This window comes from Mytilus galloprovincialis, chromosome 2 (genome assembly GCF_965363235.1).
Source record: "Mytilus galloprovincialis chromosome 2, xbMytGall1.hap1.1, whole genome shotgun sequence".
Classification (NCBI taxonomy): domain Eukaryota; kingdom Metazoa; phylum Mollusca; class Bivalvia; order Mytilida; family Mytilidae; genus Mytilus; species Mytilus galloprovincialis.
In genome coordinates this window covers 79497766-79750030 of record NC_134839.1, presented here as the reverse complement: position 1 = coordinate 79750030, position 252265 = coordinate 79497766, and the positions used below count along the sequence as shown (strand labels likewise).

The 252265-nt window shown below is 32.6% G+C and overlaps 5 protein-coding genes and 1 long non-coding RNA gene across 11 annotated transcripts; 3 read left to right on the top strand and 3 right to left on the bottom strand.

The window, feature by feature from the left end:
* The first annotated feature begins 15109 nt into the window (after window positions 1–15109).
* On the top strand, window positions 15110–66318 carry LOC143064508 (ATP-binding cassette sub-family C member 3-like). The gene is made up of 30 exons (XM_076237380.1): window positions 15110–15183; window positions 15734–15907; window positions 33763–33897; window positions 36435–36563; window positions 39554–39670; window positions 40517–40578; window positions 41392–41529; window positions 42133–42426; window positions 43581–43758; window positions 44407–44727; window positions 45651–45788; window positions 47258–47401; window positions 48617–48707; window positions 49121–49190; window positions 50230–50356; window positions 50694–50870; window positions 52447–52614; window positions 53353–53542; window positions 54209–54338; window positions 55095–55236; window positions 56581–56812; window positions 57104–57414; window positions 59032–59231; window positions 60516–60639; window positions 61127–61228; window positions 61809–61952; window positions 62640–62798; window positions 63401–63567; window positions 64235–64429; window positions 65376–66318. Exons 1-30 carry the CDS (start codon window positions 15142–15144, stop codon window positions 65485–65487), a joined length of 4713 nt encoding a protein of 1570 aa, XP_076093495.1. The 5' UTR covers window positions 15110–15141; the 3' UTR covers window positions 65488–66318.
* A 4008-nt stretch (window positions 66319–70326) lies between these two features.
* Window positions 70327–101744, bottom strand: LOC143064506 (ATP-binding cassette sub-family C member 3-like). Of its 3 annotated transcripts, XM_076237377.1 has the most exons (30): window positions 101599–101744; window positions 99829–100002; window positions 99264–99398; window positions 98077–98205; window positions 97324–97440; window positions 96289–96350; window positions 95274–95411; window positions 94662–94895; window positions 94151–94334; window positions 93057–93377; window positions 91983–92120; window positions 90949–91095; window positions 90304–90388; window positions 89682–89751; window positions 88797–88923; window positions 87429–87605; window positions 86537–86704; window positions 85999–86188; window positions 85477–85591; window positions 83507–83705; window positions 81537–81768; window positions 80543–80853; window positions 79591–79790; window positions 79035–79158; window positions 77687–77788; window positions 76600–76743; window positions 73203–73361; window positions 72771–72937; window positions 72053–72247; window positions 70327–70970 (listed from the first exon to the last, which is right to left on the bottom strand). In XM_076237377.1, exons 1-30 carry the CDS (start codon window positions 101635–101637, stop codon window positions 70859–70861), a joined length of 4695 nt encoding a protein of 1564 aa, XP_076093492.1. In that variant the 5' UTR covers window positions 101638–101744; the 3' UTR covers window positions 70327–70858. The 3 variants fall into 3 exon arrangements, with proteins under 3 accessions (XP_076093492.1, XP_076093493.1, XP_076093494.1); XM_076237378.1 differs by lacking the exon at window positions 90949–91095; XM_076237379.1 differs by lacking the exon at window positions 93057–93377.
* A 4124-nt stretch (window positions 101745–105868) lies between these two features.
* LOC143064505 (ATP-binding cassette sub-family C member 3-like) lies at window positions 105869–174614 on the bottom strand. Of its 2 annotated transcripts, none has more exons than XM_076237376.1 (30): window positions 174378–174614; window positions 163078–163251; window positions 159736–159870; window positions 149857–149985; window positions 148528–148644; window positions 146023–146084; window positions 140632–140769; window positions 140148–140372; window positions 136748–136931; window positions 134824–135144; window positions 134021–134158; window positions 133565–133711; window positions 128962–129046; window positions 128313–128382; window positions 127069–127195; window positions 125615–125791; window positions 124527–124694; window positions 123837–124026; window positions 121109–121226; window positions 120224–120428; window positions 119648–119879; window positions 117034–117344; window positions 115811–116010; window positions 114716–114839; window positions 113577–113678; window positions 111384–111527; window positions 108205–108363; window positions 107626–107792; window positions 106781–106975; window positions 105869–106194 (listed from the first exon to the last, which is right to left on the bottom strand). In XM_076237376.1, exons 1-30 carry the CDS (start codon window positions 174414–174416, stop codon window positions 106083–106085), a joined length of 4695 nt encoding a protein of 1564 aa, XP_076093491.1. In that variant the 5' UTR covers window positions 174417–174614; the 3' UTR covers window positions 105869–106082. The 2 variants fall into 2 exon arrangements, with proteins under 2 accessions (XP_076093491.1, XP_076093490.1); XM_076237375.1 differs by lacking the exon at window positions 174378–174614 and adding an exon at window positions 173327–173512.
* Window positions 165982–170889, bottom strand: LOC143064504 (uncharacterized). Its single transcript, XR_012975263.1, has 2 exons — window positions 169962–170889; window positions 165982–167522 (listed from the first exon to the last, which is right to left on the bottom strand). It is a non-coding gene; the product is annotated as an uncharacterized LOC143064504 (long non-coding RNA).
* Window positions 174615–180902: 6288 nt separating the features above from the next.
* LOC143064503 (metal cation symporter ZIP14-like) lies at window positions 180903–212342 on the top strand. Its single transcript, XM_076237374.1, has 9 exons — window positions 180903–180985; window positions 192164–193051; window positions 197396–197585; window positions 197890–198059; window positions 201006–201173; window positions 201408–201531; window positions 206430–206759; window positions 208009–208196; window positions 208988–212342. Exons 2-9 carry the CDS (start codon window positions 192164–192166, stop codon window positions 209129–209131), a joined length of 2202 nt encoding a protein of 733 aa, XP_076093489.1. The 5' UTR covers window positions 180903–180985; the 3' UTR covers window positions 209132–212342.
* Window positions 212343–225646: 13304 nt separating this feature from the next.
* Window positions 225647–250019, top strand: LOC143064502 (zinc transporter ZIP10-like). 3 transcript variants are annotated; one of them, XM_076237371.1, is made up of 9 exons: window positions 225647–225750; window positions 232075–232587; window positions 239368–239566; window positions 239832–240001; window positions 241028–241195; window positions 242015–242147; window positions 243093–243422; window positions 244043–244230; window positions 244976–250019. In XM_076237371.1, the coding sequence occupies exons 1-9, from the start codon at window positions 225718–225720 to the stop codon at window positions 245117–245119; spliced, it is 1878 nt and encodes a 625-aa protein (XP_076093486.1). In that variant the 5' UTR covers window positions 225647–225717; the 3' UTR covers window positions 245120–250019. The 3 variants fall into 3 exon arrangements, with proteins under 3 accessions (XP_076093486.1, XP_076093487.1, XP_076093488.1); XM_076237372.1 differs by having other exon boundaries at window positions 225744–225831; XM_076237373.1 differs by lacking the exon at window positions 225647–225750 and adding an exon at window positions 227603–227861.
* Window positions 250020–252265: the final 2246 nt, after the last annotated feature.

Sequence of the window (252265 nt, the reverse complement as noted above, 5' to 3'; positions counted from 1 at the left end):
AACTCGTGCTGTTGGATTGTTCTAGGTCTACTTAATTTCATATTATAGATGAAAAATAAATGTTTATCATCGTTTTTACCTATAGAAGAATGCATTTTTGTGGATCGAATCAGTTAATCAAATGATTTATCTTTGTTTCACTTTCAATGTTGACATTCTTTTCCTTTAAATAACTTTACACATACAATTCACGTGTTATCAATCTCAAGCTAAGGGGTTAAATTGAAGTTCACATGAATACGGATTCAATAAGGTCGAATTATTCACTTGCAAGTGAATAATTCATAATTAATGTTTTTAGCTTATTTTGACCAAATGGAACCATACTGGCTGCTGAAAGCTAATTATTATTTCACTGTTTGCATTTCATTATTGATTGAGCTAAAAAAAAAAAAAAAAAAAAAAAAAAAAAAAGATATTAGATTATTTTATACATCTCGTAGCTAGTGCCCCTTTAAATAAAAATGAGAATGGAAATGGGAAATATGTTAAAGAGACAACAAGCCGACCAAATATTAAAGTTTGAAAATTTTCAATAAATAACAGAATGAAATAAATATGCAGTACTATTAATTCTAAAGGGTTGTTCTAAATACAACGATAAATCTGTCTGGTCACCGCAGTAAATGAATCACTGTATTTATCAGCTGTTTCAGAACTAAATCAAATATAAAAAAAATGTAATAAATTCAAAGTTATTAATAACAGACCTAACATGACGTATGAAAACCTTGATATGTGATTTTGAGAAAAGCTGAACAAATTTATACAAAATTTGTGATGTACAAAGTATAATATTTCAAAGCAACTCTATCGATTAGCTATACATTATTTTTAAGTGTCTTTCAATTTTTTTGAATTTGAAATTGTGAGGTTTCGGGTTTTTAATCGGCGCATACATGTATGAAAGATAAACCAACTGGCTACCATAGTGTTATATGGCGTCGCAATTAATGCTCTTATTTGGAGGGGTGTATCTTTAGTGGGAGCATGTGCAGCTGCAACTCATATCAATATAATTGTCTTCTGATAAAAAAAAAAAAAAAAAAACAACAGATCTATTGTTTTTTTTTCAGCATTTTATTGACAGTATTCTATTGTGAACTTTCACTTTTCACCAGATGACTGATCTATAAAAGGAATGTTTAAAGAACGACCTGCAGTATTGTAATGTTGAACATTCACAGCAATGATGTCGTTAGTGATAACGACAAAAGACAGTGACAGTCATTCTTCTTTCAAAATTTCCATTTGATAAGTTTTATTTCCCAGTTCTATTTCTCAACTTGAAAGTCAGAAAAAAAATAGTTTGAACTGAGAAATGTCAAGTTTAAGAGATTTGAAATTGAAAAATTGTCAACTTGAAAGTGAAATGGTTTTTTTTATATCAAGTTGGAAGAAAGAAATGTCAAAATGAAAATGGGACTTTTAACAGCAACATGTTAATACTGGTCTTTCGTAAAACCGGATGTAGTGTTATATATGTTTACTAGCAACCTATGGTTTTCTTAAATGAAATTGAGAATGGAAATGGGGAATATGTCAAAGAGACAACAACCCGAGCAAATAGCAGATAACAGCTGAATTCCACAAATGGGTCTTCAACGTAGCAAGAAAATCCCACACCAGGAGGTGGTCCTCAGTCGGCCACTATAAACAGTTAAAAGCTACGAAGCATAAGACCACAGCACAAGGTTGCAAGTATTTATATATATGGTTTCAGTATGGTTCCCGTCATCCCAGAAATGTATTAAATTACTAGAAAGTTTTCAATATAAAGTGGGGGGAAATCATTCTAAACACAAAAATGAATATTCCTAAATGTGCGCTCCTAGCTGAATTTGGGTGGGAGTCAATAAACAGATTTATGTATAGACAAAGAATTGCGCTAGATTAAAAAAAACTGTCCAATAATCGGCTGTCTAAAATCATCCTAGATGAATTTATACCTGTTAAATGTAATGAATGGAAATATATAGAAAATACCGAAACTATTCTACAGACTGCGGGTCTTGAACATTATGCAAATGAAAACATAAACGTTAACATCTTTAATAAACTTTATGGTAACGAAACGACCAATACTCAACTATCTAATATTTGAGGAAAGAGTAGCCTAAAATTGTACCAATCCTTTGTGGTTGTTAATCGTAAGCAGCCTTATCTATCAAATGTTGACGACTTCCGCTCAACAAGGCTAAAAGTTTTGGTAAGAAGAAATTGTCTGCCTATAAATGCAACGCTTCAACGAATGAATCTGACAACAAATAATGAGTGTCAGTTATGTTCCTCAAATGCGACTGAGAATATCTTTCACGTTACGTTGGATTGTCCTTCTTTCTCGGCAATCAGAAAAAGAACAAGTACTGACATACAAGCATGTTTCGAGAGTTTAAAAATGGATATCTGTTTTTTCAGAGTTGCCACCGTTATCACAAATACAGTTCATGATGGGTGATCTGGGTTGCTTGTATTCTCCAGACTTAGGTAATACATGTAGTTTAGACAATATCGTAAAATAAACACCTTGTAGACGTTATGAATGAACGTTCTTTTACCTTTGATAACTATTTTCTACCTGATAAAATTTCCAATGTATAATATCTTGAATTGTGTGCAATCGTTTTTAGTTTCAAGATTGATTTTTTTAAATCTTTTATGGACGAAAGATTCCAAGTATATATGCATATGAAATTGTCACTGTAATGCACTTTTACGAAATAACCAATGTATTATGATATTTTAGCGTTAATGTATTTATAAGACTTTTAAAGCTTTTTGCAAGTATCTTGTACCATTTTTATTACAATCATATAATGCTGTTTGTAGATACTATGATGTGTATTTTTGATGAAGCAGGTGTCAGTACCCCGCTGGCGCTTGCCCTCGTTGTAAAGGGGTAGTTTCACAACAATATATATATATATATATTTTTACCAAATAGGGTTTTCCAACTTGTTTGTTTGCTTGTCACCCTTAACCACGTTCGGTAATAAGTATTACTCAACTATCAGCTAATCTTTTATTTTAATTATGTCAATCTTAATGCATAGATGACAAAGAAAGCAGAAAAAGAAATCAATTTGATTCTATTTTGAATTCTTTGACAATAGAAACTGTAGAAAAATTATTATAAGGAGCTAAAAGTTGTAAAAGGGGCTTAATAGCAAAAATTAGAAAATAAAAGAAGAAATACTAATTGTGTAGTTGTTCTTTGTTTCATAGGTTTAATGGATGTCTTCTTTGTAATTTATATGGCAGAAAACTTGTAACTTAACTAGCAACGTAAAAAAATCATCATTAAATAAAAGAAAGGGGAAATAATATCGCCAGGAATACTCACACAATATAATGACGAAAAGATAAACGAGTCCACAATACTCTTCACAGAAAACAAAATTGATCAACATTGATTCGATAGTTACCGAGGTTCTCCATGAAAATCAGAATTTCTGCTCCGCTTGAGATACCCGTCATGCTATAATTCGTTATTGAAACATCTCTTGATAAAGCATCAGGGAATGGTGGATATCTCTAAGACACAAGCCGATGTTTGAAATTATCGGTACATGAACATATATTTATCTTTACTATCAAACTAATAATTAATGATAAAAAAAAAGAAAAGCAAAAGAACACAATATTATAATAGATAAATAGATAGAAAACGGGATGATCACAGGTGATCAGGAAGGGTAAGTAGATCCTGCCCTACATGTGGCACCCGTTTTTAGATGATTATGTTTAATTTGGTAGGTTATGTTTAATTTAGTAGGTGACAGGAGAGGAAAAGTATTTCCCGACGGGATTGTGGTTATGACAGTTAGAACATATGAATTTTAAAAAAAAAGAGGCAATTTAAAATAATTTCAAGTTTCTTCGACAAAGGAAGAAGATCTAAGTGACTACGTGACTAAACAGAGAAATTCGTGCTATAATGTTTATTGATAGACAAAATCTGGTAATTGCAGAAATCAATAAACATGTTTAGGAGGTTCAAATTATTTTCTAGTTATGATCATACAGGGCGACACTTTTACATTACTATTATTTACATATTTGATAACCACAATGATTTATATGTGGATTGTACTTATAGTTACAAGACTGTACATGTCGATATTTATTTTGGGCGGAAAACCAGTAAATCATGGGAATTCATATTTTTAAAAACTCTCATATAAGGCGTCGACGTGAACAATTGACATTTAGAGTTAACTGACGTATTTATAACCACATAAAATCATTAAATATTGATTTTTTTTAATGTCTTTTTAACAAAATTCTTGTGGGCGTTGAGAAATGTCGAAAGTGTCGCTGAAATCCAAGGGCATGTTACTCTACGTTGATTTGGGGTGACATCAGACGTCCTTGTTTTAGAATGCCTAACTGAACATATATATACTAACAGCGATTGAGTTCAGATTATTGTCCACTCGTCACATGTTTACAGGACATATACATACATTGTAGTACACATACATTGTATATGCACATACTTTTTTAATGTATAATAAAAAACACGTCAGACAGAAATCAAATACGCTGTTATCGTACTAAAAAAAAATCTTACCACCTACTGACAACTATTTTAGTGCCTGAGATTTTATTCAACAAACTGTGAATTTTAGGCGATACATTTTACATTGCTTACAGAGAAAATATTAGAAAGTTGAAAGGCCTTTTCATTTCCGTACCAACTTTCCTTCGCATTTTTTAGCTCGATAAATGGCCCGGATATTCACGGTAGTTTTATAGATGTCCAGTTGAGATCAGTTTTTTCTCTCGAGTGAATCGGTCTATTTTATTCGTGTGTAGATCCGGTTTTTTAAGTGATATTACATGCGATCAGGTCAATTTACTGCTATATAATATTTGAATTCGTAATTGTCATCTTATTCTGAATGCTATATAACGGGTTTGATCACATTTGACGCACAATTTCCTTGTAGTTCAAGAGTTGTTCTATTTTTATTTTTTTACCAAATACCAGGAACAAGGGCAACATTGTCAATTTTACGGCCGTTTCTTATTAGCAATACTCAATAAATGGCCCACTCTGAAACTTTGCAGTATTGTTTCTCTTGTATACACATGTAGGTACATTTTGCATTATATATCTCAACTTGCAACATAGACCTCTTTTGGATTTCCCATATTGTAACGCTCTAAAATACGAACCCAAAATACATGGCTTGTCACATAGTGTAACGCTCTAAAATACGGACCCAAAATACATGGCTCGTCACATAGTGTAACGCTCTAAAATACGGACCCAAAATACATGGCTCGTCACATAGTGTAACACTCTAAAATACGGACCCAACATACATGGCTCGTCACATATTGTAACACTCTAAAATACGGACCCAAAATACATGGCTCGTCACATATTGTAACGCTCTAAAATACGGACCCGAAATACATGGCTCGTCACATAGTGTAACGCTCTAAAATACTGACCCAAAATACATGGCTCGTCACATATTGTAACGCTCTAAAATACGGACCCGAAATACATGGCTCGTCACATAGTGTAACGCTCTAAAATACGAACACAAATTACATGGGTTGTTACGTATTGTAACGCTCTAAAATACGGACACAAAATACATGGCTCGTCACATATTGTAACGCTCTAAAATACTACACTTTTTATGCCCCACCTACGATAGTCGAGGGGCATTATGTTTTCTGGTCTGTGGCTCCGTTCGTGTGTGCGTCCGTCCGTTCAGGTTAAAGTTTTTGGTCAAGGTAATTTTTAATGAAGCTGAAGTCCAATCAACTTGAAACTTAGTAGACTTGTTGCTTATGATATGATCTTTCTAATTTTAAAGCCAAATTAGACTTTTTACCCCAATTTCACGGTCCACTGAACATAGAAAATGAAAGTGGGAGTTTCAGGTTAAAGTTTTTGGTCAAGGTAGTTTTTGATGAAGCTGAAGTCCAATCAACTTGAAACTTAGTAAACTTGTTGCTTATGATATAATCTTTTTAATTTTGAAGCCAAATTAGACTTTTGACCCCAATTTCACGGTCCACTAAACATAGAAAATGAAAGTGGGAGTTTCAGGTTAAAATTTTTGGTCAAGGTAGTTTTTGATAAAATTGAAGTCCAATCAACTTGAAACTTAGTACATATGTTCCCTATAGTATAATCTTTCTAATTTTAATACCAAATTAGATTATTACCCAATTTCACGGTCCATGGAGCATGGAAAAGGATAGTGCGAGTGGGGCATCCGTGTACTTTGGACCCATTCTTGTTTTTATTTGTATCGGATTTCAAATCCCAGATTTTTGTAATTTGAACAGGCTTAATTGTCGACCCAAACAAAGATTCTTCAATGAAAACGTCCACTGTAAAATTTTGAAGTCTATACTTATATACTAAATTTTTTCAAGTGCAGAATATGTTTCAGAAATTTCAGGTGAACCTGTTCGATAATATTTTTTTTCAAATCCACAAACTTTACAGCCCTACAGTATAGGATAGGTAATTACTACTTTTTCAAATAGATTAAGTTGATATTTTATTGAAAAAAGATTAATTAATAAATGACTTTTTTGTATAACTCCATACATGGCTGTCGTTGCTTTCTGTGTCGTTCCATAAACTTTGGATCTACTCAAACATGATGAGGTTCGCAAAAATATACTTTCGGTCAAACCAATAAAAGCTTATAAAAAGCATAAAAATTTAGCCGTTATATAACGTCGACAAAATTGAACTTATATTATATAATAGAAGAACCCAGACCTCATGATGGCTGGTATCTTGAGTATATAGAATTTCTAATACAAAAACCGCCGGAACGCTAAATTAGTGTAGGATTGATAGAAGCTATTACAAGTCTTGTAATACTACTAGGGGGGAAAAGGGGTAGGATGACAAATTTTGTCCTGCACTTATTTTTAGTTGTATGATATCTGTCCTGTCTTTTTCTTTCTCACTCTATTCGGTCCTGCCTATTTTTTTATTAGTTTATCCTGACATTTTTTTGGAAATGTCATCCTATTATGTTTTGCCAAGTTTCTTATCCTGCCTTTTTTTCCCTTAGTTCAAAAGACCTGTCCTGCCTTTTTTTTTTAATTTCATCCTAGCCCCCTCCCACCCTAAAAATATATTATTGCCCATCGTTTAATACCAAATGTGTTTACGGCATTATAAAAGCGATGTTGGTTAATTGGTTGCAATAATGAAAACGTGTTTCTGAGTGCTTTTAAAAAAAATTGAATAGCATGTATAGTCAGGAATGATACCATGTTTTTATGCAACTTTTAGCATTATTATGTCAGCATTAGGGAGCTACCATTTGATTTTTGGGGGGCTAGGATGAAAAGTGTTGTCTTGCATTTGTTTAGTTGTAAACTCTGTCTTGCCTATTTATTTTCCACTCTTTTCGGTCCTGCCTTTTTTTATTAGCTAATCCCAACTTTTTTCAAAAAAAGAGGTCGATACTCGATACGTTAGTCTGAAAAAAAATATGATAGGCACATATTTACAAAGCAAAAACAATGGATTTATCCATACGATTTGGAATACGAATTGGAATAATAAAATATTTGATTTTATTTGATTATGCAAGTGATCTTCTTCCAAATAAAAACTTTAAATATGTTAAGAAAATCGAAACGTTAATGAAAAATATTGACGAGTGAAAATTCATATGAAAAATTGTTTGTCCTCCGAGACATCAAGTAGATCAAACACACCTTTTTACCTGCATGCTTTCTATTTACCGTAATAAATGTACACCTGTATTCAGTCGTTGAAACCTTTGGATGGGTTTTGTCATTAGTTATATATTTATAGGTTTGTCTTTTCTATTTCTTAGTTTTATGTACCCTTGTGTTGATTCAATGCTAAACATAAAAAAATATGGAAAGTTTATAGAAAATCCACAGCCTTTCCCTTTGTACTCTGATATTTGGAAATTTAGTGACTGATAGATAAAGGATTATTTTATGCAATGCAAATATTGATTTCCTTAAAACAAGTTTATTAATTTAGTTATTGGTTAAAACAAATATAAATATGGACCAAATCAAGTACACCTTTTAGGGTGCGCTGGACTATAGTGACTCAGCTTGAGTCTTTTTGAGGAATTTAAAGATAATTTTGAACTTTTTGTAAACAGTAAATTTTAACGCTAGCACAGCATAGAAAAACAAGGGAGTAATCTATGTTTAAAATTTTATAACAAAATTTTCTGTAGATTTTCTATATAAAAAAAACTTGATTTATTTGCCACAAAGTCGCCTTTTTCTATTAAATGCAATGAAAAAGTAAATAATGATGCTTTGCACGAAGTTTCCCCTTGGTTAATGTAAAAAATGACCGATCTCTGTTATTGATTATATTTGTTGTTTTGATACTTTTGCAGTTTGAAAAGTTCGTACTTAACTGGTTACAGAAGGGGGTCATATTTTCGATAATAATATTCTTTGAAAACTTTTGTTTAATAGTATATTTATACTGTTTGTAACTATCATTATATATATATTTACAGAATAAATACTAGAGGGCTCTAACGAATTTATATTGTTTTTATGAAAAATTACCCGGAAACAGTAGGCAATAAACTAAAGTATAAAGCTATAAACAGAAAGTGTATTAGGGCCACGCCGAATGGCGATCAGTGATCAGTCCATCTGTTCGTCCGTCCGTAACACATTATGTCCGCTCTATATCTTGAGAACCGTTATCATTCATATACTTGGCTGGCATGTATATAAACAACACCAGAGGTTGTGTCATAATGTTTGGTCAATGGTCAAGGTCAAAAACGTTGGTTTCAGTTGAAAATCCCATGTCCTATTTAATAAAAGGTCGTGTCCGCTCTATATCTTACGGAAGCCGATAAGGGCCATTCAAAAAAAAAAATTATGTCGTAATTACGACGTAGCATGTCGTAATTTCGACATAACATGTCGTTATTACGACATCGCTTTGTCGTAATTTCGACATAACATGTCGTTATAACGACATCGCTATGTCGTAATTTCGACATATCATGTCGTAATAACGACATCACTATGTCGTTATTCGCTATATATAAAAGAATATGTATTATGATTGCCAAGAGACTAAATGACACAGAAATTAACAACTATAGGTCATCATAATGCCCCCAATAATTATAAAAGCCCCACATAGTCAGCTATAAAAGAGGGAGATACCAGAGGGAGAGCCCCCGAAATGCTGTTTGGCAGACAGTGTTATTAATTAATTATTAGCTCCCTTGGTAAAACTCCAAATTTCATATTTAATGTATTTCATTGTTAAATAATTTACATGAAGCTTAATAAGTATATATTTGTTAATTGCATAGATTTTGCTATTTGAATTCATTGGTTAAAGATATCTATTTATATTGTAAAGTTTAATATTTGCATCGTCGCAAAATCTTTGGTTACCTTCTTTGAATAGATTCAGTGAGAAACTTATATATTTTATAGATCCCATATGATTAAACCGACCGGGTATGTTAGGCGTAACAGTCATTCATACCAAGGCAAGTCTAGCTAACCATCTCCCTTTAAATAAGTGCAAACTTCAAGGCTTTTTGTAATAAGGGTGAATTGAAGTCTTGTTGCTCTATTTCTACATTCAAACGGTGGCCACGATGTTCCTGCAACGCCTAGAATTTAAAGCAGAATCTTCGAAATTTCATCCGCAAAACAAAATAAAAATAAACGAAAACACGAAACAATATTGTAACAAATTCAGTATATGTTTTAAATTATGTTTTTACAGCTCATGATCATATACTAAGTAATATCTAGTATATTTGAGGATTAAAATAAGAAAGCTATGTGAAAAAAACGGATGTCCAACGTTACATTTATGAAAAACTGTTTTAACTCAAATGTATAGTGATCCTATTTCTTATTCTCTGATCTTCTTGATTCTTGGCAGGAACAACGACATGTGTTGGTTCTCTGTGTCGTTAAAGCCGTTATTTTGCCAAATTTCATTTGACTCGACGGCTGCAAATTAAGCAGGAATAAGAAAAATGTCCAACGACGTTTTTCATTAACTCAACGACTGAAAGTGAATTTTATAAGTAGATATAGCAGAAAATGAATAAAAAGAGTAAGACAATAATAATATCTAACAAAAGTACAAATATTTGCCTCATGTGAGTTCAAATATTGCTGATTCAATAAAATCTTCTCTACACAGTCGTTTTTCAAACGGTAGCCATTTTGTCCAAGTTGATATTTCATTTTTCAAAGCAGTTAACGCGTATTTTTGATAATTGATAAAAACAAAAGTTAGATACACGAAGAGTAAAAAATGCCAAGATTTTTTTCTTATTACCTACACATTTGGTTCTAAAAGGAATAAAATGCTTCCACACATTACAAAACGGTAGCCAATTTGTCCAAACGTCTGAAAACGTCTAAAATCCTAAAGACGCTAATTTCCGACGTTACATGTGCTAAAGTTTCAATCAAATGTTCATGATAATTAAAACAAATCGTGTTATGAAATTTGGAAAAAGAGGTTGATGATTGCTGCCGAAAAAAAAAGAATAGTGCATGTTGCTATAGACTCCGCCCGGAGACCTAGGTTCGACACAGGTTAAATTTTGCAATTTTTATTAATCGTTTATAGCTTTTAACGATTTATTGAAAAGAATTGGGAAATGGGGAAAACATCCCATTTCATGAACTTCGTCCAACTTTTGCAAAGACAAACTGGAGACACCAAGACAGTCCTCTAAATGTAAAATACGAATTGAAATTTATGTTACGGAAGTACTCCGAAATAGATCATTTAAAGTCGTCACTTCAGTAAGGTGCAATCACCAATATTAAAAGACTTAATACCAGTTCATGGAATGTTTTACTTCGTGATTTGTCCTGCTATTCATGTTATAACGGTCGTGATGAAAATAATTCCTGTACTAGCGAAGCCGGAACTTTTGATCAATATAAACTTGTGCATGAAATGGAGGTAATTGAAAGACGAATCCCAAACAGCGACGAAAACCGTTTCATCGAATTAATAAAAACCCGGGATTATATTTGCCGTTTTCGCGGACGATCCAGGAGTAGATTACTATATTTTAGAATGTATATCAGAAGTTAAACGCTATAGATGACTTGGGAAATAAAGCCAAGGTTCAAGTAATTGAAGGGGTGTATTTCGACAACTTATGTGCCAGGGAAAATACAATTCTATTCAAATTTAACCAAGGGTAAAAATGTTCGATTTACTTGCAGAGTGTCAGATATATTTGTATTGGTTGAATTAAGATATAGAAATTTTACAATGACAGATGATATGCACCTTGAAAGTTATACATCCTAAAAAAAAACAAAAATATGGAAAACCGTATACATGTACTTCCGTCCCATCTTTCCTTTCTACATTATTTGCGACAGTACTGCATTTTTAGTTGAAATAACTTAAAGGGTAAACATTATTAAATCGATTTCCACAACTCGAGGTAATTTTTGATAAAATGACATCACAAAACGAACAGAACCAGAATCAACCAACAATACAAAAAAACAGAATAAAACTTGCAAAATTAAACCAGGTCAAAAACCCTCTTCGACGCCGTATGTTAAAGTGTAACGTCGTGTTGTAGGAATATCGTGCCCAACGTTTGAAAGTAGAAATAGAGCTTTCAATACTTCAATTCACCCTTATTACAAGAAGCCATGTAGTTTACGCTTATATAAAGGGAGATGGAATGCTTGGCATGCAACATCAGTCCTCATAATTTCCACGTCTTACTTGTTTATTTCAAACTTGTCTGGCTATGCAGCCCTTCCACGGCAGGTAACTTATAAAACTTAGACGGGATTTAAAAATATATAAGTTTCTCACTGAAGGTATCCAAAGAAGGTAACCAAAGATTTTGAAACGATGCAAATATTAAACTTTACAATATAAATAAAAAATCTTTAACCAATGAATTCAAATAGCAAAAGCTATGCAATTAACAAATATATACTTATTAAGCTTCATGTAAATTATTTAACAATGAAATACATTAAATATGAAATTTGGAGTTTTACCAAGGGAGCTAATAATTAATTAATAACACTGTCTGCCACACAGCATTTTGGGGACTCTCCCTTTGGTATCTTTCCTCCCTCTTTTATAGCTGACTAATCGAAGGCTTTTCTAATTATTGGGGGCATTATGATGACCTATAGTTGTTAATTTCTGTGTCATTTAGTCTCTTGGCAATCATAATACATATTCTTTTATATATAGCGATGTCGTTATTACGACATAGCTATGTCGTTTTAACGACATAGTGATGTCGTTATTACGACATGATATGTCGAAATTACGACATAGCGATGTCGTTATAACGACATGTTATGTCGAAATTACGACAAAGCGATGTCGTAATAACGACATGTTATGTCGAAATTACGACATGCTATGTCGTAATTACGACATAAAATATTTTTTTTGAATGGCCCTTATCGGCTTCCGTAATATCTTGAGAACCGTTAATTATGATTTCAATTTGGAGTAGGTTCAGTAAGACCCCTTTTTGGCCCCAAAATATAGCAGTTTTACAAAATTGTTAAAATGTAAACTTCTAGTTATTTATTGGACAGTAGAATGCTTCTGTTACATAAATATGGGCTGTTTTTGACAATACATTGTACATATATCCGGTACTAGCACCATTAAGTCATGCTAAATTATTAAAATCTTCATAATTCTAGCATATCAGTTAAATTCTAGACAGTTTTCGTGTAAAACGAAAGTGGCCGCATTCGTGTTCATCCTTAATATTGAAATGTAAGTTGTATTTGATGATAATACATAATATATATAAAGGTTGAGGATGAACACGGATTCGGCCACTTTCATTTTTACCAAAACCCATCTGAAAAGTGACATTTTTCGGCATATTTGGTAGATTTTTCATATTTGAGCTTGAATCGGATCGTTTTTTATGACCCAATCTTTCACATAAACTAATTAATTCGAATAAAATAGACACTTAAGTGTTTAATAAGTGGTCAAAATCTTTCGTCAGATGAACCTGAAATTTGAGGCCAAAATCGGCCCTTACCGGACCTACTCCTTTATACTTGCCATGTATATTTACCAATACCAGAGGGTGTGTCATAATATCTGTATTTCTGTGTCAAATGGTTTTCGATTTATACTTGATATACCAATGCAGACTTTTTCGTCGTGTAATTCATTTGTTTGCTAAACTAGCAAAAATAAAAATAATGATTCAAATATTTGAAATACGATAAATGAAGGAAGGGGTATTTTCTTTTAAGAAATATTAAGAGTATGAGGTTCCGTTTACTGAGTCATGCTTCGGTGTTGTTGTTTTTTTCATAATGTTAAAACAGTTTGGACAGCTCTTTCTATTTATTTATTTATTATATAAATGTATTTATTTTATTTTTTAATTGTTTAACCTTTTTAAAGATATCAATATTCTTTCATGTATCAAAATAAAACGGGATGTTATTGTTCCTTTTTAGGATTAATTGTTTAGTATTGTGATTTTCTAAATTGTTAAGAATACATTTCTTTAGCTGCTTATACAGTCGTGTGCCAAAAGTTACATTATAATACTGTCATAGAGTCATTTTATAGCTCAATTTATATTTTTGTGATATTATAAATCTCATGTATTATCATACAAGCATTGTTATTTAAAGCTAGGTTCACACTGTCAATCAGATCAACTCGATGAACGCGATTGTCCAAAATTCCTCGACCAAGCGTTACAAAATTCTTGATCAAGCCTGTTTACGACTTCTACCCGACTGCTATCCGACTGTACACGACCTTAACTCGACCATTCACGACTCCTTAATGACTCCATCACGACTCCAACCCGACCACTAATTGAATACATATTCGTTAGTTCCGACCAATTCACGATCGCTAAACGGTCTTAACTCGACTAGCTAGACCAAATAAACTATACTCGATCTCAGCCTGATTTCGACAAGACCAGACAAACCTTATCGGGCATTGGTCGGGTATGTACAATTTCAGTATACAAACGCCTGAATTTTTTTTTAAATGACCCGCTGCAGCGGAGGGGGTATTTATTAAGTGTTACTTTTGTCCGTCCGTCCGTAAGTACGTACGTACATCCACACAATTATTTTCCGTTCTCTTATTTTATTTTGCCTCAAAATGCATAATTCTTCAAACATATGAGCCTTGCAAGCGTCAGCCCTGAAATCTCAGTTGCTTCAACCAGCGCGAAGCACAGATTTCTAAGCTAGTGAGACTCAAGAGGACAGATATTAATGAATACGGAATAATTTTGTATTTTTGTTTATATCTGCGAATTTTTATTTGCATCGAAAAACCCGATCGGAGTGTCACAAGTGGAGCAGGAGAAGCTCACCCATCTGAACCAACAAGTTCAACCCTGATTTGTGTAGGGTTCGGTGGCTCAATCTTTAAAGTTTTCTGTGTACAGTGTTTCGTGAACCCTTGATTTCCTGTTTTTCGGAGGGGATATATTGTGTTGTCAGTTTTATCAGTTATAGTTTTTGATTGTCGTCTTGGTATCGTCTTTCTCTAGTGTGTCTGTTAGATCGATGAGTGCAAAATCAAAATCTGAATTATTTCAAAACAAAATGATAAACAGTGTGGATTAAGCAAAAATTAAATTAAAGCAATATATCTTGAGGGAAGAAAGTTCTTATGATGATTTTAAGGTAAAATATTCCATGAAAAGTAATTGCATTTTAACAAAAAGGAAACTTATGTATCCTAGTAAATCTCCAAAAGGCGTTCTACATCTACAAGATGGATGTCGTTTTTAAATCTCACTTCCATGCATAACCATTCAGTTATAATAGTTAATTGATAATACTCGGACATTTATATCACATCTTGTGTTGGAAAGATTTTATTTTTATACCTTATCTCCATTTGTTTCTTTAGATGTAGATATATTTTCTCAAGATTACTCCATGTGTATTGATATTATGATACATAAATAGATATTACGTAGAATACAAATACATTATCTCTCTAATTCTGTTTATAACAAAAACTTAAATACCACCATTTAGCCCTCAAGGAATGGTTTACTTTTGTTAATTAAAACTAAATAACCATCTTAATCTCCGTTGGTTTTCAGTTCAGTTGGTGTATGCTGACGGATGAACAGCATGTCCTCTTTCTGTGGGAATTCGTCACTCTGGGTAAGTTACAGTCTTTAAATAACCATAACATGTTGCTTTTTACTGAACATCTTGTTTGTATTTTTTTTAAACGTGAAGAATTAGTTTTGACAGATGAAATTATAAGAGATTACCTTTCGGTAATAAATTTTATCCATGACATTGTAATATTTTGAACTTTTCACTTTATATTTTTTAAATTTCCAACTTATTTTTATTTGTATGGTTTTATTGTCTCCTTCATTTTACCATGCCCATTTTATATAAAGTTAATTGTTTATCAGTAAATTTAATCGTATAGTTTTTTATGCAATATATTTCAAAATCAGTTTTTTTATTTTTTCTAACAATTATACATAGTTTTTTTTATGATTTTCTAACAATGTTTTTTTTTCACTTCTTTTAAAAGTTATAAGAGATCTTTTGTATTTTATAATAATAATAATAATAATAATAATAATAATAATAATAATAATAATAATTTTACATAAAGGATAAATTTAGTTCCTGAATTCTATTTTAATCAGAATATTAGTACTGTTTTTAACATTTTGTTTTAATGATTTTATAGAGAGACGAACAGCTATCAGCTTCTGGTCCTAACTTTACGGATTGTTTCCGGAACATCGTTCCCGTGTTCATACCGGTGGTATGGCTGATTCTAGGCATGCCCTTTTACATCTACAATATTATCAAACGGCAGAGACAACAAATTCCTCTGACACCACTCAGTATTGTGAAAACTGTAAGTTAAAACTAGTCGTGTAATTTCATTTCCTTCATAACTTGTGTGTATCTCCAAACTTCTTTTTACCCGTAAATAATTTACTCACGTTCCGTATTTATGGCCATCCAACCTTTTCTTTAAACGGTTATATATTTTTTTCATTTCTGTCATAATAAAGATAAAATCCATTTGTTCTGTTGTCTTTAAGAAAAAATGAGTGCATTGCATTTGCTATTGGAAATCCTAACTAAATGTGACACATTTCCTTATCATATTAACAAAAAAGTACAAGAATGCAAATATGATGAAGTTGGACGTGAAAAAATAAATATGATTTTTTTTCATGAGATGACAGATTTGTCTTACCAGAAATTATTATCTTATATTTTGGAACAATAGATGACAAACTATGAACATGTTCTTGGATTAATTTGCACTTCTCATAAGTGCAAATTGGAACCACACTTTTTTTTGTCGTAGAATCATCAAATTTGGCAATAATGTACCTCTGGGGATAAATAACACAATACAAAAATAAATTTGATATGGCTCGCCCGGTTCGGCAACTGGAGCGAAAACAGTGACAAAATCCTGTAGGATATTTTTTTCTCCCATAGGATTTTTAAAAATCCTACAGGATTTTGAGAAATCCTATAGGATAAAGTCATAATCCCGTAGGATATTTTAAATATCCTATGGGATATATAAATCCTATCGGATTTATTTGTCCTATAGGAAAATTTATCTCCTATGGGATTAAATTAATATCCTATGGGATTTTAAATCCTGTAGGATTTTCAAAAAAAGTGTTAAATCCGATAGGATTTTTTTTATCCTATAGGATTATCATGAAAGACTTTTTGACAGAAACTAATGTCCCTTAGGATATTTTTTTCTCCTAAGGGATTTATTTTGTCCTGTGGGATGTTTTTTCTCCCATGGGATATTTTTTTCTCCTACCGGATTTTTTTCTCTCCCTTAGGATAAATTTTGTCCTGTAAGATATTTTGTTTTCCCTTAGGATTTACTTTGTCCTATAGGATTATGTTTTCTCCCATAGGATTAAATTTTGATACGTTTTGTCATCTAAGATGGATTCGTCAGTTTTGTTGGTATCTTACAAACGTTAACAATTGTTGCTACATAGATATTGATCACTACGTAGCTACTACGATATTGAACTCAACCTTTGTATTTAGCCTAGCTGCTACATAGATATTGATACCAGGGATCAGTTCAATATCGTAGCAGCTACGTAGCGACTATGTAGCTGCTATCAAAATCTAAGTAATAACTAGTCTATAGCTACACGTTCAATAGTCAATATCTACGTAGCACTACGTAGCTGCTACGATATTGAACGCGTCCCAGGGTTGGGTTCAATATCGTAGCAGCTACGTACCGGCTACGTAGCTGCTATCAATATTTATGTAACAACTAGTCTATAGCTACACATTCAATAGTCAAAATCTACGTAGCACTTCGTAGCTGCTACGATATTGAACTCGACCCATCTACGTAACCGCTACGATATTGGACACGACCTTGGGTTGTGTTCAATATCTTATCGGCTATATAGGGCTATGTAGATTTATGACTTTTGAACGGGTGGCTAGCCTAGCTGCTACATAGATATTAATAGCAGCTAAGCTAGCTTCTCGTTCAATAGTCATAAATTTACGTCGCACTACGTAGCTGCTACGATATTGAACGCAACCCTGAAAAGGGTCGTTATAGTTTCAATAATTATCGAAACGGATACATGGAAATATTACTTTATAGGATTGTGCAAATCTTGCCTTCGTATATGGTTTTCATGATATTAATTATTAATGAGTCTGTTTAATAAATGTTGTTTGTTTTACGTCCTGTGGCAAATATTACATGTATGTTCATAACGAGAACACAATAGGTAGGCTTTTCATAGCAAATATAAAAGGTCGACTGAGAGAATGGACATGGAACTTGGAATGGTAATGCAAAATGAGGATATATTGAATAAAATACAGAGCTGCCTCAATTAATTGTGCAAGAGTACCAAATGTGCAGAAGTCTTCCGTGCATGAAATCTATGCTTAAATCGACCATCGTTTTTCAAGTACAGTTTTTAATAATATCAACCTGTAAATGCATTTTGATGGCTTAAATAAAAGGGAGAGTTCTTTTAGATTGGATTATTTATAGCACTTTAGTTTTTTTGGTATGATACTATATTTCAGATTTCTCTTGGTTATGTTTTTGCACTTAGTGCGGGAAATCGTGGGTTCAAATCCCGGCCTGGTCAATCCAAATACGTCAACATTTAAAATTGCTGTTCCTCCGCTAAGCAAGTGGAATTAATAATTTGATTACACCTCTCCTCCATTACATGATATATCTGTAAAAAAAAGACTGGTATGCTCGAGTGGCTAAATGATGTCCAAATGCGGAGTGTTACCTTGTGAACTAGCACGTTAAAAATCTTTCTCGACACTATCAGTCTAGAACAGGGTTCATATTCAGTATAAAATTTGGAACTTGAATTTGTCTCTGGACAGGTCTGGATATAAGGCATATTCAACGTTCATTATATATCTACTAAATCGTTAATAAATAGAGAAGTATTTTCCTTGTACTGATTTTTATTTCATGTACTTGGTTTGATTTCCACGAATTGATATTATAAAAATGGTATGGTTAAACTTTTCACAAAATATGTATGTGCCTTTTGTGATATTTTTAATGGCAGGTAATATGAAATTAGCTCCTTACTTTATTTATACATGGAACGTTTTTGTTTGGCTTGATAAGGTGTATATGGATCTCTCTATAATAAAAAAAAAACCAAAAGACTGTAAAAAAAACTTTCAATATCTTGATTGTCTGTGTTGTTGGGTTGTTGTCTCATCAATATTTACTCTTAATCCCTTTTTTCGAACTCAAAGGGTAGACTTCAGCACAGAAATATTGTCCACTCTTGACTTCATCAGCTCGACTTTCGACTTAACCTTGCTGAAAAAGTAAAGCCCCCCTCCCCCTATTCCTACCAACGTGAAAATTAGTTAACAGACTAAGATGGCCACTACGATGCTTTATGCTGTTGTTTTTTAATCGCTGCCTATTGCAGCTATCATTCCCGGTTTTGGACAGAATAAAAAGTAGATGTGGTTCGATTGTGAATGAGACAACTTCAAACTATTGCTTTCCACCAAGGTCCACATGAAGCTGATGAACGCAAATTTATATAAAAAAAAGAAGATGTGGTATGATTGCCAAAGAGACGAATGACATAGAAATTAACAACTATACATGTAGTTCACCTTACGGCTTCCCACAATGAGCAAAGCTTTTGTATCTAATTTTATTTTATATGATTAATGTATTGCCTTGTGTCGTTTCTTTTGTTTACTAGTATATTGAATGTCTCTGGTGGTATGAATCTTACTTCATGAAATTTAAAATTATACCCTTTTTCAATAATAGGCTATCGCAATAAAGATATAAGCTTAATAAAATAATTATTTCAGATTTTCACTCGTTCAGGAAATGTCATACGGGACAAGAATGAGTTTTAATGGCGAAAAATATTTTTTTAAACAAATGTGCATGTGTAAGCTGTGTGATGTTCTATTCTATCAGGAGTTTCAGAAAAGGGGGAATAAAAACAATTATGCCAAAAAAACAGTTTAACTTGGGAAGCTTTCTTTGGTATTCAATGTTACATTAAACAAAAATAGTTATTCTTTTGTAGATTTAGAACTTTGAACACAATTAAAAAAATGTCTATTGAAATTGGTAGATGGCAAACAAGTTAAAGAGAACATTTTATTTATTATATATACTTTATGTAAAATTAGGTGAAATTGAGGACGAGTTTCATTATAAAGTTGAAACAAAACGAAAAGTGTATTTAACGTTTTTTGTAAATAGCTTCTCAAATATTGAATTGATTTTATCAAAACAAAAAGTATAAGATCAAAAATTAAATTTTCTATCAAGATTCTTTATTTCTTATAAAACCAAGTTTAATGGTACAAGGAACGATATTTTTACATATAATAACATACAGATTTTGCGCATGACAAGTTTGCACAAAACGAGCAACAAGAATGAGAGATTGGGGATCAACCTGGAGAACATACGTCTATATTGATATTTCTAATTAATTTACACAAATTTTTCAATACACGAATATTTTTTGAAATAAATAAAGTGCCGAATGCATATCTATACCACATCTTCCTATATCTCGCACTCACACCACATCTTCCTATATCTATAACTTGCCTTGGGTATACTTTTTATGTCCCTATTCGTACAGGAAGTCCTGTGTTGTTATTTAGACGTACCGATCCACAATATCTGACACACATTTGCAAAACAGGTCATTTGTAATATAAGCTGGAAAAATTTCATAGTTTTAGAATAAAGCGGAGCATCGCGCACCGGACCACCCCCATGACGAACCTCATTTTTTTTTAAAGTGTCTATTTTTTCAATAACTAGCTAATTAATAAATTAACACTTAAGATTAATCCTTTCATCGCACTAATTGGTTATGAATTACCTGGATACCTGGAGGTGTCACAATGATAGAATACGGATCAATGCGTTTCACCTGTATACATGTAATTAAATTGTCAAAACAGCTCGTCAATATGAAGATTAGTTGATTGTTGGTTGCTTAACGTCCAGTGGCAAATATTTCATGCATATTCAGGACGAGAACAAGTTCACAAAAAAATACAATAGGTAGGTGGATACGATAGAGGCCATCTGGGATGATGGTCGGGGGAATTTGGACTGCCACTGGAAAATGAGGGTATATTGGATAGGGACAGAAATTTTGCCTTGCAACAGGACCCCTCAAAGAGTTGTTGCAAGGGTTCTTAACGTGCAAAGAGCGTGGCACTCTCTTTACACGAGGCATCGGATTTAACGTCCCCCTTCTGACTGGACGTGACTGCGAACTTGATACATTCCGCACAGCCAAACGGACGCCCCACTTCGGCAAGCGTTTTACTACCGGTCAGGAGAAGACCAAGTGACCATATTTTTATACCCCAGTCACCTTAGGGGTTTCAATATGAAGAAGTTGACTTTCCAAATATTTCTGTTATCTTAAAAATCATAGCTACCATGGGGGTGACGAGTTGCGAATGTAAGCGATCCAAGAGTGAGTTATCACTTTTAAAAACCTACCTGAGAACAACTATGGGGCAATCGCGTTAAACGGACTTGCGTTGATGCATGTGCACTACAGTTTGGAACTTAACATAAAACAAATTATAGATAACTTTGCAAGGAAACACCCGTGATGCATGATGTTGAATGACCTGATAAACGACTCTTTGTTTAATTAGTAAATTTTGAACAATTTTACGTAGAACTATTTTTACCGATTCGGAACATTTTAGCTAAACTTTTTTTACAGCTTGCCTAATTCAGATGACAGTTGTATGTTGTGCTATTTTAGATTGCAAGATATTGTATAGAGTCTTAAATAAAAATCAGCTTTACATGTCTTTAAATTCCTTTACCTAGGAATATGTGCATTGCATGGTGTTGTCCAAATTCATGATCTTCCATAATGTCGAAGGTATTTTTTAACCTTTTTCATACCATTCAATATTCATTTGGGACCACCCCCAAATTTGTTTCTGGATCCGCCACTGAATGGAACCACAATTCAAAATTTTTGTGTTTACTTTGCCTTTGTTTTATTTTGTTTCTAAGGAAATTACTATGTAAGCTTCTTTGTTTATTTAAAGAAGCCAATTTTGAGATACAAAGTGAGAAACAAAGCTTTTGCGATTTTATTTCCTTATTTACAACACTAGAGTTTACAGACTATCATTATACCTTGAGAGACATATGAGAGTATGTGGCGTCCGTGGGGTTCTTCAAATTCGATTACAGAAGTAATATAGAAAAACTCCAAGGGGTAAATACTATATTACGTTTTTAAAAGAGAATATAAATCATAACTGTCTTCTATGAACGATAACTTTAAAACTGATGTCAATGCTTTTTTTTTAACAATTCATCTTTATTCAACAATTGAAGATGAATACCATTTTATTGTATAATGTAATAAGCAGTGATGTAAGAAATATAATTCACAATGTGCATGGGAGAACTAAATAATTTAGTTAACTTAATCATATATATGACTCTAAAGCCCGTTCTGTCATTATTAAGAGACGCTAAAGAACTGGACAACTGTGGAAATATAAGATTTTAAGATTTGGAAATAAATGAAATTGGTGTCACAAATGGTATGTCTGCTTGTATTTGATTTTCTTTTATAAATATGTATGATGCTCTTATACACAATTATTAATGGTTGTTTTACTTCGCTTAGTTATAGCATTTAACAAATAACTCTTCGTATTCTTATTTTCGGCATCAAATAAAATTTATAATGGAATATTTTTTAAAAGACAAGGAAAATGAAAAAAAATATATACAACAAAAATAAGCAAAAGGAGATGTGGTATGGCTGTCAATGAAACACCTATCCACAAACGTTGAAATTGAAGTAGCTGTAAGAAATAAATAAGTCATATTTACAGTCTAAAAATGTGTTTAGCCGGGGCCTGAACATCAAATTACACATATCTATACTTGTAATGCATTTGTAAACAAGTTCGTACCCTAAATATGTTCCTCTCCTAAACATGTCGAGGAAAGTGTTTAACCCTATATGTATTTAACCTTACCACATGTTAAAGATAAACATGTTTGGTACTGCCTCTTATAAATAAGTGAAACATTCTCAGTAAATCACATCAGAACTTAGATCAGACTAAAACCTCACTTAAACTGAATATATTTGTTTTTGTAGAACAGGAGTTTAGTATCCCATAAAACATAAATCATTATATAGAGACCTAGGCAGCAAAGATAGTCATTAGAATCTTTTTGCATTTGCCTGTGTTCTATCCTTTTAAAAACCTTGCGGTGAGGCATGGTTTCTGACATCAGAAAAAAAAGTGAAGTATAGGCCACTGGACGTTAAGCAACCAAGTATTAAACCTCACCTTTCCGTGAAGTGTTTACAATTATTTGTATTTAAAAAAAAAAAAAAAAAAAAAGGATAAACATTTCCAAAAACTGAAAATATTTGAGAAGACGCTATTACCTTAGAAGTAAAAAATTTACCAGACAGAATAAACACGGCAGAAACAAACAAACGAAAAAAAACCAAGATACCATATACATGTTAAAATCGGTATATACAAGCGGATTATAAACGGGACAGGGTTGAGCGAACATGAATTTCTACTGATTACACTAAAGGTGGCAATCAACCGATTGAAGCACGTGTCCAGAAAATATTAGATAACTTTCTAATTAAAAATGACATAATTATAAAATTTGATTTTATGATTTTTTACAAAGTCTTTTTCTAGATGCCATATCCGTTGTGATAGTATCTTTCCATCAGGTCATTAGTGTACAATTTTGTTCTTAGTGCACTAAGGAGGTCCTTTGTAGTATTTCTACGAATCCCATGATTTACATGTATGCTGAGGGAAAAGTCGCACATGTTTTTATAAGTAGGACGAAAGTCACAAAAATGTAATCAAAGTGTACACGTTGGGAAAAAGTCTGTGAGAAAGGTTTAAATAATTTTATTTAACATCTTCATATTTTTTTCTGCGAAATCATAACTTTGCTAGCCGTTAAGACGGAACGATATTCCATACCGCAGATACCATTTAATGATAGACTTTGTAAATTTTGTAGTTCGAACTGTGTGGAAAACGAAATACATGTTTTAATGGTCTGTCTATTATATACAGACTTCCGATATGAACTTTTTAAAACATCACGTGAACATATTAACTTTGACAGAATGAACACAGAGAAAAGATGTATTGCTCATATGAACTGTAAATACAAACAAAAGTTTTTAGCTCGTACAATAAATAGTTTTTTTATTAGAAGAAAAAAGTTTTTATGAAATTATGATTTACAAACAATATATCTTCAGTATTATTTTTGTCTTTCTTTGTGCATATTTGTTTCTTACATAAAGGTTACTGTGATGTGTTTCAAATAAAATCCCAAGTTTATATACCTTTATTTTCTTTTGCAAAGATAATTTCAATTGACAATTTTATTATAATATCCATCATCAGAATATTAGCATTTTAATAAAGATTTTATTCGTTTATTTTGTTATCAGGGACATATAATACATATGTATTATATGTCTCTGCTTATATCAAATGTGGATATTATTTTAATTTCATCAAAGATTTACTAAACAAATCCTGGATTTCATTGATAAAGATGTGTGTGTAACTATACAAATCCTTGTTGTAACTAATTCATAATTGTATATATTTTAATTAATTTTATTGTAAATTTAGTGTCTCGTAATTTTATGAATCTTTGTTTTAACTGTAAGACCAATGTGCGACACTATAATGAAATAATCATTATATTCTTCTTTTATATTTAATCTCAATTACCAGATTAAAATTTCACACCTAATTGAACATTGCAGATGTACGCTGACCACTATGTGTATATGGGCGTATACCAAGAAACTGCTAGGTGTGAAAATAAGATGTGTCAATTGTATGAGGACCTGTACGGGGGTCCTTAAGTCTATAATTGTTCAGTCTTTTTCTGTGTTCTTTATATATATATAAGCACTTCGTCATTCTCTATTCCTTATCTTTTTCTCTATGTTTCTGTAGTCATTATTTATTTTCCTTTATTCGGCACTTTTAACCCATTATTCACTATTCATCGACCCCATCCTGACCCTCTTTTTTAATGAACCGTTAGGAAATACGTCTCGAAGGTGGCAGCATACATCACAGTCCACGACATTATAAACTAGTAAGGCACACCATGGAAGTATTATACTTCCATGGGCACACATACTGCTGGTGATCAACCTTTGATTTATAAACTAGAATAAATATACTAAAATTTTTTAAAGATAATATATATTTTTTACAATTTCGTTCGTCCGTTTTTTATCGACAAATGGTTCAGTTTTTTTTTCGCAGTTTTAAGTAACGTTATAATATATATATTTTATAGAATAGCTTAAAAGCAGATACATATCTTTATTTCGTGTCAAACCATTTCTTGGAACTTGTGAAGCTTTTTATGATAAATGGAATATTTTTTTTCCCGATTGACCTATTGATATCCATAATTTGTTTTATAAACCAATTGAAATACCAAACACATGACGAAAAAACAGTCGCCGAAAAAACATATTCATAGTCAAACTATTTGTACACACGTGCGTGATTAGCGGTCCATGGTTGAGTGATCATGAATTTCAATCGATTACACAGATTGCAATCAATATTGAACGTGGCATGTGTCGATAAAACATTAAATTTTGTAATTCTTAAAGATGTTATTAATATAAAATATTGAATTATTTATTTTGAAATAGTTTACTTCTATAATTCATTCCCTAGTGCCAATTATATCATATCGTCTGGTCCCTTGTACTTGCATCACTTTTTATTAAAATTGTCATAAGAATCTTTCGACAATTTCGTTCACACAGATGAAGCTTTAAAAAGTTGAAAAATATTTTCACAAGTCCAACAGTTGACGTGCTTTCTTTATCATGTTTAAGCATGCGAAAATGTATTCTTAAAAAATCTAAGAGACACAGAAAACGTAATACTACTAGTATACGAAATCATTCAATTTTGCATAAAGATGATAACTCTAACTTAAAAAAAAAAACGTTCAGAAATATGAAAAGGAAAAGATGGACTTCTTTCTTGACCACAATACAAAACTAGTAAACGGTGAATGTATATGTACTACTGTAGACTTTGTTATGATGACCTTTAACTTAATAAATATTTATTTTTTATTATTTTAATCAACAGGTATACCTTAATTAAATTTTTTCCGGAATAGTAATTTCTTTTTCTTGAAAAGTAATACCAATTTGCGGAAACGTAAAAACGCCGCTACTTATTTCGGAAAAGTAATGCACGAAAATGCGGAAACGTGAAATTGGACTTTTGGAAAAAAAATAACTACTAAAGGACATGTTAGCGCCGACATGAGTTGTAAGAAAAGATTTCCAAAACAACCATATCATTAAGAAGGAATGTTTACATGCTATACTCTCGTACTAGTATTACAGGGTTCTTGTGGCGTTCACCTTAGACATACATCTTTTTAACGATGTTTAACAAGAAAATCCCTATTTAGCGGACAAGCAATTTTTTCCCCCTGTTATTGAATATCGAGAAAGAAAATAAATCCCGAAATTAATTTGGAAATTTGATACTCAATAGTTTCCCATCAAAATATTCACAATTAGTGTTCGTCCAGTGGCATACATAACAATCTTATTTCTATATGCAATCAACAATGAGCAAAACCCTAACCTTGTAGTCATTTATAAAAGACCCGAAATGATAAATGTAAAAACAATTCAAACGAGAAAACTAACGGCCTGATTTATGTACAAAATGTGAAAATTCCTTGATAACCTGAATTTTCTTAATTATTTGCCTACAATATATAAATCACTGTTTAACAAAAATAAAAAATAAAATTCTGGGACTATTATATTAACGTTAGTATAATAGTCCAAGAATTAAAGTGTTGATAAAATAAGAGCCTCACATTTGAAAGTTTTAAAACATTTCGAAGATAAAAAAAAAAAAGTAAAAAAATATACAAAACAGACTTTTTCGTTCATTTTGTAACATGAATGAGGCAGTTAGTTTTCTCGACTGAATTGTTTTACATTGTCATTTCGGGGCCTTGTAAAACAGACTATGCGGTATGGATTTTGCTCATTGTTGAAGGCCGTACAGTGACCTATAGTTGTTTATTTTTGTGACAATTTGGTCTCTTGTGAAATGTGGTCTCATTGGCAATCATACCACATCTTTTTTATATATTTAAATCATTTTACAAGACATCAAATTGTTATTTTGTGTTACTGTTGCAGACAATTCTTTTCAAATATTAAAAATTATTTTAATTAATTGGAATTTTGCATTTGCACCCGCTTGAAAAAAATAAAAACATATAAAGAAGCAACATCGAAATTCTCTGTACTTTAAGCGGCATTTTCACATGAGTAAAATATAAGGTCAACGTTTGAAACTTTTTCAGTCTTGTTCCGTCTTGTTCCATAACTTTCAGTCTTGTTCCGTCTTGTTCCGTATTTTTCAGTCTTGTTCCGTAACTTTCTACCCAGTCGTATAAACGAATCGTCGACAAGTGCGTACATTTTTTGGAACAACGTCAAAATCGTTGTTTTATTAGGAACGTCGTGTAACGCTAAGTGGCACCAATACCGTGCGTAACGTCAATATAAATCTGTGATTTTACTATGTCCACATCTTCGATGAACCAAAGCAAGTTAAACACCGACCTGTATCTAAATCAAATTGGTTCTCTTCTTCTTCTTCGTCTTCTTCTTTTGGTAAACAATAGTCTATCGACATTCGATGATTACATACTGTTGGCATACGTGGACTAGTCTATTTACAAAACTTTTACCCCAATTTATTCAAAATATATGTTTTTTTCTTATGTTTAATGTATACATGTATATATTTTAAATTGCGCTATAGTTCCGTAACTTTCTACCCAGTCGTATAGACGAATCATCGACAAGTGCGTACATTTTTTTAAATCAATATTTCTGGTATGTTCCAATCTGTCCTTCACTATTGACATCGAGTATATATTACATTTTCCCAAAGTCAACCTTAAAAAAAATATTTAAATAGATTGTAATTTCATCAAATCTTATTTTTTGGGTATTATTTATATTTTTATTTTACACCAGAAATGTTATTTATAAACAAGCGTATGAGTTTAGTTATGACAAGTAAGACAGAGTTGTATATTATACATCTGATAGTTCAAAATGGAAAGTTATAAGTTATCGGCAGTGTACACTGAATATTACCTGCAGAAGTGAAACGATGCATGAACTTGCAAGTCCGACAGGAAATCGCTTGAATACCTGGAAGTGTCACCTCACACCCCTTACAATACCTTTGGAAGTAATACCTTAAGCCATGCTGGTGATCAGATGAGGGAAGATCAGAATTTATTTGAAAAAAGTTTATTACTTTAAAGAATTATGAACAAATTATATTTTCGAAAACAATTTTCACGGAACACTTATTCATGATTTCAACTTTGACTCTTTACTTAATTCCAATATTAACAGTTTAAAAACAACAGACCATGGTAATTTAAAAAAAATGCAAAAATTTTCCGTATAAAGTTAGTTAGTCCATGGAAGTAATATTACTTCCATGGTTAGTCGAATAAAACAACAGTACGATTGACAAGATATCGACACGCAATTACGACTACATCCTTATTCTTTCAAAAAGAGATTCCCAGGCAACCTCAGAATATAAAGTTTCAGGTTTTGTAAATATTAGTAGACCTGTTACTATTCTTGCGGCCTCTAATTGCAAATTTTCTAATTTCCAAGGATCCGTGTTGAAGGCTGTTCTTTGACCTATTCAATTTTTAAATAAAATATGTTTAAACTAAACGCAGCCTTGGCTATAAAAAGCCTCAAATGTTGAAGGCTATTCTTTGACCTATTAAATTTTTAATAGTCTTCAAATTTCAACAAAATACCGCGTAAGGGACCACAACTTGGAAATGGAGATAGGTTTTTATAAAAAAAAAAAAATCAAAGAGAACACAGAGTGTGTAAAGTTTTAAAATTTTTGATGGATACGAACATTTTTCTCCATTGCCGAATCAACTGTAATATTACTTTAGCACTCATACCACTAATTATATTTATATCTATTTTCAGCATAGAATATCTCAGTTTGTTATTGTCGACATTTCTATTACATTTTCTTGATAAAACTTTTTAATACATGTATAAACATTTTAACAAGCTCACCATATTCTAATTTAAGAGTTGGCGCCCATCAAAGCCATGCACACGAAAATATTTATAGGAAGAGAAATAAAACAAAAGCAAAATGATTTGTCCTTTTAATCTCTGAAATTATCAGCAATAATGATTTTTTTTTAAGTTTTAGTTACGAATGATATTCTGGGTGTGTCTTAACACTGCTAAGGACTGATAACATGCCACTAAGAACTAGATGGAGAGCTGTTACATGCAATTTCTTTTCATATTACGGTAGAAATTGATATTTAATGCATAAATTTCAAATTTTATAGAAAAATAATAATAAATTAAGGAGATATTCAACATTATTTAGACACGTGCCTGTTTTTCTTTGATATGCCGAAAATCCATGAACCGTTTGACACGTGTCAAATTACATATTAATTGATTACACGGGAATCCTTTTGGTAAAGTTGGATACTAATAAATGAATTGTTGTTGAAATTCTATTAACAAAAAAATCTGAATGAAGAAGTATTTTCTCAAGTGTATATTTCTTGTAAATAATAAATTTGTCACCAGAGAAATATATCTAATGTCGGATTTTTATTTGATGTTCATATTAATAAGTGACTGAAATACAAATTTTTATAGATATTGAATTCACATTTATATATATTTTTTTTAAAGTACGTGCTGAAGTTTGGATAACCGGCAGATGCTTGTTGCGTTTTCATTAAATTCATCTTGTTATTGGGCTGTGATAAGCCCGGTAGTACCGAAAAATTAATCTAATATTTCGTAGCGTTCTTTGTCTCTTGAACCAATTTTATTTTTCAGGTGGTCGGACACATTATCTATAATGTGTTTTGTACCCGTATCTCTATTCTGTTTATTTTTTCTTGCAAGCGTGCTTTAATGTGGTGACAGGCGACGACGGACATGCGTTTGAACAATAGACTGGTTTGGAGCTGGAACACTTTAGTTTGTTTCTTATGGTGCACTGTTCAAAATTTATTTTCATATATGAAGACATTTTAAGAAATGTATAACTGGACAAAACGAAACCAATAAGATAATGCATTTTTACTACATGCAACACACTAAGTTCATATATGACCCGTTTGAGTAATATATTTCGGGCCTTCAACAGTGAGTAAAGCGCATAGCACATAGTCATTATTTCATAAATTATTTCGTACGATATGTTAAGCAGACAATTTGTTAAAAACAATACAAATCGGATTTCCTTCTGACTTACTTGCCACAGGCATTTGTCTCAGAAAAAAAATTCCTATATACCTTTTCTGAGACAAGTGCCTGTGATACTTGTTCTTCTTTAAGAAAAGTAGATTTAAAGAAATTATAGTTGAAAATATTTCTGTCGGCTTTTTCTTTTTTTCGCGTGATATATTTAGGTTTAAATATTCTGATTATATTGCATTACAAAAAATAATTATTTACACATCATGTGGTAAAGGCATATTTTCAAGGCATTCATACGAAGCATTCTCTTTCTCTGTCAGAATTATATCTTTAGCTCTAAATTTACACATACTGAAAAAAAAATCGTGAATACTGTACTAAAAACTGTGGAACATTTTTAAAACATTTGTCTCTTTTATATATTTGAAAATGAAACTTAATCTGACTTAAAATCGGGAAATGATTTTTTTAACTTCTTTTACTTTTAGAAGAATAATAAAATGTCGAAATATATACAAACAAATAAGTACCGTATGAAGCCTTTGTAAACAAATATCAAGCTGGTTGAAAACTAGTGGTTTGGATAAACCCCAAGAACGACACATAATTTTTTCTCTCTCAATTCCATCGTATTGTTTTAGTGAAACCATTTGTATATATACACGCATCTTTGTCGAAATTAAAATAAAAACAAAACACTTATCAATATATATATATTTTGTCTTCATATCTCTTACATAACAAGCTGACCACACTCTAACTTATTAGTCATTTAGTAGGCGCACATCAAAGTCGTGCACCTGTGGCAAATAACTTTGTCGGGAAAGAAGTAAAACAAAAACAAAATTATTTGTTCTGTAATCATTTTTCATAAGAACAACACATTTAATTATAAATATTAAGCATACATTTTTTTAGATACAATTGTTTATTACCTAAAATAAAAAGATTATGATTGTTTAATGAATTGTTTTGTCATTTGGCACGTGTCAAACGGTTCATTGATTTTCGGCATATCAAAGAAAAACGGGCACGTGCCTAAATAATGTTGAATATCTTGTTTATTTATGATTATTTTTCTATAAAATTTGAAATTTATGCATGAAATATCAATCTCTAACATAATATGTAAAAATAATACACACAACAGCACTCCTTCTAGTCCTTAGTGGCATTGTATAGTCCTTAGTGCACTAAGGAGTCCTTAGCAGTGTTTAGACGTACCGTGATATTCTAGCCTAACGTGTTGATGTGTCTGTTGTCAGAGATGCACATAGACCTAGGTGAACAATACTGTCTTTAGTTACATCTAGTGTTTAGTTCCATAAAATTTCAGTTATTATCAAATTTTGTTGAAGAATTTATTGGTGAAAGTTAATGTAAATGTTCAGTTGCAAATACTACATGCATATTGAGGACACAATAGAAGAAGTATGGTTACTGGCAAATCTATCCAGGCATCTCCACAATAAAAATATCTTCACGGAAAGCAAGCTATACTAAATAAAAAAATAAAAAACACTTATGTACGATTTTCAAAGTTGTTTAAGTAATTGTAGTGTATTGGATATACCCGTTGGACGCATGTTTCTGTCTTGTCATTACTTTCAATGAAAAGCTGGTGGTATTCTTAGCCCCAACACCATGTGTTGTTTTAAAATTGCTTCTGATTTTATTCACCGTTTTTGTTCAGATGGTGTCACAGTCATGTCTCAGTACCCAACAAGTCGGTTGAGTACAGGAACCCTGATGAGTTCAAAATGATGAGTCCTCTATGCAGAAAGAAAATTCCGCACATAGAGGCGGGCCTCTTTTGGTCACTAAACAATAATGAATAATAGTTCAGAGAAATGGTTGCTACACTAAACACTAAAATGCACTTTTGAACTTAAATTGAAAAAAAGCACATGAGATTACCAAAGGATAAAGGTTTCTGCTTTGAGACAGGCGATGGATGTATACTCATGACTTTTGATATCTCAACCGGCCCCTATTCCTTTAGCAAATGAGGAATAAACAACCACAATGCATTAAACAAGAGAAAACTCGATTTAAAAGAAGCCAGAGTCAAATGTAGAAATAGGTAACAGAAGAAACTACGCAAATGGCAATAATAAACATAAAATAACAAACGGGCCAGTAGCAGTAACTCCATGTTTGAAGTACACTTATCGGTAATTTGTGTCATTGGTAGAAAAATTAACAATTCTTGAACAATAATATCTGGGAATATTTGGTCTGCTCCAATAAAATAATATCCTTACCTACTACAAAAACATATAAAACTATTCTCTGTTCTTTGGTTGAGTTCACAAATAGATTTTTCTCTAAGATATTTCATTCTCCCATAGGATATTTGTTTCTCCTATAGGATATTTATTTCTCCTATAGGATATTTCTTTCTCCCATAGGATTTTTTTCTCTCTTATGAGTTGCTTTGATCTCCCATAGGATTTTTAATCTCCCTTAGGATTTATTTATTACCCTTAGGATTTATTTATTACCCTTAGGATTTATTTATTACCCTTAGGATTCTTTTTTATCCCACAGGATATTTTTTCTGTTATGAAATCCCTTAGGAAATTTATTAATCCTATCGGATATTTTTAATCCCATGGGATTATTTTATTAGACTAATATCCTGTAGGATAAAAAATATCCTATAGGAAATGCTTTTATTTTTCCTAAGGGATTTTTTTAATCCTAAGGGCGAAACTATATCCTATAGGATATTTTTATTCTCCTAAGGGATTATAAATCCCTTAGGATTTAAATATCCTGTAGGATATAAAAAATATCCTATGGGATTATGACTTTATCCTATAGGATTTCTCAAAATCCTGTAGGATTTTTAAAAATCCTATGGGAGAAAAAAATATCCTACAGGATTTTGTCACTATTTTCACTCCAGTTGCCGAACCGGGCGAGCCACACCAATTTTTTTTTTGTATTGTGTTATTTATCCCCAGAGGTACATTATTGCCAAATTTGATGATTCTACGACAAAAAAAAGTGTGGTTCCAATTTGCACTTATGAGAAGTGCAAATTAATCCAAGAACATGTTTATAAATCTATAGTTGTCAGAGTTTTATCCTCCCCCCCCCCCCCCCCCCCCCCCCAAAAAAAAAATGTCAATTGAAATTTCACCCTCAACAGACTATAGACTCACTAAGCATACATTAGCTTATGAACTTTTACACTGTACTTCTATAATTGTGTGTTTATTTGTTTATTTATTTAATTTAATTGTGACTATTTTTTTTTTAAACATTACAGTTCAACTTAGAACGCTCGTACTTCATAACGAAGATGGGGATTATCAATGAATTTCTCTTATATTACAAAGAATTGGTTTATTATCATGTGAATTGGTATTTTTATGTATTAGGGCACAAAGAGGTGTTACAATGTAGTAATACGTTCGGCAACTGTAACAAATTGACGCCCTAAGGGTTTGAAACGAAATGTGTTACGAATTTCTTACAAATAATATGTAATAAAAAGAATTATTTGGATTTTAACATTCGATGAATAAAGCTTAATTTCAAATCTATGTCAGCGTCTTCACACACAAAATAAAGTCTAAAACACGGATTTAACAAATGATATTGAAGACCGCTTGCCATAAAGCTTACCAAGAGTGTACTCCATTATGTTTCAATACTAATTTAGTAATATCATTTAGAGTATAAAAGAAACATTGTTGGAGTGTTAAAATGAAGAAAAACTTGAATAAAACACGAGTTAATATTGAAATAGAACTATGATCTTATATATTAACTATGATCTTATAATTCAACTATAATGATCTTATAAATTATGTAGGTTTTATGTTTTGTTGTTGCGTTCCTGTGGTTAGCTGATATCAGTGTTAACAGATCTCTTGGATATCGCTGTGACAGTTTTACAGACCCTCCATCCATATATTATGTTTGTGCTGTTTTCCAGTTGTTGGCTGTTGTAAGTGAATGCACTACTAAGTAATTGAATAATTATTGCAGTAAATTAAAAGTAAACTCTGATTTTTTACCGAATCATCTAATATAACGATATTTTCAAGGGCGAATCCAGATTTTTTTTCAGTAGGTGTCACCCACACGAAACTATTCTTCCAGTTATTTCAAAGAAAATTAACACTTGGAAATCGAGGAATATTGTAATATTTTGGACATACAAAGACTCTATTGTTCTATGTCGATTTCAAAAAACTAACATCAAATTGCCGATTAAAACAGGAAGATGACAAAACTTTATAAGAGAAAACCACATTTGCAGTCTGTAACTATTTATCGATAGATTGGTGACGAATATCATTAGGGGTATATTACATATGGTGTGGCAATCTAGTGTTTTTATTGGATATTACGATCGCGTGTTGCAAGGATTCTTTTACGTATCCGAAGCCTTGTTTCTATTTTTAGGTATATTGACGCTATGTTTCTTTTTTTTAAATGTATATTATGTATATTTACAGTCAGTATAAATAACCCGTTGCTAAAATTTTATGACGTCATGACGTCACACATAAAAACCTTGGAGGAAGCGCCGCATTGAGCAGACGAAAAGTTATTTGCAAGTTTATCAGAAGGAGATATCAAGAATTTATGTTAAATGCAGACGCTGAGAATACAAGAACGCTAACGCAACGAGCAATAAAGTTGTTCAGTATAAAAATTAAGGACTTTCCCCCGATCAGTCAATACGATATATATGGACCTGTAATATTATATTGACACGCTTACTTAGTCCTCGGTCAATATACTCTGAACAGGTCCATATGTAACGTAATGACCTCGTCAAAAGTCCATAATTGATAAATATTTGAAAGGATTTGTTTCCATCAAAAACGAAAAGAGTATTAAAAATAAGAAACAGTTTTAAGATTCGAACTATAACATCATATGCAAGTTCTATCAAAATTTCTTCTGAAGAAAAAGTTGTGAAGAAAATATATCATGTGTGGGTGAAAAGGATTAAGGATGTTGACAATAACCAGAACGAATCACAAACCATTTGAATTATAGCACCAACGTCGTAATCAATTGTCCGTTTAAATTAGACATTTAAAAATGATAGAACAAAATACGTATAAAATTGAGATAATTCTCTTTATTTTCACACCGCACACACACAAGGAACCGAAATAAGCAATGTCAAGAACTATATTTTTGTTTTTCCCTTAAAGTAAATAAATTAAAATTGGATTGGTTGATTGTTGTTTGCTAATATAATTATAATGAGAAATAGAATGATACAACCAGCTCAAGTTGTCGTTCAACATCACGTTTACCAAAGCCATTGTTTAGCAATTTATCTAGTTTATTAATGGGTACCATAGATAATAAAATAACAAAACGTATACGTTGATTAGCTTAACGGCAGTGGCAAAGTTCAAACATCCCTTTTTAGCATCGGGTCTACAGTACTGCTAGATGGAAACTTGCAAAGTCTTGCAAAATTTCTATACCCTACTCGACCTTTGGGAACCGTAATTTGAACGATGACTAGAACAGCAGTTGATTAAACTGAATCGAATAAACAGCCTTAGCGAGACAAACATTATTCTCTCCTTGTTATCTATAGGAATTGAATCTAGAAGAATAGAAAAATATTAATAGGAAGGAAATTTTGTTGAATCGCATAAATTGTAAAATTTAATGTAGAATATTTTCGGAGCATTGCATTTGCGCGCATTACCATTTTAATTGCGTGTAAATGCGCGCAGCCTTTTACAGGTAAACTCAAATAAATACAGGTTGATATTTATTCATTTATAATTTATAATAAGAACATTGCATTATGCCCAAGCACTTAGTCCTAAAAAAATGTAAAAACATAGCAAATCTAAAGATTAACAGAACTGATTTTAAATGTCGTAACGTTCTGAATATATGAAGCCCACAACTTTAAGAAGACACAAACAAAAAAATACTAGTAGTAAATGGATGTACTCAGGGCAGTTTCTAAAACGCCTGGATTCAGCTGACGGTTTTGGTGCCCAAAGACATTGGAGGAGGGGGATAGGGAATCTGCAATTACTTACGGTGCATCACCGTGTGTTCATTCGATACTGAAAGAATATCTACCGTACACTAATGATATTTTCCTCAAATTTATTTTTGACAGAACGAATTTCCATGTTTGTACGATGAAGCAACTTAACAAACTGATCGCTATTCGGTAAAATTAGGAAACAGAATACTCTGAAATATTCGCAGTAAAGTTACATGTATGTCTTAAGCTATCACTACGGGATTTCTCATAATTACTTTATATTTTATTAACTTGAATATGAAAAATTTACAAGTGGGTTTAAAATTCATAATACCTATAATAGTCACATATTTTGTTATGAATTATTTCCATTTTTACTTGTTTTATCTGTGAAATGAATGCGTGCAGATGTATGAAAAAGCTGCACATAAACGTAAAAGAAATTTTAATCCCGAAATGCGCGCAAATGTAATATTTTAACTTGTGTGACAATTTTGTGACAGATTTACGTGGCCACTGTTACTCAAGTAAACAGACACAGAGGCGTTGTAACTTCCTGGATGTTGTGGATATTTTGGCTGCTGTCTTTTTTTATAAATATCATACCACTTGTTTGGAATATGACAAATCAGGTAAATATCAGGACTTGTCTTTATAGTAAGTATACAGTATATTATCTTTACTAAACGAACACATTGATAGACGTGTATCTTGACCTACAAAATGTATAATGGTTGACTTTTATAAATTGTTATTTGGATGGAGAGTTGTCTCATTTGCACTCATACCACGTCTTCCTTTATCTATATAAAAGAAAATCATCGACTGCACATTATATTAATCAATAACACCATATAGTGGGATAAACTTTAATGAGACGGTAATCCGACAAAAGCAAAAGACATCTAGAGGTTAATATAAATTACTTAACAAAAGACGCAAAGGCATGTTATAGTTGAAGGGGCCTCGGTGGACGGGTGGTACATGTATAAGTAGTTCATCCCGAGAGATCTATGTCTCTGGCTTATCTAATTCACTAACCTGTTTACACTTAGGTTGTGAGTTCGAACCCGGACTTGACAGGTGCGTTTGAATCTAATCTTTATTGACTTAGATTACCAGCTCATGCCGTTGTTCGGAAGTTCCCTCCGGGCACTATGGCTTCGTCCATCAATGCACACAGGTTGACACGAAAAAGCCAATAGTGTTGAAATTATTGTTTTGGTGAACACCAAAATAAATCAATCAAACGCAACGTATCTAAAGAGCTATATATACAACATGGCTCCATTTTTTTTATTTGTACTTCTTTCTGTTTGCCTATTATTTGACATTTTACAGCGCTCACTCTGGGACTATTATTATACCAACTGTTAGTATAATAGTACGGAAGCGTATTAGCGCCACACATTTTTTTTTCTTCCTATGTTTGCGTTATAACGCAAACCTTTGCGATATAACGCAAACATTTGCGTTATAACGCAAATATCTTGATTTCAATTATTCATTAAGTTTTGTATATTAAATGTCCGTCTGTCATTCATTTCGGATATGATTTACTAGTAGATAAAAAAAGAAACATACAAACAAGGCCAAATCATTATAATAAATATGCATAGGAATAATGGAATACTTGAAGTGCAATTATACATAAATTAAGACTGATTTATGCATCAGAAAAGTATATAATTTAACAAGAAAATAGATATAGTATAGTATATAGTCATATTCAAATTGAAAGATAAAAAATAATGTCATACAATTGTGAAACCTCCAAGTCAAATAGACAAAATGATCTTTCTGCTTTAAAATGGATGATTAATAAGGAAACATTTTTTTTTAAATCTCAGAATATGATCAAGATTCTTTGATAGAAAGTCATTGAATTTTCATTTAAATATTATGAAGTATTTTTAAGATGCTTGGGTAGCAATTTGAATAGAGAGAACATAATTTTATTAATAAAACATCTTCATTCTATACATTTATTGCCAAAGGGTAGCTTGTTTGAATCTAACATACTTTACACAGTTCTCAAACGAGAGCTTACTTTGGAAGTATATTTATATTCGGTTATAGCTATATTAGCAGGGTTGAGTTTTTTTTCTTCGGTATAACCTCAATTTACTCAATTTTCTTTGTAATATATATACTAGTAGTAACATTGATATCGTTTTTGGGGACCTTTATAGTTTGTTGTTCGGTGTGAGCCAATGCTCCGTTTTGAAGACCGTACTTTGGCTTATGATGGTTTACTTTTACGAATAGTGACTTAGATGGAGAGTTTTTTTTATTGGCACTCATACCACATCTTCTTATATTATTCTGCTCATTATTAGTCAATGATATGATCTAATTATTCAAGCATTTTACTTTGCAATGTCTACAAAGGTGATAAATTTTAATATATACAGCCTCCTCCATTAATAACTACTATTTCCTTTGAATCTTTAATAAGGAAAAAGATAAAACAAATGTTTGCGTTATTACGCACATGTTTGCGTTATAACGGAAAGGTTTGCGTTATTTCGCAAATGTTTGCGTTATAACGCAAAGAAAAGGGAAAAAAATAGAAAAAAAATATGTGGCGCTAATACGCTTCCGTATAATAGTCCCAGGTTCACTGTACGAAGAACATTTGAACATAGTTTTGGAAATCGTCTTCATGGTTTATGCTTCAGTACTCATGTAACCGTAATTGGTTCTGTTTATATATTAAAAAAAAAATCAAGTAATACATGGCCTTTTCCATATCAGCCTGGGTATCATCCCGAGACCCCCATATCAGCCCGAGACGGAGTCGAGGTGCTGATATTGGTCGAGGGATGATACCCAGGCTGATATGGAAAAGGCCATGTATTAATCGCTTTATCATATACTTCCGACAATAGTTTTATGTAAATAAACTCATCATAGATACCAGGACTAAATAAGGCAAATAAAAAAATGCAATAACTAAAACAGTCAAAAACTTTATAAAGAAGTAAATTATAAATCAAATATACTATAATTGTCCAACAACAGCATCACTACCTCCATATATATGTATGGTAACATTTCCTAGAGAGACATTTTGAAACATTGAAAATTTGGAAGAGTTTTATGATCATTATTACTCCATGTTTGTTGTACTATAAAATGATTCCTAATTGTCAATGGCATGTGTTAGCAAGTACTAAACTGGGGACTAAAGTTCCCGTAAATTTTGACGTCGTCATAAAAAAAAAACGTCACAAAGGAAAAGTAAACAATCGATACCAGAAATACCGGAGGTAACTTGCACGAGAAGCACTGTTATGGGTTTTTGCACGAGACGCCCCTGATATGGGTTATCAGCCCGGGCTGATATGGGTTATCAGGCCGGGTGGGAAATTATGACTTGTGTACTTTCGCTCATTACACATATGCAAAAGCTATCATATCAATGCTAAGTATATGATAAATGAATTTATAAGTTGATCAACTATGAGAGTTGTCTGTGATATTATATTTTAATTTAACGATTATTTTCACAATTATTTGTTATAAATATATTGGACCATTTTTATATCTCTTTTGAGATTTTATTTTCAGTAACAAATTTGTACAATCGATCTTTGCTCAATCTTTACATATTTTTCAGCCAAAGTGTATTAACAGTATATTCCATTATGTGTTCTTTGCTGTTATACTTGTCCAACTGGTTCTATACAGTTTTACAGAAAACCTATTTAAAGATGAATACGAGCATATCGGAAAGGTAAGCCAAAACAAAATTTAAAAAATTGGTTTATCACAAAAAGTTAATTAAATTGTTCTATTTTGCTTATTCTTGTATACAATCAGATTATTTGTATTGAAGCAATTACTTTAACCCCACCCTTTTATCAGAGCTTCAATGACAGAATAAAGTTTTTCGACTGCACGCATTTACTGTCATTGTTTTATGATTTTTGTCTGCTCTTACTCATATTCATGTGTGTTTTGCCATGTATCCCGTACAATCTAGTGTACACTATCAAATAAAATAAAAAATAGACCATATAGCTGTACGTTTTTATAAGTACATAAAGAGTAAGTTTTTTCTGAGTTCAGTCAGGATTCAGACCTACGCACTCATGTGTCACTGCACTTATCAAACTTATAGATGATTGGGAAACAACAACTGATAATGGAGACATTACTAGGGTTATATTCATAGATTCAAAAAGGCATTTGTTAATTGATTTGATACACCACTCAATCTGTTAAAAATGTTTGAAATTTATAATTTTGATAAATATAATTATTCTTGAATGGTTCACGTCTTATTAATAGAAGAGATCGCAAAAAAGTTCAGATTGCAAACAAGTTATCTGATGCGAGATATTTAAACAACGGAAACCCCTTAGTCTCTATATTAGGACCTAGAATAGAAATCAGAGACATTGAGAATATCTGACAAATCAACACTGTTGAACAGTTAAACGTCTCTATTAATATTTAAAAAAAAATGAAATGATATTATTCTGTTAATTTTGTCTTTGACTAGTAGTTTACCTGTTCTTTCGAGAGAGAAAAAAGCCAGAGAATATTTTGATTTAAAAAATCTACTGTATTATTTTAGATGGAGTGTCCAGAAACTTGCTCTTCTGTTGTGTCAAAGATTTTATTCTGGTGGTATAATCCGTAAGTTACTAGTATTACGCTTTATGTTATAAAATTAAGAAGATATGGTGTGATTTAAAATGGGACAACACTTCAAAGAGACCAAAAATGACACCGAAATTAACAATTATATGTCACCGTACGGCTTTCAAATATGAGCAAAACCCATTTTGCATAGTCGGCTATAAAAGGCACTGAAAAGACAAATGTAAAACTATTTAAATGAGAAAACTTACGGCCTTATTTATTTACCAAATAATGAACAAAAACGAATATCATGATAAACAATTAACAAATGACTACCACTGAATTACCGGTTCCTGACTTGGGACATGCAACTACAGATTGTGACAGGATAAGCTAGTTTGAAGGCGCCAACCTTTCCTAACCTTGGATAGTGGTGTAACAGTTTACCATAAGCACTATCAAATCAGTTGAAAGGGACTTAGCTCGTCGTATTGATACAAAGCAGAATCAGCTTATTATTAATTTCATGATAAAGACGTACACTTATAACAAGTTAAAAAGGCACACTTTGGACAGACAAATTCGTTATTTAAGGTGCGTATTCGCAAAAAAAAAAATCAAGCAAGCATACTTCAGAATACGGATAAAAATCGTTATTATTGTTGGCCATGTTGTTTGTTTTTGTTTTTGTTTGACTTTTGCTTTCTGTCTACCCACTTGGTCTCCTTTCACTCTTTTTAAAGTATCATGAATTAGTCTTTCCCGTGAAAAATACCACACAAAGGCTAATATTTCTGACAACATGTATGTTTGCTAGTATCACCTTCTTAATCCATTCAACTAGACAATCTTATAATTGTATTACAGTGTAGTTACAATGTGTTACAAGAAAATAATAACAAAAGAAGATTTGTGGGACAATTTACCATGCCTTAAGGCAGAACCAGTTGTTGCTGAAATACAGGCATCATGGAGAGGGGAAGAAAATCGTTCAACACTGGATAGGTAATATGAATTCCAACCGCCTCCTACTTTGAATAAAATCGCTTACACAACTTGAAACCAAAGCAAACATTTTACCTTCAAAAGAAAGTTGCGGACGGAACCGTTTACTTTCAACAATAAGGAAGGAACCTTGCAACGCGTTTGATGGAAAATTTAAACTTTTAAGGGTTAGCATCATATTGAACTATAAATAATTTATTATATTTTTTAAAATCATATTTCAACATGGTTAATCCTAGCTACTAATATTAAATACATAGACCGATAATAATATAGAAATTCAATTGTTTTGACAAATTATTGCTAAATATCAATAGAGCTTTACAGGTTTAATCCACCATTTTCTACATTTAAAAATACCTGTACCAAGTCAGGAATATGACAATTCTTGTCCATTCGTTTTTTATGTGTTTTGTCATTTGATTTTGCCATGTGATTATGGACTTTCCGATTAGATTTTTCTCTGAGTTCAGTATTTTAGTGATTTTACTTTTTACAACAACATTCAAGATACTTCATTTCTTATAAAACAAGTAAATTGTACCACAAAAAGCCATGAACCTTAGAAAAAATATACATTCTCTACCATTACTGTAATTTCAGCCGTCAATTTGCTGATAAGCCTACGCAGAATGGACATTTTAAAACAGGCTATTATGAAATCGGAAAAGACTCGGTTAATCTGCAGAAGTATGACCATTGTCAAATGATCAATGGACATTTAAACAGTAGTGAAACTGTAAATAATAGCAATCCATCATTAAATGGCACCAACTGTAAACAAGAACCTTCGTTTCTGAAATGTGTGGTGAAACTGTATGGATACGAATGGCTGCGTGCTTGTTTTATTCAAATACTGTCAGACACTGCAATGCTACTACAGCCACTTATTCTGGCGTAAGTAATCAGTACATACACTTGTTAAATTCGTTTACTTATTTCACATGCTATTCATGTTTGAGTGGTATGTGATGTTTTTTCAAACTGTTCTTATCCATGTATTGTACTGAATATAGAGATATATAGTTATGTAAATAAAGACAACAGTAGTATACCGCTGTTCGAAACTCATAAATCGATTGAGAAAAAAACGATTCCGGGTTACAAACTAAAATTGAGGGAAACGCATCAAATATAAGAGGAGAACAACGACACAGCAGAAACACAACATTAAAATTTAACACACACAGAAACGAACTATAATATAACAATGGCCATGTTATAAATGTTATAAAACTTTTAATTGTATTTATTCATATTTTCGTTTACTCATTTTTGAATTTAGATTAAGGCATATTAATTATTATTTTATTCCTGAAATGTCTAAAAACGTCGGACACGACGAAAAGCTCACTAGAGCTGTTACATGTGTTTGTCAATAAGCCGAATTAAAATAAAGTGTTTACTATTAAACGCAGTTCATTAACTCCCTCCCTATATTTTTTTTTTACTAGTAAATATTGCTACATGAATATACAGTTACAAAACCTTATAGTAGTTGTACATCAATACATAAAAGGGGGGTTCCGCTGGACTTTAAGCTATTTTTTCATTTCTACGAGTACTTTTCGATCGATAACGAATTCGTCAAGCCCTTTTTTGATGTTTTTACAGCTTAATTGTTCTTATGTTGTGCTGGTATACTCTTGTGTCAGATCTAAGGAGTATTTACCTCTTGCAAACATGTATAACCCCGCCATACTATGCATATGCCAATCCCTCTGTCAGGAGCTTACAATGCAGACGTTGCAATTAGCTGCTGTCCATCGTTTTATCATATGATAGGCTGAAGGTTTGTGTCGTTTGAATTGTTTTACATTTTGTATTCTCGAAGCCTTTTATTGTGAACTCTACTGGGTAAGGAATTTGCTCATTTACATGTAGCATCTGAAGGATAGTTATCACATTTCATTAATTTTATTTTTAAAAGAGCCCATATTTCAAAATAATATTGTTATGCTTGTTCTCTTTAAACATCAAACTTTATGTTAAACACATTCAGGTCCATGTGATATATTCATTATCTAAAGAGTTCTTTGTTTTATATGTAGATTAATAGTGGAGGAAGTCCAAATAACAGATAAATATACCTGGTATAGTGTCGTACTTGCGATACTTTTGTTTCTTCTTTGCCAGCTACAATTGGTGTTTTATTTGCACGCAGAACAGCTTACTCTTAGACTTGCATTGAAAATCAAAACCGCTTTAATGGGAATGATTTATAAAAAGGTATACAATATAACTGCAAAAAATGAACCTAAAAAATTAGGAATAGATAAACATTGTTGTTTAAATATAAAGAATAGAGAATGCATTACTTGGTTTAGTATATGTGCATGCATTAGTTCAATTATTTGATAAATTAAAAAAGACTCGTTTCAAATGACTTTTTACATTGAAAAGAAACACCTCCAAAAAAACGTTTGCATCAAATGCATCAATTTGAACTATACTATATCGAATCAATAGTCTGAGCCCTGTTAACATTAATAACTTGATGTTTTGATGTAATTCAAAAGAGATTGCTAACAGTATTATGACTTATAGAGGTTATCTTATAATAAAAAAAACACGAGTCATATATACTAAATAACTATATCTCTGTAACGTAATAGAAGAAGTATTATTGATTAGCACACACACTCACGTTCACAAGCATATGCAAAATAAATGAGAACCTTCCACAAAAACAATGTCATCTATTTCCATATCAAATCGTTAGCAGAAATTTCTTGTTTGCAAATATAGTTACATTTTAAAGGAAAATAAATATAATTAGTTACATTCATGTCTACCTTAAATTTTAAAACATGTTGTGACGATGGAACACAACCTGTAGTTTCTATTAACTAAATAATTAATTTCCAACTATTTCAGACTTTTCGAATAAAAAGCAGTGAGAAAAAAACGTATACAGCTGGTGAAATTATGACTTTGGTTTCAGTGGACTGTCAACGGATTCAAGATGCTTTCCAATTTACTCAACAACTGTCCTCGTTTTGTATTGTGATTGTAGTTGGTCTTTATGAGTTGTGGAAGCCAATGGGGATATCATTTCTTGGATGTCTTGTGGTTATTCTTCTTATTTTCTTCTTGAATTCGATTTTTGGAAAACTACTGCAAGATTATTTTGAAGACATATTCATGTATAAAGGTAGCAGAATAAAGATATTCAACGAAGTCATAAATGGAATCAAGGTAATTAAATTGTGTGAAGTATGTGAACCATTACTGGTAAAAATATAAAATAACATATTTATGGGGTGTAATGTAAAACTCTGAATTTTTTGTTTATAGTAAATTCTATGAAAACTTTTAAAAATAAAAAAAATCAATTTTGTGTCAAGTTTTTTTTATACTTGAATTAAACTTTTTTATTTTCTACAAGAGAAAAAAAAAGTTGAAAAATGTTAAAACATGCAAATTGTAGCTTAGATGAAGAATGGGCACCCTAACCACATATTCTTATAATCAAATCTATATCTAATGAACACTTCCAAGCCAAAGTTACTGTTTGTGATCACATATGAGTTAAAGTTCAGATTTAGATTCGTTATTTATGTGTGGTTTTAATTGAAGATCGAATGAAAAGTTCAATAATAATTTGACTCATATTTCAGCTTCTCTTTTTGACATTGTTTATGTTCTAGTTGAAGGTCAAATAAAAGTTAAAGTATTTAGTTTAAGTTCGAATTGAAATTTGTAACTAAGTAAAAGTTACAAACAAATTGAACTCCAGTTTGGGGCAAAATTCCTTTAAATATCCAGGTACAAAAGTTGAAGACCGAGTTTCAATTTGAGTCATTTCTTTGTTTAGCAGTAGAGTATTATTACCCAAGTGCAAGCATGATTTTGAGTGAATATATCCATATTAAAAACATGATTGAAAATTTGATTACCGTATTAACTTTCAGAATTAGACTCAAAGCCATGTTTATAAGTGGTTTGCCATAAGACGTTACGCTGAACTTTACATACTTAATGTATTTGATTATTAACATAGATAAAGAGTTGATACCATAAACGCCATAGAATATCTTGATATGGAACTGTGACATTTTATGTTTTGGAGATAGTAGTTCAAGAATAAAATTATCTTACTACAATTACATATTTTTTAGCTGATTAAGATGTATACATGGGAGCCATTTTTCTTAACCAAAATTAAAAATATTCGACGTAAAGAAATTGATGTACTTAAGAAGATATCGAAAGTTACAATCACGAACTTACTATGTGTAGATCATAGTCCATTTTTTGTAAGTATCATTTATATTTTTGAAATGGTAATTCCTCCGTAACAAGTGAAATCAAATATGTTTGCATAGTGTAAATTCTATTGATTGATATAGTATCATAGGAGAAGACGATATTCTCGGTATTTTATAAAACTACTGGGTTGATAAATTTTATGTTTTAAGGAGATTTAAAAAAACGTCGAAGACGTCAACACCATGAATAGACAAACAGATGTCCACAAAACACAACACAAAATATAGAGCGCAGGACATTTTAGCGAAAATTTTTGAACTACTAGGGGACATTTGATCGCCAACATTAGAACCCATTATAGCGCCGGCTTAATCCGTTCACCTGTATTTTTCGATAGCCCATTTTAGCGAAAACTTACCTGGTTGAATAATACTCACTAAGCTTTGGGCAGAAGTTCAGTGTAATTCAACGGGCACAAATAATGGCCCAGAGTCGTTCAATGACCATTATGAAGAGCAATGTTATAGTTGTCACCAAACTATTTACGTTTTTCTTGATACTATTATCAAATTGCTAACAACATATACAAAAATACGAAGTAAAGACGAATGTGCATCAATATCTAGACAAAATAAAGAGAAAGGACAGTTTCTAATGCAATTCAACAGTATTGTACAGGGGGTATATCCAGAGCCCATTACGTACGTTCTCTAGGACATAAATTCCAGGCTAGAACGAACTTTTAACATTTGATTAAATCTTTTAGATATTTAGTGCTGTATTTTAATGGACATCATATGTTTTATATTGTGCTGTCTTGAGTCTTTTAAAGTTTTTTTTTATTTATTATATATTATAATGGGTTATAATTATTTCGCTAAAATGGGCTTTGACAATTTCAATTTTCGCTAAAATGGGTTAATAATCAGGCGCTAAAATGGGTTCTACTTTGGCGCTAAAACGTCCGATTTGTTTCGCTCATATGTCCTATCAATGCGCTTAAATGTCCTCCGCCGAAAATATAACAATACTATATGATATATTTATAAAAAAATATCTTTTACATTAACTTGTGAAACAAGAGTTAAACATATACAAAGACAAATTAAGTACAAAATACAATCACATACGATCATAAAAATAAATGAAACTCTAAAATGGAATACTATTAATAATAACTATACTTTATAATACTTTTATTGACTTTGAACAAATTAAGATACATTCATCTTTAATATTTTGTTTCAGAACGTTTTTCAATTGTAACACTTACGATGATCGTTTGAAGATCTTTGAAGCATTCGACTATTGACTTTATTTCTTTTTCCTTCGGCATGTGCTATTTTATATGCACGAGTCTTTATTGTAATATGTGTAGAATGTTAATTACAATACGTTAATACTGAATATGTTAATTGGTTGAGTAGCATCATTTATTTTCATTTTTTTTATTTACCCATTTCTCATATGTGCGTATTACACTGTATCCATAATGAATAAACATTTCTTATTTCAGATGAATTTGTTTATGGTGCTTATATTTACCTTTGTGTCACACCAACCATATACAGCAAAAAATGCCTTTCTTGCATTGTCCATAATCAATATCTTGAAATTTCCTTTGAACGTGATACCGTTTACTCTTGGTGGAATCGCTCAGGTAATTGTTACCGTTTATCCTTTGTGGAATTTGTAAGGTAATTGTTACCGTTTATCCTTTGTGGAATTTGTAAGGTATTTTTATCGTTTATCCTTTGTGGAATTGCTCAGGTAAATGTTACCGTTTACCCTTGGTGGAATCGCTCAGGTAATTGTTACCGTTTACCCTTGGTGGAATTGCACCGGCAATTGTTACCGTTTATCCTTTGTGAAATTGCTCAGGTAATTGTTACCGTTTATCCTTTGTGGAATAGCTCAGGTAATTGTTACCGTTTATTCTTTGTGGAATTGATCAGGTAATCGTTACCGCTTATCCATGGTGAAATTGCTCAGGTTATTGTTACAGTTTAAACTTGGGGGAATTGTTCAAGTAATTGTTACCGATTATCCGTGGTGGAATTGCTCATGTAAGTGTTACCGCTTATCCTTGCTCGAATCGCTCTGGTAATTTTACCGATTATCCTTGGTTGAAATGTTCAGGTAATTTTTACCGTTTATCCTTTGTGGAATTGCTCAGGTAATATATTTACCGCTTATCCGTGGTTTAGTTTAAACATATTTTATTGTTCAAAATTACAAATGGATTAGACACAAGTTTTACAACTTAGTAACGTCTTATCCAAAAAAATCCGTGGTGAAATAATTGATCAGGTAAGTGCTTCCGCTTATCCTTGGTGGAATCGATCAAGTTATTGTTATCGATTATCCTTGGTGGAAATGCTCAGGTATTTTATTTCATCGCTTGCATAGTAAAGTTGGCATATCTGAATAACTATTTGTAATCGTAAGTCAACAACTTAAACACACCATAATCCAACGAAGCCAGCAAGAAATTAAGTTCTTTACATTATGTTGCATTTAAGAAGGATTACTGCCCGTTGTCATTCTCTACTCCTTATAAACATGTAAAGCAGAAAAAAATCTATCATGATAAAAAAGCCTGTAAGCTAATATACCGGTAATACTTAAACAGAAAAAAAGATGTGTGTATATATATATAAACCAACTCGAGAGCCCTTAGTTTTATCTTCATTTTCGCCTTTGGGCCAATTCCAATTTTCCATTATACACATCTCAACTTACAACAACTGTGATATATTTCTTCATTGTATAGCATAAGGAACCAATATACAGTGCTCGAGATTACTAGTGTGTGTGTCCTATCCTTTTTAATATCAGCTTATGCATATGTTGATAATGTGTATGTGTATTTTAGGCATCGGTGTCAATAAGAAGAATAGGAAAATTTCTCCAATCACCTGAAATAGATGACTATAATTGCCATGAAGACTTTCCTCCGAATTCAGGCAAGTGGCAGGTTATGAACATAATTTCGGTTAGTTCGGTTTTCAATGAGTTCCGAAGCGTTGCCGTCAAAGTATGACATATTCGACTGATTCATTAGTATCCCCAGTAACATTCTCTTTAGTATATTAGTATTTAGTAAATTGACCCTTCCGATTTTAAATTAAATGTACACACAGTCACAACATTCATTTTCAGATTAGAAGTACAAAATAATCGCGCAATAATAAAACAACAAAGTAAATTATTATTTGAATAAAAAAATAATTTCTGTAGAAGTATTGCAGTTCCATGTCTAAATTTTCAATATTTTTTCCAGGCTAATAATTTTACGCTTTTTGTAAGAGCGGTCGATAATATATAATAACCAGTACTGTTTTTCTCCCACTGTATTAAGTATCCGTTTTTTTTCCAGACTTTGCTGTGACTATCAGTAACGGAAAGTTTACATGGGACAGAAGTTGTAATCAAGTAGCACTTTCAGGGTAGGTGAGAAAAAAAACCAGTTGTCACTTTTAATAGTTGTAACACGATACCTCCATGAAAAGTTTTATACAATAATCATTACCAAATCCTTTTATGTAAAGCTTTATAGATTAAAGCGTCAGTAGAATACCGATGTTCAGACTCCGTAGATTGATTAGGAAGATGCAAATCACGGTAAAAATAAATCACACGAGGGAATCCCATCAATTCTAGAAGGAACGAGACTGAGTACATCGACAGTGCAATCTTTTCCTACGCACGTGCTCCTGCTATGAATACATGAGTTCACGGTCAACAAGTCAAGAGCGTGAATAGAACTAGCTCGATAAAAGTACAGATCAACCAATTTTACTGGTGTCAAAATAAATAAGACCGAACATTTATCGCTAGTGAGTTGAGACATATCGTATTGATCAACCAAATCGTGATAATGACTATAAAAAAATATATAACTAAAATACCGTATCCGAGAAAAAATTCAAAACGGTAAAAATGAAATGGCAAAATGAAGAGTTCAAACACATCAAATGAATAGATAGGCATTTTCTTATGTAGAAAATATTGGACTAATTCTGGTTTAATAGCTAACTGAACCTCTCTCTCGTACGACAGTCGCATATAATTCCATTATATTGACACAATGGTTTATTTTTTCGATGTATCATTCCATTGATAATTCTGTTCAATTACTAGAACTTTAATAAGATTGATGTTGTGGTCGCTCTTTATTATGAACCTCGTTCATTTTGAAGATCATTTGATGAAAAAAAACCGTGCCAGATTTTAGGTTGTTATATTGCTATTTGAAACAAATTGACATTATCAAAGGCCTCTCAAAATATTTGTCAATACAAAATGACTTCATCTTATTGAAATATTATTATTTTCTGTCGCTATTGGTGTACAGATCCTTAAATTTTCATGTGTAAATAAATATATATATATATATATTATTTGTCATGTTATTGCTTTGTACGATATAAAATTAATACTGTGTATAAAATATTTCTGAAAATAATAAAATGTATCTTTATATAGCTTGAATACAAAAATCCGACAGGGAAAACTTGTAGCAGTTGTAGGTCTTGTTGGGTCCGGGAAATCCTCGTTGTTATCCAGCATTCTTGGTGAGATGGAGAAATTAGAAGGCGAAGTGCATGTACAGGTAATTACCGTAATACCTTTATAACTTAGACGGTTGACTGATATACCCAAAGGATATCACCAACTCAGTAAAACAATGTTAACTTGTCTTTAAAATATAGAATTCCAATATCTGTAATCAATGTGAAAGCATTTGTATGATTTTGTTTTCTTTTAAGCTGCTATGGCTGATATTCCCCCCCCCCCCTCCTTAGAATTAGCAACGATCTAAACAAAACAAATAATATATGATTTTTGTTATATTAAAAATGTAAGTCGCAATCAATTGCTACTTTTCTTAGGTTCGTTTCTTCCTTTCTCGGGTCTTTTATATATCTTACTTTTATATTACTTTGCAGGGTTCAGTATCTTATGTATCACAAGAACCATGGATACAAAACCTTACAATCAGAGATAATATCTTATATGGACATGAATATGTTGATCGTAAATACAGAAAAGTTATTAAAAACTGCTGCTTGAGAACAGATTTTAGAATTCTACCTGGTGGAGATGAAACTGAATTAGGGGAAAGGGTGAGCTTAATGCAAGATATTTTGATTGACAAATGAAATTTGATACATGTTGTTTTATCGTTTTTTTACAGCACTGGGTCGATAACACTGCGGATGAACTAGCAGTCCCCGTCATCTTAGTAGTGAGTACTTCGGTACTAACAGGATTATCAACAAACCTTTTTTTAAATGTTTATAAATATAGAACTTTTTAAGATATTGAGGTTTGAACTCCCTCAAATAAAGTTGACCACCTTAGATTTTTTAGGTTATTATTTTATGCCTGTTTTGGTTCTTGTACGTCCTTAGCTTGCAATTATTTGGCTTTGAAAGTCCTTAAACATAAGACAAAAAAGCTCTTCGGACGCATGATATTTATAAGAGTGTTGTTTTCTTCGTTTTAGCACATATTCTACAAACTACTTTTTCATTTCTATTCCCTCTTCAAAATAACAGTCAGTATAGGCTGAATTAAGCAGAAAACTCTATATTTTCTGCGGTATTCATTACAATTTGTTCTAACATGACGTCCTTCAAACGCTTTGAGTACACACCCGTGGTAAAATATGAATATATTGCCAGTGCTGTTCCGATTGTACTCCCACGTCATATGCTTTTTTATGAATGAGATACCCGACGTCATAGAATAATGACGTTAGAATGTAAGCATTTTACGGGAAAATACACGCTTGTGAATCCGAAAATCATCACAAGGAAACATACACAAATGATGCTAAAATGTGGCAAAAGCCCTTTATTGTACATCATATAAGACATATAAATAAATTATCATTCAAATTCATCCAAAACTGTCTAAATACATTATTTTAAATAGTTTAAACATGTCACTAATGCAGTTTGCTCCGTTCTTTTACGCTAGTTTATTAGTGCGTTTATTTATGGGAACGGCAAATATTTGCCTACACCTAGAGCGCTTCGATCCAAAAGAATTGCCGTATGTGTCCTATCAGAATCGAAATAATTCATGGGGGCTTGAATATATCTAGATTTTACCACGGGTTGTCCCTTTATGCCGATATTTTACCCCTCGCTATCGCTCAGGGGTAAAATATTTGTCATAAAGGGCCAACCCGTGGTAAAATCACGATATATTCAAGCCCCCATGAATTATTTCTTAAATAACTATTTTGTGCACAACGAAATGTGTTTTAGATAAAGGTAATAGTAGTATACTGCAGTTCAAAAGTCAGAAATCGAATTAGAGAAAACAAATCCGGGTTGCAAACTAAAACCTAGGGAAATACATCAACTATAAGAAGAAAGCAACGGGTTAGGCCAGCAGCGAAAACTATATGAAAGAAATTTAAAAAAAGTAGAAAAAATAATTGCATTGTGCAAGTTAGACCATCTGGATTTTTTGTATGTGTTTGTTTGTTTGTTTGTTTGTGTTTCGGATGAGTATGGTTTTGGTGTATGTTTTGGTACAGTATTTGTAGGATTTCAAATATTCTCTTTCAAGTTTTATGATAAATGAATTAAGAATGTAAAAAGTATCGATATATTTTAAAAAAAATATCAAAATTAAGGAATGAAAGACTATGAAACACTGATATAAAGATAATTTATGTTTTGTTAGGGAATAAATGTCAGTGGAGGCCAAAAACAACGTATAAACCTGGCTAGAGCAGTTTATTCTGATTCTGACATATACCTGATGGACGATCCTCTTAGTGCTGTTGATTCCCATGTTGGTAAAGATTTATTCGACAAAGTTATTGGTCCCAATGGAATGCTAAAAAATAAGGTAATTATATTTGAAATAATATCTAATTGAAATAAGTAGATGTGGTATGATTGTAAATAAGACAACTTTCCACACTGGTACAAAAACTAGAGTCTGAACAACCAAAGATCGCACGCATGTCAAGTAGGATTTAGATTTAACATTCAACAGTCAAATTGATTTTTTTAGCATTCATTTTCAACATTTAACATTCGATTTTAACATTCAACATTCAAATTTCGTTTTTTTGTTAATTGTTTTTCTTCCTATATCCGTTTTCAATATTCAACACACCGTTTGATATCAAAATTCAGTTTTTGATATCCAACGTTGATTTTTTTATTTGTAAAACATCAAAATAATGACAAAAGAAAGAAAAACGCTTTCAACGAATAAACGATAGAGTCTGAAGGATACAGGCGATAGGAATAGTTTTAAAACAAATGCAATCAGAACAATGAATACTCTATTTTGAAGCAAGCTATCGTGTCAAAACAATTAGGAACCTTTCCTATCTCTATTTTTCATGTTTATTTGTGGTAAATATGTAAAATGATCTGATAATTTGTCACAATATTAAATTACTGTTGCAAAAGTTAAAGACCAATAGACAAATATAAGTATATGTATCTACAATATGGATGCATTGTACCGTGAAGTGTATTTCGTTAAATAAATACTAAAACAAGCTCTTTAAAAAAAAGAAGTGGTAGGTATGAAAAACGATTGAATTCTAAAAATGAAAGATATTTTTTTTAGACGAGAATTTTTGTAACACATGGTGTACAATGGCTTCCAAAGGTTGATGAAATAATAGTGATAGACAATGGTATAATTTCTGAGCATGGAACATACGAACGCTTAGTTAGCAATAATGGTCCTTTTTCCCGATTTTTGATGCAGCACCTTGTAGACGAAGACACATCAGAAGACGGAGACGACACTGAATGTGAGTGAACGAATACGCGGCGAAATAAAGCTAATATTTTGCCCAATAGTATTACGATGTTTTCCTTATATAATCGTAAATTTGCTCACACAATCTTTGTCGCATAGTACCCACGTCCATTATTATAACGCTGATATTAAGAGCTTTTTACTGTTAATTATACGTCAAATTATGGGTTTGCCCAACATATCATGGTTTAGTGAAAAAGAAATGTGATAGTGCGTCTTATGGATATATATTCTTTTTTTCTTCTTCTAAAATGCGACATACTTAAGCTGGTATTGCCCGTAGACCTTTTACTTAAACTGAATGAGGTTGAAAATAGGAAAAATGGATTGATGGATTGTTGGTTGCTTAACGTCTAGAGTTTAAATAAAAACGAAGAGTTAGAGTCAATTTGTTTTGTGTTTGGGTCACTTGCAGGACCAAAATATAAAACGAATTCAATTCCTATTCGACATTGACTATTTAAGATTTTATACCATATACCTCTATACTTCAACAAATATTTTACAATTTCCGTGAATTCAAAAATTTATTGTTTTCTTTTTTAATATATTTAGCCGTTTAGACCGTGTTTTAGCAACTATCGTCAAGTAATTTAAATTATAAACTGATAAGCACAATTTAAAGCCAAATTCGCAGTAACTTTCTTTTATTTGACAGTTCAGAAAATTAAAGATGAAATGTTCGAGAGAGTAATTGTTACTTCCGATGGAGGGATGTCTGATTATATAACATCCGACGGTGTAATGTCAGATGACGAAAATAAAACACAACGTTCAAGGTCAAGAAGGTAAAGGGTTATTATTTTACGGAATATGTTTTAGCAAGTCTTTATATATTTTTTTTTTTAATAAAAAACGTTGTCAAAGCAATTCTTCTAAAACTTTATATCTTAGATGTAAAACTAGTGTTAACTACTGTTAAAATGTGTCAATCTTAATTTCGGACTTTACCAGTCAAGTTTAAGGCATTTTTTCACACGAAGAACATTTACTTTGTTATCGTAATTTAAATTGTCTTTAGAATACTGTTATTGAGATTGGTGAAAGAAGACTCCCTTTCGATTTGGAAAAAAAACAACAAGTTGTTTACACCTGTGAAAAACGTAACATTAGTAGGCTTTACTACTTCTCTCCATTTATCTGTCCACACACTAAGGAATAACTTCAGTGATTTGATCAAATGACTGTCCTGAATTGGCATGGACAATTTGAAACTGGACGTTGCGTAAACAACAAACATTGAATAAATTTTATATATTGTATGAAACGTTTAAATCGGGGGAAAGACACAAAATTTAAATATGCAGCGGACGAGCATATCTTACTGAAGTATAGCTTGTTATTTTATAAATAATGTTAATATGCATCTTTCTATTTTGGTTAACTGGAATAATATTTTGTTAGAACAAGTTAATGTTTTGAGATCCTTTTGGACTTTAGTCATAAATTTGACTTTCAAATTATTTAGTAGTTCATTTTGATGACAACTAAGCCATATCCATTTAGAAATGATAGGATGATTTTTTAATTTCTTGATTGATTAGGACATTAGCAAGACAAAACAGTCGAAAGCTTAAGAGGCAAGTGTCTAAAGATTTTGGATCACCAGATAAACAAGAAAGTCAAACAGCAAAACCTCAAAAAGATGGTGTGTTAGTACAAGATGAAACATCTGAAAAAGGATCGGTATGCATCAAATTATACATTAAGTATATAATATAATTACTCTAAATATCACATAACAATGTTAAATTAGCAACTTTGCAGTAGCAACTATTTGTTCTCCCTTCGCTGGGATTCGAAAACGTGCAAATGGGATATCGAGATAACATCGCCTGCACTGTGTCCAGCGCTCTAGACCACTTGGCCACCAAAACTGGACTAAATATTCAGCTTTCGATGGCCTAGTAGAATCTAGTAGAATTATAACACAGTACTAGTACATGATATGTAAGACATGAAGATGGAATTGATTGCAGATTACCTTAATTATCTATCGTAAAGGATATTTATATAAGTTGCATCATTGCCAATGAGACACATTTTCATCAAAGGATAAAGGACAAGGTTTAAATATAGGCAGATAAATCTAGTTTTCGAAGGGGTTATGATTGGAGTCTACGATTTTCTTATGTAGTGTTTTGAAGACTGTTGTGTGCTTTTTCGTTGGTTTTTCTTTTGGATGATTTTGCTCATTGTTTCCGACGTTTTTGATTTTGGCTAGCCACAAAACCAAGTTTAACCCACCGTTTTTTGTTCTTAAAATGTCCTGTACCAAGTCAGGAAAATGGCTATTGTTATATTATAGTTCGTTTCTGTATGTGTTACATTTTAGTGTTGTGTTTCTTTTGTGTCGTAGTTCTTTTAGTTAAGGCCTTGATCTAAAAAGGCTTTAAACATTTAAAGTAAAAATCACAAGCAACTGAAATTTAAATAAAGGGGAAATTGTTGTCGAGCTTATGAAAAAAGATATTTCGATAATACCATTTCAGATTTCTGGTTAAATAAAGGCAACAGTAGTATACCGCTGTTCAAAACTCATAAATCCATAGACAAAAAAACAAAATCGGGGTAACAAACTAAAACCGAGGGAAACGCATTAAATAGAAGAGGAGAACAACGACACAACACTAAAATGTAACACACACAGAAACGGACCAAGCATCAGACAAAATCCCACGAGAATAACAAATATAACATCAAAACCAAATACATGAATTTGGGATAGACAAGTACCGTGACACGTCTTATCGCAATGTGAAATTACACTCAAAAATAAGAAAAAACAAACGACGCAACGTTAAAATGTAACACACACAGAAACGAACAATAATATAACAATGGACATATATCTGACTTGGTACAGGACATTTTTAACTCTGTCTGTTTCCATTATTATAAAAAGACCATAACCAAACACTTTGGTAATTTCGTATGTAATGTATACAAACTGAACTTAATTAACATAACTGCTAAACATGCTTTCAGAATTGATGACTGGCTAAATTAGCAGTTCTTGTATTTTTTTAGGTAAAGCTAGCAGTCATTCTCACTTACATCAAGTCAATGGGTGTATTAATTACAATTATGGCTTTTATTTTCTTGTGTGTATACCAAGGCTTAGGAATATATTCAAATATCTGGATTACATACTGGACATCTAATTTGTATTTATTGAATGTTTCAAATTGGAACACCGACTTTTACTATGAAGAAAAAACTTACTATCTTGGATTTTATGCTTTGATTGGAATATTACAAGGTATGACATTATCACATTGCATTTTCGTATTTTGACCAACTTGATCTTGTTACTAGAGGGTATTCGAAATGTGAAAAAAAATGTTTAGAAACGGATGTTATTAAAAATTCACTCTTTTTGAGAAATAATCATAATTTTTGAAAACATTTCTCTATCATTTAACAATTTTATTAAGCATATCAAGTCAATTGTCACATCTAAGTTTTTTATACTTAAAATTAACAATTTGTGAATTTCGTGCGTATGTTTTAAATAACTAGATGGGTAATGTTATTCTCTAATCTTTTTCAGGAATTAGTTTTATACTTTTTCAAGGTTTCATTGTTAACGGTTTCATACACGGAACAAATAGATTTCATTCAAAGGTTTTGAGCAGCATTCTCCGATCACCGATGTCATTTTTCGATACAACACCTACAGGACGAATTATAAATCGATTTTCCGGTGATATCGATATATTAGATGACAGATTTCCACGTATCTGTAATTTTTTCGTTATTTCACTGTCAACTCTGATTGCTACTATGATAGTGATAGTCATGAAGACCCCATTGGTGATGGTTGTTATCGTTCCTGTAGCAGTTTTATACGTTGTGATTATAGTAAGTGAAAAACCTTGTTTTGGAGAGTAAACGTTATGATCGTTGCTCATTTATAAAGGCAGTACCATGATCAATAGTTGTTTTCACTTGCTTCTATTGTTTTGTGGTGGATTGGTGGCTAATTGTCAATCATATTACAATTAAACAAATTTATTGTACCACCAAAACCAAAAACACATTGTAACCCTTTTGCCAAAATAATAAGCGAAAAGATAATTAAAAAACACTTTAAAAAACCATGATTGTATCGAATATGAACCGACATTGAAAATGCAAACTGAAAAAAATTGCAAACTATTAGTAGCAAACTTTTGTAAAAGATCGTTACCATTTTGGCAAATATAACAATTTATATATTCTATCTTATATTACGTACTAATCACTATGACCATCACGGGTGTTCAGTTTTTTTGATATGGTTTACTTCAAAGTTAGCTGTACTAAAATATTTTTAAATGCCATTTACACAACGCCAGTTCACTCTCCAAGAACGATGACTTTGGTTTGCATTTCTCCCTATACCCAGCGACACCGGTTGTTTCAACACATGCTTTTATATGTTTCGTTTATTAATGTATTTGTTGGTTACGATAATGATTTTAACTTAACAATATGTAAAATGTTCTGTATATACCTGTGAGTAAATAATTATCTTTTGTTGCGAAATGAAGGTAAAAATAAAAATTTCACTTGAAGTATCCGAACGTTTTGTATACAAAATGTTGATTTCTTCGTAAAACTTTTTCTTATCCCAGGCATAGATTACCCGAGCCGTATTTGGCACAACTTTTTGGAATTTTGGTCCCCGAATGCTCTTCAACTTTGTACTTTTTTTAGCTTTTTAACTATGTTGATCTAAGCGTCACTGATGAGTATTATGTAGACGAAACGCGCGTCTGACGTATTAAATTATAATCCTGGTACCTTTGATAACTATTGTATAGTTTCACGCCTAAGAAAGCTAATAAACAATTATAGGATTTAAAATTATCATGGATGTAAAATAGGTTTAGGCAGTACACAAACTATGACATGAAGTATTGAATGTATAGGCCAACTGTTCTGTAAATTTGTAAGAAATTCCAGGATTAAAATATGTACGCCAGAGTTGTCAATTACGGTAGGATGTGAGAATAAAAGGAAAAATGAAATATGAATTCAATTGGTTGTATCTGGTTAAGTTCACAAGACAATAACAATCAAAACCAAGGAGTAAACAAAGACTCACAAAAGCAAAGGACATTTACATCAACAGTTATAAATAATAATTAAGAAACAACAGGAACTCCACTAAAAACCGGGAGTGAAATCAGGTGCCCCGGAAGGGTAAGCATTTCCTGCACCGTATACGGCGCCCGTCGTGTTATTTCTTTGTTCAGTTCGGTAATGATGATATGGAAGGTTATTATGACTCAGAAAGAGTATCAGATATGATTTCTGACACACTTTTGTCATAATGGCCAATCAGCTCATGATGGCGACCGTAAAATTTCTTGAGTGATGACCTTAATTTGATTGATTCACAGCCTTGTCTTTGCAACTTTTGGGAAAGCAGTATTCCTCGTTCAACAAACTCAACGTACTCATATAAGTCTGTCCATATGTATTCTATTTCAGAAATTCTATTTACCTACATCAAGACAATTAAAAAGGACAGAGGCAGTGACGAGATCACTTTTGTTAAGCCATTACAGTGAGACTATAAATGGCACCAGTGTTATTCGTGCCTATAACTCAGAGGAAAGGTTTATCGATGAAGTCTACAAACGGTTGGATTTGAACTCGTCATTTTATTTTGCCGCAAACACTGGAATGGGGTTAGTATATTCATAGAGTTGCAATAATAGCTTTGTGTACTTTGTATAGTTTTATCTTGTGGAAGACTTTGTTAGTTAGTAGTCAATGGATATTGTAGATCATTCCGGTAGTCTTGACCTATTTATTTGTACTAAAAACAGCCAGTAGTAATTGGATACTGTAGATTATTGAGGTAGTCTTGACCTATTCATTTGTACTAAAAAACAGCCAGTTGTCATCTTCACTTCACACACACACACACACACATACGAATATCAATTATATGCTAACGAGACATGTTGCACTGTTAAACTAATAACTGTATGTGAAAATCAAGATTTGCATAAAAAATATCCCAATATTAAAGACACAGTGGCGTCATTTTTGCTCACAGCTTTCAGCTCTTTGATTATATATGGTTATTAAATTTCTTTTTCTCATTTTTATAAAGATCAAACTGTGTTAGCTTATTTTTTGTTCATTGTAACAATCATTAGTATTGCATGAATATTCAAATAGAAAAAACAGTGGATACAACATTGCACAAAGATACCAGAGGGACATTCAAATTTTAAAAAAAACCGGACACCTTAATGGCTAAATAAACAACAGACAAACAATAGTACACAAAACACAACATAAGGGAACTGAAGACTGAGCAGTACAAAACCCACAGATCTCCGGTGCTCCGGAAGGATGGGAAGATCCTGTTTGCCTATGTTTTATGGTCGCGAGATAGCGCCGCAGTTGCGTGTAGTTATAAGAAAAGCGCCAACGTTACGTATAGTTATAAAAAAATATTATGAAATGAGAAATTGAATTCACTTTGTTTGATGGAATGACATTATCTTTTTGCATCAAGTGTCAACTTAACTGGGCTATATTTGCACTATCAACTTATTAGAATTATAAATGACAAACTGGATTTCTCTGATGTTAACCTGTCGGCTATACTTATCATACCGTTGTATATTTATATATATATCAATTGTAATTGACAATTAGATTCAAATTATTTTAGTTTCATTAATTGAAAGAAACCTGCAACCTGGAGAGCAGATAACGCCTAATGCTTTGATCTTTTTCATGCTTTCAATAGGAAATTCTTGTAATCTATAAGTGGCAATACATTTCATAAAACGTACATAATCCTTGAGATGTATATTTAAGATAACTTACATTTATTAATCCTTTGCATCTGGCGGCCTTGACCTTTCACAAATCCGTAAGCTCTTCTGTAGTGTATTTAACGATAATTAGCCTAAATGTTAAAGGTCATTTAGAAATAGATAATTGTATTTTAGATGGATTGGTATGAGAATACAGACGTTTGGAAACTTGGTAGTTTTAGCTGCTGCACTTTTTGCTGTGCTCTCAACATCTCTTTCCGGGGCAGATGCCGGCCTGTCATTGACATATGCATTACAGGTAAGCATCAGTTTTCAACATATATACAATGTTTTTGATTTTAAAAATGGTTTACCATTATTTGAGATATAAAAATGTTAGCAAAAGGTACACGAACCATTTTTTAGTTCAAGCACAAACATGTTTATATGCCTACATACGATAGTAGAGGGGCATTATGTGTTCAGGTCTTTGCGTCCGTTCGTTCGTCCGTTTGCTTTGTCCCAACTTGAAACTTAGTACACATGCACCCTATGATATGATCTTTCTAATATTATGCAAAATTTGAGTTTGACCCCTATTTCACGGTCCACTAACTGAACATTGAAAATGATAGTGGGAGGGGGCATCCGTGTACTATGGACAGATTCTTGTTAACCCTTGAATTATAAATATTTTATCCCAATATATATGTGCAATTTGAGCAGGAACTGTTAGCAGCTTTCTGTTTTAATTTGTATGTACCCATTATAATCAAGTTGTTAAAATTGTGATATTTTTTCTGCAGATAATAGTAAGCATGAATGCTGTTGTACAAACTGTCAGTATTTTACAAATGGATATTATATCAATGGAGAGAGTTGATGAGTACAGCAAATTACAACCAGAGGTACTTTCTATTGACTTTTTGTATAGATGAAATGAAGTTTTGAATCAGATATAAGAATTTTTGATATTTTCTTGTCCAAGTTAATCAATCATGCACGTGCTGATAAAATTTTAAATGAGAGAGTTTGCATTTTTCTCTTTCCTTTTATGATCAATTTGCACAAAACCCTATACGATAACAGTAGCTGTTGAACTGTTGAATATGAACTTAACTGTCATATAGACTGATAGATACTATACAAGCATTTACAGCTGGTTATCTTGATGACCAGACTTTATGACTGGTGAAAGTTAATTTGGAACATGATGTATGACTGCCTTGATCAGACAAAGGATAGGACAGAATGCATGTTTATATAAAAAGCAGACTGGTACAAGATTTGAATTTTGACAATTTGATTTCGCCTTAATTAACTAAAAGCTGTCTCTACTGCATCTGTTGGAAATTAATCTAACAAATGTTAAATTAATGAAATAAGTCATTGAATTGTTTATTTAGCTATTTTGATCGTCCGTTAAATTCAATTTGTGTGGAATAAAACGTCAAGCAGCAATGTTGAAAAAGTTGAGTATATTTATAGGCAACATGGATAGGCAACAAAAGGCCAGTTGATGACTGGCCAGCAAATGGAGAAATTGAGTTTTTGAACTATAAGACCTGTTATAGAGAAGGGTTGGACTTAGTATTGAGGGGTGTTAGCTGTAACATAAAGCCTGGGGAAAAGGTAAGATATTTGTATCTTTTTAAGTTTAAGTAAACTTATTCCTGACGATATTCATATGCTAAAATCCTTGTGTTTATGATGTAAACGTCTACATAATTGATGCCTTTGGTTGCTACATTGTTGTAACCAAACTTTACTTCACGGAATTGGAGGTATACGTCTTTTTGTTGATGCCATTGGAATGAAGTACATTTGGTTCCTTTATCTAAACTTTTTCCTGATATTACCACACGGCATCATTCAAGTGAAAATACCGTGTAATCACTTGAACTTTCATGCGATAAAATATTTTCGATGATGTGGTCGGAATGTCGGAAGTGTTGACACGCTTAGAGATATAGCTTCATCGGGCGTATTGTCAATATACTCATTGTAGCGTTAATGGCTGCTATAACTCGCCAACATATTGACAAACTGTACATTTCAGAATATAGATAATATCGAAATTTTGCAGGTCATTTTTTTTTTATCTTATGTGATTTATTATGTGATTTGATAACTTGATTAACAGTAAACAATACCTAACAATTACAATATAAAAAAAACATATATATGTCATGTGTCCCGAACCTTTTTCTGGATTAACCTTCATAAAAGTTGTTTATTAATTTCTGTGAGTTCATGTTATGCTTGCTCTCCTTGTATTTCTTGCGTAATTAACATATTGAATATTATATAATTTTGAAGATAGGCGTGGTCGGACGCACAGGAGCAGGAAAGTCGTCTTTAACAATGGCACTTTACAGACTGATAGAGAGAGTTGATGGTTGTATCAAGATTGATGGACTTGATATAGCTGCTATTGGATTGCATGATCTTAGGTCAAAAATTTCTATTTTACCTCAGGTATGGTAAACTAAACAATATGTATGTAGAAAAGATTTATTTCTATAGCCAAAATAAAGTATTTATGAGTACATTGATGATTAGTTTAATTGAGTTTAGATTATGCAATAGTCAAATAAAAAAAAATTAAAAAAAGTGCAAAATAATCACGTTTATAAATAAACATTTTGGTGTATGTTTTGCCGTTGTTCTTTGCTTCGATTATTTTGTATCTCTTTCGGGGGGATTTATTTTATTTTTGCCTTCTATTGTCTTAATTTTTTTCTCTTCAAATAATATTTTGGTTCTTGGGAGAAAATACATGGCAGGTTTCATATTTTCTATGTTGTGTATTGTGTTCTATTATTTGTCTGTTTGTCTTTTTCTTTTTTAGCTATTGCGTTGTCAGTTTATTTTCGTTCTATGAGTTTGACTGTCCCTCATGTATTTTTCGCTCCTCTTTTAATGATGATGAAAACTTATTCAATTACTTAAAACCTATAAACTGAAAAAAATAGATTATCAACCGGAGAGCACATTTATTTAAGATGGTGTTATAGGAAATTGTTAAATAAGGTTACTCGCATAAGATTTATTATAGAATTTTCTGTATTTTTTAAAAGGATCCAGTGATATTTTCTGAGTCATTGAGAACAAACCTTGATCCAAGTAGCAAATTTACAGATGCACAAATTTGGAAAGCATTAGAGTATTCAAATTTAAAAAGTTTCATAACTTCTCAATATGCCGATTTGAGGTCAGAAGTTGGTGAAAGTGGACGAGATCTAAGGTTTGTATATATACACCAAGTTATTAATAATCAGTATTATTAAGTATGTATTTGGTTTTTTTTTTTGTGTGTTCGTTATGTCTATAATATCATTTTTATAGGATTAAGTAGTATTTTGCATCTTCATTTTCCTATCTTCTTTCTATTTTGCAATGATCTAAATTGAGGAAGAATGTTCTAAGTACTAGTTTAACCCCGCTATATTTTGTATGCCTGTCTCAAAATATACAACAAAATGTTTTGGCCTTCAGGACATTGTTGTGTTAATGCAAGATCTTTCTAGTCTGTTTGATTTTTTTCCTGTCAGACTCGGACAATCTTATCCATTGTTATATAACATCTATACATTTTATTTTTTTTATTTCGGTTCGGTTGCTTTCCTTCTGCTGCTGACCCCAAAATGTTTTAGAGTTTATACTTTGTTTTGCTCGATACTAACATAACAAAATCAAATTCTGGTGTAAAGCTTGTTTTGCGTAGAGATAGTAAAATTATACGTTATTCATAATTCAAAGGAATATTTTATATTGTCATTTAATTTCTATTTTAACTTCTGCCTACACCATAGTACCTTTGATTTCTATACTCGTCGGAGATAATGATTCATATTCTGTTTTTTCTTTCATTGATACGAGTTTCAATCATGTTTTTTTCTTCATATTTATAGCGTTGGACAACGTCAATTACTATGTTTGACCAGAACGTTACTACATAAAACAAAAATACTGCTGTTAGATGAGGCAACTGCTGCAGTGGACATGGAAACTGATAAGATTATTCAGCAAACAATAAAAACGCATTTCTCTGAATGCACGGTTTTGTCTATAGCTCATCGGATAAATACAGTCATAGATTATGACAGGTATGCTAGTATCAATGATTTTTATAGTATCGTAGTCATGCATGCATGTTAGTAAGTGTTCCTCATTATAAAAACTAAAGAGACAATATTGCTATAACTTTGAATATGTTGGTGACACTTTGCACAATCTTGTACCTTTTGGTTGACCCATTACCAAAACTGGAGCTTAACACGTTAAATTACAATACAGTATTATGAAATTGAAGTTGAAGGTAAAAGTAAAATGTCATGGTCAACTTTTTGGATTTTTGCTCCAGCTTGTAATCACTACTTTATGTGTCCACAACTGAATTCAGCAAACTATATGTTACAGATTTTTGAAGTTATCAATTTAGAATAGAATATTAAGAGAGTACTATTTGTATGATAGTAGAATGTTTCTGCATTGAAATTAATTGATTTGATTACGAAAAAGTGTTCCTTAAGTTATTGTATGTAATCAAAATAAACTCATAATAGATACCAGGATTAATATTTAATACGCAAAAGTGTAGATCGAATGCGAAAATTGAAAAGTAGTTTATAACGATAGTTGAATTATAAAGTGTAACGCAAGAAGAGAGCTGATTTGTATATCATTAGAAATTATCGGTTTCCATTGCCCATGGAAAGTTCCGAGATATAACGAAAAACAAGTATATTGAAAATAAAAATCTTTGAATGAATAAGTTTTACAACATTCTGAAAGATTGGTACCCGTTCCATTTCAACAGCTTATATTATAAGTACACGCTATACCGTTCTCCCAGAATTTGCTGTTGCAATTTCGGGAGACAAAGGAAAACCTTGGACACACCTTTAATGCTGTGAGCTGCATCCTTTCTATTAGATGTAATTAACCGATTAAGTAAAATTGTCAAAAATCAGAAATTAACTCAAGATAAAATTTACAATAAGGTTTAACAAATCGCAGTCATTTCTTAATCACCATGTTATTTTGTTTCAGAATAATGGTTATGGATGATGGTGTTATAGCTGAATTTGATAAGCCCGAAACCCTGCTACAAAACAAGACAGGAGTGTTTTATTCCTTAGCGAAAGAGGCCAATCTTATATGAAGCACCACATTCTAATTCATATACATTTCTTATCATTTTTAAAGTCATATGAAACTTCAAATTTAAAAAAAAGAAGTTGAATATGTTTTACGTTCTTAAAACTTTACTCGAAAAGAAATTAACATGAACTTTTGTTTAGAAGGAAATCTGTTACATTAACAATCTTCATAAATGTACGGATATTGAATTATTGACTTCTCAGACACTAATTCGACGATATTTTCCTGTATGCAAAGATCTAAACTTCGAGACCTCTCGCTATAACACTTTCCAACACAAGTACAAGAAGAATGTCAACAAAAGTGCTCTTGAGAGTAAAAATTAATAACAGGTTCTTAATATGAATAAATCAAATCATTTAACAACTGTTAAGGAACAGTTTAATTTATAAATGGCATGGTACTTTCAATTTGCTTATCTGTCACGTTGTCAAAATTGTTTTTATATCATTACTTACACATTTCAAAACATATGCTGAATGGTGGCATTATTTTACTGATTTTTTTTTTTTTTTTTTGATTTTTTTTATACATATTATGAATTATGAGAGCGTTATTATATTGATATCTTGTTAGTTGTTTTGGTTTAGTCTTTTTTAAGTTTGATTTAATCTGATACCATGTTTTTATCCTGTTATAAAGCATAAAACATGTGGATTTATGAATAGTTGTAAAGTTACACTATTAATCATTCAAATTTTATTAAAAATGATGAGAATCTCTTATTTTAAATAAAAATGTTCATTTTATGCATCAATTCAGGTTTCCTGTATTTTCTTATCCTATATGCAGCAGTGTTCATTTTATAAGTTGTATATACTTTGTTTGACATTTAATCACTCATTGGTATTTGATTATTATTTGTTATTTTTCTTCTGTTATTTTTCTTTAAGTAACATGTTTATGTTATAATAAAAAATATTATAAAACAATTAACGTTATTTTATACTTTAATTAATGAAGCCCGAACATATGGCAATGGCGTCAGTAGACTTTACATGTTTTTTAGCTGTATTTGTGAATAGACAATTTGCTACAAGAGAGGGACGAAAGATACCAGAGGGACAGTCAAACTCATAAATCGAAAATAAACTGACAACGCCATGGCTAGAAATGAAAATGACAACCAGACAAACAATAGTTCACATGACACAACATCGAAAACTAAAGAATAAACAACACGAACCCCACCAAAAACTAGGGGTGATCTCAGGTGCTCCGGAAGGGTAAGCAGATCCTGCTCCAAATGTGGCACCCGTCGTGTTGCTTATGAGATATCAAATTCGGTTAATAGTCTAATTCGGTAGGTCACATTTATGAAAAGGGAAGGGGATTGTAGTTACGACGTAAGGAAAGATGCAATTTAATATTTTGAATCCATATTAATACAAACTTCAGTTTATACTCTTTTTTAAGTGTGATAAATGACTTGGGACAGGCACATAAAAATGGTTGTGAGTGCTGGCTGAATCCTTCGCTTAACCTGGGACAGTGGTTTTACAGCACAACATAAGAACAAACAATAAATTAGCTGAAAAGAACTATAATCTTTCAGATCGATACAAAGCAGATTGAAATCATCATAATGCATTATATTACTGCTACTGTACTTTTTACTGTTAGTCCTCGAGTGGATCCCCCATGTAGTTCAAAACTCCATATACTTACTTTTTTTGCAATGATTGGTATTTTGACTTCACATTTGAGTTAATTAATTTTATATTTTTACTGTAACAAAGGTTGCTATTTCAGGGGAAAACGGGTTGCTCAAACTGAAATTAACCTGTTTTTGCATTGCAAACGATGCAACGTTTTGATACTTTTTGTCCTTTAATGACTATATTAAACAAGTGAAACTGCGAGCTACTGCTCACTGATGATACCCCCGCCGCAAGTGGATAATATTAATAGTGTAAAAATATGCAAGTGTTCGGTAAACAGGAAGTTGTCGAGTGATGAATCTGAAAACGCATCACACGGTATAGCTGACTTATATAAATCCTGAAACCAAATTTCAGAAATCCTTGTATTGTAGTTCCTGAGAAAAATGTGACGAAAATTTTCAACTTGGCTATCATGTGTAAAATCATACAAGTGTTCGGTAAACAGGAAGTTGTCGAGTGATGAATCTGAAAACGCATCACACGGTATAGCTGACTTATATAAATCCTGAAACCAAATTTCAGAAATCCTTGTATTGTAGTTCCTGAGAAAAATGTGACGAAAATTTTCAACTTGGCTATCATGTGTAAAATCATACAAGTGTTCGGTAAACAGGAAGTTGTCGAGTGATGAATCTGAAAACGCATCACACGGTATAGCTGACTTATATAAATCCTGAAACCAAATTTCAGAAATCCTTGTATTGTAGTTCCTGAGAAAAATGTGACGAAAATTTTCAACTTGGCTATCATGTGTAAAATCATACAAGTGTTCGGTAAACAGGAAGTTGTCGAGTGATGAATCTGAAAACACATCACACGGTATAGCTGACTTATATAAATCCTGAAACCAAATTTCAGAAATCCTTGTATTGTAGTTCCTGAGAAAAATGTGACGAAAATTTTCAACTTGGATATCATGTGTAAAATCATACAAGTGTTCGGTAAACAGGAAGTTGTCGAGTGATGAATCTGAAAACGCATCACACGGTATAGCTGACTTATATAAATCCTGAAACCAAATTTCAGAAATCCTTGTATTGTAGTTCCTGAAATTTTCAACTTGGCTATCATGTGTAAAATCATACAAGTGTTCGGTAAACAGGAAGTTGTCGAGTGATGAATCTGAAAACGCATCACACGGTATAGCTGACTTATATAAATCCTGAAACCAAATTTCAGAAATCCTTGTATTGTAGTTCCTGAGAAAAATGTGACGAAAATTTTCAACTTGGCTATCATGTGTAAAATCAGACAAGTGTTCGGTAAACAGGAAGTTGTCTAGTGATGAATCTGAAAACGCATCACACGGTATGGCTGACATATATAAATGTTGATACCAAATTACAGAAAGGGTGGATGTGTAGTTCCTGAGAAAAATGTGACGAAAGTTTCATGGGACGGACTGACTGACGGACGGACTGACGGACTGATGGACGGACTGACGGACTGACGGACAGACAGAGGTAAAACAGTATACCCCCCCCCCCCCCCATTTTTAAAGCGGGGGTATAAACAGAAATTCTACTAAAAAAGTTTCATAATCGTTATATGCAGTATTCGGGATTTGACTAAATAACTATAGGCCATATCAACGAGATTATCAGTTGTGCGACTTATGTTATATCCCTTTTGTATATACTGAATCTCTTAACGAAAGAGCTTACATGTATGACCTTTTTTAGTGTACTTCACAAAACTACGAATGTCAATACCAATACAACTATGCAGCATTTAAAAGTTATGATTATTTAACATGTTTCATTTTAAAAAATCTTCTGACATGTTAAATACAAATGTGCAGTCTATACCTCTTTAGTTGATCTTATTTTTTGGAAACCATATTTGTGTGTCATAAGGTTTGATAACAATTCTGTTGATCAAACTTACAACAGCTAACATCGACCTTATCGTAATTTCACGTAAAATATAATCTAATGTACGTTTTTTGATTGAGTTAAGCCTGCCAATTGATATTTTATCGTGTGTTTTTCTATGTTGTGATGTTAAGCTATTGTTTCAGAAAAAGGGAGAAGGGTCCATTAAAACGTTTAATCCCGCTGCAAATGTTTGCACCTCTCCTAAGTCAGGAATCTGATGTACAGTAGTTATCGTTTGTTAATGTAATTTATACGTGTTTTTTATTTTATATAGATTAGTTCGTTTTCCCGTTTGAATGGTTTTACACTAGTAATTTTGGGGCCTTTTATAGCTTGTTGTTCGGTGTGAGCCAAGGCTCCGTTTTGAAGGCCTTACATTGACCTATAATGGTTTACTTTTTTTTAAATTGTTATTTGGATGGAGAGTTGTCTCATTGTCACTCACACCACATCTTCCTATATCTATTAGACTTTTTTGGCGTAATTTAGATGGGTAACCGACAAGCCTTGGATTGTACACTATCTTATGAGGCTTAAGCGCCAAAGGTTACACTGTTGGCCTAGAACCATGTACCCTATCAACTCGAATATTAAATCAAAACCTCAAGAAATAATACAATTGAGAATGGATATGAGGAATGTGTCTAGAAAACTACAACCCGACCAAAGATCATAAAACATCCGTAGGCCACCAATGGGTTTTAAACATAACGAGAAAATTCCTCACCCTGTGGTGTGCTTCAGTTGGCCTTTAAACAAAAATGTATACTAGTTTAGTGATTATGGACTTTATACGATTTTGTCGATCTTCAGTTTTCCAAATATGTGACTCTTAGTATACATGGATAAGTTTAATGTTAAAAAGGTTTTTACAAAAGCCTGAAGAGTATTTTAAAAACAATGTTTTAACTGATATGATAAAAGTGTTGGACCGCACGTCATACCGTACCAACCACTAATATCCGATTCATAAAAAAAGATATAAGGCACAGTTAAACCAAACAAAATTAAACAATATATGGGCGAAAAAGATTGAGTGGTACAAACTATTATGGATTAAATTCAATATGTTGTGCAAAACATCCCTTGTTGCTTCTAGCAACTATCCATAGAATATTGTGTATGATTTTCAGAACAAGAAGATGTGTTGGAATGACAATATGCCCTCTCAACACTTACATGTGTCAATATATGTAGTGAACTCAGTCACAACAATCAAATGTTTACATGATTTGATTTATGTGTACTAAGTTTCAATGTGATGTGACCAAAACATCCTTGTAAACTATAATGCATATAAACAGTTACCAAAAGTCTTTATTACTTTAAAGTACACACAGTAGAATTTTTGTATGTTACTCTCTGATCTTCATATATCTGACAAATGTCTTTTTATTTAGATCAAATTATTGTAAATGATATGATAAATCATGATTATAAATACCATGGAAGTGTAATAAAATTAGTTATCGCTATTTTGTTCCTTTTTCCTTTGATATTTTTGTGATAATTTTTAATATCATGCTACTCGCTTGAGATGGAAAAATATCGATAGAAACTACGGAGGCACGTGGCGTTGCTAATGAAATTGACATGAAATTGACAAAGTCAGGTAAAATAGCTATTGACAGATAATTGGTCATCTCAACTCGATTTCTTTTCTCGATTTTGCCGTACCGGCTCAAGCGAGAAAATCTATCTCGTTGAGATGATCAACGATAATCTATAAAAACATTCCTTGTGATCATAAATAAACACAAAAGTTTGATATAAGTTATATTTCATAGTTGTTCGTTTAATTTTTATTGTAAAACCTATAATATCAATCCATTCAAACTAAACCCGCGTCGTGTGCCATAGAGTAAAATATGCCATCTTTATTTCTCAGTAGATTGTCCGGTGCATCAAATTCTACAATAGTACCTTTATCCAGAACCATGATCCTGAAGATAACAACACAGTAATCACTCATAAATAGAAAATGATTGAACGTATTTATATCAAATCAAGTTTAGTTCAAATATTATTGCTAATAATGCAAACTTGTAAGTTATTTAGTCAAGCAATCAGACAAATTTACAAATAGTTTATATACAATGGAAAAGTTTAATGCAGTAAAAGAGGGGCGAAAGATACTAGAGGCACAGTCAAACTCATAGCTTCAAAATAAACTGACGACGCCATAGCTAAAAATGAAAAAGACAAACAGACAAATAATAGTACACATGTCACAACATAGAAAACTAAAGACTAATTAACACGAAACCCACCAAAACTTGGGTGATCTCAGGTGCTCCGGAAGGATAAGCATATCCTGATCCACATTTGGCACCCGTCGTGTTGCTCATGTTATTACAAACCCGGTAAATAGTCTAATTCGGTAGATCACATTTATGAAAAGGGAAGGGGATTGTAGTTACGACGCAAGAAACATATCCGATATCATCAGTGAAACGGTTATTCCATAACGGTCAACCAACTCGTAATGGCGTCCGTAAAATTTACGAAGGGATGATTTCAACTTCACCATTTAGAACTCTTGGTTTAATAGCTTCCTTGTGAGCAGCAATACTCAATAAAGAAAATCATGACAGGAAATACAAGCACGGGAATATCGTATCAATTGGGAGAAATATACTCCGTATGCAGGCGCTGCCGGAATGTTGCTACTTAGAAATGGAAAGTTCACAATTGGGAAGCTGAAATAATCTTTTTTGTCGTAAAGTTTTGTTTTCAACCGATCCTCATTGTCAAGTTTTAGATGTAAGTCAAGATATATAAAATATTTATCAGTTAGTAAGCTGTGCTATAATTTGGTGTTTATTCTCTTTTGCACATTTTTTTTTATGTAAGGTAAATGATAATGAGATTTATTTCTATTCTTTATATTTTCAAATTGTTAAATTAAAATGAGGATATGTTGTATGATTGCAAATGTGACTAACTATCCACCAAAATCGAAATGAAGTAGATTTAATCAAGTATTGGCAACCGTACGACCTTCAATTTTTTTTTATATGTTTACCTGTCGTAGTCCATTACTGTATTCAGTCTGTGGGCTATTGATAATATGGTACACTCAGCAAATTCTTCACTAATTGTCCGTTGGATTAAATCATCTGTTTCCATATCGACGGCAGCTGTTGCCTCATCAAGGAGTAATATATTTGTTTTGTGAAGGAGTGTTCGAGCTAGGCATACTAATTGTCTCTGACCAATACTAGGAAAATAAAAAACGAGAATACGTATGCTGTATAAGGCGTATTAAACCAAATATCTAAGGCCAATACAAAGCAATATATTAATTCTTTTGTGAAGCTGTATTCGGCTTAAGCGAACCAACTAAAAGCTATATGTTGACACAAAACATTTGCGTTATTTAAACACATTAAAGACATGCGTCTCGTCTCGTCTATGTTAGACTTGTTACTGACGCTCTTGCAGTTGAGTGCCAATTCATATACATACAAAGTTGAAGAAGAATCATAACAATAGTCCGAAATCATTTACAAATAAACGAGAAAAACTGAAAAATTATTTATAGACATTTTTGATGATTGATACATATCAAACTTGTTAACAGTTAATTGTATTAGTAACTGAAGGGCTGGACTGATTGTCAGTATTTTTACCGAAAGAGCTAATTAGTATTCTCTCAATGGAAAAGTATTGAAATTGAAATAGTGTTTACATTTGTATTAACGTTATTTCTTCTCTTTTCTGTGAAAATAATTATAGAGTACCTCAGATTATTTCCTCCTTCTCCAAGTTCTGACATTAGTTGCTTTGTCTGGTTCATTGCAAAATCTTTCAAATGGGCACACTCCAGTGCTTTCCATATTTCTGTATCTGTAAACTGTCCTAACGGATCTAGATTTACTCTCAATGTATCAGAAAATAATACTGGGTCCTTCAAAATTATAAATGTGTGATCATATCATTTATGCTACTGTTTCTGAATAAAAAAAATCAATAATTGTTTTCTTCTATGACTTCATTTTTGAAAAATTAGCTGAAAGATGAAAGCTGCATTTATTAAAATTTGTCATTTCGGACTAATTGTAAGACGTAATTATCTAATTGAAAAGTTAATCGGGTTTACAATCATTCATTTATGTTATGTGTTAATTTAAAGGAATGACTTGAATAAACATTTATTTAAATGAATTGTTTACCTGAGGTAGTATTGTTATCTTTCGTCTAAGTTCATGTAAACCTATTGTTGTAGATGTAATACCATCAATTACAATCGAACCTTCTGCTGGTTCTATAATTCTGAACAGAGCCTGCGTCAGAGATGATTTACCTGCTCCCGTTCTTCCTACTATTCCAACCTGTAGTTATAAAAAGGTCACGAAATATTCCCCCAAAAGTATAATTCAAATCATTTGTTTTCGTGTCAAGATAATTGACAAGATTGTTTGTAGTTTTTGGAACATTTTATCATCGACCCATCAGCACATATGCTTTCTTACTGTTTTATACATCTGAACAGAGATGTTTTTGAGCACTTTTTCGTTGAAGTCCTACCTAAGATATATTTAAGAAATGTAAATTTACTGATTCCAATTTACACACTCACCCGCATTTTGAATGTGTAGTTTATTGTGCGGTATGTGACGGATATCATTCCACATTGTCTTCTCGTTGCACTTTTTTTCCACAACTGCTGCTTACACGCAAGACATAATTTTGAAAACTAGCAAATCATGAACTATGCAGGGCATGATGATATTGTGATACGAGTAATAATTATCATTAATGATCTTGTTTTTATCTTTGTAATGTCCAAGGCCACTGTTTAGAATGAGTGTTTTCTTGTCAAATACATGTAGACTACAATTCTATATAATGAAATTTCAATTTGATTAACAGGGGCATAATAATCCCCGTCGACTGCAGTGTGTTGCTTTATTATTGGAAATAACATCTTCATTGGATATGTGGTTCATTAGTTTCACTTGTGCATTAGAAACATATCTGCATGCTATGACGGAACACAGTAATCCCCTTTCTATGAGCTTGAAGATACTCATCATTGGAGCTTAACAATCCATAGTTATAGAATATGTTACTGAACTAAAAGTGGTGTACTTTTCCTGATATGATTTGAATATATTCTATTTTGAGCATCATGATAGCGTAGTATGATCATGTATATACTTCAGATTGTCAAAGTCATATGCTTTTTATTTTTAAACTATACTTCGTGTTAAGACTAGTTATTACCCTTAATGAGTTATAATTTTCTTACTTGAAAACTGAATATTATGAATATGAAATTACTGACAACATCGAGAACAATTTCTTTAACAGTCAAAGAACTTTTTATATGCTATTCTTGCTGTTTTTGGTTCCAAAAACACTTTAATCGGAAGTGCTGGAAACTTCATTTCATAGTTACCATAATCTTATTTTTCATACTCCCTTCAATTTGGGGTCCATCTGTCTCATCGGCCTAATCAAAATATTCAACATCTGTTTTTGGGGTCATTTCGAGTTTTCACTCAAATCACAAATTTACGGGGTATTCAGTGGTCACTTACATCCTAACTTTAGCATAAGTCTTGCCAATATTTTCTGGCTAGAAAGCTCAGACAAAGGCTTATGCTAATTGTTTCGCAGATCGGCTCTCTCTGGCTTTCTACTATATCTTTGGCTACTTATCTGAATCACAGTTCAGATGCTTATCAATCACATGCTTTGGAACCAGGAGAGCGGATTGTGCATAATATAGTGTTTCTGTAGTAGCTTTAAACTAGATTACACACTGGGCACTAACCAGCCGATCTGACTACTTTAAAGTTATGTTTGCAAGCAAACCGCAGTTTGCCTACAACTACACTATTTCTATTTGTTTTTCAAAAAATTCGGATAAAGTGACCATGCACGCTAAATGGCTGAGACAGCCGTACGCCAAAAAAGTATTGTATATAATTGTATATTGTATTAGTTAATATGTTTTGTAGTTTAGCAATAAAATTATATTCCTAGCTTGTCTTGTGTATAAAATGAGAATTATGTATATAATTCAGGTTTATCACAAAAGACGATTTGCCCCTTACCGTTCGTCATTGCATTATCTACATTCAATTATTTTTAGCACGTGAAAACTATTTATAAATTTTCTTTGTTTACGTTGAAGGCATCGCCATTCTTTTTGTTAACCACCTTCCTCCCCTCCACCACCGATAGATTTTACTGTTACACATTACTAGCATGTCATATGGTTTATCTAGTGTATTTTTATATATAGATATCTATATATTATTATTATCATTTTTTTTTCTCATTGTTATAATTGTTGTCTCAGTTGAATGCTAATGTTTTCATACTGTTAGATCATGTGGGTCATTTCGAGTTTTCACTCAAATCACAAATTTACGGGGTATTCAGTGGTCACTTACATCCTAACTTTAGCATAAGTCTTGCCAATATTTTCTGGCTAGAAAGCTCAGACAAAGGCTTATGCTAATTGTTTCGCAGATCGGCTCTCTCTGGCTTTCTACTATATCTTTGGCTACTTATCTGAATCACAGTTCAGATGCTTATCAATCACATGCTTTGGAACCAGGAGAGCGGATTGTGCATAATATAGTGTTTCTGTAGTAGCTTTAAACTATATTAGACACTGGGCACTAACCAGTCGATCTGACTACTTTGCCTACAACTACACTATTTCTATTTGTTTTTCAAAAAATTCGGATAAAGTGACCATGCACGCTAAATGGCTGAGACAGCCGTACGCCAAAAAAGTATTGTATATAATTGTATATTGTATTAGTTAATATGTTTTGTAGTTTAGCAATAAAATTATATTCCTAGCTTGTCTTGTGTATAAATTACTATTTTCTGAAATTACGCCTACTTTAGAAAGTCTCAAGAGTGTTTCTTGAACATTAACCTATGATTTATCGAAATAATTGATTATACAGACATGGTGGTACAAAAATGGAACGATCAACAAATATGATATACAACAACAGACGACAACCACTGAATACAAGGCTCCTTGGGTCACGTACATTCAGAATATGGAGGGGTAAATCATGTTTGCAGTACATATCTGATAGTAATAGTTATTTTCAGCTAGTACGAAGTTAATTACAACTTATTAAAACATCATGCATCATGTACCAAAGACTAAAATAACATACACTTCCCATCCAACATCCAATATATTTAGTATAGGGACGTCATAATTATAGTTTGGTTAAAGTAAGAAGGTGACGGGAACAAAACAATTTTCTAGAAAATTTCTATTGGAACAATATGGCACCAACGCTGTAATATTTGTCAAAGATGAATAAAATTTCAAAAACGATAATTTTTAGATGGTCTAGCATCACAAATTACTTAAACATTAAGTTTACAGAATTTGGCCTGTAGTTTCAGAGAAGAGTGTTTGTGAAAACGGTCGATAATATATTTTTAAACGCCCTTTTTTAAATCTGAACCAAATACTTATCCGGAAATTTTAAAAAGATACAGAAGAACAAAAATTAAAATGACACATTAATGCATTAATTTACTTAGCAAAAAAGTTATGTTAGGTGCAATATAACTCCATACCCTTTCTCCATTCTCAATGAAGCAATCAACTCCACTCAAAACTAGTTCTAATCCAATTCTGTAACGTGTTTTGTAATTACAGAACTTTATTGTTCCCTTTTGTGGCCAATCGATCGGTGGTTTATTTCTCTGTATCCAGTCGGCCTGAAAACAGTAATTAGTATGCATATGCATTCTATCTTTCAATTAGTATTTGTAGCACATGGTTAACTTATGTACTTTAAAATAGAGTTTCAGCTGACCTCATCATGCTAATAGACCGAATGATGTCTTCATTTTCTGTTAAAAATATCTTTTTAATCTTATATGAAAGATGAACTGCCATTAAATGGAGAATATAATTGGGGAATGTGTCAAAGAGACAACCCGTTCAAAGAGCCGAAAACAGCTCAAGGCCACCAATGGGTCTTTAACACAGCGAGAAAATCCCTTACCCGGAGGCGCTGTTAACATGGTTTGTACGAGTATCCTGGGTTTTTTTTAATTTTTTATACTAAATCACTTATAAGTATCTATAAATAAGGCAATCGTAGATTAACGAAATTATATTCACACAATTTGAATGAGAAGCAAATCAGGATAACAAACAAGCAATGAAGGATTCGCAAGAATTCCAAGAGGGAAAACCGCATGAATAGCATTATTTCAATGTTAAAAAATAACCAGATGTCACTTTCATTTTTAGTGACCTCGTGTGACCTCTTCAATAGGTCTGTAAACTTTCATGCCAATGCAGGATGATTGACTATAAAATACCTTTACAGGCATAGCTCGATTAAGATACGATTTTGGGTATTAGAATTTATATTCAAAACTCAAAGAGTTTGGCAAAATTTATATTCATCAAAAAAGAAAACGCAAACCAAAGGTTTTCAAACAAATTTCAGCCATTAGCAAACACAGGCCAATGAGCACCTAATGTTTTATTACTTCGGAAAAGTAAATTTGAAAATGTTTGATCATATTTGCATTATTTGGGTTTTATTTGACTTTAAAATGTCGGCATTTCGTTGCATCCAATATAATAAATACCGTTCATAAGTTCATATTATTTCACAAAGCTTTTATGGTGTTTAATCAAACTTACCTCGGGAGGTAAATGCATATATTCTTCACATCTTTCAATGGATACTACGTTCATCTGCATTTCACTTACTCCTCTGACTACAATATTCATAGCAATAATTATCTGAAAGAAATTAGAGTTGTAACAATGAGTAAAAAGATAAAGACAATAGTACAAATATTGATCCTTTAAAATGTTAAATAAAATGCTTAAAACAAAATAGCTTTAAATTAATTAAGGTCACTCTGTCTGCGGGAGTTGAAACCTTAGTAGGAATCTCAAGAATTTCCTAACTTATCAATTGGGAAGTTAACTAAATATGTTAGATATAGTGTCAATAAGACAGCACCGACAAGTTCGCGGATGATCCCTTCGTGAACTAACAGTCCATGAACAGCGGTATCATCAAATCATCAACATCATCATCATCAGTGTGTAAAATACGTCAAAACACTTAGATAATCAATTGATACGATATTTCCATGCTTGCATTTCCTATCATGATTTTCTTGATAGAGGGTTGCTTCTCACAAGGAAGCTATTAAACCAAGAGTTCCAAATGGTGATGTTGGAATCATCCCTTCGTAAATTTTACGGACGCAATCGCGAGTTGGTTGACCGTTATGGAATAACCGTTTCACAAATGATATCGGATATGTTCCTTACGTCGTAACTACAATCCCCTTTCCTTTCATGAATGTGACCTACCGAATTAGACTATTTACCGGATTTGTTATCACATAAGCAACACGACGGGTGCCACATGTGGAGCAGGATCTGCTGACCCTTTCAGAGCACCTGAGATCACCCCTAGTTTTTTGGTGGGGTTCGTGTTGTTTATTCTTTAGTTTTCTATGTTGTGTCGTGTGTGCTGTTGTTTGTTTGTCTTTTTCATTTTTAGCCATGGCGTTGTCAGTTTGTTTCAGATTTATGAGTTTGACTGTCCCTTTTGGTATCTTTCGTCCCTCTTTTAGATAACATGCGTTTCCGTTAATTCTGTTTTTTACTCCGTACTACCTTTGTTCTTAGGATATAAAAGTTATTTCCCATTTGTTTGATGTAATTGAGCTAGTGGTTTTGCCTTTTGATAAGAGATGTTCTGATTTGAAATTTTTTTCGGTTTTGTTGTTAGTTTTCTTTTTGCTTTCGGTTTCTCTGATGCTATTTTTTTCGTTGTTACTTAAATAGTCTTTGGATTGATTGAAGAGTCAACTCCTGATGAACAATGTTTTGCGCCAGTCGCATGGTACGTCTAAAAAAATATTGTTGGTGATTATAAAAGAACTTTATGGTCTTCAAAGTTTCTACTTAATATGTTCATGACAGAATACATGCCCTTCTGAAAAATTATGCCAACAAATTGATATACCTGAAAGGCATAAGTTAAAGCTAAGCCAATATCTCCACCATTTACATCAGTAGAAATTATGCCAAATAAGGCCACGGCTAAAAGAATCAAATTCCCTAATGATTCAATAAAGATACCAATCCATCTGTGTAAAAGAAATATCATGTATAATGATAATTTTTTGTGCAGACAGTAAACATCAACTTTGATTAGGTTGTAATTTGACCGCGGATTTCGAAAAAAAACGTCAGTTTTTAATCAAAAGAAAAATGCATTTTACATGTGATAATTATTGTACTACACATGACTCGTTTTATTTTCCAAAACAGCATTACATCAATTAGAGGAATATTGTTGTACACAGTAAGTATGGTTGCACTCAGCATTAACAATGATTAAGTGGAAATTGTCTGTCAGGAATATGACAGTTGCTCTCAATTAGTTTGACTTGTTTGATAAAGGCATGTACGTTTTGAATTTTCAATGAAGTTTAGAATTTTTGTAAATTTATATGTTGTTCTGAGTTGAATGTTGTAATTTAAAAAAAATCTATAAATATCTATTGATTTATGCTTACCCCATTCCAGTGTTAGCCGCGTAATAAAAACATGAATTTATATCAAGACGAGTATAAAGTTCATCAATAAATCTATTTACAGATCTGTAAGACCGAATTATGCTTGCACCAGAAATTGTTTCACTGAAGTGGTTATAAATGGGTGATCGGGTAACCGATTCTATTCTCTTAAGCTGTCTTGCTGAAGGCAGATACAGTTTCTATGAAAATAATATAAAAAAAAATCAATAATAAAAAATTTAAATTGTCACAAAAGTCTATTCTCCTCGGATGTGAATGAATTATAACCTACATATCGCCGATATATCAGATTGGCTCGCATGAGATATGTCAACTGTCATTTATATAAACTAAAGAACATTTGAAACAATATTAACAATTGAAGCCTTAATTGGTGCCGTCTAGCGTCTTTATTTTCTGAAAGAAGTTAAGGATAGGCAAGGTCAAATTGAGAACGATCAAGTAGTTAAAGTCAAATTTTTAACAAAAACATATTCAACATGAAATAATCATAAATTCAAAAATGTGTTCAAAAATTAAAATACGACTTATTCAAGACAATGGTTCTGAAAATGAAACAATTTTTCTAGAACCCAACCTTATATAGGGAGAAGTGGTATGACGTATACGCACCACTAATATTATTCAAAATAGAGAATGTGTAATGTGTCAACGTTATGTATACATTAGAAATCTAATTCATAATTGTATTTCAACTTTTTGGAAAGCAAAGAAAAAACATTCATTTTCTTATGAATAACTTATGCCAGCCATGGCGTTGTCAGTTTATTTTCGATTTATGAGTTTGACTGTCCCTCTGGTATCTTTCGTCCCTCTTTTATGATCTAATTTAAAAACATTCTAAGTATAATGTAGATATCGCTTATGTATGTGTCGGTTTTTTTCTTCTTTTTTGTTAGAAGTAGATAAAGAATAAAAATAAAACACTTACAATGATAACGATGTATACTATTAACATAGGTATTATAACAGCCATTGATAATGGAGTCGTCACAATGATAACAACTATTGTGCCAAAAAGCATGAATCCCATGATTGACAACATTCGGAACGTTCTGGGAAATCTGTCATCTATAACGTCGATATCGCTGCTAAAGCGATTCATTATTCGACCTACAGGTGTGGTGTCGAAGAAGGACATTGGAGATCGGAGAATACAGTTCAATCCTCTGTCATGTATATCACCAGTAGCTTTAACAAACCGGGTAAACGCTATCATTCCAAACAAGAATAGAGTGATACCTGAAATGTATCATTACACTTTGAAATAATTCGATATGATTTTATAATATAGTGCACGATGCAAATTATACTAAGTATTGAGTCTCAAATAATACAATTCAAACAAATTGCTGAAATAAATGTCAATGAATAATAATCACACCAGACAAACACACTTTATATTTAATTTGATAGATATCACATTCGCATATTTAGATGTTTTATTAAAACATATCTTTACTTTACTTAAAGTCATCAATAAATCATACATAGAATAAAGAAAGAAAATGAGGATAATATGAGGAGTAAAAGAGACACCGCATGTGCATATATAATGCCATGGTATTGTCGGTTCGTTCGTATTTGACTCGTGTGTTCAAATATACCTTTGGTATCATATGTCTCTCGTTCATAGCATAATTGTCCTAGAAAATATGAAGAGTTTGTGAGAATCAACATATTGTCCAAATGCACATCTTCAGTAAACATATACAACAAAACTGAATTATAAAGTACTATTTATTGTAAACTGTAATTGAAGCAGAACAAACAAACTATATAGCCGGACTAGTAGAAGTAGATCAATATATACACGACTTTTCACAGTTTGGGGTTGAATACAAATGAAATGAATTGCTACTTTTGAAAAGGTTTATCGAACATCTTGATTTGTTTAACGTTTATTCTATCCAAACATTTCTCACCTTGCAAAACTCCTAGTAGGGCGTATATTCCTAGATAATAAAAGGTAATGTCAGTATATGACTGTGTATGAATCAATGTTGCATTTTTTATATAGATGTCCTCTGTCCAGAATGTTATCCAGAAATTCTGGTATATATTCAGTCCTTGCTGTGCTGCTAAGGCCAGAAGGCCCATTATAGTAGCTGGGATTCCCATTGCTTTAATGAACTCTATTAATACAGATAGATTAACCTTCAAGAAAACAATACGTATATATTGATTGACAGATAATAATATCAATTATCAAAATTAAACTAATGAATTTTCAGAACAATGTATCTTAAAATGTTCTGTACCAAGTCAGGAATATGGCAGTTGTTATCAAATAGTTCGTTTCTGTATGTGTTGGCATTTGTGTTTTGTTCACTTCGGCTTTCCTATTGTTCCTGTGTTGTCCTCTTATAGTTGATTTGTTTCCGTCGGGTTTGGTTTTTAACGCGGATTGGTTTTTAATCAACCGATTTATAACTTCTGTAACACCGGTATGCTACTGTTGCCTTTATCTATGTTATTTTTGCGAATAATTATAATCATCTGTACAAATAGATATTATCTTAAATCTTCACTCGAGAGAAGTCGACAGTAAGGAAAGCATACTAGAGATTCTAACCAAAAGAGATTACAGCTACAAAAGAGAATATTTTAATTGGTTTGTGTTATCTTTAATAATCACACAAGTCTTTATATTATTTCATGTCTGTAACATACATGTAATTATAATTTTTCGCGTTTCGAAGTACAGAGGAAACTTATTGTACTAACCGTTTGTTTTTAAATATATGTATGGAAACGTGATATTAATTGTAGTATCACATGAGTGGTCATTTTTCGCGGGTTAATTTCCCTATTAGACCATTCTCTCGCCAATTTCGAACTGGTCAAGTTTAGATTTAATGTTGGTTCACTATTGTTTGATTTTTTTTTTTCTTGTTTTGTACTATATATTGATATTTTGTTTACCAGTACACATTTTGTTTCTGTAAACATAAGCTAATTTTCAGTACTTGTCCAATGTACACCTCTCGAGACGATCTTCCTAGCATAAGGGTATGGACACAGGTTTCCATATCGACTAAGGTAACTTGGTTGTTGGTTTTTCCTGGCCGGCGGGTTCGTTTATGACAGAGTGTTTTTTTTTCAATTCGTATTTAAAGCGTGAACATTGCTTATATGTATATAGATATTATTTGCATAAACTATTATGTGTATTAATGATAGATTATAATAAAATCCGGTTTCCTTCTAGTCTTGTGGGCGATCGGCAATTATAAAATTGTGTTTGATATATTTTTGCCATATATTAGTATAGTGTGTACACATAAGCTGTATGCTCTTCTGATATATTTTTTAATAAGACACACACAATCTTTTCTTGGTCCCCGTTCCTTTATGTGATTGGCGGGATCAAGATAATATTATTTACACAATAGACTGAACTGGTAACCAAAACTTTGGATAAACCAGACCAGGCACTTCATATCTGAGAAACAGGCAATATATGCTGACAATCAACCCTACCTTAACCTCGCTCAGCGATTTAACAATTAAACAAAAAGTACAAAACCGTTGGAAGAAAAAGATGAAAGACGTTAGATAGCGGTATAAAAATACGAACAGTTACTGAAAGCTAGAGCAAAGCCCAATTTCAACTAAAATTAAACTATGTCATTCCAGACTACTGTCTTTACGTCCTACTATACATAGCTACCTTATTAATAAAATAATACAAGTTTATTATAAAACATAGATATATCCTTAAAAGATTTCAACACAAATTAACTTAAATACTAAAATATTTTTAAGGACTATACAACACAATTAATATGATCTGAAACGTGGTAAGAATAGAATATAGCTGGAGAACATGAAAATGTTCAGCTAGGGATGAAGACTATGCATATATCAAATACTTCTAAATCAAGAATATTACCGATCCTTCTTGTGCTGTTTCTTCCTTGATCAGCTGTCCTTCTGTAGAATCTGGTATACTAGTTTTTAATGATTTCTTAGACATGCTGGCCTTGGATTCTCTTAAATTTCGTTCCCGCATGGCCATTGTGGCTTTAATCATTACAGCAGCAGATAGACTTCTTTCCAAGTCAATTAAACTGCCGTGCTTTACAAGAAGTCTAAATGGAAAAACAAAATACTTATATACATACCTTCCGGTACATGGTAAACAACATTATTTTCTTGAAATACAGAGAGTCGTAGCCTATCAACATATTATATAGGAGTAGCATGACGGATGTCCAATGTGGATTAGGATCTGTTTACCCGTCTAAAGCATCTGAGGTTATTCACGTTTGTTTTTGGCCATAGTCATGTTGTTGAATGCATTTTATCTGTGGTGTAAGATCATATATAATCAATAGTAAGATTCATTGAATCTTTCACTGTCACATGTGCCAAAATATCTCTGGGAAGGTTCGAGACAATCGTTTGAAAACGCAATTTAGTCATATGTAATTGATAATATTAAAAGTTTTCTTCTCTTTCATCTTATAAAAAATTTAAATTATGTCACACTGGGATTACTTTGAATAAACCAACTAGATGTATATCTATTTGATGAGTTAATTCTTTTTCAACTTGCAGAATTGGTCAACTACTATTCAGGAATGTAGTAAATAGTCTTTTTATAGTCCATTCAAATTAACCTTTTATATTGAAAAATATATGTCTTATAGCAATAATGTTAATCTGTTAACAAAGTTACGTAGTGGAACATTAAAGTTAAATATTGAAGTTGGCCGTTATAATAATATTCCTAGAGAAAGTCGTTTATGTGAATGTTGTAAAATGTGTGTTATTGAAGATGAATACCATTTTGTTCTTGTTTGTCCATCTTATAGATCTGTACGAACACAATTTTTACCAAAGTACTATTGTCATTGGCCTAATAATATCAAACTATTAAATTTACTACAAGCTTGTAGTAAGTCTCTCACGATCAAATTATGTAATTATGTAAAAGCTGCATGGCATATTCGATCTTATATAGTTTCATAACTTAATTTATATGGCATTGTATTATACTATTGTTCTCTGTTGTCTATTCATGTTTTATATTATGTAATATATGTTGTTAATTTTGCCATAGCATGTCTATGCTTTGCAATAAAAAGATTCATTCTACATTCCTTTTTCAACTGATTTTTGTAGTTCGTTCTTATGTTGAACTGTTACACAACTGTCCAAGGTTAAAAATGAAGGGTTTGGATACCGCTTACATGTTTAACCCCGCCACATTCTGTATGTATGTGCCTGTCCCAAGCCAGGAGCCTGTGATAAAGAGGTTGTCGTTTGCTGATGTGTTACATATTTGTTTTTCGTTCATTATTTGTACATAAATTAGCCCGTTAGTTTAATCGTTTTAATTGTTTTACAATTGTTTCACATTGCGATAAGACGTGTCACGGTAATTGTCTATCCCAAATTCATGTATTTGGTTTTGATGTTATATTTGTTATTCTCGTGGGATTTTGTCTGATGCTTGGTCCGTTTCTGTGTGTGTTACGTTGTAGTGTTGTGTCGTTGTTCTCCTCTTATAGTTAATGCGTTTCCCTCAGTTTTAGTTTGTTACCCCGATTTTGTTTTTTGAACAGCGGTATACTACTGTTGCCTTTATTTACATTTGTCATTTCGGGGTCTGAATATGCGGTATGGGCTTTGCTCATTGTTAAAGGCCGTACGGTTACCTATGGTTGTTTATTTCGTTGTCATTTGGTGTCTTGTGAGAGTTGTCTCATTGGCAATCAAACCACATCTTCTTTCTCTATATATAAATGAATTTTGAGTGTTGAATATGTTTCACTCAGATTTATGAAAAAGTTGTGTAATGTCTGCATTAAAAACATCTTACTAAACATTTTTTTTTTTTTTTTTTTTTATACTTACTTGGATTTACGACGAGACAACCCTCCTTGCATAAATACACTGTCATCCGTCGTTAACCCGCCCTCAGAAGTTACACTTTCCACTTGATCCCAAATTTCATCTTTGATTTTGCTGACTGAAATTTACAATACAAGATATTTGCATAAAATAATAATCTTGTGCTAAAAAAAGGCAACAGTAGTATACCGCTGTTCGAAATTCATAAATCGATTTCGAAAAAATCAGTGTTACAAACTGAAACATAGAATATAAGGAACTACGACACAACAGAAACATAGAACAGAAACGAACTATAATATAACAATGGTCATTTTCCTGACTGGGTAACATCGAAGTGTCAATGACATGAACAGTTTTTTTTTGCAGAATATGAATTCCGGAGTATCCAGTTTTCTGTCTATTGCTTTTCCTTTGGCAATTAGTTGTTTTATGTCCTTCTTCAATTTGTATTTTTTCTTTTTTTTAATTGGATTTTTTAATTTTCTAAAAGGGTTTCATTGTCCTAAGATTTGTTCCACATACTTTCAGTGTCATTTTCTTCTTCCGGTGCGTCATCATGTAAAAGGTAGACCTGCAAAAATTGTGCGAATGGTCCGTTATGTTGTAGAAGTTGTTGAAAAGTTCCACGTTCTGATATTCGACCATTATCCATGACAATTATTTCATCTACTTTTGGTAGCCAATGAACTCCATGTGTTACTAAAATCCTTGTCTTAATTCAAACAAAAAAAAAATCATAAGTGCAGCTGGCATTGTTTGATATTGTTATATAAATAAGATTTAAAAATATTCATTTCGGAGAGAACTTCAGTTATATCTTATCCGACAAAAATCTACAAGAAACAACAATCTGAAAGTACGTTAAACTTTATAGGGTACCACTTTCCATATTTCAAATGGCAAGGTATACTTGTTTTGAAATTCAAAGGATGATACTGATTCTCGGGAAAGACTTTGACCCAATAATGTAAATAATATACATGTATACGTTATATTAGAATAGTGACTGTATCATGATAGAAACATATTTTATTTTAAGTAGTTCAACAATCAATTTTACCTTATGTCTTAACATCCCCTCTGGTCCGATAACCTTCTTGAATAGTTCTTGACCAACGTGTGAATCAACAGCACTTAGTGGGTCATCTAGCAGATAAATGTCACTATTACTATACACAGCCCTAGCTACGTTAATTCTCTGTTTCTGTCCTCCACTTACATTTATTCCCTAATAAAAATGTCGTTTTTATCCAATGATATAAAAGTACAAAAATATAATTGTAAGTGTCTTCGGCTGAACGAGGTGTTTGTTTCAAATATGTCTTTGATTCGATAGGTACGTTTCGGTATTCTTGTATAATTCTATGCTTCTTTTAAAAACAGAAGCCGTACACAGAATCAACGTGAACAGAACACATCAATTTGTTTTGATGAAACAATAATATCATTTGACAATATTAATTTATGACTACATGCTACTAGGAGTCTGGCTCGTCTACATTTTAAACACTCCAAGATACACATGTTTTGCCATCTGATAAAAACCATATGGAGATCTTTTGTACAGACTCTTCACACTCCTAATACTCATTAATCAACCGATTGCCTTTGATGATCATATTTTGTATTAGGTCGATACTCAATGAGGGGCCGTTTTCGATGGATTTCTCTATACATCCTTCTAGTGGTGTGTGAATAAATGTGAGTACATGCTTCTCCAGACATAACTCAAAAGATTGAACTTTTCTGACGACAGACCACAAACAATGGCGAACGAAAGAATAGAAATAACAAAAATCCATACGGCTTACTGAACTTCGATGTTTAATGCCATTGTTTTAGAAAATAATCTTGATTATTGCTATTAGTAGGTTTTTCCGTGTTCATGGTCATAACTATGAATTGTTGTAGATAAGATTATATGTATTTCTAGCTTGAAAATCAGTACCTACCCTTTCACCTATTTCTGTCATATCTCCAGCAGTTAAGATTTCAAGATCTGTTTTCAAACAACAGCCTTCAATGACTCTGTTGTATTTTCTCTCGTTAAATGTGTGTCCATACAAAATGTTATCTTTAACTGATAAGTTTTGTATCCATGCTTCTTGTGAAACATACGCTACAGAACCCTAAAACAAATATTACAATTTTCTGGGATTCTGTTCTTAGAGACATGTAAATCAGATTATTTTAGTGTGTTTTATTTTCGTTATCTTCATGATGTGATTTTTCATGCCAAAAACATACCTTATGAATGTCCAAGACGTTAAAACACTAAATACTTGGGATGTGTTTTAATAGATTTTAGTCTCTGATGTATGATTTTTTTTTATTATTATTAATGGTTCTTGGTAATATAACCTGTTGACACAATTTGACATGCATTTCTGTAATTCAATGTTTACTTTTTGTGTAATATCTCGTCACACTAATTAGATTTACTTCTGTACTGATACTGTGAATAACAAATTTATTAAATTTGCAATCAATGTTTACTTCTTTATTCATAGAACAAAATTATTATATGTTAATTGACATGTGTACGTTATTTTATGTTACACCATTAATGTTTCCCAGATAAGAGATGTCTTGTAACGCTGTTCCTTTATCTTTTTCTATTAATATTGCATTTATGTTGTGTAAAAGATCAAACTTATTCGTTCAGTGTATGTTTTTGTTTAAATGTATTTTGATCGAGTTAAGCCATTACAATTGGTATTTTATAGTGTGTCCTTTTGTGTTGTTATATAACACTACTGTTTCAGGTTAAGTTGAAGGTTGGTGCATGTTGAAACATCTACCCTGCAGCAGTTTTATCCCCCTAACCTAAGCCAGGAGCCTGTTGTTCAGTGGTTGTCATTTGTTGGTGGGATTCATAGAAGTTTCTCGTTTCTCGGGTTTTTTTTAAGATAAGTTTGTTGTCCTGATTGAATTGTTGAACTATTATCTATTTTAGGCCCTTTATAGCTTCTGACGGTTAGATGTATACCACAATTGCGTGTTGAATGTCGTACTTTAACCTATATTTGTTTACTTTTTATACATTGTGACTTTGATAGAGACAGGGCGGGGTGTTAAAATCTAGAAACGTGACATTTAATTTGTTCTGTTAGTGACTGGCAATGTATTTCTATTCATGTGGTGGTAATATTTCTATAAAAGTCATATTCGCGGTGAGACATTTTTTCGTTAGCAGATATTTCGATATCAGTTCAATGTGTAAATATTCCCATCGAAAGAATAGCTTTACTTTCATAAATGAAAATGTGAATCATGTCTTAAGTATCATACTATTACCCCATATGTAAACCTCAACTTACTTTGACTCTGACTTCACCAGCAAGTTTTTCCATCTCTCCTAAGATGCTAGCTATAAAGGACGATTTCCCAGATCCAACATGACCAACAACCGCAACTAGATTTCCTTCCCTTATATTAACATTTATCCTATAAGACCCAAACATGGAATACTATAAATAACTGCCAATAAGTGTTATAACAAAAATTGACTTTTTATGTTGTATCCATATTATTGATTATGATAGACATATACTTCTACTTTCATTTCTTTGCAAGCGCTATAAATATGAGTCAATATGCTTCTATTTTTAAGGTTGAATAGAAACGGAAAATACCAAGGAGACATTTCTAGATAATCTGAAAACGCAATGGCAAAAAAACACCAAAGTCGATGTAAAGACAACAAGTTAATGAAACATTTAATAAACATTTCACTTAACACTGACCAACATTAATTTCTCTGTTAGGAATGTTCGCTACTCGTTTCAAAATAACAAGCTTTTTGAAATACTGTAATAAGTTGATTGTATATACATAAAAAGCAGATAAAATTGCGTGTCCATCAGCTGGTATTCGAGATATAAGCCATTGAAAATTTGGCGGGAAATGATTCTCTTTAGATTTTTATACATTTATCATTAGCACCTTTTTCGTTTCAAATACTATGTAAAAACGATTTTACAAAAGTTTGTGAAATTTTGCTTTTTGAATTTTAGGTAATGATATTATGAAAAGAAAAATAGGGGTTAGTGTGTAAATATTTTTAATGCCATAACATGGATAAAATCAGAGAACTCCGAATATCTAGCACAACTTCAAAAACGAGAGAAGCAAACAGCCTTTATTGAATATCGGTTACGATTTTAGGACTTTCCTTATATTTTCAAATATTTGTGCATACATACCCACCTAATGTTGATCTTTCTGTGTTCTTTTCCCAGGTAAAACTACCATTTTGTATTGATACAGCGTAATCTAAAATTTTCAAAACAGGATTATCTATATAGCAAAAATTTTGAGTGGCTAATATACTAGTTCGGAAGATAATTGAATGTACCAACACTCGACAATTCGCCAGGGATATGCAGAACTAGGACTAAAAAGCAACTACAAAACCAGATAATATCACACGAATGAAGTACAAGAAAAAAAATTAAGTATGAAATTAATACATATATATATATAAATAATAATCAATTTTGATTTTATATTTTTAATAATAAATGAGTTTGTGTTGTTTGAAAGCCTAAAATAGAATAAGAAATGAAATTTTTAGATTTTGTTATGTACTTTAAGTGTATGTATTAAAGACATGATGTACAGGTTGAAATGTAAAACAAAATACAAATCAGCTAATGAAACACATCAACATCAAGTGTAGTTTTGTTTTGACCCATCAATTGATCCTAATTCAGTTTTGGGTGTCAATTAATTGTACATGGCTTTACTTTTTGTTTGGTTCCGCACATAAACTGAAAATTTTATTATTTTATTTTGAATTGATATAGATAAAACAAAATAGCTTACCCGAATGTGAAATGAAGTGAACATTTTGTGGATTGACGTCATCTGTCAATAAAAACTGTTGAATTCTCTTGATGGAAACAAAAGCCTAATGTGCAAAATAAAAAAAAAAAGTTATGTGTATGTATTTCCAATAAATCAATGAAACTGCATTCTTTTGATTAGATAGGCTTGATGCATTTTTTCAAAAGAATATTCTTTATTAAAACGGTATTTTAAACAGCAAGGAATCGTTAAAATGTGTATGTTTATAGTTATAAGACTTTATTGTAATATAGCGTAAGCCTTAAACAATGGTTAATTGCAGCTTCTCCAAAAAGTAAGCAAAAAGTAGAGGTGATAGCAAAGTCTAGTCGACTCAGAGTCATGATAAAAGGTTTGGGTAGAATAACATGTCTTCCTTTCGGACTATTAACTTATGATTAACCGCTTTAAAAAAATAGGATAAGGTTGCCGGTCTAGTACAAAACATGGTGCAAATACATATTTTATGGAATAATTGCTAATGATCGGCGAACACCATTTCGTCACCACTATAATGATTGTATGTAGACCAAATTCTACACCTGTTGTATTGATGGTCAAACGTGAACTTATTTGCACATTTGAGATTTTTTTTATTATTGTATTGATTAAACTAATACTCACCTGTATAACTCCAGTGATAACAAACGGGATCATTGTGAGGGGAAAACTTAATATATTTACGACGGACAAGACAAGAAATGCTTTTCCAGCGCTGAATGGTTCTGTTTGAACAGTCAAGGTGTATATAAGCAATATGGCAAAATTCATCTGAAAAATTGACCAAAATTGCTGTACTTGTGGGCCTATTTTGGTATGTGATAGTTTACAATTTAAAATGCCAATGATACCAATGGAATTGAAAATTACATACTTGTAACTTGTTTTTACTTAAAAACTTTAAAAACTCCTTCGTAAACTTGCCAAACTACAACAAGATACAAATAATTTTAAAACTGAATTATATGAAACTAAATTCACTGATATAATTTAAACGTTTCAGTTACGTTGGACACGCGTTTATATTGTTATTTAGACTTTGATCGAGTATGAGTTGAATACATCGTTTAATATATGTGTAACCGGTAAGCATGTATCTACTCTACAACTTTATATCGTCACCACTGGAATTCGAACCGCGGTCGCCTACGTAACAGTCAGTGCGTTAACCAAATGAGCCAAAGAACCGATTCCCTAGCTCAGTTGATTAAGACTGGCTTTATATGTTCTACCTGTATTTAGGAGGGAAAGCAACCCCGCTACATTATTACCCAACCACAAGAGTCATCATATCTTTATATGTGACTCTAAACAACACAAACCCTGGCCAGATAACCACTACTCCAGATAACCATCGGGGATTTTTTAGTCGAGCGCCAAATGTAACCGGAGGGCATGTATCTACTTTACACATTTATATCGTCACCACCGGGATTCGAACCCGGTCGCCTGCGTGACAGTTAGCGCGTTAAAGAATCGATTCTCTAGCTCAGTTGATTAAGACTGGCTTAATATGTTCTACCTGTATTAAGGAGGGAAAGCAACCCCATTACACATGTATAAAACTTCCAACTTTGTATGAAATTTTGTCACTTTAATCACTTCGGTACGTTTATATGTGTATATATACCTCTGTATAACTGGTCTTAATTATTTACCATAAAAGGACTGTGTGTTGCACAAACAATAGAGCATGCTGTTACACGTGCTATTTTGCGTAATATAGCCATTTCTTTTAATCTGATGCCTCGTATCTTCTTCCAAAAATATGGTTCCCACGCATACATCTTTATAACCTATAAACAAACCATCATAAGAACAGTAAAAGAAAAACAAAGCTGTGCTGTGAATGCACTACGATTGTAGACTAATATTTTGTTTCTTTTGAATGTATTATAGTTTCATTAAATGAATTAACATTTCATTATTGCATAAACTTAAAAAAAATCCCATTACGGTACAAAAGTTCCATTGTAAGGTGTTATAAAATATAAGAAATAGTTATTATCATCTTCGAAAAAAGTAACAAGATAAATTAGAAGCAAATTATTTAAGTTATCGCACAAAATGTTTTGAAAGGCACATTAACGAGAGACTAAAAATACAAAGGAGATATATAAACCTACAAGTCGAGAACAAACTGATAATGCCATGTTAAAACCAAAACGATCAAAAGATAAACAACGATATACAAAACACAACATGAGCAATCACGATCACCACAAGAATCAGAGGTAATATCAGATGATCTACAAGGGTAACATACTTTTCCATAACTGCGGAAATCATATGATCATATTGGAATGACAAATTATAATCAAAATGTTTTAAACTAGTGGAAAGGAGCTTAATGGTGTCATTACATTCTTACTTGTCATTGAAAGCATTATTAGATTCAGCGAAGACAAATCTACTTAATCATGTTAATTTTACAAAAAAAAGAGTAAAATTTAACTGTTTCTTTGGTCATCACTGTTCCCTCATATCTTGTCTAGGCGATTTAGAGTTTACATCTTTTATAGACACTTAGGGTAGTTAATTATATGTTGTCTTCAAGCGATATTTTACGGTTTCATTGTGCCTTTAGATTGTTTTCTCATTGAAGATTATCTCACTTCTCGTTTATTTATAGAATGATAACATGATTTGGCAGAAATGAGATGCATAATTCTTCTAGTCCAAACCAAACCAAAAAAAAGTACGGGTAATTTTTTCATATTAATTGCTATTACCTTCATTCCAAATATGATTTCATTTAGTAGTTTACACCTTTTTCCTTTATAATATAAAATGTCCTTTAGATAATTCTCTTGTAATTTTCCAAACAAAGCATTTAGAGATGTGAGAATAACTATCACAACCAAGCATCCTACTGTTGAAGTACCCATGACATCCCAAAGCTCGTACAATCCAAACGTCAGTATAGAAAAGTAAGATAACATTTCGTGTGAAAATGTGAAAGCATCTTGAATACGTTGACAGTCGACAGAAACAAGGTTGACTATTTCTCCGACAGTATAATCTTTCCTCACGCTGTTGTTTACTTTTAAAGTCTAAAATAAAATGTTTTTAAAATAACGATGCAAAGCTATTAAAGGAGGGTCGAAAAATACAAGAGGAACAGTCAAACTCATAAATCGAAAATAAATTGACAACGCCTTGGCTAAAAATGAAAAAGACAAACCGACAAATAATAGTACACAAGAAACAACATAGAAAAATGTTAGTTTCGTTCGATATTCACATAAATTTAAAACTATTACTTTACAAATATCCCTTCTGATTGGTTGCAATATGATACAGTATTTGATTGGATAAAATGTGATATAGAATTCGGAACATGTCCTGGACATGACAATATTTACAGTATGGTTATTCAAGACCTGATCAACAACTATTGCTTCATAATAACGTAAACAATGGTATCTCGAAGCAATACTTACCTTTTAAGAAGGTTTATTTGGACTTTTTAGTTTTATAATAAATAATACTATCAATATTTAGTCTCCGTGACATATTACATAGAACGCGTTATGTCCGTCAAAAACAAAAACATGTTATTTAGTTCTGTATTTCGTTGGTGCAGTACACTAGTAGACTGGCAACGGTTATGTTAGATGTTAGAATTTGTAATATTCTTGATTGTTTACTGCCAAGCAAACAATTTTTGACATCTCGTATATCCTTTCTTAAGCTTAAGTTTAAGAAAATAACTCAAAACTTGGTATAATGTTTGATAAGATTAAAACGTGTGATTCATGTACAAACAATTTGTAAACATAAAAAAAAGCAATCAAACGAACAAATCACATGAAAATTCAATTACCTTCCTGTATATGATACCTATAAGTGCTGTTTTGACCTTTAAACCTAGTGTGACCATTAGCTGTAATGAATGAATATAGAACGTCGCATCCAACTGTCCAAGCAAAAATATGAGAACTGCTAATACTATTCCATACCACAATACTCTTTCTTCACTTGGCTTCTCTGTTTCGTTCACAATTAGCCTAATAAAAAATTACGATAATGTGTATTTGATAAATGTAATATATTTAATGGTTGTTGTTAAATTAGAAAGGTGCAATCTCAACAGTCAATGAAAATGAAGATCCAATAATCCACTGTTTCTCCTTTAAGGTGTCGGAGTATCAATACACTCCCTTCAAGTTATAATGTAAGTAAAATAGCCAGTTCTTTTGTTGTCATTGTTTACTTAAACTAATCAACAAGTTGCAGAAATGAAAATTTTAGTAAAAGAGAAATAAATTTAGACTGCTTTTAGTCAAATTGATTTGTCTATGAGTTTGCATTGAAAAATCGTCTGAATTACTTACTTTAGAATTAAAGGCTGTAATAAGATAGAAATATCACAGCAAATTTTCAGGCCGGCTGCACGAAACCATTCTAGTCCATAAAGTTGAAAACAACATTTATAAAGAGAAGGATTTTCCAATTTTGGATCGTCTTCTTCGTTAGAGAGACTTCGTTGTAGCAAGGCCGTCTCTTCTCCCGGAATATTCCCATTCTTATTGTATTCACTTCTGACCAAACTGCTCTCTTGAAGAATTCTATAATATGCCACAAAATATACTGTAATGCACATCATACATATAAAAAGTAAGAGGATAATATCGGAGTAATCAGAAACCACACATCAAAGACATACAGACAGACAGACATTATCTTAGATAAATAGAATTTGAAGTTCCTACGTGGTTATAATATAACTGGTAAAGAGCTGTGTATATTGTCTCCGTTATCTATTTTCCCAAAACAAAGTTTAAAAATAATCAAAATAATCAAATAAGTTTACGTCGGAACAATTTCTTACCGGTAATTGAAATATATTCAATTACATTGTCCAAATGCATTGTGATGTTTTCTTTGTCATTGATTTTGCGTTTCATTATTATAAATATTCGTGACGCTGCAGTAAAAACAAATACCTCCTTCGAATTGAAATATTTTCTTCTTTCGACCACAACAACTGTAAATCATTCACTACTTTTTCAGCTTGAAGCTCTGGATGTTGATCCCAAAGGTCGTCTTTGCTGATTGTACGTTTATAACAGGTCCGAATAATTCTGTAAATATTTGAAGCAGTAGTATTGAATGGAATATCCGTTTACGCCTCCGATATCTACTGTTCTGGGAATGACATTTATCAGACAAGTTTGAAGTATGTTAATGAATATTTGGTATTATTTAATTCATAAAATATTGTAAACTATCAAACCAAACATCCAACAATTGAACAGACAAAGGTCTTAGTTCTGTTACAACTGCATATCTAGTACAACACACATTTTAAATGCCTGTACCAAGTTAGGAATATGACAGCTCTTGTCCATTCGTTTTTGATGCGTTTTGTTATTTGATTTTGCATGTGATTATGGACTTTCCGAATTGATTTTTCTCTAAGTTCAGTATTTTTGTGATTTTACTTTTTATATCAAAGATGAATCGCTTAATTCATCACTTAGCCGACGTATTCAAAATGTTGCTTCTGTTAAAAACAAATTACAAAGCAGCAATAACATATATAGTAAAAATATAAAACTAAACAGAAATCATCTATATATCTTTTCCAGAGGGTTTTATTCGGTAGGTGTATGACAGCATTTTGAATCAGTGATAACTAACATTCGATTTATTTGTTTTACTTAATGCCACATTCGATTCAATAGGTATATATGCACATTAGATTAATTCGGTATTCACGAATAACAACTGCATGATTATTCAAACCACAATACAGTTTTACAGATTGAGCTATTCATTCAAAATACTTTGGTCCAATGTTTATGTCAGAATCATTACCCTTTATTCTAGATCTTTGTATATCTGAACTTTCAAATGACGCACCGAGAATATAAATGATATATTCCAGCATTTTGTAGGATGATGCACTCACTGTATGAAAAAAAGACAATTGGAGAAGAGTATAGATATAATACTTACGGGGTGAACCACCAGAAAAACAGCTTTGAGATTATTGAGGCATAAGACTTTGGGCACACAGGCTGTGAATAAATTACATGTGAACAATTTACCCTGGCATTCTGTATATTTAATACGAGGTTAAATGATTTATATTGTAACATTCGGTGACGGTAAAAGAATTAACACTTAATGTTAAAGGGGCTGTAGCTGTCAAATTCATGTTCACCGATTTCAATCAAATTCTCATATTTGATTTATTACATATTAAAAGTCTAAAATAAACAATAAACAGGTCACAGGCATAAAAATACGTAGCTTCGTTTCGTGTGTTTTTTAATCTAGACGCCATATAATTAACTATCGAGTTGACATTGAAAGTCAGGGATGACCATATAAGCGATGTAAACATAAATATAGATATAAATAGATTAAGCTAAAAGCAAATTATCATTTCACTATTTGCATTTCATTAATAATTGAGCAAAAAAAAAATAATTTAGATTTTTTATAAATATATCTCGTAGCTAGTGCCCCTTTAACACACTAACAGTTCAGCATTACGCGATCACAAATTTCTTTTCTATTTGTGTTTTATTTTGTTAGGATAAATGTCGAAAAGAAAGACATGGGAGAGAATTCCGAAATCCTAAAATTAGGTATCCAAAATGGTAGAGGTTTACTCCCCAAGGAGTATCAGCAGCACAGTAATCACCGTTTCAGTGTTGACATAAATTATCATTGATTTCACCATTATAAATTATTTTTTTACTTCACTTTATATTATTTAGAAATACTAATGATTTTCTACCTAGGGAATAGATTTAATGTCTTACTTTTTTTTTAAATCTTTCGGAGTTTTAAGTCTTCACTGCTCTTTCACTTAATTTGGCCTTTTTATCTTTTTTTTATACTTGCATCAATGATGAGTCATTTGTAGACGAAACGGGCGTGCTCGCGTCTAGCGTACACAAGTTTAATATTGGTAACTATGATGAGTTTATATATATAATACTGGTTTTAACATCAAAAATTAGTAATGATAGTCAAATATACCTTTCCTATTCTTTCGTATCCATAAACACTCGGACTATCAGCTAAACTGTATAGTACAACTTGAACACACGAAAATCCAAAACTGATATACTGCAATATACTACTTATACATGTTGGCTGAAAATGTAGAAGTATAAATTATATCTAAAACAAATCGAAACTGAATATTATACACTGTTATTCACTACAAAGACATGTTTGGCTCAAACACAAATATGTTCTTTTTTGATTTTACAAAAATATTTGATAATAGAGATGAAAAACCTCATTCGAAGAGAAAATAAGTTAGAAAATGTCCAGAAATAGATTTTCAAGATATCATAGAAGGGGGAAAATCCAGTTTCAGGAAAACTCGATGATAACTAACCTACGAAAAAGAATTAGTGAATAAAACCAAACCGTTCTTGTTCAAAGTGAAATAAACCTATACTTTAATGAAAGAATTGGATAAAAATGAACCCAACACATAATACCTTTATAATTAGATCGGTTTTATTTTAAATGTTTGAAGTTTGGTTGTACTAATTTTACACGTATAATATCATTTTAGTTTCTTTCAATGTTATTGATTTGACATATTTGTCCTTTCATTCTTTATTGAAGTTGTCAGAATCATTGGCAATCACGCCATATCTCTTTACTTTTAAAATTAAATCACAAAACGTAATCTTTTATGATTGTATTTTCCATTACAATGTAATTGTCTGTAGCAAAGCAACTCGCACTGAGTTCAACAATTAATTCGTAACTTACTTGATATAAAATATTATCTTGTAAAGGAACAACGCAACATATGACAACAAATATCCAAAATATCCACAACAACCAAGATGATATTACACCTTTCCTTCTGTTTATTTGCGTAAGTATGGCCACATAAATCTGAAATATATAATTTGTCTGTACATCATTTTTTGTATATAAGTATAGGACATAAAAATTTAATAAAGAAGTAAAGTATCCTCATGCAGTATGATTTATTTTGAATGTAACTATAGGACTATATCTTATGTGTTCTATTGTTTGTCTGTTTGTCTTCTTTCATTTTTAGCCAGGCGTTGTCAGTTTATTTTCGATTTATGAGTTTTACTGTCCCTCTTGTATCTTTCGTCCCTCTTTTATAAAATATCAAATATGAATAAGGTATGGACACTCTTGTAATGACCATAGTCTACTTCCAATTGTCATCAATCGCTTAACAATTACAAAAATGAAATACCACGATCCAAAAAGTGGTTTTCTAACTATTTTGATCTGAGTGTCACTGATGAGTCTTATGTAGACGAAACGCGCGTCTGGCGTATCAAATTATAAGCCTGGTACCTTTTATAACTATTTACACCACTGGGTCGATACCACTGCTGGTGGACGTTTCGTCTCCCAGGGTATCACCAGCCCAGTAGTCAGCACTCCGATGTCGCCATGAATATCAATTATATAGTCATTTTTATAAATTAACTATTGGTTAAAGTGAGAATTATTCGAAATACTTAGGGTTTCTTATCCCAGGTAAGGATTACCTAAACCGTATTTGGCACAACTTTTTGGAATTTATTGTCTTCAGTGTTCTTTCAATTTCTATTTGTTTAATCTTATAACTTTTTTATCTGAGCGTCACTGATGAGTCTTATGTAGACGAAATGTGCGCCAAATTATAAACCTGATACCTTTTATAACTATTGAAAAATATTTTAAGCACGTTTATACAACATTAGCTACATATCTACATTTAGTAATCCCAATTCTTTATAGCATGTAGGCAAAATCAATTCAAAATCTGGTGTCCTTGTATAGCCCATTCCAAAAGAGTGAAGAAAATGACTTATCTAAGTGATTTTTTTGTGGTTACAGCGCTTTCATGTAATTTGCTGATTTATTTTATATTAACTTCTATACATGGCTCACACAATGATTTTTTTTTTCTTCCAAGAAATACTTACAAAACTTGCTGTTATAAGTGCACAACTAACTGTATATGAGGTAGGTATAGCATCATCACCGACACATTTAAAACCAGAAGTATTGTTAGTATATAGAGTAAAAAGGCTTAATACTGCTAGCACCACACAAATACCCTGTAAATAGAAATAATAGAATAAAATATTTCTTAATTTCATTTTATAAGTACCCTGCTAAATCGAGTTATCAAAATTTGGAGCAATATGAACAGTGAAATTTTAAAATAAGTTGCAATTTTATTCAGGAAAACGTTTTCAAATATTTTACATTATGATAAGTCCAATAAAAAAAAAGAAAAAAAGAATACAGAACAAAAAATGCTGTAAATTTAACAATTTGTATTTACTTTCCCACTATGAAGACCTTGTATATTATATTTTTTTTTGTTTCAATGTATCGGAAGTTTACGTGTAGAATCTAGTAAAATTTGACAACTAATCATCTGAATTTGAATATTTCCATGGTTAAACTTGTTTTTGTTCCTCAAGCATATATATAATTTGTTTACATATACAAGTATGAAAAATTAAAAAGCAAAATTCTCACCGTTTTGACAACATTAGTGGCATGAAATGGGATTGAAGACGTTGTCGTTTCCTTTAATCCTGTCACATAGAATATGAACGTTAACACAAGCCATCCTACAGGTCCTAAAGCAGGTATTGTTGATATAAAACATTCTGTAAACTTAGGTTTGTTTTTAGTAAATACTTCATTGTCCTAAAAATACAAATATTGTACCACTACGTATGCAGTAATCGTGAGTGTCTTATCGATTTGTTTTTGTACTTATAATTGTTTTGTTAAAGGGGCACTAGCTACGAGATATATAGAAAATCTAAAGTTTGATTTTTTTTCTGTTCAATCAATAATGAAAGTGAAATAGTGAAATAACAATTCGCTTTTTGCAGCCAAAAAGGTTCAATTTTGTCAAATTACGCTAAGAAACATTGATAATTAGTAATTCACTTGCAAGTGAATGAGTCGACCTCTTTAAATCAGTATTCATGTGAACTTCAATGTAACCCCTAGCTAGAGATTGACAACGCATGTATTATACGTGTACAGCTGGTTTTTTTAAAGAAAAAGAATATCAACAATGAAAGTGAAACTACAGTAAATCATTTGATTACTAATTCGATGCACATAAAATCATTCTTATACGGTTAAAAACAATGAGAAACATCTATTTTTAATCTATCAAATAAAATCAAACAGACCTATAAAAATTCAATTGCACGTGTTGGTTTAATCTATTCATATCTTTATTTATGTTTACATCGCTTATATGGTCATCTGAGGTCAAATCGATAGGTAATTCGATGGCGTCTGGACTAAAATTCATACGAAACGAACCTATATATTATCTACCCCATGCTCTGTAAACTGTTTATTTTAGATTTTTGATAGTTTGGATAAATGTTTTACATTGTTATAAATCAAATATGAGAATTTGAGTCAAATCGGTGAACATGAATTTGACAGCTAGTGCCCCTTTAAACGACGACGAAAATGTCTTATTCCTAATTTGACTGCCAATGATGGTCATGCACGGTGGGCTTTTAGACAATCATATTCAGCCTTTTTATCTTTATTATTATTTCTGTTGGTTATTTCTGATGTCGGATTGCTGAATCCCGCATCCCATATTTTTCAGTGATTATTATTAAACCTCAGTGTATATTTCTATATAAAATCAAATACGAATTCAATCACTCTATTCCGTAGGGATGTTAGTTCACCGGAAGCAATGATTTCCTGAATTTTTTTTTATTCTTCGTATGTTTCTAGTTTTAACGTTCAGTTAATTCGATATAAAACAGTTATTTCGGGATATAGCCATTTTTCCATCGAAACAAACTTTTCTTCTTCGCGAGGAATCATATATCAATCATATTTGTGAATGTAAATGACACACAACAGTAAGCCATATACGAATGATTGAAATAAACATGCGTATAACTACGGTGCATGCATTAACACAATAATACCTTTGCTAATAGCTTTTTTTTAAGAGCTTGCTCAAATTTTAAAATGAGATTCAAAATTATTTATTTCGTTCAAGAGAAATACTTTTCTAGACAGAGGGAACTATGTTACAAAACAATCACAGGTAACTATAAGGCCTTGTTCTATATTTATAACACGCGGCCTTGTATTTTTTTAAATGGTTATGAATGGTTTTACGACATCTAAATAAACCTTGACCTTCACATTTAAATGTATTTTTTTCTAAAAATAAAAGTAAGTGATCTTTGAAAAATAACGTATTCAATTGAAATGGACCTCTCTGGAGGTCAATACAAAATAACTCACCCAAAATGACGAGTTTCCACAAAATTCTAAAAATGTCATAATTAGAAATACAGTGTTTTCATTCCTGCCGTATTTATAAGTAACTGTTTGTATATTTGTATCAGCTGTTGACCGCAGGTAAAACAAGTGCGTGTCTTTTCATTTCATATTCAACAGAGCCTTATAATAGTTTCAGGTTTTTGACCTCTTTATACACCTTTTTTAGTAAATAAAAATTGCATATGTTCAGCATTATTTAAACAATAGTTACAGCAAACTGCACAATCGTAGTATTTATCGTAAATAGATATATATGTTTTTTATATTTCGTTATTTTAAAGGAGTTTTCTTTATTGTGAAAAAGTAATAAGTATCTCCAACTTAAGAAGTAAGACTTTACCGATGTGGTGACTTTCGATTGCTTGCATACACGTCACCTTCAATGTTGGGTAGTTGTCACATTGGCAATAATACATTATATTTTTTGTATACTTACTTTCAAACTGTGACTCTGATTAACATAAACAAAAAAATGCTTCTTACAGATAAAATAAATCCCAAAATGTGGCACTTCGTCATTATAACTGAGGAAGGTTGGATGTTCATAATGTTAAATGACTAGTATAAAGAAATAGTTTTGATGTATCATAGGCGGATCCAGGGGGCCCTGGGGGGCCCGCCCCCCCCCCCTTTCGTGGGAAAAATTTGTTGATTATATAGAGAATCACTGAAGCCTGACTGGAGCTGGCCCCCCCCTTAGGTCAGTCAGCGGGCCCCCCCTTAGGAAAAGTTCTGGATCCGCCACTGTGTATCATTACCAATATGACAAATTCCCAACAGAAAAAAGGTGACCTGTATGTAAGCAATTGAAGATCCCCATACGGTCTTCATTAATGAGCAAAAAACCCATAAAACTGTTTCGAATCTGTTAGAAACTAAGTCATTCAATGTACTATATAATCTGACTTTGAACACGTTGTGTTCATTCTCAAATACTTTGTATATTATATGGGAGGGGGGGGGGGTATAAAATTGGAAAGAAATTTAAAAAAAAAATAATAAAATGCGCTCTTTCATGGCATTTTATCTCAATTGTTTTATTTTCACTTTCGTCTTGATAATATTTTTCGTTTGGCTCCAATTACTGGCAGCTCTTAATATTACATGCAAGCTTATTCTATTTATTTTGACACTTTCAGATGTTTTTTTCAAATTTCTTATTACAGTCGCTGTCACTGCACAATTATGACTTTACCTGCGATGGGGATATCAAAAGCCAAAAAGGCACAATTATGACTACTTGAGTTGGGGATACCAAAAGCCAAGAAGGCACAATTATGACTATGCCTGCGATGGGGATACCAAAAAACCAAGAAGGCAGGAATAAAAGGGTTAGTATATTTGGAACCATTTAATAAATTAACCCGCCAAGTACAGTCTAAAGTAAAACAAAATTGCAAATCAACCAGCTATGATTACATCAGAAATGTATTTGATAAATCTTAACTTAAATGTATTGGTAAACAACTATCAACAACAATCAATTGATGATATCCTCTGGGACCAACAACCCACTGAAAAAAGTGTACAAAATGTAGCATATCAAAGAGAAATGTATTTTTTTTTAATAATTTTGTTTCATTACGGTTCTCTAAAATTACAATGATTTTCATATTTGTTTTGTTTACACGGTGTTTTAAAGGATCACTACGTAACCATCTGTGCGTAGAGAACTGGTACTTCATGTCTGAGAAACAGGCAAAACATGCCCTCCTTTTTATATTTCATACATACATTTTATTTTTATGCAAAACTACCAATCAAAAGGTGTTCTTCTCGGAACACTAGTTGTTCATCTTTCATTTGACACCTTAATCATATTCTTCATTGGTAGGAACTATTTTGTTTCAAATATGTACTACTTTCAGCATGTTCTTTTTGATCGGGCCCGATTTGTGGGGTTACATCTACAACGTTTCATTTTAATTGATACTATATATAAAATTGTCAAATGTGATCTCAAGTAACGTCGTCAAATTGCTATTTAATTTTGCTTTGAAAAATGGTTCATAGCAAAGTTGTTAATGTTGTACCAAAAGATTTTATTTTACAAAACAAAAATTGACATCTTTGCATAGGACATGTTGTATAAAATATGGTTGGAAAGACTTTGGTTCATAGCCGAATAACTAATTATAGATAGAAATTACAAGATCTAAAAACAATGGACTAATATGGCAGGTTTTATTTTTGTTAAGTTTTTTTTTTACAATTGAATTTTTAGGGAAATGTGTCAGCAACAATGCATGAATTACAACAGTATTATGACGAAATCAGAGATCTTTATTTTAATTAGATTGGCATGAATTAAAACTGGGTCAAGGTTGCTACTCAAAAAGAAGCTTTTAAACCAACTACAATTCCGTCCCTTTATTCCAAATATGACCTATAAAATTAGACGTATCGCCGGGTTTGCACTCTCATGGGGTACATGTAGCAAGACACAGTCAGAAATTTAGTTTTACTTTTTTGCTATTGTGATTTTTTTTTTTAAATATGAAAGTTTTTGTATAATAAAGTATATTTTTAGATGTCTGAGGAATAATATACCCTACCAAGTTGGTTTATATATACACTATGATGTTTTTTTTTTCTTTGCATCTTTTACAGTCCGTATTTTCACATCCGTACCGCCCGTAGGTCCAGACATTATTGTACTGTTTTTGACCCTCGAAGTTATCAATAAAATTTGAAAAGTGAGCTAAAATGCGTATGATTTGGACCTCTTAATAGATTGATATCTATGGTTTCAGGAAAGGTATCACTTTAAAGGATTTAAATCCTCGCAATATTGTGTATCAATAATGTGTTGCCATGGATACACCAAAAAGATTATAATTTATGGAAATCAAATCTATGGAAGATGCTGTTTCCGTATATATGCTTATGCATAACAAACAGTTAGTCTTATTTCTAAGAAAGCAAAGGAAAGAGGGTGGTTAAAAATGAAGGTGTTTTCTAAACTGTGTATTGCGACCTGATCAACGACGGTTGCAACATCTGGGGCACGATTTTAGTTGGGTTTGTGTTGTTCAATATTTACTTTTCTATTTTGCGTTTTGTGTACTGTGGTTTATCTCGGTCTTTTTTAGCCACGGCGTTGCCACTATATTTTCGACATATAAGTTTAAATGTCCCTTTGGTATCTTTCGCCTGTCTTTTACAGCGTTGTTGTGTGATGAATTCGCATATTTTGAAGGCACTAAGCCACTTGCGTAGGTGAATTCAAAATAAAAAAAAATGTGTTTTTTTTTTATTTGAGGTCAATATAGAAGATATTTTTTGTTGTCTTGATCTTCAACAACGATACACTACATTCAATGAGAAACAACATGTTAGGGAGGAAATTTAATGCATGTGGTTTTCACAATATAATGCCCATTCATTTACAGTAAAATATTACATATATAAAAAGAATAATATTCCATTTAAATACAACAAGAATGTGTCCAAAGTACACGATGCCCCACTCACACTATCATTTTCCATGTTCAATGGACCATGAAATTGGATAAAAAATATAATTAGGCATTAAAATTAGAAAGATAATATCATAGGGAACATGTGTACTAAGTTTCAAGTTGATTGGACTTCAACTTCATCAAAAACTACCTTGACCAAAAACTTTAACCTGAAACATGCACTTTCATTTTCTATGTTCAGTGGACCGTGAAATTGGGGTCAAAAGTTTAATTTGGCTTTAAAATTAGAAAGATCATATCATAAGGAACATGTGTACTAAGTTTCAAGTTGATTGGACTTCAACTTCATCAAAAACTACCTTGACCAAAAACTTTAACCTGAAAAACTTTAACCTGAAACATGCACTTTCATTTTCTATGTTCAGTGGACCGTGAAATTGGGGTCAAAAGTTTAATTTGGCTTTAAAATTAGAAAGATCATATCATAAGGAACATGTGTACTAAGTTTCAAGTTGATTGGACTTCAACTTCATCAAAAACTACCTCGACCAAAAACTTTAACCTGAAGCGGGACAGACGGACGAACGAACGGACGAACGAACGGACGAACGAACGGACGAACGGACGCACAGACCAGAAAACATAATGCCCCTCTACTATCGTAGGTGGGGCATAATAAAATGTTCTGTTCTAGTGAGTGAAACCATTTCAATAATATATGCAATGACTTATGAACAGCTATCTTTACAACATTTCTTATTCTCAGTTATCAGGTGTTTGTATCAATTCATTCAATGAGAAACAACATGTTAGGGAGGAAATTTAATGCATGTGGTTTTCACAATATAATGCCCATTGATTTACAGTAAAACATTACATATATAAAAAGAATAATATTCCATTTAAATACAATAAAATGTTCTGTTCTAGTGAGTGAAACCATTTCAATAATATATGCAATGACTTATGAACAGCTATCTTTACAACATTTCTTATTCTCAGTTATCAGGAGTTTGTATCAATTCAAACTAATCTTGCATCTTTTGCCATTGAATAGAAAGTTCCATCGACATTCTTCAGAAGATTTTCAGGTTCATCAAATTCTACGATCATCCCTTTATCCATAACCATGATCCTAAAACAACATATATTTAACTATTGAAAATCACATGATTTTGGTAAGGTGTTAAACATACTCATCCAAATCTTTATCAATTTTAATAGATTATTGATAGTAATTTGTTTTAAGAAAAACACAACTTATCATCCAATCACAACAATTACATTAACTCTTAATACATATAATTCTCTTTTTTTCCTTAACTGTGACATCACCGACTGAAATTATCATTCAATGTTGACTTGCTATGGGCAATTAACACGACGGTGACACTAGTATAGTACTAAGATATGTTTGTCCTTCTAAAAACATTATATAATCCACACTTTTGGTGGAGTTCGTGTTGCTCTGTCGATTTTATCCAAGGTGGATTTGTTTTGTCTTTTTGTCGTTTTTCTCTTAGACAATGTTTTTCTTTCCTTCGATTTAAATTGTAGCTACTGACTGTCCCTTTGGTATCTACTGTCTTTTATTTGAAAAAAGTGTGGGAGTGTAAAACATTGTAACTGCAAAAATGATAAATTATGTGACGTCAAACAAACCCAGAAGTGTTGTGCATGTCCAGAGCATATATATAATGTTATTTGTGTTATTTATTTACCTATCGTAGTCCATGACTGTATTTAATCTGTGGGCTATTGATAATATAGTACACTCTGCAAATTCTTCACTTATTGTCTGTTGGATTAAATCATCTGTTTCCATATCAACAGCAGCTGTTGCCTCATCAAGGATTAATATATTTGTTTTGTGAAGCAATGTTCGAGCTAAACATACTAATTGTCTCTGACCAACACTGAATGAATAAATAACATGCAATTGACACGTCGATCACTGTACTATACGGTAACGCAATTAGGTGGTGAAAAACACAAATTATTAGCTTGCATATTTCTCTAAACCTTTTATTGTGATATTACCAACATATATAATATATCTATAAAGCATAATACCTGTAATGTCCATGATAAAATAATAGGTGTTCATTAAAGAGGACGGTTAAACAAAATTGAAAAACAACTGTCCAAATCATTTATTCAATAATGCTGATTTATTTTAAAGACGATTTCAAGTTCAAGGGCAGAATTTTTATGTACATGTGTATGGCTGACTTCTAAAAGAACAACAATTGTCAAAAAAACTATGTTAATATTAAAAGCTTACTTTCCATATGTTTGATAATTCGGTTTCTAAATCAAAATTAAAGAATATGATAAATAGAGATTATTATATGGCTATTTTTCCTCTCGAAATCATATTGGTTGAGGGGTGATTATTATTTTTCTTCTGTTTTTCTTTGGGTTTGATAGTGCCTTGCATACATGACTAATATTGATAGTTTTACATATCCCGTGTACTAACTACCAAGTATAAAAGAAAAATAATCAAAATAAATTTTATATAGATCTGTATACTAAATATTTTTTTATTTGAATTTAAGCATACCTTAAATTACTTCCACCTTCTCCGAGTTCTGACATAAGCTGTCCTGACTGATTCATGGCATATTCTTTTAAATGAGCACGGTCCAGTGCTTTCCATAACTCATTGTCTGAGAACTTCTCTAACGGATCTAGGTTTACTCTCAATGTATCAGAAAATAAGACGGGATCCTATGAAAAAATTGTCATTCGTGTTAAACTAAACTGGACTTTTCTAAGTCTTTCGATTCATTGATATATTTGTTAATACATTAATTTACTTTAAAGGTGTTACGAAATGATTGTCACATAAACATTTTTAGAACATTTGAAGAGACGTTTAATTCTTCAATTTTGAACGTTTGATTACATAAATCCTTTTAAAATAGTAAGGAAATAATGATAGGCAGTATACACGTATCTTAATACTGGTAACTTGGACGAAAAACAATATTTAATTAACTAAGCTATCAATTTTTTTAATAATATATTTAATCTATTTCCATCTTATTTTTAATATTTATTTTGTCAAAGATAGATTTTATTTACTATTATAAACTTTACTAAACAAATGAAATAAAACAGTATCATAAATTATATCAACCTGAGGTAGAATAGTTATCTTTCTCCTGAGGTCATGTAAACCTATTGTTGTAGTTGTAATATCATCAATAACTATCGAACCTTCTGCTGGTTCTATCAGTCTGAACAGAGCCTGCGTCAGAGATGATTTACCAGCCCCTGTCCTTCCGACAATGCCTACCTGTAATTTAACAAAAGACACAGTTCTTATTTTTTCAATTAGTGTTCAATAAAACGGCAGAATTAAGTGCAAACAATCAATTCTCGATAAAACGGCAGTATCATATTGCAAATAATCAATTTTCGATAAAACGGCAGTATCATATTGCAAATAATCAATTCTCGATAAGACGGCAGAACCATAGTGTAAATAATCAATTTTCGATGACACGTCTATATCATAGTGCAAATAATCAATTCTCGATAAAACGACACAACTTTTTGGAACTTTGAACCCTTAATGCTCTTCAACTTTGTACTTGTTTGGCTTTATAAATATTTTGATATGAGCGGCACTGGTGAGTCTTATGTAGACGAAACGCGCGTCTGGCGTACTTAATTATAATCCTGGTACCTTTGATAACTAATCATAGTGCAAATAATCAATTCTCGATAAAACGACATTATCATAGTGCAATTAATCAATTTTCGATAAAACGCCAGTATCATAGTGAAATAATCAATTCTCGATAAAAAAAGCAGTATCATAGTTCACATAATCAATTCTCGATAAAACGACAGTATCATAGTTCAAATACTCAATTCTCGTTAAAACAGCAGTATCGTAGTGCATATAATCAATTCTCGACAAAAGGGCAGTATCATAGTGCAAATAATAAATTTTTGATAAAAAGTCAGTATTATAGTGGAAAACATCAATTCAGTTGTCGTCCCATTTGTACTTCACATCTCTCTTCATCTGGTTGTGCGGTTACATTAGAGTATTTACCAGCTTGTAATAACATGAGCAACACACTGATTGCTACGTGTTGAGCAGCACCTGAAATCACCTAAGTTTTTGGTGGGATTCGTGTTATTGTTCTACCCCTATTGGTAACATTTTGTGCACGCATCGTTGTCAATATACATGTAATGAATTTGATGCGACTGTCGTACAAGTGAGAGGTTTAGCGCTATAATACCATGGTTTAATCCACCATTTTCTACATTAGAAAATGCCTGTACCATGTCAGGAATATGACAGTTGTTGTCCATTCGTTTGATGTGTTTTATCATTTGATTCTGCCATTTGATTAGAGACTTTCCGTTTTGTATTTTCCCCGGAGTTCAGTATTTTTGTGATTTTACTTTTTACATAAACATAGTTCCTTTGTAACACTTACCCAAAGAAACCATATCAATTTTAACCCTTATAATTGTCATGCAAGAATGATTGACTAAGGCGTGTTTCAACCACCACTTGTATTTCTGAAGTGACTTCACATACTAGCACATTTTGACGGTACATCACTTATTGTTTCTTTGTAGACATTTTGAAGAGGGGCACCCATCACTAGACATTATATATTTATATTTTGTAACATGTAATTTTCATGTTTATTCAGTACCGTTGTTATTTCATATACTTTAACTTTTAAAATTCAAAAAATTTCATGAAAAAAAATTAATTAAAAATAAATGTGAAAAATAACGTGACGCAGTTTATTGTTATAACGGCATGGCTTTGACCAAAAAGTTTTCCATCCATAGTTTCTAACTTAATATCTTGCTCTAACTACATTTTGCTTGTACAAAACCTACTTAAAAGCAGTTTTACTGACATTAACCGATGTTGTAATACTATATGTTAATTCTTATTATCCTTTACTTATGCGATTATTGTGGGTAACTGTCTAATAGATATTGAAACATACAAATTGCGACTCAAAATATCAAGCGTTTTCAAAGCACTAAATTGGTTAGATCGAGACACTGATTTTCAACAATATATAAATGAGCTAGATCACTTATAATGGCCAACGTAGATACAAGTATCTTTGTCTTAGGGAGGGATAAATCCTACTTTGTAAAGGATCACTCTGATTCAAACAAAAAATTCTCTGAAACTGATGTTATCAAGATGCTTGATTTCTTGATTGACAACATATTTGTTACGTTCGGAGAACGTGTTTTTCAACAGACTGTCAGCATTCAAATGGGAACAAATTGTGCCCCTCTACTTGCCGACTTGTTTCTTTATTATAACGAGGCTGACTTCATGCAGGAACTTCTTAGGAAAAAAGATAAGAAGTCAGCAATATCCTTTAACTCTACTTTCCGCTATATAGATGATGTTCTTTCACTAAATAATTCAAAATTTGGTGACTATGTGGAACGCATCTATCCAATCGAACTAGAGATAAATGATACCACAGATACAGTTAAGTCGGCCTCATATCTTGACTAACATCTAGAAATTGACAATGAGGGTCGGTTAAAAACAAAACTTTACGACAAAAGAGATTATTTCAGCTTTCCAATTGTGAACTTTCCATTTCTAAGTTGCAACATTCCAGCAGCACCTGCATACGGGATATATATATCTTGATCTTCCGGAGCACCTGAGATCACCCCTAGTATTTTGGTGGGGTTCGTGTTATTTATTCTTTAGTTTTCTATGTTGTGTCATGTGTACTATTGTTTGTCTTTTTCATTTTTAGCCATGTCGTTGTCAGTTTATTTTCGATTTATGAGTTTGACTGTCCCTTTGGTATCTTTCGTCCCTCTTTTATCAATGTTGGTCTATCAAATGATTTTAGGATTATATAATTAGTATTAAATATTCTGTATCAAATACATTTAGCGAGGCCAAATAAGTTTGCCTTGAGCATCACTGAAGAGACATGTATTGTCCAAATGTCATTCTGGTGAAGTAAAATTGGTATCGTTGATGATATAACATTGATAATCACCAAGCCGAATATTTGGAATTGACAACAATTAATCAACAGAAGACTGATGCTGTTGTGTATTTCTCCTTTTGATGCAAACAAATTTGATCAATCTTCATCGAATGGAAATCCGATATAAACATGGAATGGAAAACACATTCACTGTGTCCTTTTCCTGATTACAGTTGTATTGAATTTATTTAGATTTCTTTTTATTTTCCCTTTTATCTAAACATTTTCTTGACACGTAAAAAAACCAAAATGAGCAGCAACTCATTGGATATATCAATTAGGAGCTTGTATAACTTACCCGTTCCCCATTCCGAATATTACAATTAATTCCATTTAAAACCAGTTCCAGTCCGGATCTATAACGTGTTTTGTAATTACAAAACTGTATTGTTCCTTTCTGTGGCCACTCTAACGGAGGTCTTTGTCTTTGTATCCAATCTGCCTGAAAACAAAATGTTAAAATATACTGTTAAAAAAAAGAAACGCATATATAGCTTGAATGAATTTTTAAACATGCAAAATATATTTTTCTACAAATCAAAATGAAACGGTCAATTCCATCTTCGGATTTTTACCAGTAAGTTTTAAACTTTCAATGCCGGTTCTTTTGATTTGGCTGTCTCTGCCATATGAAATTTTCGATCCGCTAAAAGTGCATAACATTTATGACCTTTTTCACCGCTAAATGTGCTAAAATTTTCACTAGAATTTTGTGGTCAACTCAATCGTACATTTTTGCGAATATATCCAAGTTTGAAGAATTAATTCGTCACAACGTAAACACGCTGTCATGCCAGGGTTGGACCCTGCCAATTGAAATAGAATCATCGGCTGTCTCCAGGCAGAAGTGTCCCATAGTGAAGAAGCAAGAACTGAAATCGTTGACCAGAGCACAATTTTGCGACTTTGGAACAGATACCAGCAGACTGACTAAAGACCGCCGCCCGATTATTGTACGACATCGCCTTACTTCTCCTTGACAAGATCGATACAGCCAGGTATTTAATTTACAGAATCGAACCGTTGTCACAACAGCCACTGCAGCTGAGATACCAGGATTGAGAAGAATCAGCTAGCAAACAGTCCACAATAGACTGCCACAAAATCGCATTAGACCCGGTAACGGTATTTTGGACCCATTTGAGGCCGTTAAACAGACGGAGTAGAGTCACACGAACAACAGGTTGAGGGCTGGACATTTCTCAACTGGCGAAGAATCTGGTTCGGTGATGAGTCCCATTAATTGCTTCTGAAACGTGACGGCAGAACTCGTGTATACCGGTGCATGAATCAACGTTTTGCTTCCCCTATGACTCACATAGCGCGTTTACCAAATGACTACTTTCAACAGAATAACATCAATGTGCAACCTTTATTCATCACTCTCGAAGGAATTGATTTCTTCTTAATCAAACACGTTTTGAGTGAATATTTCAGCTTTTCATTTCTAGCAAAATTCCAGCAGCACATGTATACGGGGTATATATCTCCCAATTGATACGATTTTACCGTGCTTGCATTTCCTATCATGATTTTCTTGATAGAGGGTTGCTGCTCATAAGGAAGCTTTTAAGCCAAGAGTTCCAAATGGTGAAGTTGAAATCATCCCTTTGTAAATTTTACGGACGCCATCAAGAGTTGGTTGACCGTTATGGAATAACAAGTTTCACAAATGATATCGGATATGTTCCTTACGTCGTAACTACAATCCCCTTCCCTTTCATGAATGTGACCTACCAAATTCGACTATTGACCGGATTTGTTATTTGTTATAACATAATCAACACGACGGGTGCCACATGTCGAGCAGGATGTGTCGGAGCACCTGATAGCACCACTAGTTTTTGGTCATGTGTTCTATTGTTTGTCTGTTGTGTCTTATTTCATTTTTAGACAGGCGTTGTAAGTTTATTTCCGATTTATAAGTTTGACTATCCCTCTGGTATCTTTTGTCTCTCTTTTATTAGTAATTGTAAAATATCCATTCAAAAAACAATATATTAAAATTCTTTAAAATCCATAAGGTGTTTCTTTTTAGGCAGAGTATATAAATTATCAAGATACAATTGATCTAAACACGCATTTTTATTGTCAAATATGATAATAATCAATAGATGCTGATTTACTGTTAAACATGGGGCTTTTATGTTGAAACAGGCAACAAAAATGGGAAGCATTTATTTAAGACCGTACGGTGAGGTATAGTTCTTAACTTCTATGTCATTTGGTCTCTAGTGGAGAGTTGTCTTATTTGCAATCATATTGTTGTTTTCCTCTTAAAGTTGGTGTGTTTTGATCGGTTTTGGTTTGTCACCCGAATTTGTTTTCGCTTAATCGATTTTGGACTATTGAACAGCAGGTAACTATTGTTGCCGTTATGTACTACATCTTCTTATTTTTAATATTTCGTACCCTTTGTGTATAATGTTATTCATTTATCTTTTCAATATTAGCTTTTATTGTAAAATATACATGATGGAATAAAACCAACCTCAGGAGGTAAATGCGTATATTCTTCACATCTCTCAATGGATACAACGTTCATCTGCATCTCACTCACTCCTCTGACTACAATATTCATAGCAATGATTATCTGAAATTATAAGTGATACTCTGGATTAATAAGTTATAGTAAATCATTATAACATATATATCTTTATATTAGCAGCCCAACAGCAAATTCACAGCATTGGTAACTTAGATAATGTTGCCACTAACAGGAATTAACTTTTGATCTTTAACTAGATAATATTTATTTTTTTTTTTTTTGCAATTGCTCCAAAAATCGGTTATTTAATTATACTAGTCATCCCAGCTAACTTTATTCTACATTTTTGATTTACGAGAGGGGAAGGAAAATCAAATGGAGTAAATTTTGCCTAACCGATTTTTCTCTAGACTTTTTAGAGAGCGAATGTTGAAAAATTCATATTAAGAACCACTGAGATTTTGAAAGGTTAAAGGGATGCAGTGGTGTTTATACAAGGTACACACTTTTTTACAAAACGGTATTATATGACACAAAAAGAAGAAACCCCTGAACATAACTTTTACTATAAAACCTGTACAGTTAGACAATAATTCATGAACAAAAATATTGGGCAGTGCTAATTGGAAGAGCAAATGAGAACATTTCAAATGTTTATATCGAAGGTCATGTTAAGGTGTTTTAACCACTTTCCTGTATTTTAAACCATCTCATCCAGAATTTTTGTTATTAATACTTATTCTAGTGCATTGCAAGGCCTTAAACAACTGAATTTTTATTCAGACTTCTTAAATTTTGTGAGGTTTATGTAAATATCTGTCATCTCATAAAGGTTACTAGTATGCAAGAGGTCATTGCTGTATTTCATGGAAAATGCTTTGGTATGATCTAAACCATTTGAATTAATTAAAACTCATAATATGCAATAGTTCGAATAAATTTTCGGTCGTCTGTTAAAGCTATTCGCAGACATTGGAAATTAGGCCTTTGGCTTTGATATTCTATTGTTTTTCATTGCAGTAACCACTGTTTGTAACGAATAATGCAAACGTAATAGGACAATATCAATAAACATCTGTAAGCAAAGAAAAAAATGCGTCACATCAAAATAGAAATTGTTTTAACCTGAAGCATGTCATTACCTGTACAGCATACGTTAATGCTAGTCCGATATCTCCCCCATTTATATCAGTAGCCATAATGCCGAACATCGCAACAGCTAAAAGAATCAAATTTCCCAATGATTCAATAAAAATACCAACCCATCTGTAAAAGAGATAAAAAAAAAATATTGCATCGTCAACCGTTTTAGAAAGAAATAATTGAGATGATATTTATATTTGTATATTATGTTTCATCTAAAATAATGTTGAGTTGGCTTTCACTGTAAGTTTTTCTTCACACAAAAGCTTGCGTTTTAAAAAGTAATGATCATAAGAAAAAAGCAACATAAGAGTAAAAATTGGGCAAACAGTTGAAATGATTGATGCGTTAGAAATAATAAAGGATACGACATTAGTTGTATTGACTTTTTTGTTATGTCATTGGGGAGTATAATGGGCTGATGGGAGATCTGATATAGTCGCTGATCATTTATTTTTTCAATTTGTAGACTAAGAAATATTCAGAGCTTGACTTGTTATAAATGTACCTGTCAATATATATTGTTGAAAACCATAATATAAAAAAGAAGATGTGGTATGATTGCCAATGCGACAACTGTCCACAAAAGACCAAAATGACACAGACATTAACAACTATAGGTCACCGTACGGCCTTCAACAATGAGCAAAGCCCATACCGCATAGTCAGGTATAAAAGGCCCCGATATGACAATGTAAAACAATTCAAACGAGAAAACTAACGGCCTTATTTATATAAAAAAAATGAACGAAAAACAAATATGTAACACATAAACAAACGACAACCACTGCATTACAGGCTCCTAAGTTAACTTTAGGTACCGTTTGCCTTTTTTGCGACACCTCATTTGCATACACCTCACATCTCCATTTCTTAGTATTTATATTTACTTAAATCTGGGTTCATAAGTCTTGGTCGTTGTTATGTTCAATAGCGATACAAATAATCATATGACATGACAAGAAGAATATTGATCAGTTAAATTAGCTTGCAAATAGATGTGTTTAATTAAATAACTGCAAAAATATGCCCTTTCCCTACAATTCAAATAATGTGTAATCTTATATTTAAGCTCACGTAGTACTGATGCTCACCCCATTCCAACATTAGCTGCATAATAGAAAGTTGCATTAATATCTATACGTCTATATATTTCTTCTTTAAATCTGTTTACTGATTTGTACGCCCGAATTATGCTTGCACCAGATATAGTTTCACTAAAATGGTTAAATACAGGTGACCTGGTAACAGATTCTATCCTTTTAAGCTGTCGAGCGGAAGGTATATACATTTTCTGTGGATAAAGAATATCTCACTTAAAATATCAAAAACATGATAAATCATAATCTAAATAGAAATATTAGCAGTATTTCTTTACCAAAAAAGTAAAATCACAAAAACACTGAACTCCTAAGAAAATTCAAAAAGGAAAGTCCCTAATCAAATGGCAAAATCAAACGCTCAAACACATCAAACATGGATAACAATTGTCGTATTCCTGACTTGGTACAGACATTTTATGTAAAAAATGGTGGATTAAACCTGGTTTTATAGCTGGCTAAAGCCCTGACTTGTATGACAGTCGCATAACTTTCCATCATAATGACATATGCGCATTTTAACAATAAATGTGATGCACGATGCAAAAAATATCTAAAAATCCAAAATTATACAATACCTGTAGAATACCTGTGGAATCTTTTAAGGGCTCATGAGTAAGGAAATTCAAATTTTTTTTTGCCTACCAAAGTTCGTATTTGTTCATAAAACTGAGCTCATGACAATCCTGAACTTTATGAGTCATCATGATTGACGAATAATCAAATCCTAAAAAGTTAATATTTAAAGAAGTGCTTATAAACCAAATCGGACAAAACGTATAGCCAAAAACGAGCAACGATACATTTTTCAATGATGGGGTTGCATTACTTAATTTAAAATAACTTTAATTTAATCATATGATTGAACTAGTTTGTGATTGCTGGACAATATATTTCATTAACGTAGAAACAATAATTATTGTTCTACAATTACTGTTAAAACAACTCAAAATAAATATAATATTATTGTTACTTTGTATAAAGTATAAGTCTGTTCCTTTAAATCAGACGCATTTTCCTATTTATAGTTCGACATAAATTGACATACCTTCAACTGCATTTCAAAAAGACATTTTCCTAATTTTTTAGGGTTTTCTTAAGTTGTCATTGTTTCAATTCCAATAGTCAAATGCATACAATTTCAGATATTTTCCTATAAAACTAATAACCACAATATAGAATATATGGGTTGGTATGATCACAAACGTAACACTTACAATAACAACAATATACAATATCAACATTGGTATGACGACAGCCAAGGATAATGGTGTAACCACAACTATAGCGATTATTGTGCCAACAAGTACAGATCCCATCACTGTCAAAACACGGAATGTTCTTGGAAATCTATCATCCAAAATATCTATATCGCTGCTGAAACGGTTCATAATCCTTCCGACAGGAGTCGTGTCGAAAAATGACATTGGTGATCGGAATAAACACTCAAGTCCTCTGTCGTGTAGATAACCAGTTGCCTTTACAAACTTGGTGAATGCTACTATTCCAAACAAGAATAGTGTAATACCTGAAATTGACACCTCAGCTTTCAACAAAACCATTGAAAAGTAATGCAAATAAAAAAAAAATGATTTTAAAAATGCATATTCCCAATGTATGAAGTGTTTATTAGTATGTGAAGGTGTTAAATAAAAATGCATGTAGCAGGAATGTGTTTCGGCTACCATTATATGTATATATTATATGCGTACTGTCGATACTTATATTTAATTTAACATATATTCATGCAACTAAGAACGCTAATGACGTCTGGAGGTGTACTAATTCAAGTAATAAAAAAAAATGTTTCTATTAATTTTCCTCAGACATGCAGTTTCTTTGTGTCTTCTGTCATTTGCTCGTAGTATATTGTGATTGTTACTGAATTGATCCATCATGCCTTTTTTAACTAATTTGACTGGGTTTTTCTTTCTTTTTTTTGATTTTGTACTGTTAGATTTAAATTTCATCAGTTTGTTCATTTTTTAACTTGTTATGTTATTAAGTGCTATTCAACTCTGTATTTAATCCACATTTGTACTGTATTGAATTGAGCTCCGTAAATGAGTTTTATGAAGATGAAACGCGCGATAGGCGTACCAAAACATAAGCCCAGTATCTTTGATTTTCATGAGGTTTTAAAACCATCGATCGATGTCACTGCCGATAACAGTTTTCTTCCAAAAGGAATAACAAGCCACATATACTCATGAAATATCAACGATATGGTCATTTTTAGGTAAATAAACTATTTATAAAATAGTACATAATTCGAAACAATAAGGTTGTCTACCAAATATAAAAATAAGGAGATGTGGTATAATTGCCAATTAGACACATATCCACCAACGTACAAATGGAGCGGATGTAAGCAAGTATAGGCAACCGTACGGCCTTAATTTAACAATGACAAAAAAAAAAACATACCGTGTGGTCATCTATTCAAAGACCCGACATGAAAAATAGGAAACAATTATACTAAGAATACTTACGGCTTAATGCATGTAATTTGTAACGGAAAATATGACAACTATGAACACACGTCAACCACGAAACTACAGACTCTTGACTTGGGACAGGCACATACAGAATATGGCGGGATTAAACATGTTCGTGAGCGCTCCCTGGGACAGTGGTGTAACAGTACAACATAAGACCAAATTATAAAAATCAGTTGAAATAGGCTTAACACATCAGTTGGATATGAATAGAAATATATCTAACAAAACCACAGAGTGGACGTGGATGGCTACTTATACATCCCCACAACAACAAGACACTAAGTACAGATCTGAGAGTACTCGCAGTTACCGACAGCTACTTCAAAGTCAATAACAACTAATAGAAAAAATCCTGTATCTTACGCAAAATATCAATCAGTACAAATCCAGCATCCATAGATATGGTAAAAAAAAATCAATTACACTCAGAGAAAACTACTTCGAATGAACATCAATTAGGGGTCTTATGTATTCTATAGCCAATCAAATAAGAAGTTGAAGAGCATTTAAAACCAAAAATTCAAAATGTTATTTAAAATACGGAAAAGAGATCCATGTCTGGGTGCAGGCAAACCTCAAAGTTTCAAATATATGTTATTAACATTTAGATAAATAAAATAACTATAAACTAATTGCCAGTACATGATAGTAGATCGGTTCTTTGTGTCTATTGTCTTATGGCAGATTTTTTTTCTTTTTTTTTTCTTGATGCCATGAGATCAGTTCAGCCGTTTTCATACTCATTTTTATCCTTTCATTTTGATGATGTGTCGTTACACCATCTTTCTCGATTACAGGAGTGTGGTGCACACATGTTCAACCCTGATACATTCTGTATCCAATGTATATAATTATGTGATAGTCAGTAGATTGTTATTCAGTTGTTGTTTTGTTGTTGTTGCGTACTGTTTTGTTTCAAAGCTTTACACGTTTTCACATTTCGTGGCTTTTTATGTGTGACTATACGGTTTTGGTTTAACTAATTTTTTAAAGCCTTTTGGGCCCTATAGTTGCTTAATAATTCAAAGTTATTTGGATAGTTGTCTCATTAGTAATCTTGCAATATCTTCTCATTCTATACCTGAACATACAATTTTTGTGTTGTAAATCAATAAGAACTATAATTTTAAAACTACAAATAGCAGATATTGGAAGCTGCATTAAAAACATGAACACATAATTTAATATTTAAGTCGCGTAACAATTTAGCATACATTTATTATAAGTAGATAACTATCATATTGTTTGAACAGTTATTCAAAAGTAATGCACTTTTTATTTATTTATTTATTTATTCGTTGTGAAATTATGCATTTTATATACGTCTTACCTTGCAAAATTCCAAGTAGAGCATACATGCCGAGGTAGTAATATTTTTTGTCTGTATATTTCTGGGTATGGATAAAAGTCGCATTTTTAAGATAACTGTCCTCTGTCCAAAAGGTTATCCAAAAGTTTTGATAGATGTTCAGTCCTTGTTGAGTTACTAAGGCTATTAACACGACGAATGCAGCTGGAATTCCCATAGCTTTAGCATATTCTATCAAAACTGAATATTTGACCTTAAAATCAAACATTGTTGAGTTTATATCATAATTAAAATATACATTTGGAAACTAAATGTAAATAAATAAAAACTGCTTTGCATTTTTGCTGTAAAGTACAGTAGCCATTACCAGAATGGTATGTTGAATCAAATAACCTAAATGCTACAAAAAACAAACACAATGTTCAACATTCGATGTTTTGATGAACTAAAAACTTTCATCAAACTTTCCCGAAAAATCTTTTCATCACATCATTACAGAATAAAACTTTTACCATGCCTTGGAGGATAAAACTTTAATCTAGTCATACCGTTATAAACATAAACTCTAATCCTGCCGTTATAAAACAAAACTCTTACCGATCCTTTTTCTAAGGCTTCTTCCTGAATGAGTTGGCCTTCTACACCTACAGCTAATGTTGGATCAATTTTTGATGACTGTCTTAATATTTTTGCTTTTGATTCCCGTCTTGATTTTGATTGTCGTCTGGTCATTGATGCTGCTATCATAGTAGAAGATAGACATCCATCTGATGTTATAACACTGTTTTGTCTTGAAAGTCGTCTAATTCATGAAAATTGTAAACGTTGTTCAATCATTCTATACAAATATTTGAAAACACTTGTAAATGCTCTTTAACTTCGTACTTTATTTGGTCTTTTTAACATTTTTCGATTCGAGCGTCACTGATGAATCTTTTGTAGACGAAACGCGCGTATGGCTTAAATATAAAATTTAAATCCTGGTATCTATGGTGAGTTTGTTAACATATAAATTTTTCAGACGACAAAAGCTTACTTGTAGTTATTCATAGAACGATAGTTAGTAAAAGGGGGACGAAAGATACCAGAGGAACAGTCAAACTCGTAAATCGAAAATATACTGACAAGATGGCTAAAAATGAAAAGGACAAACAGACAAACAATAGTACACATGACACAACATAGAAAACTAAAGAATAAACAACACGAACCCCAGTTTAGAGCTTTGTAATAAACGATCGTATCTAGAAAAATGTATATCAGTGTAATGCATCTAAGGTCAACTATGCATGAGGTAGCTAAAACCTAATTTTAAGGTATTTCCACTATTCAATTTACAATTTGGTAACTACCAAATACACACTATATTCCCTTGTTTTTAATTAATTTACACTTGTTCTCGTAATGAATAGTGTATAGTACAATATTTGATTTCTGTGTAAATATTTCGTTATCAATTTGAAGTGTTATTTTGCAACTTACCTTAAAGATTGTCGGCGAGATAAACCTTCTTTTATAAAAACGCTGTCATCTGTTGTAAACCCACCATCAGAGGTCACAACTTCTATCTGATCCCAGAGATCATCTTTTATTTTACTTACTGAAATTGTAAGAACATAATTATTCAAAATGTATTTTCATACCATTTATTACAGAAAGCACTGAAGCTGGGTTTTTGTGGAATCGCTTCAAAAAAATTTTTTAAGCGGATAAAATTTTTGTTTTTTTAAAAGAGCCCGTTTTTCACTTTCTTACGGTCGTATATTCTCTAAAAGACTTTACCACATGACCTTATCAAACAATAAAAATATCTGAAATGTTCTATAATGTAGCATCGTTTAGGTATGACAATAAACTGACACAAACAATGGGAAGTGTTCGTAGTAACATAGCCATATAGGAATTGCAATATAATATAAAAAGACTTATTGGTTTGTTTTAAAGAATCCTTACCAATGTGTATTTATATATCAAAGTATAGCGTATGATTATTATGTCATCACGTCTTACTTAAAAAAAAATTACAATGTTTTTGTTTTGATAATACTATCAGATGTAGAGACAAAAACAAATCAAATAAATCCAGAATTTTACAAAATATATGATAAAGTTGAAAGTAATCTTTTTGTCTATTGATTAAGGAACCAATCGTAATCACTTTTGTATCTTATCATAGGATTCGAAGATACTTAATAGGACAATTCATATATTATATCGTTTGTTTCCTTCCCTTGATGGTAGCGTCATCTTCAATGGTGCAGATGTTTGGTGAAATCAACGTGCTTGCGCTTACGCCTAAATGTCAACGGTATATTGCATTATCAGACACTTTTAAATCAGGAATATTATAAATATCTTAAGTTTGTCACAAAAATAGACACTTTATAATAATTACAAGTTGGTAGAGCTTCACTTGTCTGCCTGTTAACTATACGTTTGACTGTTTGAGTAAGCCAAAGAACGTTAAATATCTAAATTTGAAAGCAGGATAAATTCCTTTCTTGTTGATGCCTAGGTTACACATACACGGATCACCTCGCCGGATCCTCTACGGATTTGATCTAGTGGATGATCCCGGAAATGCAGTTTCCGTAGTCTGATACGGATCCGATACGGATGGACAACGGTAGGACTACGGGTTTTGACGTTACTACCAAGGATAATGAAGGACTGGGTCCATTTTGGCGACATGAGTGATACGTGTTCTAACGGTAAGACACGGTATAATACGGAAATGACACGATTTAGTACGCAACGAAACGTGTTGTGACGTATTTACTGTGGATAAAACAACGGTTTGCTACGGAATAAGTAAGGGTTAGTACGAATGAAAACGTCTGGAACGGAATAATAGAATCGTCACATTTCTATCAATTACTTGTTATTCATCATTTCTATATGGCAGGTTATCGTAGATTATTAATCTGTCTGTCTGTACTATGTGATGTTATTCGTAATCCTTGGACTGTCGACATATAGCAGTTCTTAAAACATATTAAGGAATATTCTTTCAAAGTTCTTATAAATGTAGCTGAATTTTCTGCACACAATTCAGTCATGAGGGACTCAAACTGGTCATGGATCGGGAAGTCAGTCCCTAGTCCACCATCTTCTCTGCTTCCTGTCACCTCTACGTCTGTCATTAAGTATGTCGACCCTGTCCTGTCATTTTGTGGCATATCAATATCCAATTCCAGCAAATTAAATGCAAGCAGCAGTTGTTGAATATTCATATTGGATAATCATTATGTATACCTCAACGTCAAGACATAGAATAAGTAGTGCCCTTTAAGTATGGAGTACATGTATTTATACAGAAGCCTGATGTTAGTTTGTCGTCGTTACAGACGTAATACTGTGAATTCATTATAATTTGTTGTATGCCAATATGCGTGAGTTTCGTCGGTACAGGTGAACTACGAATTTAAATGTTCAACGAAAAACAAATTTCTTATTAAGTTGTATCCAGACTTTGGCAGAACCACGAAATCAGATATCAACGAAAATGCAAGGTTTCCGCAATCCATGAAAATTGGTTCCAACGAAAATAAAAGAATCCACAGTATTCCATATTTTGTCGTGTTGTAACGTAGTAAATCGTAATAGACTTTCATAACCCTTGCTGCTGATACCTAGCTATCCGTATTGCAACATAATGAAATCGTGCCTTTCCGTGACACATTCGTAACAAATCGTATTGCATCCTTACCAATACGTGGTGTAACCGTACTAGCCGTAGAAATAATTCTGGCCTATGAATAAGTATGGATTAAAACGGTTTTGATAGGAACTAAAACGGACCAGTACAGTCTTATACGGTTTAGTAAGGATTACTACGGTCATTTGATCCGTGGTCAAATTTTTAACAATACGGATATCTACGGACTAATATAGATTGCCACGAATCGTGCCGGACTGTATCCGTAGCTACTTCGGCGTCAAATCCGTGAAGGTGTGACCTGTACATTACATATATCTGTTCTAAAATGCATGCAATAGTGTTGCAATGCATGAAGCGGTTAATAACCGAGCAGTTCAAATTTTAGATTCAAGAGCCACTGCCGACAAATATATTGCCGAATTTTATATATTAATCTCCTTCGTAATATATAAATTTGAATAACGAAATTCTTGAACTAATTACAATGTTAAAGATCTGCTTGAATGTTTTGGATATTTTAATTTTATGTTAACAAAGTATTCCTCTTACTTTCGTGGTCATCTTCTTCGTCCAGTGATTCATCTTGCAGGAGATACACTTGCAAAAACTGTGCAAAAGGTCCATTATGTTGCACGAGCTGTTTAAAAGTGCCTTGTTCTGATATACGACCATTATCCATCACTATAATTTCATCTACTTTAGGTAACCAGTGAACTCCATGGGTAACCAAAATCCTTGTCTTAACAAAGTAGTGCATCAAATGGTTACTCAAGGTTTACATATATTAGAAGTTATAACAGCAAGTTCAATTATATTGTATAAAATATACCAAACCAGTTTACAGGTATAACTGACAATACAAAACTTTTAAGATAAAGGTTTGAGTTTGTTAACATGGTAGAGCATACATGTATATTACCTTTTATAATACTATCCATCTTAATTTTCCTCGGAGAACTCATTAATTGTATAAATTTGATTGTCTCTGCATATATCCAAAACATAATATACATATTATATTCAAATTGTCCAGGTATATCTTAGATTTATCAAGATAGATTTATTAAAAATTCCATGATATTTTCTCTTCTGCTTGATACACATGCACATGAAAGATATTACACTGGTTGGTTCCTTTCTTTTATATTATTTGTTTAAAAATTTAAATCCTTAGTAGGGATGAAATATTGTCTCACGTAAAGTTCTTCTTATCCTGAAGTTATTTCTTAAACATCTCACCTTATTTCTCAACATTCCTTCTGGTCCAATGACCTTTTTGAATAAATCTTTACCAACATGTGAATCGACTGCGCTGAGTGGATCATCAAATAAATAGATGTCACAGTTACTGTATACGGCCCTTGCAAGGTTAATTCTCTGTTTCTGACCTCCGCTCACGTTGATTCCCTGAGATAGAGAGTTATATCTATAGGACTCATTCAACAATAAACGGCTGACATAGGGATTCAAAAGTATCAGTACAGGAAATATAGTAGTTAAGATTAAATATACAGGTTTGTAAGGTACACCTTATTACAAATTATGAACTAAAACGACACTTTACAAAACATATGTTAATATAATGATCATTCATATCGTGATTGGAATGGACGACTTAGTTTGGATATTAATCGTTATTCCTCTAACCTTTGTGTGTGGTAGAGTTTTGCTTCACCTGATTAATTGTAGTATAGAAAATCAGTATAGTGGAACAGATGTAAAGTGATGGATAAATTTGGAACTTATAAAAAAGAAGATTTGGTATGATTGCCAATGAGACAACTATCCACAAAAGACCAAAATAACACAGACATTAACAACTATAGGTCACCGTATGGCCTTCAACAATGAGCAAAGCCCATACCGCATAGTGAGCTATAAAAGGCCCCGATAAGACAATGTAAAACAATTCAAACGAGAAAACTAACGGCCTTATTTATGTAAAAAAATGAACGAAAAACAAATATGTGACACATAAACAAACGACAACCACTGAATTACAGGCTCCTGATTGGGACAGGCACATACATAAATAATGTGGCGGGGTTAAACACGTTAGCGGGATCCCAACCCTCCCCCTAACCTGGAACAGTGGTATAACAGTACAACATAAGAACGAACTATAAAAATCAGTTGAAAAAGACTTAACTCATCAGATGGACAAAAATACAGTGGACGTGGCCCGGTACTTATACATCCCGACACAAAAAGACACAATGAACAGATCTGAGAGTACTTGTCATCAATGGTAAATCTGTAGTTGTGATAAGTATATTTAAAGTGCGAAATGTATGTCCTCTTGTTTTACATATGTATTGGAAACATACCCTTTCACCTATTTCAGTCATATCCCCAGCAGTTAAGATCTCGAGATCTGTTTTTAGACAACAGCCTTCAATGACTCTGTCGTATTTCCTCTCGCTAAGTGTATGTCCATATAAAATGTTATCTCTAACCGTCAAATTTTGTATCCATGCTTCTTGGGAAACGTATGCCACAGAACCCTGGAATAGTATGTTTGTTATTTGATGTCAACGCTGTTATAAATTTCGGGCTTAATTTTTCATATTTAACATGTTTTATTGTACAAAATTGGAAATACAAACATAATAAGAATAATTAATATATGAAAGGTATGAACTTCTTTAAGCAAAGGTCTTTAATGATGAAAGTGATAGTTCACACCTTAAATTTAAAAAAAAGAAATTGAATGCTTTTTTGAAATTTGATTGGCATGTAAAAGCGTTGACCTTATCACATTTTGTATGAACCGCGGAATCGGTTTATTTTAAAAATTTGTGAACGATCAACACTTTCACAACAACATAAAATTACAAAAGGAAACATTCACTTCTATTAATTACCTTTTTAATGCTACACCAATGAAATCATTAGTTATATCAAATTTTTCAATCATGTTTTCCTATGCATTATTATGACAATGTCATGAGAAGCACGAACTATCATGAATGTTATTTATTTTATCTAGATTTACAATCTATTTGAAATACGCTACTAATATTTTCAGCCAATCAATATAAAGAGATTCTTGAAACGTACATGTTATGTATTTACATCAGAAAACTTTATTTACCCAGTGTGCTTGTGTCCTAAAAAGATATGTACGGGTGTAGGTAATTTTTATGGGAAGCGAGCTCGAGCCTCAAGACCCCGTATACATCGTATTAGATCACTAACACACTGTGTGACGAATTTTTCTTTCTGTATTATGCAAAACGAGGAATTTACACGTAGTTGTAACCCTATTATGATATCCCAATATCAACACAACACAATATTAAATAGTTGTTTTATTTAGAGTGAGAACGTCTGCGTTTTTAAGACATGTTTTGACTTAAAGTATGAAAATTTTATAAAAATGAAAGTTTATAATACTTATTGTTTTAGAACACTTTTTTCAAAAGAACGTCACTCTTCCTACTAAAATGTCTAAAATAACCCGCACCTTTTTACAGTGTATTCCAATCAAACACGCCCTCTATATCAAATTTACACGATTCCCATGTGTTCGTTTAAACCAATGATATTCTTAGAAGTGTGGGGGAGGTAAGATAAATTGAAATGCATACAAATCCTATTGAAACTATTACGCTTATGCGTCTATCTAGATATACTCGAAAGAAAACTGGTGTCGTCACTTTTTTTTTTTTTAAATTGTGCAATTTAATATAAATATTTATGTCATTAATGATATAAATGGAAATTTCTTGTTTTCAAATACTTCGAATAAATGATCTATACTTTAAGACAAGTTACTTACTTTTACTAAAACTTCACCGTCAAGTTTTTCCATCTCTCCCAAGATGCTTGATATAAAAGATGATTTTCCAGATCCCACCTGTCCTACGACTGCTATAAGTTTTCCTTCCTTGATGTTCACGTTTATTCTAGAATTATAGGTTCATATAGATCACACACATTGAATGTTTTAAAAATCCAGTAACTGTTTTTCTGTTTTTCATGAGGTAAACTTTTTCTTTTCTAAGAACAAAATTACTTTTTTATTTTTTTACTTTGGCTGTTACAATTAAACATCTGGTTTATATTAGAACAACTTTATTCTAAACTCAGAACATCCTGTGCCTTTTAATTTATCTGGTCATGATTAATTCATTCTTGAAAGTTGTGCAGTGCTGTTCAAATTCTATGCTTATTATATGTATTTTTTTTGTCGAGTATCATATGTTAACATGGAAACATAAGTATAAGCATATGTCCGCAGTCATATGCATATTAACTCTGTTGTGTTACGCTGATTAAAAGTGACGGCTGATTCAGTTAGCTATGTTGCCTTATGTTATGATCTCATATATATTCGATTTAAGTCATATTTTTATACAGTGTTCATTTACCTTCATTGAAAACGGAAATATGGACACCAATCCGTAAATCAACTTTTTTGTAGAAAGATTGTGGTTCGTTGCTGTTTTTAAGTCAAATCTCGTATTTATTCATTTAAACATGTTGTGGTCCATTTATGTAAATATGTTGACCATGAAAACATAAGTATTGATATAAATACAAATCAAACGATGGGAAGGGCTTTTGAAAATCTAATTTAAATTTGAAAAAAAACATACAATAACAAAATGCTCTTTCAATGATAGCATAAGAGTTACAAATCATGCAGAAGCCACACAAACAGCCAGTCTCCTGAGTTATGTATGATATTGGTTGCAGTCAACTCAACATATGAGTAGTTGTACGAAAATCATAAACGTTAATATAAAGATTATGACACTTGAGATAATTATTAAGGATACCAGGCTCATGATATTAATTTGATTTTGTTACTTTCGTGTAACAAAATTATAAGGGCGCTGAATGAATAACTTTTATATTTTATATGAAAAGTTATCATCACTAATAATAGACCAGAAGTTCATTCCTCTAACATCAGGATCCAAATATTAATCTTGTGTAGCACTATATCATGGCGGTATCATCGTAATATATTTCTGATGATCTTTATCATTGTATCAAACTATATTTATACGTACGTACCCACCTAATGTAGGTCTATCTGTATTTTTCTCCCATGTGAAACTGCCTTTCTGTATACGTACAGCGTAATCTGAAAATCATCGACATTTTCTAGATTTACATCAAATTGCGATTGGAATAAATTTGTATCAACAGGGACTATATCACAGGGACAAAATTCATCACCTGTCTACTGTGAAAAGATTATTCCCTATTATTCCCCTTTGACGTCCGTTCGTTATACGCGTCGAAAAAGGCTGAGATTTTCATTTTTAAATTGATCATCATATAATTATCATTAACATTTCTTCCCGATTCAAAACCGGTTTTATATCTTAATTTTGTATATGCTATCAATTTTCACTGATATTATCTTATTTAATCTCAACTTCACAGGCACTTATCTTCGAAAAAGTTACGTAACGGCCTATATGAATATTTTTTTAATACTAAGATCAAGTGTTCGATATTCAGAAGTATCAAACTTAAGCTGTCAAATTAAGGGTATTTGTATATAATTAAACATATGCTTTTTCTAAATGTTTCTGATACTTTTTTTTAAAGGTATTACTTGGGTTTTTTTCTGATTTCATCTTTTCGTGCTGCCATATTTTCAGATAGGTTCTTTTTCAGTCAACCATAATGCATCAGTTGTCGTATAATAACCTACCTGATGCTGTGATGAATTGAACATTGTCTGGATTGACATCGTCGGTCAATAAAAACTTTTGGATTCTCTTTATAGAAACAAATGCCTGCATAGAAAATTTTTAATATAAATTGCAAGCTTCTAATACATACGATACTCAAACTGTAAGGAACATATTTTTCCGTACCACTGATAGAAAAGTCGTTTCCGTAAACAACTCCTGTTAAATTAATAAGGACTAGAGTGTGATGTCTCAAATTTAGTCTATTCAGTTAGTTATATATTCTATAGTCTTAGCTTATCATTATCTTTTCAGTCGTTAATATTTCATATCCGAAAACGGTATACAGTCATACTTTATCGTAACAGCAGATACGGCGGATGAAAATATTCATATATAAACATCCAATGTTAACAAGTAAATCATTTTAAATACAACTTGTGACAACACTCGTCAGATTAACTCGAGTGACATCATTGTTAATACTCAGCTGTTGAGCTTTATTGATAACAAAGAGAATCATTGTAAAGCGAATAAGGATACTTTTCAATGCTCTTCAACTTCGTACTTTTTTGGCCTTTTACTTTTTGTTTATTCGAGCGGTTGATGATTCTTTTGTAGACGAAACGCATGTCCATTCATGGTATCTATGATGAGCACTTCTGTGTTGACATGAGTTATCATTGATATGGGCACAACTATAAATTAACTGTTTACAAAACTTTAAATTTTGAAATACTAAGGCTTTTCTACCTCAGGAATAGATTACCTTAGCTGTATTTGGCAATTTAATTTTTGGTCTTCAATGGTCTTCAAATTCGTACTTTATTTGGCCTTTTTGTCTTTTTTTATTCGAGCGTCTCTGATAAGTCTTTTATAGACTAAACGCGCGTCCAATCCTGGTATCTATGATGAGTTTATTTTCTGTGGTTCCAAATGAGATAATTGTAAAACTACTACGCATACTTCGCAGCTGCATGACTCCTGTTATCACAAAATGGGTCACTGTTAAACGCCTTTGAAAAAAACTCCGCTGTAAAACTGCCGGATCCCAAACACTCCCCCTAACCTTGGATAGTGGTATAACAGTATAACATAAGACCAAACTATAAAAATCAGTTGACAAAGGCTTAACTTATCAGATGAATACAAATAGAAATACATCTAACAAAAACAGAGTGAACGTGGCCGGGTACTAGTATATCCCAACAACAAAAAGACACTAAATGCTGATCTGAGAGTACTCGCAGTTACTGAAAGCTAGTTCAAAACAACTAACAAGTAATAAAAAAATCATGTATCTAAGACTAGATCATCAGGTAGTACACATCCAACATCTAATGGATTCAGTGTAAAGATGTCATAAACATTCAGAAAAAAACATGACCGAGTGCAAATAGTCCGTTTCTATGTTTGTTGGTGTTTATTTTTTTTTGCAGTTCCATGTTTCTGCTGTTTTGTTGTTTTCCTTCTATAGTTGATGTGTTTACCTCGGCTTTGGTTTGTGACCCAGATTTTGTTTTTCTTAGCTTAATAAATGTATGACTATTGATCAGCAGTATACTACTTTGGCCTTTGATTAAATTGTACTCAGCGGTTAAAATCAAATGGCAACAAATGACAAGATTACTAAAGAAGTTTCAAAACAAATACTGGCAAGAGTATGCATGATTATAGTATTAATGAATGGGTGTTTTTATAATAGCCCTGTTATATGTCCAAGGTCTGTTATAATGGTCGAGGAAGTCTGTAATGGCCCGAGGCAACGCCGAGGGCCATTACAGACATCCGAGGCCATTATTACTGACCGAGGACATATAACAGAGCCATTATAAAAACACCCATTTCATAATACATTTATTAACCAACTGAATAAAAGTGTATGTGTTAATATACCAAATATCCAAGATATTAAGTTGACAGAAGTTATGTGTTGAAAAACAGGAGGAACAGTGATCCCTATATATGGTTCTTTAATGTTAGTTGCTGGTTACTAAATTAAATAAAATACAAAAAAAGTATTATACTCTTTACAACTTAATTTTGTTAACTTTATTAAAAACCCTAACTGTACTTTATACAGACAAACCGGGCATTAATACAGGGCCATTACAGAAAAACAGGGCCATTACAGAAAAAAACAGGGCCATTACAGAAAAACAGGGCCATTACAGAAAAAAACAGGGTCATTACAGAAAATATGTTATTTTTGATAACCAGTCATTTTTGACAATAATGTACTTAGTTGGTCAATAAAAGAAAACAAGAATGTGTCCATAGTACACGGATGCCCCACTCCCACTATCATTTTCTATGTTCAGTGGACCGTGAAATTGGGGTCAAAACTTTAATTTGGAATTAAAATTAGAAAGATCATATCATAGGGAACATGTGTACTAAGTTTTTCAACAGACTGTCGGCATTCCAATGGGAACAAACTGTGCCCCTCTACTTGCCGACTTGTTTCTTTATTATTATGAGGCTGACTTCATGCAGGAACTTCTTAGGAAGAAAGATAAGAAGTTAGCAATATCCTTTAACTCTACTTTTCGCTATATAGATGATGTTCTTTCACTAAATAATTCAAAATTTGGTGACTATGTGGAACGCATCTATCCAATCGAGCTAGAGATAAAGGATACTACAGATACAGTTATTAAAGTCGGCCTCATATCTTGACTTTCATCTAGAAATTGACAATGAGGGTCGGTTGAAAACAAAACTTTACGACAAAAGAGATGATTTCAGCTTTCCAATTGTGAACTTTCCATTTCTAAGTAGCAACATTCCAGCATCACCTGCATACGGGGTATATATCTCCCAATTGATACGATATTCCCGTGCTTGCATTTCCTATCATGATTTTCTTGATAGAGGGTTGCTGCTCACAAGGAAGATATTGAACCAAGAGTTCCAAATGGTGAAGTTGAAATCATCCCTTCGTAAATTTTACGGACGCCATCACGAGTTGGTTGAGCGTTATGGAATAACCGTTTCACAAATGATATCGGATATGTTCCTTACATCGTAACTACAATCCCCTTCCCTTTCATGAATGTGACCTACCGAATTAGACTATTTACCGGATTTGTTATCACATAAGCAACACGACGGGTGCCGCATGTGGAGCAGGATGTGTTTACCCTTCCGGAGCACCTGATAGCACCCCTAGTTTTTTGGTTGGGTTCGTGTTGTTTATTCTTTAGTTTTCTATGTTGTGTCGTGTGTGCTGTTGTTTGTTTGTCTTTTTCATTTTTAGCCATGGCGTTGTCAGTTTGTTTTAGATTTATGAGTTTGACTGTCCCTTTGGTATCTTTCGTCCCTCTTTTCAAGTCGATGTAACTTTAACTTCATTAAAAACTACCTTGACCAAAAACTTTAACCTGAACTTTGCACTCTCATTTTCTATGTTCAGTGGACCATGAAATTGGGGTCAAAACTATAATTTGGCATTAAAATTAGAAAGATCATATCATGGGAAACATGTGTATTAAGTTTCAAGTTGATTGGACTTCAGCTTCATCAAAAACTACCTCGACCAAAAACTTTAACCGGACGGACGAACGGAAGCACAGACGGCCGGACGGACGGACGAACGAACGGAGGCACAGACCAGAAAACATAATGCCCCTCTACTATCGTAGGTGGGGCATAATAAGTCACAAAGTTAAGGTCACATAGTATTAAGTCCTGACAGGAACAAAACTTTGAAACCAAATATAATTTTTCCAATTCTCAACTGGTAACAAAGGGCGTCATTGTTAAACGACTAGGAATAATACGTAAATCTTAAAAACCAGTGGTAATAAAGGGAGGCCTTGTTAAATTACTAAGAATACTACATATATAAAGCTCAAGTAGGAGCAGAGGGTGTCATTGTTAATCGACTGTGAATGATACACCATCGTCAAACTTCAGTGGAAACAAAAGACGTCATTGTTAAACGACTAAAGAAAATACTGCGGCTGTAAAACTCCAAGGGTAACAAAAGGGATCTAATAAATATAACGTAACACTCATCGGAATAACTCCAGGGATGTGTACCAATTGACATCATTATTATTACTCCGCTGTAAAACCCTAGTTATAAATATGTTATCATTGTATAACAACTAAGGTTACTATTCATCGGAACTTTGGTGGTAAAAAGAAGGGAAATATTGTAGTAACATTTAGGATAACACTACTCGGTAATGGTAATAAAAGATGTTGTTGTTAGTCGACTCAGAAAATTGTTCCGCTGTTAAAGTGAAGTGGTAACAAAGGGAATTATTTTAAATAGAACGTTTGATTACACTGATTCGTCTGAAAAACTCAAGTGGTAACAAAGGGAGTGAGTGCAATTCGATTTAGGAAAATCCTAAGCGATCAACAACAGGCGAAACTTGTAAATACAACGTGGGATAACCCTTAGCGGAATAACTCCAGTCGAATTTACCGATGATCAAATGTCCTACATCGATTGGCAGAGACACTCAATATAAAAACTGAGTAAATCGCATGAGCAAGACCGGGTGTAATGGTAAGCGTCTCTTCTTTTAGAATTATCCCAACAAGCAAATTCCCAACCAGACAAAACAAAAACAAAGACATCATTATTAAATGACGTTTGATAATACTAACCTGTATAACTCCAGTGATAACAAAGGGAATCAGTGTCAGTGGGAACCTTAATACATTGACAACGGACAATGCTAGAAAGGCTTTTGCAGCATTGAACGGTTCTGTGGTAGATGTTAGGGTATAAATTAGTAAAATGGAAAAGTTCATCTGAAATGAAACATAGATTTAGGTTTACCAAATTCGTTTATTTGTTCTGCAATATTTATTCGTTCAAAGACACCATATAATCATAAATTCTAGATTGCATTAATACGACAAACAAATATACATTCAAACAATAGCCATGCTCATGTACGTTTGTAATTTATTTACACTAATATTATATTTTCTTTTAAAAGGCTCAAAATTTTTTTTGTATATTTAGTCAAGTTAATACTGCAAACATTTTTTTTTAATTCAAGTTCCACACATGACGCCTTTTATTAAACCACTATATATAACTACGTAATCAATTACCATAAAAGGACTGTGTGCTGCACTAAGAATTGAGCATGCTGTTACACGAGCTATTTTGCGTAGTATAACCATTTCTTTCATTCTAATTGCTCTAATCTTTTTCGAAAAATATGGTTCCCAAGCGTACATTTTTATAACCTGTAAAATAGCAAATTATCAGAAAAAAAGTTTTTATATGTCGTCACTATATTTGTGTCATTGTTGTTATCACATTTGATAATCTATAGAAACATTTTTTTTTTATTTTTTACCATAATCCGTTATCGTTTTGTAGGTTTACCTGCTTGTGTGTGGTTCGCGTTGCTCAGTCTTTAGTTTTCTATGTAATGTATACCGTTGTTCCTATTTTCTTAATTTTCGTTTTCTACTGTGGTATTTTAAGTTGTTAATCGACGTATACGCTTAATTATCATCTGTCTCTCAATAAAGCTTCTTCTCAATTCGCGACACGATAGCAAATGTATGAGGCTAATGCCCCGATCGAGTGATTATTCTATCATTTAGTGGATAAATTTATAGTTGACGATAAAAGGTCATTGTACTAGTAACAAATTCAGTACAAATCAAGTAACTGTTTTACTATAAAAATTAATGAACTTAACACATATAGACTAGTATGTATATTCTAAATCATTACTTAGTTTATTTCATACATAGTAATATGTAATTGTGTGTAGTTTGCTAGATGAAGTTTTCAATTATGAATGATTTGTATATTAAATATTTGCTTCAAACTGTTTGCATGTATGATGTGTTTATTATTACAGCAGACATAAATTTGAAAAAAACAAGCATGTCCTTACCTTCATTCCAAATATGATTTCATTCAACAGTTTACATCGTTTTCCCTTGTAATATAAAATGTTCATCATGTATTTCTGTTGTAATTTCCCAAAAAGAGCATTTAAACAGGTGAGAATAGCTATGACCAGTAAGCATCCTAATGTAGCAGTGCCCATTACGGCCCACAGTTCATACACACCAACTATTATTATAACAAAGAATGATAATATCTCTGTGGCATAGGTGAATGCATCTTGAATACGTTGACAGTCCACTGAAACCAGGTTGACAACTTCTCCCACTGTGTAATCTTTTCTCACATTGCTGCTTACTTTTAATGTCTTTAATGAAAATTACGAATACACTTATGAATGGTTTTAATCTAATCAAAATAAATTGAACCATATTTTTCTTATCCAAGGCATAGATTATCCACAATGCTCTTCAACTTTGTATTTGTTTGGCTTTATAACTATTTTGATCTGAGCGTCACTGGTGAGTCTCATGTAGACGAAACGCTCGTCTGGTGTATTACATTATAAGTCTGGTACCTTTGATAACTATTTTAACAATGCACCAATGGATAAAGCATAAAAAACCTTAATAATGAAGAACCATTTTAAGTTTCTTTTAGTACATAAAAGAAAAATATCAACTTCTGATTGTTTGAATGTAAAGATTTTTGATTCATATATATCTTTGCCTCAATACAATTTACAACCAATTGAGTATTTTTTTAACAATCTGTATTTATGTCTACTAATCAGATTGCGATCGTTGTTAATAATGTTGTTAAATATTAAAATGTTCAAAATCGTGTAGACTGGGGTCAGTTTCCCAAAGCTGTCTTATGACTACGACATGTCCTAGGATGGTTTAACGACTTATTTAAGTCGTAAGTGAATTTCACAAAGACGTCCTAAATAGGACATCTCTATAAGTTGATCATAAAGTTAGGACTTCACGAGAATTGTCTAATGATGGTCTTCGGATAGTCAAAAGTTTATTTATATAAATTACATGTTTTAATATCAAGAAAGAACGATTTTATCCATTAACTCTACTTAACCGAAACAGTGACAAATTAAATTCAACTCACTTGTACAGAAAATATCATCATTACTCTTTTTTTTTTATTCTGTATTTAAAGTTTCATATGTATATTGGTGTGTTATCAATATACTATTTGAATAAATTACACTTTTGTATTCTTTTTATTTATTTTGCAAATTATATTATTGTATTAAATTAGTAATCAATACGTTGAGTAATTTATTGGAAAGACATACTCTTTTTACGTGCATTTTTTCCAGAAATGTTAATATTTGAAAACTTTAAAAATAACTTGCGACAGGTTTATGATATCTTTATTCAAGATCATCTTAAGACAGCTTCGATACAAGGTCTGAGATATGTCCTAGGATAGTCATAAGGCAGCAACCATTTGATTTTCTGGGGGGGGGGCTATGGTTTTTTTTTCTGGACAAACTTTTTTTTTCGCCTTCGGCGAAAGACAATCTATTTTTTTGGCGACAAGTCGAAAACAATTTTTTTCTTTCAATTTTAGTATTACATATAGTGGCAGCTGAGGGTGAAACAAACAATTTTTTTTTCTTAGGGTCAAAAACAAATTATTTTTTTCTCCAAAAACTGGAGACAAACTTTTTTTTCCAAAAAAAACCATAGCCCCCCCCCAGAAAATCAAATGGTTGCTGCCTAAGAGGATCATGAGACATGTCCTAATATATACACTAAATGCACTAAAACAAGAGTACATATGTTAGACTAAGATCGACGTCTGGTCCTTAATCGACGTCCAAATCTGACGTCACATTCTTATTTTTTTTCTTAAAAAACAATTAAAGTGTATGATGTAAAAGATAGAATCAACAGGAAACATCAATCAAAGCAAAGAAAACATAAATAAACAATAATTTATTTTACCTTTCTGTAAATGACACCAATTAGTGCTGTTTTGACCTTTAATCCTAAAGATAACATCATTTGATTTGAATGAACGTAAAACACAGCATTCAACTGACCAAATAGAAACAGAAGTACTGCTAAGATGATTCCATACCACAATACTCTTTCGTCTCCAGGCTTCTCTGTCTCATTTATTATAAGCCTAAAATATGTTAAGGATTATGTACCCTTGTGTTGCTTCAATGCTAAACATATGGAAATTTTATAGAAAATCCACAGCCTTCATCCTTGTTCTATCATATTTGGCAATTTGATGACTGATAGATATAGGATTAATGCATGCAGTGCTAGCATTGATTTCCTTAAAACAAGTTTATTAATGTAGTTATTGGTTAGAACAAATAAAAATATGGACCAAATCAAGTACACCTTTTAGGGTGCGCTCGACTTTAGTTACTCTGCACGAGGTATTTTGGAATTTACAGGTTGCTTAGAACTTTTTGTAAAAAATAAACACTAGCACATCATAGAAAAGCAAGTGAGTAATCTATGTTTCAAATTTTATAACAAAAATCTCTTTATTAAAGGCTGTGGATTTTCTATAATAATCTTGGTTTATTTGCCACAAAGTACTCTTTTTCTATTAAATGCAATGCAACAGTAAATAATAATGCTTTGCATCAAGTTTCCCCCTAGTATATGTTCAAAAAGGCCTGTCTCTATTATTCATTATATCTGTAGTTTTGATACAATTGATGTTTAAAAAATTCGTACAAAAATGGCTACAGAAGGGTACATAAACCTTAAGTTCAATTAGGTCTTGGTTGACATTAATTGGAAATATTAAGATCGACCCAAACGCAAGGATTCAAGAGAACCTGATAAAAGTTAAAATAGAGATATTAAAAAAAATTAACAATTGCCTGATTCTATGTCAATACAAAATCAGTATTGCGAAGTAACAAGAATGAAAACAATTAACAACATACTACAATCTTGTGATAAGGGGACAGGATACCAATCAAATACTGGGGTTTGGGTACACGGTTGCTCCGAACTAGTGACGAGCTTAGTACGCTTATGACACCTGTCTCCAACATCCAATGTGAAAAGCTGTAGTTTGTATTAATGATTGAATTTAATAAATGTCTCTTGTAAAATCCTAACACATTATATACCGCATTCAAATTTATCAGAACATTATTTACCTAAATATTCAATGACGTAAACGTCTGTAATGAAGCTATAACCGTTTTGGTAAACAAAACTTGCAACTATCTGCTAGAAACTGCAGAGGCTAGTTACGCAGAACAAAAGGTTCGAGATGAAAGTAGCAACTTCCTGGCAAATATTCTTAGATAAATTCTGATCCAGGGATTTGACACATCTTATTGAAAACTCATTTAGGAAAATATAAATGTATAGTAATATATTTTTACCTTTAATGTTCTTCTCATAATCTTCATGTTTCGATATTTCCCTTGACTTATATGCGTGTTTTTAACAACATGGAAAATCAGAATAAAGCAGTATTTATATTTAGTGTTTTTATAAATTTAGAAACACGTCAGATGGAATTCTCCAGTTTTGATAAAATGCGAGAGTTCTCTGAACTCCGATAAATCTATTTCTGTCATATAAGAACTAAAGTGGAGTTTTTCCTGTATGTCACCGTTATAAAACTGATATTTGATATTGTACTTCCATAAAGAAATGGAGAACCATCTATGTCGTTTATTCAACATTTAATAATACGTTGTTGCTCCAAATCACAAGTTTAGGGTTTGTTTAGGTAATTATGCGTATGCGTATAATTTTCTTGACCTCCAGGGGTATCAGATTGAATGGTTTTTCTGGATTCCCCACTCCATGGATTAATTTGAAACTCATGAGATCCTTTCTATGTCTGTCTGCTATTGAGGGTTATTGTTGTTACATAATTTAAAATCGTATGCATCATTTAAATTGAAATAAATGTAGTCCACTTCGTAAAGGTATAACTACAACACCCTTCAGCCGAAATGGAGTCTTCCATATTATCGTTTTGAGTTGTCTCCCTTCCGTAAGTAATTTCCGTCAATTCTGAAACAAAATACAATACGACACGAGAAAAATTCACTCGTTCTGTCGATAGACGTTAAAGGTTTTGATTTTGTAAATATTGCCGGTATATTTAACGACCATTCTGTTAAAAGAACAAATTCCTGGATATTTTGACAATACTGAGCTACCTCTTATTTGTTATATTTACAAGAAATCTACCCGGAAATTTGTGTTTAATTATAGTCAACTGTGTAAAGATGTTAATATCAGTGAAAATACACCTACTTCATATAATTGTAGTACCTCCGAATATATTTATGGACCCATTTCCCATGTTATAACAGGAGATCTTAACATCGTTCAAGACCGAGAGTTAAAATCATTCCTCAGTAAAGGACCTAAATATCGTCCCCCGTCAATTATTAATTGGAATGAGTGTCGTAATACCATCCACGACTCACTCCATACTTACTGTATGAAATAGATAAAACGGGAAAAAGCTGACAAAAAATCTTTGGACTCTTTTTTTAATTCAGTAATGAAGATAGTTGATATACGTATTCAACATTTTAAAGAACATTTTACTATTAACAATAACCACAAAAAAACCTATTTCTCGTATCAAACATAAACTAAAAGAACTAAAAAGAAACTAAAAGAAATTTGTTTTTGTCCCGGCCGATAAAGCTTATGTGCCAAAGAGACAACAACCCGACCATAGAGCAGACAATAGCAGAAGGTCACCAACAGGACTTCAATGCAACGAGAAATTCTCGCACCCGGAGGCGTCCTTCAGCTGGCCCCTAAACAAATATATACTGGTTCAGTGATAATGAGTAACTATTCAGAATTCGTAAATTACATTTTACATGTGCAGTTGAATAAGTTTTGAAAATAATACTATCCAGCTATACATGTGTCAATAAAAACAATGGCAATCGTATCCCTATGAGCAATCTGCTCTTTGATTATATATTGTTTTTGTTCATCTTTTACGGAAAGTCCCTACTAAAATGGCTAAATCAAAAGCTCAAACACATTAAACGAATGGATAATAACTGTCATATTCCGGACTTGGTATAGGAATTTTCTTATGTAGGAAATCGTGGATTGAACCTGGTTTTATAACTAGCTAAACCTCTCACCTGTATGACAGTCGCATCAAATTCCATTATTTTCACAACGATGCGTGAAGAAAAAACGAGACATAATAGGTAAAAATGTCAAAAATAGGGGTTCAGCAGTCAACATTGTGTTATAATCTTTATCAATACATTACCTCTTTTAAAAAAGACGCCACTGACAAACTTGATGATTGTTTTTAGATTTCAACAGCTAAGCAAATTATGATTATACAATGTTATCTTGTGCTTACTTGAGAATTAAAGGTTGTAACAAAGTTGAGATATCACAACAAAGTTTAAGACATGCTCCACGAAACCATGCTAATCCATACAGTTGCAAACAACATTTATGTAGTGATGGGTGTTGTCGAACTTGATCGTCTTCATCCTCAGAAATGTTGCTTTTTAACAGCGCTGTCTTTTCCCCAGGTGTGGTACCATTTTTACAATACTGACTTCTGTATGAACTATTTTGTCTAAAATAACGATTCAATACATATTCAAGCTTATAACTGAAAATAATTAACAAACTATAACATATGCTGCACATAATATAACTGTACAACAATCTTTTTAAAGTGTTTCTAAAATTAATAAAAAAAAGATATACCCTAATAATAACCATGTCTTTTATTTTGAATTAATTGCTCTTTTTCTTGTTGAAATGATCTTGTTCATTTTGTATAGTTTGTTCCCGGTAAAACATATGTATAGATATTTGTATAAGTAAAGTACCTCTTTCGAATTTTAATATTTTCTTGGGCTGCCCAACGCAACTGTAAATCGTTTACTAGGCTTTCTGCTTGAAGCTCTGGAAGTTGATCCCATAGTTCATCTTTACTTATTGTCCGTTTGTAGCAAGTTCGAACAATTCTAAAAAATATTCAAAGAATGTCTTTCCATAGCTGCAGATATCAAAAACATAGTATAAATTACTTTAAATGTTTATTGTACAATATATTATGGAGTGCATGTATTGTAAACGCCCAACATTTTCAACTCAAATGCATTAATAATATGAATGAAAATGTCAAATGACCTCTCTTCTGACAAGTTAGGAATTACCCTAATAAGCTAGCTGGTATTATCCCCATTTATGGGTATTATACACAGAATCGGGTAGCATAAAAACTCGAATTGTATGTTTCCTCATAATGACTGTCATGGCGAAAATGTTCATATACATGGCAACATTTAACCCTTTAAGAAAATATAGACCAGACTATTTCAAATAATATCAGATCCAAATACAAAAATAATCTCTCCCAAAATCCTATGTTTTCGTGGCTATTAATTTCACTTGCACCATGACAGCAAATATCTCTGTATCTAAAGTGTATATATAATGTTTGCGCCTTGACAATGAATACCACAGTATCCAAAGTTTATCTTTTTATCACTGGAAATACTGATACCAGTTTTGTGGTATAAAAGAATCGTGCTTTCAAAATATTTATATCAGTGTTTGTTGATATATATTTTTGACTTTAAATGACCGAAAAATATCGCGTAAATCAACATTTGCGTGTTTCATAGACATGAAAAAGGCTTTCGACACAGTAGACCGTACATTACTCTGGTATAAGTTACAAGCGTTGGGCATCCGTGGTGAATTCTTAAGTGCAGTTCAATCTTTTTATACGGGTGTACCATGTACTGTACGGGTTAACAGTGACAATACCCCGTGGTTTGACGTTTCTAGCGGCGTAAAACAGGGCTGTATACTGTCTCCCACGTTGTTTTCTATTTTCATAAACGATGTAGCCAGCAAAATCAACGATCTAAAATGTTAAATACAGATGGATAACTCAATGCTCAGTGTTTTATTATATGCAGACGACATAGTGTTGCTGGCTCCTGGTGAAATTAGTTTACAGAGAATGATGGATACAGTTACCAAATGGTGCGAAAATTGGAAGTTAACTATAAATAGTGATAAGACAAAAGTTGTCCATTTCAGGCCTTATACAATGACAATCTCACGAGGTACATTTTCTTGTGTCGGTCAATCGATACAGTTTACAGACTCGTACAAATATCTCGGTGTGTGGCTTGATGAACATATTACGTTTCTAAAGAATGCAAAAGAGCTAGCGAAGTCAGCCAGTCGAGCTCTTGGAGCCGTATATGGAAAAGTGATATCAGCCGGTGGTGTGACCCACAGTGTATTTAGTAAACTTTATTCAACTATGGTAGAGCCTATACTCCTCTACGGAAGTGGAATTTGGGGTTACAAAAACTTTAGCCAAATCTCGACCGTGCAGAATAAAGCATGTAAACTCTTCTTGGGTGTAGGAAACACACTTCGAATATAGCGACACGCGGAGATATGGGCTGGATCTCGATCAAAACCAAACTAAGGAAATCGTGTGTTTGCTTACTTTGTAAACTTTATAGACTTGATGAGAATCGTCTCCTACGTAAGATTTGGAGATGGTCATCTAGAAGAAGAAAAGGTTGGACTTTTGAGGTAAATAAAATGATGGATAAGTTGGAGAGTAATATGGTGGTACGGGACATTGGCGTTTCTGTGAACAATGCAATGCAAGTGGTCCATGAAAAGCTTACCAACTTGGACGATGTGGAATGGCGTAATGAACTTTTAAATGATAAAGGCAACCAAGTAAATGGTAACAAACTTCGTACCTATCGACTCTATAAAGACAATGTTAATGTTGAAACATATGCTAGAATAAACATTCCAAAATATCAGAGACGATGCATGGCAATGTTTCGCGCTGGCTCGTTACCGCTTGCCCTGGAGACCGGGCGTTACTCCAGACCGCCTACTCCACTTAAGCATAGACTTTGTAGATACTGTGAACTGGTGAAATAGAAACAGAAAAACATTTTCTAATGACATGTCCATTATATTCAGATTGGAGATATGACTTTTTACTTGAATGCGTCAAATATATTGAAAATTTTAACAGTATGAGTTTAAATGACCAATTTGTTAATATCATGAACTGCAAAGAAAAACAGCAATATTTTTGTAAGAGTCTGCATAAATTCTTTTTATGTCGAAAACTTCACATTCGACTAGTGATAAAACATAAAAGGATAATCTTATTTTTGCTTTAATTTTAAGTTATAACTTTATACTGAAGTGAAGCAATTTTTAATGGATTGCATTATAATTAATTGGGATCATAGTAAAAGCAATATAATATTTCCAACAGAAAGTAACCAAAAGTTAGCGTGCAATAAATTCTAATATTGCACTAGTGCAATAAATCTTCAAAATTCATGACGTCATCAACGACAAAATCTTAGTTTAAACCCTTTTTTACTTTCAAATATTATATTGCTATACAATAAAAGGGTTATTGCATGAATATTGGGGAATATTGTCCCTCGTAGAACATATATTGCACTCGCAAGCTCGTGCAATATAAAATTCTACTCGGGACAATATTCCCCAATATTCATGCAATAACCCTATATTATCTTCATTTTTATTTTTTTAAATACTTTTATTATTTCTTATTTATCTTTTTTTATTCAACAGACAACGTGATTGTAACTAAGCGTAAATACAGATTTTTATAAGAATTTAATGTAAATATGAAGTTTTAAAAGTGTCTCATAAGTCAATTTTATGGCTGGGTATTGATTGAATGTTTTAACTGATGATATGTAAATTGTGTACTTTATTATGTCAATCAATATGTGACACTATAATAAAATAAATTTATCTATCTATCATATACGATTCTGTATTATTCATAATTGCCTTAATCTAATAAAACAGTTGGTGCGTTTACCTCGTCCTAAAGCCCCAATCCCACTAGACCACGATCGCACCACGCTCACCGCGATCTAAAATAAATTCAGATCGTGGTGAGGTCGCGGTATGAGCGGCATGAAAATGTAAATTTCGTTGCTTTCACGATGCTGCTACGTCCTCATTACGCTTAGAACTACAACGATCCCGCTACGATTATACCACGTTCTCACCGCGCTTATTCTGCGACCTCACTACGCTTATCAAGATCTTTATACGCTCTTCACGTTCTCACTACGACCATACCACGAGTTATCCGATTGCAACATGATCTTACCACGCTTCTACTGCGATTATAGCACGTTCTTACCACGATTATACTACGTTCATACTGCAATCTTACTACGTTCTCAGCAATAACGTCAACATCGTGTTCCATATCAATACAATTCCATTCCTTCTATTTCTGATTAATACGTAGATTTCTCGGAAACAATACAATCATGTCATTAAAATCTATTAGAAAACGTGGTCGTGGTGGTAGTAGTTGATGTAGAGGCAAAGGGAACTAAGTAACGAATCCTGATCAAGCAGAGATGTCGGACCGACCAATCCAACCTAAATAACAACCTATTGCTGGTCCATAAAGCTCAAATGACGATATTTTAGTGAACGATAGCAGAGATCACACAGATGTGTCAATAGATATAGAAGGATGTGGTATGAGTGCCAATGTGACAATTCTCCATCCAAGTAACAATTTATAGGCTCACACCGAACAGCAAGCTATAAAGGGCCCACAAAATTACTAGTGTAAAACCATTTAAACGGGAAAACCAGTGGGACTGCGGTATAAAATACGCTTATGAAAATATGAAAAATGCACGATTTTATACCGCAGTCCCACTAGGCCACGATCGCACTACGATCTGTGAAAAAAATGTAAATTTTGATTATCGTAGTACGATCGTGTAGATCACAGTAAGGTCGTGTCACGGTCGTGGTGAGGTCTTCAAGATCGTGATGAGTGTGGCCAATTTTGAACATGTTCAAAACAATCGTGGTGCGGTCGTGGCGAAATCAGGTCGTAGTAGAAGCGTAGTAAGAGCGCACTAACTGACTAAGGTCGTTGTAAGATCGTAAAGGTCGCTGCACTATCGTAGCGAGGGTGTAGCGAAAGCGTGATTCTATTCGGAGAGACTGCAGTTACGATCTCACAGCGACGTTATACCCGACCTCACTACGACCATCACGTTCTAACCTCGATCCAACTACGCTTCCACTACGACGATACCACGTTTACACCACGCTGTTCAAGACCATAATACGATTCTAGCACGCCCTTGTCGTCCTCATCACGCCCTTCTTACGACCTGACTTCGTTCATATTACGACCATCATTCTCATTGATATTTTCACATACATATATTATATATCTCCAGGTTTTGTTTGTCTGTATGTAGTTCTTGTCCATTTTCTCTAGCGTCTCAACCATGCTTCTCGTATTTATAGATTAGACCGTTGGTTCTCCCGTTTGAATGGTTTTACACCAGTATTTTTTGGGCCCTTTATAGCTTGCTGTTCGGTGTGAGCCAAGGCTCCGTGTTAAAGGACGTACCTTAGCCTAAAATCGGTTTACTTTTATAAATTGTTACTTGGATGGAGAGTTGTCTCATTGGCACTCATACCACATCTTCCTATATCTGCTATCGTTCACTAAAATATCGTCATTTGAGCTTTATGGACCAGCAAAAGATTGTAATTTAGGTTGGATTGGTCGGTCCGAAATCTCTGGTCGATCAGGATTCGTTACTATGAGAGTTCCATCTGCCTCGTCATCAACCCTTACCACCACGCCCACGTGTTCTAGAAGATTTTGGTGGCATGACTTTATTGTTTCCGAGAAATCTATGTATTAATCAGAAAAACAAGGAATTGAATTTTATTGATATGAAACAACATGTTGACGTTATTACTAATAACGTAGTAAGATCGCGGTATGAACGTAGTATAATCGTGGTAAGAAGTTCAACGTATTATTATAAGTTATATGGTTCGTTACTGACCCCATACGGATCCATAGAGGGTTAGTAAAATCCATAGGGGGTGAGGCCGGAGGGGGTCGGTAGTTAACCGTATAACGAATTTATCGGACGCTGGACTTTTTCTGCGGCGTTTTGTTGAAAAATAAACAATGAAACACAACAACATTAATAGATAACGTCGCCATTAACGCGTCATGAACCCCATATGAAACTTACTAACCCCATACGGTCTCATAGGGGGTCACCACGTGACGGCGTTTAACCAATCACAACGTGATAATTCATCTGTGGTCCGATAAGAATTGTTAATCATGATGTTTGAGTAATAATATATACACTTGTTTCTATACTTACGGTGTAAACCACCAGAAAAACAGCTTTGAGAATACTGATGAATAAGGCTTCGGACATACTGGCTGTAAACAGGAATTATAACTTTTCACTTCTCATTATTCTCATTGATAAAATGTCATCACTATACACTATGTTTTCATTACAAATAATATACAAAAATTCATTTAACACAGGCGTCTAATAACAAGGTAAAATTAACGAAGTACTGTTTTTGGTTTTCGAAAGACAAACAAAACATCAAATGTGCAATGTGCAAAGATATATAACAACATCTCGCTTGTAAAGCACAGTATATTCGTGTTGTACACCATGGAATGTTACACGTTATTGTTGTTTCATCATGCTTAGTCGTTATCTCTTTGAAATATTCCTCATATTTGTTACACTTTTAAATACAATAGTATTCGACTAGTTGGACATAAATATATATTACTAGAATACACCCGTGATATCGCGGGTCCGTGACTGAATTAAAGTATACAACTATGCGTTAGCCTTATTTTAGTATTGGTATTGTCATCTGATAAAGTCATGCCGATTATAAGATACACAGTTTTCTCTGCTTTCAAAATCTTTCTGTTTGAACCCGTCGACCTGGAACTTATCAATAATTGGTAATATTAATTACTTGGAAAACAAAAGGTCCTGGAATGGAGTATTTTTTAATCAACAGCATTGTAAATAAAGTTGAGTTCTTTTATTCGCTGATTTACGTCATGCTCGCTAACAAATTGAAGCCTGTACCTATATGCCTTATTTTAAGTCCAGATATTTAGTATTCGTATTGTTATCTTAGAAATTCTTACTGATAAATATACTACAATAGGGAAAAATTTGACAATGATTGAATTTAGTAGTGTCAACCCTGTGATTATGACCCGTGTATATAGCAAAATCCTAATTACACCGATTGGTGGTGCGCCTGTAGGGAAAACGGTACTATTTATTCTGCCATAGGCGACAATACTAACATTTTCCAAGTTAAACCACTTTTTATAATAAAAACCTGGATAAAACAGTTATGTGTGGTGTTAGTACTTTATTACTCTATTTTAAAAATTGAAGCCAAATATTATCATGACCAATTTCCAACGGAGCTTGTTTATGTTATCCATGCCCACCGTCATTTTGCAGCAAATTTATAAAATTTTGAAAGCCTTTTCGAATAATTCTCTAGAAAATATTTCAATAGGTCTTAAAATTTATATTGTAAATATAAACACTGCAGTTATTTATAGATAAATAAAAAAAATATATTGTACCCTTACATCCAATCACGGCGCTCCTAAGTTGACTTCCTTCACCTGTCTTGGGTACACAAAAGGCCAACCTAATGCTGGGAAAATTAAATACTACCGTTTTCCCTGTACAGATAAGGCAATAGGTAACAGGTGACTATACTATTGGTATCGGTATCGGATTCGACCCGGAACTTGTTAATTATTGGCAACATTAATTATGTGGAAAACAAAAGGGTCTGGAGCGGTGTAATTTTTAATCTACACCATATATAAAATTGAATTCTTTGATTTGTCGTTTTTACCCGATGACGGCTGACAAATTGGACCTCGTCATTTTAGTATTATAGATACATACTTATTTCAAAATAAGATCCACTCGATTGACGTTACGCACAGTGTTCAGTTTAGTAATGGTAACGTTAGTCGACGTCGTTTTCTATTATTTCAACCTTCTTCTGTACCAAACGTCAAAGCTTTGTAGCTTTTAAAAAAACAGGCTTGCATTTTGATGTTTAACTTATTATTTAAAATAAACAGCATGTTAACATGACTGATTACTAGTATATATTTTTGAAATCATATTGTTAACATAATGAAAGTGTATATTTCAAATATTTGTCACTGCCCAAGCATGTCGATTGTTGCAAAATGCATTGCATGTAAAAATATGATTAAAATGAAACAGACATGACACCGAACTGTGAATCAAAAAGAGTGAAAGAAACTTACGAGGTAAATTTCAAAATTTCAACACAATTTTTGGTATATAAAGGAATAGAATAAAAGTTGTTATTTCTAAAATGTTCAAAAGCTATAATAATATAAATAAAGTGAATTGGCAGCATCTATTTTTGTTAAGTAATACAAGTTTGACGTATGTTACGATACAAACAACAGACATTCTGAACAACATATTTAAAATCTGATTACGAATAGGGAATAGTCAAGGAATTGTACGATGTCTCCTCTTTGATTCTAAAATATTTCCACATACTTATATTATCAGTTCATGTTCATGACTAAAAGTTTTGGTAAGACAAAATATAGACAGGATTCTGATCAACAAGAATAATAACAGAAAAGGTACCAGTTTTTCAGCACCAGATACGCATTTCGAAAATACATGTATCTTTAGTGATAATCAAGGTAAAAATGTCATATACACTCAAGCATAGAATATCACAAAATACATAACAGTCATCTCATACGCTTTTCATCGACAAAATTCGCTTTAAAATTCGTAGTGTGCGTTTAGCAAATATACCTTTCCTATTCTTTCGTATCCATAAACACTTGGACTTTCAGCTAAACTGTATAGTACAACTTGAACACACGAGAATCCGAAACTGATATACTGTAATATACTACTCAGACATAATGGCTGAAAATAAAGAACTATTAATTGTATCTGTTGATATATACAGTGCAACCTGCCTAATCCAACACCTGAGTATTCCACTATCCTGCTTTAACAGACACATTTTTCGGGTTCCTAAATATGCCTATCCTTGCAGATAAAAAGACTGAGTATTACGACACTATGCTTAATCCGACTTTTTTTTCTGATCCTCCAGTGTGTTTGATAAGGCAGGTTACACCGTATTATGTGAAAAAAAAACAATAGTTTGAAATTAAAATTCCTTTAATAGTAAATACTACTGAACACATAGAATTATCATCAATATTTGTTGATCAGCATATAAGTTTAATAAACAAAGACAATTAATTTACCGGCAATGTTCAAATTTCAAAAAACCGATTAAGAACACAAATCAAGGTAACAAACACAAATCAAGGGAATCACGTGACCACAGGTGTGTCAACATGTTAAACGTCAAGACATGCTTTTTAAAAGTTGATAAGAAAAATTTGTAAGGGTTCCGCGGAACCCAGTGTCTCGCCTACTTTGCTGTTAGTCACACACTCATCAAAAATGATGAAAAAAAAATCAATAAAATTATTCCTCTCGATACTATCTTTTGATTGTCAGAAGCTTCTGTCCAAGTTTGGTAAAAATCCAGGCTAGTTTAAGAATCTTAAAAATGTTTTAAATACTTTAACTGCAGACTGTATGTAATGTTAACTGGAAGAAAAACTAAGTCCATTTATAAGTAAAATACGTCACAATTTAAACAAGCAGTTACGGGAGTATCAAAGTAGAAAATAAAGGATGTTTTTTTAGATAAGGGAAACGTTTGTCAAATTGTAATGTATATATATATGCATAAATAATTATTTCTTTTTCTAATCATCGCAGTATCGTTGATAACAAACTTTTAAAATATGCCCGATACAAAAAGCTGTATTTTTTTTTTTTACAAAATTGAAAGAATGATGTTTTACACAGCCAACTTATTCATTACTTTAAATCTCTTCTTAACTGCCAGGCAAAGAAATCTTGTGTCTGACGTTTTAGCATTGCACAGGAAAAGTACAAAGGCAATGCGTTTTTGGCTCCAAAAAAGTCGCATGCCAATTAAAAGTATGTACTGGTCATTTAGATATATGTTTTGGAATAAGCAATATTTCTGGCTCTGAGGACAAACACATATCATGATTAAGACTTGATTCCAAAAGTCATTTTATTACATACCTGATATGAAATATTATCTTGTAAAGGTACTGCACCACAAATTACAACAAATATCCAAAATAACCATAACAACCATGATGAAACCACACCTCGTCTTCTATTGACTTGATTTAATATCGCCACATATAGCTAAAATATATAAGTGATATAGATACAATGGATAAGCATTGATTCTTGAAAAAGAAACCATGAGCCCGGAGCCGTTTAGCATTTCAGCTCTTTATTTTCAGTCTTTCCTACATTGTGAAAAACGGGTTGATTGGTATAAGTACAGTAATTGCACGATTGTAATGATAAGATTAAGAACGCTTAAAATAAAGGATAAGAAGTAAATGTATAACAAAACAAATAAACAAATAAAAAAAACATATGTGTCTGATCGAAAAAATCAACCGTTTGGTCAGTACACAAAACCGTTAGATTCCGATAAAAAGTTTTTTTCAGTTATAAAGAGACATAACAGTTAAAGTGATAAAGTGTGCAAAACAGCAAATTTGGTAATATTCCAATTACAAAAGGGCATAACATTCGTCAAAATGAAGGGTGCTTTAAGCTATGACCACGGAGAGGGTTATATTTGCTGAAAATATGTGTTCAGTTGAAAAGAATTGAACGATAAAAATAAAATTCTATTCTAAGGCACAAACCAATATCTCAACTATCAAAAATCTACCAGATGTATTACTGCATTGAGTAAACACATAGATATATAAGAAGATACATACATTGTAGAAAGTATTGTTTGACTCAATTATGGGTAGCACTATAGTAGTCCAGCCCTGGCCTCAGTGACTCATTTTTTTATTTTTTTTTTTTGTTGTCACGGAGTCCAGCTCGCCCTCCATTACTTTCAATGGTGCAAGCTCCCGGGTAGATTACCCGGGGACGATAGAGACAATGCCAGAGCGCTCAAGTACGAAAAATGTACCACAAATGGTAAAACTTGATAAAATAAACAAGTTGCATACCTGAAATGCTTGTACACTATATGGAAACTCATCTTAACAGAAGGAAATCCCTTGCAGTCGGAGCTGTGGACATCTTGTTTACATCAATAACGCTATATTACGGAACGTGACGTTTCTACGCTATAACGTTAGACGAAACGAATTCAATGTATCGATACAAATTTTCAACGTTTAAACTCGTCTAATCAACTATTTTGCACCTCAAACTATTTAAACGCGGACCTTAGGGCACTGAATGCTGCTGGTAAATTATGACACTTTAAATCATGTTTATATATGTGTACCTTCTGTTGTTCAGATGAAGTTTACTGATTGTGTTTTTTTCTTCAGTTCCCGGCAAGTGACAGAAAGTTCAAACCAAATTAATCAGTTTTAATTTTTCCGTATATCATGGTTCCTTTCAGTAAATGACAGGACAATTATTATAATAAATTTCTTCATTAATTTATCATCACACTTTTATTTTTTTAACAATTTTTTTATCCCGAAATTCCATGAAAAATCCCGAATATTTAATTTGGGGTTGCCGTACGGCCAACAGGCGGCTCTGTCTATTTCCTTGCGATAACATATATCAACCTTTTTGAATGTGAATTTAATATTGTTACTTATGACAAAATGAAGAACAACTTTAATACTGACGATTTTCATTTTCTCTCATTTTTTTTTTTTTAAAGTTCTTGTTAATACTTCAACGCGGTAAGTCTTTTTTTTTTTCTTAAGCAGCGAATGATAAGTCTGAAATTGTTTTTCACTTAAAGTCTTTTATATATAAGTGTATTCAATTTAACATTGTAATTTAATGCAATTTAATGCAATTTAATACATTTTTCTTTCTTTCAAATTAAAGAAACACATACTTGCTATTAACATATGGACCAAAATAAAGTATTTTGGATGGTGATTAATCATTTTCCAAGTCCAGTTTCCAAAATCGTATCAGGGCCAGACCATCTTCGTTAACATTCGGATTGAAAAATTGTTAAAAAATAAAAGTGTAATGATTAGTTGATGAAGAGAAGTTTCATATTGTCCCGTCATTGACTGAAAATTTACGAAGAAACGGAATAATCGTTCGAGTTATATTAGATTCTTTTTTTTTTTTTTAGTCCTAGAAAATATGGCCAACTATGAAAACATTCCTTTACAGGTGTGAATATGTTTTTTTTTTTTACCCGCAGAAAACGTTCATACATCCGACCGTTAATGCAGCAAGTTCTTTAATTATGAAATCATTAGAAAATAAAAATTCTTTTTGTTTTGGTAACTATGTGACATTTTTAACTGTTAATTTCCCTAGATGCAGAGTGCCGACAGATTTGTTGCAAAACGTAACGGTTATTTGACATTGATTGCTTTATCGTTTTCCCCGGAATATTCTGCTCATTGTTGACCTTCAAAAATATCATTTTTAAATATTCTATTGATACCTAAGCATCTGCAAGATTTATCTATTAATATATATATACATATACATGTATATATCTTCTTATGCATTACGGACTGAGTTTTAACACTTTATTTTTTATTCTTGCAATAACTTCTCATTTATATTCTTGCAAAAACTTCTCATTTATAATGCACGCCGTATCCCTATGAAATTTATAGAAACTCAGGTTGATGTATGAAAATCCGGGAATTGTAACCCTATTAATGCAATTTCGTTAATCCCATCCGTTTGAATATGATCATCGATAGAAAAATAGAAAAAACGAAATTTATTGGACTGAAAGAATACGGATTGAATTAGGAAAAAGCAAAACACAAGCAGACGTTGAAACTCATGATCATACAAAAATTAGTTTGTTAGCCATGGAATGAGAAAAAAAATGGTTATTGTTTGAATAACTTTCCCTGTATTCCAAGTAAAAACAGTCTCTGAAATTCATTGTTCTGTACAGAAGAAATCCGATATAGAACCGATATGGTTTCTGGATTTTTTTTAGTGTTGGTGTTTCTTTGTGTGAATAAATGGAGATATGGGATATACAATAAGATAGCAATGGCTATGCAATTAACGACATCAAAACCATAGACATTTTTCAGTTTCCTAGTTCATATTTGTTGAAGTCGTTAAACTTCTAATTGAACTTCTGGAGAAAAATCAAACCATAATGAAATCAGGAGATGTGGTATAGTTGACAATGAAACAATTTTCCACCAAAGACCAACTGACGTACATGATAGCTTGCTAACATTGGTACATTTGATAACACCAGTTTACCATTTCACTACACTGCATATTCACTGATACAAATATTGTCACCACATTCCTAATAAAATAGCACCATCATATTGTTTTAACCGTTCGGCAATCCAATTTGCACTGGGTATATATAGGTTTCATATATATACGGCTTATCTATTAGGACGACAGTCTTTTAAATTGTATACCTGCTTGTATGCTTGTACTAAAGCTGCGTATATCGTCAGTTTTTTTTTTTAAATGACAGGTTGCTGGATTATGATACATGATATAAAATAACACGCAGAATAGACTCCGGCTTACGTGTCGTACATGCACAATTTCAAACTGGAATTTTTGCGCGGAGTGTTTTACTTAGGTAGCACTCCACAGTTAGGTGTGTAGTTTCGCATTTTGGCCCCTGTGGATTTTTCAAATATGAGAGCTAGTGTGCAATAAAATTCATTTTTGGATAGCTGAGTATTAAAATAGCCTTTGTATTGGGTTTATATGAACATCAAGATTATGTAATGTATGTAATATAGGCTGTTTTCTGTATGACAGTCCGTATTTGCATGTCCCTACCATACATTGGTCCGGCAATTATTGCAATGTTTTTTTCCAACTTTTTATCGCACGAACTTTGTGATTGGATTTTACGAAAAAATGAGGCGAAAGACACCCATTTTTTATTTGATCATTAGGAAGATTTATGAAAACAGTTTCTAAAAAGGTATCACTCAAAGGCATTGAAAAAATCTGCTAGGAATGCAATTTATGTTTATTTTATTGTTTACTGTCCTTAGCAACCAAATATACACATTTTGACACTTAGACATGTTGCGGTCTTAAATTTGTACTCAATTAGCTTCACCATTGTAACCAAAGATTGCGCTTTATATGATGTCCTCAGAATGTATCGCTTTATATTTTTGAATGCGAATAAGTCAAATAAACATTTTTAGCAGGATTTTATATTATAATTTGGCATTAATTAAATTTAATGATGCCAGTACTGCTTGAAATTTATACCCTGCTTGAGAGCTTCTAAACCAAGGTTAGGTATGCTATTTACAGCAGAATTGACCTATAAGTGCTTTCAAATACCTAAAAATTGTACAATTTGTTCTCTTTGAAGGTAATTTTATGATTTTAAATAAGATAATGGGAAAAGTTTTAGAAATTTACCCCAAAAATGAGACAGACTTGAAGTTTTTCACTATGATCCAGCATTTATTTTTAAATCACTTTTTGTCGCGTTTCAACATCAACTGCTAACCTTCATAAAATCTTTATTACTGAACCAATTTTAAAAACTAAGGTACCATTTTCATCGTAACAGCTAGTAGAACACAGAAAATATAATAAAAATTGAGGCAGGAGGGGGAAAATTTCACCTTAAGGTAGCAATCCACAGTTAGGTGTGTAGTTTCGCATTTTGGCCCCTGTGGATTTTTCAAATATGAGAGCTAGTGTGCAATAAAATTCATTTTTGGATAGCTGAGTATTAAAATAGCCTTTGTATTGGGTTTATATGAACATCAAGATTATGTAATGTATGTAATATAGGCTGTTTTCTGTATGACAGTCCGTATTTGCATGTCCCTACCATACATTGGTCCGGCAATTATTGCAATGTTTTTTTCCAACTTTTTATCGCACGAACTTTGTGATTGGATTTTACGAAAAAATGAGGCGAAAGACACCCATTTTTTATTTGATCATTAGGAAGATTTATGAAAACAGTTTCTAAAAAGGTATCACTCAAAGGCATTGAAATTCTAGTTTGATCAAAATTTTGGGGGGATATGTGACATGTCCACCCCCCTTTTTGCAATATTTTATGGTATATAAATGCAGAATGTTGCCATGGATACACATAAAAGGAATTAATTTTCACTCTTTTAACTTTCGAAAATCAAATCTATGGAATATACTGATTACATACATATGCACATGTACAACACAAACAGTTAGGTTAATGTATTAGAAGTCCAGGAATAGGAGATGATAAAACATTTTATGGCTCATTTTTAATTTTATTTTCTAACTGTGGAGTGCTACCTTATATAGAGGGTGCATATGTAAGCGTAATTTCATTCCACCGTGTATTTATTCCGGATATCTGTTTTTCACTAGAGAATATTGGAAGTAAAAGTATCACGAGCGTCGATCTTGGTATCGTTGTTTTGTTTATATTGACCGGTTTATTGTTTACATATACATTTATGGGTTGAAATAATTTTCAGGGAATTAGTTTAATAGTCCTTCATTACTGAGTAAAAATATAATTTTTTCGTCAATAGACAAGTTATAAAATTGATCGTTATGTTTTACTGCTTCATTATACAATATATTTCGAAGGTCTGCATATAAAGGACATAAAGTAACTATATGTTTCTCATCTTCAATTTCGTTTTTACACATAAAACAACATCTTTCATTTATTGGCTTTTTCTCATATCGTCCTGTTTCTATTTTAAGTGGCGCAACGCCACATCTAAATTTTGCATAAGCACTTCTAAATTTAATAGATATATTTTGTTTTAAATATAACTCTGTACAATATTGTGATTTATATCGCTTATAAGTACGAAGCTTGTTACCATTACTCTGTGACAAAATTTTCGTTTGCATTCTGCAATATATTATTAAATAAAACATTTTCAATTTGTAGAACAATTTTCTTTATGCAGCACACTATCAATACTAGTATACAAATCAAAGTTACAATCTTTAAGTTTTTTTCATGACTCTATTACACCAGTTTTTCTTATTATTTACAGCATTTTGATGTGACCATTTGAAAACTTTATAATTTATTCTGTCATTGGTCATGGAACTACATCTTGCCCAATGCCTAAATACACATGTCCATTGTTTTACACTAGGAGGTCTCCAGCCCATGTCCCCGTTAATTTCATCACCTATAAAAAAAAACATGATAGCTCTGTTCTGGACAGCGTTGATACAAGAAAAAGAACGAGTGCCCCAAATGGATGCACCGTAGCTTATTACTGACCAGACCAGAGTATCAAATAACGTTTAAAGTACTATTAACCACAATGTGCTTTACATTTAACAATTAATAAACTTAGAGCTCGACTGGCAGACCTTGCTACAGCTTTAGCCATAATATTATGATAAGTGGTGGGTATTTGGAACTGGATCCAGATTAACCAACCTTTTAAATTCTGTTGATGGATAAAAAGCAATATGTGAATTTGTCGCAAAAATTGACGTTTTCCTATAAAATTACAAGACCAAAAATGGTGACCCAAGTTTTTATGCATACAATGAATTATACTGATGTAACTCGATTCAAAATACAAGTGTGCCAAAAAGTTTAGAAATCGGGAGATATGGCATTCGGTATCGTGTTACGAGTTTAAACGTTGAAAATCTTTATCGATACATTGAATTCGTTTCGTCTAACGTTATAGCGTAGAAACGTCACGTTCCGTAATATAGCGTTATTGATGTAAACAAGATGTCCACAGCTCCGACTGCAAGGGATTTCCTTCTGTTAAGATGAGTTTCCATATAGTGTACAAGCATTTCAGGTATGCAACTTGTTTATTTTATCAAGTTTTACCATTTGTGGTACATTTTTCGTACTTGAGCGCTCTGGCATTGTCTCTATCGTCCCCGGGTAATCTACCCGGGAGCTTGCACCATTGAAGGTAATGGAGGGCGAGCTGGACTCAGTGACAACAAAAAAAAAAAAAAAAAAAAAAAATGAGTCACTGAGGCCAGGGCTGGACTAAGCACTATAGCAACTGTAATAATACCGAAATATTGAAGGCATGTAGATAAAAGATTGTCCTTTGAAATATTAAGTTGGGTTTTTTTACAAATCAATCGATGTATCGCAAGTTTGAATGCAAGTTTTAGTGCCCAAGTCTTGTCAAGCTGCAAATGTGTGTCAGTCATATCAAAGGAAAACAACTCTTATAAAATTTTAAATATATCAAAAAGAGTACATATGATAATCCGATGTCAACATGTACACTCTAATATACATCTCTTTAGATTTGAGCGAAGCGGTTTTCGGAAAAACTCTTTTTCTTTAGAATTCTAGATTTATGACTTTTTAAATATCCCGACTTCATCTCGGGTAACATTGGAGTATCGGGTTGATAAGGTGTGCGTTATTGAAAACAAGTTCGTATAGTATACACTTTACATGTATCATATACTTAAATCAGATTTTACATGTGCATGACATCATAAAAGATTTTGAGATTCGATGAAGTCTGTGCAAATAGAATCAATAAATCAATAAAATGGAGAATGGAAATGGGGAATGTGTCAAAGAGACAACAACCCGACCATAGAAAAGACAACAGCAGAAGGTCACCAAAAGGTCTTCAATGTAGCGAGAAATTCTCGCACCGGAGGCGTCCTTCAGCTCGCCCCTAAACAAATATATACTAGTTCAGTGATAATGAACGCCTTACTAAACTCCAAATTGTACACAAGAAACTAAAATTAAAAATAATACAAGTCTAACAAAGGCCAGAGGCTCCTGACTTGGGACAGGCGCAAAAATGCGGCGGGGTTAAACATGTTTATGAGATCTCAACCCTCCCCCTATACCTCTAGCCAATGTAGAAAAGTAAACGCAGAACAAAACGCACATTAAAATTCAGTTCAAGAGAAGTCCGCGTCAGATGTCAGAAGGTGTAACTAAAGAAAATAAACAAAATGACAATAATACATAAATAACAACAGACTACTAGCAGTTAACTGATATGCCAGCTCCAGACTTCAATTAAACTGATTGAAAGATTATGATTTCATCATATGAATATCAGGCACAATCCTTCCCGTAATGCGGGGTTCACACATTGCCGATTATTGCCCCCGTTTGAGATCAGACAGCGATACGAAACGAAAAGTGAAAAAGTCGGATTACTATCCTCAATTATCTGAAATGTCCTATCATTGTCTGAACGCAGTCGTTTAAGTTAGTAACAGATTCCTACAGGTCGGGAAGCGTCCGAATAGTTCGGCGAAGCACCCCGACAGTTAGGTGCGTCCCGTAACATTCGGGGAAACTCAGCCGATTTAGTCTAGTCGGATTACAATCGCCTATGTCGTGACAGATTCTGCTGTATCGGATCAAAATCCTAACAATGTTCTGTGTATTCTGGACGGTGTCATGTGGAACGGGAATGATCTAGAGAAAGTTTTCATTGCTGTTTTTCTGCCGATTGAGTCCAGATTGCATCCAGATCTTGTGAGGATTGCGAACCGTGTTTGCCGAAACTGTTCCGGAACTGTCCCGTTATTGATACGAAATTCGTCAATAATACCCACGTCAGAGTCCAGACAATTACAGAATACAATACGACTGAGACCAGACAAAGCCGTTTGCAATGTGATAGGATTACGTTCCGACAGTACCTGGTCATCCCGAGAATGCTCACAGTTTTCGAACGGATAACTTCCGTCAACGTCGGTTCACTGTCTGGTCACTGTCTGATCTCTGTCGGATTACATTCGGTAGACTCGGGACGCAGTCGTGACAGACTCGGTCGAATTTTACCAGGTGAAAGATACAAATCGGATTTAGAAACGGGTTTAGAACGGGATTCTCGGGATAAATTCGCTTCGAAACGGCTGAATATCGACGCTTCCTGAACAATATCTGATCGTTGTCGTGATTAATTTAATTGTTTTCCAAAATTCAATTAAAGTTTGAGTAGCCATCCACGATTCACATGATTTGATCAGACGTTTGACAAATATAATCGGGAATGGTCCTGTCAAGGACGGCAGTAAACAACGTGAATGTGTGACCCCAGCTTAAGTGGTTTAGTATCATACCATCATAACATATATGAGAAGAACATAAACCGTGTCATGCCAACAACTGGTTTTAGAATAAATGTATTTAGTTCCTGTGCAAAGACCCTATAAGTGAATCAATATTAACTCCAAAATATGCAATCTTTAATGACCTGACAACAGTATCGTAACTACATGTATATCTCTTCTTAATAAGTCTATAATTTAAAGGTTTTGTTAGTTTCTGAGGTGAATACTGACATTTTTGTGCTTTATAAAGAATATTTCCATAAAAAATTGGATGATAAATACCTGAACGTATAAGACGTCTGCATGTTGAGCTATTTACGAATGATGTCTGATGATAAAATTTAATAAATGTTTTGACTAGTTTGTGATATCGAAAACCCTGGTGTAATAATTTTTCAGAAATACATAAATTTCTCTCGTTAAAATCTAAAACATTGTTCCATACACGAGCGAATCGTACAAGTTGAGATATACAAACACCGTAAGATGGTGACAAGGGAACGTCACAATCTAAAAATGGATAATTAACGATAGGAAATGAAAAATCATCTCTTTTATCATAAATATTAGTATTAAGCTTCCCGTTAGTGATATAGATATCAAGATCGAGGAAAGGGCAGTGGTCACTGTTAGTATTATCTTTATTTAAAGTAAGTTCAACAGGATAAATTTCTTTAGTATACTGAAGTCGTCATTATTGAGAGCCAAAATATCATCCAAATATCTAAAAGTATTATTAAATTTGTTTATCAGATGTTGTTTCGATTGGTCTTTGCTTATTTTTGTCATAATTTGTAACTCATAGTAATACAAAAACAGGTCCGCAATAAGTGGTGCACAGTTAGTCCCCATTGGAATTCCGATAACCTGACGATATATCTCCAAATATATATATATACTTACAAAACTTGCTGTAAGAAGTGAACAACTAACTATGTGAGAAGTGGGAATACTTTGATCGTCGACACACTTGTACCCATAATTATTATTGGCATACAAAATAAAAAGACTAAGAATGGCTAACACCAAACATAAACCCTGTAAATAAAATAAAAACATATTGTTTACAATCAGAAAAGCAATTTTTACACTTAAACAAAATGCCCATAACAATTTACATCATTTTTAACTACTAGTAATTGGAAGTGCATTGTATTTATAAACTGTTCACACACATAAGTATTGTTAAAACTTGTGACACTTGAAGAAGGCCATTTGTTGAGCCGAAATATTTGTCAGCACGATTTAATTACAACATTTTCGTATTATAACATCTTATATCAGTACCGTTGTGCAAATCTTTAGACTGATATATATATATATATATATATATATATATATATATATATATATATATATATATATATATATATATATATATATATATATAAAACGTCTGAATAGTAGTCAACGATTTTCCCCACGAGGGCGCTGGATCGTTACGAGTAACGATACATGTACACAATAATATACATATATATATATATATATACACACAACTCGTCTAAACATCAACCCAACAATGTTAGATCTGTAAATTTGCTTTCGCAAATTTTTTTGTTCTTCCCTCGGCGGGATTCGAACCCATGCTACTGAGATATCGTGACACCAAATCGCCTGCACTGTAGCCGTCCCGCTAGACCACACGACCACCTGGGCTTCACAAAAATAAAGCTTTCGGTTGCCGTGTGTTACCTTTCCTCGTCAGTTTTAATCTAGCGTCGTACTACAGTACATGACATATAAGGCATGGAGATGTTATTGTTACAGATCAGCTCAATTATCTATAGTAAAGGATCCTACAAATTAATGCAAGATACAGTCACAGAAAATAATTATATTTATAAGTACGTCTGAGTCAGTGACACTCGTCTAAACATCAACCCAACAATGTTAGATCTGTAAATTTGCTTTCGCAAATTTTTGGTTCTTCCCTCGCCGGGATTCGAACCCATGCTACTGTGATATCGTGACACCAAATCGCCTGCACTGCAGCCGTCCCGCTAGACCACACGACCACCTGGGCTCTCAAAAAAAGAGCTTTCGGTGGCCGTGTGTTACCTTTCCTCGTCAGTTTTAATCTAGCGGCGTACTACAGTACATGATATATAAGGCATGAAGATGTTGTTGTTACAGATCAGCTAAATTATCTATAGTAAAGGATCCTACAAATTAATGTAATATACAGTCACAGAAAATAATTATATTTATACTGCAGCTGTGCTATTTGAGCAGTCAAATTGCATTGACTGTATATTTATTTGTGATATGCAGTCACTGACCGTATATCACCTTGTTTATGACGTTGACAATGCGTTTCCGTAGAGTTTTATTTATGACGTCAATAAAACATACAGGTTCGCGGCAATTTTACGTTGTCCGCTCACAATAAAAGAATGACGTTTTTTACCCTAAATACTTCATTTTGAACAGTTATAAGAGTTGCAGTATATAAAGAATAACCATACTTTGTCTCAAAATATCAATCTGTTATTTGTACTCGGCTCGAAACAGGTAGAAATGCTCGGCACAGCCTCGCTTTCTACCTGTTTCTAAGCCTTGTACAAATAACATTGATATTTCGAGACAATGTATGGTTATTCTATATATAAAGTGACGACATTACATCTTATAGTTACATACAAAGAACGTCCATATATAATAAATTGTCCGACAAAAATATCAACGTCGCATTTCATACGGTCATATTTTGTGCGTCTTTTCGTTAAATCCATTGAATATGTAATGATTGTTATCCTAGTCTTGGCAGACATAACTAGTGTTTAGTTTCAATGGACTTTGAGAGTCTGTTAATTAAGATATGATCCATGTAAGCATAATGATTCTTGGAATAAACTTATTCTAAACAAGTTAATATCATTTTTTTATAATCGTAAGAAGATCTTTAAATATTGTCTTTTTCGGTTCTACAATTGATTTGTTGAAAAAAATCAATTAAAAGAAAACGAAATATGTATTACTATAAGTTATGAACAGTTATGATCCAACATCCTTTCGATACTAATATTTTAACCATTATGTTTTTTTTATATTATTGCTTTTTATGCTTTGAGTTAAAACGTTGAATGTGTACTGGTTGGTCTTGCTAGTCGGAGAAACATGATTTATGTATCAGTTGTAATTGGCTTTGAACTAGTTTTCAGAAGTTCAAATACTTTCTATCTTTTGTTTTTTTTTTTTTCTTTTTTTTTTTTTTGTTGTATCTTGTGTCCCATACCGATCTTATAAGTCAAACTCCTATGAACTTATATTTTTAATTCGTTCTCATGTTGAGCTGTGCGGCCACGGCTCATCGTTAGAGGACAATTAAGCGCTCGCACACATGTTTAACTCCGCCACTTATTTTATGTGCATGTTCCACGTCATACAGAAGCTGATATTGGTTGCCGTCTGTCATTTATGGTTTTGGTATATATGTTTTTTTACATAGTGCAGGCCGTTTGATATTAATTTTCCCATTTGAATTGATTCATATTTGTCATGCAACGGACTTTTATAGCTCAGTATACAGTATGGTTATTGCTCATTGTTGAAAGCCCTACAGTGACCTATAGTTGCGTACGTTCACGTTCTTTGATCTCTAATGGGTAGTTGTCGTAATGACAATGTTTCTCTCAATGAGTGCGAGTTCTGCGAGTACTGGCAAACCGGTTATTTGTTTATTTGGTTTGTTTTCGTTGTTGTTCTTTAGTTATGCTGTTACACCATTTGTCAAGATAAAAGTCTTAAGAGGGGTTGGGGCTCACAAACATGTATGTTCAGTCCCTATACATTTGTTATGTGCCTGTTCTAAGTCGGGAGCCTTTATTGCAGTGGTTGTTGATTATTGCTGTCTGACACATGTGCTTTTCGTTTATTGTTTTAGCATAAAACATACCGTTGTTTTTCTCGTTTGAATGTTATTACAGTACTTTACCGTACCTGGGCCTTTAATGTCTTATTTTAAGGTATTGGTTAGTTTCATTGCCGAAGGCCTCTAGTAGCTCAAATTCATGTCCTTTTGGTCTGTGGCTACTAATACATGTAGTTGTCTCATTGGCAACCATACCACATCTACTAGTTTCTAAACAGAATACATCAAACATCATAAATCTAGCATTTTTTCAGAGTAGAATTATGTGTTTTTGGTGAAGTGGTATACAGGAAAGGTAACTATTTGTTACCTTAACTTTTTTTTAGTATAAATGAATTGTTCTAGTAATATATTATATGTAAAAATCTTACTGTCTTGAAAACATTTAGGGATCTAATGGGTATAGATGAAATAGAGCTGTCACGTGTTCCTACTACACAAAATATGAACGTTATCAATAGCCATGCTGCTGGACCTAACGCAGGCACTGTTGTCACAAAACACTCGGTAAACTTCGGTTTGGTTTCATTGAGTACGTGGTCGTCCTTGAAAATAACAAAAAAGTAAAATATTATATAAAACTGTCCTGCTTAAATATCTCGATGTTTTAATCTACATTGGTCATGAAGTTTTAAAGATCATATTGTAGTGATATAATTAAAGAATGAAAATAAAGAATTTTAATATCTGTAATTTAAAAGACATAAAGGACAAGGTACGATAAGCCCCCATAAGTAGCTTTCCAAAACAAAATTTGAAAATTGAAAAATAAGGGAGGGGGAGGGCTTTGATGAAATGACACCACAGCAATTTGATGTATTTTTCATTCATGTTTCAACCACTGGAATAAAATGTAAACGTCGAAAGTAGTAAGATTATGAGGATTGAAAGGCATTCTCAACATTCAAGGATCGATTGTCCATGTTAAGATATAAAAAAGAAGATGTGGTATGGTTGCCAATGAGACAACTGTCCACAAGAGACCAAAATGACACAGACATTAACAACTATAGGTCACCGTACGGCCTTCAACAATGAGCCACTTTCAGCATACTTGGCTGGCTATATCATGCTAGGTAGTCTTTATTAAATGTGGAAGTCTTTGGTAGTATAAAGAGAGAACCACTGACCTTTGGCAGGAAAACCGGCAACCATAGTCAACTAGGAACGTAGTCGAACGTTCCTTGTCTAAATCACAACCTCAAATTTTGATAGGCAAGTGTTCACTGAGTCACTGAGGCCTGAACATTTAGGACATGTATGGCAATTTCCGAGCTCACTGGTGTCGTCAACAGATGAAATAAGGAGTTGCCTCAGTATGCGAAAAACACAAATCAGTATTCAATAAAAGGGCATCAAAATAGTGCCGTTTGTCTTTTTTCCTTTTTGTCTGATTATTTTTTTAAAATCAAGACATGCAACACAGTGAGATATTTTGGCCGCCTCCAGGTGCTGGATTTTCTTGTCGTGTTGAAGACCCATTGGTAGCCTTCGGCTGTTTCTGTTTTTGTCGCATGGTTGTCTCTTTGACATCCCCATTTCCATTCTCAATTTTATATTCGAACCCAATAAATCAACAATTTTGATTACATCCCTTTTTCTGCAAATCGATTGACAGCTCTATGAGGTCCCACAACGAGCGTCTTTAGTAATTTCTTTATGTATGCAGGAAAGTCGTCCGACAGACGTTCAGACAGCTTATAATGACAATCAGTCCGTTCACACAGCTTAGAATGACAGACAGTACGTTCACACAACATAGAATGACAGACCGTACGTTCACACAACATAGAATGTCGGACGTTTACACGGCATAGAATGAAAAACAGTCCGTTAACTGTTTTGATCCCTTATGTACATTTTAATAATTATTTCCATATATTGTCCCACCAGTTTCATTTCATTTCCTATTACTAGTATTCAGGTAAAGTATATATATAATACTTTGTTTATAAATATGTAATTATTTAAAGAAGCTGATACAGCAACCAGTTCAAGAGAAGAAGCCCCATTTTTTCCAAAAAGTTTACTTTCATAATCTATAAAATACCCTGAGAAATAAGACAAAGGGCTACTGTGCAAGCTAATCTAATAGTTTAATTTTACAATAATAATGATTCTGAAATTCAAAATTGTGTCACTTTCACTTATAATTTAAAGCATATTTTTTTACAGAATTTCTGTCAATATTTTTGGTATAAAACTTATAAATCCCTTTTTTGTATTTTACTGTTCAACTAAGAAACATAGGCTTGAGTTTAAAGGTTCTCTTAATTTGAAGAAATTTGTTGTGACTCTTGGTATAGAATATATATGATCAGTACTATTTATTTAATAATTATATCAATTTTCAGAAAGATTATTGAAATTGTATAAACTATGTTTTATTGCATTAAATATAATCAGAAGTGTTTAAAAAAATTCTGCTAGGAATGATCCCACATATAAAAATTACATGTAGTATATTTCATCCGCCAGATCTAATTTCTTTCAATATAGCTAGCTTTTTAATTTTACGTGTAGGTGTCATTATCCACAATTCTGAATTGTTTTTTTTTTTTTTTTACTGCAGTAATATTTTGTCTTTTAATATTTACATTTAGTCCTCCTCTGAAAAATAGGGGGAAGTATCTCTTCTTTATATTATCATAACATAGTTATAAATCGAGTTTCGTTTATTTTCTTTCTAATTTTTGTAAAAGTAAACTCCTTTTTTAATTTTTATGCATTTTGCTGGGTTTTTACTTTTGACTGGTGATATTAAGGGGAGATAATCACTTGCACAAATCGGCATAAAAACCACCGCTTCGGTTTGAAATCAATTTGACGTTTGCGTATCCAACATTCTATTGCCGAGATATTCATATCGAGTGTTTGTCTTAATGAGATGCTTTATTAAATTTAAATTCAGCCCATCATTTTTAGTTTCCTCGTAAATATTTAGATTTTTCGTTCAGGAGACTTGACAATTTTCACCCAAACTCCAAGTTTGCAGATAAAATAAAGAATAAAGGACTTTGATTTGATGTGTGAGCTTTGACGAGAATAAACTATGGAGACTCAAGATTAGTTAGGTCAATAAGTTTTTATTACGACAATAGTATTCAGTGAGTTAAAAATTAGGTTTGTCTCATCCGTTTTTTTACTGAATTTTCACGGTCACGTGACTCTATTGTTGCTGATAAACTTGGGGTCTTAAATTCTCCCTCATGAATTCGTCCGAATTTAAAACATTTCTATACTAAATACATGGCTAAATAAGAGACAAGTCATAATTTAGGTTTGTTTGCTCGCAGTAACTTTCTTATTTTCTCAGCGAAACAACATTTAATATCTTGTAAACATTTTACAAATTACAAAAATATACCACAATTCCATCTATATACATTCGCAATGTCCTCTAAATACATCAATACAAACATAACTGTAATATATTATGCAGAGCTTAACGTTAACTTCGTCTATCAAAGTTATTCGAGCACATCGATAATAATCAAACGTAATCAGGACTTATATATGCCTATAAAACCCCACCCGTACTACCGCCCTCGAAATATTCGTGCAGAAAACAACAGTAACATCAGACCACTTCTGATTTACATACTAGCCAAACTTGTACCACAAGTCTAAAGATAGAAATAGAATAGGGAAATTCCAAATATAACGGAATAGAAATAAATTTAAATTCTCCCTCATGAATTCGTCCGAATTTAAAACATTTCTATACTAAATACATGGCTAAATAAGAGACAAGTCATAATTTAGGTTTGTTTGCTCGCAGTAACTTCGATAAAACAAAGGAATAAATAATTTGAGAACTATATGCCAAGATTCAAGGAAACAGCCAATTGAGATTTTAAATTGTCTTTAATATACCCATCTTTGGCTTTATCAGAAGCCCATCTACCGTGGACTTTAAGTAACCTATCAGAGACTCCTCTATTAGCCCCCGTAGAAGCGCCACCACTTCTCAAACTATGAAGCCCAAACTTAAGCTTATCTAAACCAATATCTGATAAACTCTCTAACAAAATTTCTCTCGCTCTGGTATAGGACAATGGACTATTTACATTACATAATTTATAAACATCTTTCGATTTCATAAAAGACAGTGCTCTGAAAATATAGCTATCAGAATTTTTACTCAATTCAGCTAAATTGATATACTTATTTAACCAAAAAACTGGACATAAATCTGTACCTGTTGCAGCTATAACAACAGAATTACCTCTTCTGTATAAATCAGTTTTGCTTTTATCAATGCGAATTTTAACATGACTGACTTGAAACTCAATATTATTCATCTTAATGTTAGCCAATTCACTATACCTCAAAAATCCAGAAAATCCTAACAGAAATAATACTACTACACGCAATTTTTTGAGATTATTATGATCTCCGAACTTCAAAACAATTTTCCTTAATATATCTGGCGTAATAGGTTCTTTTTTGTTTATAGGTTTACTTAGCAATCTCCTTCCTCCTTCATAAATAAGACCAAGGAATTTGTCTGAACAAGGATTATATTTGAAATTAAAGTCATGAAACCATTTTATTGAATAAAAACTTGCATCTAAAATCGCAACACTGGATCCCTGTTGAATGAGTCCACCTATATACATAGAAATCGTAGTAGTTGTCGCTGGTAAACACTCAAGTGAACATGAAACACACCATTTTTCAAACTTTTTAAAATAGCACTTGTATTGCTTAATTGTAGAATTTGATCTAGACGATTCGACAAAAGAGGGTAAATCTCGTATGATACTGGCAAATCTTGAATCATTGGCATAACACTCAAATTGTTTCCATTGATCTGTAAAATAAATATAATAATGAATACCAAGTAATAACTATAAACAAAGTAAATATAATTAACATTACTACTATAAATGAATGCGGCATTTCCCTCGCAAACAACCCAGTGCGGCATTTCCCTCGCAAACAAATGAATGCGGCATTTCCCTCGCAAACAAATGAATGCGGCATTTCCCTCGCAAACAAATGAGTGCGGCATTTTCCTCGCAAACAAATGAATGCGGCATTTTCCTCGCACACTTACTGTGGCATTCAACCTCACAGTATTTAAAAAAGTCATATACTTATATATATACAGTGGCATTAACCCTCACTGTATTCATAAACAATTAATCAACAATGTTAACAATGACATATCTAATTGTTGCAGTTAAAACATCACAATGTTAAATTTAACGTTCTTTCGAATATAGTCTCATATCTGATAACTGCGGCAAATAACCATCGCAGAAAACAAAATCAACTACAGTCTGTATACAACATTCAATGCATAAATCTCAATACTTCGAGAAATCCAACAACAAAACATATACATTACTGTTAAAAGGTCTCTGTGCAAATATACTCTTTTCTTGTGAACCTTTTGTAAAAAAGTTCATAGGTTTTACATACTCTCTAAAGTCTATAACAAAAGATTTAAATCTGTCTGAAAACCTATTCACTAAGATAGGCCAAAATAACGCTGATGGCCATTTAGGTACAACTAAAGTGCCTTTAGCTTTACATAATCGCATGTGATTTAAACACTTGCTAACTAAACAAACTGGTGGAACTAACCAGTTATTATGAGCAGACCAATCATATGCGAAAGCATCAACCCCGGAAGTATCCGGTGAATAATATCTAGAGTTAAAATAGTCTACTTTTTTGTTTTTCGAATCTGCAAAACGATCGCATGTGAATGGTCCCCATATTTTATCAAAATATATAAAAATTTGATAGGAAACACCCCAATCGTCATAATCAAAAATTTTGCTCAGATAATCTGCATAAGTATTTTTATCTCTAGGTATCCATTCAACATCCAAGAAAATATTATGTGACAAACAAATATGAAATAAGCTTAAAGCAATGTCTTGTAATTCTACTTTCATGCTACCCTTTTTAACAAAAGTTTAACAAATTTTCCTGTTAAATCAGATTTAAAAGAAGAAATATTCTTTTCTACAGTTTTCAATTCTCTCCATGTAGAACTTTTGCTTCTTTCATGACCATCAAACATAAAATGTACAATTTTGTTATCATTCATTATAAACCCTGCTCCGGCATACTGACTAGCGTCAGTGAAAATTACACGCTGTGGTATTCTATTTATAGGTACAATGCGTTGGAAAGATAATGACTCGCATTCAAAATACCAAAATTTTAGTTCCTTCAAAATGTTGTCATTTATAGGGATGACATCGTCCCATGCAGATCTACAACAGACTAGCATATGCATATGCTTCGTCATCATTTGACAAACGTTACCAAGAGCAGGAATCATAGAAATGATTTTTCCACATATTTTAGCAATACATCTATAAGTCAAAATAGTTTTGCCATCTACTACGCTCGATATTACCAGCTTTAAAGCAAATAATTTTTTAAGCGATATTTCTAAAGTACAATCTTTAAAGTTCCAAACAAAACCTAACCAATCAATATTTTGTACTGGTTCCCAGACACTCTTTTCTGTATTAGCAATAAAACCGGAAAGCAGTAAATCATTTTTTACTGTTTTCGATAATTCAAAACATGTATCAAAATTTTCTGCTGTACCCATACCATCATCTAAATAAACCACCATGGGAAATCCTAAAGATCGCCAGTATTTAACTAACACACGTACTGTCTTGGTAAATATATGACCAGCTGATGAAAGTCCAAAAGGCAAAACCGAAAAAGTAAAATAACGCACTGTATCACCATATTGCCAAGAAAATCCTAAATATTTTTGATGATCAGGGTGAATTTCTATATGGTGATAACCAGACTTTAAATCAAATTTAAACCCAAAACCGCTAAAATTTACAAATGTCATAGCTTCTTTAACCCCTTCAAATTTAACTTTTTGTTTCTCGACAAATTTATTAACATGTCTCAAATCTAAGACTAATCTTTCTTTACCCGTACTATTTACCGACACAGTAAGTGGATTAACGACAAATGGTCGATTTACTTCTTTTATACATTCTTTAGTTAAAAGTTCTTCAATAGAATTTTCCACAAATTCTGAGTGTTTTAACGCGGATCTATTATTACTTAGAAAAATAGTCGGTGGTTCACTCAGAAAAGGAATTCTATAACCAAAATTAATAACATTCATTATAAAATCATTAGCGTTAAGTACATTTTTCCAAAACAATGCATGTTTTCTTAAATTTCCTTTCACATTTATAAGATTTTGACCAGATTTTTTCTCATACTTGTAAACAAATTGAAAACAATACTCAACTTCATCTATGTCTGTATCTGTTTTGTTACTGGGTCTTTCCTGTGTTCTGTTCCTGGAACTTTGTTGCACCAACTGTCGCTGTAGGAATCCTTTTTTCGGGGCAGTTCCTTGCAAAGTGCCCGGGCTGGTTACAATAGAAACACTTGTAACTTTCTGACTTGCCTGCTTTGGAGAACTCGGTATCACTGACTTGGCCAAGGCCACGAAAAAAACTCCTAGAATTGAATTCTCCTTTTCCGGAACCACTATTGGAAGATTCTGGTTTACTGTACGGCTTGGAACTTCTTTTACGAGAAGCCCTGGAAATAGCAGCACGCAAATCACTAGCATCTTCTTTATTGTCGGCCAACGGACTATCCAAGTATTCTTTAACCGTGTCCCATCCATGCTTGTCGGCTATCTTTAGAATTTTGTTACGCTTACGGATGATTTCCTTTTCCTGGGAAATGATTTCACTAACTTCGGAAGCGTTTCCAAGCTTTATACAACTTTCAACGGCAGCAAGCCTCTCCAGACGCTCGGTATTAAACGAATGTTGCACTTTAATTCCCTCACTATGGAATACAAATTCTGGTTGATCGACACCGGTTGCTTTAACACTTTTTCCTAAACGAGCTTCGAAATGATTAATCAAGGAATGTTTTTGCTTCTCTAAAGCATTGTTTAAAGCTGAAGTGAAAAGCGAAATAGCCCCGTCCGTACTTAACTCTGTTTCGTTACTATTTTCAGCATGTTGAGTAGTAGCACGGCGTTCATCATGGTCGGAGCCTTCCTCGGACATATTATGCAGAGCTTAACGTTAACTTCGTCTATCAAAGTTACTCGAGCACATCGATAATAATCAAACGTAATCAGGACTTATATATGCCTATAAAACCCCACCCGTACTACCGCCCTCGAAATATTCGTGCAGAAAACAACAGTAACATCAGACCACTTTTGATTTACATACTATAAAAAAAAAGTGTGTCATAACATTGTGTGAGGGAATTCGACGTTTGCTGTACCACTGTTCACTCCAGCGCAATTTATGACAATACCACTGTATCAATCAGAATGATTTTTTTTGCATTGTTTTAAGAAATGATTTTACTTTGTTGTCGCGTATTATTCGTGATACATTCAATGTTTTAAAAAGGCGAATTTTCTGTATAAAGTCAATGATTATGTTGACTTTTGAAGGCCAAACTTTTTACAGCCTTAAATACGCAAATAAAAGATCCAAAAACTATACCAATACAGAATGACATGTTTATGAAATTATAGCAAATCTATTGGTTAACAAATTTTTATTCGTTGTTGCAAAATAATGAACTTAAAATATCTGACATTTTCTCCCTACCCAGTTTACCCCTATACATTTTTATGATGTGGACTGGTCATTGTTATTGAATCGTAGGCAATTTGATTGGATTAAGTTGTTATTAGTTTACCTACAAACTTGTTTATGCTTTTCATACATGACTATTGATTAATTAGAACGTGCATGAATGTGTACGGTAACTATAATGACCTTCAAACTGGACACTGGACGAGTCAATATTATGTTTTATCAATGAAAGTTAAGGTATGAAAGGTAAGAATTGACACTTCTTCTATTTTCACAAAATTTTCTGAATCCACAGTTGAAAGATTATTTTTTAAAAGCCTATTGTGGAGATAAAAGAGAAAGTTTACAAATAAGACGTTTTGTTCCATTAAACAAGTCATTTCTTAAGAGAAATGCCGAAATATATTTTACGCACGACTACGGCAGGTAAAATTATTATTTATCATAACAAAAAAAAAGCATTTTTCAGTCTCATTGGAATATGTTAATTACAATTAATCACAAACTTAAGAAGTAAGTAAATAAAGTCAAAATATGTCCGATCTGCCTATTTCTGGACATCAAAAGTCAATACGATCGTTTTAAAGTCAATTTCGTCTACCTCACAAAATCTTGTTAGGCACTATAGCCAAACTTGTACCACAAGTCTAAAGATAGAAATAGAATAGGGAAATTCCAAATATAACGGAATAGAAATAAATAAACCGTGACTGTTATATCAAAATTATAGAAAACTTCATCTGCTCTAACTCAAAATATTGACAATTTTATGTTTAGGGCGTCTTGAAATCTTTTGACAGCTTCCTAAGTTCTAATTTTTAACCTTTTTCAGCTGGACCAAATCACTACTTTCCTTTAAAATTCTGGACCCAAATTTTTTTAAAGTGTAATTTCACCCCCTACTTGCAACTTATGGCATAAAACACGGAGAAATAAATTTGGAAGGGGTATAAAAAACATTGGCAAGTAACCCACTGTCAACACTAGGGACTAATTGTGGTCTCGGACCAAGTCATAGTTTGACGTCACGAAAATAACAATTTACGTTAGCAACGTCATTACCTCCCCTGTAACTGTATCGTATGCCCACGTCACACAACATAGAATGACGGACGTTTACAAAGCATAGAATGACAGACAGTCCGTTTACACAGCTTAGAAGGACAGACAGTACGTTCACACAACATAGAATGACAGACAATCCATTCACACAGCATAGAATGACAAACAGTCCGTTAACATAGCATAGAATGACAGACAGTCCGTTAACACAACATAAAATGACAGACGGTCATTTCACACAACATAGAATGACGGACGTTTACACAGCATATAATGACAGACAGTCCGTTCACACAGCATAGAATGACAGACAATCTGTTTAGACAGAATAGAATGACAGACATTCCGTTCACACAGCATAGAATGACAGACAGTCCGTTCACATAGCACAGAAAGACAGACAGTCCGTTCACACAGCATAGAATGACAGACAGTGCGTTCACACATTAATAATGACAGACAGTCCGTTCACATAACATAGAAGGACAGACAGTCAGTTAACACAACAGGGAATGACAGACGTTTACAAGGCATAAAATTTCAGACAGTCTGTTGACATAGCATAGAATGATGGACGTTTACTCAACATAGAATGACAAACAGTCCGTTCACACAACAGAGAATGACAGACGTTTACACAGCGTAGAATGACAGACAGTTCGTTCATATAGCATACAATTGCAGACGTTTATTCAACATAGAATGACATACAGTCTGTTCAAACAGCATAGAATGACAGACAGTCCGTTTACACAGCTTAGAATGACATACAGTCCGTTCACACAGCATAGAGTGACAGACAGTCCGTTCACACAGCATAGAATGACAGACAGTCCTTTCAAATGTTAAATCATCATTTATGGAATATCAAATTGATGTGATGTAATTTCATCTCTGTTTGCATTCAATTTAAATAAATTCAAATCAATAGTGTTAAGCAGAAACAAAATAGTAAATATTGTTTGTTACTCACCCAAAATGAAGAATTTCCACAAAATTCTAAAAACGTCATGTTCATGGGTCACAGTTGCATTTCAATTATAGTATCGATTTAACAGTAAGCTGCATATTTGTTTCTTTCAAGAAACATTTTTATTTTAGATTAAACATGCAAATGTCTTTGTTTTGTTTAATTTGGTCTTGTCATATTTTTTTTCAACTTTTGACATTTGATTGTCCTTTTGATGTCTTGTTTTCAATTTTATTTCCCTACAATTTTATTTTTAGGTACAATATAATTACTTCCTTAGAGATAATCCTCTTTTTTATTTTTAAAAAGGATCTGATTTCAGTCTAGCTACAACTTAAACCTAGTAGGTCCTGTAACCCTACGGATCAACGATAGCTTAACCCGGACACGGTGTCCTACTATTGCACTTATAATTAATAATGGTGATAGTAATAATATCTCTACTGACATGAAGCGTAAACACAGTTTTTGTCTTACAAATTACATATATATATATCTAAAATTGAAAAAATTACAACACTATTCATCACATAGTTCTTTCTCATAAAAGAAAAAAGGAACACTTTGTACTTATTGAAACTAGCATTTAATTAAGAATAATAGTATGCTGGAGCTTACTTTATAAATGGATGTATGAAGTTTCGACAGCACGGTGGCGGGTTCTAACACACATTTTTTACTGATTTTTTACTGACTCAAAATTCTTGTCTGTATCGTGTCTACCAAAACCAAGTGCCATAATGCAAACAAGCAGACTTAAATGATGAGCCTTCAAGGGCCTGGTAGAACCGTTCAAATCGTTTGATAAATTAAATCATGTTTTATAGTTACGGTTTGAATGTATCATGGGTTAATTTACATTATGCATTCGGAATTTATTGCAAAATTTTAGTTGAAAGTGATATATCATTTTGCTTTACAAAATTAAGTATGTAATTGATGTTTTTAACCTTCACCTTATCATCTGAAATAATTTTTGTCTAAAAATAACAATAGATGTGATACAGAGTTAAACATCGAATGAATAGTGTAAAATAAACACACATTTGCTTACCCAAAATGTCGAATTTCCACAAAATTCTAAAAATGTCATGATTATATCTAAAATTGCATTCCAGGTATATTGCTGTTATTGAAACATTAAGCATTACTATCAATGCGAGTGTAAATCTCTAAAGTCAATGTCCAGGTGTTCTATCAACCATGATTATGTACGTCCACAACTAATGATAAGTAAAGGAAGATGGTCACTGTTTACAACTGATGACCCTCACATGTTATTCAAATAGGAATAGTATGGCCTAATTTTGTTGACTTTGTAATGCCTGGATAAGTTGTAATTTACCTGGAGAGAAATTATACATGTATACTGTCCATGTTATTGAATAAATATGTGGGTAATCGGTCATCTACTGGACAGGGTAACTATACTTAGATATTCACTGACATTGATTTTTTTTCACTACATTATAATTCAATTTTAAAATATTCACATGTGCCATTCTATGGAAGAAGCGAATCAATAAAAGCGTTTCGTATATGAAATAGCGATATTATTGTCTAATATGAAATTGTAAATATGCAAACACTCCACGAGGAAATAGTTGTTTTTGGCAATGAAAAATTTGAGGTGCTGTGTTTTTCTAATGTACATTAAAACAAATGATTTGAATTATACTATGGATGCGATACTTTTAAAATATGATAGCAGGATTTTTTTAATATCGCTATATGAACTATTATATGTTAAAAAGCGACTTCAATGTCACTGTTGAGCTTCAAAATGTTTTTGTTACCATCTTTCAATTGGGAAAAGTCTTTGATATCGAATGAGAACTGTTTTTTTCTTGTCAACAAGTTTTTTCAATGTTAATAATAATAATAAGACTAATAAGAATTTTTAAACAGTAATTATTATTTTATTTTTAAACAGTAATTATTATTCTAATCACGAACCCACAAAGGGCATCATTTCGTAACAACAATATGGACAATATGATTGAAAAAAGAAAAACCAGAACCTAAAATAGTTCTAATACATCATCTGTTTGACAATATTTTTCATTCATGGTATCTGAAGTTTGTTTATTTTTATAGTCTGAGGCTGCTGAATTGGATTTGCATTACTAGATGGTTTTTGTATTAAGATAAAAGATGGTATTCTTCACAATCTAATTAAAATATAGATCTCTGATTTCGTTATACTACATATGAAATCTATATTTTAAGTAGATTGGTATCTTCAAAGTTCGGGCAACTGTAATTGTACGTTTTTCTAAGTTTGAAATAATTATTTTTTTCATTGAAAAATTTATTTTTTTCTACAGCATGACCTATCATTTAATCAAATAGGTCGGTACATGTAGAATATTCAGAGAAGTCACATTTAAATTCCACAAAAGAATGCATCATTACTAGAAATATGATTACTCGGTTACGAGTACAGTCGGAAACCCGGTTGAAATAGAACAAAAGAATCGAAGCTCTTTGTTAGAGAAGGCGATAAATGTGTACTGTAATGTTTACTATAGTGACAAAAAATTTAAAAGTTAATAGAAACAAACAAAATTACAATTTTCTTCACAATTACGAAGTGTTTTATTTTAAAAACACCATTTGCATAAGTTTTCCATTTATCTAGTACATAGTTAAGCAGAACAATTAGATATCAAGTCGACGACATGGGTATCTTTCAAGTTGGATGAAAAAAATGCGTAACCTCCGATTTTTTAAAAAAAATTACCACGGACGGAAAACATATCAATCTATCAGTTCAGTAATTTTCGTGTCTGCCCTTCCATTATGTGACTCAAGAAAAAATTCCAAAAAATGAGTAACAACAGTATCGAAAGAGGAAAATGGAGTGCACCTTTTTATGTTAGGGCGTGTTTGAGTTGAATATTTTGTCTTGATATCGTACAAATCAAGAATATTTCATACATCGTCTAGCTTCAGATTCTATTATTTTTATATATCAAAGCTACAGGTTGACTTTATAACATAAAAAAATCACAGTACTAAAAGATGCAATATATGGGTCAAGTGAAATACCTATCTAATGAATCACAAAAACAGAGTAGGTGGGTTCGAAAAGCTAGTTTTTTACTCTAAGTACTTGACGACAGTCTTTCAAGTTGGATGATGAAAATGCATATTCGAAAAATTATAATTTTTTGTGTGTAATAACTAGGGTTTATAGTCTTCAACCACTAAGAAAATCTAGTCTGCCCTTCCACGAAATATTTAATTAGAATTTTTTTTAAATGTTTATTAATTTTCGAAAATTCCACCTGACAACCGATCAGACAATAGTTTTAAGTTGTCTTTTAAAATACAACTGACATATAAGGATCGTAATGGTGCAATGTGGATAAATTTATCGGTTTCAAAGAGCAAAATTGGTAGCGCGTCATCCCTACAATGGCTTCCATTTCTACGATTGTGAAAATTAACTGGCGTAATGGGGAGATAATTTTGACGAAGTAGACTCCTGACTGAGTATAACCATATGATCGAAAATAATCGACTTAGGAGGTTATTAACACTGTCAACTATCAATAGGGTAAAACATCATTTTTCAACATGATAAGGAGCGCCAATCTTTCATTAATTTTGCTTTTTAATTATATTACACAATTCATGACAGTTAGACGTGTGTCGTTTTAGATATTACCCTGCTGAAAGAAGAATAGCCCTTACTCACCAAGAAATCTTTATTTCTTCATACAAAAGTAAAAACAAATTGTTCACATTAGACAATATCGCTATTTCATATAAGAAACGTTTTTTATCGATTCTCTTCTTCCATAGACTGTGTACACTGGCAGTAAAGTTTTTACAAGAATATGATTTCTATCAATCTTTTTGTCCTGTTATTGATGACATGTCCTGAACATGCATGAAATATTTGCCACTGGATGTTAAACACATGACTATCAATTAATATAAGTCACTTAATATGAAAGCGTATACTATGCTTTTTAAAGTTTTTATTCATTTAAACAATAGACATATTTTCTTACTTCTGCATTTTAATTATAAAAGGAGAAAACTTTCAAATCTTAAATGAATTTTGAAATTTTGAAGACCATGGTGTTCTCCGAAGTAGAATTTTTACGAAAAAGTCGAGAACAATTTTCTGCGATTTAGCTGGGACTATCATACTTAGTACTACAGTATAATAGTTTCATGATTTATCTTGTTTATATAAAGGAAAAACCACGCATACTGATTTGGAAATGATTGGACGTTATTTTTATATCCTCACCCTTGTTACATTCGGATACCAGCATGTCTATATGCTGCCAACTCTTGCATTATATATTTATTTAAAAAAAAATTGGCAAAATCATGTGGATGCTTGAGCATCTGAGCATACATGCTAGCTACGCCATTGAATTTAATTCCCTATTGCATCTAAAAAAAAAACACAGACTTTTAAAAAGTACTATAGTAAATGTATAATAAAGGACAAATGTTTTACTTACAATATCACTACCTCAAAGCGGCACTAGCTGTAAAATGCATGTTCTTCGATTTAACTCAATTTCTAATAAATGATTTACAACCATGTAAAACATATATCCAAATTATAAAAAGTCTAAAATAAACAACTTACAGGGATTGGGCTCGATAACATGTAGATTCGTTTCGTGTGAATCTTAGTCTTGACGCCATCTAATTAAATATCAACTTGACCTCCGAAGACCTCAGATATTCATATTAAAAGCGATATAAAGATTTAGTTAAGATGTAAATAGCAAGCTTAAGCGCACTCGTGCAATTGGATTTCTCTATGTCTGTTTAATTTCATATTATAGATGGAAAATATATGTTAATCATCGTTTTTACTTGTATAAGAACGATTTTTTGTTGATCGAATAAATCAATCAAATGATTTACCTTTGTTTCAACGTTGACATTCGCCATATTTGTAGGATTAAATAAATAAAAGACTGATTTTATATCATCATATTTAATTAAGTTTTTGGAAAATATTAAACTTCTCTCATTTTTCTTTTTATATATTTTATATAGGGGACAATAAAATATAAAATCAGCGCAAATGAAAAATGAATTCGGCGCAAATGAAAGATTGAACATTTTAAAACTCGGTGCAATGTCAGCCGCCCCACCCGAGGGCGCAATTACCAGTTGATAAGTCAACCGTAACCCTAACACATACGGTTGAACACATACCTATGGACACTTAAAAGTTTATATATGGAACCAAGCCCGACTATATAAATAATGGTAAAAGTTAACCAAGAGAGATCCTACTCTACAAAAAGGGAAAACGTAGAAAAGACCTTAGAAATGTACAACTAAGATTGCTTCATTATTTAAGGAATATTCCAGTGCATAAGTCATTTGGGAACTATTACATAATGTATGTAAAACAACAGAAGACAGCTTAAAAAGAAGTATTCGCAAATGTAAAAAAAAAATATAATCCACAAATGCGCCCATACGAGGTTTATCGCCCTGTCCATTTAGCAAACATGTCAGTTTGTTAGGGTCGTGTACTGATCTATAGTAACAATGGGAGCCTTATATTCCCCCTAACCAAACCCACCCACCAGTACACTAGAAACAAGTTTCAACCCCAGACCCGTCACCGGCTTCGGACCCCCCTCCCCCCTCACCACCACGCCCCTTATTTCTAGCTGTCTTTTTTGTGAGTTTCTTTCTTTTTTTTTGTATCAAGCAAATTAAAACTATTGCAAAATCTTATCAAAAAAATATTTGAAACTAATATGATAAAAAAAATAACTTGGAAAAAACAAAGCAGTCTACTATCCACATGGAGAATAATATTGTTATATCTTGTGTCCAATCTCTTTTGCTACTTTTGCAAATAAAATATGTTAAAACTAAAACTAGGCTAGGGTTTTAATGGACTGCACATTGCTAGACACTGACAAAGAAATAAAAGCAACAGTAGTCTCCGGTGTTCAAATATTGATGTCAACGATATTTGATTTTTACAAACATATAATACAGAGAGAAAAAAAGACATTTATTTAAAAAATGTGATTAACCCTATGTGATCAAATCACTTTAGATATAAAAAAAAAAAAAAAGAAGATGTGGTATGATTGCCAATGAGACATCTCTCAACAAGAGACCAAAATGACACAGAAATTAACAACTACATGTATAGGTAACCGTGCGGCCTTCAACAATGAGCAAAGCCCATACCGCATAGTCAGCTATAAAAGGCCCCGAAATGACAATGTAAAACATTTCAAACGAGAAAACTAACGGCCTTATTTATATAAAAGAATTAACGAAAAACAAATATGTAACACATAAACAAATGACAACCACTGAATTGCAGGCTCCTGACTTGGGACAGGCACGTACAAACATAATGTGGCTGGGGGAAACATGTTAGCGGGATCCCAACCCTCCCCCTAACCTGGGACAGTGGTATAACAGTACAACATAAGAACGAACTATACAAATCAGTTGAAAAGGGCTTAACTCATCATATGGACAAAAATACAAGTGGACGTGACCGTGTATTCGTTCATTTAAAATGTTCAATCTTTCCTTTGCGCCGATTTCATATTTTCATTTGCGCTGATTTTATATTTGTTTATTGTCCCCTATATAAAATGAATTTAAAAAAATGACAGAAGTTTAATATTTTCCAAAACTTAATTAAAGATGATGATATAAAATCGGTCTTTTATTTATTTAATCCTACAACAAAAAGACACTAGGAACAGATCTGATATTACTCCCAGTTAACTGACAGATAGTTCAAAGCCACTAACAATTAATAAAAAAATCATGCATCTAAGACTAAATTATCAATCGGTACACAACCAACATCAAATGGATTTAGTATAAAGACAGTCAGAGGAAACCTGACTTTGTGTTAGGCATATATTGAAGTTGTTTTATTTGCTTAGTTTCATGTTGAAACACATATATATCTAATGATAATTGTTTATTCTTACTGTATGTGGTTCTAAGTCCTCATTCAAAATGGGTATGATCGCTATCCCCCTATCTCTTGCACGTTAAGGCGTTCGGGGGGGGGGGGGGGGGGGGGTGGAGGGCTATGGATTTTTTTTTTGGACAATCTATTTTTTTCGCGACAAGTCGAAAACAATTTTTTTCTTTCAATTTTAGCATGACATGTAGTGGCAGCTGAGGGGGAAACAAACAATTTGTTTTTCTCAGAATCAAAAACAAATTATTTTTTTCTCCAAAAACTGGAAACAAACTTTTTTTTCCAAAAAAATCCATAAATGTGCTCCCCTGTGAATCTACATTTTATCATATTTTTTCATATTTGTAGCAATATTGATCGTTGAACTGCAAAACCAAATGCAAAGAAGAATCATCTGATACAACGTTTAACTACGACTTTCAAACATTATCCAAAGAAAGACAACTCTAGACAAATTAATTAGTCTCTCCAAAAATCAATACTTCATTACGTATTATCTACCGATCATTTCGATTGGTGAGTCCACACAACTAAAGGATTGAAACGTGAAGCAGCCATTGTTGTCTTCACATGGACAGGTTTGCACACGGCACGAAATTAACGGTAAGTTTACAACATGGAAAACGAAATGGGAAACAAAATGGGAAGGTTTTAATGAGGCAGCACATACAGACTACAGTGTCAGTAAAAAAAGTTATGTAAGTAAACAAAGACAAAAAACAAACACTTTAACATCAGTCTGAGGTTTGAACGTTGCATCAGCATTTGGTATTGCTGTTCATAATTTATATTCAATGGCACACAAGCCATGGAATTATTTGTATAACTTTTATATTCCTAATAAATAATTATTTTTGTAAGATGTGTGATGATTTTATCTATTTACAGTAACTTATGACCACTTATGTAGAGTAGATTATGTGACGCACGCGGTACATGTGCGTAGTTATGCACTTTATTCCAAATTAAATATTTACATGTAGTATGGAACATTCATTTGGTTTGATGAAAAGAGATGTCGAAAACAACACTCATTGCTACATTCACTGAAAGACATTTGTCTTTTACACGATCAACATTGACAACGACATGGATATTATTTCTTGTTTTCTTGTCAAAGTAACATGTTGTGAAGATGAATTTATATAGTCAATGCTGTACAAAACAGTTATTAATCTTCGGATTATTGGGAAACTACCGAAAAACCTCATTTTAAATGGTATGATCGCTATTTTCCCCGTAGATCCTAGATCTATCAACTTGAAGGCAGACTGAGACTGGCAGTGTTAAAGTTGTGAATGTAAGAACATGTTACTGCAGTGATGTGAACAGTAGCTTATGTACAAAGTACTATTCAGTTAATATTTACAAAAAATGTGCTCCACTCTGAGGCTCTACATTATATCATTTTTTTTTATTTGTAGCATTCAACTCATCTCCATATTATCTGTTTATTTGTAAAAATATTGATTGAACTGCAAAACTAAATACAAAGAAGTTAGAATCATCTGATGCAACGTTCAAACTACCACTTTCAAACAGTATCCAAAGAAAGACAACTCTAGACTAACTACAAAAAATATTAAGTCTCTACATTACGTATTATCTACCGATCATTTCGATTGGTGAATTCACATGACAAAAGGACTGAAAACGCGAAGCAGTCATTGTTGTCTTCACATGGAAAGGTTTGCACACGGGACGAAATTTACGGTAAGTTTACGACATGGGAAACCAAATGGGAAACGAAATGGGAAGGTTTTATACAGGTTCAAAACAAAAGTTATGTATTTAAAATAAACAAAGACAAAAAACAGACACTTTCAACTTCAGGTTTGAACGTTGCATCAGCATTTGGTTTTGCTGTTCATAATTTATTTTCAATGGCACACAAGCCTTGACATTATTTGTTTTAACTTTTATATCCAAAATAAATAATTTGTTTTTGTAAGATGTGTGATGATTTTGTCTATTTACTTCTGTAGAGTAAATTATGTGACGCACGTGGTTCATGTGTGTATACACTTTATTCAAAATTAAATATTTAGAATGGAAAATTATTTAATTTTATATTTGGTGAAAAGAGATGTCGAAAACATTACTATTTTCACTGAAAGGTTTGCTACATTATCAACATCGACAATAACATGAATGAAATTACTTTGTACTGCATTATAATTGCCTCTTATTTTTAAATCACAATTTAAAATATGATGCAATATTAACTACAAAATTGTTTCATTCATTTTTTTGTGTGTTCTTGTCCGTGTACCGTGTTGTCAATATGAATATATATATATTCAATGCTGCACACAAAAAAACAAACTCAGATCATTTTAAAAAGATCTACTGACAAAATCTAAGGAAGACAAAGAGACTTGTACAGGTTGGGAACAAACCCTCTTTATTGTGTTTATACCTGTATAGAGGGATAATCCTTCTTTCTCTAATTCTTCGGAAATTTAATATCACTTTCTGGTGTTTGAACCCATTGTATAAACAACATTTAACAGGGGCGTAGCTAGGTATTCAGTCAACTGTAGGCACCAATCGGCAGGGGGTCTGGGGGTCTCTTAAGACCACCAGCAGGTCCCTGGTTCGCCACCCCCGACGGAAAACGGTTTTCAGCGTTTTAGCTGCAAAATTTTATGTACAAAAATATTAAATTTACTGGTTATTTAATCATGGTAATTATAATATACATGATGAAAAGTTCAAAGAATTATGAATAATGTACCATAACATCTGACTGGTGAATTAAATAGCGCAGTACAATTCGTGATATAAAAAAAATATTTACAATATAATGCATTGCCCAGCGTAGATCAGCGCATCCCTTTAATTAAGCAGTACACGCTGTTTGGTATTATCATATCCTATTCCGTTCTGATTGATATATACGTATATATGTAACATAGTCAGTAATTGAATAAATATATTTTATTAAGTATTTACAAAGTCAAGAAAGATTCTAAAGTTCAAATGTTCGAATGTTCACAACTGTCTTTAAAGTAGAATTGTTCGAATGTTCAGTATCTCACACGGGCACGTGATCGTATAGTATAACGGTTTCGTCCTTATGGAGTAATTCGGATGTTAAGAGCATATGTTCGAGCCTACCCACGAGGGGGGGAGACCTTGACGGAATCTCCGGTACCAATCTCTTGTACCAAGCTGTCCTCCTCGTCCAAGTCCAAAGCTGGATCTTATATAGTCTAGTGTCCATAAACATCGGCCCATAGCTGATGGCCGGTTACGTATTAGTCTGGATGTTGAATAATTCTTGTCTGTGGTTAATTGTCAAACTGCAATTAACCCCTGAAGGATACATGTTATTTCACAGTATACATGGTCATTTATTGGCTGCAGGTTATATGTCTATAATATTTGAACAGATCGTTATTAAGTGTCCAAAGCGTACATGATTGTCATTGAATTGTTTAATTCCTTTTTAATAAATTTCCTAATTAATACTCCTTGATAATTAATGATATGAAACACAATTGTGTTACATATACATATTGACGATCCTTCATAAAAAAAATAGATACGTAAACACTACTATATAATAGTACGAAGGTCTGGAAATTTAAAAATGCCATGCATTGGAAAGTGAGGGATTATTGGATAGGAGCAGAAATTTTGCCTTTCAGTAGACCAACTACGAACTCCTCAAAGAGTTACATTCTCTCTACAACTAGGCATCGGATTTAATGTCCCAATTCTGACCAGACGTGACTGCGTATTTATACATCTTGCACAGCTAAACGGACGACCAACATTGGCAAGTCGGGTGAAGACAAAATGGAAAGATAGTTAAAAACTAACAACAACTAATTATAAAACTCATGTGTCTAAGTTGAGGTTCATTCAAGTTTTTGTTGATATTGACTAAGTCTAGAGTGAAATGATCTAAACCAAAGTTCTAGTTTATAGTTTCTATATAAGGTAAAATCGTAAAAAACATTCAATTCTATACAATATTCCATTCACTAAGGACGAGAAGAGACTAATGTGCACATGACATTCGATAATTAAAGAGTTTTGTCAACTTCATCTACAGATAATGTTGTTTATCATTATTTTAAATAAAAAAAAAAATATTTGTGAAAAAATTATGTATAACGTTGTTTATTATTTTTTTTTTTGATAAAAAAAAATATTTGTGAAAAAATTATGTGTAGGCACGTGCCTAAAGTGCCTAACGGCAGCTACGCCCCTGTTTAATCAACCGTGTGGTTGCCGGCCATGTTCTCAAACGATTATTGGATGACTTTAAGGGTCATAACCTTTTTAGCTAACTGGATGGAATGTGAAAGGCACTCGAAGGAGATTTTCGTAGAACAAAAAAGAAAAAAATACTTTTGAATAATAAGGGAAACAGATTTTTCAAATTTACTCGCGGATTTATCCAATCTCGATAATCCACTAGAAGCAATGTAAGAATCTATATATCTTGTCTCCCGTCGTAACACATGAAAACTTATATATACACATGGAAAAAAGTATTGCAACACCTTGATTTTTTAAAACTTGAAAAATCAGCCTCTTATTTTGGATGGAATATGATAAATATTTGTAAAATAATATTGAAACATAGTTTATGATAACATTGGCATTTAAACGAACAAAAAATGTTTGAAAAAAAAAGATTTATCTAACCACAATTTTAGTAACAAAATGATGTGATTTTTGTTCAAAAAAATGCATTTTACAACTTTTACTGTAGTCGAACTTTACAATGTCAGACATTTCAAAATTAATCTTAAAATGATTATTCACATCATGGTTGATCGTTATACGCCAAAGAATTAGTACTTTGTGCGCAGACTCCGTTCAAACGGATAACCGCCTCTTAACGTCTTCTGATTCCTGCCATAAATCGACTAATTTGTTGCGAAGGTAGCAGCAACCATTTCTGATGAAGGGCATTGTTTATTTCATGACGTGTTTGAACTGGGGTGTCCTTTCGCGCACTTTACGCCCAATAGTGTCCCATATATGCTCGATAAATCCGGGCTACGATCGGGCCAAGGGAGATGAACCGAATTCCATTGGAACATTAGATCTTCCTCCACGATGCTAATTTCCAACTTTGGCGAGCTCTGCACTACATTGGATACGGACAACTGTGTGTCTGTTCGTAATCAAAGGTCCCCGAAATGGTCTTATCGCACGAGAACCAGTAGCGATGAGTCGATCTCGAACAGTTCTTGTTAAAAGGCTCCTGTATGCCCACCACTCTCCTTTTAGTATTGTAATGTATGCAATGGGTTTCCTTCTGACCAACCTTCATTAAGCTTGATTTTCCCTAGCAGATGGTATATGGGGTCTTCTTGATCTCGGAAGGTCTTTAACATCGCTTATTGCCTGATTTTTATTCTTAAAACGACTTATAGTGGATTGGTGATGACAAACAATACGTGCGGTTGTCACAGTGACATTCCTGCTTCTCTCATGCTGATAATTAGCCATCTTGCTGCAGTTAAGAGTTGTGGAGGACCCATTACAAGGTGTCAATCACATAACTTTATAAACTTGGTTATTTAAAGTGTTGAAAACAATGAGGATAAAAACATCTGTTTTGCTGTTTACGAGTACAGTAGCTGCATGTGCAGATAAGAACTTATCGAGTCGATATTTATTGATTAAACTCAGGTGATATTTAAATAATGTTTAACTAGTTCTATTTTAACAAATTATATCACAAAAAAATAAAGAGTGTTTTTTTAATTTCAATTTCAATTTGGTGTTGCAATACTTTTTTCCATGTGTATATGTGATCATATGTGGTAAATACGAAATATTACCTCGACATGAGAGGATATGTTTATATTGTAATTCAAATTCTATAGAAAATGAAATGCACTTTCTTCTGGAATGCCCTCTTTACAATAACCTCCGAAGAGATATGACTGATAATATAAAAAAAATACCCCAGTTTAGTAAATTTAACCAGAAATGATCTTTTTACATGGATCATGAGTAATGAAGATAGCAGGTTTTTTTATCTATTTTATGTGCATACTTTGATAAAGGCCTGCAACTTAGAAAATCAGAAAATTAGTTTAATACTCTAATAGCAAAATTATCTCCCCTTGACCACTGACCCTTTCCTCGTGCATTTGAACTATTTTTTTAGGTTTCTTTAATCACTCTGTAATGTGTATGTCATGTTGTTATTAATGTTATGCTTTAATGGGCCCTTTAATTTGGAAAAATAAATATTGTATTGTATTGTATTGTATAGGAAGATCGTTTTCAAAGTAATCGATACAATGTCTTGTTTTTTTTTTTATGGCTCTTCCAAATCTTGTCCTTTCACAAGATAAAAGTGATGATTCTTCTGCTTCAAGAAACTTCAATAACTTTTTCACTGACTGTTGAGTCGTCTGTTTGCATTGAATGCATTGGTCTAATGTACGCCGTTTCCCGACGACTTTTTTCTTAAACATGTTAAACTACAAATCCAAATTATAGAAATGCAGAATAATGTGTGAAAATACTGGGAATTTTGTGTCGCCATTAGTCCAATTTCGCTATAAAAAAAAAAAAAAAAAAAAAAAAAAAAAAAAAAAAACATTCGTTCTAAAATAGTTGCCGAAAAACGCTGTTTGCAAAATAGAAAAATAAAATTAATTTGAAAAAGGATTTTACTTTAGCGAAAATGCATAGTACAAGCAAGTAATGAAAATCAAGTAAAAATGATATGTTAGAATTGAATTAACAAAGAAGAAGAATTAAATTGTCTTAAAACTTGGTTATTTTTCCACACACTGAACTTTCCCCGGTCTATGTTCCAAGTGTAACCAGTTTCTAAATATAGTAGGACTGTACAGAACATATGGTTCCGAAAGCTTGCAAAAAATAAATTGCCAGCAATGTAATCGTATAAGCGGAATGAGGAAAAAGTTAACAAAACCTTGACATTTTGGATTGTCAACACTTAATGAGCACCCGTTGGGACGAAATAAAATTAAACCATTCTGATCCCGTTACCTATATTTCTTTCAATTCCGTTTTCAAACAATTATTTCTCGAAATTCACAATCACACGATTCATGTAGAAAAAAAAACAGTGGCCGACAATAAATGAATAATCGGTGATTTGATGAAGGTTAACCCAGAAAAGTGCTCCAAGTCAAAAACAAATTGAAGAGATATGTTTGTTTACCAATATTTCTTAAAACAGAAACTACATTTTAACATCATTTTGATTGAGATTCATGTTGATTTGTACTTGTGTGTATCCAGGGATGGATGTTTTGTTGTTCGAGTTGGACTGAAATATATACTAGTCAACAAAAGAAACGGTACATAAGTTTGAATTAAAGTTAATCATTAAATATAATGAATAGGAAAAACTTTTTAATTATACAATTAAAAACATCCATTTACAAAGCAAACGCATGTGATTAAAAGAATTTGACTAAATTGGAAAGATAGAAAAATTCCGAGTTATAGAACAGAGGGGTCACATTTATTTTTCAGAAATTGGCACATAATTTCGAAGATAAGAATTAAGTATTCAAATATCTGCAAAGGCATTCAAAATTTTCAGCAGACCATGTTTAAATTTAAAAGTGTTAAGTTCTAATATCAATTTTTGAATTTTTGGGTGGAATTCTGATTTTTGAAATAACAAAAATTCCAAATATTTTTCCCGTTTTTTTCCCTTAAATCAAATTATTTAGGTTTTGAAGAAAAAATAACACACTGTAAAAAACTATACCAATAGGGCAATTTTTACCTCCGTACAGTTTATCCAATTTCATAATATATGGAAAATGCATTGCCTTGTACCGTTTCTGTTGTTGTCTTGTATATTTTGTCACCAAATGCCATGTGAAATAGAACATTTGACCGCCCGTCTCTCACTTCGTATATAGCTAAGGGTTTATACAGTGCGCATATTGTTATGATTGTCAGGGATTTTTAAACAACAGGTTGCTAAATTTGGCATTTTGAAAATATAAATAGGCACGTAGAGCACAGAGTCCGTCTTACTCCTTCTACAGCGTATACTTTCAAGGTTAAACTTTTATAATGCGCCGAGTGGTTTACTTAATTAAAGATAATGTATATATTTTTTCAGGATTTTTTTTATTGTATACTAATTTTTGAATGACGGAATGTTGAACTTCGTCTTTTCAAATGTAATTTTGAATACAGTTTGTAAATTTAGTTTTGTCTGCAACTACGCGCACAACCCAAACCTTTACATCATACAGAGTATATAGTACTATAATATCAAAAATGTGTCTTATTTCATCTATCACTATTACAACTAACGGAATGTTTTTATAGGTAAGCTTTTTTTATGGCTGCATTTAAAATGTGTCTTTTAGACACAACTTTTTTTCAGATTGTATTGTACCGTTCTGAACATGCCTTAAATATTTGCCACCGGACAGGTTGCGGCCTCAAATCAATCAATTCAAATTGTACATTAAAATCACTGTTTACTTTATGAAATTTTTTAAGTAATTTATCGCATGGTGACATTACGTTTGGTAGGGTTAAGTTTTAGAAATGTTTTTTTCTAGTAGAATAAATAGGAAATTTAGGAAACATGACAGGGAAAAAGAAAACAAAATAACAAATACTATACAGATCCCGAACTACATATTTATTTAATGCCTCCGAGTAAAAATAACGTTACTCTACATTCGGTAATTATGTAATTTTTGTTCTGAAAAATTCTAAGCATATCGGTCAACTTTCAAGCAATTTATCTAAGAAAAATTGATGATGACATGTGTCTATATACATGCACGGACTCACTATAAAATCCTGGAAATTGTTAGTTTTTATACTTTCTTGGTATCTATACTTTTAAACGAGAAGACCTCATTTTGTGTGTCGCTTCTCTTCATTCCACAATAAATTAGTCATCATGCCTCTATGTCCTATAGGTACCATGCATAGTCGCATTTGTCATCCATTCTAATGATTATTCAGATTGGGTTATTTTTGGAAAAAAACGAGGAAAAAGACGTCCGGATATTGTTTCCGTCATTGGACGGAATTTTTAGGTCAGACTAGACTTCCGGTTTGCGTTTTTCTGTATATTTTGAACATACATGAATAAAGTGTATTTGCTATCTGCTATCATTTTCCAGTTTACTATCAACGACGGTCACAGAGTTATTAAATAGAGAGGGTCTATATAATATATCAATGGCAGCCGTGGATCGATATTAAAGTAAACTGAGAATTGATAGTAAAAAGCAAATACACTTTATTCAAATTAAAGTAATAAATGTTCATAATATACAGATAAACGCTAACATTATTGAAATTAATAGAAAACACAAAAATGGGAATTTTGAAAAAAGGAGGAGCCGGGCTAGAAAAACAATTGTCTTGTCCCAAAGTTAAACGAGAAGACCTCATTTTGTTTGTCGCTTCTCTTCATTCCACAATAAATTAGTCATCATGCCTCTATGTCCTATAGGTACCATGCATAGTCGCATTTGTCATCCATTTTAATGATTAGTCAGTTTGGGTTATTTTTGGAGAAAAACGAGGAAAAGACGTCCGGATATTGTTTCCGTCATTGGACGGAATTTTAGGTCAGACTAGACTTCCGGTTTGCGTTTTTCTGTATATTTTGAACATCCATGAATAAGTGTATTTGCTATCTGCTATCATTTTCCAGTTTACCATCAACGACGGTCACAGAGTTATTAAATAGAGAGGGTCTATATAATATATCAATGACAACCGTGGATCGATATTAAAGTAAACTGAGAATTAATTGTAAAAAGCAAATACTTACACTTTATTCAAATTAAAGTAATAAATGTTCATAATATACAGATAAACGCTAACATTATTGAAATTAATTGAAAACACAAAAATGGGAATTTTGAAAAAAAGGAGAAGCCGGGCTAGAAAAACAATTGTCCTGTCCCAAAGTCCTTATGACTTTTGATATATACAGTCATAAAATATTTTACATTTAACTTTCCGTTTTTAATTTTCTTCTGAGTTATTATTTTTTGTTATTTTACGTTTTATTGGCACTTTGTTGGAACTTTTTGTATTGTAAATAATTTAATAGAATAATTATTTTCCAGCTAAATTATATATATATAGCAAATGAGGGGCAGACAGGGTACCCTGTCTGCCCCTCATTTGCTCATGGTTAAGGGCATACTATAGGGTAACTCGAAAATGGTCTACTGGGCAATATTACTTTTGGGTAATGTTTTGTATGCAATCAGAAATTCATCTTCTTAAAATGGAGTAAGATAACTATTATTGCATAATAATTTCTCCTGGGGAAAAACAATGTTAAAAGAAATATTGAAAATGAAACCCCAAACAATGTCTGCAATGTATCTGTTTTCAAAAAAAAAATGGATCTGCCTTCATGTCTTTTAGTTGTAAGAAACAAGTTTCTTTCAATTTTAATGTTCATGAAATTATTAAAAGAATGAATGGTTAACTTAAAGACCTGAATGCATGTTTTTTTTTAATATTTATTAAAATCGTACATTTTCTTATTGTTGATGGCAACATCATTAACTTTCAAGATTGATCCAAAGTTTACTGGATTGTGACATTGGAAAACACAACACACTACACAAATCTAGAACGTTAATGTAAATTAAGAGAGTCATGATATTTGTTATTATAATGTTCATGTGTTACCACAAGGATTTGGGAGAGGTGTCCTAACAAAGGATAAAAAGGGGGTGTTCCAACTACATGTCCCCATTCAAATGCATTGATAGTCCCCCCAAAAAACGTGTTCCAATCCCCGGATCCCCCCTCTGGATCCGCCACTGTGTTCATCACTGTTTTCGGTGGCAGTGCGGTGGCCAACGTTCAAATCAGAGGTCTTGTAGTTCAGGTCATTGCACACAGGACAATATCCACAAATTAGTGTAAGGGAAGACACTAATTAAATAGCAGTACATTTATGACAAATTTGATAATATAAACGATTTTCTTTTACAACAAGAAATTTTAAAAACAAATGTATATTGTTTTATCATGTTTATAGTAAAAATTAAACAATTCAAGTTTATAAAGTATATGAAACCTATTCAGATTTTATTTTAATTCCAAGTTACCAAGTTCCATACATGTATGACTATATCATTTTTAAGGGTGGCCATTACGAAATGTAGATGTACATGTATCAAGAACACTTAAAAATCAAGCAGTGTAACCCAGTACTTACTAGTAATACTATCCCCCATTGCATCATAAAAAGAGGGATAGTCACCTTTTACCAATTTAGTACATTTTTTTTTATTTATGTGTTATAAATGGATTGAGAAATGTCTCATTGGCACTGATACCAATTCTTCTTAAATCTGTATAACATGTATAAAACTATTTATAAAAATGAACATACATGACATAGATTGTGTAAAATTGAAAAGATGAAATATTTATCCCAATTCTAACACTGAAAACATAAAAGAGTCTAAATGTTCTATCATCACAGACTATAACTCTATAATATAAAATGCATTAAGTTAGCCAACAGCAATCATTTTGTGCACTGAAGTAATTATAATTCAACAATGTGTATGTGTTCCGGACCATATGAGTATTTGGACCATACGCGTATGGTCATGACCATATCCGTATACTCATATGGTCCGACCATACGCCCATGCATATATGTACTATATGTATACATAAACATGAATACGGTCATAAATTAGATGAATTAACCAGAAGCAAGATTTTTTGGGGAAATAATGAAAATAACAAGACCAAGATTTGCCAAAAAAGACTAATTTTCTATAAATGCTTACATTTTAGGTGGTTATGCATGTTATATATGGAATCTTTCTTTTTATACGTTTCAAACACTAATGGGATGTCAATAATGATGTATTTTTTCATTCCAGATGTGTTCCTCAAAACTATGCTTTGTATGTCTAGCATTATTTATGCTGTCCTTTTTACCAGAACAAAGTAATTGTAAAGAAACAGATCAAAGCAACTTTTATGATAAAGTCACCCCAAAACCTATCAACCCAAACGAGGAAACCTTGAAACAGATCATTCCACAGAACTTCAGTAATACATCACAAAATGAGAGACTTTTTAAGAGGGAATATTTTATTTCTAAGTTATTTGAAGATTTTGGCAATGAAAATGGTGTGTTGACACATGATGGGCTGGATACAATGTTAACACAGTTAGGTTTTAAAGTTGGTCATGTTCACAGCATAAAAGACCATGATCACAGCAAAGATCGTTATCACAGCGTAGACCATGATCACAGCATAGTCCATTATCACAGCAAAGACCATGATCACAGCGTAGACCATGATCATAGCAAAGACCATGACCATGATCACAGCGTAGACCATGATCACAACAAAGACCATGATCACAGAAAAGACCATGATCACAGCATAGACCATGATCACAGTGTAGACCATGATCACAGCAAAGATCATGATCACAGCAAAGACCATGATCACAGCAAAGACCACGATCACAGCAAAGATCACGATCACAGTAAAGACCATGATCACAGCGTAGACCATGATCACAGCAAAGACCATGATCACATCAAAGACCATGATAACAGCAAAGACCATGATCACAGCGTAGACCATGATCATAGCAAAGATCATGATCACAGCAAAGACCATGATCACAGCAAAGACCATGATCACAATCACCATGAAATTGAGCAAAAACTATCAAAAGAGGAAGATGATACTCCCAGCCATAAAGTAAAAAGATCTTTGAAAATTAGTTCTAAAAATGACAGTTCTGTTAAAGTGAGTATTTACATTGTGTAGTATATATAATTTTCAAAATGTATCTATTAGAGTTATATCATTATATTGGACACGAATATTATTTCAAAAGAGACATTTATTATTAATCAGCATTCTCACTAAGGCAATTGCAATTCCATCAGTCCTAGCGAGTCAAAAATGCTTAAAAAAGTTGTACCAACTGAGTACACATATTTTTTATAGCAAGAGTATGATACATGTACATATATTTCAATGTATTATAAATGTTATATGAACATGATTAATGAAAAATGAAATCTTTTTTTTATTATCAATTCTAATCTTTAAAGAAAAATGATAAAAAAAGTTCATTTTGTAATTTATATGCAATATTAAATGATCATGGTGATATAATAATATAAAAATTAATTACTATATAAAATAATTTGCTTGAAGGTATTTGAATTCATACATAACCTATTTGCATAAATCATAACTTATCTTATAGGCATGAATACTTCACATGCTTTCATTTGTAACTTTCTCTGCGGGTACAATTGACATTTGATCAAATGGGCTCTGTTTACTTAAGGTGTAATACCATCATTTATTTCCCCCTTATAGCATGATAAATCGTTGTTAAATTTGCACTTTTCAAAAAATTGTACAGAAATTATCTTTATTTCAAATAAAGGAATATTTTTTTCTACCTCTTTTCGTATGCAACCGGATGTGATGTACTTTGATTTGGTGGCATTACACCTTAAAAAGTGACCATGTACATTTTTACATGTTATACATGTATCATCAAACTTAATGATGTCCTCTTCATTCATTTTTTTTACTTCTTTTTCGTCTAATGTTTTAACTTGTATAACACCAGGGTTCACCACACTCCAGAATTATAGGGAGTGACTTTTGCCTAACGAGGAGACTTCAGGGATGATTGAAGGATCGTATCAATTCTTTTGAAGAATTATACATACATATGAATTTTCTAAGCATCAAAACCTTTTTAATATTTTTCAAAGCCTTTCACATGACAACCATGACAACTGTTAAGGTGGATTTTTCCTGCCTTGTCGTCACAGGCACTTGTCTCAGAAAAAAAATTCCCATATATACCTGTAGGGAAACAATTTCTGAGACAAGTGCCTGTGCTTGTCGTACTTGTGCTCTGAATAACCTACAGACGCAAATTGTCAAAAAATATATACATTGGTCAAAGATTTTTCAAACAATAATCTTGTTTTGAATTGCTCACACTCATGTTTGATAACATATGTTGCATGCAGTTGTACTAGCATTAGCACATCTTGTTACCGTGGAGATTATTTTGCCCCGGCCACTCAGTTATGGTCTATTCACTTTGAAATTTATGCTTAGTTATCTTGTATTTGTCTGTGATTAGGTCAGTTTATGGGGAACTACTAGTATAGTGGTAAGTTCGTGATAATTGGTATGCAGTTGTATAAGCATTGGTATATCTTATTTTCATGGAGATTATTTGGCTCCACACCTCAGTCATGGTCTATTGATTTTGAAATGTTAGCTTGATTTTCATGTATTAGACCCCGTTTACACTGGTACAACGAAATTGATTCGATCTTAAAAAGACCAGTTCGCGTTTACATTGCACAAGCAAGATCAATCGAGATTATTTAATTCAGTGCGTTTACACTAAAACATAAAAAGAACCGGTCTGACCTTTATTTTCCTATCTAAATATAACAAACACCTGAAAAAAGATCGCGATCGATCTACTGAAGCGTTTACACCAAAAAACAGATCGATTTAAATAAGATCGATCTGTTTAAAACCATCTCTAGAGGTAGACTTTTTAAGTCCGATTGAAGATCGATCTTACCCGTTTACACTGGACCAAAGATCGATCTTTTTTGTCAGTGTAAACGGGGTCTTAGTTTGTGATTAGGTCAGTTTATGTAGAACCACTAGCGGTAAGTTAATGATAATTGGTATGCAGTTGTATAAGATATGACATATTTCATTTCTATGGAGATTTGTTGGCCCTCTCTCCTCAGTTACAGTCTATTGACTTTGAAACTTTTGCCTTGTTTTCATGTATTAGTTTATGGTTAGGTCGGTTTATGGGAAACCACTGGTGCTAGGTCAATGATGTTGGTATGCAGTTGTATTAGCATTGGCATATCTCATAACCATGGAGGTTATTTGACCACGCCCATCTCAGTTATGGTTTATTGACTTTGCAATTTTGCAAGTTTACATGTATTAGTTTGTGTGAAGATCTGTTTGTAGGGAACTATTCATGATAAGTCAATGGTATTTGGTATACAGTTCTGTTGTATTAGCATGGAGTTTTACTGTTTGTTTAGCAATGTACTGTCAGTCATGATTTATTGACTTTGAATATTTGCAAAACTTGCATGTAAAAGTGTTGCTATTTTAATTTCAACATTTGCATTATCTAAATTACAAACTAGAGGCTCTCAAGAGCCTGCATCGCTCACCTGACTCTACTTGGGTTTTTGAAATCATATAAAAACAGATAAAATTTGGCTACAAATTAACAACACTTGGCCAGCACCTGATAAGGAAAGGAGCATTCATGCTATATTTGGTTTCATTCAATTCAGTGGTTCTCTAGGAGAAGACTTTTGTATGCATTTCCCAAAGGGTCCTATGTTAAACTAAACCTCTTGCTGGCGGCCTTCTTGGATGATGGATCGGCTACAAAGTAATAACACTTGGTCAGCATCTCATCAGGAACATGCATGCTATGTTTGGTTTTATTCCATTCGGTGGTTCTCTAAAAGAAGGAATTTGTATGTATTTCCCATAGGGTTCTATGTTAAACCAAGTCCCCCGATAGCAGCCATCTTGGATGATGGATCGGCTACAAAGTAACAGCACTTGGTCAGCACCTCATAAGGAACATTCATGCTATGTTTGGTTTCATTCCATTTAGTGGTTCTCTAAAAGAAGTCATTTGTATGCATTTCCCATAGGGTCCTATGTTAAACCAAGTCCCCCGCTGGCGGCCATCTTGGATGTTGGATCGGCTACAAAGTAACAACACTTGGTCAGCACCTCATAAGGAACATAATGCCATGTTTGGTTCATTCCATTCAGTGGTTCTCTAAAAGAGGCATGTGTGCATTTCCCATAGGGTCCTATTTTAAACCAAGTCCCCCGCTGGCAGCCATCTTGGATGATGGATCAGCTACAAAGTAACAACACTTGGTCAGCACCTCATAAGGAACATTCATGCTACGTTTGGTTTCATTCCATTCAGTAGTTCTCTAAGAGAAGTCATTTGTATGCATTTTCAATAGGGCCCTTTGTTAAACCAAGTCCCCCGCTGGCAGCCATCTTGAATGATGGATCGGCTACAAAGTAACAACACTTGATCAGCACCTCATAAGGAACATTCATGCCATGTTTGGTTTCATTCCATTTAGTGGTTTTCTAAAAAAAATCATTTGTATGCATTTCCCATAGGGTCCTATGTTAAACCAAGTCCCCCGCTGGCTGCCATCTTGGATGATGGATCGGCTACAAAGTAACAACACTTGTTTGACACCTCATAAGGAACATTCATGCCATGTTTGGTTTCATTCCATTCAGTGGTTCTCTAGAAGAAGTTCAAAATGTAAAAGTTAACGCCGACTACGGACGCCAAGTGATGAAAAAAGCTCACTTGGCCTTTCAGGCCAGGTAAGCTAAATACGAGACGTATTACTGTGATAACTGTTTTTGTTATTATCTGATGATTTTGTCCAGAGTTACGTGTGTGGTCCTTGAACTTAGAAATTCCATTAACATAATCAGTTTTCCACACTTTTTTCGTTATGCTTGCAGATGTTGATTTGATATATAATACATTGTAGTTACCACCATGACAAGTTAAATCAATTTAGCATTGTGTTCCAGTGCAATGAAAAACAAACCGTTGCTAATGACATGGACATGAAATTCACATCGTCGTCATAGGTAAAATAGCGATAAACAGATTATTATTATTGGTCATCTCATCTTGATTGTTTTTCTCAGTTTCGCCGTACCGGGAGAAAATCAACCTCGTTGAGATGATCAACGATAATCTATAAAGATTGACAAAAGTTGTATTACTATTACTATGTATATGTCATTAACCGGAAATTGAATAAGTACATGTGTGAATCAAAATCCAATACTGTATGAGATGTGGCAGGACAATATGTTCTTAATAGTTTACGACTTGGGCATGTTTAGTTAAATAGTGTTATTTATAACGATAATGTTTAATGGACCTTAATCAAACTATAACATGCTACAGTCTGTAACAACAAAGTGAGACAGTGTTGCTCACTTTGCCTGTATAGAAACTTTTGTAAAGGAAAAACATGTTTAATTTAATTTTAGGAGAAATATAATGTTGACAGTTTGATGCATGAGTATGGATATACAGATGGTATAACAAGGAACCAGTTTGTTAACTTTTGTCCTGGATTACTGTTTATGTTGATTGGTTTAGAGCATGCAGATCAACATTATCCCGATGGAATACAGCAACATCTGAATACATCAGAGAGTAGCTATCATCTACCCAAAGGTATGTAGAAAGTAAAAAAGAGATATTAAAAGCCTTCCATCGGGCCCCTGGAAGTCGTAAATAGAGGACGTCTTGAATTCAAAATTTTGTCTAAATGAGTGATATGCATTTGTATTTTGGACACTTTAAGTCCAGAATGTTTATAAGTTGTGAGGCTTAAACTATAAACAGCAGAAGGAAAATCAGGAGCAAGTGCGGAGAAGTAATTTTTATTAGATTGAACTGTTTACATGGTTTATAAACCACTAAATATAAGATTGCCAAATGCAGTAAAATGAATTCACAAAATGTTATTGTATTTCAGTATGGGGATTCAGCTGTCTCTCAGTGCTTGTGATCAGTTTAGTAGAACTACTTGGTGTAACACTTATTCCTTTCATGCAGAAAGTCTTTTATAATCATCTGTTACAGTTTTTGGTAGCGTTAGCTGTTGGAGCCCTCTCTGGAGATGCTATGTTACATCTCATTCCTCATGTACGTTTATTTATTAGTTATAATGTATGATATACATCCAAACATTGATGATAATGTTCATGTGTACCCTTAGCCTAAAATTGCAGATTTTTCACCTCAAAATTTACTCAGCGTGCAGACAAACCTATGCATTTGGAAAAGATTTAAGGCATAGCATGCCCTAGATAAATAAATTTCAAATACGTTTTTTATGTTTTATAATAATAAAAACTGAACAGGATTTTGCGTTTCACTTTTTTTCATTCCTCAAGAAGGTGCCAAAATAAACTAAGATCGGTGTTGACATGAATATCAATAATGTGGTCATTTTTATAAATTTCCTGTTTAAAAACTTTGCATTTTACGAAAAACTAAGGATTTTCTTATCCCAGGCATAGATTACCTTAGCCGTATTTGGCACCACTTTTTGGAATTTTGGATCCTCAATGCTCTTCAACTTTGTACTTGTTTGGCTTTATAAATATTTGGATATGAGCGTCACTGATGAGTCTTATGTAGACGAAACGCGCGTCTGGCGTACAAAATTATAATCCTGGTACCTTTGATAACTTTTTACACCACTGGGTCGATGCCGCTGCTGGTGGACGTTTCGTCCCCGAGGGTATCACCAGCCCAGTAGTCAACATTTCGGTGTTGACATGAATATCAATAATGTGGTCATTTTTATAAATTTCCTGTTTACAAAACTTTGAATTTTACGAAAAACTAAGGATTTTCTTATCCCAGGCATAGATTACCTTAGCCGTATTTGGCACCACTTTTTGGAATTTTGGATCCTCAATGCTCTTCAACTTTGTACTTGTTTGGCTTTATAAATATTTGGATATGAGCGTCACTGATGAGTCTTATGTAGACGAAACGCGCGTCTGGCGTACAAAATTATAATCCTGGTACCTTTGATAACTTTTTTGAGAACTTCCCCACAGGTAAAATTTGAAATGAGCTGTAATAATTGACATGGACAATGGATGGACAATAGACACCTGACAATAATTGGTGTTTTAAACTGTGAACCGGGGTGAACCATATCAAGTGAAACTCAACCATCATCTTCTGCAAGGACGAAATTAAGTGCACTGCTAAATCCAGTTAAGTTTTTATTTTTTTAAATCATACAATGCATTTGAATTTTATTAATCTAGGGCATATCATGCTATACATTAAATCTTTTCCAGATGCACAGGTTTGTCTGTACTCGGACTAAATTTTGAGGTGAAATCACAGGCATTTTAGCCAAAGGGTCCACATGAACCTTAAATACATGTCAACCAAATAAGATTTCTTTGGGGCATAAAATCACCTATTGACAGTGACTCCCTTATGCATAATAACTTCTTTAAAATTGCAAATTCATATTTTAATAACAAAAAGTGTCCTGTTTTATTTTTTGTGTTTTCATCTTTAAAAACATAAGAAATTACCAAATAAAAATTCTTTTAATAAAATTTAAAGATTTAATTTAGGGATTAAAAAGTAAAATCACAAAAATACTGAACTCAGAGGAATATCAAATCGGAAAGTCCCTAATCACATGGCCAAATTAAATGACAAAAATGACAAAACATAATAAGGGACTCACTGTCAATAATTTATTCATCAACAAAATATAAATTTCGAAGATAAACCATCTTTGTCAAGATAATTATGATATTCATGCCCCTTGTACCTACGGCTCAGTCATTATCACTGTCTTAGTTAAACCCATTGTCCTGTGGGCAGTCCATATATCACGATAATGACCAGTTTTTCAATAACTTTTATGTAAAAAATGCATGCTAATGGAGTCATATGACAAATCTTAAAAATGTCATCAATTGGCAATTGTAAAGTGGATTTGACATGATACTATGTACTGTATTACTGTTTTTGAATTCCTCTTTCAATTCAAGTCATCTGCATTCAATGACTGAAGGCTCGACCACTTTAATCAAAGGTACAACGATGACAACACTAGATACAAATGGGTATGCCAACCAATAATGTCTATAATTAGAATCTTCAGTCTCCAGTTATGTAAATATTAGGGATGTCAATGAGTACTCGAATACTCGAGTATCGCTCGGAAGGACCGAATATCGATTACCAAAATGATACTCGACTAATTTACTAAATAGTGTTATATCCCTCTGTTAAAAGTGGGAGCTATATATATAGAAATTATCATGTCGATCTGTTTTTCTGTCCATCCCTTTTTCCAAACAAACACTTTATCCAAGAACTACTGAACAGAACAATGTACTTAGAATTAAATTCTTCACACTTTATGACTACTTTTGAGAATTACTTCATATTGAGTCAACATCTTGTCAATTGAGTCACCAGCTTGACAATGATGAGTCGTAACTTGTGAACACCTTTTGGATATGAAAATTTTTCAACATCAAGAACATGTTGAATGATAATAAATATTTTTGTCAGTGATAATTTGTAAAGTGTGATCTCTCTTTTTTTATCAGTTATACACATACCTCTCTTTTTCCTATTAATGTTTTTGGATTACAAGTGGGTTTATGTTGAGCATGACAATAACATGGAGAATGGAAATGGGGAATGTGTCAAAGAGACAACAACCCGACAATAGAAAAGACAATAACAGAAGGTCACCAACAGGTCTTCAATGTAGCGTGAAATTCCCGCACCCGGGGGCATCCTTCAGCTGGCCCCTAAACAAATATATACTAGTTCAGTGATAATGAACGCCATACTAAACTCCAAATTGTACACAAGAAACTAAAATTAAAAATAATACATGTGTTGTGTTGTGTTGTGTTGTGAACCATGGGTGAAACTAAAGTGTTCAAATTTTGGTGTTTGTCAACATGGCAACAGGGCTGTTAATTACATGATGCATTTGAAGTTGAACAATTCTTTAATGCTGACATTTAGCCTTTGTCTAACATTGCTACACACACTGTATGTATATCTTATGTTCTACATAAATTTCAGTCATTCCAAGGTGGACATTCCTCGCATGGTGAACATGATTCACATGACAACTCACAGCATATGACATCTGTGTTGAAAGGATTGTGTGGACTTGGAGGAATATTTTTCTTCTTTCTGATAGAAAGACTCTTGACAATACATGCACAAGAAAAAGGCAAAAGAAACAAGGTAGGTATAAAATATATTTAATTATCCCTGGTTGCTGACATACAAAAAAAACAAATTAGATTTCAATATAGCATTGGTTGTTAAATAAAAACTGATTATTTTACTTTTCCGACGTCATACAGCGATAGTAAAAATGACATGATATAAAAGTGATATGGCCACATTGTTGTAAAGCTTGAATACATAAATATATTTCTTAGTTAAAAACCCTATCACATTTTTATTTATTTACAGGGTAAATCTAAACACACCAATAATACGACAGTATATAGTAAGGAACAAAACACCAGTTTTATAGAACATGTGTCTGGACATGATTGTGACGATATGATTATGGGAATCCACCCTGGACACAAAGGTATGTTTGATTTAATTATAGAGAGTTTCACATGCAATTCTTCCTGGCCACAAAGGTATGTTTGGTGTTAATTCTAGAGAGGTGCACATGCAATTCTTCCGGGATACAAAGGTATGTTTGGTGTTAATTCTAGAGGGGTTCACATGCAATTCTTCCTGGCCACAAAGGTATGTTTGGTGTTAATTCTAAAGAGGTCCACATGTCATTCATCCTGGACACAAAGGTATGTTTGATGTTAATTCTAGAGAGGTGCACATGCAATTCTTCCGGGATACAAAGGTATGTTTGGTGTTAATTCTAGAGGGGTTCACATGCAATTCTTCCTGGCCACAAAGGTATGTTTGGTGTTAATTCTAAAGAGGTCCACATGTCATTCATTCTGGACACAAAGGTATTTTTGGTGTTAATTCTAGAGAGGTTCACATGTCATTCATTCTGGACAAAAAGGTATATTTGATGTTAATTCTAGAGAGGTTCACATGCCATTCATCCTAGACACAAAGATATTTTTGGTGTTATTTTTAGAGAGGTTCATATGCCAATAATCCTAGACACAACGGTATGTTTGGTGTTAATTCTAGAGAGGTTCACATGCCATTCATCCTGGACACAAAGGTGTGTATGGTGTTTATAATTCTAGACAGGTTCTCATGCCATTTATTCTAGACACAAACGTTTGTTTGGAGTTACTCCTAGAGAGTTCCTTATTCCATTCATTCTGGACACAAAGGTATGATTGGTGTTAATTCTAGAGTGGTTCACATGCCATGCATCCTGGACACAATGGTATTTTTTGTGTTAATTCTAGAGAGATTCACATGCCACTCATCCGGGACAACATGATATGTTTGGTGTAAATTCTAGAGAGGTTCACATGCCATTCATCCTGGACACAAAAGTAGGTTTGGTGTTAATTCTGGACAGGTTCACATGTCATTCAGCCTGGACAAAAAGGTAGGTTTGGTGTTAATTCTAGAGAGGTTCAAATGCCATTCATCCTAGACACAAAGGTAATTTTGGTGTTAATTCTAGAGATGTTCATATGCCATTAATCCTGGACACAATAGTATGTTTGTTGTTAATTCTAGAGAGGTTCACATGCCACTCATACAGGACACAAAAGTTTGTATGGTGTTTATAATTCTAGACAGGTTCTCATGCCATTTATCCTGGACGAAAAGGTTTGTTTGGAGTTATTCCTAGAGAGTTTCATATTCCATTCATCCTGGACACAAAGGTATGATTGATGTTAATTCTAGAGAGGTTCACATGCCATGCATCTTGGACACAATGGCATGTTTGGTGTTAATTCTAGAGAGGTTCATATGCCACTCATCCTGGACACAATGGTATGTTTGGTGTTTATTCTAGAGAGGTTCACATGTTATTCATCCTCAATACAAAGCTATGTGTGGTTTTAATTCTTCTAGAGAGGTTCACATGCCATTTACCCTGGACACAAAGGTATTTTTTGTGTTAATTCTAGAGAGGTTCACATGCCATTCATCCTGGACACAAAGGTATGTTTGGTGTTAATTTTAGAGAGATTCACATGCCATTCATCTTGGACACAAAGGTAGGTTTGGTGTTAATTCTAGACAGGTTCACATGTCATTCATCCTGGACAAAAAGGTATGTTTGGTGTTAATTATAGAGAGGTTCACATGTCATTCATCCTGGACACACAGGTATGTTTGGTGTTAATTCTAGAGAGGTTTACACACCATTCATCCTGGACACAAAGGTATGTTTTGTGTTAATTCTAGAGAGGCGCACATGTCATTCATCCTGGCCACAAAGGTAGGATTGGTGTTAATTCTAGACAGATTCACATGTCATTCATTCTGGACAAAAAGGTATGTGTGGTTTTAATTCTAGAGAGGTTTACATGCCATTCATCTTGGACACAAAGATGTTTGGTGTTAATTCTAGACAGGTTTTCATGTTATTCATTCTGGACAAAAAGGTATGTTTGGTGTTTATTATAGAAATGTTCACATGCCATTCATCCTGAACACAAAGCTATGTGTGATGTTAATTCTTCTAGAGATGTTCACATGCCATTCACACTGGACACAAAGGTATGTTTGGTATTAATTCTAGAGAGGTTCACATGCCATTCATCCTGGACACAAAGGCATGTTTGGTGTTAATTCTAGAGAGGTTTACATGCCATTCATCCTGATCACAAAGGTGTGTTTGGTGTCAGTTCTAGAAAGGTTCACATTGTCTCATACAACTGGATGTAGTCATTGCATTTGTTTTAGAAGCTAGTGTCTAATTTACAGTCTTATTACCCTTTGTGGACCTGTCATCACATGTTCCTAAATGAAGTTATCATAAAATACATCCTGTTTTATTGTCAATCCTGTAACATTCATGTTGCAAATTTAGTCAAATTAATACTCATGATCCTAGGGGCATTGAAGTTGACAAATTTGAAATTGTGTTGTTATGTTAGCAAAATAAAATGTGATTGACAGTATGGGTTACATTGATATTGCCTTCCAAATCCCCCATATTGTTTTTCTTGACCAGCCCATGCTAAAGTAAAAAGTTTTATAAGCATTTGCACATCTCATTTCCAAGAAGTTTGTGTTGCCCAACCCCTCAATGATAGTTTATTGAACATTAAGTTTTTGCATAGTTTAAATTTTTAAATTTTTAAATATTTGCAAATACTAGTAATAAATATAACATACAGCCAAGACAGATCTTTGCGTCAACAGTTTATTTCAATCTTTAGCAGCTTTTAGCCAGGAGCGTGTTGTTCAGTGGTTGTCGTTTGTTGGTGCTGTTCAAATGGGATTTAGGTTTTCACTCAGTCCATCTGTCTGTCTGGCCATCTGTCAGTTTGGCAAATCAGTTTTCCAGACTTTGTTTATTCGTGCTTGATGATATTGATTTGATATTTGGTTTATTGTTTCATAATGGTTACAGTTACAGGTTTGATTTTCACGAGATGAGGGGTAAACTGTCTGTTATTATTCAGATATTGTAATTTTTAATAACTTTGGAGGTGTTTTGTTTGTCATTCTTGAAGACGTTTTGAAAATAAGTATAATACAGTTAATTCTGTATTAAGAGACCACTCAAGGAAGAAGGCAAAAGTAATCTATGAATACAGGTTCCATAATTTGTTTATATATCATAGCTGAAGCTATGTCTTGTCTAATTTCTGAAAATAATCCAGGGTGCAGAGCCCTCACATGTTCTTCAAGATTTAATATTGATTGTCTCGTTATGCAAGACTTTCAAATAATTTTATCGCTTGTTCCTTATTACTGAATCATAACTGTATTAAGAACGTTTATTTTTCTAGCCATGCTTATAATATGGTGTATTCAACTTCAGCATCGTCATTTTTGGCAAATTTTGTCTCAAACATACAGCTGACAATAGCTCTGTTTGAATAACCAATTTCACTTCAATCACGAGTTGAACTTTATAATCGGTTTTGGACTTGATAATTGACGTCCTTATTATTGAACTTTGTGGTAATCAATCGTCTAAACTCAAACGATTTCGTTCTAGCGGATTTACTTAAGGATTGTCGAAAGTTAGAATGTCAACAATCGGCAATCCTCGAGTGAAACTGCTACTGTCGCATTGGCATCAGTCGAGTTTTAACGAGGGGAAGGTGAGCATTGATCATCATATCGGTACGATTACAGCTTTTGAACATCGCTTAATGTTGTTATTATTATGGTCGTTTTATACAAATTAACACAGTCGCTCGTCGCTTAACACAGTTAAAATATATAGGTAAATCTAGTGGGCTTGAAAAGTGGTCGTTTACAGCAGATGGTCGTTAAGGCAGGTTTGACTGTATTTTAATCATGACAAGTTAGGCAGCAACCATTTGATTTTCGGGGGGGGGGGGGGGTCTATGGATTTTTTTGGAAAAAAAAGTTTGTTTCCAGTTTTGGGAGAAAAAAATAATTTGTTTTTGATTCTGAGAAAAAAAAAATTGTTTGTTTCCCCCTCAGCTGCCACTATATGTAATGCTCAAATTGAAATAAAAAAATTGTTGCTGCCTTACAGATCAAGTAAGTAAGTAAGTAATGACTTTATTTACAGAGGGTGACTCAATTAGCTTTTGCTAATCTACCTTGAGGCCCTCACAAAGAACAAACAGTACAAATATTACAAAGCTTACAGTTTCTAACATATTATGTAAATGCACTATTCATACTAACTATAAACTGTCTGTAGAACAAGAGAAAAATAAATTCATTGATATATATATACATAACATTCAAATCATTAGAATATTTGAGTAGGTTGTTATAAATCATTTATAGACAAGAAATCAACACATTTTTGTTTAAAAGTGTCCAGGTTTTCACAACATTTTATTTCATTTGGTAGTTTATTCCAAAGTATAGATGAGCTATATGCAAAAGATTTCTTCATTGAATTTGTGTTCGGTCGTACAACAGCTAAATTACTATTTGCAGATGACCTTAGATTTCTACTATGTAGGTTAACAATTGGACAACAGAGTTCCTTTAAGTAATCAGGTGCTTTATCGTTTAGAATTTTCTGAACAAGAATAAGTTTATGATATGAAATTCGAGATTTGAAATTCAACCACTTGAGCTCTTTAAATAAATTTATACTAGGTGTTAGTATTAGTTGGAACTTTGTTCCATTACAATGAATTTTTGAATGGAAGGGGACTACAAAGATGTTTGTTCCCTTTGATTTGTTTTTCACTAGTCATTTTGGGACCCGTTATAGCTTGCTACTGGTGTGAGCCAAGGCTCCATGTTGAAGGTTGTACGTTGACCAATAATGTTTAACCTTTAATGCATTGTGACTTGGATGGAGAGTCGTCTCATTGGCACTTGCACTAGTACAACATCTTCTTATTACTATGTATGTTTTTGTTCCAGCTTTGAAGAATTATGCTGAAGAATCTCACAATACTGACTGTCACAAGCTAGATGATTTGAGTGACGATGAAAATCATATCAACTGGAAGAAGTCTACAGACGAGGAAGATCCATCGCTAGTATTAAGTCATACTCATGGTGGTCATGGCCATAGCCACTGTCATAAAGTACCCAAAACAGTGGCAGCTATTGCATGGATGGTCATTGTTGGTGATGGAATCCACACTTTTTCTGATGGTTTAGCTATTGGTGCAGCTTTTGCAGCAAGTTTAACAGGAGGATTGAGTACATCTATTGCTATATTCTGTCATGAAATACCTCATGAAATAGGTAAGATATTGATCCTTGGTCCTTGTAAGACTTATAAACATTACATTGTTCTGTTTCTGCAATGCATATGCCAGAATCTGGCATTGCAAAAACGAAGAACAATTTGCAAGTCTTAAGTTTTATAAAAAAAGTTTGCTTTTACAGTGATAGTATATGGCCATTTTTTTTATCGTGTCTTCGACTTTAGTTGAAAAAGCGAGACATAGCCATCCGGCATTCCGTCGTCATTGTCATTGGTAGCGGCGTACAGAAATATTCACTCTGCGGTTAAATTTTTATAAATTTTAATAACTTTCTTAGACTGTCCTGTATTTCTACCAAACTTGGACAGAAGCTTGTTTATGATCATTAGATAGTATCAAGAAATATATTTTTTGTAAAAAGAAAGTCCTGTTTATCCGTATTTGACTTATAATTAAATGGGATTCGTTTTTCTGCCAGTTTACATAATATTCAATGTGTGGTTAAAGTTTTTAAAATTTTAATAACTTTCTTTAACTTTCCTGGATTCCTACCAAAATTGGACAGAAGCTTGTTCATGATCAAGAGCTAGTAATCAGGACATTTTGTAAAAATATATTTCCAGTTTTTCCGTTACAGTTACTTATACATGTTTTACAATGTTTTATATGGACTTAGTTTTCTTCCAGTAAACATTACATACAGTCTGCAGTAAACATTAATAACATTCATAAAGTAGGTAAGACACTGGGTTCTGCAGAATCCTTAAAAAAAAAATTTATCTTCAAAATATAGTGCACACACTTTTTCATTCTACAGCTCTTTTCTATTTTTGCTGTTTAAAAAGGAAAGAAACAGGCTCTCTTGCTTGTTTCTAATATCAAAATATCAAAATGTGTTTGTAATTTTAATCGGAATATATTGTATTGATAAACCTTATTGTGTTTGCAGATCTGCAACAGATCGTTTTTATTTCCACATGGTAATTTGTAATTTTAAGATATATCACTACCGGACTGGTTTACAATGCCAAGTATTTCGTATGGAACCAGTTGAAAAGAAATTATCTCGATTTTAACATTTTCTTTCAGATAAGAAGGCAAATGCTTTTTCAAGTGCTATCACACTTTGATTCTTTTTTTTAAAGACTTTTGCATATATAAAGAAAATTCAAATAGATAAAAACTTACTTTCCAGTTTTGTTCTAAGATATTCTATTACAACATATTTGTAGTAATCTAATGGATGTACCTCTTATAGAAAATGTAAAGATTGTTTTGTTTTTCAGGTGATTTTGCTGTTCTATTAAGAGCAGGGATGACTGTTAAACAAGCCCTGGTATACAACTGCTTATCATCTGTTCTTGCCTTCATGGGTATGTGTGTTGGTATTTTCATCGGTAATATAGAAGGTGCTAACCAATGGATTTTTGTTGGAGTTGCTGGCATATTCCTGTATATTGCTTTAGTTGATATGGTAAGATAATCATAAAACGTGTTTTCCAAATAAAAGCTAGAGCTTTGTAATATAGTACATTTGTGACGGTTATGTATGGTACTTTATACAATTTTAGCAAAGGTTTTATGTACAAGAACAGAATTTAAACATGACATTTGTTGTAAAAATTTTATCAGAGAAAAAAAAATGCCTACTTTTACTCAAATTTGATGGAAACCATTGATGTGATTTGGTGACTATATATATACATGGTCATGGAGTTTCTCGCTGCATTGAAAACCCATTGGTGGCCTTCCGCTGTTGTCTCTTTGACACATTCCCCATTTTCATTCTCAATTTTATCATATCTTTAAGAAAAGACTCAGATCGACCTCAGGTCTCTAATCAACGTTTGTTCCTCAAATGCACGTCCACATCTATGTTCAATATTTAAACCATCTAAACAGCATCCAATGTGACGTACTGAATCACAAAAACGATGTCCAACTGATCAGCAGACTCTCATTGGGATGTATAATTTCATTGAGTTATTTATTTTCAAATTGATCTTATCTGTTTTATTTTGGGTTGTTTTGTAAAGTAGTTAGCTTACTGAAATTATACTGTTTTCTTACATTTTTATGAAAATAAAAGGGGAAACACCAGAAAATGACAATAAGAATCACCAACATCACATTATTAGTACATGTAAATGCATATAATAAGTTAATTTGTTTGCTACTGATCATGAATATGTTATAAATAATGTCGGTAAAACTGTATTTGGCATTAAGTTTTAACTACAATGACTGTAAATTATTTATTTTCAGCTTCCACAGGTGTCTGATGTAGATACAAAAAAGGGAGAGCATCCACTTTGTCATCTTTTGTTACAGATTTCAGGAATGATGTTAGGAGGAGGAATAATGTTTCTCATTGCTATATTTGAACATGACCTAAAAAATATCTTCTGATGTGAATCAGCTGATCAAACTAAAAAATAGTGCTTCCAGCAGCTGGTGACATAAAAGAATGAATGAATGATGTAGTAGTAGTATGTGTATAAGTGTTGTATGACGGCTAAAATTACAGTTAAAAATGATGATAATTATTGATATCCATTATACAAATTTACAATGATTTAAGATATCCTTTGTGGACAAATGAAATCTCAAGAACCTTTTTTCTTTTATTTGGTGTCTCTTTCTCTATAATTATGTATAGGTCTTTTGATGACTGTAACTCTCTTTGGAAATGGATGATAAGTGACAAGTCTTATAAAACAATTATTTACTGATTTTGAAAAGCATCTGATTCTTTTTTGTCTGTACAGTAAGTTGGATTTTGGGGATGGGAGGATGACGCCTACAAAAGGAAGCTTCATTTAACTTGCAGGGAGACCATATGTATTAATTTTTTACAAAAATGATTAGGCAACTATTTTTAAGATGAAATGTGTGATAAACATTGTGTCCAATGTAATCCAATATATGTTATGAATTTAAAAGATGTTTGATAATGAGATTAAAGATGTTTTAAAATGAGATTAAAGGTAGACATGTTATATTATTTTATTGACTTTAAATCCTTGATGTTTAAAACATCTTATGTCTTGTGGACTAATTTTTGTCTATAAGTTAAATATATTCATTTAGGTGGTTGTATAATTTCATAGATGTCTTTTACAATATTTGTTTTGTAGATACATATTAAATGACAATGATTACAGACTACAGTATCCTTACCATTCTCATACTACTAATTCTTAGTAGTAAGATGTGGCCTTGTAATAGAGATGAGCTCTTGTGAGGTTTTAATAACACCACAAAAATAAGGCCTATATTAACTTTTTATTGCATGAAATGCAATAAAAACCTTATTGGACTGATTTGATATCTAAATGTTCCAAGGCTGATCACTTCCAAGTGTTGTTACTTTGTAGCCGATCCATCATCCAAGATGGCTGCCAACAGGGGATTTAGTTTAACATAGGACCCTATGGGAAATGCATACAAATGACTTCTTTTAGAGAACCACTGAATGGAATGAAACCAAACATGTTTGTTCCTTTCCTTTTGAGGTGCTGGCCAAGTGTTGTTACTTTGAAGCCAAATTTTATCTTTTTTTATATGATTTCAAAAACCCAAGTAAAGTCAGGTGAGCGATACAGGCTCTTGAGAGCCTCTAGTTTGATACACCAAATATAGTGCATTGATTTTAACATTCTATAATACTATCCATGAAATTTATTGATGTAATATATGGTCAGATATTCAAGGTATAAAATGATGTTTCACTCGTCAAGAAAATCACATAACTTTTGCAAAGTGCAGGAATCTGACATCTGTTATAAAATATGAATTATGTCATTGTCAACCTCATCTTTAATAAAATTGGAGTTATCTTCCTTTTCTAGATTAGCTGTTAAATCAACAATAACCAATGCAATATTTTATTTTATTTTCCACTGATAAAAAGAAAGTTATCAAAGATACCAGGATTATAATTTGATGAATTGAAGCAATCTTTAGCATTCAGTGCTTTCAAGCATTTTTATTCATGATAACATGTTGTGTGTCATTTTTATAGGGAACAACATGTAGTACAGTACCTGTTTTTATAAGAAATGCAATACTACTTGCTTCAAGATGCAGAAAGGGTATATAGTTTTTGTCCTGTCCAAGCCTCAGTCCGTCAGTAATTTTAATTTCAGATAATTTGATCAAATTGCAACCATACTCATATCTATGCTCACATATAACAAGAATAGGATCGCATTGATATTGAGTTCTAAATAATGAAAAATAAACAAATATATGTGAAAAAGTGGCTTCAGAATGCTTACTTAAATACCTTATTTCAGATTGTAACCATACATGAATTTATGCTCACATATAATGAGAGATGTAAATTCTAGAGGTTTAACATGATAATGTAATAATTAAGTCACTGACAGGAATAGGTTTGCATAATTTTGTGTTTACCCTAAAGCAACTGACCAATACATGTAAATAGGTAAATTAAAATACAGTAATATAACATTGGTGTTTGAATCGTAGTGCATAATAAGTCATTTTATATATTTTTATTTCACCTATCCAAGGGCCACTTGGTGTTTAACTTTTATTGTGAATGTTTGTGTCCACCTAGGTAGAAATATGTGTTGGCTTATTGCCATTATTTTGTGCGAGTCATCATTTATTGTTTACATCACATTGTTATTCTTTTTATTTTCAACCATTTTACATAATAAAGCCCATAGGGTTAGTAGGAGGTATTGTTTTCACTTTAATTTATGTTCAGCAATCATTTACGTATACACACAGATCAGTTGTTCTGCAATTGGTTATAATGGTATTTGTTATGAGATACAGTTTTTCCATATTTTTATCGAATCAAGTCTATTGATTTGATTAAAGATTTTGTTCAATTTGAGTTATTATAACAATCTTTTATATATCTCAATGTTTTGCAGATTTACAGCATTATAGGTCAAAGACCACTTAATGTTAGTTACCAGTTAGTCATTGGCATTTTATGCACATATTTTCATTCATATAAAGTCTCTTTCATTTATCCATATATTTTTGTCAAATAATGTGTAATTTTTTATTTAAATGTTATTCGAGAAGAAAAAAGAAAATGTGAATTTATGGCTGGAACGACAACACGTTTGGTTCATTTGATATTCCTTATTCTCTTCTTGATATGTAAATTAAGAATATTACATTTATGTTCTTTAGAAACATTAATTGACTCATTACATGTAGTGACAGTATATGGTGATTTCACCATAGAATATCCCACAAACATCACAATGCTCAAAACAGGCTTGTGTTTAATGGTAAAGAGTCAGTATCAATTTATTGTGCTATTAAAACCTACCTTTTAGAATCTTTAATTTGTAACAACAATATTTCTATCCACTACTGGTTAAATAATTCAAGAATGCTGTGAATGTCTAACATCGACTGGAACTTGACCTGAAACTACAAACTGAACCCTAATACAAATGTGTATATATATATTAGAAGATCTAGATCTGATAAGACCCTAAATACTCAACACTTAGCTCACTCACTGCTTGTTTTTTTTGCCAATTTATTGTATTTCATTATGATGAACATCTCACTTTAAATTATCTTCACAATGTAAGAGTGTTGACAATAAAGGTGTATGAAGATATTTTTGATTATTGTATTGTTTATTATAATATGTCAATATTGATCTCATAAGTCTCAATAAATTTTAAACATCTGCAGTTAATTATAGCTGTTTATATGAATAAAGTAATTAGTTTCAATATAACAATGTAAAATAAAAATAGATTAAGAAATATGCATCAATATCATATATAGAAATAAGAAGATGTGGTAGGATTGACAATGAGACATCTCTCTAGAAGAGATTAAATGACACAAAAATTAAAAACTTAAGATCACCATACGTATTCCGCTAAAGAAAAAAGTCAACACCGCATAGTAAACTATAAAAGGTTATAAAATGACAAATGTAAAACACGAAAACAAGAAACTAATGGCCTATTTTATTTACAAAAGAAAGAAGGGGGGAAATATGATGCACAGCAATGTACAACCACCACTAAATTACAGGCTCCCATCTAGAATAGGCATATACAAAATGTGGTGGTGTTTAACTAGTTGAAATGTTGTGTAACAGTACAAATTAAGAACAAACTACGAATAGCAGTTGAAAAGGCTTAACTCATCAGATGCATAAATCACAAATAGAAATACATCTAAAACAAAATCACAGTGGACATGGCAGGGTACTTTTCACCACTTCGATATACAGATCAAAAGACGTCTTGCGGATTGAAGTTTATTTTAATTTTTGGGAAGTTAAGATGCCTTATGCTACCACCCTACCCCTAGATTTGTGTTCTTCGCACTGATTGGGGTAAAAAGTGCTATTGTTATTATCTACCTGGATTATATGCTATGAATAACTAAGTGGGCACTTTTTCATTCTTCCAATTTGGCTAAGATGTCAAAGACCAATTGTATGAAATATTTCAACGCCGAAAATCTCTAATTACAAGTCGTTTAAATTTTCCAAATGGCAATAGGCGAAGAAAATTTTCATGTACACCTAATCTCTATGATAGAGGAAATAAAGTTATATATAGTAGTCAAAGTTGGTGGTAATTTTAGAGAAATCTCTACTAGTATTTTGCCGGTTCTTTGTTAAGAGTGAAATTTTAAAGTTACCTTTGAAAAATACTACGATATGTGCAATTTGTGAACATTAAAGAATAAAATAATTACTGATATACCAGACGTATACCTAAATAGGATCCAGCTTACAATAATTGAAACACATATGATCGTTTTAAAACATTAACTTGGCAAAGTGTAAATAACTAGTAAGAATTTATTACAAGAAATAAAAAAAAAATGTAAAACATATTGAGCAAACATTTGTTGCAATGAAATTATATCTAAACATGGAGCTGAATTTATTTCTAAAATCAGTCAGTCTAATGCAACATGCATGCATAATTTAAGAATAATTAACTGTATGTTATATGAAAAATAATAGATATTAAAAAAAAACTCCTTGCATCATGAATTTGATAAATAAACTCATCATAGATACCCAGACTAAAATTTTACACTTACGTCAGTCGCGCGTTTCGTCTACAATAGACTCACCAGTGACGCTCGAATCAAAAATCATACAATATTAAATGAGTATAGCACTGTTTTCTCATATCTTTAATATACATAAAAAATGATGGAGATCTAACGCAATAAATCAATTAATTAATAACACTCATTTGGTTATTCCTCTTAACAATTTCAAATAAGTGTCAATTGATATCCTTTTTGGATATTTTTTCACTGGTTCGTATTTCCTAATAAATTTTCTGTTGCGAAGGGTATCTCTACCCGATCATTCCATCAACCTGTATTACATATTGGTTAAATTGTCTTATGTCATGTTTTGTCCCATTGCAGGAAATTTGCACCAATCTCAGTGATCCTGGATTCGGACGCCAAAAGTCAATGTCAATGGAGGTAGTTGTTTTGTGTGTTCGCAAAGTTTTTCCGCTACTTTCATGTGTCTATGCCTCAAAGCCTCCTCGCGTCTTTATAAGGTGTTACGCCATGCGGTTGATACCGACCAGGAAGAATAAGAATGAAATCACGATTAGGACCTTCAAATACACACATAGCTGGTGATAATCTTGTGACTCTATCAGGTGATTTGCGATATTGTAGGATTGCTCGTTGTAAAAAATCTGTTTCAAGTTCGCCGTTTGGTCCAGTGTTATCAGTGATTAAACGTTTGACTGTTTTACGCCAACTTCAGCTCTGCAATTGCTATGCGGAAAAGCAACCGATGAAAGGTGATGATGCACTCCCCATACTTGGAATTGTCTTGTAGAAGCAGTAAATTCTGGTCCTCCCGTGGCGTCTGAAAATAACTCATCTGGTATCCTGTAACAAATGTTCTTCGTAGGCAGTCTATTAGACCTTGTGCACCATTGTGGGCCCTCTCAATGATTGGCCAGTTAGAATACTAGTATATGTCTACGACCATCAAGGTAAGTGACGCCTTTATAATGGAAAAAACAGCGCACAAACGTTGGGAAGGATAATCTGGGTACACAGTGTGTTAGTCGTACCATGGAAGTATTATATTGACATAATACTTCCATGGTCGTACACATGGTTGTGATGGTGCCATTCGATTACATTGATAACATTTATTTCGTAGGGTAGTGATATCTGGGGTTATTCCAAGCCAAAAGACTGACGACACTGCTCTTGACATCATTGGTGTAACACCTTGGTGTGCTGAGTAGAGTATTGCCAAGACATTTTTGTGGAGTGCAGGTGGAATAACGATGCGATCCTTGTACATGACTCCACCATCTACTGTATAGAGGTCTTCTCGAAATTGGAAGAATTCACAAAGTTCAGTAGGCATTTCATGACGGAATTCAGGCATTCCATTCTCGATTATTTCTACCAGTTTAACCATATCATCGTCAGTGTTGGTAGCAACACGTACCGTGTGCCATGTGATAGATTGTAAAGTGTTTATTGACGAGGCTGTGGCAAGTTGAAATTCTTCATCTGAACATACATCACAACAATCGTCATTCATGATTGATGACAAGAAATTGTGTTGAAATTCTGAAAGACAAATTATCAATTTGGTTGCTGTCTTCTGTAATCAATGCTATGTCATCAATTAACCTGAGTTCTTCTGAATTATTGCCTGTTGGGTTCTGCGAAACATCATCAGCAGCACAGTGTTTTGCTCCTTGGACATGCATCATTCTGAATTTGTAACGCAATGTTTTTCCTTGATGTTCCGTAGCCTGGTATTTGAAATCTGGTCAAGTGATCTGACACCAAATATTTTGAGTAGTGGTTTGTGATCTACTGCAATAATGAGTTCTTCACAACCAAGAACGAAATACATGGCTTTATCCAGCGCACCAACAACAGCTAAGGCATCACCCTCTACTAGAGCATACCGTGATTCAGCACCATGAGTGAAGCGACTAACTACTAGTGTAATTTTCCAACCCTCGTGACAAAAGATTGATAATTGCAATGCTTATGGAATAACCTGAATCCAAGTCCGGATTTTGACCAGTCAGTCGCTAAGCAAGTCGGTTTAGATTTGACAAATATGCGTACTCATTCCTCGATTTCGCTAACAATTACGGTCTTTGTTTCTTGATAAAGAATTTCCAGCTGAAAATGTGCACACGGTCAACGCTTTTACAACCCTATGGAATTACTAAAAGAAGCATTCTATACTTATAATTACATTTTTTCGCTATGGTCATAAAAAAATGATTTTTATCATTTATTTAGCGTTGTTATCCAATCAAAAAAAAAGGATTCTTCTGAAACATACAAGTAATGTAATTTTATACAAATAGCACATACATGTAGCTGAGAAGGTGGTAAAGCAGATTGTTACCCCTACCCATTCTCAACTAATGCGAAGCCAATTAGGGTTGACAATGTTTTTTCGAGGGGTACCAACTATACAATTTATTATACTGGATGTTCTATCATTGCCATGATTTAAATTTAAAATTGAAAGTACTTAACTATGAAGGCATATTCATAACAACATTATAGATTAAAAAAAAGTGAAGCAATATGTGTTTTTTATTTTTAATTTTGACAGTCTATGGAAAGTTCTGAAGCCAAAACGTAGAATTTTAGCAGTGTAGTTTTTTAAAAGGGGTACATTCGATTAAGTATCCCTTAACCTTTAAATTATTGATGTTTGATTAATCTTCACGAGTGGGTGACAATCAGAAAAGTGTCTCCCGCTGAGCCATGAGATAGAATAAATTATCTCCCTCGTATTATCCAATCAAAATCTCGCATTTTAACGCGAAGTATAATAATAATTTCATTCGTCGACGTCAAAAGGTGAAAGGACCTATTTACCATGTATTTGTTTTCATATAAAGGGGAACTAGCTGTCAAATTCATGTTCATCGATTTTAATCAAATTCTCATATTTGATTTATAACAATGTGAAACATTTATCCAAACTATTGAAATTCTGAAATAAACAATTAACAGGACACGAGCATGAAAATATGTAACTTCGTCTCGTGTGTATTTTAACCTAGACGTCATCGAGTTGACCTCGAAAGTCATCCAATGACCATATAAACGATGTAAACATAAATATTCAAGCAAACTCGTGCTATTAGATTTTTCTAGGTCTATTTAATTTCATATTATAGATGAAAAATAAATGTTTAACATCATTTTTATCTGTATAAGAATGATTTTTTGTGGATCGAATCAGTTAAATGACAATCGAATGATTTACCTTTGTTTCACTTTCAATGTTGACATTCTTTTCCTTTAAATAACTTTACACATACAATTCAGGTGTTATCCATCCCAAGCTAAGGGTACATTGAAGTTCACATGAAAACGGATTCAACGAGGTCGAATTATTCACTAATAATTCATAATCAATGGGGTTTTTTTTAGCTTATTTTGACAAAATTGAACCATACTGGCTACTAAAAGCGAAATATTATTTCACTTTTTGCATTTCATTAATGATTGAGCAGAAAAAATAAAATATTAGATTTTATATATATATCTCGTAGCAAGTGCCCCTTTAAAAGGCCAACAAATTAAAGTTGAACAATTCTTCGGAAAATTAAATATCAAAGAGTTTGGTTATGGCTAATTGTGATCTTCTTATACATGTATGTGTTAAATACTCAAACTTGCGTTTATGGTCCGTGTAACACTTATCAATTCAAAATTTTAAAAAGTTTTGAAATTTTAGATTTTTGGAATTTTGATCAAAGTTTTAAAATATCAAAATTTCAAATTGTGTAAAAGTTTTGAAATTTTGAAATTTTAACCAAATTATTAAAATATTAAAATTCTAAATATCGTTTTTAAATTTGATAATTTAGGAATTTGATCAAACTTTTAAAATACTAAACCTTACGTGCATTTTGATTATTTCACTTTTTGAAAGTTTTATTTTTTAAATTTTTGATTAAAATATCAAAAATAGAAAAGGGCAAAAAGAGGGGTACCGGTAAAAAGCGAAACGAAATAAAAGCGGAACGAAACGAAACAATATGAATGGAAAACATACTGATACTTAAAAGTTTATGTATGAAATAAAACAACAGACAGACAGTTGTAAGCGGTGAAAAATTGGATGACAAAATAAATATTTCTCAAAAGAAGAGAATTCATTTCAAAACCAGACGTACGGCTCTGATATTGGCCATTTTACTTGCTGGTTTTTCTAGCACCCATATTTTGGAGAAACAGGAGTAACAGTAAAAACTGAAAAACTCGCAATAGGTCAAATAGTATGGTTAGGTTGAGCATGTATATATATATTTTCTACTGAACTCTAAGCAATAAAAAGGCTCAATACAAGGTGTATTATCTCTTTTGATTTCATTTTTTTCTGTTTTGCTCTACGACTTCTTACTTTCTGCAATCATGTTGGCTAAAGAATATATCATTTCATGTACATTATGAACGATCATCTTTAACGTTTTAATCTGTTCTTTGTAAGTTGTTGGCCCTAAATATTCAACTTTGAGCGTTTTCTAAGAAGGTCGATCAAGAAAAGCGCTTCGGTCGTAACTAACGGTCAACGTTATGTTTTCATTTTTATCGGTTGTATGACGATCATAATTATATTGACTTGTATCAATGATTTTAGTTGATATTTTTGTGGTATTTTTGTGGTACGGTAGGAATACTGAATGCGTGGTGTCCCAATTAAGGTTGTGCTAGTCTACAATGTGGGAGGTTTTTGATATATATATATATATATATATACATGGAAAAAAGTATTGCAACACCTTGATTTTTTAAAACTTGAAAAATCAGCCTCTTTTTTTTTTGGATGAAATATAATAGAATATGTGTATAATATTATTGAAACATAGTTTATGATAACATTGGCATTGAAACGAACAAAAAATGTTTAAAAAAAATGATTTATATAACCACAATTTTAATAACAAAATGAAGTGTTTTTTGTACAAAAAAAATGCATTTTACAACTTTTACTGTAGTCGAACTTTACAATGTCAGACATTTCAAAATTAATCTTCAGATGACTGTTCACATCATGGTTGATCGTTAAACGCCAAATAACTAGTCCTTTGTGCGCAGCCTCCATTTAAACGGATAACCGCATCTTAACGTCTTCTGATTCCTGCCATAAATCGACTAATTTGTTGCTAAGGTAGCAGCAACCATTTCTGATGAAGGGCATTGTTTATTTATGATGTGTTTGAACTGGGGTGTCCTTTCCCGCACTTTCCGCCCAATATTGTCCCATATATGCTCGATATGGTTCAAAGCCGGGCTACGATGGGGCCAAGGAAGATGAACCAAATTCCATTAGAACATTGGATCTTCCTCCACGATGCTAATTTCCAACTTTGGCGAGCTCTGTACTACATTGGATACGGAAAACTGTGTGTCTGTTCGTTAGCAAAGGTCTCCGAAATGGTCTTATCGCACGATAACCAGTAGCGATGAGTTGATCTCGAACAGTTCTTGTTAAAAGGCTCCTGTATGGCCACCACTCTCTTTTTAGGATTGTCTTGTATGCAATGGGTTTCCTTCTGACCAACCTTCATTATGCTTGATTTTCTCTAGCAAATGGTATAAGGGGTTTTCATTATCTCGGAAGGTCTTTAACAGCGTCTGTTGCCTGATTTTTATTCTCAAAACGACTTAAAGTGGAATGGTGATGACCAATAATACGTGCAGTTGTTACAGCGACATCCCTGCTTCTCTTATGCTGATAATCTGCCATCTTGCTGCAGTTAAGAGTTGTCAAAGACCCATTACAAGGTGTCAATCACATAACTTTAAAAACTTTGTTATTTAAAGTGTTGAAAACAATGAGGATAAAAACATCTGTTTTGCTGTTTACGGGTACAGTAGCTGCATGTGCAGATAAAAAGTTATCGAGTCGATATTTATTGATTAAACTCTGGTGATACTTGAAAAATGTTTAACTTGTTCTATTTTACCAAATTATATCACAAAAAAAATAAAGAGTGTTTTTTTAATTTCAATTTCAATTTGGTGTTGCAATACTTTTTTCCATGTGTATATATAGCTTATTTACGCTGAAATTAAGAGTACTAAGATCAAATATTAGTAGATTGGAGCAAAGATACTGTTACAAGGTATCTACAAAAACTCATCATAGATGGATACCAGGATATAAATTTTGCCGGTTTTTGCGCCAGATGCGAGTTTCGTCTTCAAAAGACTTATCACTGACGCTCGAATCAAATTAAGTTAAAAAGGCAAATAAAGTCAAATAAAATTAAAAAGGCCAAAGTAAACGTTTAAATCCAACTTATAGCTCTGGTTTTGTAAAAGTTGAAACCTTTCAAATCATTTGAAAATTCAAAAGTTTATATCAGCGATAAATTGTAATCTTTTGGGGAATCCAATATATAGATAGTCACTTTTTTTACTTTGATACTACCACGAGGGGCTTTGATAAAGGTACATTAAAATATTCTGATCCCCAATTTGATGAAAAAATAATATTCTGTGCCAGCAGAGGACAAACGAAAAATTCTGAATCCAAATTTTCTCCATGCCATATAGTGTTAAATTTTGAACCAATCAAGTTGATTAATAGCGATGAAAAACTTATTAAAATTGTTAGCTCTTCGACAAAACAACCACACCCCACTTTTAAAGTTAAATGGTTGCTCCCTTATAGACAACGTTTGGACTGGTTATCATATACGTAGCCCCATTATGGGTCCTAAATCAACCACTGTTTTTAAATAGTAAATAAAAGGAAAGGGATTGTTTTTTGTATTAAGGGATATTATTGTTCCGTATTTGGATTTTGTTATTTGAGCATTTTGAAGTTATCGTACGACAATCGACTTTGAGCAAACTAAAAGAACACATGTACATCCAGCCAAAATGGGGCGTGTAAAGAGAAGCCAAACTGTCAGCTGCATGATGGATTTTTTTCCATTTTTGGCCGTACACCAATGTTGCTCTCGAAAAAACAATACAATGTAAAACGCTAAATTTTAAGTAAAGAATTCACCTACGGAACGCTGAAACTGAAATTTGAAAGTCAAAAAAAATAAGAACCGAAACAATTGAAGAGGTGTTTGGCCAAAGTGAAGTTAAAACATATCAAAATCCATCTATAAGGGCTACTTTGTCCTAGGAAGTTAAATCCTACGTTTCTTTGTAATTTGTATGTAAACAACCTATTTTAAATTATCGATTTTTTGTTGCCAGTGACAAATATTTCATGAATGTTCCGGAACAAATTAGCAATAAATGCAACAGGGAGAGAGTGTGCATAATGAAGACATATAAAACCTTTCAATTAGTTTCATTGAGTTCTGGAGCTGGCTTATGGCAGTAACTGCTAGCCTTATATATAGTAGTCTTTTGTTAATTTATTATCATTGTCATTTTGATTAGTTTCTTTTGTTTCCTATTCTGACATAGGACTTGTATTGCATTTTCAAGTGCGTTTTACTGTTCGTATTACTGTTTGTTTTTCATTCTTTATTGGCTAGAGGTATATGGGAGGGTTGTGATCTCATGAAACATGTTTAACCCCGCCGCATTTGTGCGCCTGTGCCAATTCAGAAGCCTCTGTCCTTTTAAGTCTTGTATGATTTAAATTTTAGTTCATTGTTATATTTCGGAGTTTAGTATGACGTCTATAATCACTGAACCAGTATACTTTTTGTCTAGGGGCCAGCTGAAGCACGCCTAGCACAACGTTCATTGCAGTGGCGGATCCAGTCATTCTAAAAAGGGGGGTTTCCAACCCAGGACAAAAAGGGGGGGGTGTTCCAACTATATTTCCCCATTCAAATGCATTGATCGTCCTAAAAAAGGGGGGTTCCAACCCCCGGAACCCTCCCCTGGATCCGCCACTGCATTGCGACGCTATAAATTTAAGTATTCCTTCCGTATCATGTCTTGGATCTGAAATAAATCATAGGCAATATATTATCGTCATGCAATCGATAAAAAAGAAAAATAAAACGTTTAAAGTTGCATGCGACCGAAGCGCTTTTTCTGGATCTACCTTCATCAAGAACGTCAAAAAGGCGAATAATACTATTTGGTTTACTGCGAGTTGGTCAGTTTTCACTGATACTTCTAAATGTTGGGCACTGGGAACACCAAATAGCTCTGAATTATTTATCTCAAACGCTAACCTTGATAAGAGATTTAAATCAACTTATTTGATTCCGGTTTAAATAGGTTTAATTTTTTTTTTTTTTTTTTTTTTTTTTTTTTTTTGATAGATGCACAACCTTAAAATTTCAGGATACTGTTATCCCATGTGATGCCTAATATGTTTCATAAAAAAACGACTTCTTCTTTCCATTATTTATTTTGTAATTAAAAATGATTTGATATATTTCGTGCTATTTATTTATAACTAAGAATGATTGTTATCAGAGCCGTGTTTGCATCAGTATTTACAGGTACCCCTCTTTTCGCCCCTTTTCTATTTTTTGATATTTTAATCAAACATTTAAAAAATCAAAGTTTCAAAAAGTGAAATAATCAAAATTGCACGTTAGGTTTAGTATTTTAAAAGTTTGATCAAATTCCTAAACTATCAAATTTATAAACGATATTTAGAATTTTAATATTTTAATAATTTGGTTAAAATTTCAAAATTTCAAAACTTTTACACAATTTGAAATTTTGATATTTTAAAACTTTGATCAAAATTCCAAAAATCTAAAATTTCAAAACTTTTTAAAACTTTGAATTGATAAGTGTTACACGGACCGTTTATGAGCTATCTTCGGGCAATTGTAATTTGGTGATCTTTTTAGAATTTAAAGAAAGGAGAAAGATAGCCAAGGAATATTCAAACTCATAAGTCCACGTCCACTTGTATTTTTTTCTATCTGATGAGTTAAGCCTTTTTCAACTGATTTTTATAGTTCGTTCTTTTGTTGTACTGTTATACCACTGTCCCAGGTTTGGGGAGGGTTGGGATCCCGCTGACATGTTTAACCCCGCCACAAGTCCCAAGTCAGGAGCCTGTAATTCAGTGGTTGTCGTTTGTTTATGTGTTACATATTTGTTTTTCGTTCATTTTTTTTTACATAAATAAGGCGTTAGTTTTCTCGTTTGAATTGATTTACATTGTCTTATCGGGGGGCTTTTATAGCTCACTATGCGGTATGGGCTTTGCTCATTGTTTAAGGCCGTACGGTGACCTATAGTTGTTAATGTCTGTGTCATTTTGGTCTTTTGTGGATAGTTGTCTCATAGGCAATCATACCACATCTTCTTTTTTATAAAGCAGAAAAAGACAAATAGACAAACAATATTTCACAAAACACAAAATAGAGAATAAAGACTAAGCAACACGAAACCCACCAATACTGGGGTGATCTCAAGTGTTTCGGAAGGGTGATAAGATCCTTCAACAATGAACAAAGTCCATACAGCATAGTCAGCTATAAAAGACCCCGAAATGACAATGTAAAACAATTCAAACGAGAAAACTAACGGCATAAGTTATGTACAAAAAATAAAAGACAAATATGTTTCACATAAACAAACGACAACCACTGAATTACTGTTTTGTCTTGTTGCTGTTATTGATTCGAATCCTTTGCGAATTCAAAACTTATGGAAACATTTTCCTCATCTGGCATGGAAATTCCATTTACGGCAGTTTTCTGTAATCTAAATTTGCCGGAGTTAAAAAAAAACGACAATAGATTTATTTTGTCCTACCCCATAGCAAGCAAAATAAGTAGAATAGATGATGATCCAACTCACAAATCTTCCCTGATCGAATCACTTTAATACAATTGAATCGGGTAAACTATTTAATTTTGTGCGAGAATAATTTCTAGTATATGATACAGGTGCTTGGGTAGATGATACTGTAACAGATAAGGTTGGGTTTTTTTGGGGTCTTTTTTCAGAATATTCATTTTTCTATATTTGTAATACATATCTACTATCACTTCTGTGCGTGTCTCACCTAGTTTCGAGTGATTTTAAATACACGACTCAGAGAAAAAAAACCTATGTTTAAGAAACGCTAAAATTATTTATTTATAAGTTTCAGGGTCCAATGTCCATTCAACTTTCATTCTAAAAATTGGGGATCACGTGACAGATCGTGTTTCTTTTTAGTTGAAATAAAATGAAATTACCGCAATCATAGCTATTCTATATGGGCTATTTTTGGGAAACTTGTTATTTTTTATTGAGGGAACTGAATTTTCCTCTGGTCAAGGATAATTGAAAACTTAGAAACTAACTTTTTCACCTTACATTTCAATGAAAATTCGCAGTTTGAGCGCTTATATTGAATTTCATTAAAAAAAATGTCTAATTCACAAAAAATTGTAAAAACGATTATATATTCCCAGTCAGTATGTTATACTGAAAGGGTAATTTAAATTTGACCATTTTTTTAAATTTTTTTTAGTTGAACAGTCCTGTCTGGTGCTCTCTGATATTGCCTCTTTAAGGGCATACGATACAGTTACAGGGAAGGTAATGACGTTGCTAACGTAAAATGTTATTTTCGCGACGTCAAACTATGACATATCGGGAAAAGATGCATTTTTCGACTGATTTTTATCATTCAAACTGATTTAATTTGAAAACGAGTGCATGGACCCCTATTTTTTAAAATAGCAATTTGTTTCATTTTGCAAGGAGATTATGTGACCCAAATTTTATAAAACTGTAAATAGCGCAATTTTTTTAATTTTTATAAACATGCAGCAAAAAATGACGTTTGTTCCTCTATTCAAGAACATTTGATAAATATAGAGTTATTTCAGAATAAAAAATGCATAATTTTTAATGATACTTATAAAATACAGAAATTACTGATTATATAACAAAAAAATTTGTGTTTATCTTTTAAAACAAAAAAGTTACGTCGTTCTTTCAAAAAAGAAAATACTTACACAAATCTGAATTTTGAGCAAATATACAAAATTTCGACCTCATTTTACTCAAAAAGTAGCACATGAAGGTATATTTTTTATGACATATTTGATTTAATCAGGTAAAAAATAGCCTATATGCAAATTTTCATCAACTTGTAAATACAGGTTCAAAACTGTATCGTATGCCCTTAAAAAAAAAATATTAAAATAAAAAAAGAGAAGACTCGGTAAGATCCCTGTGTTGTCCCAATATTAATATATAGCGTTTTAACAAAGTTGTTAAATTGTTTTAACTTAAATTACTTATTTATTGGAAAGTAACATTTGCTAATACAATGGACATGCATCTGGTACTTAGTATGGACTGAGACTACTATTACACATTATGTTATAGTAGTCTCAGGTATGGATAAAAAAATTGGGTTTTTTCTCTGAGTCGTTTAAATCACTCGAAACTAGGTGAGATATACACAGAAGTGATAGATATGTATTACAAATATGGAAAAATGAATATTTTAATAATCAACAACAAAAAAATGTACATGTATCAGATCGTATCATATACTCATAATATTAAGCGCCTGTGGTATATGAGGGTATGGATGAGGTTTACAGACCACAGAAAAAACGGCCCTGAAATTAATTTAAACTTAAAAGAATAGATCTAGATCTAGAGATTTAAAAAAAAAAAAGAGAGAAATTAAATTATGGGCGAAAAATAATTATTTAAAAACCCATTCTGAGTATTCAAATCTTGGATCATATTGATTCAAACCCTTATGGGTGTTTACATTTTCCCCTTACTGTAGAACAAATACACATAGTTTCGTTGACTTTGGCATGATATCCGCGGCAATCAAAGTAAAATATGCATAAATCATATTTTGTAGCATTCAGCCAATCTCGTTTTTATAATGTTTTAAAACTACCGTTTTTAAAAACTATCCAAGAAAGACAACTCTAGTCAAACTACAAAAAATACAAAGCCTCAAAAATCAATACTTCATTACGTAATCTAGTGGTCATCTACGATTGGTGAATTCACATGACAGAACTGAAAGGTGAAGCAGCCATTGTTGTCTTCACATGGAAAGGTTTGCACACGGAACGAAATTTACGGTAAGTTTACGACATGGGAAACCGAAACGAAATGGGAAGGTTTTAATGGAGCACTAATGCAGTTCCAGTACACAACTAAATGTACGTAAACAATGACTAAAACAAAAAGCCAGAAGTTGAACGTTGCATCAGATCGTTCTTCTTTGTATTTGGTTTTGCAGTTCACATTTATATTCAATAGCACACAAGCCATGAACTTATTTGTACAACTTTTATATATCCAAGATAAGTGATGTCTCTTTTTGGGAGATAATTTCAACAGTGTGATGATTTTGTTTATTTACTTCTGAATAGTAAATTATTAGTCCAAATGAATTATGACGTCTGGCAAGGCTATTTAAATTTTTTCTGGGACGCCTTCATAGTCGTCTGGCAAGGCTTTTTTGATTTTTTTTCTGGGACGCCTGTATAATTTGATCATTCAAAAAAAAGTAGGTTCCCACCTTGGAACTCTCCCCTGAATCCTCCACTGGTTATTCACCGTGTTTTGGGGTAATCGGTAAAAAAAATCAACGTGCAAGAAATTTTTAATTGTTAGGTCATCATGAAATGGCAATTTTATGTCTTATTCTTGTGAATTTATATAGTCAATGCTGCATAAAAAACACTAATCATTTTCTAATTAACATGATTAATCACAGATCATTGAAGAACTACTGAAAGCCTAAGGAACACCGTGTATCATCGTACAGCGGATATATGTACTAACCAAGCGGGCGTGAGCGATTTTGATATTAAACGGTAACGAAAATCTTTGTTTTGTTTACATAATATCAATGTGTACATCAATCTAAACATAATTGCTGTTTTAAGAAATGATCGATTTGGTCGTAGGTCGATGATTACATACAGTGTATGTCTCATTATTTTCCAAAAACAAGAGGGATTACTAAAACATTGTAAAAGCATGTGCAAATACTTGTCAAAGAAGTTGGCCCTCGTCTCATTCGATATAATTCTATATTCATTGCAACTCTTTTTCTGATAGAAGGTTAATGTGTGTGTTAAATAAGTATAGCTGTTTCAATAATTGGCATTAAATTCTTTCTTACATATGTTATTTTTCGATATTTTATCCCTAAAGAAGCGTTGTGTATCGTGTTTAGCTGACCACATAAATCCTGATGTACGATAAAATTGAGAATGCATAGTTAAGTTGTTGTACACCATACACAGATACACAAAAACTTTATTTTCATACTTGTATATTACCCAAAAAGTTTCAAGGAATGAGTAATCACAGGTAGGGTTATGATTGGTAACTATTACTTTTGCCCTGTCATGCCTGTATTAGGTTTCTTTCAGATAAAACATGTAAATGTCTCAAGAACTGTATCGAAATTGAAAGTTGGTGTTGACATTCACAACTATTTGCGCATGTACAAGTTAATTTTTCTTATTCGAATATCAAAGTATTTCTATGAACAGGAAAAAATCGATGCGAAAATTATTTGGGAGCAGGAATTTCAAATAATGAGAAATATACATTGAATATTGATAAAGCAAAACAAAGATTTTCTTTACCGTGGAAGGTCAAAATCAATCATGCGGGCTTGGTAGGTACCTATATCCGGTGTACTGATAATACACTGTGAGGAAGACAAAGATCATACATGTACAAACATACCTAGACTCGCGATGAACAAGATGAACTTCACTCAGCATAGGTTCCAAAGGTATTTGGGACCACAGTCAGGCCAGTGGTCTTTTGGTCCAGTATATGTACAAGCATTATATTACTGGTCCATGTCAGTGTTTTATCAGTCTTTTACAATTATGACTTTAACAAAATTCCTACATCTTCACTGGTCATTTGGTCCAGTAATTGATTAACTTTTACTGAACCAAACCATTTATTACTGGACATTGCCATTTTAACGGATCTTTGGCATGTTTGGAATGACTGTTAATGAAGCAGTGGAAATAAAACCATGCATCCTTGAATGCAAGATCAAGGAAATAAACCAGTTCAGGCATTGTTCAGTAATAGACAACATTTGAGTTCCTGGTGCATGCATTCCTGTAAAAAAAACTTTGATTTTAGCGAACATCATTAGTATCATTTCTACGTTTAGGAGCATCAGCACTGCCTTTGCCATGTTGAGTGAGGGGTTAGTAAAATATGATGCTATATTGCAGGAATTATTTGGCAATTAAATATTTATAATTGCGAATCAGCACTGCAGCTGTCATTAGGGAATTGTGATTAAGTTTTCATAATGAGAGAAAGTATAAGTTATTATTTCTCTAGAATCAGAAGTTAAAATTTTGATACCAGTCAGGGCTCTCGCTAAGGATTTTTGAAGGCGAGTCCAGGGACATGTATTCATGATGAGTTCAACAGCAAGAAGAAAATATTTTATTGCAATATAATGTAATATTTTAGTCTCCATTTCCTAACAGAGCAATGAAATGATATTAAATTCAGATCACTTTTAAACTTTTGCTATAAAATGATGATATTTGTGTTTAACTATGTTCAATTTATACAAAATATTTCAATCTTGATGCATCTGTGGACTCACCAGTTTTGAATACGGTGAGTCCAGACAGATTTTTGTGAGTCCAGGACTCATGGACTCGCCTTAGCATGCTTAGTGAGAACCCTGAGTCCGGTGTTATTGCAGTTTTCTTTATATTTGAAAAAAAATAACCGTAGAAAATTGCAACATGACGAAATACTGAAAAAGAAAATCAACATGAGAAAAGAGGACACAGTCAGATTTTGCAAATCTATGCTATGGCGAAGACACCATGTTTTCAGTTTGTTGTAAAGGCCTGTTAACAGAGAAATATTGGTTAAACAAACCTCTGAGATAGTTTTGCCGCTATTCATGCGCATACGTTATTTTCGATTCAATCGTACTAGTTTAAACCGATCTCTGCGTTCACATTTAAAGTAAGATCGGTTTTCTTTGGATCCAATCAAACTAAACTACCTTTTTAGCTCAACTGACCTGAAATGTCAAGTGAGCTTTTCTCATCACATGGCGTCCGTCGTCCGTAAACTTTTACAAAAATCTTCTCCTCTGAAACTACTGGGCTAAATTTAACTAAACTTGGCCACAATCATCCTTGGGGTATCTAGTTTAAAAAATGTGTCCGATGACCTGGCCATCAAACCAAGATGTCCACCATGGCTAAAAATAGAACACAGGGGTAAAATGCAGTTTTTGGTTTATAACTCAAAAACCAAAGCATTTAGACTAAATCTGACATGGGGGTAAAATTAATAATCAGGTCAAGATCTATCTGCCCTGAAATTTTCAGATGAATCGGACAACCCATTGTTGGGTTGCTGCCCCTGAATTGGTCATTTTAAGGAAATTTTGCTGTTTTTGGTTATTATCTTGAATATTATTATAGATAGAGATAAACTGTAAACAGCAATAATGTTCAGCAAAGTAAGATTTACAAATAAGTCAACATGACTGAAATGGTCAGTTGACCCCTTTAGGAGTTACAATGTATTGCCCTTTATCATGTTTATAGTCAATTTTTAACCATATTTCGTAAATCTTAGTAATCTTTTACAAAAATCTTCTCCTCTGAAACTACTGGGCCAAATTTAACCAAACTTGGCAATAATTATCTTTGGGGTATCTAGTTAAAAAAAAATGTCTGCTGACCCGGCCATGTCTAAAAATAGAGCATAGGGGTAAAATGCAGTTTTTGGCTTATAACTCAAAAACCAAAGCAATAAGAGCAAATCTGACGGAGTTTATTGTTTATCAGGTTAAGATCTATTTGCCTTAAAATTTTCAGATGGACTGGACAACTGGTTGTTGGGTTACTGCCCCTGAATTGGTAATTTTAAGGAAATTTTGCAGATTTTGGTTATTATCTTGAATACTATTATAGATAGAGATAAACTGTAAACAGCAATAATGTTCAGCAAAGTAAGATCTACAAATAAGTCACAATAACCAAAATTGTCAGAGAACTCCTTAAGGAGTTATTGTCCTTTAATTTATAGTCAATTTTGAAAACATTTTCGTCATTTTTGTACATTTAACTTGTACAAAAATCTTCTTTTCTAAAACTATGGGCCAAATTTAACCAAACTTGGCCACAATCATTACTAGGGTATCTATTTTAAAAAAAAGTGTCTAATGACCCTGCCTACCAACCAAGATGGCAGACATCAGTAAATACAGTAACAGGTGAGCGACACAGGCTCTAGAGAGCCTCTAGTTTGTGTTTTAGTTTAGACCAATTGAAGATCGATTCACAGCGTTCACATTGGCTCTTAAATCGATCTAAAGTGAACCAGTCGTTTAAATCAATTAAAATGTCCTAGTGTGAACGGGGTCTAAATGTTCTATCATCACAGACTTCTTACTCTACAATATAAAATGCATCAGGTATACATTGTATACATAGCCAACAACAATGTGCACTGAGGGTAATTATAATTGAACAATGTGTATTTACATCAATATGATCATAAATTAGGTGGGAAAACCAGATGCAAGATGGGAAATAATAAAATAAATAAAGTTCTGCCATAATGCCCGCGTCACACTGTCCCGATTTTTACGCCGATGGCAACACGATTATGGAAATTTTCAAAATCGGGACTGATCGTATCCAGATCGGGCTATTCGTAGTACCATCTTTAACCATCGTAGAACCATCGGCCACTTTTTCTAGCCTTCGGGAACAACTTCGGGAAGGGTTCTAAATTTTTTAACATGTTAAAAAATCCCCGAAGGTGCGTCCGATGTTGAGGGTTCGTATTGAGTTCGTATCACTATCCTCACCATCGTAATGTCACCGGGAATGCATCTTTGAACATCGTATTGCATTCGTGTTTCCATCGTTTCCATCGGGCAGTTTTGACAGTACGATGTCTACACGAATGAATCACGAAGCTACCCGAAGGTCTTACGATGGCAACACGACTTCATGAAGACCTCGTAATCCCGTCGTGATGCCATCGAATAAAAGTACGAAGGTGACAAGATGGAACTACGACGGCAATAAATCCAGCTAAATGTAAGTTAATTGTCGCACTTAAATACATTTAAAGTGCCATGCGCGATATGCACTGGTCAGTCTAATACGACAGTTAAGAAAGACGTTCACAAAACATGGAGCTCATATCATATGATTCTATGAAAACAAGAAAGGCGACAGCGTTGTTTCTATTAATTCAAATGGAACAAGAAGAGCAGGTACTACAGGCTCAGGATTTACTTTTACAAATAAATAAATATTATTTTTTGTCAATTTTTCATATCAAATAACATAATGAAAATCATAAACGCGCCTCGTATACCAACACTGCAGGTACACGTATATAGGGAAACCAACTTTTTCTTCATTATTCTGATTTTTTTATGTATCGTCTGAGATGTTGTCACACGAATGTTTACTCAATAAACATTTTGTTTTCTATATGTCATATTTTGCCGCATTTGTTGCTTTCCCCACATCCTTCCTTTAGTCTATATTATTATAATATTCTCCTGGAAAGAGCTCTTTTTGAATAAAAGGGATCAACGAACCCATTACCTTACCTTTAAGATAGATCAGTAAACATGGGCATAATTATGGGTGATTATTCAGACTAGTGCACACATTTTACAGTTCAAACAAGGCAATGCCGAGCGTGGCATCCCCTCGTATGTAACATATTGGGGACAGATATGGACACTATATTTGTATATGACACATGCAGAAAATGGTAAATTGAATACGCATATTTGATACATAAACTATTTTTTTAGAAATCAACCAAATTATTCAGTAACTGGAAATACCCAAGGTCTTCCGTCTTATGATTAAACCAAAAAATTAAATGTACTATATAATATATATTCAATATTGATCAAACAATTTAAAACGTGTGATGCCTTCGGCATTTAATTAAAATGCATCATAAGCTGTACACGGACGTCTTTTAGACATCGTATGGCCATCGCGCCATCATCGTAATCCATCGTGTAGCCTTCGTGATCCATCTTGTAGGCTTCGGCTGAGATATGAAGCTTAAATACCGTCTTCGGTTAACCTTCGTATGTCCATCTTTTGCTATCGTATATACTTTCGGCACCCTCGTATAGACTTCGTTATTCATCGTACTTGCTTCGGTCACTTTTTGGTATTTTAACGAGATCGGGACCAACTTCGTACGAACTTAACAATTTTCGCATTCGGGTGTCCATCGTATATAAAAATCGGGACAGTGTGACGCGGGCATAAAAGAAAAATTTTCAATAATTGTTTGGTGGTACATTTGAGGGAGGAATATTACATGGAATATTTCTTTTATTACATTCAGTAATGGGTTGTCAATAATGATGTAATTTTTTATTCCAGATGTGCTATTCCATGTCTTCAAAACTATGCTTCATATGTCTAGCATTATTTTTGCTGTCCTTTATACCTCAACAAAGTAATGGCAAAGAAACAGAACAAAGCAACTTGTATGATAAAGTTACCCCAAAACCTATCAACCCAAACGAGGAAACCTTGAAACAGATCATTCCAAAGAACTTAAGTAATACGTCACAAAATGAGAAACTTTTAAAGAGGGAATATTTTATTTCTAAGTTATTAGAAGATTTTGGTAATGAAAATGGTGTGTTGACACATGATGGTCTGGATAAAATGTTAACACAGTTAGGTTTTAAAGTTGGTCATGTTCACAACATTAAAGACCATGATCACAACAGAGACCATGATCACAGCGTAGACCATGATCACAGCAAAAACCATGATCACAATCACCATGAAGTTGAGCAAAATTATTCAGAAGAGGAAGATCATACTCCCAGGAACAAAATAAAAAGATTTTTGAAGATTAGCACTAAAAATGACAGTTCTGTTAAAGTGAGTATTTACATTGTGTAACATATATTATGATGATGATATATAATGTTCAAAATATAACTATTAGAGTTGCAATTTAAATTGGACACTAAATATTATCTTAAAGGAGACATTTATTATATAATCAGCATTCTCACTATGGGAAGTCGGGTTAGTCCATGAGTGCTGGAGTCTTGACTCATTGACATCATTTTCAAGATTAGCAATTCAAAAGATGCATTAAGAAAGTTGTAGCAACACACATACATGTATTATTTTATAGCAAGAGTATAATACATATTTTACAATGTATTATATATATATATATATATATATTTACATGATAATAATGCGATATGATGATATATGTCATGTCTGTGGTAATGAAATAACCAGATTTACATCCCAGCTCCTTTGTTCTAACAGGGGTGATCTGAGCTGGATCACCCCTACCAGATCACCTCAGTTTGGGTTTCTTTGTTATGCATGCATGCTTTCCTTTGTTCAGAAATTTGTTCTGTATCATTTTGGCGGGAATGTCAAATCCACTATAAAACTTGTAATTAATTATACAGAAAAGACTATTTATCAAAATTCACGTAGAAAAAAATCCAGTGTATATGCTGGGATTCGAACTCTAGACCTTTAGCATATCAAGCCACGACACATGCCACTACACCAGGATACGAATAAATAGTAATTTGTGGGTAAACAAGAGTGGGACAATTTTTTTAAAAAGTGGCGAGTTGACATTATTTGATATCTACTCAACAGGTTTGAGGGCCATTAAGGGTATACATCATATAGTAATATATAAAGTATATTATAATGGTTGTGTGGCATTCTAAACTAGATTTTATTAATTGTAAATGGTTTTCCGTCTAATCTAAAACAGCTGGGATGTAAAATAGTTATCCCATTCGGACTTGGTGTGTCAGTTTTAGATCACCCTCTGGCCTCCGGCCATCGGGGTGATCTTACACTGACACCGCGTCCTTGTGGGATAACTGTTAAAGAATGTATTATATATCAATATGAACATGATCAATGAATAATGAAATTCTTTTATCAATTGTAATCTTTAAAGAAAAATGATAAAAGAGTACATTTTGTAATTTATATGCAATATTAAATGATCATTGGGATAGAAAACTGTATAATCATGATAATAACTTGCTGGAAGGTAATAATTTGAATTCATATATAAATTATTTACATAAATCATAACTTATCTTATAGGCATACATGTATATGTATGCATACTTCACATGTTTAACTTTCTCTGAAGGTACATTTGACATTTGATCAAATGGGCTCTGTTTACCATGTTTACTTAAAAGGTATCAATGTACATTTTTACATGTTATATCATCAGACTTAATAATGTCCTCTTGGTTCAATTGTTTTTTACTTCTTTTTCGTCTAATGATTTAATTTGTATAACATCGGGGGTCACCACACTTCAGAATTATAGGGAGTGACTCTCCCTGAGGGCCAAACCTAATAAGGAGACATCATGGAGAATTGAAGGATCGCATCAATACATTTACTTTTCTACATTGGCTAGAGGTATAGGGGGAGGGTTGAGATCTCATAAACATGTTTAACCCTGCCGCATTTTTGCGCCTGTCCCAAGTCAGGAGCCTCTGGCCTTTGTTAGTCTTGTATTTTTTATACGACCGCAAAATTTGAAAAATTTTTCGTCGTATATTGCTATCACGTTGGCGTCGTCGTCGTCGTCGTCGTCGTCCGAATACTTTTAGTTTTCGCACTCTAACTTTAGTAAAAGTGAATGGAAATCTATGAAATTTTAACACAAGGTTTATGACCACAAAAGGAAGGTTGGTATTGATTTTGGGAGTTTTGGTCCCAATATTTTAGGAATTAGGGGCCAAAAAGGGCCCAAATAAGCATTTTCTTGGTTTTCGCACTATAACTTTAGTTTAAGTGAATAGAAATCTATGAAATTTTGACACAAGGTTTATGACCACAAAAGAACGGTTGGGATTGATTTTGGGAGTTTTGGTTTCAACAGTTTAGGAATTAGGGGCCAAAAAAGGGCCCAAATAAGCATTATTCTTGGTTTTCGCACAATAACTTTAGTTTAAGTAAATAGAAATCAATGAAATTGAAACACAATGTTAATGACTACAAAAGGAAGGTTGGTATTGATTTTGGGAGTTTAGGTCCCAACAGTTTAGGAATTAGGGGCCAAAAAGGGACCCAAATAAGCATTTTTCTTGGTTTTCGCACCATAACGTTAGTATAAGTAAATAGAAATCTATGAAATTTAAACACAAGGTTTATGACCATAAAAGGAAGGTTGGTATTGATTTTGGGAGTTTTGGTCCCAACAGAATAAGGGGCCCAAAGGGTCCAAAATTAAACTTTGTTTGATTTCATCAAAATTGAATAATTGGGGTTCTTTGATATGCCGAATCTAACTGTCATGACTGTGTATGTAGATTCTTAACTTTTGGTCCCGTTTTCAAATTGGTCTACATTAAGGTCCAAAGGGTCCAAAATTAAACTTAGTTTGATTTTGACAAAAAATGAATCAGTTAGGTTCTTTGATATGCTGAATCTAAAAATGTACTTAGATTCTTGATTATTGGCCCAGTTTTCAAGTTGGTCCAAATCGGGGTCCAAAATTAAACTTTGTTTGATTTCATCAAAAATTGAATAAATGGGGTTCTTTGATATACCAAATCTAACTGTGTATGTAGATTCTTCATTTTTGGTCCTGTTTTCAAATTGGTCTACACTAAAGTCCAAAGGGTCCAAAATTAAACTTAGTCTGATTTTAACAAAAATTGAAATCTTGGGGTTCTTTGATATGCTGAATTCAAAAATGTACTTAGATTTTTTATTATGGGCCCAGTTTTCAAGTTGGTCCAAATCAGGATCTAAAATTATTATATTAAGTATTGTGCAATAGCAAGTCTTTTCAATTGCATAGTATTGCGCAATGGCAAGAAATATCTAATTGCACAATATTGTGAAATAGCAAATTTTTTTTTAATTAGAGTTATCTTTCTTTGTCCAGAATAGTAAGCAAGAAATATCTAATTGCAAAATATTGTGCAATAGCAAGATTTTTTTTTAATTGGAGTTATCTTTCTTTGTCCAGAATCAACTTAAATCTTTGTTATATACAATATACAATGTATATTCACTTTTTACTACCAACTGATAAATTAAAATAATCTTTACCATTCAGTGATAACAAGCAGTTTTTTTACATCTTATTTCCTTATCTTATCTAAAATGTTTTTAGATAATGTATGTTGGACATTTGCCAGACATGACTATGATGTCATTTTCTATTTTTATTTGCCAATAACTTTATGTAAATAACTTCATTGGAAATTTGCCAATATAAAATGTTGCTGATGAAGTTTTTTTTATTGTTTTATACAATAAACAATGTATATTCACTTTTACTACCAACCAATCTTTACCATTCAGTGATAACAAGCACTTAATTTTACATTTTAATATTTTATGATGTATTTAAAAGAGTATAGTTATTGTTGCAAACTCCATTAGAAATTTGAATTGATATCAGTTTTGGAAAAAGGGAAACGGGGATGTGAAAAAAGGGGGGGGGGGTTAAATTTTTCTCATTTCAGATTTCATAAATAAAAAGAAAATTTCTTCAAACAGCATAGTGAATTGCTAAAAGGCAAAAACAAACTTTTAAGTTCATTAGACCACATTCATTCTGTGTCAGAAACATATGCTGTGTCAACTATTTAATTTTAGATTTAAAAAGTTTGAAGAAGAAATCTTTAATTGTAAAATTTGTAAAATCTTGACATTTGTTTTGTGTAAAAAAAAACCATGTAATGTCAAAAATTTGATCACAATCCAAATTCAGAGCTGTATCACGCTAGAATGTTTTGTCCATACTTGCCCCAACTGTTCAGGGTTCGACCTCTGCGGTCGTATAAAGCTGCGCCCTGCGGAGCACCTGGTTTAATTTTAGTTTCTTGTGTACAATTCGGAAATTAGTATGGCGTTCATTATCACTGAACTAGTATATATTTGTTTAGGGGCCAGCTGAAGGACGCCTCCAGGTGCGGGAATGTCTCGCTACATTGAAGACTTGTTATTGACCTTCTGCTGTTGTTTTTTCTATGGTCGGGTTGTTGTCTCTTTGACACATTCCCCATTTCCATTCTAAATTTTTTTTATTTTAAGTACTAAATTTTCCAAGCATCAAAACCTTTTTGTGATTTTTCACAGCCTTTCACACAACAACTGTTATGTGAATTTTCCCTGCCTTGCCATTGTTGTGGTCTGAATTACCTGCAGACCCAAATTGTCAAAACATATATATGTACATTGGTCAAAGATTTTTCAAACAATAGTCTGTTTTGAATTTAATATTGCTCACAATTATTCGTGTTAAAATTCATTATATAAACCAGGAACCAACATGACCAATGACCCCTTTTGAAAAAAAAATAACAAACAATTGATAAGTAAGTTTTAATATCTTGAATGCTGTTTCACTCTCTCTCATTGCCAAGATCATATCAAAGAAAGGAATAAATATATCTTCTTTGAATTATTTAGTTCGTTTGTAGGGGACTTCAGGTTTGCACTCAGACTGCTGTCCACCCATCTTTCCTGCAAATCAGCTTCCCATACAATATTGATTTGATATTTGGTATATACATTGTACAACATAAACGAACATAGTAACCACCTTGACAAGTTACAAATGTAAAGATGTATAGATAAAGTTAGCATGGTTAGAAATTGGTTCAAGTGCAATAAAAAATAAACCTTTTTTGTCACTTGGTCAAACTGGTGAAAACTTCTAGCATGTCTAGTAAACATGGAAAACTCAATGTCAATTTCAAATTGGGGTGGGGGAGGAGAAACAAACATATTTTTTGCGTCGTATAATGGTACATTGTATGTTGATGTCGTGGTCTGCATCCGAAGAGGCATTAAGTTTCCGGACAATTACTTCAGTTTTAGAGAATGGATCTCTATAAACTTTTAACAGAAGCTAAAATACATTTAAAGGAAGGTTGGGAATGATTTTGGGTGTTGTGGTCCCAATAGTTAAGGAATTAGGGGCCAAAAAAGGGCCCAAATAAGCATTTTTCTTGGTTTTTTGCACAATAACTTAAATATAAGTAAATAGAATCTATGAAATTTAAACACAAGGTTAATGACCACAATAGGAATGTTAGGATTGATTTTTGGAGTAAAAGTCCGAACAGTTAAGGAATTAGGGGCCCTAAAAGGGGCCAAATAAGCATTTTTCTTGGTTTTTGCACAATATCTTTAGTATAAGTAAATAGAAATCTATGAAATTTTAACACAAGGTTTATGACCACATAAGGAAGGTTTGGAATGATTTTGGGAGTTTTATTTTGAACAGTTTAGGGGCTGAAAAGGGACCAAAAAAGCACTTTTCTTGGTTTTCGCACAATACATGTACCTTTATTAAAAGTGAATAGATATCTATGACATTTAAACACAAGGTTTATAACCACAAAAGAAAGGTTTGGATTGATTTTGGGATTTTGATCCCAACAGTTTAGGAATTAGGGGCCAAAAGGGGCCAAAATTAAATTTAACTATTTGTAGTCTGTTGTTATTTATGTATTATTGTCGTTTTGTTTATTTTCTTTGGTTACATCCTCTGACATCAGACTCGGACTTCTCTTGGACTGAATTTTAATGTGCGTATTGTTATGCGTTTACTTTTCTACATTGGCTAGAGGTATAGGGGGAGGGTTGAGATCTCACAAACATGTTTAACCCCGCAGCATTTTTGCGCCTGTCCCAAGTCAGGAGCCTCTGGCCTTTGTTAGTCTTGTATTATTTTAATTTTAGTTTCTTGTGTGCAATTTGGAAATTAGTATGGCGTTCATTATTACTGAACTAGTATATATTTGTTTAGGGGCCAGCTGAAGGACGCCTCCGGGTGCGGGAATTTCTCGCTACATTGAAGACCTGTTAGTGACCTTCTGCTGTTGTTTTTTTCTATGGTCGGGTTGTTGTCTCTTAGGCACATTCCCCATTTCCATTCTCAATTTTATTATTAGTTTGATTTTTAACAAAAATTGAATTCTTGGGGTTCTTTGATATGCTGAATCTTAACATGTACTTAGATTTTTGATTATGAGTGCAGTTTTCAAGTTAGTCCAAATCGAGGTAAAAAAATAAACTTTGTTTGATTTCAACAAAAATTGAATATATGGGGTTCTTTGATATGCTGAATCTAAACATATGTATTTAGATTTCTGATATTTGGGCACAGTTATCAAATTGGTCAGCATTGAGGTCTAAAGGGTTCACAATTGAACTTTATTAGATTTCTTCAAAAATTGAATTCTTGGGGTTCTTTGATATGCTGAATCTAACCATGTATTTTGATTTTGGATATTGGACCATAAAACATGTAAAAGGTAAATGTCCAATTTAGAAGTTTTTAAGTTTAAGTTCTTAGACCATTGTAGACCACATTCATTCTGTGTCAGAAACCTATGTTGTGTCAACTATTTAATCAAAATACAAATTCAGAGCTGTATCAAGCTTGAATGTTGTGTCCATATATATACTTGTCCCAATTGTTCAGGGTTCGAGTTCTGCGGTCGTATAAAGCTGCGCCCTGTGGAGCACCTGGTTTTATTTTGGCTTAATGTTTAAAGCACCTTAAATTAAGCTATAGCAAAACAAATGCAATATTCTGTAACAACAAACTGAGACATTGTTGCTCACTTTGCCTGTATAAAATCTTTTGTAAAGGAAAACATGTTTGCTTTAATTTTTTAGGACAAATATAAAAAATATAATGTTGACAGTTTGTTACATGAGTATGGATATACAGATGGCATAACAAGGAACCAGTTTGTTAACTTTTGTCCTGGGTTACTGTTCTTGTTGATGGGTTTAGAGCATGCAGATCAACATTATCCTGATGGAATACACCAACATCTGAATACATCAGAGAGTAGCTATCGTCTACCAGAAGGTATTTAGCTATAGATAGTAAAAAAAGAGAGATGCGTTAAAAGCCTTCCATCAGGCCCCTGGAATTTCGTAACAAGAGGTAGTTTTGAATTTGAAATTTTGTATAAATGAATGATATGCATTTGTACTATTGGACACTTCAAGTCCAGAAGTGTATATATACATGTAGCATGTTTTTTTTCGTAGATTGAACTGTTTGTAAACCAATAAATATAAGATTGCCCAATGCAGTTAAATGAATTCACTAAATGTTTTTTGTATTTCAGTATGGGGTTTTAGCTGTCTGTCAGTGCTTGCGATCAGTTTAGTAGGATTACTTGGTGTAACTGTTATTCCCATCATGCAGAAAGTCTTTTATAATCATCTGTTACAGTTTTTAGTAGCGTTAGCTGTTGGAGCCCTCTCTGGAGATGCTATGTTACATCTCATTCCTCATGTAAGTTTAGTTACAATGTATGATATACATGTACCTCCAAACATTGAAGTTAGGGGGGGGGGGGGGGTAGACATGTCAACCAAATAAGCTTTCTTTGGGGTATAAAATCAGCTAATGACAGTATAGTGACACCATTTATTTATATATAACTTCTTTGAAATTGGAAATTCATATTTCAATCCCATAAAGTTCCCTGTTTCATGTTTTGCATTTCCATCTTTAGAAACAAAAGAAATTACCAACATGACCAAATGAAGATTCTTTTAATAAAATTCGAAGTTTGAATTTACGGTTTAAGGGACTCACTGTCAATAATTTATTCACCAACAACAGATAAATTTCTAAGATAAACCATCTTTGTCAAGAAAATTATGATATTCATAGACATGCCCCTTGTACAATTTTTGTATCTGTTTTAAAAATAGTGTCATTGATTAGGAAATATTTCATATTGGAGTCATCTCTCTGTACCTCATTGTACATGTTGTAGTTGAAAACCAATTTGAATTATTCTCTTCCAGTGCTTAATACAATGCAATGTTTAATTTTGAGTTCCTAATTTAGAATGAAAGAAATCTTGACCCTTCAGTGCTCACAAGCATTTTAAACTTGATTTCATATGCAAAGTGATGAATCTTAATTAAACGACAATAATTCAATGCAAGCCCATTGAGTCCTATGGCAAATCTTAAAAAGATAAATTTGCAACGATTGGCAAGTGTAAATTGGACTTGATAGGAAACAATATACAATATACTGTATAAATGTTTTTGAATTCCACTTTCAATTGATCAAGTGATCTACATACAATGATAGATGACTCTACCACTTTATCACTTTAATCATTGGTACTCCATGGGTGTAAGAATTAAAGTGTACACATTTTGGTCTTTGTCAACGTGGCAACAGTGATTATTAATTACATGATACATTTGAAGTTGAACAATTCTTTTATGCTGACATTTAGCCTTTGTCTAACATTTATACACAAACTATATGTATAATAAAGTTCTACATAAATTTCAGGCATTCCAAGGTGGACATTCCTCGCATGGTGAACATGATTCACATGACAACTCACAGCATATGTCATCTGTATTGAAAGGACTGTGTGGACTTGGAGGAATATATTTCTTCTTTCTGATAGAAAGACTCTTGACAATACATACACAAGAAAAACGCAAAAGAAACAATGTAGGTATCAAATATACCAATTAAACTGAAAAGAATTTCTGCCTTCAAAATAGCTCGACTGGCCATGGTCAATACTTAAAATGACTTGATATCAAACTTGATATGGCCATTCTGTTGATGTAAAGCTTATATACAAAAATATATTATTCAGTTAAAAACACTTTTCAATATTTATACCACGCTTGAAATACCCCTGCTTTAAAAAAGGGAGGGTATACTGTTTTACCTCTGTCTGTCTGTCCATCCATCCGTCCGTCAGTTTGTCGTCCCATGAATATTTTTGTTGCATTTTTCTCAGGAACTGCAATACAAGGATTTCTGAAATTTAATTTCAGGGTTTATATAAGTCTGCTTTTCTGTGTGATGCGTTTTCAGATTCATCACTCGACAACTTCCTGATAACCAAACACTTGTATGATAAACATGATAGCCAAGTTGAAAGTTTTCATCACATTTTTCACGGGAACTACAATACAAGGATTTCTGAAATTTGGTTTCAGGGTTTATACAAGTCAGCTATACCATGTGATGCGTTTTTAGATTCATCACTCGACAACTTCCTGTTTACCGAACATTTATATGATTTTACACATTATAACTAAGTTGAAAGTTTTTGTCACATTTTTCTCAGGAACTACAATACAAGGATTTCTGAAATTTTGTTTCATTGCTTATACAAGTAAGCTATACCTTGTGATGCGTTTACAGATTCATCGCTCAACACTTGCATATTTTTACACCATTAATATTATCCACTTGCGGCAGGGGTATCATCATTGAGCAATAGCTCGCAGTTTCACTTGTTTTATTTACTTACAGGGTAAATCTAAACACACCAATAACAAGACGGTATATAGTAAGGAACAAAACAGCAGTTTTATAGGACATGCAAGAAAAACGTCTGAACCTGATTGTGAAGATATGATTATGGGCATTCATCCTGGACACAAAGGTATGTTTGGAGTTATTTCTAGACAGGTTCACATGCCATTCATCTTGGACACAAACCCCCAAGAGTGACTGGGGAATAGAAATATGGTCACTTAGTCTTCTACCGACGTGTTAAGAACCCTTGAAACAACTCTTTGAGGTGTCCTGGAGGTGGCCTGTTGCAAGGCAAAATTTCTGTCCTTATCCAATATACTCTCATTTTCCAGTGGCAGTCCAAATTTCCCAGACCATCATCCAAGATAGCCTCTATTATTTCAAGACCTACCTATAGTATTTATTGTGAACTTGTTCTAGTCCTGAATATGCATGAAATATTTGCCACTGGACGTTAAGCAACCAACAATCAATCAATCAATCTTGGACACAAAGTTATGTTTGGTGTTAATTCTAGAGAGGTTCACACGCAATTCATCCTTGACACAAAGGTATGTTTGGTGTTAATTCTAGAGAGGTTCACACTCCATTCATCCTGGACACAAAGGTATGTTTGTTGTTAATTCTAGAGAGGTTCACACTCCATTCATCCTGGACACAAAGCTATGTTTGTTGTCAGTTCTAGAGAGGTTCACATGCTCTCACACAAATGGATTGAGCCATTGTATCTGTTTTAGAAGCCAGTGTCTCACTTAGTCTTATTGTCCTTTGGTTGGACCTGTCATCACAAGAGAAGTTATTATAAAAAAAATATCCTGTTTTATTGTCATTCCTATAACATTTATGGTTTTTTTTTATTGATTAGACCTTTGGTTTTCCTGTTTGAATTGTTTTACACTTGTCATTTTGGGCCCCCTCATAGCTTGCTGTTTGGTGTGAGCCAAGGCTTTATGTTGAATGCCGTACATTGATCTATAATTGTTAACTTTTTATACATTGAGACTTGGATGAAGAGTTTTGTCATTGGCTCTCATACCACATCTTCATATTTACATGTATGTTTTTGTTCCAGCTTTGAAGAATTATGCTGAAGAATCTCACAATACTGACTGTCACAAGCTAGATGATTTGAGTGACGAGGAAAATCATGTCAACTGTAAGAAATCTACAGACGAGGAAGAGCCATCACTAGTATTAAGTCATACACATGGTGGTCATGGTCATAGCCACTGTCATAAAGTACCCAAGACAGTGGCAGCTATTGCATGGATGGTTATTATTGGTGATGGAATCCATAACTTTTCTGATGGTTTAGCTATAGGTGCATCTTTTGCAGAAAGTTTAACAGGAGGATTGAGTACATCAATTGCTGTATTCTGTCATGAACTACCTCATGAAATAGGTTAGATATTGATATGTTTGTTGTAAGACTTTTAAAAAGATATTATGTTGTTATAGCACTGCCAAAGCTAAGGAAAAAATATTACCTCAAGCTGCTGAAACAATTTTAGGGGGAAAACAAGCAGAATGCTATCACAGGATATTTTTTGATGAATTTTCAAACTATTTATGAAATTCCAACTGAAAAATAATCCTTTGCTACATGCATAATATGTATTAGAAATGTAAATTTGATCAAACCATACTGCATATGTACTGATATAAGAATAAAACTTAATAAATGTATAATTTCATGGAGAAGTATTACAATCATAACTAGTTTTAAAAACTTTTGATGAAAGTACAATTTTTATATGTTTTTTCATTTCAAATACCAGAAAGAATTTTGTGAATCACTGGTTTTGCGAAAAATTAGAATTTGTAGGTTCAGAGGTGTTTGAGTTTATAGGGTGAACAAGATGAAAATTTAAATAATAAAAACTCATATTCCAATTTTATACTGGGATATTCTGTATTGTACAACATGTGCAGTAGCCTGCATTTTTACTTTGCAGTAAAATCAAATGGTTGCCCCTCTGTTCATGCTGTTAGAAAATGTGAAGATTGTTTTGTATTTTTCAGGTGATTTTGCTGTTTTATTAAGAGCAGGGATGACAGTTAAACAAGCCCTGGTATATAACTGTGTATCATCTGTTCTTGCCTTTATGGGTATGTGTATTGGTATTCTTATCGGTAATATAGAAGGTGCTAGCCTATGGATTTTTCTTGGAGTCGCTGGCATGTTCCTGTACATAGCTTTAGTTGATATGGTAAGATATTTCGTGATACTACCAGGTAGATCAAAAGGACTGTTTAACAAATAAAGGCAAGAGTTTTGCCATATAAAAGATTTGTGTAGGTTATATATGGTACTTTATACTATATCAGCAAGCTCTTCAGTACAAAAACATTATATGTTTTAAAAACCTGAAGAGACAAAAAAAAAAGGAATATTTTTACTCAAATCTGAGGTGAATTCACTGTGGTTTCATTAAAAAAAAGAAGTTGAGCTTCCAGAATTGAATATTACTTTTGGTTTGGAATAGATGATTAAATCTGAATTTAAATTGTGGCTCAGAAAATCTTAATTCACTGCAATGTTTGTATCACATATAATTAAGTATACACATGGCAAACATGGAATTCCTTATGAGAAAGATTCACAGGCAATAAATCAAAAGATACAACAGTACCATAATATGGTCCTAGCTATATATGTTCGACTTGGATCAACGTCCAATCTCTAATCAACTTCTTAAATCGATGTCCAAGTCAAAGTTCAATATTTTAATCCTCTAAACAACGACTAATGTGACATACTTAATCACAAAAACAATGTCCGACCTGTATTGTTTTGTCTTTTTGTGAAGTATTGTTTTCTTATATTACTATTACATGTAAATGCATATTATAAGTTGTATGGTTTGCTACTGAATTATGTTATAAATCATGTCAGTAAAATTGTATTTTGATCGAGTTATAACTGCAATGACAGTGTGAATTATTAATTTTCAGCTTCCACAGGTGTCTGATGTAGATACAAAGAAGGGAGAGCATCCACATTGTCATCTTTTGTTACAGATTTCAGGAATGATGTTAGGAGCAGGAATAATGTTTCTCATAGCTTTATTTGAACATGACCTGAAGAATATCTTCTGATATGAATCAGTTGATCAAAGAAACAAATAGTGCTTCCAGCAGTGCTTAACAAATGACTGATGATGTAGTTTGTGTATAAGTGTTGTATGAGGGTAAAAATTACAGTAAAACATGAAGATTATTATTGATGTCCATTATACTAATTGACAATGATTTAAGAAATCCTTTGTGAACAAATGAAATCTTAAGAACCTTTTTTCTTTTATTTGGTGTCTCTCTTTCTATACAGTACACTTATCATGGAATTATATTAAATCAAATTGAACAATGTTCTTTGTTGAACAGAAGTGGCTCATGAAATTGCTTTCATCTGTTTATGCATTTATATTTTATTTTCTGTTCATCTTAACAAAATTGCGGAAGTGAGAATTCCAGCCTGCTGTTTCCACAGGCTGCATCATAAATGTGTAAAAGATTATGATAAGGTCAGTTTATAGGGAACAAGATGTGGTATATCAATGATGTTTGGTATGCAGTTGTATATGCATCCCATTTCTATGGAGATTATGTATGCCCCTTGCTCAGTCATGTTTGCTACTTTTGCATATTTTCACATTAAAGTTTTTGATCAGGATTGTTTTAAGGGGAATTTTAGTGGTCAGTGAATGATTTTTAATATGCGGCTCAATTAGCATTGACATATCTCATTTTCACAGATTTTTTGGCTCAGCATATTCAGACACGATTCATGGAATTTGAAAGTTTTTGATACTTTTAAAATTTTGTCGTTCTTATTTTAAAAAAAAATATTGCATTTGATTATCAACACTACATACAGGTGAGACATTTCCCTGTGTGAACAGATATGTTTAATATACCTTCAAAGTTTCCAGTTAAGGGGTTTAAAAAAATAGAAAATATATAATTATGTCTAGGTCTTTAGATGGCTCTATCTCTTTTTGAAAACCGATGATAAGTGACAAGTCTGAAACAATTATTTACTGATTTTGAAAGTATCTGTTATTTTTTGTCTGTAAGATGGGTTGTTGTTGGGGGGGGATTGAAACCTGCAAAAGGAAGCTTCATTTTATTTGCAGGGAGTCTCCCTGAGGAGAAAAAATTAGAATGCAATTATTTTTAAGATGAAATGTAATATTTGAAGTGTGATAAAAATGTTGTCCATGTATTCAAATATATGTTATGGATTTAAAAGATGTATAATAATGAGATTTAATATTTTGTAGACTTGGTAAAGTTCAATTTTAAGTATTCTAATTTCAAGAGTTTAAAAAAATGTTGCTTTTTTATTGACTTGAAATCCTTGATGTTTAAAACATCTTATGTCTTGTGGACTATTTTTTGCATATAAGTTAAAGATATTCATTTAGGTGGTTGTATAATTTCATAAATGTCTTTAATGATATATGTTTTGTAGATAACCAATAAATTACAATGATTACAGACTACAGTATCCTTTCCCATCTCATACTACCAATTCTTAGTAGTAAGATGTGGCCTTGTAATAGAGATGAGCTCTTATGAGGTTTTAAGTACAACAAAAATTACTGCCTATATAAACAATTGGTAATGATAACATGTGCCCCCTTGATTTTGATCATGTTTGGGGAGGACAACATTTACAGTACCTTGGTTTTTTATGCCCCACCTACGATAGTAGAGGGGCATTATGTTTTCTGGTCTGTGCGTCCGTTCGTCCGTTCGTTCGTCTGTTCGTTCGTCCGTTCGTTCGTCCGTCTGTCCCGCTTCAGGTTAAAGTTTTTGGTCGAGGTAGTTTTTGATGAAGTTGAAGTCCAATCGACTTCAAACTTGGTACACATGTTTCCTATGATATGATCTTTCTAATTTAAATGCCAAATTAGAGTTTTGACCCCAATTTTACGGTTCACTGATAGAAAATGATAGTGCAAATTTCAGGTTAAAGTTTTTGGCTTCAGGTTAAAGTTTTTGGTCAAGGTAGTTTTTGATGAAGTTGAAGTCCAATCAACTTGAAACTTAGTATACATGTGCCCTATGATATGATCTTTCTAATTTAAATGCTAAATTAGAGTTTTGACCCCAATTTTACGGTTCACTGAACATAGAAAATGATAGTGCAAATTTCAGGTTAAAGTTTTTGGTCCAGGTAGTTTTTGATGAAGTTGAAGTCCAATCAACTTGAAACTTAGTATACATGTGCCCTATGATATGATCTTTCTAATTTAAATGCCAAATTAGAGTTTTGACCCCAATTTTACGGTTCACTGAACATAGAAAATGATAGTGCAAATTTCAGGTTAAAGTTTTTGGCTTCAGGTTAAAGTTTTTGGTCAAGGTAGTTTTTGATGAAGTAGAAGTCCAATCAACTTGAAACTTAGTATACATGTTCCCTTTGATAAGATCATTCTAATTTTAATGCCAAATTAGAGAATTTATTCCAATTTCACAGTCCTTTAAACATAGAAAATGATAGTGTGAGTGGGGCATCCGTGTACTGTGGACACATTCTTGTTTTATAAGAATTGTAATTATACCTTTTGCTACAAAGTACAGAATAGGTAGATAGTTTTTGTCCTGTCCATGCATCAGTCAGTAGGAAGTTTACATAATGGAAAACTTTATCTAATTGCAACCATACTTATATTTATGCTCATATATAATGAGAATAGGATCCCATTGATATTGAGGTATAAATAATGAAAAAAGTAGCTTCCGATTACTTACTGAAATAATTTATTTCAGATTGTGACCATTCATGAATTTTATGCTCACATTTAATGAGAGATGTTAATTCTAGAGGTTTAACAAGATAAAGTAATTAATTCACTGACATGGATAGGTTCACATAATTTTGTGTTTCTCTTAAAGCAACTAATCATGACCAATACATGTAAATAGGTAATTTGGTGAATCTAGTGCATAGTAAGTCATTTTGTATATAATTAGTTCACCTACCCCAGGGGCCCAGTTCAACAGATATAAATGTTAGGGACACTTCAGTGTTTAACCATTATTATGGATGTTTTGGCCCACCTAGACGGAAATATGTGTTCGCCTATTGCCATTATTTTGTGTGATATCATCATTCATTGTTTACAGCTTGCCAAGCCCTAAAGGCTAATCACGTTGTTATTATTTTTATGTTCAATCATTATACATGATAAAGCCCACAGAGTTATTAGTAGAAGGTATTGTTTTCACTTTAATTTGTGTTCAGCTATCATTTATTGCTTATATAAAAAGATCATTTATTCTGAATTAGGTTATATTGGCATCACTTATGTGATCCAGTTTTTCTGTTTGGTCATTTATCTTTTATCAAATCAAGTTATTGATATGATTAAAGTTTTTGTTCAGTTTGAGTTTTAGTTACAATCTTTTTCATTTCTTAATGTTTTCAGTGTTACAGGTCAAAGACCAGTTAATGTTAGTTACCAGTTAGTCATTGGCATTTTATGCACATATTTTCATTCATATAAAGTCTCTTTCCATTGATCCATATAGAACAGGAAAAGTTTTCTATTTGTTAAAGTTTAGCAGTGAGACACACATGAAGCAACATGACATCTGAGAACTTATTGTCTTTTGAAAGCAATTTTTTAAGCTTGATTTAAATTTTAAAAAATGATTCAAAAGAATTTTGAATTTAAAAAAAAATCAATTTCAAAATAAGACCACTTTCTCTGTCCAATAATGTGTATTTTTTTATTTAAATGTTATTGGAGAAGAAAGGAGAAATTGGGAATTTAGCACACTGTGTAAAGAATTTATCTTGCCGACTATCTTCACATGTGGTATTTTGACTAGCGGCCTATCAAAGTGATCAAGTCTTCAATACTTAGTATTAAGATACTAGTTCCATTTGTCTATAAAGAAAACAATGGCAACAGTAACAACTTTTTAGCTTTAAATTTGTTTTATGAATTTATTTCAATCGTTCTTACATCATGTACATGATTGTATCAATTTCTTCGTCTGTTAAAACCTTTTACATTTCTTTTTTTTTTGTTTTGAAAGGGAAGTAACTCCCTTATGCCAACAATAACAACTTGGTAGCTTTAATTATGTTTTATGAACTTATTCCAACCTTTCATCATCAATTTCTTCGTCTGTTGAATCACATTTTTCCTCAACACCTTGTTGTTTTTATGTTATAGAGGGTTGTGGCATCTTTATTGTTTTGAAAGGGAAGTAACTCCTTACTAACCCCATATGGTTGGTAACCCTTTACGGTAACTAATCATGTATTTTTTAGAGCACCCTATACCAAATATACATAGTCACCATGTGTAGTCCTTTAACCAGTCATATTTCTATAAATCTATAGGTAAGATAAATATATATATATGTAAATTTAGAATATTACATCTACAAGTATTTCTTTTAAACCTAAATTTTTATCAATTAATGGCTTGGCTCATTTCATGTAGTGATAGTATATGGTGATTTCCCCATAGAATACCACACAAAGACCACAATGCTCACAACACACTGGTGTTTGCTGGTAAAGAGTTGGTCTCAATTTTTTGTGCTATTTAAACCTACCTTTTAGAATCTTTAATTTGTAACAATAATATTTCTATCTACCACTACTGTTAAATAATTCAAGAAATGCTGTGAATTTCTAGCACCGACTGGAACTTGACCTGCAACTACAAACTGTACTTAAATACAAATGTATATATATATTAGAAGATCTAGATCTGATGAGACCTAAATACTCAAACACATAGCTTATTCACTGCTTGTTTGCACTGCCAATTTATTTTATTCCATTAAGATGAACATATCACTTTAAATTATCTTCACAGTGTATGAGGGTTGAGGATAAAGGTTTATGAAGATATTTTTGTTTATTTCATGGATTATTATTATGTGTCAATATTGATTAAATGTATCAAAGTCTCAATAAATCTTATACATTTGCAGTTAATTATAACTGTAGTGTTTATTTGAATTTGAATACAGTTATTTGTGTTATTGTAACAATGTAAAATAAATATAGATTAAGAAATATGCATCAATATCATATATACAAATGAGGAGATGTGGTATGATTGACAATGAGACAACTCTCCAGAAGAGACCAAATTACACAGAAATTAACAACGTTAGGTCACCATACGTACTTCACTAATGAGCAAAGCCCATGCCGCATAGTCAACTATAAAAGGCTGTTAAATGACAAATGTAAAACAATTCAAACAAAAAAACTAATAGTCTAATTTATTTACAAAAGAATGATGTTACACAGCAAAGAACAACCACCACTGAATAACAGACTCCTGACTTAGGATAGGTACATACAAAATGTGGTAGGGTTTAACTAGTTTGAAGGCCCCAACCCTCCAATAATCTGTAACAGTGGAGTAATAGTACAAAATAAGAACAAACTATGACTATCGGTTGAAAAAGGCTTAACTCATCAGATGGACAAATCTCATATAGAAATATACTGGCAAAACAAAGTGGAGAGTGGACATGGCAGGATACTTATCCCCATATCAAAAAAGACATTAAGTACAGATCTGAGAGTACAAGAAGTTACTGACTGCTAGTTCAAAGTCAATAACATATAATAGCTTAAAAACAAATTGTGCATCTAAGACTAAATTATTAATTAGTATACATTCAACATCCGTTAAATTTAATGTAAAGAAGTCATAAACAGTTGGAGAAAAACATGACCTTGTTCAATACCAAAATACAGGTATCAACAGATTGTAGAGCCATGAATATGTATATATATATATATATATAATAATACTATTTAGTTTGCTCTTAATTTATGTATACCAATCAGGGCTGTGAGGAAAGGGCTTGATTAGTAATATAAGGCTTTGAAGTTTTAATTATAAGTCTACTAGAGTATCTTGAATTTATAAGTTATATGAAGATGTGGTATGAGACAACTCTCCATCGAATTCATAATTTGTAAAGTAAACAAAGTGCAGTCTTCAACACAGAGCCTTGGCTCACACCGAACAACAAGCTATTAAGGGCCCCAAAAAATGACTAGCATAAAACCCTTCAAACAGGAAAACCAACGGTCTAATCTATATAAAAAACAAGAAACGAGAAACATTTATAAAGGACATCAACTAACAACAACCACTGAACATCAGGTTCCTGACTTAGAACAGGTGCAAACAAATGCATCAGGTTTAAACGCTTTAATAGGTACCAACCTTCACCCTTACCTGTAACAATATTGTAACATCACAACATAAAAAGACACTATAAAATATATCAATTGAAATTGCTTAACTCAATCATAAGACAACTTGTGGAATGAAGTTTATGCTAAAACATGCCAAATTTCTTCATTTTCAAGGTTCAATCTATGAACGCTTGAACAACACTTAAAAGTTTCATGATTCATGAATATTATTTGCCATTGGTATACAGAAGCATTTCCTATGCCCTTAAACTGATTTTTCTACGGTTTCTCAGAATGTTATGATAAGGGTAGGCTAGTTTCTTATGAAATCAAATGAAATAAAAGGGAAGTCCCTGGGTATCACCCCACCCCTCCTGTTTGAATACTTCTAAACGGTCGAGATCCCCAGCCCTTAACCGGGCAGTAGGATAGTCAGGAGTTAACTTCTTTATAGAAGAAATTAACGTGGATGTGTCTCTATACATTAATGAGGAATACAAATTTAGTTACATATATGTTTAAATTTGCTGATGACAAAATCGATATTTGTACCAATGTAAACTATCTATAATCAAAGAGCTAATTACAACATTGGTAAGATTACCTTTACTAATAAGTTTGTTTAGAGGTTTGATGAGATTAGCGCCAAGTTTTAGTACAATATTAGAGAGTTCAATAAGGTATACAAACAAACTTTTATACATACCCGGCAGCATTCGAAAAATGTCTACTCTCTATTTCGACAAGTCTCCATTTAAAATATAACAACATGTTTGTATTGCAAAAACATCTTTATGACTCACATATTTCAATTCGAGTTACCTACAAATATGCGTATGGTAGATACAAACTAGTACCAGAATGTCTTTTATGCAACAAAAAAAAAAAAGAAAGAAAGGGAGACTTCGACCAAAACAGCATAAAAACATTAAGTCACTTCTGGCTTAACAGTGGCACAAACTGTCTCTGTAACATCACGGTACCCAAATTGCACCTATTCAACATAAACAGCTGAGAAATTCTTAAAGTTTTCTTTGAGACTAAACTAT

Bases quoted from the DNA above. Each gene is read 5' to 3' on its own strand.
- LOC143064508 (XM_076237380.1), top strand. From the start codon at position 15,142: ATGAACAGCATGTCCTCTTTCTGTGGGAATTCGTCACTCTGG. The intron at 61,953-62,639 runs GTAAGATATTTG...ATAATTTTGAAG, and splicing joins ACATAAAGCCTGGGGAAAAG to ATAGGCGTGGTCGGACGCAC. The intron at 64,430-65,375 runs GTATGCTAGTAT...ATTTTGTTTCAG, and splicing joins ACAGTCATAGATTATGACAG to AATAATGGTTATGGATGATG.
- LOC143064506 (XM_076237377.1), bottom strand. From the start codon at position 101,637: ATGACATTTTTAGAATTTTGTGGAAACTCGTCATTTTGG. The intron at 100,003-101,598 runs GTGAGTTATTTT...TTGTATTTTTAG, and splicing joins GTGGAAACTCGTCATTTTGG to GACAATGAAGTATTTACTAA. The intron at 97,441-98,076 runs GTAAGTTACGAA...CTACATTTTCAG, and splicing joins AAGATAATATTTTATATCAA to CCAACATGTATAAGTAGTAT.
- LOC143064505 (XM_076237375.1), bottom strand. From the start codon at position 173,371: ATGAACATGACGTTTTTAGAATTTTGTGGAAATTCTTCATTTTGG. The intron at 136,932-140,147 runs GTAAGCACAAGA...AACATATTTTAG, and splicing joins TTACAACCTTTAATTCTCAA to GCTTATAATAAATGAGACAG. The intron at 125,792-127,068 runs GTAAGTAACTTG...ATACTATTCCAG, and splicing joins ACGGTGAAGTTTTAGTAAAA to GGTTCTGTGGCATACGTTTC.
- LOC143064503 (XM_076237374.1), top strand. From the start codon at position 192,164: ATGTGTTCCTCAAAACTATGCTTTGTATGTCTAGCATTATTTATGCTG. The intron at 201,174-201,407 runs GTAGGTATAAAA...ATTTATTTACAG, and splicing joins AAAAAGGCAAAAGAAACAAG to GGTAAATCTAAACACACCAA. The intron at 201,532-206,429 runs GTATGTTTGATT...TTTTTGTTCCAG, and splicing joins AATCCACCCTGGACACAAAG to CTTTGAAGAATTATGCTGAA.
- LOC143064502 (XM_076237371.1), top strand. From the start codon at position 225,718: ATGGAAAGGTTTGCACACGGAACGAAATTTACG. The intron at 225,751-232,074 runs GTAAGTTTACGA...TTTTTATTCCAG, and splicing joins CACACGGAACGAAATTTACG to ATGTGCTATTCCATGTCTTC. The intron at 243,423-244,042 runs GTTAGATATTGA...TGTATTTTTCAG, and splicing joins TGAACTACCTCATGAAATAG to GTGATTTTGCTGTTTTATTA.